Source organism: Felis catus, chromosome D2 (assembly GCF_018350175.1).
Source record: "Felis catus isolate Fca126 chromosome D2, F.catus_Fca126_mat1.0, whole genome shotgun sequence".
NCBI lineage: Eukaryota > Metazoa > Chordata > Mammalia > Carnivora > Felidae > Felis > Felis catus.
In genome coordinates, this window is record NC_058378.1 from 59,349,116 (window position 1) to 59,627,448 (window position 278,333).

The 278,333-nt window shown below is 50.5% G+C and overlaps 10 protein-coding genes and 5 long non-coding RNA genes across 47 annotated transcripts; 9 read left to right on the forward strand and 6 right to left on the reverse strand.

Moving 5' to 3' along the window:
- Positions 1-30,340: 30,340 nt before the first annotated feature.
- LOC109492645 lies at positions 30,341-48,171 on the reverse strand. 3 transcript variants are annotated; one of them, XR_002146584.3, is made up of 4 exons: positions 47,894-48,163; positions 33,067-33,159; positions 32,104-32,294; positions 30,341-31,020 (listed from the first exon to the last, which is right to left on the reverse strand). It is a non-coding gene; the product is annotated as an uncharacterized LOC109492645 (long non-coding RNA). The 3 variants fall into 3 exon arrangements; XR_006587227.1 differs by having other exon boundaries at positions 32,104-32,225; positions 47,894-48,160; XR_006587226.1 differs by having other exon boundaries at positions 32,104-33,159; positions 47,894-48,171.
- Positions 48,172-68,117: 19,946 nt separating this feature from the next.
- SLF2 (SMC5-SMC6 complex localization factor 2) lies at positions 68,118-117,828 on the forward strand. 5 transcript variants are annotated; one of them, XR_006587228.1, is made up of 21 exons: positions 68,118-68,429; positions 71,028-71,071; positions 71,572-72,305; positions 73,692-73,749; positions 78,353-79,341; positions 80,318-80,388; positions 82,641-82,763; positions 83,146-83,313; positions 84,314-84,416; positions 89,678-89,753; positions 90,550-90,691; positions 96,147-96,249; positions 97,237-97,413; positions 98,624-98,721; positions 99,447-99,534; positions 101,025-101,156; positions 101,598-101,675; positions 104,945-105,031; positions 108,477-108,545; positions 111,615-112,095; positions 116,268-117,828. XR_006587228.1 is itself a non-coding variant. In XM_003994324.6 (20 exons), the coding sequence occupies exons 1-20, from the start codon at positions 68,290-68,292 to the stop codon at positions 111,648-111,650; spliced, it is 3,516 nt and encodes a 1,171-aa protein (XP_003994373.1). In that variant the 5' UTR covers positions 68,118-68,289; the 3' UTR covers positions 111,651-114,910. The 5 variants fall into 5 exon arrangements, 4 of the variants coding, with proteins under 4 accessions (XP_003994373.1, XP_011285764.1, XP_019669292.1 ...); XM_003994324.6 differs by lacking the exon at positions 116,268-117,828 and having other exon boundaries at positions 111,615-114,910; XM_011287462.4 differs by lacking the exon at positions 116,268-117,828 and having other exon boundaries at positions 68,120-68,429; positions 78,356-79,341; positions 111,615-114,910.
- Positions 117,829-119,349: 1,521 nt separating this feature from the next.
- SEMA4G (semaphorin 4G) lies at positions 119,350-133,535 on the forward strand. 5 transcript variants are annotated; one of them, XR_006587234.1, is made up of 16 exons: positions 119,350-119,479; positions 122,415-122,894; positions 123,000-123,148; positions 123,431-123,493; positions 126,773-126,871; positions 126,994-127,087; positions 127,239-127,352; positions 127,538-127,707; positions 127,783-127,952; positions 128,249-128,393; positions 128,535-128,757; positions 129,175-129,290; positions 129,413-129,576; positions 129,744-129,805; positions 131,243-132,305; positions 132,440-133,535. XR_006587234.1 is itself a non-coding variant. In XM_045040580.1 (15 exons), exons 2-15 carry the CDS (start codon positions 122,771-122,773, stop codon positions 132,070-132,072), a joined length of 2,523 nt encoding a protein of 840 aa, XP_044896515.1. In that variant the 5' UTR covers positions 119,350-119,479; positions 122,415-122,770; the 3' UTR covers positions 132,073-132,433. The 5 variants fall into 5 exon arrangements, 1 of the variants encoding a protein (XP_044896515.1); XR_006587235.1 differs by having other exon boundaries at positions 132,444-133,535; XR_006587236.1 differs by lacking the exon at positions 119,350-119,479 and adding an exon at positions 119,674-119,806.
- Positions 133,536-134,165: 630 nt separating this feature from the next.
- MRPL43 (mitochondrial ribosomal protein L43) lies at positions 134,166-135,662 on the reverse strand. Its single transcript, XM_003994327.5, has 3 exons — positions 135,473-135,662; positions 135,277-135,383; positions 134,166-135,149 (listed from the first exon to the last, which is right to left on the reverse strand). Exons 1-3 carry the CDS (start codon positions 135,601-135,603, stop codon positions 134,908-134,910), a joined length of 480 nt encoding a protein of 159 aa, XP_003994376.1. The 5' UTR covers positions 135,604-135,662; the 3' UTR covers positions 134,166-134,907.
- TWNK (twinkle mtDNA helicase) lies at positions 135,658-141,092 on the forward strand. Of its 2 annotated transcripts, none has more exons than XM_019813737.3 (5): positions 135,658-137,598; positions 137,763-137,817; positions 138,177-138,284; positions 138,601-138,742; positions 139,898-141,092. In XM_019813737.3, the coding sequence occupies exons 1-5, from the start codon at positions 136,356-136,358 to the stop codon at positions 140,216-140,218; spliced, it is 1,869 nt and encodes a 622-aa protein (XP_019669296.1). In that variant the 5' UTR covers positions 135,658-136,355; the 3' UTR covers positions 140,219-141,092. The 2 variants fall into 2 exon arrangements, with proteins under 2 accessions (XP_019669296.1, XP_003994377.1); XM_003994328.6 differs by having other exon boundaries at positions 137,785-138,025.
- A 1,447-nt stretch (positions 141,093-142,539) lies between these two features.
- Positions 142,540-147,295, reverse strand: LOC123380776 (basic proline-rich protein-like). The gene is made up of 4 exons (XM_045039982.1): positions 147,281-147,295; positions 146,777-146,913; positions 145,641-146,414; positions 142,540-144,271 (listed from the first exon to the last, which is right to left on the reverse strand). The coding sequence occupies exons 1-4, from the start codon at positions 147,293-147,295 to the stop codon at positions 144,241-144,243; spliced, it is 957 nt and encodes a 318-aa protein (XP_044895917.1). The 3' UTR covers positions 142,540-144,240.
- On the forward strand, positions 143,399-153,545 carry LZTS2 (leucine zipper tumor suppressor 2). 7 transcript variants are annotated; one of them, XM_006938101.4, is made up of 6 exons: positions 146,147-146,311; positions 148,657-148,720; positions 148,866-149,315; positions 149,941-150,603; positions 151,125-151,382; positions 152,189-153,545. In XM_006938101.4, exons 3-6 carry the CDS (start codon positions 148,908-148,910, stop codon positions 152,870-152,872), a joined length of 2,013 nt encoding a protein of 670 aa, XP_006938163.1. In that variant the 5' UTR covers positions 146,147-146,311; positions 148,657-148,720; positions 148,866-148,907; the 3' UTR covers positions 152,873-153,545. The 7 variants fall into 7 exon arrangements, with proteins under 7 accessions (XP_003994379.2, XP_044896517.1, XP_006938163.1 ...); XM_003994330.6 differs by lacking the exons at positions 146,147-146,311; positions 148,657-148,720 and adding an exon at positions 143,399-143,532; XM_045040582.1 differs by lacking the exons at positions 146,147-146,311; positions 148,657-148,720 and adding an exon at positions 144,976-145,365.
- PDZD7 (PDZ domain containing 7) lies at positions 153,386-173,263 on the reverse strand. Of its 10 annotated transcripts, XM_006938098.5 has the most exons (17): positions 173,166-173,263; positions 172,118-172,508; positions 166,731-166,871; positions 166,251-166,425; positions 165,523-165,699; positions 165,143-165,290; positions 163,761-163,821; positions 162,982-163,389; positions 162,271-162,468; positions 160,665-160,712; positions 159,914-160,089; positions 156,910-157,001; positions 156,708-156,799; positions 156,481-156,552; positions 155,382-155,981; positions 154,987-155,087; positions 153,386-154,580 (listed from the first exon to the last, which is right to left on the reverse strand). In XM_006938098.5, exons 2-17 carry the CDS (start codon positions 172,341-172,343, stop codon positions 154,365-154,367), a joined length of 2,931 nt encoding a protein of 976 aa, XP_006938160.4. In that variant the 5' UTR covers positions 172,344-172,508; positions 173,166-173,263; the 3' UTR covers positions 153,386-154,364. The 10 variants fall into 10 exon arrangements, 2 of the variants coding, with proteins under 2 accessions (XP_006938160.4, XP_019669293.3); XM_019813734.3 differs by lacking the exons at positions 153,386-154,580; positions 154,987-155,087 and having other exon boundaries at positions 155,799-155,977; positions 173,166-173,258; XR_006587229.1 differs by lacking the exons at positions 153,386-154,580; positions 154,987-155,087; positions 156,910-157,001 and having other exon boundaries at positions 155,911-155,981; positions 173,166-173,258.
- Positions 173,264-173,462: 199 nt separating this feature from the next.
- Positions 173,463-181,737, forward strand: SFXN3 (sideroflexin 3). Of its 2 annotated transcripts, none has more exons than XM_019813739.3 (11): positions 173,463-173,662; positions 175,898-176,061; positions 176,727-176,897; positions 177,246-177,344; positions 177,716-177,791; positions 177,959-178,044; positions 178,306-178,433; positions 178,613-178,662; positions 179,460-179,509; positions 179,990-180,037; positions 180,305-181,737. In XM_019813739.3, the coding sequence occupies exons 2-11, from the start codon at positions 175,901-175,903 to the stop codon at positions 180,399-180,401; spliced, it is 966 nt and encodes a 321-aa protein (XP_019669298.1). In that variant the 5' UTR covers positions 173,463-173,662; positions 175,898-175,900; the 3' UTR covers positions 180,402-181,737. The 2 variants fall into 2 exon arrangements, with proteins under 2 accessions (XP_019669298.1, XP_006938166.1); XM_006938104.5 differs by lacking the exon at positions 173,463-173,662 and adding an exon at positions 174,026-174,656.
- An 18,502-nt stretch (positions 181,738-200,239) lies between these two features.
- KAZALD1 (Kazal type serine peptidase inhibitor domain 1) lies at positions 200,240-205,175 on the forward strand. 3 transcript variants are annotated; one of them, XM_045040583.1, is made up of 5 exons: positions 200,240-200,513; positions 202,030-202,586; positions 203,769-203,929; positions 204,011-204,158; positions 204,350-205,175. In XM_045040583.1, the coding sequence occupies exons 2-5, from the start codon at positions 202,082-202,084 to the stop codon at positions 204,442-204,444; spliced, it is 909 nt and encodes a 302-aa protein (XP_044896518.1). In that variant the 5' UTR covers positions 200,240-200,513; positions 202,030-202,081; the 3' UTR covers positions 204,445-205,175. The 3 variants fall into 3 exon arrangements, with proteins under 3 accessions (XP_044896518.1, XP_011285762.1, XP_011285761.1); XM_011287460.4 differs by lacking the exon at positions 200,240-200,513 and adding an exon at positions 200,535-200,980; XM_011287459.3 differs by lacking the exon at positions 200,240-200,513 and adding an exon at positions 200,990-201,608.
- Positions 205,176-213,051: 7,876 nt separating this feature from the next.
- On the forward strand, positions 213,052-227,364 carry LOC111557114. Of its 2 annotated transcripts, none has more exons than XR_002736904.2 (4): positions 213,052-214,438; positions 216,160-216,226; positions 217,100-217,241; positions 227,146-227,364. It is a non-coding gene; the product is annotated as an uncharacterized LOC111557114 (long non-coding RNA). The 2 variants fall into 2 exon arrangements; XR_006587238.1 differs by lacking the exon at positions 227,146-227,364 and adding an exon at positions 219,441-225,444.
- A 5,650-nt stretch (positions 227,365-233,014) lies between these two features.
- Positions 233,015-239,006, forward strand: LOC123380880. Its single transcript, XR_006587239.1, has 4 exons — positions 233,015-233,414; positions 234,504-234,618; positions 235,133-235,233; positions 236,956-239,006. It is a non-coding gene; the product is annotated as an uncharacterized LOC123380880 (long non-coding RNA).
- A 6,708-nt stretch (positions 239,007-245,714) lies between these two features.
- LOC109492648 lies at positions 245,715-264,155 on the reverse strand. Of its 2 annotated transcripts, none has more exons than XR_006587241.1 (4): positions 263,654-264,155; positions 260,079-260,228; positions 245,961-246,090; positions 245,715-245,919 (listed from the first exon to the last, which is right to left on the reverse strand). It is a non-coding gene; the product is annotated as an uncharacterized LOC109492648 (long non-coding RNA). The 2 variants fall into 2 exon arrangements; XR_006587240.1 differs by having other exon boundaries at positions 263,684-264,146.
- On the reverse strand, positions 248,856-252,133 carry LOC123380881. The gene is made up of 2 exons (XR_006587242.1): positions 251,939-252,133; positions 248,856-249,524 (listed from the first exon to the last, which is right to left on the reverse strand). It is a non-coding gene; the product is annotated as an uncharacterized LOC123380881 (long non-coding RNA).
- Positions 264,156-264,182: 27 nt separating the features above from the next.
- Positions 264,183-270,576, forward strand: TLX1 (T cell leukemia homeobox 1). 2 transcript variants are annotated; one of them, XM_045040584.1, is made up of 3 exons: positions 264,183-265,030; positions 267,002-267,239; positions 269,489-270,576. In XM_045040584.1, the coding sequence occupies exons 1-3, from the start codon at positions 264,445-264,447 to the stop codon at positions 269,709-269,711; spliced, it is 1,047 nt and encodes a 348-aa protein (XP_044896519.1). In that variant the 5' UTR covers positions 264,183-264,444; the 3' UTR covers positions 269,712-270,576. The 2 variants fall into 2 exon arrangements, with proteins under 2 accessions (XP_044896519.1, XP_019669644.2); XM_019814085.3 differs by having other exon boundaries at positions 264,194-265,030; positions 267,038-267,239.
- Positions 270,577-278,333: the final 7,757 nt, after the last annotated feature.

Below are 278,333 nucleotides of genomic sequence, written 5' to 3' on the forward strand. Positions count from 1 at the left end.
ACTATTCGTGGAGCTGGTGTCACAACCACATAGACAGAAACCATTTCAAGTAATTTAAAACCTAGTCATTGACTGTACATACATTCCCTAGTGGGACATACATTAATAGAGAAAATAAATAATGATATCAATATTCATGGAGTTTTTCAGTGTGAGAGAAACAAACAAACAAAACCAGATGGAAAATCAACAAAGATAAGTCAAAGCTCCATAGTCCTGGATTTACTTGGACGTATTAGTAATAACTCAATGCATTTTAACTTTTTTTAAAAAATTACTTTCCTGGATCTATCCATGGAAAAAGAAAAAGAAAATGACCAACTCAATACCAAGCACCCCAATCCCCAGATTGTGGTCTTTGAATACCACTTTGCACTAAAAGGAGCAAGTACTCTGGGAAAATGGAAGATTCCAAGTCTGAAACAGGAAATGTAAAAGATGATTCTGGAAATCTTGTCATATCAGAAAGCAAAAAATCTACTAAAGAATACTAGAGTCATGTTAAAAGGACTTAGTTGCCAATTAGAGGCTCTCATCGGCCAATGACTAACTGAGCATCAATGAGAATAATAACTGCAATTAATTAAAAATCATAAAATATATTTAAATTCATGAGTCCATAGTTATACCTAAAAGAAAAGCCTTATTGATCTTCTTTGGAGGTTTCTAGGGAATCAACTAATTATTTGGGAAACTGATAAAGAGAAAAAAATCAAGTATACTTCTACTGTGTTTCTTATATGAACTGTACCTTAGGAGAATCAAATGGTAGGTGAGGGGAAGTTTCTCTTTATAGAAGTCTTCCAGCTAATAAATGAAGAAGGCATGGATGGGACTAGAATATTATCATTTTGTAATCCCTAATGGAATAATAAATCTAGACAACAATCACTGATGGCTGTTAATTTCCCCAAAAAAGAAATAACAGAACATTATGTGCCTCTTGATGAAAATACAACAACAACAACAAAACCTATTAATTGGTATTTCCAAAAATATCAAACCTGAATCTGAACAAGTCACTGGATATAACTCGTATTTTGCAGAAAATACTATGAACAGAGGAACCACAAGGATGCATTCTGATTTAGGTTCTTGTCCCCATCACCCACTTAGCCCATCTCCCCACCCACGACCCCTTCAGCAACTCTCAGTTTATTCTCTATAGTTAAGAGTCTCTTATGGCTTGCCTCTCTTTATTTTTCCCCTATGTTCATCTGTTTTGCTTCTCAAATTCCACATATGAGTGAAATCATATGGTATTTGTCTTTCTCTGACTGACTTACCTCACTTAGCATTACACTCTCTAGCTCCATCCACGTTGTTGCAAATGGCAAGATTTCATTCTTTTTTTATGGCTGAGTAATATTCTGATATATATATATATATATATATATATATATATATATATATATACCACATCTTCTTTATCCATTGATCAGTCAATGGACACTTGGGCTCTTTCCATAATTTGGCTATTGTTGATAATGCTGCTATAAACACTGGGGTGCATATGCCCCTACGAATCAGTTTGTATCCTTTGGATAATCGCCTAGTAGTGCAATTCCTGGATTGTAGGGTAATTCTATTTTTAACTTTTAAAATAGGAACTTCCATACTCTTATCCAGAGTGGTTGTACCAGGTCACATTCCCATTAGCAGTGTAAGAGGGTTCCCCTCTCCATCCTCACCAACACCTGTTGTTTCCTGTGTTGTTAATTTTAGCCGTTCTGACAGGTGTGAGGTGGTATCTCATTATAGTTGTGATTTGTAGTTCCCTGATGATGAGCGATGTTGAGCATCTTTTCATGTGTCTGTTAGCCATCTGGATGTCTTCTTTTGAAAAATTTCCATTCATGTCTTCTGCCCATTTCTTAACTGGACCATTTGTTTTTTGGGTGTCGAGTTTGAAAAGTTCTTTACAGATTTTGGATATTAACCCTTTATCAAATATGTAACCTGCAAATGCCTTCTCCCATTCCGTAGGTTGCCTTAAAAGACTGAAGCCTTTTATCTTGATGAAGTCCTAATAATTCATTTTTGCTTTTATTTCTCTTGCCTCAGGAGATGCGTCTAGTAAGAAGTTGCCATGGCCGAGGTCAAAGAGGTTGCTGCCTGTGTTCTCCTCTGGGATTGCGATGACATTTATGTCTTTCATCCATTCTGAATTTTTTTTTGTATGGTGTAAGAAAGTGGTCCAGTGTCATTTTTCTGCGTGTTGCTGTCAAGTTTTCCCAACACTATTTGTTGAAGAGATTGTCTTTTCTCCATTGGATATTCTTTCCTGCTTTGTTGAAGGTTAGTTCGCCATATAGTTGTGGGTCTATTTCTGGGTTTTCTGTTCTGTTCCATTGATCTATGTGTCTGTTTTTGCGCCAGGACCATACTGTCTTGATGACTAAAGCTTTGAAATATAGCTTGAAGTCCAGAATTGTGATGCCTCCAGCTTTGCTTTTCTTTTTCAAGATTGCTTTAGCTATTTGAGGTCTTTTGTGGTGCTGTACCAATTTTAGGATTATTTGTTCTAGTTCTGTGAAAAATGCTAGTGGTATTTTGATAGGGATTGCATTAAATGTGTATATTGTGTTGGGTAGCATGGACATTTTAACAACATTTGTTCTTCCAATCCATAAGCATAGGATGTTTTTCCATTTCTTTATGTCATCTTAAATTTTTTTCATCAGTGGTTTATAGTTTTCAGAGTACAGATCTTTTATCTTTTCGGTTAGGTTTATTCTTAGGTATCTTATGGGTTTTGGTGCCATTGCAAATGGGATCAATTCCTTGATTTCTCTTTCTGCTGCTTCATTACCGGTGTATAGAAATGCAACAGGTTTCTGTACATTGATTTTGAAACCTGAGACTTTATTGAATTCATGTATCAGTTCTAGCCATTTTTTTGATGGAGTCTTTCCGATTTTCACACAGAATATCATATTGTCTGCAAACAGTGAAAGTTTGACTTCTTCCTTGCCAATTTGGATGCCTTTTATTTCTTTTTGTTGTCTGATTGCTGAGGCTAGGACTTCCAGCACTATGTTAAATAACAATGGTGAAAATGCACATCCCTGTCTTGTTCCTGACCATAGAGGAAAAGATCTTAGTTGTTCCCCATTGAGGATGATACTGGTTGTGGGTCTTTCAAATATGGCCTTTATGATGTTGAGGTATGTTCCCTCTATCCCTACTTTACTGAGGGTTTTTATCAAGAATGGATGCTGTACTTTGTCAAATGGTTTTTTCTGCATCTATTGAGAAGATCGAATGTTTCTTAGCCTTTCTTTTATTGCTGTGGTATATCACATTGATTGATTTGCAAATATTGAACCCTAGGCAGCCTAGGAATTAATCCCACTTGATCATGGTAAATAATTCTTTTAATGTAATTTTGGATTGGGTATCTTATTGAGAACGCTATGAAGTCTTTTAGATGTACTAGTGATATTATGATCATTTTTAGAAGCCTTTTTATTTTAGAAATATAAGCCAAAATATTTACAGATTAAGTGATATAATGTCTGGGACTTGCTATAAAATAATTTGGGGGGTGGGGTACTTGGAGATTATATGGAACATGACCAGCTATAAATTGATCATTGTTGGAGCTGGATTTGTTATGTTATCCTCTCTATTTTTATATATGTTTAAATTTTCAGTAATAAACAATGTTAAAGCATTGTTATATTGAAACAAACTACTTAAATTTGGGGATAGCCATCTCACCCATCTTGATTTTTAGAAAGCTGACATCTGTCTTCAATTACTTATCTGTCCAAGTTAGAGATTCTGAAAAAACTGAGCAGCCCAAAAGAAAATGATTCTAGATTTTGGTAATTGGGGTCTCCCATAAAACATTTGAGTCCCCGCCTTACTACTTTTCAGTGAAGTCTACTAATCAACAAATCTCAAACATGCATATGGAGTTTCCAAGCAGTCTTTCGTTGCCTTACTTTTGTGTATTGATGGACATGAGTGGATACTAATTGTTTTAATGTTTATTTTATTTTTGAGACAGAGAGAGAGTGCGAGTGGGGGAGGGACAGAGAGAGAGGGAGACACAGAATCCAAAGCAGACTCCAGGCTCCAGGCTCTGAGCCATCAGCACAGAGCCCGTCATGGGGCTCCAACTCACGAACTCATGAACCGTGAGATCATGACCTGAGCTGAAGTCAGACGCTCAACTGACTGAGCCACCCAGGCGCCCCTGGATACTAATGGTTTTAAAGGAGCTTCTAACATAAGAGATAAAGACCAGAATTGATTGCCACAGGAAAAATAACTTGAAGCAACCAAAGACAATTCAGGGAAAAGAAGAAAACTAAAATCAAACCAGAGAGACAAAAATCCATCTTTAATTAATAGCCTCAGAGAGGGAAAAGAAACTCACATCCATGAAACAAAAGAAGGGGATATTTTTAAGGTACATTTGGAGAACAATAATAATTTTAACCTCCCGGGAATTAACATATATGTATATGTACATATATGTATATTATATATGCATAGATATATATCAGAAGCAAAAAATATTAATAGAAGGTTTTCAAGGTAAAGTTGAGAAAATATCCAGAAAGTAGAATGAATAGCCGCAGAGATGAAGCCAGGAAAAAAAAAAAGAAAAAAGAAAAGTAGAGGATAAATACAGAACAAACAAACCTCTGGCTAATAGGTGTCGGAAAAAGGGGACGAAGAAAATGGAGGTGATAAAATTATTTTAAAATAATTCCATAAATTTTCCACAAGTGAAGGACATAAATTTCTAGATTGAAAAGACTTGCCAAACACCCAGAACAACAGATTTACAAATTCCCACTTCAAAGCACATAATCATAAACTTATAAAAACACCAAGGGATAAAGAGACACCTCCAGAATGAGAGAATTAAGGGGGGTAAGGGTTTCATACAACCGTGTGTAAATAAGAATGGCAGAAAACTTCTCAACAGCAACCATGGAAACTATTAAGATAATGGAACAATATCTTCAAAATTCTTAGGAAAAATGTTTTTGAGTCTAGAATTCCCAGCTTAAACATCAGTGAGGTGTGAGACCACATTAACATCTTTCTCCCAGTTCCAACGTCCCCCCCCCCACATTCCTTTGCATCCTTGCTTCAATTATTGGAGGATGTTCTCCATCAAAAAGGAATGAATTAGAAAGAGGAATAATACTTGGGTCACAGTGAGCAAAAGATGTAACACAGGAAAGAGGTGAGTGGAATCCCTAAAATGATGGAGATGTAAAGTTTCATAATGACAGTTGGGAACATATCCATGGAACAATCGGTACAAGTTAGGAACAGGAACAGGTACACACCACATACAGTTATACACGTTTTGCCTGACCAAAGGTGTCTGGCGTGGTGGCCATAGATGAGAGCCAAAATTCATCTCACACGGTGCTTGCCAAACCACATTCCTGATGAAGGATTGCATCAAACCTAGAGGCAGAAGATACTCTTACTAACTGGCCTTCCCTAAGAAAGCAGTAGTTTGTAACTTGTAATCCCAGGAAGCTCCTTTTCATAATCCATCATCCGGAGGGGATGCCTTTTAAGGAAATGGACTCGGAAGGGCCATTTGTGTTAGTGATGGCTCTGTATGGAAAAATTGGAGATCCAAAAAGGATGCCACCGGTAAGAATATGGTAACAATAGATTGCAAAACATGCTTGACAAAAATAAAAAGTTTCATATTTCTGTTGGGAATTTGGATATGAATTAGTTAACTAACTAGAAAACGTAGCAAACAACAACAACAGCAAAAACGCAGGCAATTTTTAACTCCGGGGAAAAAACACAACAAGTAAATAACGTGGCTACCTCTGAGGCACATGACTGATAAGTGAGGGATGGGAGTTAGTGGAAAAGGGAGAACTTTTTTTTCTTTTAAATAGTTTTATTTTGATTATTTATCTTACAAATTCTTTTTTTAAATTTTTTAAATGTTTCTTTATTTTGAGAGAGAGAGAGAGAGACAGAACATGAGCAGGGGAGGGGCAGGGAGAGAGGAAGACACAGAATCCGAAGCAGGCTCCAGCTTCTGAGCTGTCAGCACAGGGTCGGACGAGGGGCTCGAACCCACAAACCGCGAGATCATGACCCGAGCCAAAGTTGGACACTCAACCAACTGAGCCACCCAGGTGCCCCTATCTTACAAATTCTTATGCCATGTGCTATTCGAAACAATTTACACTCATTTAATCCTCATAACAATTCAAGTCGGACCATCCTCCTTGACAGAAGAGAGTTGGCTATCGTTTGAAGTTTTTTCAATGAGAAGGTGTTCCTTTTTAAGTAATAATTTTTAAAAATAACGAACCAAAGAAATCCATTCTCCTTTTCATATGACAACCATTTGGTTATTTGAATTCTTTTTCCCCCCAAGTATATAAAGTCCTAGCTCTTCCAATGATGCCTCAAAGGTAGAATTATTATGCATTACCGTTATTAATAACACTTTCCTTTACTCTCAAATGTATGCTGGTTTAGGTGATAAATTTTATGGTCATAGTGCTTGGTGTTTAAATCCTTTACCATGGGGGTTGCCCTTCCCTAGTCATCACTCTTTAGAAGGGTCCTCAGCCCTGAACCTAGCAAAATATGGAACCTAGGAACCATTGGCCTTTCTCATTCCAAGCCTTCTGCATCTACCAAGGCAGCTTGGGAGCCTGGCAGTCATCCTCCCGACAGTGCCACAAAACTGATGCACAATGAATTAAGTATCAAATAAACTCAGTCTTCTTTGAGTGACTCATTCTTTTTTAAAGATTTTAAGTAATCTCTACACCCCACATGGGGCTTGAACTTACAACCCTGAGATAAAGGCTTCACGTGCTCCACCAACTGAACGGGCCAGGCGCCTCTGAGTGACTCATTCTTCAAAGAGGGCTCCCAGTCCCATATTTGTACCTCTGATCTTTTTAACCTGCCTGCAGGATTCCATATTTGCCCTCCTCCAAGTGTCACTGGCTCATGGAAGATCATTGTTCCAGCCTGTCAAGATCATTTTGAATCTCAATTCCGTCATCCAACCCATTAGTGACCCTGTTCCTCTATGTGACATCTGGAAGTGTGATGAGCTGGACAGCCAGATCGTCATCTGAGCCACTTCCACAAACACTGCCTGACCAGGGCCTTCCACTGGCAAGACATAATCCCTATCACCATTGCACTTCTTTGGGTAGTGAGTCACCAGTTATGAATCCTCCAAGCGGGGCCATCACGCAGCCCACATTTCTTCATTGTATCCACAAGGATAATATGACAAACTGCTTCATGCCCTGTTGAGAGCAAAACAAAACAAAACAAAACAAAACAAAAAACAAAAAAAAAACCGTATCTTCAGCATTCCCCTAACCTCCTCATCCAGGATACTTTCCAACAAAAGCAGCATGATATTCTCCCCTTTGACAATGTGTTCTTAGAGAACTCATGCTGGCTTCTGTCAAAAAGGAGACACATTTTCCTTGCTAAACACTGACCATATAAACATTACCATATACATTATGGTATGTCATAATATATATACCTTGCTACATATTACCATATATAATAGTCATTTCAAGAATTTTGTCAGGACTAACCTCCGTCTTGACAGTCTTTAATTTCCAAATCCGTTGTCTACAACGAATATAATGGCAACACTTGCCCATTACTCATAGCACCCCTCCCATCTGCCATGATTCCCCAAAGGTCACTGAGAGCAGATTCTTGATCACATGTGATCTTGACACCTATCTGGACCTGAACCCTTTGTCCATGATTTTTTTCCTACTATTTCTGATTTGAAGTCATTCTCCTCTGTACCCCGGGAAGAAGGGAGTAGGGAAAGATAGCAGCCCTTCTCTCCGTCTTTGGTCAACACCATGACCTTCTACCCGAAACGTTGTCCTGGGTATTAAGCACATTTTATTCATTTATTTCCTTAACTAATTATAAGTAAAACTCATTCATTCATTCATTCATTCATTCATTCATTTTTAATCACACATATAATACACACTCATTAAAATGCAAATATTACAAATAAAGCTAGAGCTGTCATTGACCAGTCCTCCTAATTCTAGTCCATTCTTTATTACTGGCTTGGTGTATAGTCTTCTATGCATTTACACACATATACGTACATTTAAAAAACATATGCTTTGGGCTTTTATTTAACTGTGTTGGCATGTCCTGTAGAACATATTCCCCCATTAACATCTTCCTGGCAGAACATCTCTAGGTTTTCGGCACTCAGACTTTATAGAACACATGTATCTCCCAATAATGTGTTTCAATTATTTATCTAGGAAACACATATACAGCATTTGCATCCCCAAAACTCAATATGGCATCCTGAACATAGTGACGTACAGGGAAAACCCTGAGTTCCTTTTCAAATGGAATTGGGAGGTAGGTGTCAGAATCATGTGTAGACGTTTTGAAAAGTGTCAACAAAGAGGATGTGAGTCCGGAGTGTGGCTGAACTGAGGGCCCTTATAATTGCTAACAAAGTGGCCATTTGTCACAACCATATTCACTGGTAACAGGAAGCAACGTTTGACCATTTTCCATCCTAACATAATAAATAATTTGTTATTTACATATAGGCATCTTACTGGGATTTGGTTATATTTTAGGAAATCAGCTAAGGGATTTGAGTTGGCATATAACCTGTTATCATTTTTCCCATTTAAAATAATAGAAAACAGGCTCCCAGTTAGTGTTTACAAAAAGAGCACTTGATCTGAAGGAGTGGATTTCTGACATTAGGAGAGAAAATGCCTGCCCAGAGACAGAAGACGAGATGAACAAAAATGTGGCATGCGCACACAACGAAATATCGCTCATAAAAAGGAATAAAGTTCTGACACAGGCTACAACATGGATGAATCTTGAAAGCATTATGCTCAGTGAAAGAAGCCAGACACAGAAAGACAAATGCTGTGGGGCGCCTGGGTGGCTCAGTTGGCTGAGCGTCCGACTTTAGCTCAGGTCATGATATCGCAGTCCGTGGGTTCGAGCCCTGCATCCGGCTCTGTGCTGACAGCTCAGAGCCTGGAGCCTGTTTCAGATTCTGTGTCTCCCTCTCTCTCTGACCCTCCCCCGTTCATGCTCTGTCTCTCTCTGTCTCAAAAATAAGTAAACGTTAAAAAAAAAAGACAAATGCTATAATGACTTCATTTATATGAAATATAAGCAAATTTGCAGAGACATAAAGCAGATTAGAGGTTCCCAGGAGCTTATGGGGCATGGGGGGTAATGGTTTAATGGGTACAGAGCTTCTGTTTGGGATAATGAAGAAATTCTAGACATGGACAGTGGAAATGGCTGCACAACATTGTGAATATAGTTAATGCCCCCGAATTAGATACTTTAAAATGGTTAAAATGGTGAATTTTATGTTATACATATTTTACCATAGTAAAAAAGGAAGTGTACCATATATTTAAAAAAAAAAAAAAACAACACCTCTCTTTTTAGCCCTGAGATTCTTATTTACATCGAGTCCCACAAAGGTTAACCCACATACGGAGAAATTTCCAAGAGGATCTTGTTTTTACCTTATTAAACTGTTTATTTTGCTTGAAAAAAATAAGTCAGATGACAAGTGTCTTGTTATGTAATTTGCTTTTCTCATTCAACAATATGATTGGAAAGCCCCCTGTGTTTTCCAATCCAGTATCTGGATTTTTTCAGAGTCCTGCACTGGGGAGATGTCTGTGTAGGGTAGATGTGCATAGGGTCCATCTGCCCATTGCAACGCCAGGCGGTGTTTAGGAACCTCCACCTTTCAGGTGCTTCTCACAGTGTGTTGATGGTGTCCCTCTCCCTAATCATTCTTCCCTCCTCTCATGGTCTATGCAAGCCCTTGGCCGATCTGGCCTCATTAGATACCTCCCCAGGCAGTCACATTGGTATTCTCCCATGCCTGTCTTGGGTTTAGAGATACGTGCTCAGAGATGTTCCTTGCATTATTGTTTATCAAAGCAAAAGGCATCCGTGTCCATCAATAAGAGATTGATCACTCAATGACGTTAGCTTTACACTAGACTCCTATGCAAGCCTTAACAATGTTGGTATAGATCCTAGAGCCATATTTATTGACATAAAAAATTGCCCACAATTGTTAAGTTAAAAGAAAAATTTAAAAACACATGTGATACAGTACCATTTTCATTAAAAAAAAAATTCATTAGGTACATAAAAATAAAGTCTGGGGGCGCCTGGGTGGCGCAGTCGGTTAAGCGTCCGACTTCAGCCAGGTCACGATCTCGCGGTCCGGGAGTTCGAGCCCCGCGTCAGGCTCTGGGCTGATGGCTCAGAGCCTGGAGCCTGTTTCCGATTCTGTGTCTCCCTCTCTCTCTGCCCCTCCCCCGTTCATGCTCTGTCTCTCTCTGTCCCAAAAATAAATAAACGTTGAAAAAAAAAATTAAAAAAAAAAATAAAGTCTGGAAGGCTCTACACTGAAATGTGAACAGTGGCATCTGGGGGACAGGGTGATAAGTGATGGTTTATTTTGCACACCTGAATTGCTCAGTTTTTCTTCAATTAACATCCATAACTCCTGTAATGAGGGAAAAGAACTTTTTAAAAAATTTTGTAAAATGTGTACTTATGATTGAGAGACAGAGGGAGACAGAGTACGAGCAGGGGAGGGGCAGAGAGAGGAGGAGACACAGAATCCGAGGCAGGCTCCAGGCTCTGAGCTGTCAGCACAGAGCCTGACGCAGGGCTTGAACCCACGAGCCATGAGATCACGACCTGAGCTAAAGTCAGACGCTTAACTGATTGAGCCACCCAGGCGCCCCTCCCAGATGGTATTTCTCACACTCTTCTCTCTTTCTCCCTGAGAGTTTCAGTCTCCACTCTAAGGTGGAGAGAGGGGAGGAGGTGGGAGGTGGGCCATCATTCGTAGGCACAGTACCAAGCTTTGGCCAGTGGCTTTGTCTCCATCCTTGCATTTAATCCCACAACAACGGAGAAGGGGTAGATATTATTAGGCCTCATTTTACTGATGAAAAAACTGAGACTCTGAAATGATAAATAACGGCGTTCAACCATGCAGCGCATAGCTAACTAAAGCAAAATTCAAAGCCAGGTCTGCTTGACCCCAAAGCTTTCCTCCTTTCATGGGTCCCCGTAGCATCCATTTTGCCAGATTTATCTGGACTTGGCTTTTCCTGACACCCAATCGTCAGCTTACGGTTTATAGCTTTTTTCATCGGGGCAGCGGCTTTTTTCCTGAAACTTCCTTGACCACCCTTGCGCAGTCCTCCAAAAGCAAGTCCTAGCTTTTAATCTTTAACACCATTTGTAAGCTCACCCTCACATCTCTCTTTCATCCTTCCCTACAGAAGCCATGATCTCCAAATACCAGAAGAAATGAAAAGTCATTCCCCACACACTCCAGCATACCCAGATTTCTTCAGTGTCTCTACCCAGGACTGCGAATTTTTGCAGACGGCCTTGGGGAGTTCCAACAGGTGGGGGGGGGGGGGCTGGTTCTGCCAGACTTCGGATGCAAACCACAGAAGGTCCTCTGGGATCGCTCTCAGGGACCTCGCAGGATGCCCTTCACCATCTACATCAGAGAAGTTTCCAAGATTCTTTCCACTTGGTTCCTTAACTTCCCTGCGTGAGACCACCTGGCCCTTCCTCTCCTAGCACCTGTGCAGTTCCGGTAGGGCAAGCTATTTCCTCCCTGTCAGCCACCTCACCCTGGCTTTGCCTCCCTGCCTCCCTTTTAGCATGTTTTCATTGCCAGATTTTTCCTTCCTGCCTTGTCTCGGGAAGATGGAGTGCAGCCAGACGGCCCTTTAGAGCTTTTACCTTCTCCTCTGATAGAGACACCAGTTTACGTTTCCAGCACCCAGAGCCAATGACAGCCTCAGTCAGGTAAACACAAGCTCTTTTCCTTCCCATTTCCCTTGTCTGGTGGCCACTTCTGCGTCATGGTCCTGGGGGGGGGGGGGGGAGGGGTCATTCCTAAGAAGCAGCCTAGAGCTTCCCAGTATTAAATCTCTTTTTGCTTAATTTTGGGAAGGGGGCCTGTTTCCTGCAACCGAACTCCTCATGATGCATAAATAATAACAATAACTCCTCCTTCCCATTCTCGCGGGCCTGACGCTACGTGAAAGGCTAAACATCCACGGCCTCGTCTGATTTACATAGCAGTCGCGGGAATTAGATATTGTTTTCCCAATTTGCACGTGAAGGAACCAAGGACCAGAGAGGTTGCCCAAGCCCTTGCCCAGGAAGTGGCTGAGCCTTGGCTCAAAAACAGGTCTGCAAACCCCAGAGCGTGTGCTCCTCACCATATGCCATATGGCCTCTCACATGGTTCCGTGTGAGAGGGACACGGAACTACAGCATAGACAATATGCTCAACAGACTTTGTAGAAGATACAGAGCTGTTTTATAAACAAGAAGTTGTAATGTATATAAGTATAACCATAAGTTGTAATGACTTTGCTCCAAGGATTCTGCTTGCTCTCTCCACTGTCTCCCCCCAACTCCACCCCTCCAAGCCTACACACTTTCCTTCCCTTGTCCCTGCCTCCCCCCGGGCCAGGACCCCACAGGCCCCCTTTCTGTCATCACCCCGCTTTCCAGAAGAGCACCTGTATTGCTACTTTTCTCCCCCACCCTCAGCCCTGTTCCCACTGTCACCTGGCTTCTGTCGCCACTACCCCAGAGAAACTCTTCCAGCCATGATTTTTATGTCCTCTCATTGCAAATTCCGTGGCTCTCAGATTAGCCCCACCTTCTTGAAGCTCTTTCCTCCCTTGGTTTCCTGACAACAGTCTCCCCTGATTTTCTTCCAGCCTTTCTGATGGTGACTCTCACCTTCATCACGGGCTCTCTAACGCTCTTGACCCTCAAATGCTGGTGTTTTCAGAGTTCTGCCCTCAGTCCTCTGCCCTCACCCCCTTCGTCAGGCATCGCCGTCCTTCCTAGAGCGGTAATGGCCACATATACCCATTGACAACTCCTAACCTGTTGTCTTCAGCTTAGATAACTCTCTCATACTTTAGGCTCATACTCCCATCTGCCTAACAGGCACCTCCAACTGGAAGTTCCCCTGGAAACCCCAATTCAATGTGTTTACAACTAAATAGTGCAACACGTTTCCCATAAGCGCATGCACACACAGGCACACAAAATTAATTATGGGTGGTAGCAGTCCATGTGATGTTTTATTTTGCATACCTGAATTTTCCAGTTTTTCTTCAATTAACATTCATAGCCCATATAATGAGGAAGAATGTCTTTTTTATAAAAATGTCAAGGTTGGGGCGCCTGGGTGGCTCAGTCGGTTAAGTGTCTGACTTCGGCCCAGGTCATGATCTCACGGGTCGTGAGTTCGAGCTCCACGTCAGGCTCTGTGCTGACAGTTCAGAGCCTGCAGCCTGCTTCGGGTTCTGTGTCTCCCTCTCTCTCTGCCCCTAACCCACCTGCATTCTGTCTCTGTCTCTCTCAAAAATAAATAAACATTAAAAAAATTTTTTTAAATGTCAAGGTTAACTTGCAGACCCTAGTAATTGAACAGAGATATTTTGGACTTCAAGTAACATTCTTCACACTCCTCTCTTTCTCCCTAAGTTTCAGTCTCCACTCGAAGGAAAAGGGAGAGGAGAGAACAAGGGAGGCAGCAACCGCCATTTTTCTTATTTTTTTTTTAATTTTTTTTTAACATTCATTTATTATTAAAAGACAGAGTCAGAGCATGAGCAGGGAAGGGATAGAGAGAGAGGGAGACACAGAATCTGAAGCAGGCTCCAGGCTCTGAGCTGTCAGCACAGAGCCCGAGGCAGGGCTCGAACTCACGGACTGCGAGATCATGACCTGAGCCGAAGTTGGACGCTTAACCTACTGAGCCACCCAGGCGCCCCAGGAGCCACCATTTATAGGCACAGCCCCAAACCTTGGCCAGAGGCTTTGTCTCTGTCGCTGCATTAATCCTCTCACAACAGCCGAAGGGAGTGGACATTATTAGGCCCGTTTTACAAATGAAAAAACCCGAGATTCTGAAATGATAAACAATTTTCCTCGATCTTACAGCTATAAACAGCTCAAGCAAAATTCAAAGTCAAGTCTGCATGACCCCAAAGCGCTCACTCACATGCACTCTCCCTCTCCCTCTCCCTCTCTCTCTCTCCCTCACACGCACACACACACACTCACTTTCTCCCTAGAAGCACCCCAGAGTTTTTGCTTAAAATATGCCACAAAATCTCCCTCTCCTCTCCACCCCTTCATATCCAGCAGGGGCCGGAAGGGGGGGGGGGTTCCCCGGGGGCAGTAACACACTCTGATGTTCCTAAAATGTCGTGCATAGCGCCACAATAGTCCTACCCCAATACAGCTATCATCCACATTTCTGTTGGAGAAGTCATTTTTTCTCTCATTGACTCTACACTCGGCACCTGCTATGTCTCAGCCGGAAGGACAGGCCCTGGAGATTCAGCGATAAACAGGACAAAAGTCGTTCTTGCCCTTGTGCAGTTTCTATTTGGGCTGGAAAGGCCACTGCTAACAATGTGTAGGCACTAAACAGAGAACATCCGGGCAGAGTAATAACCAGTGTGGGTTCACCCAGAACGCACAGTCAAACGGATAAAGGAAAGGAAAGAGTAGATGGGTGTAAGCCCAAAAGGAAATTTTTTTTTTAATTTTTTTTTCAACGTTTATTTATTTTTGGGACAGAGAGAGACAGAGCATGAACGGGGGAGGGGCAGAGAGAGAGGGAGACACAGAATCGGAAACAGGCTCCAGGCTCTGAGCCATCAGCCCAGAGCCTGACGCGGGGCTCGAACTCCCGGACCGCGAGATCGTGACCTGGCTGAAGTCGGACGCTTAACCGACTGCGCCACCCAGGCGCCCCAAAAGGAAATTTTTAGAGCTTGGTCCTGTGACTTCATCCTCGGCCCTTCCTATTCCCCGTTTTGGTTCATGACCTCCAGGCTCATCAGATTATCGGGAGATATAAAACTTAAATGATAAGAGGACAAAAGTAGCGACCCCACAGACAACTGAGAATAACGGGTCAAAATTAACATAATGTGAAGTTCTGAATTTGTGTTACAAATCAACTGCTCCTATGCACTTGGGGGCAAGTCCAGGTTAGTAGTCAGTGGCGAGTGGTGAGAAAAAGCAGGGAGATTTTTTTTTTTTCTTGCGAGCTTACTGTGGGTCCACAAAGCTGACCTACTACTAAAAAGCTAGGGCGTGGGTGTGGGCAGCCCTGAAGGAGCCCAGCAGAGGCTGGAAAGCCAGGCGCCCCTGCTGTCCTCTAGGGCTGCCCTGAGAGGGCCCCCCGCCCCTACGGCCTTGGGGGGCAGGCTGCCAGCACCAAAGACATGCAGCCTCTCTGTGAGATCACGTATCAGGGCCGACCACCTGCTCCGTCCCCTCCTTTACAGAGTAGCCAACCAAGGTTCAGAAGAGGAAGGGGTGAGCCCAGCGAGCTCAGTAAGTTTGCGGCGGAGCCAGGACAACTCTTGACTATTTTGAATGAACGAACGAATGAATGAATGAATGCTGTTCACAGGGGAGGATAAAGGACCGAAAGGGGCAGTGGATGAGATTCGTAACATCCATTTCATCTTCTTTGAGGCATCAAAGAGGAATTCAGCATAGTGACGTCTTCCCGCTGACTTATGCACAGGTTCTGTGTGCCGAGTATACGAGGTGTGCCCACACCACGCCCCCAAGCTTCTGCTGTCACCTCCCACGTGCTTTCCTCCACGCCCCCTGCTAGTGCTGGAGGCCATGGGGAGGACACTGTTCAGCCCTGGTCCAACTCCCTAGGTTTTCTTTCCTCTTTCCGAGGCCCCTCCTCCAGGAAGCCTTCCTGAATTAGGGAGGCAGTGGTGCTGGCCTCCCACCCAGCCAGAAACCCCCGCCACCTGCAGCAGTCCCTGCTCAAGGCAGTTATCCTAAACTATCCTAGTGGGGCAGGAGCCTAGAGAAAGCCCCTGTCTTGTGCCCTTGCACCCTCCGTCTCCCCGTCTGCTTCTGCGCCCCTGGCCCTCATCTACTCACCCTCGCCATGGCCCCATTCACAGACTCAAGTCTCCCTCAGACCCCAGACCCCCAGTTCCCTTTCCCTCCTCCTGTAACCTCCCCCGAGAGTCTCTGTCATTATCTCTGGAAAGTGAGGCTTGTGCATCATCATTAATGGGCTAAACAGCAGGGTCAGCGAGGCAGGTAGCAGTAAACGCAGCAATTACGGCCGCGCCTTCATCCGAGCGCCTTCGCTCCCAATCCATCTCCCCTCATCACCGGGCGGTGCTGAGCCGGCCCTGCCTTCATTACATTAATCAGGTTAATTCCAAGTTAGAGTCCACATTCTAATCAAAAGGCAGTCAACAGGGGTGGGGTGCCAGGGGAAGTGGGAAGAGCTGTCCTCCCAAGGAATGGGGGTTGACAGGAGGCCCAGGCCTGGACACCTGACAGCCCGACCTCTGGGGTCCCATCTCTTCCAGGGTCTGCTTCTTGCTGTGTCTGGACCTTGCTCCTGAGACCTCTCTTGCATCTGGATTCAGGCCAGGGCTGAGGCTCTGGATATGTTGTTAGAGGCGAGGGAGAGTCTCTTTCCTTCTCTCTCTAAACAGACCAACCACGCCATCATGGATTGTCGGCAAGGCGATACACTGACAACTCTAGGAGAGCACCATATTCATATCGCAGTGTGCATAAATCATGTCTTTAGAGTTGTGCAATGTACAGCATGCACAACAGTCCAGAGCTACTCTGCAGTCCGCCTCTGGAGAAGCTAATGGTCTAGGGAAGTAGAGGGACAGTGGAGGAGCAAGAGTAGAGGCCACAGAGCCAACACTGCCACTCAAAGAGCTCGTGAAGAGGAATCAGAGATCAATAGACCTCCACGGCCAGCGATAGCTCCATCAGCCCCAACACGCTGGCATGTCTCCAAGGTTCTGTCCTCGCCCTCTGCCAGGTGAGCTCATCTGCTCTTACAGCTTCAAATATCACCATGTTGATTAAGAACCTCTTCCCAAAAATCTTTCCCACCCTGGCTTCATATTCCATATGGGTAGCTCCGTGTGGAAGTCCCTCCAGCAGTATAAAGAATGTGGTTAAAATAGCTCAGAAAGCTCTCTTTCAAATTTACTTCTCTTTCCTTTCTCAGTAAATGCCTCTCTATCTGGCTCAAACTAGTAATCCTGCATGTCACTTGAGAGCCCTCTTTCTTGGACTCCTCATTGGTTTTCTTTTATTTCTGTAACAAATTACCATAAACTTAGTGGCTGAAGACCACACAGATTTATTATCTTTCAACTATGGAGGTCAGAAGTCTAAAATGGGTCTCACTGAGTTCAAATCAAGGTGTCAGTAGGGCTACAGAGGCTCTAAGGGAGAATCTGTTTCCTTGCCTTTTTCAGCCACTGGAGGCCACCTGCATTCCTTGGCTTGTGGCCCCTTTCTCCATCTTCAACACCAATAGTATAGCATCTTCTCTGAGTCTGACCCTGAGTCTGACTTTCTTTCTCTGAGTCTGACCCTCCCACCTCCCCCTTTCACTTATAAAGGCCCTTGTGACTACCTTGGGCTGCCCAGATAATCCAGGCAAGTCTCCTGGACGTGATTAGCAACGTTTAATTCCATGTGCAACCTTAATCCCCCCTTGCCATGTAACATAACATATATATAGGTTCTTGGGATTAGGATACAGACATTGAGGGGACATTATCTGGCCCACCATGAACACAAATGCCCTGTTGATCTTCAAGTTCTATTAATTCTGTGCCTCCAAGATGATCTTTCTATTCCTTCCTACAGTCTTTGGCTTGGTTTTCCTGGACAGTTCAAATCCCCTTCAACTGGTATCTCTACCTCTAACCTCGCCCTTCCCAATCCATCTCCCAAGTAACTGTCGGAAGGTAGCAAGATGCCTTTATTGTCCCCAGCACCTCTTCCCCTCGCCCCCTACTGATTTCAGTGCAGCGAGCCTGAGAAAGGGGATGAATGGGCCAGGGAGCAACTGGAAACCAGTGGGAGACCTCAGTCAGTAGATAAATGCCCAGCTTCCTGTCCGTTGGAGGGACAATGCTGAGGTACATTCTACATGATTCTTGACAGGGTCTCCAAAGATTGAGCATCCTTTGCCCACCAGGACAACCAACCTTCTTCTCTGTTTCCCTCTGTTTCCTCTCCCTCTCTCTCTCCACCTTCTGCTCCCTGGGATCACCTCCCAAATGAACTGCCTTCACCTGAATCTTTGTCTCAAGCTCTATGCCAAACTAAAACAGAGTGGTATTTCTAAAATGAAAATCTGATCCAGTCATCTTCCTTATTAAAAGATAGTCAATGGGGGCGCCTGGGTGGCGCAGGCGGTTAAGCGTCCGACTTCAGCCAGGTCACGATCTCGCAGTCTGTGAGTTCGAGCCCCGAGTCAGACTCTGGGCTGATGGCTCGGAGCCTGGAGCCTGTTTCCGATTCTGTGTCTCCCTCTCTCTCTGCCCCTCCCCCGTTCATGCTCTGTCTCTCTCTGTCCCAAAAATAAATAAACGTTGGAAAAAAAAAATAAAAAAAAAAAAGTCAATGGGATGTCTGGCTGGCTCAGTCAGGAGAGCATGCAGCTCTTGATCTCAGGGTTGTGGGTTTGAGCCCCACGTCGGATGTAGAGATTACTTAAAAATAAAATGTTAAAAAAAAAAAAGACGGTCAAAAACTCCTGCCCTCAGACTAAAGTACCAACTTGCAGGTTGGTGTTCAAAACCCTACGTACTCCAACTCACTTCTCCAATCTCATTGTCTTCTCCATCCATCTATCCATTCTGCACACCAGCCACTCCGGATTCCCGGACACACTCCCACTCCCCCCAGCCCTCACTCATGCTGAAAGACTGGAATTCTAGATTCTGCCCTCCTGGACACCTCCACGTGAGCGTCTCCCAGCAAACCTCAAACTCAACATGTCTAGGACTGAACTCAACTTCTCATCAATGCACGCCTCTCTTTCCAAATTTTCTCTCAGTTTTCCTCTATTTTGTCTGATTCTTTGTCCTCTTTCCCAGATTCTTATTCTTCCTCTGGGATGATCTACATGGGTAAGCTCCAGGCTTTTGCTCTCGACCCTCTTCTTTTCCTGATCTCAATGCTTTCCCTGGGTAGCCTTATCCATTCCCATGGCGTTATTTACTACCTACATGTGCTGATGACTCGTCTCTTTTTGTCTCTGGGCTGGGCCTCTCTGCTGAGCTCCAGATTCATGCCCAGCTGCCTGCTATCACAGATTCAACTCTACGTGTTCAAGACCCTCCCCTCCAACTTGCTCTTCCTCCAATACCTCCTTTTATAGAATCACCTATTACCTAGATGTTCATAAATCTTCAATACTTTCTATTCTATCCACCTCCCTCAAATTCTGCCCATTTTACCTCATCTGTTGTCTCTTCCCTCATCCCTCAGACCCTCACACTCTCTCCCCCGGAGTTTGCAATGGTTGTAACTAGCTTCCTTGCCTTTGGTCTTACCTTCTCTGATCCATCCTTTACACAAGAGTCAGAGAAGACTTTCTAATCCACAGATCTGGCTGGGTTACTTCCCACTCAGTAATACCCTCCAGGAAAGGTCCACATCTCTTAGTATCACCAAAGCCCTTTCCTGCTCTGTGGTCTGCCCCCTGAGCAGCCCCAGCTTCCTCTTAAGCTCTACATACCGTTTTCTCTGGTTGCAATGTCCTTCCTGTATCATGACCCCATCAATCCCTTCTCTACTTGGAAACTTCCTATCTTTTAAGCCACCTCTTCTGAGAGACTTTCCAGAGTGGTGCTCCTGGAGAAATTCATACAGCATAGTATTATAGCATTCATGTACTAGTCTGTTTCCTTTGTTAGACTATGAATCCTTGAGGGCATGGACCCTATCTTAGTTATCTCTGCCCCACAGCACAGTGGCTTTTAGCAGGAATTCATTCAGTGCTTGCTGAACAAATGAACTAATAGACATGCAGTTTCACACACGGAGAAATTCTTACCTACACAATGACACACACATAGTCACTGTATTCATGGTCACGCAGGCAGACACAGCCATCCTCATTCACACTGATGTTTCCACATACAAGGAGTCTTCGACAGTCAATCACACACCTCTGCTGTCACTTACCTATAGCCAAATACCAACATTCACCCACACACACACCCACATGTCAACCAAGTCTCTCACAGTCACACCCACACAACCATGCCTAGTCACAAACACTCCACAAGATTGTATACACAAATTCACACAGAGCCACACATACACAGCCACACACACAGCTCCAAACACCTCGAGGGCACACTTCATCTCCAATTGTGAGCAAATGCTGTTGGTTTTCATTAATCTGCAGACTCTGTGTTTGCCAGTCTCTCTGGCTCCCCCTCTCCCTCTTCCCCACTCTCTCTCTTTCTGCTCGGAGGCAGGTGAGCGCATCAATTTTCTCCTCGTCTGTGGCAGTTAAATTAAATGGAATCGGCCTGATTGCTGAAAATCAAAGGGAAGGCTGATAAAGCAATTAAATCCCTCTAATTCCTCGTCCTGAAAGGTGCAGCGGCTCTGAAGCTAATTAACTTCATAATGAAAATCCTTCTTCACCCTTTTAGGCTCTTCTCCCCGGGTCTCCTCTCCTCTTCTTCTCTCCTTCTGGGGAGAAGCTAGTAACTGAGGAAAAGCTGGATCAGCAGCATTAAGAGTCAGAACCCTGGAGAGGTCTTGGGGGCTCTCCATTATGCTCCCAAATCCAGCACCCTTCATCCCTTCCCCACTCACCTGCCCACCCTCGACACCCAGCCCCCTTTCTCCTGCCTACCTCTTAACATTACGTTTCTAACACGCATCCCTACCCCAAACACCCATTACGATGCCAACACCGTCCCAACCTCCAACACCTAGCTCCACCTCCAAAATCAGTGCTACTTCGGCACCTAGATCCACCTCAACAACCACCCCATCCCCAGCACCCACCCATTCCACCTCTAACACCCAGTCTTACCTCCACACTTAGCCTTACCTCCCCAACGCCAGCTCTGTTTCTAATACCAGCCCTACCCTAACACTCAGCCCCACTTCCAATACTCAGCCCTCCCCCAAACCCAGCTCTAGCCATACAGCCAAACTTACCTCTTCACCAGCTCTACCCCAACACTGAACTCTACCTCAACACCCAGCCTCACCCTTACATCACCCTTCCCTAGTCTCTAATACTACTAGCCTGTCTCTAATACCAGCATACCCAACACCCAGCCCCATCTCCAACCCCAGCCCTATCTCACCACCAGGCTACCTCCAATGTACAGCCTAAAATTTTGAGCACCTAATATGTGTCCAGAACTACACTAGGCACTGGGGCTATAGTGATGGACAAAAAAAAAAAAACAAAAAACAAACAAAAAACAAAAAAAAAACCCAAGCCCTACCCTAAAGTATCTCCTGACCTAGAAATAGAGACAAACAAGCAAAAAGACAATCCCCATATGAGCTAATAAGACCTTCCTAAAGAGGAGTCTATGACAGGGGCCCCTAAGGGGCTCTGGCAGACAGAGAAGGCTCCCAGATGAGAGACATTTGAGCTAGGTCATTAAGAGTTAGCTGGGCTGGCTGGATGGGAGAGGGAGGTGATATCAAGAAAAAGAGCATGTGCAAGGCTTGGAGGTAGAGAAGAGCAAGGGCTAGCCAGGGATTGGGATTGGAAAGATAGTCACTGGGGCATCTAGGAGGCTTGGCAGAGGTGAGGCTGAGTAACTGGGCAGGGATGAGTTCATGAAGGGCTTCGAAGACCGTAGCAAGGGGTCTTGGTTTCTCTAAAATAATGTCAGGAGTTGAAGGACTACATGGCTGATCAAATCAGAGTCTGTTGGACTTGTCTTCCACTACCCCACATGTGGAAGCAGGGCAGACACAGGGAGCCTGGCTGCCTCACATATGTATATGAGTGTCTAAGGGCACCTTGGCAGGGAGTAGGCCTAGAGAATGGGGACCACAGGAGACACCCAAAGATTTTCTAAGAAGGTAATGGGGCAAGGATAGCGGAGTGCCTTCCATGATTTGAGAGACAAGAGACCCTAGCTCTTTGGTTGCCCCTCTTCCAGCCTTGCAATGCTGGCACTCTAACACCTTCCTTTCTTCACCCACTGGCAAGATCATGCACTCTCATGGCTTCAGATACCACCTCTCCATTGAGCCCCATAAGGGAAGGGCATAGCCTGTCTCATTTACCATCACATCCCCAGCCTGATCTACCACAGATGCTCAATACATATTTGTCGACTAATACAGAGAAATGAACAATGACTTCCAAATTTGTAACCCCAAGCTCTAGGCTCTTGTATTCCACTGTCAACTGAACATTTCCACCTGGATAATTCCATCTCACGCTCCCAATATCCAAACCCAAACTTAGCCCTTCTGCCACCCCCACCCCAATCCTGCTCCTCTTCTGAGCTCCCCATCTTAGTGAATGACACCACCAGACACACTAGTGACCAAGCCAAAGGCCTGGGCTTCATTCTTGGCTCCTCCCTCTCTTCCAGCCCTACTCCCACATCAAGCCAGTCCCCAGTCCTATTCATTCTGCCTTCCTAATGGTTTCCCTCTTTCCTCTCCCACTGTGACACCCCAGTCATCACCTCTCATCACCTCTCTCAGACTACTGCACTGATTTCCTGACTGGTCTCCCTGCTTCCTGTCTCGACCACTTCTAATCCATCCTCCAGAATAATTGTTCTAAAATGGAACACAGTGGGGCGTCTGGGTGGCTCAGTCGATTGAGCGTCCGACTTCAGCTCAGGTCATGATCTCACGTTCGTGAGTTCGAGCCCCGTGTTGGGCTCTGGGCTGATAGCTCGGAGCCTGGAGCCTGCTTCCGATTCTGTGTCTCCCTCTCTCTCTCTGACCCTCCCCCATTCATGCTCTGTCTCTCTCTGTCTCAAAAATAAATAAACATTAAAAAAAATTAAAAATAAATAAATAAAATGGAAAACAGGATCACACCATTCACCTGCCCATTACTCTCCAGGGTGGCTCCTAACTGCCTATAGAACAAGGGCCACAACACTCAGCCAGCCTCCAGAACCCCCAGGCTTCAGCCATAGCTATCAAACATCCCCAAATTTGCATCAGGGTGCCTTGAATCATGCCCCCACGCCTGCTGGGGATGCCCTTCTCCAGCACCCTCCCCCACAGCTTCCTCACGATCACATCATTCACTTGGCAAAATTTCCACTCATTTCTTGACACTCCCTACAATTTTCTTTACAGACTCTATTTGGTTTCTGTTTTCCTTTGAGTTTTTCTGTGCCTTCTTGGCATTCGAGACTGAGCAAATATTATTTTTGTAAGTAGAAAACGAAAATGTTTTTTATGCAGCTGAGACACCCTCCCCCCTCCTATGTAGTTTCTCCCCAGTCTTCCACACTCCTACCCATAGAATTCAGCCTTCTTTGGGCCTCACTGGGCCTCTCTCTCCCACCATCTGAAACATCAGCATCCTTATCTGTTTGCACACCTGTCTCCCTAAAGGAAAGGAGGCCCTTGAGAGCAGGTTCTTGCTCATATTGGTCAGCACAGTGCTTGGCAGATCAAATGATTGACATGATTATTGAATGAATGAATGAGTGAATGGCCTGAGGAGCTGAGGGTTTGATCCAAGCATTCCATGGAGAGTAAGGGTATTGGGGACACTTGATCTGGGAGATATGAAGAGTAGCTAGCATGCCCACCCCTGCCTTCGGGCCCCATTACAGACCCAAACACCCACCGCTGCCACCAGCCAGGAGGCTTGTCTCCTTGCCATGAGGGGGAAGGGTTGCAATAGAACTTCCAAATGGAGAAGACAACCCTACGGGCCTAGGTCCCAGCCTCAGCCCAGCCCTGATCTCCACCATCACAGACTCTCAGAGGAGTAGCCAGAGGCACAAAATGAGAAAAACAGTAGGCAGAGAGGAACAGGAATGTGGAAGAAAGGCAGAGACTGGGAGAGTGGCAGAGGGAAGGTGATACTCATGAAGACCAGACCAGACAGAGAGAGCAGCAAAGACACAGGAAGGGCAGATGGGCAGCAAGACCCCAGACACAACCCAGGAAGCCCAGAGCACAAACTCTCACTGAGGTTGGGGGACAGGGACCCAGGGAGGCGGGCAAGACGAGCAGGTTCCCAATATCCCTGGCAGGTGCTCCTGGGCCCCGCCTCCCCACTGGATTCCAGAGCCGGCGGGCGGCACCCAGCAGGGGGCAGATGAGGCTGTGACGTGAGTGATGAGTGCTGATTTGGGCCCAGATTATCAGCTCTTGGGGGGCTGGCACAGCTCCGGGACCAGGAGGAGGGGTGGACTGGGCATTTGAGGGCCGGACCGGCAGTCAGAAGGGGGTATCTCTCGAGAAGCACCCGGCTGTCTTTTTTGAGCACCCAGTGGAGTTCTGGTAACTAAGGAGGGGGGCGGGGGTTGAGAGGGGCATTCTGCACGGAGCCTGACTTCGGTTTGCGGAGCGTGCAAGGCAGGCCCGCTGAAGGGGTGGTCGGCCATAGGCCAGCAGGCCGGGGTGTGTGGGTCGCCCCCCGGAACTGCCCAGGGGGCGTGCACACATGTGCCTGCACACACACCATTCCCTAGCCCGGCATCGCACCGCGCGGTGGCTGGATCGACACGCTCAGCGGCACTGCCTGAGCGCCTACTGTGTACTATAGCCCATCTGAACCATTCCCACCCCCAGCCACACCCCACACACCTCCTCATAGACCAGCCCCACATGCACCGTGGTCTCCCCCTGGTCATACCTCATCACACCCCCACACTCTCATCTTCCCACAACTCACACTCAGTCACTCACACTTCCACAAGTCCCAAGGCCCAGCCAGACACCTCACTCAGTCAGACTTGCTCAGTCACGAAGGGCCACCAACACTCCTTGACCCCTCTCCCAGTTGCTCGGTGTGCAGGTCAGGCCATCCACACGGACGTGAGCCATCACGCGAGGGACCTCACAGTCTCCCATTCGCCTCCCACGTAAGCAGGCAGGCATACACGGGTGCGCACATACGTGCACACACTCAAATTCAGTTCGGCCAAAGCGTTGGGGATAAGCCCAGAGATTCAGAGCCGAGTGTGCGAGTCTTGGTTTTGAAGAGAGAAAGAGACAATCTCGGGCTACCGAGAGACAAATCGATGGCCACCACCCTGGAGAGTCCAATGAGGTCAGCCTCGGGGCTGTCACGGGGGCCAGGTCTCTTGGGGACAGTCTTGTCCGTCCCAGTTGACTCAGGCCTCACCCACACCGTCTCCAGACGTCCTCCTGCACCCTGCCAGGGTCCAGTCCCCTTCAGTCCCTACAGTCACCCCCTCCCTGGCTCCCCTCCTGTCAGCTCATTCTCTTTCCATCTGCATCCCTTCTCCTCCCCCCCTCCGACCCCCCCATCCCCGCCCCCCCAGCCTCGGTGATAAAAGAGCCAGATTGGAGCGGGTGCCACGCAGCTTCATTCCCCACCATATGGGCCCAAAAGCCAAATCGTCAGCTAAGCGATTAAATCAAGTATGTCGAACAAAATGTTATGAACTGACATTATGGGTATATAATTTTATGCCATTTGTTGCCATCTGTTTATCTAAACAGCCCCCATTCCACACAGACATACAGACTCACACCTTCCCTCCTACCCAACCCCCCACCCGTCAGGATCCCCCACCCCCACCCCAACCAGAGCCAAGGGTCAGGGACGGGAAGACATGTGCCTGGAAGTTAGAGAGCTGGGGCCTCCAGGGTTCTTGGGAGTCAGAAGGAACTGTGAGGCCAGGAGTCCCAGGGGGGCCGAGGGAGAGGGGAGTAGGGATCAGGCTCACTGGCTGGCCTGGGAGGGACAAGGCACTTGGGGAGCTGGAGGTTAGGGAGTCAAGAGTCCCGAGCATAAAGAATGCGGCTGGGGCCCCGGTTGCGGGAGCATGGACCGGAGCCAGGGGGGCCTCACTGGCAAGCCTCCAGCCTAGCACGTGGCACGTGTGAGTGAGTGTGTGCGCGGGGGCAGGCACCAGAGCGGCAGCTGTGCCCCTCGGTGACTCCGGGAGCTTGCTTGCCCCCTGCCCCATGTCTGCCCCGGGGCCTGCGGCTCTCAGCCTTGCGGGGTGGGCTGGCACCTCTCGAGACCCCAGGCACAGACCCCAGGTCCAGAGGCTGGGGCTGCAGTTACTCACGTATCCTCCTCAGCATGAGGCCCCAGGGCAGTGCCCCATCAGGCCCCGAGGATGGGGAGCCCCCTCCTCATAGCCCTTCAGGCTCCTCAAACAGCTTCAGTGTCTGGAACGGCCCCTCAGTCCTAGGCCTGTGAGCGGAAGTGTGAGCTCCCCGGTCACAGATGCTCAGCCGTCCTACCCCTGCCCCATACTGCCCGGCCCCCGACCTGTACGTATGTTTGGGGTCTCTCTGCCTGTCTCCCTTGTCCATCACCTGTGCCTTAATCTCACCTCTGCCATGGAGTCTCTGTGTGTCTCTTTCACCTCGGTGCCGGTTTTTGTCTCTCTCGTCTCTGGGTCTCTTTCTGTCTGCCTCCGGCTCCGTTGGCCTCTGACTCTCCTGTAGGCGCAGGCTTGGGCCTCAGTGATGCCCCAACAGGGGGGTAGCGGCTCTGCAGAGGCGTGCAGGCCAAGTGGGGGTAAGGGGCTGGACAGGAACATAGCAGGACAAAACATGAAATCCCAGGGTCTCCCCAGCGGACAGTAAGGTGATCCTGGAGCAATGAAAGCCTCAGGGCGGTTCAGAGAGCTAAAGGGAGAGTGGCCTGTGGGTCAGGAAGTGTGAGGAAAGGGAGGGAAGCCTCGTGCTGCCTATGAGGCTAACCCGGAGGGGTAGGAGGAGGGAGCCCTGTTGGAGGAGGCATTGGGCAGAGAGTGGGGAACCTCTCCCAGGGTTTGTTAAAACACTACCCCACGCGTGCACACACACAGGTCACGTCCACACCCGTGCACACAGACAGACCCACATGGCCACACACTGACGCACAACGAGGGTCACAGTGATGCTCCCCTTATAAACAAACACCTCAAGGTCACTCACGCAAATAACTTCACAATCAGGGACAGTGTTGTTAGCAAAACAGTAGCTCACGGAGCCCGCAGGCCAGCCCTTCCAAGGCCCGGCCTCTCTTCCAGGGCTCCCCCAGGTATGCGTGCACAAGGGGGCACCCTAAGCCCGGGTTCACGCTCCACTGCCCACGCAGCCGCGTCACGCATCCAGCCGGCATCTCTCCAGGCCCCCCTGTTCCCCTGGCAGGAGGAGACATGCTAGCGACAGAAACCCAAGCAGGGGAGAAAGAAACAGCCAGAAAGGCTCAAGGGGAGACTGAGGGCAGAGACGAGGAGGAAGAAGGAGATGAGGAAACAGAGAGAGGCAGAGACAAAGAGAAGCAGGAGACTTGACCAACAGGGAGCGAGCGGGAGACCGCGGAAGAGCGAGGGGACGCTGCGGGCGGCCGGGCGGGAGGGGGCGCCCAGGACGCGCAGGGCCGGGGAGGCGCGTTGGTGGTGGCGGCGCCGGGGATGGAAAAGCTCATTTCGCTGGTAATTTACTCTCCTGCTTTTGGGCCGCTCCGCCTGCCGCTGCCGCCCGCCCGGGCTGCCTGTTCCAATATTAGATATAAACAAGTAAACTGTGTAATGGATCACATTAAGCAGGCCTTGCGTCTTGAGGCAGGATTTAATTTGCATGGCAGATTAGCTTGTCTTCCCAGCAAGGCACCCCGGGGCACCCCGAGCTGTAATAGGATCCCGCCTCTTAGAGCCCATTAAGGCAATTGAGAGCGCCTCTTAATCTCCCTCCCCGCCCTGCACCAGAATCCCCTCCTGCCGGACCGTCTTCCATCCCCCCTTCAGGCCCCACCTGGCCCTTAAAGCAGCAACTCTCAGATCCCATGCGTTGCACCCTTTCCACCCTCAAAACTTTCTCCCTACACTCCCCAACCCTGCTTCAGAGGCCCCCAACTGCCTTGAACCCTCTTTTTTCCCCGTCTTCCCGAGGTGTCTCGGAACTCCTGGCCAGGGCTCTGACCCCAGCTTTCTCTGTTTCCTACATAGCTCCACAAACCCCTCCACCCATCAGTTGGCTTCTTAGCTGAGGTCGGGGATTAGAATATGTTCCATCCCTTCCATTTTCCATTGAACAGCTCTTCCTTGAGCTTCCTATACCCTCAATAATATTGTCGCCAGCACAGGAATCAGAGCAGGACTGAGAATCTGTGTGAAGATTGATGTTCGAGGCACAATTTGGTTTCAAACTGAGGCCGAGGTAAATGGTTATAACGACCCTCATTTGTGGGTGATTTAAAGTTTCTAAGTGTTACACCTATTAGGTCCCATATCCTCATAGGAGCCCTTTTAAATCAGCCCTGCTTTAGGATGAGGAAACTGAGGCTCAGAGAGGAGAAGTGGATCCAACAACTGTTAAGTGTCAGCTCCAGAACTCAGCCCAGGCCTTTCCGACCCCCGTGCAGCAGCCTCTCTGATACATCACAGTGCTGGGGTCAGCACTGGGCTCCAGAAAGGGACAGGGCAGCCTTGAGGTTAAGAACTGTACTAGGGTCTGTATCAGGGTTAGGACAGCCATGGATTCCCATCCCCTGCCTCACCACTGGACCAAAGTGGGTGGAGCCCACACCATGGTCAATTTCCCCACTCATTGAACAGGAGGTGGTCCTGCAGGGGGGTTACTGAACGCTTGTTAAGGGGACAAAGCCACCGAGGGCTAGGAGCATCAGAAACTAGCGAAATTCGGGGTAGGCATAGAGAACTTTCCGTCTGTGAGAACATCAAGCTGGGCTCCCTCAGCATTGGAGACACCCTGAGCTGGGTCACGCTGGGCTTGGGGGGGGGCGGGCCATGGAGCCTGCAGGCAGTGCAATGGGGCCCAGGGTGGGTGGGTATGGGGCCAGGCCAGTGGAGAAGGGTCAGCTCAGCCCTGCGTAACTCACAAAGGGTCCTTGTTGTGGGTAATGGGACTCCCCTGGCAGCTTTATTTGCTGTCAGTGGCTTTTATTAAAGTCTCCAGTTTCAGACCCTCCAACCTCCAGCCATTGTGTGTGCTCCCCCAGGGCTCTGCCCCCAGCCCCTGTCTAGGCTGACTCTGAAGAGCCCCCTTACCCCATCTCCCGGGCCCCAGGCCCCCCAGCTACCAACCTCCCACCTCCACCTCCCAGCAAGAGGGCAGAGAGGCAATGCACTCCAGGAGGAATGTCTCAGCCTTGGCCCTCAGCACCCAAACAGTCCTAATCTCCCAGATGTTGCGACTGGTGCCAGGGGATAGGGCCACGAGTCAGCCTGGGCAGAATCCACACCGAGTGACACACACGTGTGCACGTATAGGTGCGTCCATGTGTGTCCTTGAGGGGTGTGCACCCATCTGTTCCCTCAGCTCATCTCTGCACGCAGACACACAGGCGCTCTAGAATGGGTACTATTTAGGGATTCGGTGGGGGGCTATGGTTTGTTAGGGACACCCTCCACCGCCGCCAGATATCTGGTCACTGCTAGGGGCTGGGAGAATGGGGAAGTGTCTCCCAGCTCAAGCTGTTACCCCAGGGTATTGGCTCCCCACCCCTTTCCTTCCTCTGGTAGGCAGGAGAGAGTGTTTGCCGGGGGAAGGAAGGGAGCAGAGGGAGCAAGGCTGGGCTCTAACCCTGGGTGGGGAAGAGACTCAAATGCGCTGAACACCGGCACAGAGTTTAACCTCACTTCACCCAGATCTAATCTCTTGCTTGGTCACCCAGAGCCCAGTCCTTAACTCACAGCCCAGGGCCCAAGGAGCTGAGGCCCGAAGAACATACTTCCTTCCCCAAGAACATATTGGGGTTGGGGCATGAAGAGACCCAGGCCGGGCCGGGCTCTTCGGGGATACCCCCCTACAGACAAAAGTTCGAAATGAAAATGGGTGTTCATTCCTGGAAATGCTTGCTGAGCAGAGGAAACACAAGAAGGGCATATGAGGAGGCCAGAGAGCCACAGGTGGCCGCTGGGGGTGGGGGTGGGGGGCTCAGATCACACACAGGAGCTTCCAGCCCACGCCACACCCCACCCCTTGTGGAGGAAGCGGGAAAGTAGCGACCCCTCTCCATCATGCACAAATATGAGATCTGAGGTTGGTGTCAGTGCATGGCCAGTGACTGTGTGCAATTGGGCGTGGGCCATGGGGAGTCTGTGGGGACGTGTGTGCACACAGATGTTGGGGTCCATATCAGCCTGAATATTTGGAGTCAGGCAGGATATCAGTTTGTGTGCCTGTCTGTTTCTTTTCGGGGGGGGAGGGGTCTGCTCTGACGGGGGGGGGGGGGGGGGCAGCTGAGTGCATTTATGTGAGAAGAAAGTGTCTATGTTTGAGGGGGCCTACATGTACTGGTTATGGGATGTTTGTCCTGCATGTGTTCAAATGTGTAAGAGAGAGGGAGATCCGGGGGGTCCCCAGCCCTCCCCGGGGTCTTCTGAGCTCCAGGCTCGGCCTGTGCCAGGCCATGTGGGGAGCGCCCGTGCTTTATGGTGCGCGGGTGAAAAATGGAAATGCTAATAAGTAGTCGTTAAGTTGTCTTGCAAAAATGTTAAATGATAAATTGGGTAATGTTATTGTTGAAATGAAATATGTAAAATAAATGAGTTATTTATTTCTAATAAATATTTTGTTTACGATATATTTGTAGGGGTGTTAATTATTTTCCCCCTCAATCGGGGCAACGTATAAATTCTAATAAAGCGCGGGCCGCGGCGAAGGCAGCAGCCAGGGTGGAGGCTTCTCCGGGCCGGGCCGGGCTGAAGGACCAGGCCGTGATGGATGCTCCAGTCACACGTGATTGTTCTACTCACTGCTGTTGCAGGTTCCCTAGTGTGGCCTGTTTTCTCTCGCCAAAACAAGAAAGGGAAGGGGGTGTGGGAAGGAGAGAGTCCGGGAGGAAAACAAACAAACTAGGGTCTCCACGATGAGACGATCGCATTTCCCGCGGCCGGGTCTTGCGCCTTAGCTAGCTGCACAGGCCCTGGGTATGCGCGTCACTGCTGGAACCAGCTTCGAGGAAGAAGAAATAAATATATAAGCAAACCAAGTGGCAAAGAGATTTCGTGTCCCTAAGACCCATCCGCAGCACGGAGCACTCCCTCCGGGCTGGGGGCCCTCAGTTACTCCCACCCTCCCCTACTCCAGCTGAGACATCTCCAGGGAGGCAGATAGCCCCATCTCTGGCTGTTTCTCAACTTGCCCTACCAAAACTTCCTCCTTCCTCCCACCAAGGGAAGCCTCCTCTCCCCTTTCACACTGCCTTTTCTCCCTTTCTTGCTTTCCTTGGACCCTTTCCTACGGGGAGCTCCAGGACTGTCCACGGCCTCCCCAGGAGAACCCTAGTTTAGCCCCTCAGGATCCATCAGACCAAAAATTCAGCTAGGCCCTGGCCAGCCCCTGAGGCTGGGATGGGGGGGGGGAGTACATTCCCTTTCAGGACAGGCTGCCTCCCCCCAGGGCGTTATCTCCCCCTGGGTAATAAAACTGCTGAGGCAGGACGGCCTGGTGGGCAGGGACAGGTGGCCAGGGCACGGGACGCAGGGCCGCTCTGTCCCCGCCGCAGGCACCAGCCACCCTTCCCTCCAACCCCCTCCCCCAACTCCTGGGGCTGAGCTGCGCTCCAAGTTCTCACCACAGGGCTCGGGGCTGACCTCCAGTCAGGGATCCCAAGCACTTAGCATACCCTTCCTCAGGGTGGGGGAACTTGGGTGGGCCGCATGGCCAAGGGAGCTGGGATTGGTCAGACTCGGGCAGTTCCTGTGTGTCTTTAGAGCCGGCGTGGGGAAGCCGTGGCTTGAGGTAATGCCTTCCAGGCTAGGGTCCCCCACAGTCTGCCAGGAAGGGGACCTGCCCCTCTTCTAGCCCCCTACCGCTTCCCACCACCTCGAGCTGAGCCATTGGGAGCTACCTCTCAGAAAGTGGCCCTCTGCACGAGTGTGACCCGTGTGTATGTGTGCACACGACAACGCGTGTGCAAGAGGAATAGGCTGACTGTAGGGGAGACCTTTAGCGTGGCATTGAGAGGAAGGTAAGTGACAGAGGAAACAGAGGGACACCACAGACACTGTGGTGTGCATGCCTGTCCACGCGTACCCACGCGCAGATGCTGGACTGGCGGTCAGTCAGTCGCACACAGTGCTGGCGTCGTTCACATCAGGGGCACGGCCCAGTCCCACGCGATGACAGTTCCACAAGCAGAAATTCTGCCAACGACACTTGCAGGGGAGTTGAAGGCAAGTCCGTGAACAGACAAAAAGGGAGGCGAAATCATTGCCTGTCTGAGGCTTTGATGAGGGGGAAGGAAGGGTATCAGCACCATGGGGAGGGCGCCCCCTGCTGGGCAGAACAGCTGTAACGCCCCACCCCGCCCCCAGCCAGGCCGTCTAAACCTGCCCCTGACTCACCAGCACCCCTCTCCTACCTCCTGCTAGATATCCAGACCTCACGCTTGTCTACCACACCCTGGATAAACCCCAGGCCAGGCTGCGTAACTCTGGGTTGTCTTCAAAACGTGTAAAATCTTTGATCATCATTTGTTTAAACTGTATAAATAATCCACCCGGTTTTAATAGGATTTTTCTATGAATCGGCAACAAAGCATGAAATGTGATATTTTCACCATGAGTAGTTGGGAAATTAGTCACCTCTGTCCATGGCTCTCTGCTGGCTGGAGACCCCCATCCTGTCTGGCCCCTCCCTCCCCTCCACGTCAGGCCATCCTGGGCCCTTCGAATGCCACCCCCTCAGCTCCCACCTTTAGGGGGTAGTGGGGGGAATTCTACGGCATGGCTCTGAGGAGCCCATCCTGGTCATCTCTGGATCTGAGAGCAAAGACCAGGCTGCCCTGAGGCTCTGTTTCCCAGACTCCTCCTCTGATATCAGGGCCCCACTGTGGACACCAGTGCGCATTGGAGTAGGGTTCCAGGGTGGCCAGTGTGTTGTGGGATTATTTGGGGCAGAGTGCTGGTATGAGGCAGAGAGTTGGGGTCATCCCCCATCTCCCCCAATCTCCCAAAAGTTTTTCCACACTTGCCCACTCCCCAGGCTGTTACACACCTGTTTGCTGTTACATATTCACAGAGGCGAGACCCACATGCATACTCAAGAGGCTGGGCTTGGCTTCCAAGGCTGACGAGTTGCCCACCCACTCTAGGAACAGAAGATGCTGAGTCTGAGAGACCAGCCACTGTTGGTAACAGGGAGGGGGAGAGATGGGGGGGTCCGATCTGGAGAAGCAGGGCATGGGAGCATCAGAACTGAGCTTCAGGGATGGGAGCCAGACAGGAATCCGAGATCAGGGCAGGTCTGGGGAATTATACAGAAGAGGCAGGACGGTGGGGACTGCCCAAATATGCAAGAGAGCCTTTCCGTTCCCGTCCCAAATGACTCCTGACCCCGGCCCCTGCCACCAAGTACGGTAACCCCAAAGCACCCCTCCTCTGCCTCAGTGCCCCACTGAGAAAAGCCAGCAGCCAACACCAGGGACCGAGGGCCTACACAGTAGGCTGTCTGAGCCACCCAGCCAGGCCTCGGGCCTCCCAGGTCTCGGCCACAGCCTGTGGGGCTCAGCCACCGACCTGGGCACGGCCGTGGGGGAGAGCCACGTGGGGGTCCTCTCCCCCCGCCCCTGCGATGCGCGACAGTCCACGTGCTCCAAGCTGAGCAGGGCCCCCTTCCTTTCTGCCCCCTGCCCCTGGCCTGAGATGAATAAAACTCAGGGGGGTGGGGGGAGCTATTCATAGAACCAGAGAATGTGTGAGCCGCCCAGCAGCCCCCTCTCATTAGGGGACCCCCGTCAGGTGGCGCTCATTAACTTCAAGTTGTCTCTTGTTTTAAAACTCGGGTGAGGGGGGCCGGGTGGAGGGGCACATTGTCTGGCTGCTGCCCCAGAGAGATTAGGCGCCCAGGGGGAGGAGGCAGGCAAAGGCCCTTTAATTAGTTACTTTCAAAGGTTCCCTGTCCCCTTTCTCTCAGGGCCCCCTCCTGCCCCCGGCTGGGCCCAGCTTCGAGGGGGGCGGTCTTTTCTGCCTGGCAGAGCTGCCTGGTCACTCAGCTTAAATCCGCAGTCTTTGTTCCCGCCCGGACAATGGGCCCAGCACAGCAGCCACGGAGGCCATGGAAGGAGCAAGACCTTCTTCTGTAAGCCTGGAGCCAGCTGAGAGGGGTGCACCCCGGCTCAGGGAGCAGCCTGGGGCTCCAGACAGGGGCCCGGGCACCAGGGGCCTCGCTGGGCTAAGAAGAAAAGGGGACACACGCGTACACCTGCACACACCCCAGCTTCAAGACCTAGTTCTAACAGAGGAAAAGAGCTGGGACGAACCTCACGTCAGGGACTCTTTCACAAAGAAGCTTTGCTAGCTCATGGATGGGCTTCCTCTTCCCTCTACATAGCTGAAAGAACGCGGTTTTCGAATCAGGCGGATCTGAGTCAGTCCCGATGTTGGCTCCACTACGCATTAACAAGTAACTAGTCTCTCAAGCCTCAATTCCCCTCATCTTTAAAATGGGGGAAATAATCCCTGTCTCTTGGGTCGTGAGGATTAAATTCTTAACGGTATGAACATGTCTAGCACAGTGCCTGGCCAACAGTAAGCCCTCAACACGGTCCTTGTATGGTTCCCAAGGCCAGAGCCTGACCCCACACCCTCCACCACTGGCTGCAGGCACATCTGACCCTTGCACTTGGCAGGTGCCGCTGGCAGACGTGGGCTCGCTGCCTTACATACAAAGTGCTGGTACTCACACGCAGGGAAACACTCGGAAGTCGGTGAGCGTGCGGGCAGGAAGGAGGAGGAAGGAGGATCCCAGATGGGAGGGTAATGGGGTCTGGGAGGCCATCAAACAGAAGAGGTAAGCAGGAACATGAGGAGGAAGTGGAGATTGAGCCAGCCTGGGGAGGGGGGTGGTGATTAGCAGATCCTAGGGGGTGGTCTTGGGGGGTGAGTTGAGAGGCTGAGTTGCGAGAAGAGTTGGTGATTTGCCTGGGTCAGCAGATTAATGGCACTAACGAAGTTTCCAAGAGCGTGGTGAGTTGGGGGGCCGGGGGCGCCCATGTGGAAAGGCACATGACTGGGGATTGATCAGGCTGAAGATGAAACAGAGAAAGCTTCCCGGGCAGCAGAGGTAGGAAACGCCAAAACCAATTACTCCCCAACCCCTCTGGCCTCCAGATCCCTCCCCCAGGGAGGAGGGAAGGGGCTGTGACCTCTCTCTGTGGGTGCATGCACTCCGGGGGCGCGCACACACACACACAGACCGCTCACATGGGTAGGCGTGTGCACCGGGGAAGGCCCATGCGTGGGAGGGAGTAGACCCAGGATATGCCGATGCTTCGCAGGCTGGTCTGTGCGCTCTCCCCCTTGTGTGGGGGTCATTTGACTTCTCACAGGTGTCCCTCTCACGGATGACTCCTCTTAGGGATCCCCACTCCCACCTAAGTGTCCCCACGTGAGAAGCACAGGTGTCACCAGGAGGAGTCAGCGGCCCACGGGAGGTGGCAGAAGTGGAGGGGATTGCTGTGGATGGCCTTCATTCAGTTTGGGCCTCGAGTAGCACGTCCACAAATTTGCTAGTTTGGGCTCAACCCTAGTTTCTGGTCAGAGGCGACCCTGGATTACCATTGAGGGGGCTAATTCCCCGTGCAGATCATTGACAACTTAGCCTCTGGGTAATGGGAGTGTATCCCACTTAGGGAAAGCCCACCCTTCGGGAAAGAATCAATTACACACAGGTTCCTTTTAGTAGCCCCTGAGGTTTGTTGAGTGAATAAGCGTGGCAGATCGGGCAACCCTCTTCAGCTTAAAGATTCACAAAGGCTATCAAGGAACTAGATCAAAGGGCAAGCAAACATCTCTTACAGGACCTAAAGAAGCCCTTAGTTAAAATTCAACAGTTAAGAGGTGATCAGACATAAGATAAGAGCCCTTCAAACTCCCAACACTAACCCAATAGTTGTCCACATTTGGGGTCTTTAAGGGAGATGGAAGGGGGGGAGGGGAAAGAGGAGGCAAGAGAAGGCCTGGGTTTAGCTCTTGCCCATGGAAGGACCTCTCCCTTCCAAGCATCGTGCCGTGTCGTGCCACGTTTGCACCTCCAGATTTAGGGTAGAATCTGTGTTTCATGCCATATGTTGAGTGGTGTTATTATAGTTATTAGCAATTATGTTTTATCATAAAATCACTTTTCCTTTAAACATGTGAGTGAAAAAAATATCAGCTGTTCTTAGAGTAAGTTCTATCCAGTCTATTCCTCTTGGAAATTACTTCTCGTTTTATAATACACGCCGACAGGCCAACGGGATGGGAGCCCTGGACATCGGCACAAGTGACTGTTGGAGGCCTAATCATTTCACACAAGGAGCGGCCACCGCACTGCTGGGTCCAGATGGTTGGGGAGCGGAGGGCACCGTGCCCCAAAGGTGCTGGAGCCAGTGCCCCACCCTAGGCCCAGGCCTGCCCCCCTCCCCCAATCTCCAACCCAGTGACCACCTTACGGAGGCTGTCACCGGGTTCCTGGCTCCAGGATGCCTCCCCCTGCCCCCTGGCCCCCAGCCCCACCTTGTGCCCCTGCTGCAATGTCTACGAGGGAGACCGGCTCCTCTTGGGGCCTGCAAGCTTTTGTTAGCGTTATGTGAGCCGCTAGTGACAAGGGCCCTGAAACCCAACGCGACCAAACTCATAAAAGGGGTCACTGTCTCTTTAATTAAAGTTCCCTGTTTGGAGGTTAAAGACAAACCCGTTTGATGGTGCAGGTGTGTGGAGGGGGGTTGGGGCAGAGGGCTGGAGGGGGCTGCAGGGAAATGGAATTCTATCCTCCAAGGGGAGCAGGGAGGGGCCTCACCAGGGCCAGACTGGCTGACCACGGAAAGTCTGTTGGGGGGCCCTAGGGGTCCCCGGTGTGGGATGTGGTAAGGGTCACAAGGGGAGAAACCAGGCAGGAACAGGGAGGCCAGAGGCCAGTGCAGACAGCTCGGACTGCCCTGCGGAAGTGCCTTGCTCGGGCCGCCTGCCCTCGGATCCCCACCACCGCCATGCCTGAGGACCACTCCCCTTGTCCGCCCCTTGATTCCCCCTTTGCCACCCCAAAAGTTCTCCCCGAAAAGAGGGCCCAGGCCTTCATCCCATCTCCACATAGAAGCGACTTCATCACAGTTTAACATAAAAAGATCAGCTGGTATCGACCCGTAATTTGGACCCACGCCACGCTATTGGCAGGAAGACAGAATAAGTTAGGGTGGCCATGTTTCAAAAATTCTCTGTGTGCACTCAATCACGGCCCAGGGAAGGCGGGCGGGTGCGTAATAACCCAGCCGCACTCTCCATTTCCCCTGTAGATCAATGCTAATACCAGGAGGCCCCGGAAGATGGATGGAACCGACAGGAACCTTGAAATCCCTACACGGGGGCTGGTGCCTCAACCGATAAAGGATTTCACTGCTGCTGGGGCGGGGACACAGAAACCCTAGGGGCCACGGGAGACAGTCTGGTGGGGGGGCAAGGAGGTGGGGAAGAGAGAGCAGCCTCTCTTTCACACACACACACACACACACACACACACACACACACACACTTGTCCTCACTGACACCCACAGTCACTCACGCAGCCACTGACTGATGCACACTCCAGAGTCACTGACATGCACGCCAGTGGCTGGCACGCCCCATCATTCACACTCTCCAGCCCGCAGCACCAACACCTCCCCAAGAGGCCTTGACTCCAAGTGGTCACTCACACGGGTCCTAGTACACACATGCACACACAGGCACAAACATGCGCACAAACTCGACCCTACGCACCAGAATCTCGGTCTCTGACACCCTCACGTTGACACGTTGAGGTGCTCACAATGTGAGGTGACACACTGAGGAGACATACTCACTCACTGGTGTCTACACGCTGCTACGGTGAAGCGTAAAGATACACGCACCCACACGTATACACACATCCCTGCCTTTCCTTTCTCTGTTTCCATCCCATCCCTTCTCCCTGTTGCCTTCTGATTCTGTTCAGAACCTTGCTGGCTGGTGATCAGTCAGGAAGCTTCCCAGGACCTGTTGGAAGTAAATCACTAAGACAGAAGTATAGCAGACGCACAGTCCTGGAGACACATCCCGATGAGAACCCAGACCCACGCTGGCTGGGCGGCAGGAGACTTGCGTCCCAGGGACAGCTCAGCCACAAACTTGCTTACATGGCCTTGGGTAAACCACTTGCTCTTCCTGGGCCTCTATTTCCTCATCTATAAAACAGGAGGTTGGGCTGGGACATTCGTAAGGTCCCCTTCCAGGCCTCAATGACTCAGTCTGTGGCAAATATAAATCCTTGCAAAGAGTCGCACACAAAGGCAGCCCCAAGCAAGCACACCCTGGCTTTTAAGCGCCTGGTGGCCTGAAACCCATACCCACGATGACACACGCAGGATCACACCCTCAGGGGGTGCTCTTCCCAACAAGGGTGCCTATAGCAGGGACAGCGACTCCTCATCCTTCCCAGGGCTGGATGGCAGCAAGCTGCAGAAGGCACTTTTCTGTGGGCAAAGAATTGGGGGCAGAGCAGGGAGCTGGAGCATTGCTGGGACTTTAAGGGAGGAGGCTTGGGAGGGCAACGATTGGGACCTATAGAAGGGATAGAGAGAAAAGCCCGGTGCTGGCTGCCAAGACCGGCCCCCTCCCAGCCACCCCTTTCTGTCTGATTTTCCTCCTTCCGAGCTCAGTCCCAGGACAGGAGCCGTTTCCATGGCCTCACACTGACATCTTGTGGCCATGTCTAGGATTGCGAGTAGCGCAGCGAGGTGCTGGGCCTCCTGCAGAGAAATACTGGTCTCCCCAGTCACCCAGCGAATACTTGGCAGGACAGTGGCTCTTATCCCTGGGTGCCCTGGTCAGGAAGTTCAGCAGCCAGGAAAGGCACAGGTGGCTGGCATGTACCTCAAGCAGGGGCAGGTGTCAGAACAGGAGGCTGCTTTGGGAAAAGGCTTCAGGGTCACCTGATGACGAAAGGGACTGCAGAAAAATGAATGCTCAAGGGAGCTCCGTTTTTGTGGTAGTGACAAAACCCTGTCATCCTGAAGCCCCAATATGAGGCAGGGAAATGCGACCCTGCCCCAGGCGGCTGCAGTCTGGGAAAGGAGAGGCAACTTTCCCCAGGGATCCTCCACCTGAAGAAAGAGATTCAGCCCTGGCTTCATACAGTCTGATGGGGAGCATTTGGCTCCCCTAACAGACAGACTAAGCCTGGCCGGTGGTGGGGGGGGAGGGATGAGACATGGCTTCCCTAAGGGAGCCTCTAATCTTGAGGAAGGAAAAACCTCAACCCTCATCAGGGATGCCAATCATATCTGAGGAGCATGCGATGTGGGGGTTTTAGAAGCCCCTTCAAGCTGTCCTAGCCTCCCATGCAAATCCCTTGTCTGGAAGTCTGAACGGAATGTGATATCTGAGTCTTCATTAGCATCCTAGGCCTTGGAAGAGGGTTGAGGAAGATGTCTGGTGAGAAGTTTGGGCTCCAGAGCCAGCCCCATCTATTCCGAAGAGGCCTGGTGAGGAGTGGGGCGGGGGGGGGGGGGGGGAGGGGCACCACATCTCCCAGATCCTTCCAGAAGCCATGACTGAAGTCCCCAGCCTGCCCCAAGACTTCTCTGGATCAGTTCCTCTTGCCGCAGTCTCCTTGTCACTTCTGGAGAGAGGCCTCGGGCACCTAGAGTTAGCAGATCACACGCACAAGACAGAAGCCATGGGTTCTCTGTCTGGAGCCAGGGAACCCTGGAGGTGCTAGGCTGATGACTTTGTTATAAATTAGAGACTCATTAAGAGAAGGTAAGAAGGGCTCAGTAACAGCTTTCGGGGCCCATCTTTTCGATTTCTTGTTCAGTTTGTTTATTGCGATTGTTCCTGTCTCATAAGCTTATTGCAAAACCAATAAAAATGATCTATTCAGAGAGGGGAGCTGCTCTTTTGACTAGTAAGCTGCCGCTTGGTCCTGGGTCCCACCCCTCCCCCTCCCCATGGCTGCAGCCCCAGCCTGGTTGACCAGCTGTCTCCTGCCGCGGGGTCAGCAGAGGGTGCCAGATTCTTGCTCACCAGAAACTGTGTCCACCTGCCATGCAGCCGCCCCGGGCTGGCCTCAGGCCTCCAACCTGGCCCCATCACCTCAATGACTGCTGTACCTCAGCCCTCCAGCTCACCAGGTCTGAGCTGGGCACATGTCGGGGCTCAGTTATGAGGAGATGAGAAGCCAGGATGGGGACCCAGGGACAGTACTGGAGCCTGGAATTTCAGGTAGAATTTTGGCTCGATTTCCACTCTGTACCTCAATGAGGTACCCCCCTGGCATGGGCTTCTCTACCCTGAGGTGGCCCTGAGGGCTGGTGAATGGAGCAGAGGAGGCCCCAAAGGTTCCCTAGAATCAGAAGTCCTAGCCTTGACCTTGATGACAGAACAGTTTCCTGGCCTCTTGCACATCCAGGACCCTGTCACAGTTGGGTTCAGGGACCCAAGAACCCCTCTCCTTACTGAGCTGGCTCTTGTGCCCACCTCTATTCCATTAATGACATCAGTTCCATTTAGTGACTATAATGTTTCTGAGACATCATGGATTTCCTTATGCTGCTGGCACTTGGTTCCAGAGACGTTCAGATGATTATTGTGGGGGGCGCAGGGTTGAGGGAAGAAGCCAACAGCCTCCTTATTGACCATATAGAACTTGAGTATCAGAGCCAGGAAGGACTTCTGAGCTCATCCTGTCCAACTGCTTCATGTCTGGGAGACAGAATCACGGTCAGAGACGTGAAGTGAATTGGCCAAGGTCCCACGGCTAGTGAGTGGCAGAGCTGGGACTGGAACTCAAAGTGACAGACCTTTGCAGCGTTGTCTTGTGTCTTCCTTTGTTTATCCGGCTCATGCCAGAGAGTTCTGCCTCCCTCGTGTGTCAGTCCGACACAGGCGATAGGCCATCCCCACCCCCACTCCCCACTCGTTAATAACAGGCAAGTTTTCTCTAAAGCAGAGTCAGTGTCTTTCCTCGATGCACTGGCTCTGCCTGAGGGCCCGAAGGAGGGGGCGGAAACTTGCACGGAGGCCTTTGGAGTTTCTGTGCCGTTTCAAAGAGATAGCATCAATGGACTCTTCCTTTGTTTATTTTGGGCAAGAGAACAAGATGTGAAGGCGGGTGGGAAAGAGCAAAAGTTTTCAGGAGGCAGAGCATCTCAAGGACTTTTGGCACATCTTCAGAGAGAGCCACATCAACATTTTCCTCGATCTCTGTGTATTTGTTTATTTTAATAGTCAATATGGCACTTGGAGTGTGGCAGGCACTGTTCTGAGTGCTTTACATATGAATGTACTAACTTAATATATACCATATAATCATTTATTGAATCCTCTTAATAACCCTGTTAGGTGGGGACTATTATTAGCCCCACTTTACAGAAGAGGAAACTAAGTCACAGAAAGGCAAGCAGCTCGCCCAAGGCCTCGCCCCTGGGCAGTGGCGACATCACCATTTAAAGCCTCACAACCTGGCTCTTATTCACCACACTAAGTACCTTCTCTTGACAGAATCCCCAGCCAAGGGCAGGTGGGGCTCCTGTGACCTGAGAGGGGAAAGAATACCCTGAACATCCAGAAGGGACAAGACATCCTTGGGGTCCAGTGCGGGGTCCTTGGTTTTGCTGATATTGAGTATCAGAGCCAGGAAGGGGTCCTTGGCTTGACCCCATCCTTGGGGTCCAGGCTGTCTCTTGTTAACCACTATCCCGGCCACCTCTACTGTTAGCTTGTCTGAAGGCCAACGTTTTATGGCTGGAGTGGCCAAAGGAAGTGGAGGCAGCCTAGACCATGGGACCCTCCCGTGCCACCCCATCGTAGGGTGCCTTCTTCTGGAACCTTCTTCTGGCGCCAGGGTTCTGGGTGTGGCGCCAAGAACCCACCGCCCGGTTGCTCACTGAGCCTTGCTCCCTCCCACGCAGCCGCCTGTACTGACATCTCTGAGAGGGCCTTTGATTAAAGAGACAAGTGACTTTGCCCATTCTATTGATCAGAATAAATTACTAGGAACTAATTTATGGGCCTCCCCACAGCCGATGACATGGTGGATTGTGCGCTATTGGTCAGTAAATTGGATTGTCAGGCTAGATTATTGGTTCGTATACAGTTATCTCTCATAGCAATATCAGGCAGCCCAGGTAGAGGAGCAAAATCCTTTCTCTGCTGCCAGATGCCAGGATGTCATGAGGCCTTCCTGAGGTCTGGCGAGGAGGGGCAGGGAGAGAAGAGGAGAGGGGAAGGGAGGCGAGGCAAGGCCTCTGTGCAGGATGCTTATTAATTAGTGCAGCATCACAGCAGTAAAAGAACATTAGTGTGGAATCGTCTGCAGAGTGGTGGGGAAGTGACATGGTGGGCCTCCTCCTGATTCTCCAGCTATGGCCCTGCTGGGTAGAGGCAGGGAGGGGGCTGATGAGCAGATGGGGGGTGGGGTGCAGGGTGGGAAAGATAAAGGCTGGGGGAGATGACGGGCCAAGAAGAGGGGAAGGGAAAGGAGAGGCCACATTCGCCGGGAGTTGCAAGCCGAGCAGGTCTGCTAAGTGCCAGCGTCGCTGAGCCCCACGCGGGGGAAATGGAGCTGCCGTTCTGCTCCGTACATCACAGCCAACGATGAAAAGTTCTAGAGCTGGGATTTCTCAGGCAATTTGGCCAGTGATGCATGGGGCAGTAGATCCTCGCGCACTCTTCCGTGCTTCTGCCAAGCCAGCAATAACAAAAACTTATTTTTTGCCAGGGAAACGGATATGAGTCAGGCAACCCATCAGGAGTAAAGGGGGGGGGGGGGCTCTACCACGCCGCTGCGATTTGTACCGCTCGGCTGTTTCCCCGAGCTCTAAAGACCTGCCAAGAGGTGACAAAGGCGAGACAATTTCGAGTTCACAGTCCTGTGTCCTCGAAGCATAACAGCATGCCATCGATGGGGACTTTCGGGGGCTGTGGGCTGCAAAGTCAGCGGTCTTTTCCCCCAAGCCCACTGAGGAGGGGGGAAAGGGGGTGAGCAAAAGGAGAGAGACAGAGAGATGAGGCCCTGGAGAAATCTGCAGCCCTTCCCCTCCCTGGGGATTCCCAGGAGAGACTCCCCGCCGCAGCTCCTTCCTCCCAGGGGGCATGACGGGAAGGGGGAAGGGGGATGGGGGGCAGGGTTGGAGTGCCAAGCTGGCCGTGGGGGTGACATCACAAGCATCCCGAGTGAAAGCCCTATGTGCCTTCCCGCTGTAGGCTGCCAGGGTCTTTGTCGCCCACACAGACCCTGGGGTCATGCAATCGCTGAAGGGGCCCGTCCAGAAAACCCATCTGATCCTGTGTTTTCCCTCTCACTGTTGAGGCGTGAGCCCTGAGGAGGCCTGCGCTTTCTCTGAGGCGTGATCAGGAACACAGATAACCTGTTCTCTGGGCTGCGGGCCTCAGGGGAAATGTTCGGATGGCGCACAGAGCCCTTCTGACTCTAGCTATCACTCATCTGACACTGCCAGTAACCCCGCAAGTAAATACCCGCTGGCAGGGACCCAGGGCCTCCAGCTCGCTCGGAGTTGCCCCTGAGAACAACAGCAAGGAGTTCTCGTCAGTGTCACAAATACACCGGAATCACCCCCCTCCCCTTGGTGCTGCTTAGCAGACAGCGGCGTCCTCAGCAAAGGCCAGGCACCATGAACTAAAAATGTTCTACACACTCCAGAAGATAAAGGGCAGAGGTTTAAAAGGTGAAAAGCCCCTTCCCCCATCCTCTGGATGCCTCTGGGCCTCCCCCCGTCCCTCTGCTCTCCCAACATTAAGCTGTGGCCTTCGGCCATTTCAGCATGAGCTTTCTCTCTGGTCACTCTCCCTTTCTGCCCTCCACTGATGCATATGAAATTGAAAGGAGGCAGAGCCTCAAAGTCAGGGGCAACAGGGCTGGGTCCAGGCTCCCAAGCCCCAAAGCTGTGCCACCCCCCCCCCCCCTTGTCTGGCACGGCTCTGTCCTGGCTTCCATTCAGCCACTATGTGGAAACGAGCTCACGGCCCCCTGAGTCCCCGAGCCTCTAAGATGGAAAAGTTTGCAAAGCTTGGAAAAAGAAAAGTGGGCCTGCTAGTCGGTCTATAAATTAGAGACTCATTAAGGAGAGGCGGGAAGGGCTTTGGGGGCCTGTGCCTTTCGATTTCTTGTTGAGCTAGTTTATTGCTATTGTTTCTATTTCATACGTTTATTGCAAAACCAATAAAAATTATCTATTAAGAGCAGGAAACTCATCTTTTGACTTGTTGGTGGAGGTTTCTACAGAATAACCTTTAACTGGTCCAACATGTCTGCAGGACAGGGGCAGGCCCGCATAGATAACTCGAGAGGTCAACCAAGCAGAGAGTAAGAATGCCCAGTCCCCGGGGGCAGGGGACAAGTCTCCCTTCAGAACCCTCAAAGAGCAGCCGCAATGACTCTAACCAGAGGGCAACTGTATGGTATTTCATTCACCCCACACTTAGAATGTTTTTAATTTGTTGAAATCATTTAAATTTGGGACTTTCACCAAACTATGCTGATATCTGGCTTCTCTTTAATCGTGGAAAGATCAGACTGGGCCTCACTCTCACCTTGAAACAACTGTTTCTAGCACGGAGACACTGTCTTCTCTTCACGGGGTTCACGGCCTCCTGTCCACCCCCAGTGCTCAGCCAGCCCACTTATATTTGTGAGCCTGACACCTGTCATCATGTAAGTTTGCAACTCGTACCTTCGGGGAGGACTCGATTGGAAGGGGAGACAGCTAAACATTTCATTTACAGAACCACCCTTGAACTAAAATCTTGTAAGAATGCTTCCAAATCAGACTGATACAATTTCTCTTCCGAGGTCCCCGAAGTAAGGCCTGGGTCTTGTCCCAGCCGGACGAGAAGGGAGCTAACAAGCGTTGCCTCCCTACGTGCCAGGCTCGGCCCTTCTTTCTTTCTGTGCATTTTCCCCACTTTGCCAACAGGGAAATTGAGGCTGGGAGATGTCAGTGATGTGCCTTGAGGCAAAGGGTAATATAACCCTCAGCCCAAGAACACCAGCCCTGGAAGAACCGGGTAGCCATCTGTCTAGTTTTGATGAAAGAACAGAAGGTTCCCAACGTTATTCTCTCAGGCCTGGAGAGGATGCCCATAGGGAAGATTCACAACCAGTTGAGGGAAAATCCACCCAACTGTGACTCAAGTTAGAACTTGCCTCCAGAGTTACCAACACCCCTAAATCTAGTGAAAGGGAACCACAGGGTCTTTAATAATCACTCTGTCAGGTCACGGGATGGTGACTAATGGGCCTAGAGGAGGAGACGGTGAACAACACTCTAGGAAATAAATTTGGGTGATTAAATTTCAAGGCAGTTCATGGAACAGCAACCCGAGGCCTAAACTAAGCCATCAAGTTACCAAGAGAATCAAGATTTCAATTTAACCACTGCTGCCCAGGAACCAATCCTGAGTCTGCCAAACAGTGGTGGGTTAAGAGAAGGCACCCTCCCCACCCCCCACCAAAGAAAACTTTCTCAGTGGCTCTGACATCTTCTCAACTCCAGCCATTCCTTCCAAAGGGCCAGCCAGAGAAAAGTCGAGGAAATTATTGTCTTTGCCTGGTTATTACATGACTCTGAGTCTTGAAGTAAAAAAAATCATTGCTCACCCGAGTCAGGGAGATGGGGGTGGGGAGGGCCTCCAAGCAGACACAGGCTAGAGCCACGCACAATGTCTGAGAGACTCTCAGTTTACTAAACTAACAGAAGAGGCCCAAATCCCTCCAGTTCTCTGCTATTTCAATTGAACGTCAAGCCCCCTGATTGGATCTCAGTCCCAAACAGTCACGTTCTAGTGTCTCGGGCATAATCCCCCTCTGGCTGAATCAACACCCAGGGTGCTGTTTAAGCTTTGCAGGTGAATACAACCTAGGCTCTAAAGTGAGAGCCCTGGGTCTGATTCCCCGTCATGGCTACTGTCCATGTCCGCTGGTTCTAGTCCCTGGGGCGTCGCTCTGACTTGTTAGTTTCCTTTTGAGAAAAGCCAGGGCGGGGAGCCTTGGAGCTGGGAAGGCCCCCCGCGATAGAGGAGCCCAGGCGGGAAGAGCTTAGCAACTGCAGCTGCTCCCATGGCTCCCGCTTTTGCAATCTCTTCCTCTCTCTTGAGGCTTCACCTCTCCCTGCCCTGGCTCCACCAGCTGTTTCCTGCAAATCCAGCTGAGACAGCTGCTGGCCCACCATACTAAATTTCCAGGGGCCCTGGAACCCCTTGACTCTCTTGGCCCAAATGTGGGCAAATCTCAGGCGTCCAGACAAGGCTGAGATTGTTTAAAGAACACTTCACTAGGAAACTGGGGGGAAAGCCAAAAAAGTAAATTAGAAAAGCAGAGAAACTGACAGCTTAGAGACCACAGATTCCTTCTCCCAGAATGACTCAAGACTAGCTGGTTGAAAGTTCGTTGCAAGAATAGGTGAAGGAGAAGGGAGGGGAGGAAAGCTCCGGCTTGCTGCACACCCACACCTCCTTGCTCCTCACTCCCCCCTCAATTCTATAAGGCTTGGATACAAAACAAAGATGCTCACGCTCCGGCCAGAGATAGAGAGGTTAACGCCATTGCCAGGCCTGATGGAGCGCTTAGTTGTTTCACAACCTGCCTTGATCCAAGGCCTCTGTCTTGATCCGGCCCCTGGATCTGGGCTATGCTGCCTGCCTGCTTTGCCCTTTGGTAGCGGCCTCTTACCAGGCCCCTGGACAAGGACACACTCCTCTGTCGCTTCCTTCTTACACAGGTTCCGGGCTGTCCCTTCCAGAGAGCTCAGTGAATGCTTCTACCTTTCCTTAAAGTTCCTTGGTCTTCTGGTTGGGTGCTGAGCCTCTTGGGTTGCCCAGCAAGATGGCAGTGAAGTCGCTACACCAGGAGCTCTTCTCCTCTGAGCTCCTAACCCTGGCAGTTCTTTCTGGTGCCCTGTCCTACCCCATTCAGATGCCTACCCAGCTCAAATGACCTTCCTACGTTCCAATACCACCGTAGAGTCAAAAAGCACAAATATCCATCCACTATCAACAAAAATGTAGAAGCTTTTCTCTCCACGCACCTCCAGAGGAGGTAAGGCAAACTGCAGATGACGCCTCTAAGTTCCAACTTGAGTTAGATCTTGGCTCAGCAGTGTTCCTCTTCCACATGTCCCATAGCTTCTAGGATATTTCCATCTGGCTGATTCATCTGTGCCTCAACATCCATTATCCAACTCGCCCTCTACCGAATTTGCCATCTCACCATTGCCAGGCAGCTGGGATCTATCGGCCCCATCACAGGCTTTGCGTTCCAACCCCGATTCTGTCACCTATTAGCTGGGTAACCTCAGTAAAGTCGGTTCACCAGAACTGCTTTCTTACTGTGAAACGAGGATGAGTGTTTGCAGCGCCCTCTCATGGCTGATGCGAGGAATTAATAAGATCACATCTGTAAAACATCTAGCGTTTCGCCTGACGTGCAGTAATAATGTTAAAATAGAAGTATAGATATAGGTATGTAGATATGCTCCCTTCCCTGTGCAAACTGGGGCTCCATATCAACCTTCAATACCCTTCAGTGATGCCATCGTTGCCAGAAAACTCAGAGCAATGGCCATGCCTGCCGGACTCTCCTGGATCCATGTACCAGACTGCTCGTTATAAAGTAATAAATTTTCATTCTGGTTTTAGGCATGTCTTTCAAGCCTGATTAATATGTTTTTGCTACCCAACACGGACCTGTTCCTGGTTGCGGATAAAATGAGCTTTCTTAGCCCAGAAGACCGAAGGTCAGACCTTGGACCAGAGAAAAGTCTCCAAGTTAATGGCTGTCCCCTGAGAAACCTCCCAGGAGGCAACCTGCTCACCATCGCGGGAACAACTGGTCACCTCCAGATCTGACACCTCTAGCTTCGCTGCCTCTTCTCCTGTTTGGAATCGTTCTACTGGGCACCGGGATTCACATATGGTAGATATTCAGAACCCACTTGTTTTGTCAGTGCGTGGGCGAGTGGGTGGACGGTTGAGCGGGTCACCAGGAATTTGTGCCTCTTTTTGAGGCAGGGAAGAAGCAGCGGTGGCCTAGCAACAGGGGAATCTGCCTAGCAACAGGGGCGGGAGGCGGGGCCTGCTGGAATCCGGTGGAATTGGCTGACGGAAAGGCAGAGGGAAAGGAGACCTTTCTGGATCTCGTCAAGCTGGGGTTTTCAGGCCAAGAAGAGGAAAGCAGACCCACAGAGATCAGGAGAGAAGCGTGGGAGGCAGGGCAGGAATAGAGTCAGCGTATTTGGACACGTTGCAGACCCAAACTGGAAAAAGCTTCCTGCCTTTCCCAAAGTGTGCTGAAGCAGAGAGCCCTCCCCGGCCCCACCCCGAGTTGAGCGGATGCCCGGCGGTGGACAGATTTGAAGAGGGTACCACGTTTCCTTCACTCCAGTGTGCAAGGGCGCCACGGGATATACTTGCACACGTGCAGTCTGTCAAGTCTGGAATTTGCTCCACTCAGAAAGCTGCAACCCCCCTCCTCTCCCCCCCCCAACCCTCCCCCACCCCCAGGGAAAGGGTAAAGACCTATATTCACTTAAAATCAATCCAGAGGCAGATTTAGCAACTTTCCAACCCAGTCTGTCTGGGGCAAGGAACCATTAAGAACTCGGGACTGATCTCGCTTGAATCGCTTCCCTCCTTCCCTCCCTTCTACCCATCACAGGACAAGCGCTTGGACATCCCCTCCTGTGAACTTTCAAGACCCTCCCCTGAAGAGAAGAAAAATTGTCATCAGCCTTTGACCTGATTAATAATTAAAACTGCTGAGTCTGAGCTGCCCCTAACAGCGAGGTGCTCCAAAACCCCAGCAAACTTTAACAAATAACCAGCCCGCTCAGGGGAGAGAGGAAGCTTTTTTCACTAGACAAACTGACAATTAGCCGCTATTCAAATCCCCCTCTAGTCTTAGCATATTGGTTCTCCTTTGAAAGTGGCTCGGCATGGGGTAGAATTTTTGGCCTTGAGTTTAGAACTACTGTGCATAAAATCAAAGCAAGGAAGCCAGCAGTTGAGAGAATAGAGGCTATTTGGGGATTAGTGATTTCGGAGTTAGATTTCTAATAACTTGGTGAGTGGTGGGTTAGGAATGTCCTCCAGGAGCATCAGGCAGTCAACACCGTGGGACATGTCCTCACATTGAACTGGAAAGCAGTGAGTCACTACCCTAGAGGGTAGAAACACAAAATGGCATAAAATAACTGCAACTCAGCAGCACCGCATGGTAATGTGCCTTTTGTAAACCGCTACAGGCTGCAGCCAGGGCTCACGGTCTTGGGGTTACGTGCGACACCCCAAGTTTGGCTCCAAGTTTTCTCCCCAAAGAGCCACAAATACAGGCACCCCCACATTAGGAACCATTTGTGGAGAACAAAGGGAGGAGAGTGGGGGAGATGGGAGAAGGGAGAAGGAGGGGGCAGGCATTCAAACTGCTCATTTTCCCCTAGGAAGCATAAGGGCCCAGCCACTACGGTGGGTGAGCAAAGCAAATTGGTAATGGGTGATCCAGATTGCATCGCGGAGTCTTGCTTGCTTTCCAGGCACTTACTGCACTTTATAACTCTTCTGGGGGTAAGGCAGAAAAACCCAGGGTTTCTTATTGACCAGTGGGGGAGAGGGAGTTTGAGCTGGCTCGACCAGCCCTGATGCTTTTCCACAATACTGTACTGTATTCCAGCAAGAGATTTTTTTTAAATATGTGTTTTAAAAAGAGGGGAGGGAGCTGGAAAACTGTGATGTAAACAGCAGCTGCAGGCGCTTCAAGATTGCAGTAGCCCAGCCTAGAAAGCACTGGCAAGCTCAGTTTTTCAGAGATGTGGAAGGCAGAAGACAGAGGTGGGCAGATGGCTGTTCATCCTGAAGGGGAGGAGGGCCGTCCTGTGAAGACGAATTCTCTTTTATTCTTTTTTGTTTTAACTGAAACGTAACTTACAAGCGGTAAAATGGATGATTCATAAATGCACAGGTTGGTGGATGTGTGTACGTATTCATGCGATCACCAGCCAGTTCAAATGGGAGGCATGACCACCACCCTGGGACTTTACCGTGTGTTCCCTCATAGTCAATATGCATCCACCCCCCCCAACAGTGGTCAGCGTTCTACCCTATGTCTAGATGAGTGTGGCCAGTTTTTGAACTTCGTATAAATGGGATCACAGAGTATGTACTTTTTTGAACTGATACCTGTGAGACTCATCTATGATGTTGTGAATATCGATAGTCCCTTCTTTTTCATTGCAGTGTGGTATTTCATTGTATAAATATGCCACAGTCTACTTATCCATTCTACTGTAGGGACATTTGTGTTACTTCCAGGTTTTGCCTATTATGCATAAAGCTGCTACGAGTATTCTTGTACGTGTCTTTTGGTGGATGTGTACTCATTTCTGTTGGGTGTATACACAAGAGTGGAATTGCTGGGCCATTTACTTATTAAAAAGGATAACCTGGGGGTGACTGGCTGGCTCAGTTGGTGGAGCATGTGACTCTTGATCTCGGGGTTGTGAGTTCGAGCCCGACAATGGGTATAGAGAGTACTTAAAAATAAAATCTTCCAAAAAAAAAAAAACGCCCAATAACCTGGACTCAAAGAGGACAGAGTTCATGCCTCTCTTCTTCATTGCTGTATCCCCAGAGCTTGTCACAAAGTACATACTCAGTAAATATCTTTGGAAAGAATATTGACAGCAATGTCAATTTTTTCGAAATTAATGTACATATTTGGTGCAATTCCAATTAGATAACAAGAAAGTTTTGATGGGGTGGATTGAGTAAAACAATTTTAAAGTTATATAGAAGAATAAGTGCTTTACAACGGCAAATAAAATGTGAAAAAGAAAAATAAAGGGTGAGACTTGCCTTACCAGATATCAGAATGTACTATAAGACCACTGTAATTAAATCAATTTGGTATTGGCATAGGAATAGATAAATGTATCACTGGAATAAAATAGAGAACCCAGAAATAGACCAAGTGTATATATGAAAATTTACTATATGATAGTTGGTATTTCAATTTCGTGAAAAAGAATGGATTATCTAATAAATGGAGCCAAGACAACTTACATCTAGAAGAAAATAAAACTGGACTCCTAGTTTATACCACATGCAAATATAAACTCCATGTAGATTAAAGACAAATGTAAAAAATGAGACAATAACAATCTTGAAAATTTAGGAGGCTACATGTCCAATACGGGGCGGGGGGGGCGGGGCGTTGTAAAACAAGACTGGAGTCTAGAATCTATACATGAAAATATGGACATATTTTACCTTGTAACAATAAAAAAAAACTTTTGTATAGCAATAGATAAACAAAGTCAATAGGCAAACAATAGATTTGAGGGAAGATATTCATAATGTACGGGACAATTAAAAATACACAAAAAAGGTTTTATAAATAGACAAGAGACAAAAAGCAAAAAGATGTGCAAAAGCTATTAGAAGTCACCTCACAAAAGAGCATATTCAAATGGTCAACATGCATAGGAAAAGAAGCTCAAAATTATTAGTATTCAAAGAGATGCAAATTAAAGTACAACGAGATATTGTTTTATACCTTTCAAACTAACAAAAATTAAAATGAGGGTAATTTCCATTGCTAGCAGGGATTCATGGAAAACAGTTTTTACATTGCTGGTAGAATTATACATTTCTACATCCCTTTATAATCTGGCAACATCTTTTGAAATTGAAAATATGTATCCACTTTGACCCATCAATAGTAGGAATGAAAACACCAACACATAAAGAGATAGATATACGTGTGTGTGTGTGTGTGTGTGTGTGTGTGTGTGTGTGTGTGTGTCAGCATTGTTTATTTGTCCTGGCCATTCTCTCTCCACATCCCTCCCCCAGAAAAAAGCTAGACAAAAACTAAAACCCATTAATAAGGCTCAGTGATGGGCTAGTTAAAACTAGGAAAGAGCCCTAGCTTTTGCAGATTCCTAACGTATCACTCTTCCCACCATGTCTAACTTCAAGCTATCAGCCTGGTGTCGTTGAATGCCAGGCTGGGAAGAGATGTGAACTGTAGAAAAGCTGGAGGCTGCAGCACAGCCACACCTTGGACTATTATGCAACCATTAAGGAGAATAAATGATCCTATAGAAGTTTATTTGGTAGATTTCCAAGAGCTATTGTTGAGGAAGGAAAGCAAGAGGCAGAAAAGTGTATAAGGTGACATCATTATATTTTTTAAAACATACTTCTACCAAAAAAAACTATGTGTGTGTGTGCGCGTGCGTGCGTGCGTGTTTGTGTACATGATTATATAAATATGAGAAGAAGGGGAGGAGAGAGCCAAGGAAAAAGAATAAATAAATAAATCTATACTTTATATGTTTGTGTATAAAAGTAAAATTCTTTTTAATTAAAAAAACATAAAGATCCTCTGATACATGCCTAGTTCTGCAGCAGGCTCTTGGGAATGGAGGAACATGTGAGACATGGTTTCATTCTAATATCTAGTTGGAAATATAAAAGCAAATAGTCGCAGGGCAATTTATTGACTCCTATTAGGGGTGAAATAAGGTCACAATAGAGGGATAGGTAAAATGAGAGTAGGGGTGAGAAAATCCCACGGGGGAGGGCTTTTTATTTCTTCTCGTTTTTGTTTTTGTTTTTGTTTTGTTCTGACTAAGCCCTCCAGGCTCTCCTTGGCCCAGATTTGCTGCCAGGTCCAGCCCTCCTTCCCCTTCTCACAGCAGGCCCTGGGACAGCCTGCTTTAGCCTCCTTGGAGGGGGTGCCTTTGCCAGACCCCCACTCTTCCTTCCCTGCTGCCCCCAAAGACAAACACATTTTACTTTAAAGCGTTTGCCGCTTTACTACTGCTGATGACTGCTAATCACCATGGAAACAGACACGGAGAAACACAAACTGGAAAAGCCTCACAACATCAAGAATCACACAGGTGTCAGGAGGTTTGGTTTCCGGGCCTGGCTCTTGACTCCTTTCTAACCAACACGCAGCCACGCTCCCCTTTCATTCTCTCACATCGTCTCTCTCAGAACGTCTCTCTCCTGGGGTGGCCAACCGTTCATCATGCAAGACCTACTTTGAATTGTGATCGGCTTTACCTTGGGGAAGGGTCCTTCCACCTCAGAGGGTTCTGCCCTCCCAGGCCTCCTTTTCACTGGGTTTGGTCTCTGCATAACATACCAACAAATAGTCCAGACAGGTAATCTGCAAGTCTTACAGCCAAGGATTAACTAAAGCCCAGTAAATCCCAGTTGGTCCCCATAGTCTTTGTCTTCAGGAAGCCCCAGACTCTGATGAATTCTCCACCCAGCCAGCCAAAGGCCCCGTCACCACTCCATAACCCCACCTCCCCAAACACCATAATTGCCCCACTGCCAGCCGGCCACCTTTTGTCCTGCTCCTCTGTTCCAGTGGGTTAGCCTTCATCTCCAGACTGTCAGGAAGCTGGTGAGGACCTCCCACCTGGGAGAGGCTGGCTTTTGCTCCTGTCCTGCCCTTCTCTCATTCCGACACAGCTTCACGAACTTACTGTGTTCAGAATCTTCCATTGATTGCGCCCACATTTTACATCGATCCAGCTTGCCAGAGCATTTACGTGACATTCTGAATCACGCACGAAAATGGCCACAAGGCCTGTTTACACAGGAAAAAGAGGTAGGGTTTTATTAGAAGGTCCGAGGTGATCTCCAAGGGGTCAATCCAAGCTGGGAAAGAGAAAAACAGTTAGGAATCTTACTAGTCAGATGCATGTCCACCGAGGCCAGCTGGACGAGGGGACAGGTAGAGAATGGCCAGAGGTTAGAGGTGGCGGCAGCAGGACACAAAGAAATCCTAGCAAATTGTAGTGAATCAAGGGTGAGCCTTCAGGCTGGACTTATGGGGAAAGATTTTGTCTCCGAGTTTGGCAGCGGTCTCTCCGTAGCTGGTAAAGTCACATCAACACACAATCAACAAGTTATATTCCCAGGCCAGGCCCAACTGCACACTGCCTAAAACAAATTTGTTTTATTTTGTTTTCAGTCGTGTTTTCCTGATTACAAGAGTAACTCATGCTCATTGCAAAAACGTCAAAAGTTACAGGAATATGTAAGGTGGAAATCAAAACTCTGTCCTTCAGAGATAAACACCTTTAAGTTGAGATGTATTCATCCAGGTTGCTTTCTTTGCATATATGAACATTTCATATATATGCACATATACGTAAAGTTTTACAAAATTACTATCATAAAAGGACGGCCCACACTTAGAACTTTAGCAACCCTAAGCTTGGAAATGGTTTCGGTGTCCCTACCCCACTTGTGTTTCACTCAGAAAGAAAAATACTAAACAGCAAAACAAGCACATGGAAAGTCAAAGTTTTGGCTTTTCCTTTCATTATTATTTCAGTACTTTAAAAGCTACATGTGCTCTTACAAACTTTTATTTATTTATTTATTTATTTATTTATTTATTTATTTGCCTTCTTGACACTCCAAGTAGAGCCTGGTTTGCAATTAGGTCCTGTAACACTATGCACAATACACGTTGTCTTGCAACTCGCTTTTTTTTTTTTTTTTCCATGTAAGCTACATCTTGGGCATCTGTCCATGTCAGTATCTAAGCATCATTGTGACTGGCAGGTGTGGGCTCCTTTCCAAAGAAAAACAGGATCCTTCAAATGCAGGTACCTGTGGCCGAGGGTTAGGATTTTAGAAGAATTACATGGCTTTTTTTTAAATATTTTTATTTATTTTTGAGACAGAGAGAACAGAGCAGGAGCAGGGGAGGGGCAGAGAGAGAGGGAGACACAGACTTCGAAGCAGGCTCCAGGCTCTGAGCTGTCAGCACAGAGTCCAACGTGGGGCTCGAACTCACGGACTGTGAGATGATGGCCTGAGTTGAAGTCAGACGCTTAACCGACTGAGCCACCCAGGCGCCCCTAGAAGAATTACATGGCTTTAATACATTAGTGTGGTAACAACTGATCAGGAAGCTTCCTCCATATTTAGCTTGAGTTCACAAGCAACTGAACTACCTTCAAACCTTAACGGAAAGAGATAAGATACAAATAAATTAATGAACTCATTCACTTATTCACAGCTAGTTCAACTTTGGAGCAGCAAATATCCTCATCATAATTAAAGGGAAAAGTAAAAATCAGAAAATTCATTCATAAAGATTTCCTTTATGTTATCACCATTAGAGAATTTAGAATTAGACGACGTCTTCAGTTGGTTATTTATTGCTTAAATCTGGTACTTCTGTTACTGATTTCCGATTTTATAACATTGTGGACAGAGAATGTTTTTTATATGCTATCAGTTCTTTGGCATCTTCTAGAATCCTGCTGTGACTTAGAACATGGTCATTGTAAATATTTGGCATGGCATGAAATACTGCAATTTTGTCCGCCATCCTAGGTGAATGAAGAAATCAGAAAACTAAAGTCCATATTCTTATTTGAAATGAGCATTTACGGACAGGCTCCCAAATACTGTAAATCCTGAAACTTTCCCAGCTGAAACCCTCGAAACTTTACCTGTAAATAAATTTTAAAAATTATAAATGGCCTCTAAATTTTTCAACCAGAATAAAGATTATAAAGCTGAAAATAACAATTCCCTGATACCTCCTCTAAGTTGAATCCCAGAGCACAGACATGGGGCACTTTCAACAGTTTCATGAACTTCCTGTAGACATTATCTATGTACATACAAGAATGTGGGGGCGCCTGGGTGACCCGGTCAGTTAAGCATCTGACTCCAGCTCAGGTCATGATCTGCTCCGTGAGTTCCAGCCCCGCGTCAGGGTCTGTGCTGACAGCTCAGAGCCTGGAACCTGCTTTGGATTCTGGGTCTCCCTCTCTCTCTACTCCTCCCCTGCTCATGTTCTGTCTCTCTCTCTCTGTCTCTCTGTCTCTCTCTCTCTCTCAAAAATAAATAAAATTAAAAAAAAATTTTAAACAGAATGTGTAAATGAATCTTATACGCCTAACCTTAAAGGAAAACACCACACAGATGTAGGATTTTACTATCCGCATACTATTGTATACTCTGCTTTTTTCGCTTAGCATATCTCAAATATCTTCCATATCAACACGCCTATATCCTCTCCATTCTTTTTTTTTAATGTTTATTTACTTATCTTTGAGAGAGAGAGCGCGAGCAAGGAAGGGGCAGAGAGAGAGAGGGAGACAGAGAATCCAAAGCAGGCTCAACGCACAAACTGCGTAGTCATGACCTGAGCCGAAGTCGGAAGCTTAACCAACTGAAGCTTCCAGGTGCCACTCCTCTCCGTTCTTTTTACTGGCTGTATGGTATCCCATATTAAAGCTGGGCCATAGTTTATTCAGCAAATCCCTATTGACGGACACATGCATTGTTACCAATGTCCTATCACAGGCTGTGCTTTTGTGAGCAACCTCATTCACACGCGACATCACTGCCGCTCGGTTCAGTCCTCTCTCAGGACAACTGCCCCCTCTCACCATGTACCTCACCAAAGCTCTCCCGTCCATCTCTGCTGCAAACGCAGGTGTTCAATCTGTTTCCTTCTCCTTTGGAGGCTGCCACAGCATCACCCGTGCTGGCCAAAGAGCGGCATGTAGTTCCCTAAGCTCTCTGTTTGGCTAGAACTCCTGATGACCAGCACCCAGGTCTTTTCGGTTTTGTTTTCTTCCACCACTCCAAGAGGCAAACAGAGGACAGCAATAAGAACAGATGTGGGGTTCTTATTCTGTGGAATGCCAAATTTCCAAAACTCCCCCATCCCATTTCTGATCCCCGAGTTAGGGAAAGTCATATCGATTCTTTTTTCCATAGCATTCCTTCTTCCCCCGCAGAAGTGTCTTCTTATTTCAAGAGAGCACTTTGTGGCTCTGAGGACCCTACACGGGGTTCCCAATTCAACAGGTCTCTGTTCTGTCGGCTGTGTGGTCCCCCTCCCCCCAGTGATTTGCTTCAACCATAATTTTTTAGTATTAGGCAACACCTCTAGGTAGGCTACAACATTCTATGACTAATAAGCAGCCTAAAAATGTCAGAACTTTCAGTCCTAAAGCCAACTAATTCGGAGTGAGTCACACATAACCTCCTAGTACCTGTAACATAAGGCCGGCAGAATGTATTATTTCCCAGGGCTTGCAGAGATTGGGTAAAGGGGCCCCACACAAAGCGGGAGTGGATTTCATGGGAGAATTCAATCCCTAAGCGAGCTTCGGGTATGAGGGCCTCATGGGTCGGTACATCTGTGGACACCTGTTGTTTTGCCATTTGTTCTGCTGAGTTGTAGACACCCAGAATTCCCCAGGCTGATCCCTTGACTTTCACACCTGTCCACATCTGAATTTTTCATTTGTGATCTAAGCCAGCAGCACTCTAAAGGCCTCTAGAAAATCAGGCATGGCATTTCTAGGCTATGCTCTACAAAACAAAAACAAAGCATATTTTCCTGCCCCCAACTACCCAGGAAAGATTTGTTTCTGCTCTCGTCATGAGAACACAAAGTGAGAATTTTGTGCTTGAAAGAGTTCAGAAGGAGCGCGTTATGGTAAAGACCGTCTGAGTCCCTAACATGGGAAACTACGGATTCTGGGGGAATCTTGGAACGGATGGTTTGGGTTTACAATACATGGGGACCTCAGACTGAAGTCTGCTTCAAGGGTGAAGAGAAGAGGAAGAAGGTGGATTTGGTGAGTGGTTTGGAAAGGACTGGGGTGGAAGTGTGGTACAGTGGCTAGCTAAGGTTTTTAAAATGCAAAGAATGTTCTCAGATTCGTTTAATGTAATGCATTTTTCTAATGCCTACAGCTATTTCTGGCATGGGAGCTAAGTGTCTGGGATGGAGAAGCTGGGGAAAGAAGGGAGGAAGAATGGGTACCATTGACCAAGACTCACTGAGCGAGCCAGGACTAAGTGAACAGTGGGGTTACTCCTGAAATTTTAGTTAGGGATGTCCATGGGTCACCCAGGCTAGCACTCACTGCTCCAACACTAAGTGCCTCCTCTTGCCCTAGGAATCTCTTTTTGAGGAATGGGCCTGTGTCTGGAAATCAGAGGAAGCCACAACTGGGCAGGTGATAGACTGGGGGAACTGACCCAACTGTAGCAGACTGGGGGAACTGACCCACTGTGGAGGTTGTAATACCCCAAAGACCATGGACATATGTTTCAACATTCTCAGCACTAATTCTGAAAAGAGCATTAAGACATACAGTGTGGATAGACAAGGTATTTGTGCAAATATACCAAGTGCCTACCATGAATAAATAAGGGTTATTAATAAAGCTAAACAAACAGATCATCTGAATTACCCTTTATTGAGCATCTATTATATGCTGTATACTGTTACAAGCACTTTATATATATTAACTGATTTAATACAAGCCAATGAGATAGGTACTATTATTATCCCTGCTTTACAAATGAGGAATCTGAGTCATGGAGAAGCTAAGTAAATTCCAAAGAATAACAGAGCTGAGACTCAAACTCAGGCCATCTGGCTTCAGAGCCCATACTCCTAACCACTCTACTATTCTGCCTCTTGAGACAAACAGACAGAGCCAGGGCCAAGTGAAGCTTTCAATCCCTAGAGCAGACATATATACAATAAATCATTTCTATGCAAGGTCGTAACTTTTATGGTGGGGTCATAGTGTATATTTGGGTTGAGGAAGGAGCAACTGGGTGTCTTAAGGGATGTCAGGTAAAATTTTAGTAGGTGGACAAGACAGCAGTACAAATGAGGTATGTAAAGCCCAGAAGCACGAGTGAGGCTGCTGTGTTCAAAGAATGGCCAATACCATTGTTCTGAACGACTGGATGTAAGATGCACAGGGAGGAAAAATGTGATGGCCTCGCACGGGTGGAAAGGGACCAAATCGTGGAGTACCTGGTATGGCCCGCCAAAGGATTTAATTGCACATTTAAGGCTTTAAAATTTGTCCACTGGCGGGGGGGGGGGGGGCCTGGGTGGCTCAGTCCGTTAAGCGTCTGACTTCGGCTCAGGTCATGATCTCGAGGCTCGTGAGTTCCCGCCCTGCACTGGGCTCTGTGCTGGAACCTGGAGCCTGCTTCAGATTCTGTGTCTCCTTCTCCCTCTGCCAACCCCCACTTGCGCTCTGTCTCTCCCTCTCTCTCAAAAAACTCAACATTAAAAAACATTTTTTTAGATGTTTATTTTTTTGAGAGAGAGGGAGAGACAGAGCATGAGCAGGGGAGGGGCAGAGAGAGAGGGAGACACAGCATCCGAAGTGGGCTCCAGGCTCTGAGCTGTCAGCACAGAGTCTGATGCGGGGTTCGAAATCACAAACTGTGAGATCATGACCTGAGCCAAGGTTGGATGCTTAACCGACTGAGCCACTCAGGCACCCCTAAAAAAAAATTTTTTTTAATTGTCTGCTTGGGATTTGGCCATTGTTGATGATGATGTTTTTGTTTTGTTCCCCTGTCAGTAATGAATTTGGAAGTGGCAATACCCAGATTTGCTTATTAGAAAATTGGCCCAGGCTGCAGTGGGAAGATGAATTGAAGAAGGACAAACTGAAGGCATAGAGACCAGTTTGGAAGCTGTTGCAAGAGACTTTGCAGGGGATAATTAGGATATGTATTGGGGTACAGCAAGAGAGATGGAAAGGATTTTTGTGTACACATAATATGTAGTTTTAAGTTCTAGAAACCAATAGGAAAAATACAAATAGCTTAGAAATGAATGAAATATAGAAATAGGCAATTAACAACAACAAAAAACAATCCAAATAGCCCCCCCCCCCCGCCAAATGTATGAAGAGGTAGTCAACATAATAATTAAGGGGATGCAAAATAAAACAACAAGAAACCATTTTCACCCTTCGGATTAACAAAAATAAAAAAGGATGATGATATCAAATATTAGAGCAGACATAAGGAAAACAGAATTCTCATACATTGCTAGCGGGACCATAAATTAATTCAGCCATTTATGGAAAGCAATTTAGCAGCATACAATAAACTTGATAATGCAAATACCCTATGACCCAGCAATTTCCCTTCTGATTACATAACCCACAGAAATTCTTGCACATGGGCACAATAAGCATGTACAGAAACGTTCACGACAGTATCGCTTGTAATGGATAAAATGTGGCATACAAACTGCCTATAGAAATTAGATGTACAAGCACGCAAATCTTTTAAAAAACATATACAAAATAATCCTATATATTCTTTTTTTTTTAATTTTTTTTCAATGTTTTTATTTATTTTTGGGACAGAGAGAGACAGAGCATGAACAGGGGAGGGGCAGAGAGAGAGGGAGACACAGAATCGGAAACAGGCTCCAGGCTCCGAGCCATCAGCCCAGAGCCCGACGCGGGGCTCCAACTCACGGACCGCGAGATCGTGACCTGGCTGAAGTCGGACGCTTAACCGACTGCGCCACCCAGGCGCCCCTCCTATATATTCTTTATGACAAAATATAGGTGTATGTAAAAAAAAAAAAAAAAAAACAAACAAGGAACCAGAGGCACAGAGACCTTGTGGACTTGAAACCCACAACAGTGGGGGGGGGGGGGGGATTAAAATGGGGTGTTTGTTAATAAGGACTCAGCTACCTCTGTGATTTTTTTTTAATTTTTAAATGTTTCTTTATTTTGGGAGAGAAAAAGTGAGAGTGTGAGTGAGGGAAGGGCAGACAGAGAGGGGGACAGAAGATCCAAAGCAGTCTCCACGCTGACAGCAGAGAGCCTGATGCGGGGCTTGAACTCACCAACCCAGAGAGTCCAATGTAGGGCTCCAACTCACAAATGGGGAGATCATGACCTGAGCCCAAGTCGGATGCTTAGCCGACTAAGCCACCCAGATGTCCCCATGATATTTTATTATAAAAACAAAAAGACCACAAAAGAGGACAAGTAACTGGGCAAAATGTTAACAGTTTGTGAGTCTGGTGGTGAATATGTGTTTATAATATTTTTCTTTGTATTTGTCTCTATGTTCTACATTTCTAAAAGGAACCAAATATATGTTTCTGTGTGTGTACGTGCATGTATTTTTTTTTGTATGTGCATGTATTATTAAGAGAAAAGAAAGGATACAAGTGATAGTTAGGGTACAAAATCACTAAGACTTGGTGACCGATGACAGGTCAGGGCTAAGGATGAGAGAGATGAAGGGTTAGTAGGATTGCCAGGCTTCTGGCTTGGGTGATGGGGGAGGGGAGCTGATGACATCATTCACTAAGATAAGAAATACAGGGGGAGAGAGCATTAAATTTGGAGGTTGGGGAGGGGAGAAAAGGAGTTGTGTTTAAGACACACAGAGCTGGAGAACCCAGCATCAAATGTTTGTACTACTGAGTCAGACAGAGCAGCAGGACCTAAAGCACATGCCTTTATTAGGGTCCGTGGTGGAATCCTTTGGGGTTCCCAGGCTACGGCCAGATTGGTCAATTCAAATTCAAAAGAGATGGGTTTTGGTAAGGTTCACGAGGGTCTTATTAAAGAGGCACACAAGGGGAAGGCCCTGGAAGGCAGGGGACACTGTTGATCACAGGGACTGTTGGGGAGTCATATAAGGAACTTACATTCACTTGTTACTTTGCAGGCTGTTCTCTCGCATGTGCGTGGGAGGGTAAATGTCAGTTCAAGGCCCCTGCAGGCTTCTTGGCCTACAAAATGGATGCCGAGCTGGCAATATTACAAAGTTTAGCTGAACTCTTGACGCTCATCAACCATATAAACTGGTATGGAATAGTCTCTAAGATATATTAAGTGAAAAAATTAAGTTGCAAAATGGTGCATACTGCTGTGTATACATAGACTATGTTATTGCTTATATAAACAAAAGGGGTTATTTGCATGTATACACCAATACTCTTGGAAGGATGCTGTGCTTTCCAAGTGACTTTCTACCTGCAGCACAGCATTCTACTGTATGGATGTGCCATAATTTGTTTTGTCCCCGAATCTGGGCTGGTTAGTTCCCTTTCAGCCTTACACTACTGATAATGCTACAACAAATAACTTTATAGATCCATCTTTGTGAATGTAGAAGTATATTTCTAAAGAGACGTTAGAAGGGGAATTGCTGAATCAACATGTGCATTTTGTATTTTTGATAGTTACAGGCCATTGGTTCGTTTCTTATTTTTCATTTTTTAAGATTTTATTTTTAAGTAATCTCTACACTCAACACAGGGCTTGAACTCACAACCCTAAGATCAAGAGCCACATTCTTTACCAACTGAACCAGCCAGGTGCCCCGGCCACTGCTTCTTTTAAATGCCCATAAGTATTAGGGGCGCCTGGGTGACTCAGCCGGTTAAGCGTCCAACTTCGGCTCAGGTCATGATCTCACAGTTTGTGAGTTCAAGCCCCAAGTCAGGCTCTATGCTGACAGCTCAGAGCCTGGAGCCTGCTTCAGATTCTGTATCTCCTCTCTCTGCCCCTCCCCCACTTGTGCTCTGTCTCTCTCTCTCTCTCTCAAAAAAAAAAAAATGTAAAAAAAAATTTTTTTAAAGGGGTGCCTGGGCGGCTCAGTGGGTTGAGTGTCCTGTCCCACTTCGGCTCAGGTTATGATCTCACAGTTCGTGAGTTCGAGCCCCGCATGGAGCTCTGTGCTGACAGCTCAGAGCCCAGAGCCTGCTTCGCATTCTGCGTGTGTGTGTGTGTGTGTGTGTGTGTGTTTCTGCTCCTTCCCTGCTCACATGCTGTGTCTCTCTCAAAAATACATGCATACATACATACATACCCATAGGTATTGATCATAGGTAAAATGTGGCACTTTTTTTTATTAAAAATTTTTTAAATGTTTATTTATTTTTGAAAGAGAGTCAGAACACGAGCAGAGGAGGGGCAGAGAGGGAAACACAGAATCCGGAGCAGCTCCAGGTTCTGAGCTGTCAGCACAGAGCCCGACACAGGGCTCCAACTCATGGGCCATGAGATCATGACCTGAGCCAAAGTCAGATGCTTAGCAGACTGAGCCACCCAGGCACCACTGTGTGGCAATTTCTTTAAGTAAGAACCCCTGATTGAGAATCCTGCTAACTTCCTGTAACACCTCTCTGAGCACCAAAAGCTCTATTTTCTCCTCTCTTGGTTCCAGGAGACATTTGCTTTTAAGAGAGCATTATCTCATAGGACCACAGAAACAAATATTAGGTTATATATTAAGACATCTACGGCAGCTCAGAGAGGAGGTTGCAGGCTTTTATTGTGGTCCTGTATCGTGTCTTACCTCACCATTGCCTGGTGCTTCTCTCTTTGATGCTGAGAGAAGGGGAAGAAATGCTAAGACCCAATGGGAGGTTGCCTCTGTCGTCATATTGTCCTAAGAAGTATTTTCTGATCCCAGTTCTCTACAAAAGTCAGGAGAATGGACCTGATTCATATATGCATTTACCTCGCCCCTGTAGGCATAAGTGTGAGACCCCTCTTTGTACCTGTTGAAGCCAGAAATCTGGAATTTTGTGTGAAATCTCTTGATTTTTAAATGCTGTCCTACATCTTTAACAAACTCTTTGGGAGCTAAGGGAAGCATATCTTCAGGAAGCCTGGCACAGAAGATTCAGTATTTTGGTGTTGTGGAAGCTTACAGCTTCAGGATAGTGTTGGTGGGGAATGACTGAAGGGAAAGTCAGAGACCGATAGAAGAAAGACCTGATGGGTCACGGTGTTTGGAATTCCAGGAAGAGCACTGCAAAGGTGTGAGATCACATGTATTCTCCCTACCAGACCCTCTCCAGTTCCGGGTGGTGGCGTTTTATGTGAGGGCAGGTTGCACAGGGGATCTTTCCACCTTGTTCGCAACATTCTTCCTTCTCCCATTTCTCATCCACGGTCCCTAGATTACTGAGCATAAGGCAGGACCTGAGAGGGCCACCTCAATCACTCCTTCCCATCTTGAATCGATTACAGCCCAGGAAGGGTAAAGGCAAGCTCCTTTGGAGAGACAGTCCGCCTCCCTCTACAAGGCTCCCCACTCCTGGAGGGAATGGCCTTGAAAGGATATCAGGAGAGCCTGAGTTATGTCTCCCTACCCTCCCCAACCACAGGAGTGACCAAAGGAAGCCCATCTTTTCTCTTCCAAGCAGCCTCTGCTGTTCAATGCCACCAATACACAGAAGTGGGAAATATGAACACTGATAACAGCAAGGACTTTCAAACATTTCCACCACTGACCATAGGAGGGGCCACAGAAATACCTTTTATATCACTACCATATAAAAAAGTTTTGCAAAATAACACATAACCATAAACTACGTGCAGTTCACGGGTATCCTCTATTCCATTCTCCCACCCTTTTTTCAGTATGGTCTGTGACCCATTGTATCAATTTCAAAACCCTCTAACGGGTTGCTAACCAAGTCTGAAAAACACCTGGTTACAGCCCAGAGTCCCTAAAACTAGTATTTCCCAAAGAGTCTCTTGTATCTCACGTGTCTGAATAATATCTACGCCTACCACCACTAGTAAACAAGGTGACCTGAGGAGAAACGTGGAGACATATTTGTTTCTACTTATTATTTATTTATTAGTTTTTACAGTTTGCTTCCATTTGGAAAGTTATCACTTCCCAAGTGATACCGATTTTTAACTTACGAAATGATTTTAAGTTTTCTTCCGAAGTAAATGTGTTTAAGAGTGATTTAAGTGAGGGGCGCCTGGGTGGTGCAGTCGGTTGGGCGTCCGACTTCAGCCAGGTCACGATCTCGCAGTCTGTGAGTTCGAGCCCCGCGTCAGGCTCTGGGCTGATGGCTCGGAGCCTGGAGCCTGTTTCCGATTCTGTGTCTCCCTCTTTCTCTGCTCCTCCCCCGTTCATGCTCTGTCTCTCTCTGTCCCAAAAAAAAAAAAAAAAAAAAGTTGAAAAAAAGAGTGATTTAAGTGAAAATGTTAAGTAAATATTAGTATAGGACATATTCAGGCGTGTCAAAAATCACAACTATGTTACTTGCGTTCTAAAGTGTAGGTAATATTACCTTGCAACATTCCAAGATGGAATAACAAGAAACGTACTTCCCCTAACAGCAGATCTGCTTTTGCAGAGTGTTACTCACTATTCCCAGGAAATTTAGATTACATGACAGTACGTTATATTACTTTTGGCATTTCCCTAGCGGCCCCTTAAAACCAGGCCGGTGCTTTTTCCAAGCACTTGGGCAGTTTTGCGTTCGGTATCCATTTGCAGAGTGAACTGTGTGGATCTTGAGAAGCTGGAGCTCGCTTTTCCTTCTTCAGATCATCACGTGCTCTTTCTTTCTCTGTCAAGTTAATTATTTCCTGTTTTTCTGGGTCTGCTCCTTATCCCCCTTCCCAGGTCCCTCTACCCTCCCCGCCACACATCCAGGCTTGGCCAAACGGCAGGCAGCTCTGCCCCAGAGCCATCTTTGTCTCTCTGCCTGTCCTAGAGAACCCTCCGACAAGAGCCTTGGAGTTTACCAGAGGGTAATAATCTCAGAGCAAAAGTATGTCCTTACCATAGAACGAGAAGTTACTTTTCCTTTGGTTGTCTTCTTTTTAGTAACATTCTTGGTCACTTACTGACCTTTCGTTCTTTGAGTCCCTGCCTGCTAAGGCACCGTGTGAGTCAATCTGCCCACACTGTTGTCTCTTTTGTGACTGCTTAGAATCTCTGGCATCGGCTATGTTATCACTCCTCTCAGGATTCCCACGTAGGGCCTGATGCTCCCAGCAAACTTGATCTGTTGTTCATGTAACACTGTTTCTCCTGCTGCCCCATCCGTTCCCATCAAGGCCAGAGTCTGTGCTCCTCATAATGGTCTTTAACAGTTCAGGATGCCAGGCTGAGCCGAGCTGCACCCCACAGAAGCTTCGGGCATAGTAGCCACTCCATTCCTGCGGTCTTTACTTCCTCGTGCCCGTCCTCATTCCCAGAAATCTTCTGTCTAGCCTTTTATGGCTGTCTGGCCTTAATTTCTCCAAATTCTTTAGACAATCCTGGCTGAAGTTTTATCTGAGGTCTCGAATTCAGTCTTGTCTAGTTTATTCATCATTCTCTCCCCTAGCCCCATCCCAGTTCTACTCTCCTCTTGTGTCCTCACATGCAAACACCTGAGGTCTTTAACATCTTTCACCTAGTGTACAGCTGCTGAATATCGATTTCTGGCCCACTACAAATTAAAAAGCCCTACATGAACCGTGTGTGTGTGTGTGTGTGTGTGTGTGTGTGTGTGTGCGTGTGTGCATGTGTGTGCGCGCACATACGTGCATGTGGCATATGTATATGTATACGTATACGTATATACATTCAATGTGGGAGAAGGGGTATAAACACAAAATAGACTGCCCAGCGCTGTTTGGGGGGTGGAAAGTGCCCGAGAGGCTCCCAACAGTTCTAGTTAGTATGTTAAGCATATTTCACTCTGTGATCAAATCTGTATCATTTTCAAACACAGCTTCAAGAAAGAAGAGCCTTGATGCTTATTGAGGATTTAGATCACTACTTCCCTGTTAAGAAGAGATTTTTTAAATTGTGTTTTCATTATGACTCCATCTCCATTTATTGATCAAGGGATTTCTTGCCTCACTTAACTCCATAATCTGTTGCTCAGATTAAGAAAATGTGAAAACTATTGTTTGGTAGCATGACTACGGACTTTAAAGTGATACCTCGGAGGCTAGATGATTCAAATACTATAATCCAAGAAAAGCAACTGATTGATCATGTAGAATGTTGTTTTTTATGCATCGCTCTTTTTAATGGACCGAGCATGCAGTGAAACGAATCGGATTAAGTGGTTTGTAGATGGGCCATTACAGAAGCAAGAATTTACCAGTGTAGAAACGTCCAACTGAAAGCACTGATACAAGAGATAGGAAATAATACATGTAAAAAGCCCTAAATAAACAAAACATATAAATCATTATTCATTCAACACATTTCAAGCATCTAGTACATTATTATATAAAGACCTGTCTAAGTTCTTGAACAGGCCTGCCAATTAAAGCTTGGGCATCCTGGAGATTGGTATTTTGGTTAAGACTTATTGCATATAACTATGTTTTATAACTATTAATATATTAAATATAACAGTATCTGACCTGTCCCTGGAAAACTTTATAGTCAAGTGTAAGAGTATGTCTGAAGAGCAAAGGAAAGGGAACACTAATTTGCTTAGTACCTATTACCTGAGAGATTCTGAACTGTGTTCACACTGCTTATCTCTTTTATAGTTTACAATTTCCCAGAAAATTGTAGAATTTTCATCTTATAGATGAGTAGAATACTCCTTTTACAGATGTGGAAACTGAGGCTCAGAAATACTCTGGCCAGTCTGTTTGTAAGGAAAACCCTGTCTAACAGCCTCCAAAGCACAAGCCCCTGACGGAGGACGACCGGAGACTGCTGGCAGGTTTCACTAATCTACGCTGTCCACACTTAACACGGGTAATTGAAAGCTGACCCTATGTTCCTTTCAAAAAATCTCCAAGGAATCTGGCTGTAGAGACCTCATGGATAACTCGTTTCAACAGCTGAGAAACAAAATGCTTCTGTGGAATAAACACGGCCTTTATTTCGCTGGGGTTGTTTTTCTTTCTTTCCGAAAAAGAGGAGAAAAAGCATCCACCACAGCCCTTCACAAGAACTCTCACAGACTGGACAAGTCTTCAAATTGGGCTGTGCAGATTAACCAAGGAAATGGTGACAGCACTTGGGCACTCTGACCTAACATGTGAAAGAGACGATGTAACGAACAACTGGGGATTTCTGCGGCACAACTGAAAGACACAGGAAGGCCAACTGTTGACCATCCTCACTGAGGGCAGCTGCCGGGCTCAGGTTTGCTTCTGCAAACCTCGTCCCTCGCCCTCGACCAGCTGCCTGCCGCAGCGCCTGCAGCGGCCCGCGCCAACCCGCCCCCGCGTGCCTGCCAAGGCCGACGCGGCCCGGATGCGACGGTGCCCTCCCCACCAACCGCGCACGTGACGGGGGGGGCGGGGGGCAGTTTTCTTACCCCTCCCCCTCCTCGAAACCCCGCCTTCCCCTGAGAGGCTGCGGCTTTCCATTGCGCCACTACCGGAGTGACCGCCGTGCCAGCCAGTCAGAACGCGACCCTTCCAGTAAGACCCGCCCCCTGTCGGTCCTGAGGTTCCTTCCCGCTCACACAGGAGTCACTTCCGAAGAGAGAGAACCGCCATGAAGAGAGAAGGGGGTGCCGCCCAACTCTGCTCCGACAGCCTCCCCGAGTCCCAGCAGCAAGACGGCAACCACGCACCCAACTTCTCCAGCCACAGCTCATGCCGCCGTCGCCAGCGGCGCCGACATGACAAGGCGCTGCATGCCCGCTAGGCCAGGTTTCCCCTCATCCCCAGCCCCGGGGTCGTCGCCCCCGCGCTGCCATCTGAGACCCGGTAGTACCGCCCCTGCTGCAGCGGGAAAGAGAACAAAGAGTCCTGGGGACAGGTACCGTGCAGAGGGCTGGAGAAGGGGCCGGGTCGCGGGGGCAAGGGTATGAGGGAGGACTGCGGACGCCCGCTCTTTCAGTTCCCGCCATCCTCCGCGAGCTTCGGGCCTCGGCGTTTTGCGGCCTGGCAAACCCCTGCCCCGCCTCCGCGCGGGGCCTTCTGGGACTTCGAGTTTTCTTTTCTGTAGTTGGGATGCAGGTCTCCGTTCAGTGACCGTAGCCAGGATGGCTACGGAGAGCCCGCCTTAGGTAGAACGTGATTTTTGTCCTTTACGATGGTGGACCCGGGGCCCTAACTGCTTAGTGCATATCTAGGTGGGTTATTCTGTACGTTGTCAGTTCTGATCGTAGTAGCTTAACAGTATAAATCTTTTCTAAATCGTGGGTGAAATTATGTACGATGGACGAGGGAAACCCTTCCACGAATTACTTTATAGCCCAGTATACACGATCATTCATACTTAAAAGGAACGTGCCGATCGGGAATGTGATGTTTTTTCCTCCAGTAACTACGCTTCTCCAAGAGGCTAGGTACCTTGTGAAGATTTTGTGGGAGCTATGTAATGAGATGGGGAATTTTATCAAATGACATCCTCTGACAATAAAATATGTTTAAATTCTCTACGCACTTGGTACTGTCTTTTGTATTTTAAGTTTTAAAAAGCTTGTAACTTAAATTTAACAGTAATTTTATCTTCTAATATTGTGCTACAGGTCTACAATCCCTTATCTCAATTATGAAAGCCGGAGTGCTATGAAAATCAAAAGTTGTCAGTAAGTTTGGCACCACATCTTACTTGGCAGCCAAACCTGACTAGAACTAATGGAAAGCTGTATATGGTCATTATCTCATTAAGTGTATTTATATGCCGGAGAAATATTGATGCGTTCGCTTTGGGGGTGCAGTGTCACACCCGGTGGGGACTTTACATAATGCATCTAAGTTACCCCCTTTCTAAAATCCAGTAAATTAAAAATTCAGAAATACATTTGACCCCAAAAGTTTCAGATAAGGGCTTGTGAGCTGTTATAATTTTTTAAAGCTAGTTATAAATAACTAATGGGTATTTCTGTGCATATGAAATTAGGCAACTGTTCCTACTTGAAAGTTACATTCATGATTATTTTACAGATTTTTTGTACGTTTTACCCAAAACCATTTTTCTCTCTGGTGTATTAATCAAAAAGGAGCCTGGGATCTCATATTTTGGGAAGAGATAGAACGTTATTTAGTAATTAATGTAAAGGCGTATTTAGTATAGTCTTGAATTAGCTGTCGCTTAATCCTTTCCTGTCTCTTTCCTCCCCCAGTAACTGAGAACATCATCTCCTTTCCTCCTTTGCAGAACCTCTAGCATTTCTAACTGTATTCTCCATTGGAGTCAATTTGGCTGGTATAATTTATTATATGCAAACAAATGCATAAATTTTCCTTAGTCTGTCACTCCTATTCATTTCATAACCAGTTAGCCTTTCTACCAACATCTATCTCACAAACATGTGGACTCTCAGTAAACCATTATAGATGGATGTGGCTCCTTTAATGTGACCTGTAAAGTGTCCAAGAGACTTGGATTGTTCAAGTTTTCTCTGAGTATTCCCACCTCATAGTGGATAAATGTTTAGGGAAACTGGTCATATACTGCTTCTCTTTCAGTAAAATGAATACATTTTAGCAGGATTTTGGCAGGAAGTTAACTTTTTGCTCTACGTATGATGTTCCTTTTTGTGCCGCTGACAAATAACTCTAGAAATATAAATCGGAGTACAAATTCCGGTAACGTGATTCACTTTGTTTCTGTAAAGTGCAGAAATCCTTAAAACAATTCGGTTTTTGTAATTGTTAACTTTCTTCCTTTTCTCTGTTTCGTGTTTTCTCCAGGCAGTGTGTTATTTTTGTAAATACCTTAAGAATTCCTAGATAAAAAATAAGATTTGAAACACTGTTTAGTCCTGAAGACTCCTTCTAATTTTTGCTGTTACTTAGATTAACATCTTACTGTAGTACATAAAGAGGATAGTGTAAGCTTGGTACTTAATCCTTTTTGCCTTTTGGCCAGCATGCCCTTCAACTCAGCTGCCTCCCCAGATGGGCCAAATCACCAATATTGCCATTCTACCATTTACTCTTGTTTTGAGTCTGTTTAGGTTTTAGTCTGTTTTTATAATCTCCATTATTCGTTTGGAAAACATCTATTGAGCATTATTTTGTACCAGACACCAGAGATACCAAGCAATAGGATCAGATCCCCTCAAAATCATTTATTCTACCATGTAGCAGTAAGCTTGTCAGTCCTAGGAAGGACACTACCAATTCCATACTGGATCCATACTCCAATCTTATTTTGGTACTATAGATTATATAAACCTCAATTGTGCTTTCATAAATTTACTCCTACAGGAAATGCAAATTATATTTTCAGTTTATTATAATCGGCTTAGCAAAGCATTCCTGCCATTGTCAGAACTTGATTAAACCAGGTAGTGAAATCAAATCTATATCCTGTAAACCAACTAGTATTCTCCCCTTAATCTGAATTATTGAGGTTTTAATATTTACTTATGTGATACCATATTAGTTATGCTTTTATTTTCAGGAAGCAGTCAATTATAGATTTCTTCAAACCAGCTTCAAAACAAGGTATGTATGCTATTAATGCATTTTTTGCAGGATCTTTTGAGGAGGGAGACAGATTCAATTTTTAAATTTCTCTAAAAGCTCTTATTTGATTAAACCTAATGTTCAAATTGAAAATATGAAGATGCAGTGTTTTTTACAAAGATAAACCAGTTCTAAACATCATGAAGAAACTTTTTGCTGTTATGCTTACATTTAAAATATTCCAGTCAGTAATATTCATAATGCATACTATTTTGATCCTCTAATAACATTTTATAAACGGAGCCATAGTGAGCTTACAAGATGTAGCAAAAGGGAGCTTTATGAAAGTAAGGTTATTAAATAATAAGCCATGTCTTAATCCCCACCCCCCCGTAAAATGTGTATCATCATCTAAATATTGATTTGAAAGTTTTTGTTATAGTTTAGTATTTTAAATATTAACTTAAATAAATATACAAAATGTAATAGATTGTGTTACTTTTAATAACATGCAATTTGTGTTTTAATTGGCCGTTTAGACAGACATATGTTGGATTCTCCACAAAAATCAGACATCAAATATGGAGGAAGTGGATTCTCCATCACTGGGACAGAACAGTTTGAAAGGAAACTATCCTCACCAAAAAAATCCAAACCCAAAAGGATGCCATCAGAAAAGAGCACTATTTTAGAGGCTTTCATGAAAGGTGTTAAAGAGCACCATAAAGATCATGGTATACATGAGTCACGTCGACCTTGTGTGTCAATAGCCACCAAATATCCAAAGGCAGTTACAAAAGTCTATGTTCCTCCATATTGCTTGTCAAAGGAGATGAAGACACTGAAGAAAAAACATCGATCTCCAGAGAGAAGAAAGTCACTGTTCATTCATGAAAATAGCAGGGAGAAGAATGATAGAGATCGAGACAAGACCAGTTCAGATTCCAAAAAGCAGGCCACAGTGACAGAAGCTGACATCTTCAAGAACAGCTCTAGAAGTCTTAGCAGCAGGAGCAGCCTATCCAGGCACCACCCAGGAGAAAGTCCTTTGGGGGCTAAGTTCCAGTTGTCATTAGCTTCTTACTGCAGAGAAAGAGAACTAAAGAAGTTGAGGAGGGAGCAAATGGAGCAGAGAATCAACTCAGAAAATTCCTTCTCAAAAGCAAGCAATCTTTCCTTAAAATCCTCTAGTATAGAAAGAAAATGTAAACCCAGGCAGGAACAAAGTAAACAGAATGATGTCACACCTGGAAAGAGTAATCTTTCAAACCTGGTATGTGTAGTAATTACTGAATTAGCTTGGTTGCTGCTTTATTATATTTAGAACACTAAATCTAAAAGCATTTCATATATTTAATATTTTTTAACATTACATTGGTAGCTTTTGTTCAGGAAATACTGATACACGGCTTGTTTAAAAGCTAATTACGTTAGGTTTCCTCCCAACTGTCCGTAGGACTCAGTAAAGCGGTATTTCTTGCCTTTAATTTTTTCAGACTGGGAACAAAAAATCTTTCTTAATCAGGAAGTAAGCATTCTTTTTTTAGGCAAGTATAGTCATTTTTAAGTGAGGCTGTGCTGAAAGGAAATATTTGAGGAATAGAAAATCTAAAATAGTAGGAAATGGTTTAGAACAGAGGTTCTCAAAATGTGGTCCCCGGACTAATATCAGCATCACCTGGGAATTTAGAAATGCAAATTCTCAGGCTTAACCCTGGACTCAACCAGAAATTGGAGCTAAGAGTCCAGCAATCTACAGTTACCAAGCCTTCTGGGTGCTTCTGATGTACTTTAAAGTTTTGAGAATCACTGATTTAGATTATATAGAAGTCCTAAGGAATATAGATTCCTTGGAAGTCCTAAGTTGTCTTAGACAACTTAGATGATAACACTTAGAAAGCTATCCAGATACATCTTAACTTCATCGTATTCCCTTGAAAATAGACCAACTTTAGATTAGCATAAAAGGTGACCCTCTCCCTTAGAAAGATAAATACCTCTGTTTCGTAGAGCCTCTCTATGTACAGATGGAATAAAGGAAGATCAGATACCAAGAAAAGGCAGTGTTGGTAAGATGCTATGAGATTTTAAAACCAGATAGACCAAAAGTAAACCAAACTATGACACTTTAAGAGTGAATGGAGATTGTTGCCTTATATAGTGCTTGAAAATGTATTTGTAAACTCCAGGGTTTGTTTGCAAGGAGTTTGGGGTCTTTACCAGGGAGATTTGCTAACAATCAGTGGAGGTTTGTAACATTTGCTCCATCCTGAGATTTCAGTGTTTGGTGGTGCATCAGCACTTGAAGTATTGAAGAGTAAGTTGTATCTGTTTAATTGGCAAATATTAGGCTTACTGTTTATCAAAATAATGGTATAGTGCTCTAATATTAATCTTGAATTAATATAAATCCCTAAATTTGTATTTTGAAAACTGGCTTTATTTTTTATGGCATTTTTACCTTTTTATGGTATAAAGGCCCTTCGTTTTTGTAAAACTTTAAGAGTTTAAAATATTTTACTATAAAAGTTTGAGTTTACCTCCAAATGAAGTGCTTGCTTTATTTGGTCTAGAAATCTGTGTTTAGATGTTAGGAAGAAAAGTTCATATTCTTTACTGGCCCCAGTTCCTAATTAATTTTTTCTCATTTTGCTAAAAGGAAAATGGACATTTCTCAAGGAAAAGAGCCTCTTCTGATTCATGGGAACCTGCTTCAGGTAGAATCAAAATTAATTTATCAATTTTTAAATAAAATTGTATGTCAGTGCTACTTTTTAAAAACAAATTTGTTTAAATGCACAGTTGGCTTCCTAGAGGTGAATTGAATGTCTCAGTTTAGTTAAGAGTTTGGTAAAATTACATTGAAAAGGAATAGTCCTTGAATTTAGTTTGTGTAGCCCATGGTTTGTCTTGACTTTTTTGCCTCTTTTAAGAGTTCCTAGCAGCAACATGTTTCTCATTTTGGTATTCAGTGTTCTGCTGAATCTTGCCTACATCAAGCAGCATAATCTTACATTATTGGAATTATGGACTATCTGAGGTCTTGGTATTATAGATGCTTTGTATAAAGTTGAAACTGCTATCATGATCCAAAACAGTGTTATCCTAATATTTCAAATACTAAGATACCTTTTTAATATCAAATTTCAAGGACACCTGTATGATAACTGGTTTGTACTTCTAGTATCTGTTGGCTGAGCAAATAACATAATAACAAACAGCTAGTGTTAAGTCAGTAATTCCTAAAGTATCTTTACCTTTTTTAAAACTAGAAAATAGAACAGTATAAAATTCAAACACTTGCAGAAATTTATAACAGAAAATGAAAGGCCCTTAGAAATAACAACCATTAATAGTCTAGTGTATCAGATTTTTTTCTGCCATGATTACAAACTTTGAAAAATGGATTTTACAGATTTCTACACTCAGTAAGATACAGTGGACATAATGATAATAGCCAAGGTTTATTGAGCACTTACTGTGTGCCATGCCCTCTTCTATGTGCTTTTAACTTGTTTGATCTTCACATCTTTTTAAGATACTTTTAGAAATGAAAAAACAGGTACAGAGAGACAGTTGTGACTCCTTGTTCTTCAGGTTTCATTAAAACTCTTAGTTTTTTTTTTTTTTTTTTAAGTGTATTTATTTTGAGAGAGAGCACAAGCAGGGGAGCGGCAGAGAGAGGGAGAGAGAGAATCCCAAGCAGGCTCCAGGCTGTCAGCGAAGAGCCCAATACAGGGCCCGATCTCACAACCATGAGATCATGACCTGAGCTGAAATCAAGAGTCAGGTGCTTAACTGATGGAGCCACCCAGGTGCCCCTCATGTAAAATTCTGTTTTTTATATATTCTAGAGGTACATTGCATTTTGACCAGGTGATCTCAGGTGTTAAAATCCGAAACCATAGTTTACCATCATAGAAGGAGCTTCTAGAATACAGGAATAAATTTGAAGTTTTATGTGGTTCTTAAAGTTTTTATTTAATTTTTAAAAAATTTTTTTTATGTTTATTCATTTTTGAAAGACAGAGAGAGAGCACAAGCAGGTGTGGGGCGGAGAGAGAGGGGGGACACAGAATCTGAAGCAGCCTCCAGGCTCTGAGCTGTCAGCGCAGAGCCCAACGTGGGGCTCGAACTCACGAACTGAGAGATCATGACCTGAGCCGAAGTCGGACGCTCAACCGACTGAGCCACCCAGGCGCCCCAATTTTTTATTTAATTTTTACATTACTGTTGGTTTTAGTGATCAAATTTCATTGAATTTTGACATTATGAAGTACAAGAACAATAATTTCTTAGCAATGAGATTATTCCTGTACTCACGGTATTACACATTTGTAATAAATGATCACTTTGCGCTGAGGTGAGCAGAAGAACAAAATATTTTTAGGTTTGCTCTGCCAACATAAGGGGCTGCTGGTGGTGGTGTTGCCACCAAGCTCTTCAGCTTTTTTTCTCTCTGATAATGACTAAGATAAAAATTCTCTTCAGTTCATGGTTGCAAGTTTCATCAGTGTTGCCTGCAGTAGTTTCATTTATACAAACCCACATACTGAAGTTTTTGAACAGTGCTTGAAAAAGATGTTTTCTGCATATTGTCACAGGCAGATTTAAGATGGTTGCCTTCACTTATATTTTTATTTCTAATATCTTTGCATGTTTCATAACCATTAATTATGGTTTTATACTTTTTAAAAATTTATGTTATTTTTTTAAGTTTATTTATTTATTTTTGAAAGAGGGAGGGAGAGAGAGAATCCCAAGCCGGCTCCGCACTGTCAGCGTGGAATCTGGTGCAGGGCTCAAACTCATGAACTGAGCCACCCTGGTGCCTCTTATGGTATTGCTTTCTTAATAAATACACATTTATACTGCATTTGACCATCAACAGAATATAAAGGACATAAAGGGCTTTTTCACTCTAGATAACATGAAGAATGCTACTGCTATTATACTTCTCGGTTGTGAGGGTGATATATATAATCACACCTTTATTAATCACACACAAGTTAAGAGATGTCAGAAATGTTGCTAAAGACATTTAGCCCTGGGGTCTTGCAGAGTCCTGTCCTTGTGCTGCATTCTGAGGTCCAACTTATTCTAACATCCCTTGCTTATTCTATAATTTATTAATGACCTATCTTCTATTAATGAACATTTGGGTTTTTACCTTTTTTGTATTTACAAACTCAATCCCTGTCTATTTTATATATATATTAACAGATATTTGAAATGTGCTTAAACAGTCTACAGTTTGTACAAGCAGTGCAAAAAGAATCATGCAGGTAACCCACTGCCCTAGAGAACTTGCAGAAGGGGAGCCTACCTATGGTACCAGTTCAACGTCCTCTAATTCTAGGTGTCAGAGCTCTTAATAAGCTGCTTTTTCCTCAACTTTGCCCAAAAACAGTTTCTCTCTCCTCCTGGTCAGGTCTTCAATTCTTGAGCAAAGCAGGAATTTCTCCTCATTTCTAGCTGTATATAAATTGATTTCTCTAGGAGAATGGAACTGAATTCATACTGGCGGTTCTGTAGGTATCTTTTTTGTAACCTCAAACTTAAAATATTATCAGTGTAAATCCACCCCAAGTCTTCTTTTTCTTGGTTATGTGATTTCTAATCCTATACTCTAAGGGACTCCTGTTCTTTTTTATATGACAGTTAACCCAGTAAACTGAGTGGGCATAGGATGGTTTTTTCAGGTAATAGGAAATATCTGGAGAAAAATGGAGATAGCAGCATTTGTTTATTAATTGATTTTTCATGTTTATAAATTGAATTTTTCAGATTATATATTAAATTACCCAAATAATTGCTTTTAACTCTTGAATTATTTTATTTTCTTAAACTGTTGATGATTTGAGGACATCTACCCATATGCAGAGAGAAACTTGATTTGGGGAATACTGATTATGTAAATAGTAATATTTAATGAATAATGGGTTTTAATTAATGACACTTTATTTATTTATTTATTTATTTATTTATTTATTTGGGGGTGGGGGCAACAGCAAAGGTTAGAGAGAATCCCAAGCAGGCTCCGCACTGTCAGTGCAGGGCCCAACACAGGGCTCAATCCTATGAACCTATACATCACACTTTTAAATACAATGAGAAATTTTTTAAACTTGGTTAACTCAAATAGATATGCTTTACTAAAGGTCTTCTGGATGAAACTCCTAAATCTAGGTGGCTTAAAACAACAGAAATTTATTTTCTCATGGTCCTAGAAGCTAGAAATCCAAAATTAAGATGATTAGCAGGGCCGTGCTCTAACCAGTCTAGGAGAGAATCCTTCCTTGCCTTTTCTAGCTTCTGGTGTTTGCCTGCAATTCTTGGCATTCCTTGACTTGTAGATGCAGCACTCCTATCACATGGCATCTTTTCCCTGTGTGTTTTCACATCATCTTCCCTCTTCAAGTGTGTCTCCATGTCCAAATTTTGCCTTTTGAAGGAACCCAAAGAGAAAGGTACTTGGGTTCAACTAAAACGCCTCCCTGCTCCGCCCAGAGAAGCACGTCTTTGTGAGAACCAATGGAAAGGAGCTTGAGGTGCTGCAGTCCATTCCCTATGAATTCATGGCATGATAATGTAAAAAAAAAAAAAGATTGCAAATTTCCCCTTTATCTAAGGACACCCGTTATGACTGCATTAGGACCCACCCAAATGACCTCATTTTAACTTGATTACCCCTGTAAAGATCCTGTTTCGAGTTAAAGTCAGACTCTGAGATTCTGGGAGTCATTTTCCAGAATTCATCCACAACTCATAACTCAGCTGAAGACTAGAAGGATGCACAGGAAAAATGAAACACTGGCAAGAGAAACTTGGGTGGATTTTTTTTAATTGAGAAATTAAAATTTGTCTGCTTTCAACTAGTGATTGTATACATGTTTTAAGGTACTATAAATTTAGATGTAGAAGTATTTCATTTCTGGAAGCAGATAGTCCTTGGTCTAAGAAAGAATATCTGAACTTTGAGGGAAAGTGCCTTTCCAATCCTTTCCATGATACAAATAAGCAATTTTTGTGTTTGGGGAGCAGCACCTTAAATTTTGTTTGGGTGATGAACTTTTAATAGCTTTGGAATGAAAATGAGCATTGTCATTAGCTTTAAATTTCTTAAGGCACCAGTATTTATTATTAATAAAATAAATGGTAGTATGAACTCTTTTTCCTTATCCTACATATGTTAAATGATCTCAGCCTAAACTTTTAGAATTTAAGCTTTTTGTTGGAGTGTTCTAAACACTCACTGAATAAACTTTACTAAGATAGGAAAATATACTTTTCACTAATCTGGCAAAAATTAAATTTTAGCAGGGTCTAAGCAGAATAAATTCCCTGACAAAAGAAAAAGGAACTCTGTGGACTCAGATCTGAAAAGCACAAGAGAATCTATAATGCCAAAAGTAAAAGAGTCCTTCCTTGAGAAGCGTCCTGACGGATCACATCAGAGAGAGAAATTTATAAAACATATTGCACTGAAGACACCTGGGGATGTGTTGCGCTTGGAAGATATATCCAAGGAACCCAGTGAAGAAGTTGATCGCTCCTCTGGAGGCTTGGCACCTTCAAATTCTGGCCACCATTCTTCCAGGAATAGTGACCAAATCCGTGTGGCAAGTACCAAAGAGACTAAGATGCAGAAACCCCACTTATCTTTACCTCAGGAAAAGTCTGCCGATAAAAAAGCTAGCAGCCTTCAGAAAAATAAACCTGCTAGCTCTGTGGCATCAAAGGAGACAAAACTTCTACCTTTACTTTCCCATGTTCCAAGTGCTGGTTCCTCTCGGGTACCATTAAATGCTAAAAATTGCACTCTTCCAGTTCCTAAAAAAGAAAAAGAGCGTTCCTCATCTAAAGAATGTTCTGGGCATTCTACAGAGTCCTCCAAACACAAGGAACACAAAGCAAAGACTGATAAAGCTGATTCTAATGTATCTTCAGGGAAAATTTCTGGGGGATCTTTGCATTCAGAATATGGCACTCCTACAAAGTCTCCCCCAGCTGCTTTGGAAGTTGTGCCATGTATCCCAAGCCCTACAGCACCTTCAGATAAAGCCCCTTCAGATAAAGAGAGTTCAGGAAATTCCAATGCAGGTAGCAGTGCACTGAAAAGAAAACTAAGGGGTGATTTTGATAGTGATGAAGAAAGTTTAGGTTACAACCTAGACAGTGATGAGGAAGAGGAAACATTAAAATCACTGGAAGAAATAATGGCTTTGAACTTCAATCAGACTCCCACAACTACAGGAAAGCCTCCTGCTCTTTCCAAGGGGCTTAGATCTCAGTCATCAGACTATACAGTAAGTAGTTCTGTGACATTTATCTTTACTTGAAGAGGGAAAGATTGATTAGTAGAGGGATAAATGGTTAGAACTTATTTTAAAATTTAGTATTTGTTGTGATTCATAATTGGACTGAAACTGGTATAGTTCTCGTTTGGTTGTAATGGGTTTCCCGTATCTTTAGTTTTATTACTGTAAATCAGTGGTCTCCAAACTTTTTAGATCATACACACTTCTATTAGTAAAAAAAAAATTTTAAGCATGTACTCCAATATATGTGTATACGTATAGATTATATACATGTACCACTATACTACTGTGTACTTGCTAAAATATATACAAAAACAGAATTTAAAAGGAAGAAGAGAAAAGTATTTTCCTTTAGAAGTTATGTAGAAGTTACTATAGACTAAGTTCTACTGGAGTTTCTATAGAAGTTCCATATAAATAGAAGTTCTATTATTTTCTTCCTGCACCCCAATGGATCACCTTGCACACCCCCTGCTTTGGAGACCACTGCTGTAAATGAAGGTAGAGTGTAGAAATGTTGTTAATTGTGGTGTGCAATTTTATTTATAAAGTGCTTCATTCTATCTTGGGGATAAGCTGCATTAAATTCTAGTATGTCTGTAAAATTTGGTGGGGAAGGTGTTAATGTTCCATGGTAACACCTAAAAATTGGTAGTTTGATTCCACTAAAATAGAATTTAAAAATAAAGACAGGGTAGCCATGGAGCCCTTGGGTGTTTGCAGTCAGTTCCTAAGGCTGGCAGGGTTTTGTAAGTAGTGCCTTTCCTAATAAATGGTAAAATCAAATTGCCTGCAGTACAAAATAATAGATTTAAAGCATGATGGTGAAAATTCTCTAAGAAAGGTATCCTCCTGGCCTAGGTTATTAAAAGAGAAAATATTCTTTAGTACTCTGAATAACTTAAAACATCCAAGTTCTTCTAAGATATGTTATGAAGTATCCTTAAATTTTCTTCTGTTTTAGGAACATGTTCATAGTGGAACATACACAAATACTTTAGAACGTCTAGTGAAAGAGATGGAAGACACTCAAAGGTTAGTTAGCATCGTGACTACCTTGCTAAATTTAACGTTCTCCTTATTTGCGTGGCTGGCTTTCAGTTTACCTTAAAAAATCATGAGAAATTCGCATTTTGTGCTAGTACTATTACCGCAGTTTTGCAGTCAATTGTGTTAGAAATAAAGTATTCTTGTTCACAGGCTGAGTGAAAAGCTCAGGTTTTTATGGTTTGCTGCATTCAGTAATAATACAAATTCCTTTCCACTTACCACAACTAGAATCTAACTAGTAGCTGAAATTCTTGATCAAAAGTATGGGGAGAATTTTTTGTGCATTTTTTTTTATTGTGATAAAATATAGATAACTTCAGTTACCATTCTAATCGTTTTGAGATGAGCAGTTCAGTGTCATTAAGTACATTCACATTGTTGTGCAACCATCACCACCATCCACCTCCAGAACTTTTTTTTTCATCTTCCCTAATGGAAATTCCATACCCATTAAATAATAACTCCCCATCTTCCTCTTCTCCCAGCCCTTGGCAACTACCATTCTGCTTTCTGTCTGTATGAAACTAACTACTCTGGGTACCTCATATAAATGAGATCATACAGTATTTGTCCATTTATACTGGCTTATTTCGCTTCGCATAGAGCCTTCAGGGTTTATCTGTGTTGTAGCATGTATCAATTTCCTTCCTTTTTAAGGTTGAATAATATTCTGTTGTGTGTATATACCACATTTTATTTATCCATTCATCCTTTGATGAACACTTGAATTGCTTCTATTTTTTGGCTGTTGGACGTGTTGCTGCTGTGAACATGATGTAGAAATATCTCTTCAAGTCCCTACTCTTTTGTGTATATACCCAAAAGTAGAATTGCTGGATCATACAGTGATTCTATACATAATTTTTTGATGAATTGCCATACTGTTTTCCACAGTGGCTGCACCATTTTACATTCCCACCAGCAGTGCCCAAGGGTTCCAGTTTTTCTACATCCTCACCAAGACTTGATATTTTTTGGTTTTTTGGTAATAGCCATCCGAATGAGGATGAAGTGGTTCCTCATTATAGTTTTGATTTTCACTTTCCTAATAACTAATGATGTTGAGAATCTTTTCATGTCCTTATCAGCCATTTGTATAGCTTCTTTGGAGAAATGTTTATTCCGATCCTTTGCTCATTTTTTAGTTGAGTGGTTTGGGGGTTTTTTGTTTGCATAGGTAGAACTTTTTAAAATATTCATATGTTCACCTAGTCCAAATTTTGAAACCAGCATGGCCAGACATGGTATTTCCACATCAAGTTGCTCTTAAGGAAGAAGTGTAGAATTGTGTGTCTCTCTCTTTCTCTCTCTGTCACTGTACCTCTCTCCCTCTCTCACACACACACATAAACACACAGAAACCAAAAAGTTGAGGATCATAATGGCCCTAATAAAATTCGCGTCACTAGCTGCAAACTGATTTTGCTAATGAGGGGAAAAATATATTCCTTATTTAAGGAATATCCTCAAAACTACCCCAGAGAACTTCACTAAAAGCTCAGCTGACTTGAAGTGGGTATAGATGTGTCCCAAACTTGATAAACAAGTTAGCTAACCATAGGAATTACAGTTAGTAGGTCCGAAGTGTTCCCTTTTCTACATTTAGTTAGAGAAATTATCTCTATTATAAAATTCTTTTAAACATTTTCATGAATTCATGTGATTTGTGATGTCAGATCTGAAGTGGTTTATTTAAATTGAACATTGTACAGACCAGAGGCAAAGATGCTAGTTTGATGTGATGATTGATTCTTTCCTATATTGATAGAGCATTATATTTACTGCTCATTTACTATTGTCTTATACTCATCTACTGTGGGACGGGAGCTGGGAGTAAGGACCTTGATTAAAATAACTTATTCCTGGCAAGCAGTATAAGCAAGGACTGCAGAGCTAGATTCTCTGGCTTTGAATCCCAGCTCCTTGCATTGTGAGCTTGAGCAAATTAGCTTTCCTAAAGTCTGTTTCCTCATGTATAAAATGGGTAATAATAAACTACTACATGGGGTTGTTGTGAGGGTGAAAAGAATTAATACGTAAAGTCCTTAGTACATGCCTGTCACGTAGTAAGTGCTCAGTGTTAGCTATTGTGATGCTAGTGAAGATGACAGTGATGCTGCTAGAAAGCCTGATTAACATGGTCAGGTTGTGTTTTGTCTTTTGGTGCTGCTTTTAGGCATAAACTAAAGATTATTATTGGGGTAAACCATTTACTGTAACATTCTTTCAATTCTCAGGCTAGATGAACTGCAGAAGCAACTACAGGAAGACATAAGGCAGGGCCGAGGTATTAAGTCCCCCATCAGAATTGGAGATCAAGACAGTACAGATGATGAGGATGGCCTCTTAGAAGAGCACAGGTATAACATTTTTCATAATGTATACTCTTTTTAAAGCTTACTTTTTTTTAATTTTGTGTGAAATAAATGGACCTTTGATGGGTTATTTACTTAGTAATCTGTGATGGTTTTCTAATCCATCCATGATGAGTTTGAAGGATAGATGTTAAGGCCAAGTTGCATTTTTGTCTTTTCTCCTGGTTATGGTTTCTTTTCACACAGACCCATTTACTGGTTTTGGACTAACTGCTAGCGAAAAGTGGGAGGAACAAAACACATGTTCTCATGCTAGTCTTCTTATCTGGAATTAACATTGTTCCTAAGAAACAATGTACCCAGCCTTTAAATACAAAACCATAGACAGTGTAACTGTCTGGTATTCAATAATTTTTTTTTATTCCAGGGAATTTCTAAAGAAATTTTCAGTTACAATTGATGCTATTCCTGATCATCACCCAGGTGAAGAAATATTTAATTTCCTCAATTCCGGAAAAATTTTCAATCAGTATACCTTGGATTTAAGAGACTCTGGCTTTATAGGACAGAGCGCTGTAGAAAAGCTTATTCTTAAGTAAGTAGAAAAATAGAAAAACATTTTACTTTTTCCCATATAAAAATTTTCCTTAAAGGAGTTCTAAGTGGCATAATCTCCTAAAAGATTAATTTCTGTGATAACCTATCCAGTTTCCTAATCCTCATTACTATTGTTTTTTGTGTTTTATTAATTATGGAATCAGTGTAAGATGGTCTCTCGGCATATTACATGCCTAACTAATAAAGATTAGTTGGGATTAAGATTAGCATATAATAACAGCAGCTGTCAAAATAGCAGGGGCTTTAAACAAGAAGTAGATTCCTTTCTTATGTGAAAGAAGTTCAGAGGTGGGAAGTCCAGGACTGGTGTTCCACCATATAATCTTTCTTTGCCACCATCCTTAGCACCTGGTTGCCTCAAGTGCTACTGGTCTTCCAGTCTTTACATTCAAATTCCCAGAAATCCCACACATTTCTACTTATGGCTAGTTAGGTAGAACTTAGTCAACATGGCCACACCTAATTAATAAGGAAGACTGGGAAATTATTTTTGTTTCAGGCAGCAAGTGTACCTAGATAAAAATCAGTGTTCAGTTGCCAGGAGGAAAGGCAAGAATAGGTATTGGGATGGGCAGCTACCAGTCTGTACCACAGTGCCCAAACTGGTCTAATTTCTCTCAGTGCATGAAATCTCAGATCCAGAGAGATCACATTAATTCCGGTGGTGAGGGTTTGGAAGTACAAACCCAAGCTGGCAAAAGCAGATGATGCGCTAAGCTTGATAGATACTTTCTCAACACTGCCAGCTAGTGTAGATTTGTCCACCACATAAATCTGGAGGTAGGCCAACAGACTGGATCAGCTTTAGGCTATCACTTGAATTTCCTTTATGAGTAACCCATCCATATTGGGGTAGAGTCCACCTCCATGGACTGAGGATGGTGTGCTTGCTCGTTTCCCTATAATGTCAGATGTGATGGTGGTAGAAGTTTCTTACCGTGAAAGTAACAGTCATTAATTTCATTTTGTTTTTTCAGATCAGGAAAAACAGATCAAATTTTTTTGACAACACAAGGCTTCCTTACCTCTGCTTATCACTATGTCCAGTGTCCTATACCTGTGTTAAAGTGGCTGTTTCGGGTAAGAGAACGTTTGGGGAGTATAGTTGCATTTCCTAGTCAAAAGCAAGCAAAATACCACATTTGCACATTACTAGAGAAAAAATTAGCATATCAAACCCATGATTTCAGTGGGTTAAAATGAGGCAAAAAGAGTCAGTGTAGGTAGATCATAAAGGAAATGCTAATGCCAGTAGTGTGCAGAATAGTCCGTAATGTTAGTTGTGCCTAAGACATTTCATCACACTGGTAAGTCATTATTATAGTTAGGCTTTTTTTTTCTTTTTTTAATGTTTATTTTTGAGACAGAGAAAGACAGCGCAAGTGGGGGAGGCGCAGGGAGAGAGGGAGACATAGAATTCGAAGCAGGCTTCAGGCTCTGAGCTATGAGCACAGAGCCTGACATGGGGCTCAAACCCACGAACCAGGAGATTGTGACGTGAGCTAAAAAGTCAGACGCTTAACCGACTGAGCCACCCGGCCACCCCTATTACACTTAGTTTTAGAAGAGTTCTAATTCTTACATTATGTGTTTTGGGGGTGGGAGCTTTGTGGGGTTTTTAAAAATCTTTTTTTGTCCCATTTTTATGGAGATTAGTGCATAGATATTTTTAGGATTTTACTTGTTTTCTAATATTTCCCCATTTGTATATAAATATCTCCAACCAAATGTTTCTCTTCCCCATTCATGTTTAATTCTTAAGTCTGCTTAAGTAATTATATAAATTTGGGGCGCCTGGGTGGCTCAGTTGGTTGAGTATCTGACTTTAGCTCAGGTCATGATCTCACAGTCCGGAGTTCGAGCCCTGCATCAGGCTCTGTGCTGACAGCTTGGAGCCTGGAGTCTGCTTCAGATTCTGTGTCTCCCTCTCTCTCTGCCCCTCCCCTACTCATGCTCTGTCTCTCTCTCTCTCTCTGTCAAAAGTGAGTAAACATTAAAAAAAATAATAATTATCTAAATTTTGGGGTGCCTGGGTGGCTCAGTCAGTAAGCATTTGACTCTTGGTTTCAGCTCAGGTCATAATCTCACAGTTTCATGGGTTCGAGCCCTGCATAGGGCTCTGCACTGATAGCGCAGAGCCTGCTTGGCATTCTCTCTCTCCTTCTCTCTTTGCCTCTCCCCCACTCACACTGTCTCTGTCTCTCTCAGAATAAATAAATAAACTTAAAATTTTTTTTTAATTTTATAAAAAGTAATTATCTAAAATTTTATATTATCTGCATGGTAGCTTTGTAACAAAAAAATATGTTATTGTGTGTGAAGTGAGAGAAACATAAGGAGTTTTTTCTGGGATTTAAGATAACATCTCAAAGAATGATGAGAACCTAGATATTCCAGTGTAGCCTTTTTTTCATTTTTTTCATATAGCTGGCATTTTTGAGTCCCAAGTGCTGAAGAGAACAGCAATGAGAAAACGTACATTTCTGATCCCCTGAGAGCCACATTCTAGTACTATAGAGGAGACAGACAGTAAATGTGTATGTGGTGTGCATATTTAGAGATCTATTATGTCACGTGGTAAGTGCTATGAAGAAGTAGTAGGCTAGAGTAGATACAGAGAAGTATCAAGATGGGAAAGTTTGCTTTTTTAAATGTATGTGTAAGATAGTTGATAATGAGTGCCTTACTGATAAGGTGACATCTGAATAAAGATCTGAGAAGAAGGTGCTGGAATGAGTCACGCCACTGTGTGGGAAAAGGGCATTCTAGGCAGAGAGAATAAGTGGTGCGGACCATGAGGCAGGAGTGTTACTTCCCGCGGTGAGGAGCTTCCTACTTGGACCCCGGTAAAGAAACAAATTTTTTAAAACAGTCCTAATTAAATCAAAATTTGCCTCCCCGTGGTTTTTATATAGTGGTACTAATTATCCTTTCAAGAGCTCTCCAGAATACGTTTCATCTAACAGTCCTTCGTTCATTTTAAAATAGCTATCATGACCCTCATCTCTCCCCAACACTAAACTTTCTCCAGTCACCAAATTTCTAGTCTCTTTACTGATCATCTTTCTGAATGACCTTTAGCTCCTAAAATGTGTCCCCCATAAATGCACATATGCTCCAGATAAGGTCTTTTTTTTTTTTTTAATGTTTATTTTTGAAAGAGAGATAGAGTGCAGGTGGGGGAGGGGCAGAGAGAGAGAGAAGACCCAGAATCTGAAGCAGGCTCCAGGCTCTGAGCTGTCAGTACAGAGCCCAATGTGGGGCTCGATCTCACGAACCGTGAGATCATGACCTGAGCTGAAGTCAGACACTTTGCTCCCAGATAAGGTCTTAACAGCAGTCTCCAGTGAGACTCTTTCCCATCTACCCACCGACATATTTTTGTTTTATGCTATATTTATACTTTACGTATATTTTATATTATATATACGTAAATATGTATAAATATGTTTTTATATATTTTTTATATTTTATTTTATACTGTTTTATACTATAGTTAAAAATTTCATTTGCAGTCATGCCAGAGCTTTGTTATTCTCTAATTATGTAACGTATCTTTTCTTAAACTTACAAGTAAAATTTTGCATTTATCTGTGTTTATTTTTATCTTGTTGATGTGGGTCCTTATATCCTTTTTTTAAATGTTTATGAGAGAGAGAGAGAGAGAGCATGAATGGGAGAGGGGCAGAGAGAGAGGATCACAAGCAGGCTCCGCACTACCAGCGCAGATCCCAGTGTGGGGCTCGAACTCATGACCCATGAGATCACAACCTGAGCTGAAATCAAGAGTCCGATGTTCAACTGACAGAGCCACCCCAGTGCCCTCCTCATTATAGCCTCTAAAACCCTGATGATAACGTTAAAGCATATCTTCATGTAAGCAGTTTCTATACTCTTCGTATTTATTATTTGAAAACTATAACAATCATTCATTAATTACTTTTTCTGTGTAAAACACTGTCTCATCTCTCTTTTTCAATTCCAAGTCCATTTTTCATGATGGATGGAGCATACCAACTTAAAACTATTTTTTCTTTTTTAGAAAGTGTGTCAGAATTTATTTTAATGCTATGGTTCTAGCATTTTTTTTAATCTTTTTGCCCAAAGAATACGAAAACACTAACTCAAAAGGATATATACATTCTTACGTTTATTGCAGCATTATTTATAATAGCCGAATTACGGAAGCAGCCCAAGCGTCCATCAATAGATGAGTGGATGAAGATGTACATGCAGCACACACATACACACACAACGGAATATTATTCAGCCATAAAAAAGAATGAAATCTATGGTACTAACAGTTTGTAAATTTAATTGTTAAAGGGTAATTAAAATGTTTGCATTTTCCTGATTTTATCCTAAGTGTGTAAAACTAGAAAGACACTTTACTACTTTTTAAAAGCTTTTTCAAAGGGATTCACACTTAATTTTGAAAAGTTCAAGTAAAATTAAGATTTTTTTTTTTAAAGGCTTGTTATTATTTAAAAGGCATTAGCCTCCCCAATTTCCAGGGACTGCTACATTTTAGTGTTTTCCAGATTGTTCTCTGTGTGTACGTAGATTGCTGTATGATAGTATCAACAGAATGTGTTCCGCCTTACGATTTTTTTATTGCAGATAACAAATTATTTTCACATCAGTATAAGTATGTTGTCATCCTTTTCAAGGGCTTTATAGTATTCTGTTGTAGTGTTATGCTGATTTATTTAACCCAGTCTCAATTGATAGACATTAGATTGTTATATACACCTCTTTACACATTTATTTAATTATCTCCTAGTATTGTGTTGCCCACCTTGGAATTCATTACCCCCTGAAAAAGATTGTTATCTAAAACTTGTCCTGTTTCCAAACATGCCTTTGAGGGATGCTGCCCACTAGTGGCAAAACATAACACAAACATGATAACCGACTTTTTGACTCAGGTTGATTTTGAAAATGGCAGAAACACACAAATGACACAAATACTAACATACAGTAACACAGATATGCCTGATTGAAACCAGAGTTTGAGTTATTCTCCCTTGTGTGTTAGATTTAAATTTACTGTAATCATAATCTATGGCTACAAAACAAAAGGGAAAGAGGAATGTTTTCCCCTACAAAACCACTTTAAAATTACTTTCAGGGGTACGTGGGTGGTTCAGTTGGTTAAGCATCCAACTCTTGATTTTGGCTCAGGTCATCATCTCTGGTTCGGGAGCTCGAGTCTCCGATCAGGCTCTGCCCTGACAGCGTGGAGCCTGCTTGGGATTCTCTCTCCCTCTCTCCCTCTGCTCCTCCCCTTCTTGCATGTTCTCATACTTGCTCTCTCTCTTAAAATAAATAAACATTAAAAAGATAAAATCACTTTTTTTTTTTTTAATTTTTTTTTTCAACGTTTATTTATTTTTGGGACAGAGAGAGACAGAGCATGAACGGGGGAGGGGCAGAGAGAGAGGGAGACACAGAATCGGAAACAGGCTCCAGGCTCTGAGCCATCAGCCCAGCGCCTGACGCGGGGCTCGAACTCACGGACCGCAAGATCGTGACCTGGCTGAAGTCGGACGCTTAACTGACTGCACCACCCAGGCGCCCCGATAAAATCACTTTCAATATGTCACATGATACTTCAAAAATTTTTGAAACTTGAGATTTTGTTCCCAAAAAATGGTCTTGTAAAGTTAAATTATATGCCTCTGCATATAAATTCTGTATGTAAAAAGGCTAACTAGATCAAAGTATAAAGACTAACCTTGCTTAAATATTACCAAATTCTTTTTTAAATTTTACCAAATTATACTTACACTAAGCATACTACCTCTTTCCTAGTACCCTGTGAATACTGGGTATTATCAATATTCTTGATCTTTAACAATCTCAAAGTCAAGCTTCTCTTGACACGCTAATGATAGCTTGTCATTTCTCTTTGCATTTCTTCGATTACTAATGATATTGAACATCTTTTAAAAAGTATATTGGTATATTAATTTACATGTATCTTTTCAAATACTTTTGCTAGTTTATGATCTGATTAGATCAACTATCAATCAGCCTTTTCCTTGATGATTAAACAATCAGCATGTTTGAATTGAAGGGGCCCTGATTTTCGAATCAGACCTGGATTTAAATTCCAGCTCCTCATGTATTACTTTGGGTAAAGTATTTTAATTTCTCTGAGCCTGTCTGCTTATATGTAATGATGTATGACCACTTCATAAAACTATTGTAAAGTATCCGAATGAAATGCACATAAAATACCACATTAAAGGAAATGCACATAAAATACTTCTATATATGCATGGCAAATAGTAAATGCTCGTTTTCTTCTTTCTTAATACTTTTATCTACTTTGGCAGATGATGTCGGTTCATACAGACTGTATTGTGTCCGTGCAGATTTTAAGCACATTGATGGAAATAACAATTAGAAATGGTGAGTATATAAATTTACTGATTAGCATTGTGAATTATTGGTTGCTATGTACACAGTCTTTCATATCGCTAAACATGTAGATTATTCAGAAATATAGAATAAAAAAATTTTTTTGATCTAAAATCTTTAATAATGAAATGAAACTCCAATCAAAAATGAGTATCTGCATTTTTCTAGTTGCACTGAGAAAAAGGGTATAAGATCTTGAGGTGACAACCCTTACCTAATACTTACCTACCAACTCATGGGTTACTGTCCTGGGTAAGTGGAAATAGCAAGTTTGTTTATTTATTTAGCCATTTACTTTAACTGGCTTATTGGCAAACAAGTATTGTGCTGATTATGCACTGAGGAGACTGAAAATATCCGCTACAGAAATGTGACAATTGCTTTCTCACCTTTGAGATCCCTTATAATGCAATAAGCGTTATGATTTATGTGTTTCATTTCTTTTGAGGATTGGGACTATATGGGCACTGAAGATGATAAAATCTTTCTGTATTAGCAGTAGTTGATATTTTCCATTGTTATTTTCAGATTTTTCAAAATGTGTTACTTCCTCCTGAGTTACACCCATTTATTCATCATCACTCTCAGATACTTTCATAAATGTCATTTCCTTCACATTTACTTAAACACCTATAATTCCTATATGATCATTCTAAATAATATATTGCTTACATATCATTACCAGATGTCATTTCTGTAAAATCATGGTAATAATCCATGTTTCACATGCTGACTGTGCATCTGTGAACCTGGAATTTGGGATAAAATATTTTTTTCTATTAACTAGATACCTTCAGTGATTCACCAGTTTGGCCCTGGATCCCATCATTATCTGATATAGCAGCTGTGTTTTTCAATATGGGAATTGATTTTAGGTCTTTGTTTCCTCTGGAGAATCTTCAACCAGACTTTAATGAAGACAATCTAGTGTAAGTTTTCTTTTCATAATTAACTTCGAAAACATTCTTTTAAACAATTTGTAATACAGTAACAGTTAATATTCATTTGATAGGTTCAGTACCCATCCTTGACTTTTTTAAATCTCTCAAAGCTGAAATGGATCTTAAGTTAGACACATTTTTAATCTAAAAGTCATCATCATGGGGGTACCTTGGGTGGCTCAATCGATTAAGCATCTGAGTCTTGATCTCAGGTCAGGTCTTGATCTCAGGGTTATCATTTCAAGCCCTGCACTGGGCTGCATGCTAGGCTTGGAACCTACTTAAAAAAAGGGGGGGGGGGGAGGGGGCATCATCATGTTTAACAAGGAAAAAATAGAAACATTTAAAATCTTTAATTTTTTTTTTTTAAATAACACTGCCCATTGTTATTTGACATTATTCTGTTGGAGGTACTGAGTAAACTAGGTAAGAGAAAAAATAAGAGATACAAAAACTGCAAATGAGTTGAAGGTTTCATTATTTGCAGAAGTATGTTAATGTATGCAAAGAAGCCTAACACTCAGCTAAAAAGCCATAACAAATTAAAAAAAAAAGAGAGAGAGAAATTGGTATGGGGCTCCTGGCTGACCCAGTCAGTGGAGCATGTGACTCTTGATCTCAGGGTTGTGAGTTCAAACCCCACATTAGGCATGGAGCCTACTTTAAAAAAGAGAGAAATTGTTATGGATGCCAGGGTACAAAGTTAATAAAGAGAAATTAGTAACCTTCAGATAGATGAACTGTACCTAGTTTAAAAGATAAACTGGCTGGCTTAGTCAGTAGAGCATGTGATTTTGATCTCAGGGTTGTGAGTTCGAGCCCCACATTGAGGGTAGAGATTACACTTAAAAATGTTTTAATAAAATCTTTTAAAAAAAGATAAACCAGACTTCATTTACAATAATAAGAAAAATATATGAAGTACCTAGGAATAAACTTAAATAGAAGAGTGTGTGTGTGTGTGTGTGTGTGTGTGTGTGTGTGTGTGTGTAAAAACATTACTAAGAGACAAAATAAAAGACCTAAATAAATGAAAGAGCATACCATGCTTTCAGATAGGAAAACTCAAAGCATTGTAATATAAATATGTGAGAGCACCTAAAGTTGAGCCATAAACTTAATGAAATTTGAATAAGAAATGCCAGTCAGATATTTTGTAGGGAGGGGGAGAGTTGAGACTATACAAGTGATTCTAAAGTCATATGGAAAAAAATAATATGCTGAAAATCTTTGAGAAAGAAGAGTTAGGAGGCAGGATCGGCCTTAGCAGATATAAGTATGGGACAAGTACAAGGTTCAAAGCTGTCAGTGGAATGAAATAAGTCCAAAATAGAACCAAGTACATATAGATACTATGTAAATGCTAAAGGTGATATTTCCACAAATGAGGAAAGAGTAGGCTTATTGAGTATCTGGTATTATCCAGTATTTGGAAAAATGAGTAGCCATCTAGAAAAAATTTTTGCATCCATACCTCGAACTAATAGAGCAAAGATTTAAATGTATGCAATGAAACCATAAAAGTAATAGAAGAAACAAGATTTTTATAACCCTAGAAAAGATGGTTTTATGTGTGAACTAACACTCAAAAGGCATAAAAAGGAAAATTAACTTATTTGACCACATTAAAAACAGATTACCATGACAGTGATCACTATACACAAAGTCAAAAGAAAAACTTCAAAAAGGAGCGGGAAAGAGATACGTGTTCAGATGAATTTTCCATGTTCGTATATGTATGAATGAAACAACTCTGGTTACAGACAAAGGTTGAGTTTCAAATTAAGAAAAACAGAAAATAGACGTAGAAAAATGGACAAAGGAATAAAGTGATCACAGGAATAAAAATGGTTCTTAAGCATGATAATATACTCATCTTAACTTCTAAGAGAAAGGTAAATTCTTGTTACTTGGTATATCTAAAGCCAAACTCTTATCTCTCCAGTTCCCTTTCTACTCCATACATGTTCCTTTATTGCTCCGATGCAATCTGTATCTGAAAATATATTGGATAGCACATTTTCAGATAAGACTATATTCCAGCACTGAATTTTTTTTTTAATTTTTTTTTGACATTTATTTATTTTTGAGAGACAGACAGAGACAGTGAATGAGCAGGGGAGGGGCAGACAGAAAGGGAGACACAGAATCTGAAGCAGGCTTCAGGCTCTGAGCTGTTAACACAGAGCCCGATGCAGGACTTGAACCCACAAACCGTGAGATCATGACCTGAGCCGAAGTCAGACGCTTAACCAACTGAGCCACCTAGGTGCCCCTCCATCAGTTTAAATAGGGAAAATAATGCTTTCCCAGCCTATCTAAAAAACCCAACCATTTCCCCCAGATATTACTAAGATAGTAAAACTACCTATATTTAAAAAGTTAAAATACCAATTATTTTATTAATTAACATTTAATGAATTCAATCATGTGTGGTAATTTTGTATGTTGTATGCAACAGATTTGAATTTTTCTTCACTGTTGCAAGCAGGTACTATAGTGGAAATAGTGAAATAAAGATATAAATGCAATAAGACATAACACATGCAAATGATACTTAGTAAAGTAGTTTATTTATTGGTTACTTATCAGTTGAAAAGTTGACCTCAGTGAGGTTTGGTGACTCCAGCAGGGAGGTGGTGGCTGTAGTCACTGTTGCTGTATAGTGATAGGCATTGATGAGGACAGGAAAGCAGGAGGGAGCTGGTGAAGGAATGAGCGAAATGTGATGAAATGCCTGTGTAGGCAACACAAGTACAAGACTGAATCCTGTTGAGATACGACTGCAGCTCTTCTCACTAAGACTCACACGCAACCTAACCATTTTTGCTGGTAGGCATGAAATGTTTGAAGGTGCCTAAATATTCAAATAGGGAGACTAAGATACTAAAAGACAGATAGTAGAACAGTTCTTTTCTTTCTTTTTTTTCTTTTTAATTTTTTTTATGTAATACTATGTATTGCCACATTATTATTTTTTAATTAATTTATTTTGATGGGGGTGGGAGGAAGAAGCCCAAGAAGGCTCTGCGCTGACAGTGCCCCAGCGCAGGGCTCAAACTCACGAACTGTGAGATGGTGACCTGAGCCAATATCAAGAGTCAGATGCTTAACCAACTGAGCCATCCAGGCTCCCTGAACAGTTCTTTTCTTGACCGTTATTCTGTTAGATGTACAGACTTAAAATATGAGTCATAACTCTTTCTTTTCTACATTCCATCAGCTCTCACATCCCTGTGTTCTTCCTCTGCTCATCTCACAGCTGTTCCTTCTTTTTTTGTTCCCAGGGTCAGTCTGATTCAGATCCTCTTTTCATGCCTACTCTGGTAATAAAAAAATAATAATAAAATAAATAAATAAAAATCTCCTTTTCCCCAGGGGCTTTCTACCCCCAAGATATTCTTTTCAATGTTGGAGGATTCCTTTTATGAAAGTATAGCCTTAAACTTCTATCTCCCCTATTCTCAAACCTTTACATCTTGTATTTAAGACTACAGTTTGATTCTGACCTATTTTCTATTTTGCTCTCCCTTTTGTTCTAACCAAATTGATTTGTTCGCTGTTCCTTCATATTAGTCATTGTGGCATTGGCTTTTCCTCATGCTGGTCTCTCACCTCCATCATCAGTGTCTGCTCACCAAAATATTACCTGTCTCACTTATTGAAGCACTGTTGGAAAGAGCAAGACAGTGTGGAGACAGATTAAATAAATCATGATACGTTTATAATCAACACAAGTACTAATAGTTATATATTGCTTACTGTGTGCCAGGTGCAGTTCTGAGGGCATAACATATAGTACTTCATTTCATAGTCACTACAGCTATTAGATACTATTTTCACTCCCATTTTACAGGCAAGTCAGGCACAGAGAGGTTAAGTAATTTTCCTGAGGTTAACTAGCTAAGGAGGCACACAGGACTACCAAGCAGAGACTTTAAGAGATAAGAAAGCTTTTCATTTATAGTTATGGAAGTATCTGTAAGATATATTAGGTGAAAGTGCACAACAGAGTATATAGTATATGCTACCATTTATATTAAAGGGGGCCATATACGTTTAAAAAAAAAAGGGGGGGGGGCGCCTGGGTGGCGCAGTCGGTTGGGCGTCCGACTTCAGCCAGGTCACGATCTCGCGGTCCGGGAGTTCGAGCCCCGCGACAGGCTCTGGACTGATGGCTCAGAGCCTGGAGCCTGTTTCCGATTCTGTGTCTCCCTCTCTCTCTGCCCCTCCCCCGTTCATGCTCTGTCTCTCTCTGTCCCAAAAATAAATAAACATTTAAAAAAAAAAAGGGGGGGGCATATATTCATATTTATTTGTGTATACATAAAATGCCCATGGAAGGAAGGGTTAAAACTGGTAGTGATTGTGGGGAGGGAAATGGGTGGCAGAAGGTCTAGACTGAAAGGGTGGTTCTGCACAGCGTACCATACCTTCATACCTTTTGAGGTTTTTTAACCATATGAAGATATTTATTCAAAAAAGTAAACAAGGGGGTCGCCTGGGTAGCTCAGTTGGTTAAGCATCTGACTTCAGCTCAGATCACGATCTCATGGTTCATGGATTCGGACACCACGTGAGCCGTGCTGACAGCTCAGAGCCTACCTACAGCCTGCTTCGGATTCTGTGTCTGACTTTCTCTCTGCCCCTCCCCCCCCCAAATAAGTAAACATATAAAAATTTTTTCTTAAAAAGTAAAATAACTTATGGGGCGCCTGGGTGGCGCAGTCGGTTAAGCGTCCGACTTCAGCCAGGTCACGATCTCGCGCTCCGTGAGTTCGAGCCCCGCGTCGGGCTCTGGGCTGATGGCTCAGAGCCTGGAGCCTGTTTCTGGTTCTGTGTCTCCCTCTCTCTCTGCCCCTCCCCTGTTCATGCTCTATCTCTCTCTGTCCCAAAAATAAATAAACGTTGAAAAAAAAAATTTAAAAAAAAAATAATAACTTTTGAAAGCCAAATTCATGTGTCTCCTCCTCCATGAACCTTCACCGATTACCTCAACCGGAATTGGGGTGCTTAAAATTGTTTCTTTATATTTGCTCTCTATTCATGAGGTCTTTAAATATTATGAGTTCTTTGTAGCCAGAGCTACCTTCTACATAGTTCTCTGACACCAAGAGCAGTGAGGATACTGCCTTATAAAAAGTAGCTTTTCAAGGAAAAACTAATGCATAAAGACGGAAATCAGACTGGTGTTTACTGAAATGGGAGATAGTAGAGTTACTTGGATCTGGCATGAAGGGACTTTTGTGGGTAATGGAAAAATGTTCTACTTCTTGATTCTGTTGGTGGTTATGCTGCTATATACATGGATCACAACTTAAAGTGGATATGTTCCTTTTATTGTTTATAAGTTATGCCTAAACAAAACTTAGTTTTTGTTCAGTATTTCTTAAAATAATTATTTTGTGCCCAATTTCACATTGTTTTATTCACTTTTCAATAGTTCTGAAACACAGATGACATTGGGAGGGAAAGGAAGTGAAGATTCATCTTGTAAGCCAATTTTTTCAACTCTTCCTGAAACCAACATTTTAAATGTGGTTAAGGTAGGGAAAAACTCTTTTTAATGTCTTTAGCACAAAACTGGAACCATTTAGTTTTGTGGTTAGTTATTTTAAAACAAAATCACTAGTGTTTTACCAGGTGATTTCCAATCTCTGGAATTTCTTAGCAGTAATCTTTGTAGTAAACATTGTTTTTGCTGTTTTTATTTTTGTTTTAGTATTAGGAGTGAAAGGGAACTTTAGCTCAAAGTTACAGAATTAATGTATTTCTAGGAATACCTTTACCAAGAAGCTTTTAGAAACCAGTATTTTTTAGAAACAATTTTTTTAGAGTTAGGATGTATGAAAATAAAAGTTGCTACTTACCATATGACTTAGTGATTAAGAATTAATAATAGGGTCACCTGGGAGGCTCAGTCAGTTGAGTGCATGACTTTTGATTTTGGCTCAGGTCCTGATACCAGGGTCCTGGGACGGGGTCCCAAGGCAGATTCCTCACTGAGCATGGAGCCTGCTTAGGATGCTCCCTCGCTAGCCCTCGCTTGCACGCTCTTTCCCTCTCTCCGTCTCTCCCCGTCTCTCCCCCTCTCCCCCTCTTCCCCTCTCCTCCCCTCCTCTCCCCTTTCCACCTCCCTCTGCCCCTTTCCCCACTCAGACATGCACATGTGCATGTATGCCCACTGGCTCTGCTTGCTCCTGCTCACTTGCGCGCGCTCTCTCTCTCTCTCTCTCTCTCTCTCTCTGAAAACAAAAAACGAATAACAGTGTTAAATCTTTTTAGTGGCTGAATCAAAGCAGTGATACTGAGCCATTAAAAAAAAATCTGAAAAATGAAAATTAGAGAAGAAAATACGTCCTAATTTAACTATTAACATGCATGTTTCTTTTTGCCTTCTTTTTTCTAGACATCTGGATGTTTTGTTTTCTGTAACTTCTCTTTTGTATTTTTTGTCAGAAAGTTTTCAAATTTAAACTCTTCAAGTAAAATGTATCTCCTTAAGTTGTTTTGTCTCTACACTTCTGTCACAGTTTCTAGGCTTGTGTACATCTATACATCCAGAAGGTTACCAGGATCGTGAGCTAATGTTGCTTATTTTAATGTTGTTTAAAATGAGTTTGGAAAAACAGCTGAAACAGATTCCTCTAGTGGACTTTCAGAGCCTCCTGATAAATCTGATGAAAAACATTAGAGATTGGAACACAAAGGTAACTGTACTTAAAGCCTTTCTATTGGTTTTAGCGTTGGTGTTTTTGTCTGCATCACAATTTGACTTTCATAGTGCATACAGAATTAATAGTTTCTAAAGTCAATTAAGATCTTTGGCAGATGAAAAATAAACTGAGGAAGGGGTCTTCTTTGCTGGAACTGTATTTAAATTTATGATAATTGAATCTTCTCTAAAACTGCAGCCGTACATTCAAAAAAAAGTATTTATTGGGGATTTACTGTGGTTCAGCAGTAATGTAGGTACAGCTGTGAAAAACCTAAAGCCCTTGCCTTCATGGCAGTTTTATGCTTGTGAGAGGGTTAGGTAATAAAGTAAATGTAGATTATAATATCATGTCAAGTTGTAACAAAGGCTACAAAGTAAAATAAAGCAGGACATGGGTATAGAGAATAGCAAGGCTGGGAGGCTCTGCTATTTCAGGTAGGGCAGTCAGGGAAGGCCTTTCTGAAGTGACCTTCAAGGAGAGCCCTACATGAAATGATGAAGCAAAGTCACACATATAATAAAAATTTTAGTTGCACATCTGTAGCCACATTGAGGGTAAACGTGTATAATTTTTGATAGGTTTTTAAAAATTAGATTTTTCAATCTTTTTTGGTGGAAAATTTCAAACGTGCAAAAGTAGAGAGATGAGTATGATAAACCCCTAAGTACCTATCACGCAGTTTGAACAAGTAACAAGATATAATCAACCTTGTCTCATCTGTTACCCTCATCCCATACTTTACTCCCCTACTCAGAGATTATTTTGAAGCAATTTTGTTAGACTTTAAATACTGTGAAATAGTTGAGGACCCCTAAAATGCAAGAAAGCACACAGGTCAGAAACGTGTGATCTTCTGCAACTCTCATTATACACCTTTAGAAGATGGTATTTGTATTTAGATCAGTTTAGATTTAGATTTGTAATTCTTCCAGAGGACTGTTTAGATACAGGTAGAGGTATAGCACAAAACCTGAAAGCCAAGTGAAATTCTGCTAAATGTATCTGTTCAGTCCTAGAGTTTAAAATAAAACTAAATCCGTGTACTGTGTGTGTTTTATCAGGTTCTAGACTCCGTGCTATTTCTGAAAATGAGTGCTTTTTGTCATAATGCTTCCATTAAGGCAGTAAAGGATGTGGATGGTCTGTTAGAAGTTGGTTCCACTGACCTGTTTGAAAAATCTTGCTTATTCTTTGTTTTCAGGTGCCTGAACTCTGCCTGGCCATAAATGAACTGTCTAGTCATCCCCACAACCTTCTGTGGTTGGTACAGCTGGTCCCTAACTGGACATCTCGTGGAAGGTATTGAAAATTGAGAGTTAAGCGTGAAGAAAAATGTATGTTTATATTAATGAAATGCTTTGGGGTTCTTTATTCCCTTTCATCATTCCTTTGAATGTTAGATCAGTCTTTTATTTCATATTCAACTGTGGGAAAGGGCATTGACAGCCTGACTCTAATACTTCAAATATTTTATGTATTATGTATTTTATGTATTTTATTTATCATAAAATAAAATATTTTATGATATTCTTGAATTTTTTTTTTTTTAAGTAGGCTTCACGCCCAGCGTGGGGCTTGAACTCACCACTCTAAGATTAAGAGTCACATGCTCTACCAATGGAGCCAGACAGGCAGTCCATAATATTCTTTTTTAAATTTTAGCTTGTAACAATACAGATACAGATGGCACATATGAAAATGAATGAACTGGCTTTTTTCTTTTTTTTCTTTTTTTTGCTTTAGTAAAAATAAATTCGGGCAATAAAATAGGTTTTCTCTCAGTAAATCAGCATGGTCAAAGGTAAAAGCTCTTAGTGATTTGCCTGAGTTTCACACAGTTCTAACTTTACGTACAGATATTTTACGTGAAAATTTTACTGTTCTATTGAAGTTTATACATTCTTGTACTGCCTTCTCTTGAAACATTAGCTATGTTTCCAATTAGAAGAACAACTTTTGGCTCATTGCTTCTCAAGCAGTGTTGATTAAAATGCATTTTAAATACTTTTGAATTCTAATTCCAGGCAACTGAGACAGTGCCTCAGCCTAGTGATTATTTCAAAGCTTTTGGATGAGAAACATGAAGATATCCCTAATGCCAGTAATCTTCAGGTATAAATAATATTTCTGCTTTCTTTTTACAAATGGGAAAGATAGTGGGGTAGGTGTAGGGAAAATTGATGTTTCTTAGGTCAAAAGTTCTAGGGGTTAGATCTCAAGTCTCAGGCATAACACTCTTTATGTGATGTTTAGAATGGTACTTTCTAATGAGATCCATTACATGGAGATGATACCATACCCAACACCATATAGAATGGTTGTGGACAATTAGATGAATTAATGTGTGGACACTCCTGGGAAAGTCATAATGTGCTATATAAATAGGACTATTTAGTTCACCTTATCAAGATTAGCAGTTTTGGGGCGCCTGGATGGCTCAGTCGGTTGAGCGACCGACTTCAGCTCAGGTCATGATCTCACAGCTCGTGGGTTCGAGCCCCGCGTCGGGCTCTGTGCTGACAGCTCAGAGACTGGAACCTGCTTCGGATTCTGTGTCTCCCTCTCTCTCTGCCCCTAACCCACTTGCATTCCATCTCTGTCTCTCTCAAAAATAAATAAACATTAAAAAAAAAAAAATTAAAAAAAAAAAAGATTAGCAGTTTTGTCACAGGATTAGAAGTTGCAGAACCACCGTACATTAATTGCATCTTGTACCTGTTTTAATACTAGTCTTTAAGTTGTAAAGCTTAAACATGGTTGTCCTCTAGTACTTGTTCAGTACTGAATATATCATATATATGTGAGTGGGTTTAAACGTGTCCACTGGAAGCTCCACTGAGAGGCCCTGAAAGCTTTTTTACAAACATTAATAGCACTAAGGGGGCTACAGGGCCTACACATAGTTGGAATTTTAAAACTCAATGTATAATCTGATCTAGATGTGTTCTTGTGTGAACTGCAATTCAGTATAAGATACTCTATTCTCTACAGGTCCTCGGGATGAAAAAATGAGTTAGATAGAGACTCTGCCCTTGAAAACATAATCTACGTTGAAACAAAATAAACCAGCCGTTGTGGTTCATTGTAGTAAGAACAATGATAGAAGTATGCACAGGATGCAGAGGGACACAGAGATTGAAAGGGATAGTAGAGTTCTGGTCGATTTGATTCCAGATATATGGGGACCATTTCTGAGCCACCAGGCAAATAGCTCTCAGTCCTTTCAGTGATACCTACTTCCATCAAAAGAGAATTCTTTTCAGAATTCAGTGACTTCTCTTCACAACGAGATTCAGCTTTGCTGACTTTCAAATAATTTCACAGAGAAAGCATTCCCTTTTGCCTCCATTGTAATGCCATTTAGTCTCCTCCTCCAGCTTTTATCCTCCATTACAAGTATTGAACCTTTTAATTTAAAATCCCTTTTAAGCAATTGAGGACTTTTAAGTAAAGGAGAATCGTTATCACTGGACTATAAAGAAAGCTAAAGGGGCAAAATTAGAGAAGTCCAAATGAACAGAGGATCACTGACAAAAAAGTAGACTGGGAAAGAGCAGTTGCATTGCTTCATATTGTTCAGTTTCTCTTCTTTCTGTTAATAGATATCAGTCCTACATCGCTACCTTGTGCAAATGAAACCGTCGGATTTGTTGAAGAAAATGGTCCTGAAGAAAAGGGCTGAACAACCAAATGGCACTATTGATGATAGCCTTCATTTGGAGCTTGAAAAGCAGGTATCCAGGGCTAGGTCATTTCAAAAAAATACATATGAGCATGACTGATGCCAACTTTTTAACTACAGACTGATTTAGAGACTCAGATACATTCTAGCAAACACAGTTATAAAGTAAATGATTTTTTTTTACTTTTTGCTGTCATGAAACTCCACTATCCTTGAGAGTTGAGAACTGAAGTTATAGGATGGTTTTTGGTAATTTAATACTGGGAGTATTTTTTGTAGTCCTTTACTAGGGCAGTTAGGAGATGGTAAAAGGAACGCACTTGACTTAGGAGTCAGGAAGCTTAGGCTAAATGGTTGGCATTTCCCTACATACCAGCTCAGTTAACTTTAGCAAATTCTTAATCCTTCCTGGGCAACTCTCCTAACTTGTAAACTGGGCTGACATCTATGCTAGCAAATTCATGGGTGTTTGTTTTATTTATTTCTCTAACAGGCATATTATCTGACCTACATTCTTCTTCATTTAGTTGGTGAAGTTAGTTGTTCTCATTCTTTCTCTTCTGGACAACGGGTAGGTAGTTTTTAGTGCTATTTTGTTTTCCATAAGTGTCACTATTGATGGAATGAATGAATGTTCTTTACACAGGAGAAAACTTGGTAAAAGTTAACTTTGAGTTTGCTATAGAAATCCCAGTGTACGCTGAAAAGAGGGAAGTAATCGTAGCTTTGCAACCATATCATTGACAAGAATTTTTTTCAGTACGTGCTAGTTCTGTTTATTGGAGTGTAATTTAACCATCATAACTTGACAACAATGTAATACGTTAATAAGATAATCAAGCTCACCAAATGGGCCAGCTCTAAGCTGGTTTCTTCCAGTCTCTTTTCCTGCTACACTTTCTTTTTCTTTAGAAATAATATTTGCCTTCAGAATTAAACTGATAGTAAGTCAGGCTACTTTAGATACACATTTCTTAATTATCCCCCCACATTAAACTTTTCATTTTGAATTATTCTGTTCTTCCAAAACTACCATAATCCGTACTTCTGGAGAAAGTTCTTGTTTAAGTCCTCATGTTTCTCTAGGTATTCCTAGAGAATACTCTAGGTATTCCAACCTGTTTTATATTTATTTACTTTTTTTAATGTTTATTTTTTTCTTTTTGGGAGAGGGAGAGAGAGCGCATGCGAGTAGGGGAAGTGCAGAGATTAGGAGAGACTCTGAAGTGGGCTCCAGGCTGACAGCAGAGAGCCCAAGGTGGGGCACAAACTGCAAAAGTCAGATATTTAACCAACTGAGCTATGCAGGTCCCCCTTCCAGGCATTGTGAAAAGGACACGAGACTGGTTGATGTGGGGTTTTCTTGGTTTTTGTTGTTTGTTTGTTTTGTTTTTTGGTTTTTTTTAAGTAGACACACAATGTTGCATTAGTTTCAGGTGTATGACGCAGTGATTCGACAGATTTATGTATTATGCTGTGCTCACCACAAGTGTAGCTACCATCTGTCACCACATAGCGCCATTACGGTACCGTTAAGTATATTCCCTATGCTGTGCCTTTTATCCCCATGACTTATTCATTCCGTAACTTGAAACCTGTATCTCCCCCCTCCCCTTCAACCATTTTGCCCATCTTCTCACCCCTCCTACCTCTGGCAACCATTAGTTTTTTTACTGTATTTATAGGTCTGTTTCTGCTTTTTTTATCCATTTGTTATGTTTTTCAGGTTTCATGTATAAGTGAAGTCATACAGCATTTGTCTTTCTCTGTATGATTTATTTCACTTAGCATAATACCCTCTAGGTCCATCCATTTGTCTCAGATGGCAACATCTCATTCTTTTTTATGGCTGAGTACTATTCCATTGTGTGTATATATCATTTTCTTTATTCATCTGTTGCTGGACACTTGGGTTGCTTCCATTCTTGGCTGTTGTAAATGATGCTGCAGTAAACGTAGGAGTTCATTTTTTTTCTCACATTAGTGTTTTTGGGGGTGCCTGAGTGGCTTAGTCATTAAGTGTCGAACTCTTGATTTCAGCTCAGGTCATGATTTCGTGCTGGGCATGGAGCCTACTTAGGATTCTCTCTCTCTCTCTCTCTCTCTCTCTCTCTCTCTCTCTCTCTCTCTCTCTCTCTCCCTCTCTCTCCCCCTCTCCCTCTCTCTCCCCCTCTCCCTCTCTCTCTCTCTCTCTCTCTCCCCCTCTCCCTCTCTCCCTCTCTCCCTCCCCCCTTCTCCTGCTTGTGCACCCACTCTCTCTCTCTCTCTCTCTCTCTCTCAAAACAAACAAACAAAAACAAACCAACAACAAATTAGTGTTTTTGTTTTCTTTGGTATACTCTCAGTAATGGAATAACTAAATCATGTGGTATTTCTATTTAATTTTTTGAGGAACCTCCATACTGTTTTCCACAGTGGCCACACCACTTCACATTCTTGCCAATGTGAGGGTTCCTTTTCCCCACATCCTCACCAACACTTGTTTTTTCTTGTCTTGATTCTAGCCATTCTTGACAGGTGTAAAGTGATATCACATTGTGGTTTTGATTTGCGTTTCTTTGATAATTAATGATACTCAGCATTTTTTCATGTACCTATTTGCTGTATGTCGTCTTTGGAAAAATGCCTTTTTAGGTATTCAGCACATTTTTAATTGGATTATTTCTCAGCGTTTTTATATTTTGAATACTAACCCCTTATCAGATATATCCTTTGCAAATATCTTCTACAAGTCAGTAGATTGCCTTTTCATTTTATTCATGGTTTCCTTCTTTGTGCAGTGATTGGTTCATGTATTTTTATAAACATTATTGTACATAGAATTATGTTTGCTCTCCTGGTTGGAATCTATTGTCATGTATCTATATTGTTCTTACATGGTCTTCACATTTTTTTTAATTATTTTTTTCTGATTAGAAGCAGTGATTATTGTTAAAAAATTCAACTGTTTTAAAACTATGTAAGGTAAAAAGTGAAAGACTCCTATAATCCAGTGCCCTCCTATAAATTTCTCCATAATTTGTGCATATACTTAACAAAAAATGGAGTCATACTGTTCATATTTGCAACTTACTTTTTTTTGCCTTAAGATATTAGCACTTCTGTCTGATAACGGTAGTACTTCAAAAGCTTTTTGATGAACATTATACTCTTTGTGATTATACCAGTACTAACGTGAACATGCTTATTTGTAGATCTCTACCAACCTATATAAGCATTTCTATAGGATAAATTACTAGAATTAGAATTGCTAGATCAAAGGTTGTAAATTTTTCAAATTTTAATTATTATAAGATAGTGGTTATAATATTTCCCTTCCAAAAGTGTCCATTTACATTCTCACCTTAGTATATTCAACTTTAGTGTATATATGACAATGACTCTTTTGGCCTATACATTTCTAAAACTTAAGACACTTAATTTTTCAAAAAAGTACTTTTAAAGCTTGTATTGTTCATAGAGAAAAAGTAAGTTAGCTGTTATTTGAATATTCAATTACAGAATGTGTTAGAAAAAAAGGACTCCAAATTTCTGAGCATTATTACTTCATAGTCTGAGCTCTAGCATTAATTTTTCATTAGTGTAGCTTAGTATACAGCAAAACAACTTTCATTTTTGTGTATATTTTTATGTCAACTTGGAGTAAACCTTGACAGTCTTACTGTTGTGGCAGTTACTATTTTCACTGATACGACTGCTATTAAGTTGGATGGTTAACATCAAAAGTCACTAACTAGTTAATGACAGATTTTTAAATGGTTTTTGTTCTAACGGCATAATCTCTTTGTTAATTTACAATGCTTCAGACTTGTTTTCATTCCTCATGCTTGTTTTGCACAGAAACACTTCGTGCATCTCTGTGGGGCTTTGGAAAAGCATGTTAAGTGTGACATTAGGGAAGATGCAAGACTGTTTTATAGAACTAAGGTAAGTGTGTTTTTCAAAGAATTGTTAGGTTTTGTTGTTGAACCTTGATTATGTTAATATTTCAGGAAAAGAAACATATAAGCCTCTCTTTAAAAAAAAAAGTACACAGGGGCGCCTGTCGGCGCAGTCAGTTAAGCGTCCGACTTCAGCCAGGTCACGATCTCGCGGTCCGGGAGTTCGAGCCCCGCATCAGGCTCTGGGCTGATGGCTTGGAGCCTGGAGCCTGTTTCCGATTCTGTGTCTCCCTCTCTCTCTGCCCCTCCCCCGTTCAAGCTCTGTCTCTCTCTGTCCCAAAAATAAATAAACGTTGAAAAAAAAAAAAAAAGTACACATAAGATGGGAAATATGACTTTCTCTTTTAATAACAGAAGTCAGTAGAAGCTTCTACTAAGTACTTCTAACTAGATTAAAAATGAAAGGAAGGGCGCCTGGCTGGCTCAGTCCATAGAGCAATGCAACTCTTAATCTCGGGGTCGTGAGTTTGAGCCCCACAATGAGTGTTAAGGTTACTTTTTTTTTTAAGTTTGTTTTTGAGAGAGAGAAAGCAGGGGAGGGGCAGGGAGAAAGGAAAAGAGGATCCCAAGCAAAACCCAACAAGGGGCTCAAACTCATGAATGGCAATATCATGACCTGAGCCAAAATCAAGAGTCAGATGCTTAACTGACTGAGCTACGCAGGTATCCCAAGTGTAGAGATTACTTCAAAAAATAAAAGGAAAAAAAATCTGGAAACAAATACATTTTTCATTTTACTATACTCTCTATTCTAAAGCTCCTGACAGCTAAGGAGAAAATTCTTCAGTTCTAATGAAATTTATTAGCTTTTGTCCTATTGTACAAATTAAGACTTTTATGCTTAAGTGAGTTTCAAGGGTTAAAAGCATTGTTTAAATAAATATATGTTTTAAAAGTGGTTATAAAGTTTTGTGATGGTTGAAAACTTTTGTTCATAGAGAAGAAATAGGTTAGCTGTTATTCTTTGAATGCTCCATTAGAGGATATATTAAAAAGGATTCTTCAGATTTCTCAGTTCTACATCACCCAGTCTGAGCTCTAGGATGGAAAAGGTTCAGTAAGCTTGGTAATAAACTTTTTTCTTAAAAATTTAGTATATTCGGGGCGCCTGGGTGGCGCAGTCGGTTAAGCGTCCGACATCAGCCAGGTCACGATCTCGCGGTCCGGGAGTTGGAGCCCCGCGTCGGGCTCTGGGCTGATGGCTCGGAGCCTGGAGCCTGTTTCCGATTCTGTATCTCCCTCTCTCTCTGCTCCTCCCCCGTTCATGCTCTGTCTCTCTCTGTCCCAAAAATAAATAAAAAACGTTGAAAAAAAAATTAAAAAAAAAAATTTAGTATATTCAAAGACACTAGAAAAGCAGAATATGATAATGGAGTTAGGAAAGCAACTTTAGTGTTAATAAAATGATTTGACGGTTTTTTCCAAAACAAAAATAAGTAATACTTTTTTTTAAAGCTTTTTCTTCTAAGGATTTTTTTTTATTCCAAATCACCTTTTAGCATTTGTAATGTAAAGCTGTGGGGGTTGTTTTGCCACTGTGTTTAGATAAATCATTAAATGTGAAGTTTCAGCTTTGTAACTTTATATCTTACATTAATTAGCTGTAAAGTTTAACCATTTCAACAATGCCTGTTTGGATTCGGTATGTGTATTTATTTTAGTAGATTTAAGTTAAATACAAAGATGAGCAGCTAATGAAGTTGTATCAGATTGCAGATTTTCAGAAATATGTAGGGGATAGCTCTTTGCCTTAGAGCGGAAACCGTAGTTTCAGAGAAGCACATGCTTTTGAACATTGACTCGAGTTACTGGCCCGTAAAACTTGGTGGTAGTGGCTGTTGCTGACAGATATGCCAAAAGAGGAAAGAGGACCACCCAAGTTTTCTGTTTCTTAAAGCCAAGGGTCAGGATAGACTGGTGCCAGGGCTTCTCTTACTTAAGAGTGGAGAGAGCACAGAGATGTATGGAAATTGCTTCAGAGGATGGTTCTGCTGAGAAGTTGCCTCTTCACAGCCCGTAGTAGAAAAGGTGATTGTTTTAGAGAAACTGAATCTGCCGAACTCTAAAGGGGAAGTGGGGGGAAACAGACCTTAAAGCAGCTATAAAATTCCTGACTTGTTGAAAACATTTTTCTCAAGCAATTATGTTTAAGAGCTTATTGAGTATCTCTAGAGCGGTTGAAAAGTTTGACTATCAGACAGTCTTACTAAACCTTCAAATGCAGGAATATACTTGGTACTTAAAGAGGATTCATAGCGACGCCTGGGTGGCTCAGTTGGTTAAGTATCCGACTTCAGCTCGGCTCAGGTCATGATCTCATGATTTGTCAGTTCGAGCCTCACATCAGGCTGTCTACTATCAACACAGAACCTGCTTCAGATCCTCACTGCCCCTCCCCCACTGGGGCATGCTCGAACGCACTCGCGTGCGCTCTCTCTGTCTCTTTCTGTCTCTCAAAAATGAATAAGCATTTAAAAAATAATAATAGGGGTGCCTGGGTGGCTCAGTCTGTTACCTCGACGTGGGTCCAAGCCCCGCATTGGGCTCTTGCTGACAGCTTGGAGCCTGAAACCTGCTTCGTATTCTGTGTTTCCCTCTCTCTCTCTCTTCCCCTCCCCCACTCGTCCTCTGTCTTTCTCTCTCAAAAATGAATAAACGTGAAAAAAATGTTAAAAAATAATAATAAGATTCATAGTACTTTGCAGATACCTAGAGAGACGTAACAGTGAATCTTGGATGTTCCAATATGTGGAAAGGAGCAAATGACAACCATTTTTGTGGCCTCAAGTCTTTCAATTTTTTTTTTTTTCCAACGTTTATTTATTTTTGGGACAGAGAGAGACAGAGCACGAACGGGGGAGGGGCAGAGAGAGAGGGAGACACAGAATCGGAAACAGGCTCCAGGCTCTGAGCCATCAGCCCAGAGCCTGACGCGGGGCTCAAACTCCTGGACCGCGAGATCGTGACCTGGCTGAAGTCGGACGCTTAACCGACTGCGCCACCCAGGCGCCCCGGCCTCAAGTCTTTCAAATAGAAGTTGGAAAGGCAGGGAACAGCCAAAGTCTTCGGGCCTATAACAAAGCCCACACTTCAGCTTCTCTATGTGGGTGTTCAAAAGCCAGCATGTTGAAAATATAAGTGTCTTGAAGGCAGGGAATATGTTTTTCTCTGGATGATCTTTGGTAACTAATGGGAGAATAGAGTCTTAAGCATTCGGTAATTTAGATTATGGTGATCAAGAAAAGTCTTATTAATCACTATGATTTGAAAGCCAGAAGATGAGTAGTTTATTTTCTCTTTCTTGACAAAATTAAGTTGAATTGTTGGGTGTGGGCCTGTCATAACTATCAGATAATTTGTATAAAACATTAAATTGATTTTAGTTAAGAATGTTTTGATCTGATCCCTTTTCCCCTTTTTGATGTTTTAAGGTAAAAGACCTGGTTGCCAGGATACATGGAAAATGGCAGGAAATAATCCAGAACTGTCGGCCTACTCAGGTGTCATTTTATTAAACAATTTTATTTTATTCGTAGTAGTTTTGCTAAATGGCATTTCTTCATACTGTTCGTAAAAAATATGACAGAGCACTTGCTTCTTGGTATCTTAAGATAAACTGAAAACTCCCATATAGTAGTGTGTATATGTTTTTTAGTTTTTGTTTGCTTTATATTAATTTATTTCCAGAGACTATTGAGCCCATTTTAAAATGTTACATTGCATCAAAAGGGGGTTATTTCTTCAGGAGCATTTTTCTTTACAGTTTTACTGAGATAAAATTCACGTATCATACATTTCACTCATTTAAAGTGGTCTTTAGTATATGTACTGAGTGGTGTAACCATCACTACCAAATTTTTAATATACTTTAAAACATTTTTGTTACTCTAAAAAGAAATCCCAGAACCCATTAGCAGTCACTGCCCATTCCCCAACCACCTGAATTTCTATTACCAACTCTTCCCAAGCCTTAAGACAACCACTGCTCTTTCTGTCTGTATAGATTTGCCTATTCTTCACATCTCATGGATGTGAAATGATATACTGGCTGGTCTTTTATGACTGGCTTCTTTCACAACCTGTTAGGTGAATCCAGCTACCACATATGTCCCTTCTATTGCCAAATAATATTCCATTGTATGGATATATCTCATTTGATTTATCCACTTTTTAGATGAACATTTGAGTTGTTTCCACTTCCTGGCTATTCTGAATAATACTTCCATGAATAACTTTACACAGGTTTTTGTGAACATGTTTTCAAATGAAAAGATCTGGGGTGTATACCTGGAAATGTAATTGCTGAGTCATATGGTAATTCTGTGTTAAATGCTCTGAGGAATTGCCGGACTGTTTTCCAAAGTGCACCATTTTACATTGCTACCAGAATGTATGAGGTTTCTAAGTTCTCCGCTTTCGTGCTGGCACTTGTTGTTATCTGTTGTTTTTTATTATAGCCATAGTAAGGTGTTAAACAGTAGAATCTCCTTGTGGTTTTGATTCACATTTCGTATGCTTGTTGTCCATTCATGTAGCTTCCTTGGAGAAATGTCTGTTGAAATCCTTTGCTTGTTTTTTAATTGGGTTTTTATCTTTTTATTATTGAATTGTAAGAATTCTCCATCTGTTTTTGGGGCACCTGGGTGGTTCAATTGGTTAAGCATCCAACTCTTGATTTCGGCTCAGGTCATAGTTCATGATCTCATAGTTCATGAGTTTGAATTGTTCATCGGGCTCTGCACTGATGGTGCAGAGCCTGCTTGGGATCCTCTCTCTCTGCCCCTCTCCCCAGCTCATTCTCTCTTTCTCAAAATAAATAAATAAACTTAAAAAAAATTGGGGGTGCCTGGGTGGCTCAGTTGGTTAAGCTTTCGACTCTCAGTTTCAGCTTAGGTCATGATCTCACAGTTTTGTGAGTCCGAGCTCCGCATCGGGCTCTGCGCTGACAGTGCAGAGCCTGCTTGGGATTTTCTCTCGCTCTTCCTCTCTCTCTGCCCCTCCCCTGCTCACGCTGTCTCTGTCTCCCTCAAAAATAAATAGACTTAAAAGTTCAAAAAAAAAGAAAAAGAATTCTCCATTTGTTCCAAAGACAAATCCCTTGTTAAGTATATAATTTGCAAATATATTCACCAGTTCTTTGTGTTGTCTTTTCATTGCCTTGATGGTATCACTTGTTAGAACAAAAGTTTTTTAACTGTGATGAGGTCCAGTTTTATTATTTTTCCTTTTGTTACTTAGGCTTTTAGTGTCATATCTAAGGGGACTTTGCTTAAGAGGGGCATAAGCACCTGGTATTAAATTTGCCATACTGTAAATTTGCCTTTTACATACAAACTAACTGATACGTTGTTGTCTAAAATGATGCTTCTCGGAGCACCTGGGTGGCTCAATTGGTTGAACATCCAACTCTTTTTTTTTTTTTTTTTTTTTTTTAATTTTTTTTTTTTTCAACGTTTATTTATTTTTGGGACAGAGAGAGACAGAGCATGAATGGGGGAGGGGCAGAGAGAGAGGGAGACACAGAATCGGAAACAGGCTCCAGGCTCTGAGCCATCAGCCCAGAGCCCGATGCGGGGCTCAAACTCACAGACCGCGAGATCGTGACCTGGCTGAAGCCGGACGCTTAACCGACTGCGCCACCCAGGCGCCCCGAACATGCAACTCTTGATTTCAGCTCCAGTCATGATCTCATGGTTTGAGGAATCAAGCCCCGCTAGGAGCTCTGCGCTGATAGCACAGAACCTGCTTAAGATTTTCTCTCTCCCTCTGTCTCTCTTTGCCCTTGACCCACTTGTGCGCACGTGCTTTCTCCCTCTCTCAAAATAAACATTTTTTTAATACGTTAAAAATAAATAAAAATGTGATTTCTCAAATTCTAATATGCACAGGCATCAACTTGCTGAAATGCAGATTTTGACTTGATAGGTGTGGAGTGGGACCTGAGAGATGCTGCGTTTCTCACAGGTTCTCAGATAGATGGCAGTGCTTCTGGTCCAGGGACCATAATTTCAGTAGCTAGGACCTAGCAGTTGTTTATATTTTATATCAAAGCAACAGGAACAGTGAAGATTAATTAAGAAAAGTAATCTCTGTATTTTGTATTTTAACTCTTTTGCTGTAGTTGCCCTTCATAAGATACGCATGCTCTGTTAGAGAAGAAACCTTTGAGAAATCTTAAGCTGATGAATGTTTTGTTGTTGTTGTTTCGGTTTCTAATCGCGAAAGATTTTAGGCTGGCCATCTTTGCTAATGTGGAATTAAAACAAAAGAATTTAATACCAAAACTTTTATATTAGTCAGCCTAACATTTTACTTAATCTTCTCAAATGTGATTCTCCACACAGGTGTTGGTGAGGAAAACATCTTGCTTTTATTTTATACTTTTTTTAATTTAAAGTTAGACCACAAAATGTGAAAATCGATTACCATAAATTTTCAGAGAAACATACAATATAAAGATGTTACTGCTTTTTTTATCAAAAGCCTGTTTGATGGTTAGTTTTATAAGGATTAATTCATAATCTGACTTCACTTTGTCCTGTTTCCCCCCCCCCCCTTCCCTTTTCTAGGGGCAGCTTCATGACTTCTGGGTACCAGATTCTTAACAGGAGTTGAAGCAGCAAAAATATGAACCAAGAGAAATTCAATAAGAGTTTTTCCTAGAGGAGTAGAAAGAATACTACAGACTCCAGTGGAATGCTTAGAAAATGCGCTGCAATGTGCCACTTGAATGTCTAGTATGAAGCTGGTAATGAAGAAATTGCCGTTTCTGAAGCAGACATGAAACGTGATCTGCTTAATTTTAAGGCAACTGGCCTTTTAAAAAGAGCAGAATCCTATAACAAGAGGGGAGGGGTAGAAGCAGCTAATAGTTGCATGTCGAATCTGCCCCTATTAACTGCTCTTGTTAAATTGTAAGCCAGTTATCCTTTTTTTTTTTTTTTTTTTTTTTGGATTGTATTTATGGCACTTGGATAATCACAGGAAATATGTAGGAAAGGGTTTGGACCAACTTGAGCAGTTGGACATGGAAATCAAGACCAAGTTCCAGTTGAGTTTAATTTTCTCTTGGTTATTTTAGGACTCAAAAAGAAATCTTAGAACTGAGTTTAATAACAAAAAGGATAAATCTTTTCTGTAACTCCTATAAACCACAGGGAGATTTCAATCCATACATTTTCCTTCACTATTCAAGATTATAAATCTGTTAGGTTTTTAAAATACATTTAAAGAGTTGAGAAACACAAATTTGGTATAGTGTTAGATCCTCCTTAAGGGGAAGAAGTTAAGCTATAAAATAGTATCTCCGTTTTTATGCCAAAACATTCATATGCCGTTTGTTTTGGATTCCTTTTAAGTGTATATATATTTTTTAAATACTGGTTAAATCTTAGATCCTTGGCTAAATCTTAGAATTCTGGCCCTTGGTTAGCCATATTACAGAAGTCTATATTATAGAAGCTTAACGATCTGGACAAGTTTCCAAAAACCTTACTTTTCATGAGTATATGAGCTTGGTAGAGACCTGGATGGAGTTTATTCTTTGGAATATTGCACACGTTGTGTGTGCTTGTATTTTAAAGTTGTTGCACTTGAAAACCACAGCTGCTCTAAATTCTTAAACACTGGAAAGCCATCCTTTGGTTTAAATGGTGGAGGGTTAGTAGAAGTGCACATGCTGATCTTAGCCCAAGGGCCCTTTGAAGCCTTTGGTAGTAATAGACTCTTACTAGCTAACTGAAAAATTCTTTTGTTGATTGTCCTTTTAGGACGGTTTGTTTCTTGAATGAAAATGCCAACTTTTTTCTTTCAATGTTGACTTGGATGACACTGCTTTCCTGAGCATTCTCATGTCTCCAGTTGTGGTGGGGGAAGGACGATGGAGAGGAAGGGAATTGGACTGCGCGTTTATGATTTGAGAGGGGAGAAAATAAATTTTGACAAAATAGCTTTCTACCTCTAAATTGAGGCTTAGGAGAAAAAAGCATTTTATCTTAAATTTATCATTTACAATAGTATAAATTGTAACTTTTGAGCCCATGTCAGGCATTGAGCAGTTAGAGATTTTATAGGGAAGACTTAGTAAATCCAGTTCCCAAGAACCCCAGCTGAATGAGGCTCCAAGAGTCAGACCAACAAAAGTTTTATTCTGTGTTGAGTTTACTGGTAAGAATATTATTATCTTGATACTACCTCTCAAGGGTATTATTAGAAAATGCCACTTATGGTTAATGAGATAGATACAAAGAGTTCTATTTGACAGAAGCTTGAAACTCTGGCATCTATCTGCCCAACAATGGGGGCTTTCACTCTTTGTAATTTAATACTTTGTAGATACATTATTTGTGTGTAATTTTATAAGTGTTCATATTTTTCTCATTTTGCATTGTGTAAAGTGTACAAAATCTCAAAGTATAAAATACTGCTTATATTGCTTGTAATTACAGTGTGTAAATATTTTCTAATCGTGTACATTGACGGGGGGACAAGTGGGTTATTCAGGTTTTTTTTTTAAGTGACCCTTTTGTATCGCAGTTTCAACAGATAACTGCTCATCAAATTTAAAACCACTTTGATACATTTTTATTTAGCAGTTCCAATAAGAAAAGTCTCTATTTTTAATTGCCTTTCTTCATTAGAGAAAAAGACTTCATCTGTCCCTTTAAAAATGGCCAGACATCGGTTTGGGCCCTTGTATTTATGACTCTGGTTAGATATCTCCATCTCCAGGTCATACTCCAGTCAGTATTTGCATTGGGTTCTCATACAAATCCTGTGATTCTCTTCTAGCACAAGTAGCCCGTGACTTTTCTCCCAAATCAAGGATTATCCTTCTCCCTCTTGAGTCCCCATGTTTTGTCTCCCTCCTGCTGTTGTTGCCCAGCGAATGGGATGGTAGCGGGGGAGAAGATGTTCATTGCACAGAGAATGTCAGGCCACTTTTGGGACTTGGCAAACAAAGCTTGCACTGAGTGGTGGTGTGTTTGGCAATATTACTGTGCCAAAAATAATCTTGTCTAATTTTCTGGATATGTATGTCAAACTTATTACCCTTCTTGCAAGCTAAAAATTAAGGTACTTGTAAGTGTTTATGCTTTTGTGTGTAACTGTTTGCCTTTTCTAAACTGTTTTTCTCATTATCAGAAAATAATAATTCTATTCGTTATATCATGTTAAGTGAAGAGGCTCTCTGTGCACAAAACGCATCTATGTAGCAGTAAAGTAACAGCATTTGTACATTTCCTATCTCCTGATGGCAGTGGTGCCTTTGTCACCTTTCAGAAGGTTGGCGTTTGGTTTTGTTTTGCAGTACAAATAATAGCTTGCTTTTGACTTCACAAAAATCTCCCCAGATGTAAAAGAGAGATAAAGATGTGTTGTCATCCAGGCTCAGTTAGAGCATTTGCATTTTTATTTCTATCAAAACAAGTATAGTTGGTGGGGACTGGCCAGTAATAATGTGTGGAGTCTTTAAACCAAGGGTAATTTTTAAATTTAAAAATAAAAAATTTAAGAGGTGACCCATTAACAAGTGACTGAGTTGGAAAATTAGGGAAGGGACTGTCCTGGTTTGTCTCTAAGGAGGCAAGATTAGGGTACCGGTGGCTGGGCATGTAGAGCATGAACCGTGGTTGTTATTTCTTACTCATTAACAGTGTTGGTGCACCTCATTATCTGTGCATTTGTTTTCCCTGGGCAGTCCTGTCAGTGAGTTAATCCACCAGCTCTTAGGCAGTTCAAAAGTAAATGCAGATTTCTTTTCCTCTTTCCTTTTTTTTTTTTTTAAAGATTTTTTTACTACATCTTGTTTAAAGTCCCATGAATGTATGTGTGTGTTATTAAAAATGCTTTTTCTCAGTTTGAACATGTGTTTGGTAATATTTGTTTGGGAGTGGGGAATGGTGAAGTCTATGGAATGTGCTGTTTCTTCCCCTGCCCCATCCCCTAGTTTTTAAACTGAATTTTTTTCCCCTCTTGCTTTGGATTCTTCAGTCTGTCTTTTAGCTTGATGTCTCCTATTTCTGGAAAACATAAAGCTATGGTAGCACACAGTTCACTTTTACATAACCCATATAATAATCTGCTGCATACTTGGCAGTCAGCAATTCAGTAATCTCATTCTTCCATTACCCCATTCACTAGGTTCATCAACAACTATTGCGTACCTGCTACATGCTAGGCACTCTTGAGGATTCAGTGGCGAACAACACAGAGCTCTCCTGAGTCTTACCTTTCTGGTATCCAGGTGAAAATACTTTGGTGCTCAGCAAAGTGGACCGGAAAGGAATACCATTGGCCTGGCTCCCTTGTTCTAGAGCCCAGGGCAAAGAAAGGAGAAGCCATACAATGCAGAGGCAGGGCTCGGGACCACCTCCAACCTGGCATGCAGATACGGTTGTGGGTATGCCAGCTGAGGGGAGACACAGGTTGACGACAACTCACAGGAGAAACTGTTAATGAGCTTATAGAAGGGTTACCAGAGGCCTCAGTTTCCAGAACCATACCAGTATTTCTGTCTTCTGACAGGCTGGTTTGGAGGAGACCACTTGTGAGCATTTTAGAGGTGGGAGGAGTGACAGCCAGGTGGAAGCATAGGTGCTGCCTGAAGTACAGAGAGACAGGCAGTACAGCCTTGTGCAAGTTAAGAGCCTTGACCTTGACCTTAGTCCTGACCTCAGATCCCAGACTGACCATGCCAAACCCTTGATCTTTGTCAAGTTACTTGTCTGAACCTTCACTTCTTCATCTGTTAAAAGGAATAATAATGATGTCTATCTCAGAACTTGTGAGGATTAAGTGAACTAATCCATGAAAAGTTCTTAGCAAGGTGCCTGACATATATGCTAAGTGTTATTATTTAGCTCCAATTCAAAGCTCTTCTCAAATGACAGCTAAAATTGAACTTAAGGCACTTGGTGGGAGCGGGGGTGCAGTTCACTGACATCTAAGCAAACCAGATATTAAAATTGTAGTGTGGGTGTGCTCTATGCCTTCTGACAGCTTCAGAGGCTTCTCTGTCCAGCTCTGTCTCTACTGGTTAAAAAAGAATATATATATATATATATATATATATATATATATATATATATATATATATATATGAGTTTGTGACGTTTTTTAGGACTCAGCATGCTAATACTGAGAAGGGGTGGTGGTTGGTGATTTTCCAGCATTTGTGGACATGTCCTGACACTCCCTTTTCCTTGCTAACCATTCCCCAGGCCGGAGTCAAGAGAGGGCAAACCAGAAGGCCCAGCTTTGGGTCTGACTCCAAGACGACTGGCTGGGAGGAAAACTTAACAGGCAAAACAGGCTTCTGAGGCACAGTGGAACAGTGAGACTACAGCATTGGTGCCCTGGTGACAGTCCCTACCGAAGAAGCACCTCAGCTATACATATGGCCAAAGTAAAGATCACGCCACCCAAAGGGAGAGTGCTGGGCAAACCAGAGGTGGAGATGGCAAAGCAGGAACAGAAATGCTGCTGCCACAGTGAACAGGAAGCAGGACAACTTGACTAGGCCAGAGTTCTTTGCCTCAGGGAACCTCTGCTCAAGTTTCAGGAGTTCATACCTACCCCCTTCACCTAGGATCCCTGCTACAGTGAGTAACTGCTCTGTGCGAAGCCTGGAGCAAACACTGGTGTGTAGGTGGCTGAGGACAACAGCCACTTTCTTACAGTGGAGTTGGGGACAATAGTCTAGCAAAAACAAAAGCACGTTTTATGTTCCGTGCTTGTGAAGTACAACAGAAGGTTTTCAGATGGGGTCCTCTCACAGCCACCCTGTGAAGCAGCTGGGGTTAGTGACTTTAAGGATGACTAACGACCTGCTCAAAGAATGCCCTGCCTGTGTCCCAGGGCACAGATTCATGGCTAGATTAGGGTTCGTTTCTTGCTTTGATTTTGAGCCGCCTCCACTGTCGGTATTCCCCTCATTCATATTTTATCAGCTTGATTGCAGAGAAGAGCATGGTCCATCAAAGGGGCTTCTCATAGAAAGTTCCATTAATTGTCATGACATCTGATCGTTTCATTAGGTTCAGAGATTGAAGTGGAAGGACAGCAGAGAGAAATGGATTGTGATCTAAATCTATATTATCAGAGATACACTGCTCAACTACTGTCTTGCAAGCGCCATGCTGGAACTCCGCATTGTAATTTACACATTTTGTTCATTTGGAATGTGTGAGGTTCTGAGTCTGCCATCGTACGCCTTGGAGGAGAAAGGCTTGCCTCACAGTGTAGGCAAGTGGGATGCTAAACTTGCCACCACATCACTACAGCTGCACAGGTACCTGAAGTCAGCGCTGTGAGTTCTGTGAGAACATGAGCTGCGTCTCTTAGCCCACTGGGCCCCTGCAGTTTCATTTGTCTCCTGTCTGGTATGATGGGGCTAGCAGCCTTCCTGCCTTCCCTCCACTGTCACCCCCAACCCACTTGCCCACAGGACTGCAGATTTATTTTTCTTAGCCATGGCTTTCCTGGACTTCCCAGCGTGGACTTCCTTGATCTATCAGGATTTTCTTCTGTGGTCTTTCTGGAACTATTTGCTGACTTTTCCCTTCTAGTTCCCACTAGGAGCCCTCCCATCTCATCACATCAAACTCACTTTTCTCTTTCACACCCATTCCCTTCTGCCTACTCCTCCAGTATACGTCTGTGCATGTTTCTGCCTTTGATAATTCCCCTTCAGGTTTACCCTGTATCTCTCTTCTCAGGTTTTTCCGGTACAGATTCTCCTCTCTGTAAACACAACAGTGAATTTCAAGGCCAGTTACTTAACCTCTTAGAGCCCGTTTTTCCATCTATAGAATGGGGCTATTAATCCCTCAGGACAGAATGAGGGTACGGTGTTTTTAAATGAAGCCTGATAGTCTTTGTAAGTGTATGTGTACGCTTTACCATATGCATTTCTCTCAGCTGCCTCCCTCTCCGCATACACACACATCCTATTTAGAGTGCTGGGGAAGTGGAAGTGTAGCGTGGGCCCTGCTGTCTAGCGATCTGGAGTCACACACAGCAGCCCAGACTACAAGACTGTGTATGATGAAGTGCCAAACTAGCTTTGGGGGATATTCAGGAAAGAGGGGTGACATGTCTTTCCCAGGGTCCCTTCAGTTCAATAATGACAAGAGCCACTTGAATCTTGTTCACCTTCTCTCAGGCCAGTGTTCACCTGCCTGTTCCCTGACCCCCTGCCTCTCCAGAGCTCAGACACCCAGGTACCTGCAAGAGTCAGTTACCTATGTCCCTGTGGCCTTCATCATTTAAGTCCTGCTCTTAGGCCCATTGCAATACTGGCATAAATGATGGAGGGAGGAGCAGGCCAGGTCATGGCTAGAGCTCCGGTTTGATTCAAACCCTAGAGGGGTCTTAAACAGGCCCTGAGGCAGAGGCATGGCCTGAGTTGCAGGGAAACCGCAGCACCAAATGTTGCATGGGAGGACCATCATGGTTGAGTCTGAGGAGTTGGGGAGTTGATTCTGAGGGGGGCTTCCTAGATCGCTGCGGGGTGAGGTGGTTGAGCCTAGGAGGGACAGACAGAATGTCTAATTGCCTATGAGGAGAGTTCACTGGAAGATCTGGAGTAAAAATGATGTTCAACATGAGCTGGAAGGGAAGGAAGGCAGTTATCCGAGTGACCCAGTCCCTGAGGAGGTGAACCCCGTTACTAAAAGGTTTGGTTGAATGGACAGGTACAAACGGTTGTGGCTTATTCAGAAAAAAAGCATTTTCTGTGTGAATTTCTTGCCAAGCTGTTACTTCATCCTTCCAAGCCCAACTCCTTTCACCCACTCACAGTCAAGCTGAAGGACCAGGCAGCCGGAGGCTGTGAAGCTGGGAATCCAGACCCAGTTCTATGTTCAGAGCTGCCCCCAAGGCTTGGCCTCCACCTACCCTGGCCCTCAGCACCCTGGGCAGAGAGCCCAAGAGCGTAGCAGGAACGCAAGAAGTGAGGTCCATATTAGAAGACTGGTCAGAGGGCCCTCGGAAAGTTAAGCCCCCAGAGAACAGGTTTGCAAGTCCCCAGCAGTAGGCAAGTCAGAGGGGTCCTGGGGTTAGAGGGGAGGCAAGGTGGGCCAGAAGCCCATGGAGAGAGCGCAGGGGTGGTGAGGCCACCACCAGGGGGCGATACTGGTGCTGCTGCCCTTGAGGGTGGAGGACGCCAGATGCCCGGAGGCCGTGTGAGCCTTGGCCTCAAACCTTTATTGTGTAGGGTGGGGGGTGCGAAAGAAGAGAGCGGCGCCCTTCCCTGCACCCCACCCTGTCGGCCCCGCCTCCCTGGCCCCGCCTTCCAGCCCCCGCCCCACCCCCGGCTCCGCCTCCACCCCCCGCCCCGCCTCCGGCCGCAGCCCCTTCCTCCCGCAGCTGGTGCTGTGGGGCCGCGGAGCAGCGCGTCGCCGTCTCTATGGCCGGGGATCCAAGCGCAAAGGTGAGAGAGGCAGGGAGCGCGGGCGGCGGCGGGGCCTGGGCCGGGGGGCGGAGGCCAGGCCAGGCCTTCCCCACATCCATTCCACCCTCCAAGCTGGGCCAGGCCTTTCTCACCGTCAAGTCCCGGGTCCTGCTATAAAGGCGCTGGAGGGGCGCGGGCCAGGCCTCCTGCCGTGCAGGGCGCAGACCCGCCACCGCGGAGTCGGGGACCGGCGCGGGGCGGGGACCCGCGTGGCGAACAGTGTTCCCCGGGATCTGGGTCACGTCTCCTGGCGTCCGGCGGGATCGAAGGAGAGCTTGTCCTCGAGCTGCAGCAGTAGAGACAGAGGTTAGATCTGAGGAGAGGGAAGACCCTCATACTGTCCAGGATGATGGAAGGAGAGGGTAGCGGGGGAAGGGCTCTCAGGCCAGAAGAGACGGCCATCCTACTGGGCGGAGGGGAATGCCGCCTACACTAAGCAGGTGGACGTCTGGGATGAAGGTCGAGAGCCTGCTGATCCAACATCGATCCTGTTTTGGGGGGGAGGGGGTGCCTCCGTTCCTCAGTTTCTTGAGCCCTAGGATCTAATACTCGGAAGGTGATCAGAGTTCAGGGGGCTGGCCCTAGGGAGGAACCCAAACTGTGGGACTGGGGGTGGAGTGTGGGGTGTAGACTGGAGACCTTGAAGCCTTGTCGCCACTGGGGGAGGGAGGGCAGCCGCTCCGCCCCCCGTTTAGCCCCGCCCTCCCTCCCAACAGGTTAAATGGAGGCTGAGAGCCCCTGCCCAACTCCCATATCTAGAACGGCAGCATACAGGGGAGTGGAGCGGTGCTAAGTTCCATTCCATCTTTCTTTTGCTAAAGCGAGGGGCCTCCTTCCGTCTGGGTTAGGTACCCCTTCCTTTGCAGAGAAGCCCGTTGCATTTGAACATCTGAGGTCAGATGCCTCCCTACATCACCACACACACACACACACACACACACACACACACACACACACATTTGGAATCTGGCCTTAAAATTGGGACTTTGAGGAAGGGAGGTAGTGCTGCTCTGCACCTCAGTGGACACTGGCAGCCTCCAACCCTGCAGTGAAAACTGGACCCCTGTTTGAACATATGCTGCCTCTGCACACATGTAATTTGTGTGCCTGAGCACTGTGTGAACATACATGTACTTGACCCTTCTGTTAACATGAACATGCCTGACTTACTGTATCAGTGGGTTTGTGTGCATGCCCCTACACATATGTATGTGCACGACCTTTCTGTGAATAGGTGTACAATCCTTCATATGCACACGTGTGGATTTATAACCCTCCTTAACTTCTGAGGCTGTGCGATCTGCTGAATGAATGGATGAGAATATGTGAATAGAGCCTTATTTGTCAATGTGTATGAACGCATCTGGCAGGCCCTTTATATGAGCATATGTGTGCACAAACCTCCCTGTGAATGTATGTGTGCATGACTCTCCTATGAGTACATTTGTGCACAGCCCTTCTGTGAACATGTGTGTATGTGCACCTATTGTGTGCACATCACCCCCTTCTGGACATGTGTGACTTCTGCCATGAACCACACTCTGAGTGGTTTCTCTAACCTGGAGTGTGTTCCTCCTGCCCAGTCCTAGAGCCTGATACCTCATAGCCGTAGGGCTCCCTCTCCACCCCCCACCCCACTTACTTCTGCACTAAGCAAATAGGAGGCCCCAAAGGTAAACAGGTGTGCCTCCACAGTGAGGGGTGGGGCATGGGCAGTTTGCCTGGGGCCTCGTGCTGCCCAGCCCCCAGATGAGGAGCTGACGCCCTCTAGTCTACACTCTTCTCTCCACTCGTACTATATTCTCCCCCTCTGGGCTCTGACCACTACAGTGCTGACCTTTACCTCTTGAATAAATGCTCCAAATTCCTGTTTTCTCTCTGGCCGGATCCTAGTCCTTCCCCTCGCCTCAAGGCCACATAGTTAATATTTGACCTGGAAACGAGGGGAGAGGCCAGTGGCCCTTGTGGCTGTGTCTGTGGGTGTCTGATGAGATTGGGTGGGTCAGGCTTCCTCCACACCCAGCCCAGTCCAGGAAGCCTTCAAGAGCCACCTCAGAGATCAGGCCTATTACAGGGGTCAGGGGAGATCTGCCACCTACTTCCACCCCATCCCCACATGACTTGAGAGAGAGTCCAGGTGTGGAATAGTCTCCAGGGTAAGCCAGGGGAGGTGGCCAAGAGCTCCCATCACTCACCATTTCCATGTTGCTTTTATCTCAACTGGCCTTGCACACTAAAGCATCCTGCATAGACATTACACCTGTGCAGTGCAGCCAGGGGGCCCCAGATACCCGCCCCCCACCATGTCTATGAATGCCTATTTGCAGGTAGGGACACGTGTGGATGCCTAGCCAGAGAGTGCAGTACAGACTCGCATGGGCAGAGTAGAGATGTGCACCCCCTCGGAGAAGAATGCTGAGGAGGAGAAGTGTCTAATTAAAGAGAGATTCCAGAGGGAGCTCTCGGGCCAGGGAAAAGAAAAAACAAAGGGAAAACAGGACAAAATCAACAAAAGCCCATTAAATGTCTCTGCCAAGCTTTCTTGCATAAGGCACCCCCGCAGGCAGCAGGGGCAGCTGCTGCCCCAAGTTTGGTCCCATTGTTGGGAGGAGAAGGCATTCTCTCCGAAAACGGAGCTCCACCCGAGACGGAGGCCTAGCTTAGCCTCTGAGTTGGCCAGAGGAGGGTGGATACTTTGGGTTCGGGTTGGGAGGAGTCTAGGGTCTTGTAAGGAGGGCAAGTTCTACCCAACTTGCATCAGAGCAGAGAAGTGGACAGAGCAACAGTGAGCCAATCCTGACGTAGGAGTTCTGTGGTCCCTCCCACCAGTGCCCCCTGAAGTCTGGGGGTAATGCCATCCACCTTCCACACACACACAGATAAAAGAGCTTTTCTACCCTGTTTTTTTCTTTAGAAAACGGACCTCAGAGAACCAGAACTAGTCCTGCTGTCGGGGCAGGGTGACCCCATCAGTGACCTACAACCCCCTTATGACCCCACAACTCCTTCCCACCATGGAGTTTGTATTTGATGCAGAAAAGCAGTGTGTGATCCATCCCTCCCTCTGACCTCTAACCTGGGATTCCATGGCCACACAACCCTGTGATTCCATGTCCCCTCGATTCCAGGACCCTCCCTGGCCCCATGACCCCTGACCTTCCAAGTGACCTCCCTGGACCTTGACCCCTGTGACTATTCTTGCCATCATACCCTGTGACTGTGGCCCTGGCTCCCCTTGGGGGTCTCACTGGTCTGGGCCTCCCCAGAAAAATGTGGGGAAGGCTCTGGCCCCTCTTCCTGAGCTTCCTCACAGCATCTGCAGTCCCTGGACCCTCACTGCGGAGACCATCCAGAGAACTAGATGCCATCCCACGGATGACCATCCCCTATGAAGGTTAGATGCCCCCCCCCCCCGCCAAATTTGAAACACAGCAGGAGCCAGGTCTGGGAGTGGGGAGGACACCCCAGGGCTGGGCTCACGACTCCCACTCTCCCCAAGAGCTCTCCAGGACCCGGCACTTCAAGGGCCAAGCCCAGAACTACTCAACGCTGCTGCTGGAGGAGTCTTCAGCAAGACTGCTGGTTGGAGCCCGAGGTGCCCTCTTCTCTCTCAATGCCCGTGACATAGGAGATGGGGCTCACAAAGAGGTTAGCCCTTAGAACCTGGAACACCCAGAGGATCTCTGGCTTTATCCACCTCCCTGGGACCTCGATTTCCTGGAAGCCTCGCCAGCCTTCCATAGCCCCCTGGTCAGATAGCATGGCCCTTCCTAAACCACGTCTCCCTTACCATCCAATGCTCCTCCTGAAACCTACCTGTACCCCAGTTTCCCCTGTTCCCTGCAGTCCTATACCTGGTCCCACAGATAATGGTGAAAGGGAAGGGTCCTGGGGTCAACACATCAGCCCATTCCCTTTCCCTGTCTCCAGATCCACTGGGAGGCCTCCCCAGAGATGCAAAGCAAATGCCATCAAAAAGGAAAAAACAACCAGGTATGTGGTCTGTCCTTTCCCCAGCTCCTTTCCTTCTCTTCAGTTGGGGATGTCAAGGTTGGTGGGGACACAGATGGAGAGGTATGGATCAGCCAGTCAGTTGCAGCAACCACAGCAAACACGTGAGTGTAGCCAGAGTGGTGGGCCCTAGGTACAGCACTTCTAATCCAAACAGCTGGTCACCTACCAGCTTGGCCTATAGTGGCATCTGAATCTCTTCTGGGCTCCTGAGTAAGAATCATGATAGAAATAAGTAATCTCTAGTAAATGCTGACTTAGCCATTATCTCTCCTAATTCTAAAATAACCCTATGAAATAGTATTATCCTCCATTTTACAGATGAGACAAATGAGGTTTAGTCAAGGACTAGCTCAAATACCCAGTATTCCACGGAGGGCTGTTAGCGAATTGCCAGTTCTTTCAAGCTAAAGAACAGGGTGTCTGCAGGGGTTCCATGTCTGGCTATGTAACAGATCTATCTGGAGAACTTTTTAAAAATACGCATTCCCAGGGGTGCCTGGCTGGCTCAGTCAGTAGAGCATGCAACTCTTGATCTCAGGGTCATGAGTTCAAACCCCACATTGGGCACAGAGCCCAATGAAAGAAGAAGCCCAAAAAGAAAGAAAAAAAACTATATTCCCTGGCCCAGGGGTTCTGATTCAGTGGGTCTGGGGTGGTGTCGGGATAGGTGTGTTTAACGAGGCACCGCTAAGAGATTTCATCAAAACTGCTGCTGGAGCAGCATGGGTAGGAAGTGGGGCTGGTGAAGCAAGTGGAACCCAGTCACAGAGCACTGCAAATGCCCAGCTAGAGGTATGGGTTTTATTCTGTGACAGTGGGCACGCTCACCATTTGGTACTTTAGAGACTCTCAGACTTTAGTGTGCACAAGAATCACCTGGGTATGTTATAAATGCAGGTGCTAACTCAGTCAGTCTGGGGAAGGGGCCCAAGATTCTGCAATTCTAACAAGCTTCCAGAGGAAGCTGATACTGTTGCTCCCCAAGCCACACTTTGGGTAGCAAGGCTTCAGGAAGACAATTCCCAAAACATGTTCTGAGAAACATTAATTTTCAAAAGGGGGGTTTAATGGTCAGATGAGTTTGGGAAATGCTGTATGCGTAATCCCACAGTGCACAGCAACATCCCTAAGGCCCTGAGAAGTCCCCTGGCAAGGCAGGTTGTAGCCATGGTTTCCAACTTATTTGACCACAGAATTCCTCCCTCATCCCCCCTTATTTTTTTGTTTGTTTATTTATTTAAGTTTATTTTGAGAGAGAGTGTGTGTGCATGAATGGGGGGGGGGGGGCGGGGGCAAGCAGAGGGTGAGGGAGAGAATCCCACACAGGCTCCTCATGGGGCTTGATCCCACAAACCATGAGTTCATGCCCTGAGCCGAAATCAAGAGTCAGACACTTAACTTACTGAGCCACCCAGGTGCTCTCCTTCCCACCCACCCCCATCCCCCCCCAACCCCCCACTTTTTTTTTTCTTAGTGTTTGTTTATTTTTGAGAGAGAAAGAGACAGAGCATGAGTGGGGAGGGGCAGAGAGAGAGGGAAACACAGAATCCAAAGCAGGCTCCAGGCTCTGAGCTGTCAGCACAGAGCCCAATGCGGGGCTCAAACTCACAAACTGAAATCGTGACCTGAGCCAAAGTTGGACGCTTAACCAACTGAGCCACCCAGGGACCCCGACCTTTTTTAATGTAAACATCTTGGGGAAACACTACTAGAGTAATACTAATCCAGGCCCAGGCACTAGATGGATTAAAATGGAGTAAGTCTATGGGACACCTGGGTGGCTCAGTTAATTAAGCATCTGACTCAGTTCGTGATCTCGTGGTTCATGAGTTTGAGTCCTGCAAGGAGCCTGCTTGGGATTCTCTCTCTGCCTCTCCCCTGCCCTCTCTCTCTCTCTCTCTCAAAATAAATAAAAATAAACTTAAAAAAATCCTTCTAAAAAAAATCATAAAATAAAATAGTGAGTCTGGAGGCAGGAAAGGCAGTGAAGGTTGGGGGCATCATGGGGGTCAGAGGAGGAAGGCATGAGCAGGCTAGTGGAGAGAAGGGACCCGGGGAGGCAATGGGATGAGACAAAAAGGCCTGCATGGATTCAAACCCTGGGTAACAAGCAGGAGGAGGAATCATGAACAAGGCAAACAAGTCGGGGGGGGGGGGGGCTTAGCTTGAGGCATTTAATGGGCAGAGAAGAGCAGTGTGGCTGGAGCAGGTGAGGAAGGGGAAGAAGGGGCAGAGCCCTACCATGCAGGGCCGGAAGTGGTAGGCTATGTTCAGGACTCTAGTGGGCCACTGAAGGTTTTTTAAATACAGCAGTGACACAATCTGGTTTAAAATATGCCTTGGAAACTGGGTTGCCAGAGGGTGCTAATCGGTAGAATATCTCTGGAAGGAAACCAGACAATGGTAAGAGCAGTCCCCTTTGAAAGCAACAGGGATAAAAGGAGACGCTCTGTTTACAACCTATCCCTTTGTACCTTCTGAATTTTACACTGTGTACATGCATTCCTCACTCACTGAATAAACAAGTAGCTTTTACAGAGTGGCGGAGGCTTGGGAGAACTGACAGGCAGTCTCTACAGTTGTCCAGGGAAGAGGCAACAGTGGTGACATGGACTAGGGTGGTGGAGGTGGAGGGGGAAGTGGACCACGTCAGGAGACATGACGACAAAGAATCTCGAGGAAGGACTGAACATGGGGGTGAGGGAGTGGGAAGCAGCAAGGATGACTCCTGGAATTGGCTAATAAGATGGATGGATGAAGTGAGGTGGGAAAGACTGGATGAACAGGTTTAGGAGGGAAGATGCAGGTTAGGGAGGAGGGAATGAGCTAGCTATTGGGTGGAGAGAGGGCAGAGCCTGGGGATACATTTGGTAGTGTCACCCTACAGGGGGTGTGGGAGCTCCAGGACTAGGGGACACTGCTGAGGAGGAGATGTGAGAGAAGTATCTCAGGGTGGTGGGAGCCCTGGGGGCCCCCGAACTGGGGGTGCGGAGGGCTGCAGGCAATGCAGAAGCTGGCAAAATGTGTCAGGTAATCCTGACAGTGAGATAGAAGACTGAAGAGGGGTCAATGCCGCTGGGAAGCCCGAGGACAGTGGGTTCCAGGGAGTAGTCTGTGTTCCGGGCAGTGAGCAGGCCCACTGGGAACTCAGAACTGTGTCGGGTGGGTGGGGGCAAGAGCCGAACTACAACGCTGGATTAACGGAAAAGGCCTCTAAGCAGGCTGGGGGCTCACAGCCCTCCCCCACCTCCCCCCCAGACGGAGTGCTTCAACCATGTGCGATTCCTTCAGCGACTCAATGCCACCCACTTCTATGCATGCGGGACTCACGCCTTCCAGCCTCTCTGTGCAGCCATTGTGAGTAGGTCTGCCCCAGCCCAGCCCTTATTGCTGCTCCCTGGCCCTGGACCAGTCTGAGCTTGGGCCATGACCCCTGCCTGTCCTCGAGACCACTGACTTCTGGCCTCGTAATCCTCCAGGATGCTGAGGCCTTCACCTTGCCAACAAGCTTTGAGGAGGGGAAGGAGAAGTGTCCTTATGACCCAGCCCGTGGCTTCACAGGCCTCATCATCGGTGAGCATGCGCTCCTCCCCACCCTGGCCCCTTATCCATCAGCGTGCTCTTTGGGGGACACGGACCTCGTTGCTAGGACTTGCCACTGATATGTGTTATGTGCCTTATTGTATGTGACGTGTCTGTCACGCGTGGCATGCCTGTGCTCCAGATGGAGGCCTCTACACAGCCACACGGTATGAATTCCGGAGCATCCCTGACATCCGCCGAAGCCGCCACCCGCACTCCTTGAGGACTGAGGAGGCTCCGATGCACTGGCTCAATGGTTAGGAGGATGAGGCACAGGATGTTGGGGGGCAGGGGACTATTCATCTTTACTCCCTTGGGCAGTTGACATCCCATCCCCAAATTCCCAGGTGAGCCTGTCTATTCCTGAGTGTGGTTGAGTGAGGGGTAGTGGAGGGGATCCCCATCCTGTCTCAGGGGCCACTTGAACTGCCCAACCTGCAGATGCTGAGTTTGTGTTCTCCGTCCTGGTACGGGAGAGCGAGGCCAGTACAGTGGGCGATGACGACAAGGTTTACTACTTCTTCACGGAGCGGGCCACTGACGAGGGCCCCAGCAGCTTCACTCAGAGCCGCAACAGCCACCGTGTGGCCCGTGTGGCCCGTGTGTGCAAGGTGAGTGGCACCAAGTTTGGGCCAAGAGTGTACAAGCGGAACTTCTGACGCTGACCCTGTGCCCTACCTCCCCAGGGAGACCTAGGAGGAAAGAAGATCTTGCAGAAGAAGTGGACCTCCTTCTTAAAGGCGCGTCTAGTCTGCCACATTCCACAGTATGAGATGCTACGTGGTGTCTGCAGCCTGGACACGGACACCTCAGCACGCACACACTTCTATGCGGCCTTCACGCTGACCACACAGTGGTCAGTGCAGGGACAGTGGGGACACAAGGAAGTGGGGACAGCCTGAGGCCTGGAGCAGAGGTCAACGAGGAGAAATAGGATCCCTTGCGGGGAGGCTGGCTGCAGAGAGAGAATTCCAGGCACATCCAGCTAGCCTGGAGCCAGAGGCCACAGTGGCCTCCTGACCCTTAGGAGAGGCCCTGAGGCTGAGAGCCGGGGTTGGCCAGGGTTAACAGTGAGCTCCAGGCTGGGGCAGGTGGCAGGGGGGCAGCCTCCACCCACTGTGGCTCAGGCCCCTCCCCTATGTCCCTTCCTAGGAAGACCCTAGAGGCCTCAGCCATCTGCCGCTACGACCTGGCCGAGGTGCAGGCTGTCTTCGCAGGTCCCTACATGGAATACCAGGACGGTGCCCGGCGCTGGGGCCGCTATGAGGGTGGGGTGCCGGAGCCCCGGCCCGGCTCAGTGAGTGCCCAGGCCTGGGGTCAGTGCTGAGTAGACAGAACCCCCGGGAGGGGCAGGAGGGCCTAGCCTTGGGGGGGGGGGGGGGGGAGGGCACGCAAGCAGTAGATTCCTGAGGTTCACTGCCTCTGTCCCCCACCCCAGTGCATCACAGATTCATTGCGCACTCGCGGCTACAACTCCTCCCAGGATTTGCCATCCCTCGTCTTGGACTTCGTGAAGTTGCACCCACTAATGGCTCGGCCCGTGGTGCCCACACGAGGACGGCCCCTGCTGCTCAAGCGCAGTGTGCGCTATACACACCTCACAGGGACGCCTGTCACCACGCCTGCCGGACCCACCTATGACCTGCTCTTTCTGGGCACAGGTACTTTTGACCCCTGGCCTGGGCCCTTTGGTAACTGCTGACCTGGGTCCTTGATCCTCGTTGACCGCTCATCCCCTGAATGACTTTTGATCACAAAACCCTGGTGACCAATGATGTTGATTCTTCAATGAACACTCACTACTGACCCCCAGTGACCACTGGCTCTTGGTAACTGCGGATTCCTGTCACCAACCACAGTGATATTTGACCCTGATCACTGTTTTTAGACCCAACAATTCCTGCCATGACAAGCCCAGAGTTCCCAGCCAGGGAACTGTTCCCAGTCCTGAGTAACTGTTACCGGCTGAATCCTTGTCCCTGACGTCCTGGCTCCCAAGCTACTCCCATTGGGCTATTGCAGGGGGCTGAAAACAGATTCCATTTCTGGGTTCTGACCCTCTGCCCTTTCCATACCAGCTGATGGCTGGATCCACAAGGCCGTGGTGCTGGGTTCTGGGATGCACATTATCGAAGAGACACAAGTGTTCAAGGAGCCCCAGTCTGTGGAAAATCTGGTCATCTCTCCGATGCAGGTAGCCTCTGACCCACTACTTGCCAGAATAGGGGGAGGGAGTGGGTGGCTGGGCAGTGGCCGTGTGTGTCTGTAGCTGGGAGTTGGGGGTGTTGCCAACCAGCTTTCCTCTCTGGCTCCCAGCACAGCCTTTACGTGGGGGCCCCTAGTGGTGTCATCCAGCTACCACTGTCTAGCTGCTCCCGCTACCGCTCCTGCTATGACTGCATCCTGGCCCGGGACCCCTACTGTGGCTGGGACCCCAGCACCCATGCCTGCATCATAACCAACAGGTCCCAGGGTAGCAGGTAAGAGGTGGTAGGGGTGTGAGGGTCCCGTGTGAACAGGGGATCAGGGCCTGAGGGGAGGAGGCGGGCCTGCTAGCTGGAGGGGGAGCGGGGGGCGGTTGTTGGCAACAGCATCATTGACTTCCACTGGGGAAACTAAAGCTCAGTTCCCCTGTTCGTGAGTTTAGGACAGCACTGATACAGGACATAGAGAGAGGAAACCGAGGCTGTGAAGGCAACAAGGACACAGGTAAGTGACAGGCATGGACGTGTGTAGGCCTGGCTGCATAGCCTGTCCTCTACGTTTACTGTCATTTGCCTGTGCGTGTACGTATCTGAATGGTTGTGTCTGTGTGCTTTCAGCGAGGATGTTCCAGCACAGTGTGGCACAGAGTAAGTGCTCCACAGACATCTGCTGCCCTAAAGGATTATAAATGAGGAGAAAGGCTCATGACATAAAAGTTCTTTTTGTCACACCTGAGCTTATAGCCAAGTGTGTGCTGGCGGGGGCGGGAGGGGGGGGCAATTCAATGATCACACAAGTAATTCTTTCCATTGGTTTTTGCTACAAAAGGAATACTTGCAACTATAACAAGGATTTGAAGGACAATGAATACTCCCCTGAGGAAGATCAGATGACTGAGCTGATACCTAAAGGAGGAGCGGAAGTTAATAGTCATACTAACATGTACTGAGTACTTACTCTGTGCCAGGCGCTGACCGAACACGTACACACACGATCTCTCTTATGCTCACAGCATTGCTAGGAGAGAGGTGCCACAATCCCCATCCCTATGAGGGGCAATCTCTCTGAGGTACAGGGAGAGTAAGTACACTGCCCAAAGTTAATAAGCTATTAAGTAGTGGGGTCAGAATTCAAACCTGACCCCGAACAGTCTGACTGGAGTTTGTGCTTTTCATTACTTCTGTGCTCTTTCCCCCTGGCCAACCAGCAGAGGGCACAGAGAGGGGGGTGACATCCAAGCAGAGGGGACAGCAGGCCGATGAGCTTGGGGTGTTTGCCAAGAGGCTGGAGAAGTGGGCAGGGACCATGTTGAGGCGGGGAAGTGGCACAATCAGTGTGGTGTTTTTAAAAGGTTACCCCACTCCTGCATGGAGAATAAATTACATGGGGGCCAGAGTGGGCCAGCAGCTGGGGAAGGAGAGAAGTGAACAGGGCTGAGATGGATTCTGGAAGCAGAATCCTGGTGAGAATTAGACACGAAGGTGAAGGAGAGAGAGAGGCAAGGGGACTCCCCAGTTTCTGACTTAAGCAGCTGAGTAGTTACTGGTGCCATTCACTGTGACAATTCAAGGAAAAGACCTGGTGTAGTTTGGGACAGAGACTTTGGTCTTAGTTCCTGTGCCATGTTCAAGAGACCTCCCGTGGAGATGCCCTGTGTGTGGAAGATGTTCAGGTCTGTCGATCAGGGGAGAACTCTGTGCTAGAGACTGAGCTTACAAATCATTGGCAGATCGCAGGCACGGAAACCACTGAGACGGGCCAATGCAAACCTTAAATGGGAACACAAACGCAGGAGACCTCATTCAGTTGTCACCATGATTCCAGATTTGCGCTTGGTGCTAGGGACATAATAGTGAACCACCTGACCTGCCATCTCCAACGCCCTCCCTCAGATAGACAACACTGACCACTCCTCTCACCGCCCCCCCTCCCCACCTCCAGGGCCACCACCACCACTGAGAACCCGCTCTGTCCTCCGAGGTGATGATGTTCTCCTGCCCTGTGACCAGCCATCCAACCTGGCCCGGGCCTTGTGGCTGCTCAATGGGAGCATGGGCCTGAATGACGGACAGCATGGCTACCGCGTGGGCGTGGATGGGCTGCTGGTGACAAACATACAGCCTGAGCACAGTGGCAACTATGGCTGCTATGCTGAGGAGAATGGCCTCCGCACCCTGCTGGCCTCCTACAGCCTCACAGTCCGGCCGGCCACTCCTGCCCCAGCTCCACAAGCCCCTGCCATGCCCGGGGCACAGCTGGCACCTGACGTGAGGCTACTGTATGTGCTAGCCATCGCTGCACTTGGCGGCCTCTGCCTCATCCTGGCTTCCTCCCTCCTCTATGTGGCCTGTCTTCAGGGAGGCAGACGAGGGCGTCGAAGGAAATACTCTCTGGGTCGGGCTGGCCGGGCAGGGGGCTCTGCTGTGCAGCTGCAGACAGTTTCAGGCCAATGTCCTGGAGAGGAAGACGAGGGTGATGATGGGGAGGGGGCTGGGGGCCTGGAAGGTGGCTGCCTCCAGATCATCCCTGGGGAGGGAGCCCCAGCCCCACCGCCTCCGCCGCCCCCACCGCCACCGGCCGAGCTGACCAACGGGCTGGTGGCACTACCCAGCCGGCTGCGCAGGATGAACGGCAACAGCTACGTGCTCCTGAGGCAGAGCAACAACGGAGTGCCAGCAGGGCCCTGCTCGTTTGCTGAGGAGCTCAGCCGCATCCTGGAGAAGAGGAAACACACACAGCTTGTAGAGCACCTGGACGAGAGCTCTGTCTGAGCCCAGCCTCCTAGGACAAATGCTCTTCCAAGCCAGCCTGTCTGCCCCAGGCTGGGCTGCTGCTTCCCCAACACAGCCACTCTACCTTCACCTCCCTCCCTCCAACTCCAGGCCCTTCTCCCAACTTTGTGATGTCCCTGTAGGGCTGGCAGAGTCAGGCCCAGCCAAAGTCCCCTCCTCAGTCTCCACAGACCCATCTGTGAGCAGCCCAGGCCCACCGGTGCTCCTCAGAGGTGGGTACTCCCCCAGGACGTGGAATTCTGTAGACCCAGCCCCAGTTCCTATTCCCTTACCCCAAGCACTTGGGAGGAGAGGATGCCATCTTCCTGCCCCATTTGTCCGTTCAAATCCTTCCTCTTTCTCCCAGGCAGGGCTCTGCAGGTCCAGATGACCTCCAGGTCACCACCCTCTGCGTGGCCCTATGTGCTGGATGGTCCCGAAACCAGACAAGACCTCTGCCAGCCACCAGAGCCACCTGAGCCCTGCATGCATTCACGTGTGCACACGGATGAATGTCTATCAGCTGGGCTGCAGGGCCCCCACCCCCATCTCCTGGAACATTGTGTTTCATCTCTCCTGGACTTTGGGTACCCTTCCAACGGCCATATCCCATCCTATCTAGGTTTCTCTCCTAGTCCCAGCCCCATGTGGTGACCTCTTTGGCAAAAGCTTGGGAACAGGCCAGTCTGGGGAGGTAAGACTGTGTCATTCCCCTCTTCTTCCTTAACGTGCAGCCCTCTTTGGTCAACCTCCTCACCCCCTTGGTCACTCTCAAGAGTGACAGACAGAGCCCCAGGCATGTCCCTTCACACACACGTGCTTACATTTCCACTTGCATTTCTGAGCCTCCCTTTGCTGCCTCGGACCTGTATCTGTTGGGTTTGGTCCATGGACATTTCAGAGGGAGAGCCCTCTCCCATTCAGCTGTCCTCTCAGACATTTCCCTAGGATGGGTGACCAACACTGCAATGAGCCAGCCTCCCTTTTGGGGACCAAGCATTTGCTACCCCCAGACCAGAGCAGGGGGAGGAGATCTGATGTCTCACCTGGCACATGAAGCCCGTTCTTGGAACTATGCAAAGGGCAGAGGCTGGGAGTTTGGATGCTTGGCTCCCATCCCTGTCCTACCTCACCGGGGCACTTTCAGGGTCCAGGGGCCTCTGAAGTCTCCAGGCCCATATGGGACAATCAAATCCTGACTGAGCTCCCCCATTCCCCTTGGGTGAGGATGACTGTTATTTTTGTAGCTGAGAACGTGGAATCCCACGGGTTTTTACTGCCCTTCACCCAACTTCTCCCACCTCCACCCCACAATGAATGTATTTATTGTGAGAACGGCTACACTTCTTTAGGAATGCCCCCACTCACCACCAAGGTGGGCAGAACAGGCATGTGACAGAGTGGGGAGCCTGGGCTCAGCTCCTCCCCCTCCTGTTGGTTAATAAATACCCTCTTTCCCCACAGCCATGTGTGGTCCGCTTGGTCTAGACTGGCCTTCCCCTGGTCACCAGGGGGCAGGCTTCTGATTCTATGGAAATGGTGCTGCAGGGTTGGCTCTGCTCCCCATAAAACCATTTGCAGAGGAAACTGGGATCCTCAGGTTCCATCTGACTGCCCTGAGTGGATACACAGGCCTTTATAACGTTCTCACTACTCACTGATCATGGTGGTATGGGCATGACAAACAAAATTACAACACTTCAAGAATTCATACAAAGGTTTCTAGGTTTTTACCTCCTAGCTCTTTTCCTCACTATTCCTCCCCCTTGTTTTGGCTAAGCCTAGAAGATGCTCTCTGTTTATCAGCTCTCTTGCTCATCCCCAAAAGCTTTTCAGTCCCGTCCCTCCCCCCAACAAAGGGACAACATGAATTCATTTCTGCAGAGGGGCCTGTCTTGGGGAGTAGTTAGTAGTTAGGACCAGGGCAAGCTTGTTACCAGGGACCTGGCCTAAGAATCAGTCTCCAAGGGTTAGGACTGGATAATCACATGGCCTCTAACACTAACCATCCTGAAGGGTTGTATGTTCCCCTTCTGGTTTTAGGATAATGAAAAATGGGGCTAGACTTAAAATATACACATATTTTGAAGATCTCAAGTGTAACTTTGGGCAAGTTTATTAACCTCAGTTTTCTAATCTAAACATTTACACGGATGTAAAGTGACTGTCCTAATGCCAGGTTCGCAGCAGAATCTAAGGTGCTAGCTCTCTCTAGTTCAATGGTTGCAGAAATAGGACATGGATGGGAGGGGCACCTGGGTGGCTCAGCCAATTAAGCATTCACTTTGGCTCAGGTCATGATCTCAGTTTGTGGGTTTGAGCCCCACATTGGGCTCTGTGTTGACAGCTTAGAGCCTGAAGCCTGCCTTGGATTCTGTGTCTCCCTCTCTCTCTGCCCACCCCCCCCCCCCACACACACTGTCTCTCTCTCAAAAATGAATGTTTAAAAAAAAAAAAAAGAAAGAAAGAACTGGGACATCAGAGATTCCTCAGAAGCCAGTCTTGAAACCCCACACCTGGATTTGAGATTACTATTATCAGTCTGGATTACAGAGAAATAAAAGCCTATAAAATCCTTGAAGAATCAGGTTTCAAGGATGTCAACTGGGCGATAATTAGGAGACTTAACAAAGTCACTGCCCCGCCTCCTATGCAACGAAGACAAGCAGCTCTTCTTTATCCCAAGCAAAAGCTTTGGCGTCAACTTCCCTTTTGGTGGCCTCCATCTGCCTGCGTGGGCTTGGAATCCCCTGAACCAGAGAGGAAGAAGAGGAAGAACCACCTCCACTGGGGCAAGAGTCCAAAGCCTGGGATTGGAGTTGTTGGGGTAACTCTTCATGGCACTTGCACCTGGGCTGGGGCAGCATCCTGGACTTCTCGCGGGCGCAGCCCGCCCAACGTTGTCGGTTTGTTGGTGAAGGGGTGCCACTGGCCCTGGATGCTAGGGCTGTCCGTGTGGAAGGGCTTACGGATGCGGATCACTTCCAAGCCCGACTGGTCCGCCAGTTTCTGCACCAGCGTCGCAATCTCCGCCACTGACTTGCAGTGGATGCTCTCCTCGCGCACAGCCCCGTTAACTGGCCGAAGGGAGGGGGTAGGGGGAGAGGAAGAGGATGGATCAGGGTAAGACGAAAGGAAGGCGAGCCGGCGGGGCACCCCCCCCCCCCAGATGCCGCCCTCCAGCCCTCGTCCGACCCCACTCACGGTACTCGGCCACTACTCTGGGCACACAGCACGGCCGCGAGTTCACGTATATTACGACCCCCGGGTTCCGTCGGGCGAAGTCTGCCACCTCCCTTTCCACGAACTCCCTGAGGAAGCCCAGAAGAGTAAGCACGGCGACCCCCGACCCTGGGCGACCTCTGCCCCGAGAGCACCCCGCGCCCTGCGCCCGGCTCACCTGGCGCCGCGGGACGAGGGCGCATCGCGACTGAGGCTAAAGCTGAGACGCTGCAGCTGCTGCACGTAGCGACCCAGACCGTTGTGGAGGACACTGGCCAGGAAGCGGCTCGGGGTCCCGCGCGCCGTCATGGCTACAGCGCCCAGGCAGCCCAACCCAACCCAACCTCGCGGGACGGGGGCGGGACGAACGCTGGGACTTCCGGTTCCGGGAACACACGCGGCCGGGGAGTTTTGCTTCCGCGGTCATGGCCCGGGGCGTGGGACAGTGACCCACGTTGCGGTCGAGAGGGGCGAGAGGAAGGTGGTGATGCGCGGCCACGGTCGCAAGCGGCACAGCTCTTGGCAGTAGAGTCGAGGGAGGACCCGGGCGCGGGGGCGAGGTGAGCGCGGGAACCGGCGGGAGCCGCCGGGTGGCGCTCTACTTGTGGTGAGTCCTCTTTGAAGGAAGGAGCGGCGAGGAGAGCCTCGAGTTGGGGGCTAGCGCCTTGAGGCCAGGAAGGGCTCAGGCGGCGGTAGAGATGAGGACGACCAGGAGATCCCCTGGAGGGGCAGGAGTGGTAAAGAGATGATCTAGACAAGGCACAGCGGTGAGGGGCAGTGTGGAGGGTCGTAGAGGTGAGGTGGCTGCACAGGGCCATGGAGACAGAGAGCCAGATAGAAGCCCACGGACGTGAAAGGGTCCTGTAGATGGCCATAGATGTGAAGTAGCAATGAACAGGGGCTGAAGAGGATTCAGAGAGATGTTTATGAGGGAGAAGTTGGAAGAAAGAAACCACCTCCAGTGGGCTCTGTAGAGTGCTGCGCCGAGGATCCCTGGGGTCTGACCTAGCGAAGGCCCCCCGAAGGCATTTCAAGTAGTGACTTCCTCGGTTTGACTAGGAATGTGGGTACTCCTTCGAGGTGGGTACCCCCTCCGTATCCTGCTGCCGCTGCGTGGGGAGTGGATGGGTCGCAGGGGCCTGCCCAGAAGCCTGGCCCCAGGCCCTCCTCGAAGACGGTACAGGAAGGAGGCTCTCCCAGCCTTGGAGGTACCAGTGTTGCCTGTAACTGCAACTGAAATCCGCCAATATTTGCGGGCACGTGGGATCCCCTTCCAAGATGGCCACAGCTGCCTGCGGGCACCCAGCCCCTTTGTAAAGGCCTTGCCGCTCAAGGACCAGAATGGTGCTACTGCTTCCTTCAGCCTCTTCATTGACAAGACCACAGGCCGCTTTCTCTGCATGACCAGTCTAGCAGAGGGGAGCTGGGAAGACTTCCAGGCCAGTGTGGAGGGACGAGGAGATGGGGCCAGAGAGGGAGTCCTGCTCAGTGAGGCCCCAGAAGTGGAGGACAGTGAGGAGGTCCGGAGGATCTGGGACCGAGCTGTACCTCTCTGGGAGCTGCCTGAGCCGGAGGAGGCCCAGCTGGCTCGTGTGATGTTTGGCCTTACCAGAGTGACAGATGACACGCTCAGGCGTTTCAATGTGCGGTATTTGCGGCCAGCTCGCAGCCTTGTCTTCCCTTGGCTGTCCCCTGGAGGCCTGGGATTACGAGGCTTGAAGCTACTGGGCGCTGAAGGCCAGGGAGATGGAGTGCACTACAAGGAAACCACCATTCCCCGGCCTGGGGTCTACTGTAATCTGTTTGGATTACCACTGATCAGTCGTCGAGATGTTGAGGTGGTACTGACGAGTCGTGAGCTGGACAGCCTGGCCTTGAACCAATCCACAGGGCTGCCCACCCTTGCCCTACCCCGAGGAACAGCCTGCTTACCCCCTGCCTTGCTCCCTTACCTCGAACAGTTTCGACGTATTGTGCTCTGGCTAGGAGATGACCTTCGGTCCTGGGAAGCTGCCAAGTTGTTTGCCCGAAAACTGAATCCCAAGCGATGCTCCTTGGTGCGGCCTGGAGACCGGCAGCCCCGGCCCCTGGAGGCCCTGAACCGAGGCTTAAGTCTTTCTCGTATTCTGCGTACCGCCCTGCCCGCCTGGCACAAGTCGATCGTGTCTTTCCGGCAGCTTCGGGAGGAGGTGCTAGGAGAATTGTCCAACGTGGAGCAGGCAGCTGGCATCCGCTGGAACCGCTTCCCAGACCTCAATCGTCTTTTGAAGGGACATCGGAAGGGCGAGCTGACAGTCTTCACAGGTGAGCCTTGGGAAATCACTTCTTGGGGTAAGAGGCAGAGGATCAGGTGATGAAACGCATGTGGGTTTGGGCCATGGCAAATGTTAAAGAGGAGGCTTCTCCCAACTTTGAAACCCTTGCTCCGGGTCTTAATTTTAAGGGTAGAACTTTCCTCCCTTACCCAGGTCTGTATTCAACCCCCTGCAGGGCCAACAGGCAGTGGGAAGACCACATTCATCAGTGAGTATGCCCTGGATTTGTGTACCCAGGGGGTAAACACGCTATGGGGTAGCTTTGAGATCAGCAACGTGAGACTCGCCCGGGTCATGCTGACACAGTTCGCTGTGGGGCGGCTAGAAGAGCAACTGGACAAATACGATGAGTGGGCCGACCGCTTTGAGGACCTGCCTCTCTATTTCATGACTTTCCATGGGCAGCAGAGCATCAGGTGAGATTCCAGGGCCGAGGGTTTTCAGAGAATGGGGCTGCAGGAGAACAGATCCCCAACAGAATTTTCAGGAATGCTGGCTTTTCTGCTGGGATGGTCTAGAGACTGCTTGTAACTGACTCTTGAATTCCTTGCTTCTTCCTCTTCTCAGGACTGTGATAGACACAATGCAACATGCAGTATACGTGTATGACATTTGTCATGTGGTCATCGACAATCTGCAGTTCATGATGGGGCACGAGCCGCTGTCCACAGACAGGTGACACCCTCTTGTGTAGCCTGAACGCACTTGAACACGCGTGTCTTTGTAGGCAGCTGGCCCTTAGGCACACGCTGTGTTCTTGATTTCTGACCTGTGTGCCGGTACACACCACCCTGTGTGTATTTCTGCCTTCACAGACGTGTGGGTTGTGGCAGTGGGAAGTATGGAGAGGAACCTAAGTGTGAGTTCTTGGGTAGAGTGAAGTAGTGTGGGTCTGTGGCGTGGGGAGATGCGAATGAATCAAGAGTGTGTGTATGCTCTTGTGCTTCTGTCTGTGTCCGATAACCTCTTCGCTTTGTTGGGGTGGGGGCAGGATTGCAGCTCAAGACTACATCGTCGGGGCCTTTCGAAAGTTTGCAACAGACAATAGCTGCCACGTGACACTGGTCATTCACCCCCGGAAGGAGGATGACGATAAGGAACTGCAGACAGCGTCCATTTTTGGCTCAGCCAAAGTGAGTGGCTTTTAGAGGAGCCCAAGCTTAGGAGGGTAGAGGGGGCAGGTGTGACCAGGGATGGCCCTCACTCAGCCTTAAATCATCTTGACTGTCCACTTAGAAGAGGCAGGAGACAGCTGTCGCTGCCTTGGGGCCATGACATGAGGAATACGTGTGCTGGGAATATAAAGGCTGATGATAGTTGGTCCTTTGCCCTCCTTGTCCTCTAAGAGCGCACATCATCCAGTGGGGAAAATAGCAAGACCGTGATTATAACTCAGTATGATAAGAGCTACAGTAGGCAACACAGGCATTGGGGGAGCCGCGAAACATCTGAGTCAGCCTGGGACATCTGGGGAGACTTCTTCACCCATTTGGGGAGAGGAGGTGTCAACAAAGGTTAGATTGAGTTTTGGCAGACAGTAAGTGCTAAATAATCGAATAAATGGGAGGGCCTCCTGGGCAGCGGGACCAGCCCAGTCCTGGAGCTTCCAGGGGTACACTGAGTGCCTGTTACATGGCAGGCCGGCTGGGCACAGGGCATACAGGGTGGGGAGCACAAACTGTGCCACAATGGAACAGACATGGAGCTAGGGAAGAGAGTAACACAGAAGTGGGAAGATGATGGTTCGTTCTTTGTTTATGGGGATCAAGAACGGTCTCTGATAAAGTGTGACATTCTTTTAATTTTTTTTTTTTTTTTTTAGCGTTTTATTTTTGAGACAAGGAGAGACAGAGCATGAACAGGGGAGGGGCAGAGAGAGAGGGAGACACAGAATCTGAAACAGGCTCCAGGCTCTGAGCTGTCAGCACAGAGCCCAATGCGGGGCTCGAACTCACGGACCGCGAGATCATGACCTGAGCCGAAGTCGGCCGCTTAACCGACTGAGCCACCCAGGCGCCCTAAAGTGTGACATTCTGATAGAGACCTGAGTGATAAGAAGCAGGGGTTGAGTGGGGTGGTGGGCTGTGGAAAAGTGTTACAATCAGAGGGAATGGCGTGTACAGAATCTAGGGCAGCAGTGAGTAGTCAAGGAACTGAAGGATTCAGGTGGCCCCAGGTTGTGGTCAGTAGTCCATGGCTTTGCCATTCTGCCCTGGACCCTCAACCTTCCTTTTTACTTCTCATATGTCTTCTCACTGCTCCTTCCTCCTTTTGCCCCCATCCCCCAGGCAAGCCAGGAAGCGGACAACGTTCTGATCCTACAGGACAGGAAATTGGTAACTGGTCCAGGGAAACGGTATCTGCAGGTGTCCAAGAACCGCTTTGATGGAGACGTAGGTGTCTTCCCACTTGAATTCAACAAGAGCTCTCTTACCTTCTCCATACCACCAAAGAGCAAGGCTCGGCTCAAGAAGGTCAAGGATGACAATGGGCTAGCGACCAAAAAGCCCTCTTCTGGCAAAAAGGGGGCTGTGCCCCAGAACTCTGAGACTTGCTTGGATCAGGCCCACCAGCCCTGCCAGCCAGACCCCTCCAAGCCCTCCAGGTGAAGGCCGTTCAGAGCCGGACACTGAAATGAGCCTGGCCGGACAGGCAGGGGCATAGACTTTTTTAGCCCTCTGCCAAGACTACCTCTGTCCTGTGGGCCTAAGCTAGGGGTCCTCCACGGAGGGGTCTAACCTAGGGCAGAGTTCCATAGTGAGAGACTTGAGAACTTCCTGTGTGCCAGGCTTCGTTCTAGGTCCTGGGAATACAGCACTGACAAGACAGATGAGCTCCCTGCCTCCCTAGAACCTGCAGTCTGATAAGCAAGACAAGAGAAATAATGAACAAACACAAAACGTATTTTTAGACAGTGAGATACACCATGAAGAAAAGAAAACAGGGCAATACGTACAGCCTAGTGTAGATTAAGGTCGGAACAGATATCTCTAAGCAGAGGACATGGGAGATGGGGCTTAAAGGACTAGGATTGAGCCGTGTGAACATCTGGAGAAAGAGGGATCCAAGCAGAGCGGAAATGAGATACAGAGGCCCTGAGGTGGGAATGAGCAAATTGAGTTCAAAGCAGTGGGTTCAGGCCCCCTGAACGTAGAAGGGAATAGAGGACTTCTTGCCAAACTCAAACCTAGGCTTGTGGAGGCAAAGGGTGACATGGTGGGTACCAGACTCCTCTGTTGCCCATTCTGGACCCTGCCATGAGGTGGCACTTCCTACCATTGATTGGATCCTAGGTGCTTGACCCTGTAGTATCAGGGTCCCAAAGGTGGAAGCTGGCCAGAGAGCCATGGAAGGAAGCGGAGCCCAGAGTGCCTGCCACATGGACACAGATTCCATATTCTGTCACCTCAGACCACTGGGGTGGATAGTCATGACTTTTTGTAGAGCCTTTTCTAGTTTTACTGAAAACAGTTTTTCCATGGCCTTGGTTTCTGTGTTTTTTTCTTATTTGTCCACCAGGTGTCTCCCCAGTCTAGAACTGGATTTTCCTCTTGTTTCAATAGGGAGTCTTAGCTGTGCACTCCCAAGGAAACAGGCATTAAAGGGCCTTCACCCACACAACCCCTTATACCTCTTCTTGGCTTAGGGATGACAGAATGGTGTCTCTTTATCCTTATCTTCCCTGAAGATCTCCATGTGATCCCTGGCACAGGTGTGGGTCACTGGGCCACATGTCTAGGCCCTGCCTGACCAGCTGTTCCTCAGTGATAGGAGCCACTCACTGACCTGAGTGCGGGTTCCGCATGCTGCCTTCTTATCGGACTCCCCATCCATTTGCCTCATCCTTGTACACTCAGTGTTTGTCTTATGTCAGTATGTGTCAGAACTCCTAGGATTCTTTAAAAATGAAGAACCTAGGGCCTACTCCCCTCCCCCCACCAACACACACACACAGATGTTTCTGATTCTAGAGGTTTGAGAAAAGTTACAGGATTTCTCGTCTTTAACAAGTACTGAAGGGGATTGTCATGTAAGAGACTTGTGAAAAATAGTTCTAAATGATGGCACTTTTCCATCTCACTTCCTCTGATACCCTTAAGCCCTATTTTCCCTTTAGATTTGCATGCAAGAGTGGTCAGAATGCCAGGTGTCCTGAGGGAGCTGGGGAGAAGCCTTTTGTAAGGGTAGGCGGAGGTTTCCTGCTCCCTCCAGGCAGGGCTGCCTTATCAGGTTCCCGCAGTCCACCTAAGCGGGCTTCTGGGGCCCTGTGGAAGGCTCTGGGCTCTCTGGTCTGTTGGGTGTGAGAACTATGGCTACAGCTGACTCCTGAAATAGACCGTGGAACAAAGCTGTTCTCTGGGGAAGAACCTGTGGGGGAGGGAGGGGGTAGTTCCTCCAGGGCCTCCCTTCTTGGGGGTCTCCCAGACTGGCTGGAGCCAGGCCTCCTAATCCCGCAGTAATCATTCCCAGCCGCCGGCTGGTCTAGGCCTCATCCAGGGTCTATAACAACGTCAGCCATGCCTTCCAGATGCACACCACCAGGTCAGTCCTACCTCTAAGGATGTGGGTTCTACATCCCACATTCTGATCTACTGGGAACTCCCGGTGAGTTCTCAGGAAATCTCTGAGGTCCCTGTGAATTGGTGATAGAGGGACAGACACACACTTGCCTGTTTGTCTTGCCCCACCCTCCTAGCAGACTCCCTGCCCGGCACAATCGAGAATAATGATGGGGGGCAGGGGAAGCTAATGCTCCCCCAGCCCTCCCCCTACACAAACACATTCCATTGCACCCCTGTCTTAAACTCCTCACATCAAGATTAGCCCAAAGTATGTTCAAGAGTCCCAGGAGCCTAGAAAGCAGTGGGGGAATCCCTGGGAGCCACCGTCCCTGTACCCAACCAGAGCAGATTAAGTCCAATTACCCTGGTTCTGCCTATGTCCAATTGGATATTAAGAATCTCCTTGAGCATTCAGGAAGGGCCTGGCCAAGCAGGGTCCAGCTGGATCTGCAGCTCTCTCAGATTCCGGGTCACATTTGTCTGTGAGGGGGGCAGCTTCAGTCCTCCAGCAGCTTCGTTACTGCAGATGGGTTTGAGAAGGGACTAAATTCACTGCACTCCCGCTGCCCAAGTATTCAGGCTGCGAGTGTGGCCCAGATACCTATAGACCTCGCAGTCTGTGCCTTCCCACAGGCCGCCTCCGGTGCCATGGAGGGAGGGAGCCCTAGGTGCCTCCCTGCAATACAAGGCAACTTCCTGTTTGTGCCTGTGGGTGGAACTTTATGAGTCTAAGGGAAGCCTGGCCCCTGCTCTGTGGGGGGCCAGAACTGGCAAGCACACTCACCTGGGCAGACACCTACTCCAGGGGAGGGGGAAGGTAGTGGTGCTAGGGCAGCTCTGACCCGAGGGTGGGGCGGGGTCTGTTTTGGTGAAACCTGAGCCTTCTTTGTCTGCTTCCTAGGGGTTTTCCCGGTGCCTAGGGAAGGAGCCGAGAGTGGACTTGGTTTGGCTCCCCACCGGGTCGGGCAGGTGGCAGTAAAGCCCTATCGCCAACTTGGTTAGGGCACCCAGGTAGTTTAGCTCTCGGTCACGTGCTGCTCGGCCCTTTCCCAGGTCGCAAGCCAAATCCAGAAGGCTGTGAAGTCGGAGGCCAGCGGAGCAGCCTCAGGCCACCGTTGAGCTACTGCTGGGCTGGATACCGGGTCGGCTGCTGAGGGGGTGCTGGGCAGACCACTCCCCTCCTGGGCCGGGGGCGCGGCCTCAGCCGCCCCGCCCCGCCCCGCTCCACCAGGCCCGGCCAGGCGGGCGCCCGGAGTCCGGAGCCCGGAGCTGGCTGGGAGCCGGCGGATCTGCGGCGAGGAGGTGCCCGCGCTGGAGCAGGAGCTGGGCGGGAGCTGGAGCGGCGGCGCAGGTGGCGCTGGGTGAGTGGTGGGGACACGGAGGTGTCGGAACTCCAGCCTTCCACACATCCCGGCTCCGGAGCGAACTTTCCCGATCTGGGGAAGCCGGGGACTGGAGTGAGAAAGGGGTCCCCACTCTGGGCGACGGGGGCGGGGCGCAGGCGAGGAGTCTGAACAGGGAACCGACACAAACTCACACCAGCGGGCACACACACGCGCGCACACAGACCCACGCACTTGGGACACACGAACACACGTGCATTCAGGAAAGGACGCGCCCCATAGATTACCCCTGCAGTCCCTGGAGCAGCGCCACTGGCCCGCACGGACCCCCAGCGGACAGAGCGCTCTGCTGTCGCGCACTTGACGGGGGTTGGAGATAAAGGGCTGCCCTGTGACCGCCGACGGGGGCGGGCCGGGTGGGACACCTCCCGAGGTTCCTGCTTCCTGGCCGCCCACAGGTGAAGACTTAGACGTAAACAGGCGCCCAGCACGTGATCGCTTCGCAGACAAGTGGGCTGTGCTCCCCCACCCGCGCATCAGGGCGAGGACCTCCCTCCCCAGTCCTGGGCGAGTCTGCAAGGTCTCCAGCCGAGCAGTATTCCATTCTCCTTCCAGAGAAGTGTTAAACCTTCCCACAGAAGTGGGAACAGAACGCCCCCTGGAGTCCGGGTAGCGCAGGACTGGAGACTTGCACTGGGTGGGGTGACCTGGGCTCCTCTCCTTCCTTCACCCGAGCATGTTCGTGGTGCCCTCATCCCTGAAGGTATCGAAGAAGGGAGTTATTTTTGATGGCAGTGTACAGCAGCCCCTGCCCCATACCTCCAGTCCAGGGAGCAGCTGCCTGAGCCTTAGTGGGTCCCCTTCCTACCACTCCCCTCCTTGCACAACTGGGAGCTCTTCCCCCCAATGTAGGAGCAGAAAGCCCACTCCTGCGAGGGTGGGAGCCCTTTCCCGGACAATGCATGAGGGTAAATGTCCCTAAATACAAGAGTGGGCCTATCTCCCTCCCCTAGAAGGGAGGATGAGCCCCCTCCCTCAGGGAATGAGGGAGTGGGCAGCGGCCTTCTGCCTCCCTCACCGCCCCACCCTCCACCCCTACACACATGCTGAGCCCAGCTGCTGCCTGAGCTTCTGGGCTGGCTGCCAGAAAGGGGAGGAGGCTCCTGGTGCCCCAAGAGGCTGGGATCAGGGCAAGGCCAGGGGAGGGGGTCTCTATTGGGGAAGGGGGGGCTCAGTCTGTTCTTGTAAGGCTCAGGGTCTGGGATGAGCCTGAGGGTAGTTGGGTTATGTCTCCCTTTCCAGGGAAAAAGAAAGAAAAACAACCCTTTCCATAGAGCTAAAAATAGAGCTGAGAGCTGGCCAGGGCTGTGGCCTGGAAGGGGGGGATGCTCCTTCCTGGGGCAGAGGAGCTCTGGCAGGCCTTGGCCTTGGGGGTGGGGTTGCAAGTAGGGGGTGGGAAGCTGTTCTTGCCCAGGGGTGTGGGCATCAGCTGACCTGACTGGGGCACAGAGACCCTTCGGGGAAAGTCTGTGTGGTAGAATGTTTGTGAAACTCACTGTTTATGAAAGTTGTCTGACTGTGAATGAGACCACCAATGTGTGAAAGATGCTTAGGAGAGGAAGCCTATTTAAGATCCTGAGTCGGTAGTAAGGACTTTGAGTTGTTGTGAAAGACTGTGCACAACAAGGTTTGTGACACGGAGTATGTCTGTGTGTGCGGTGGCCTGAAAGATTATGGAAAGGAGCGTGGAACCACGTGATGGATGAGACTGTGTGATTGTGGCTGCGTGGGACTGACTGCATGTGGGAAAGGTCGTGTGGGTGTTATGAAGACTGTGGTGTTTGCCAGAAGGTGAGAATATCTGCGACCCTGAGAAGGCAGAGGAATGTTGTCAGCTGTGAGACTGGTGTAGGTTTGGACCGGCTCACCGCAGTGATTGTTGGGGGACCAGGGGCTGCGCCTCTCTCCCAGCAATGACCTCCTTCTTACATGATTCTGAGGGAAGGTTGGGGAGCAGAGAGCCGCGCCTGAGACAGGCCTGGGCTCGCGCAGGAGAGGGTACAGGGCCGGGGAGTTGTGTAGAGGCCCCCAAGGTGGAGGGCGAGGGGGTGACTGAGTGTATTCACCGAATGCGCCGCCAGGTGGCGCCGCCTCCGCAAGTCCAAATATTCCTCCACCAACCGCTGGGGGTGGGGGGCAGGCCCGGCGCGAGCCTCGGCCCCCGACTCATCCTGGGGCGCAGGGTCCCGGTAGCAGGGGTTGGGGCGGGGGAGGGGCAGCCGACTCTCGGCGTCTCGCTCTGGACTCCGAAGCCCGAGAGTGTGTCTAGCGGGGGAGGCTTCGACCGAAGAAGCGGAGGGGGAAGGGCGGCCGCCTTGGCGCCCGGCCCTTTGTGCTCGAACAATGACCAGCTGCTGCTGGCCCCGGGGCCCGGGTAGGGGTAGTAGAGGGTGACCCGCGGCCGCGGCCGAGTCCTGAGCCGACCGGCTCTCGGAGCGGGGGCGCGGGGGGACGGGGATCCTGGGTCCCCCGGCGCAGCCCCCGCGAGCGCCTGGTCGGCCTCGCGTGACGCGGGGTGCCTGCGCGTGTCCGCGCCCGGGGCGGGGACGCCCCTCCGACCCCTCCCCCGCGCTGCGCCGCCCACTCGGGCCGGCCGGGGGCCGGCCGGGCTAGGGGCGCCGCGGAGGCGGGGCCGGGCCGGGCGGCTCCGAGTGGCCGCGCGCGGGCTGGAGCCGGGCGGCGCGCCTGTGGAGCGCTGGGGGCGGCCCGGGGCTGAGCATGGAGCGGCGCGGCGGAGGTGAGGGGGAGGGGGGGGCCGGGCTGGGAGGCGACCCGGGGGCGCCCCCAACTTGTGCGCGGCGGTGGGCGGGTGGGGAGGAGGCGTCCCCCAGCCGCCCGCACTTAATAGAGGCGGGGAGGGGGGGGGTGTCGGGGGGGCCCTGGAGGGTGGGTTGGGGGCTCCCGGCTTCCTATCGCGGAATGCGAACTCGTGATCCCAGGCTCGATCCCGCTTGACTAGTCCTTGGAGTTTGGTGGGGGGGAGACTTTCCCCAACTCTTCAGCCCCCAGGACAGGTCTGCGGGAGTTGGGCTTAGCCAGATCTGCCCGGGGCCCTGGCCGAAGCCAGCACCCGGCTGCCCCCGGCCCACGAAGGGGGTGTGCGTGCGCTGTGCCAGAGTGATTACTCAAGGAGTGCTGGGAGAGCCAGGGGTTCTCTTTCCCACAGACACAACGCGTTTCTCAAAATGGAGCCTCCACTTGCCCCTCCTCTCTCGGGCTCCCGCTCTTGGAGCCCGGCTGGCTGGGCCTGGCTTTCCAGAGGCCTGGCTCTGGCTCCTTGGGCGTCTGGCTCTCGGGGCCCAGCTTCCATGTCTCTTCTGGGTTTAGGGGCCCCTGGCTCTGTGGGGTTCAGGTCCCTGGGCTCACTGGTTCAGCCTGTCTCCCTGTCTGCCTGACCCTGGGGTCTCTCTTGAGTCTTTGTCTCTGGTCGTTTGGGCCCCTGTCTTTCTCTGAGTCCGCCTGTCTCCTCCCCTTACTTCTCACTTTCTCAGTGCTCGCTGAAGTGGGCAAATGCAGACAGCGGTGCCAGCCTCCACTGCCCCCTAAGAAGCCCCTAACCCCACAGCTTTCTCCATGCCCTGGAGTGGTGGGGGAGAGGGCAGAGAGGCGGTGCCCCGGCTGCCTGGCTCGGGGCTGGCACTTGCCGATGGGCTCAGCGCACCCCCACCCCACCCCCAACCCCCGCTTCCAGGCTCAATCTGGATACCTTCCCGGTTCTCATGGTCTCCTGACTTGAGTGGGGAGTGGAGGGGGAGCCTCGTGCGATACAAGCAAGAAAGAAGGGGAACGGACCCGGCAAAGGAGTCAGATAATGTGTCTGTCCTTTCCCCACACTCGAATGAGTGACAGAAACCAGGCTCCTGCTCACCTAGGTGGCCCTGCTTGCCACCCAGGCTCCCAGCCACTCTCACACATGCTCTGCGCGCACACTGCTCGGCACCCGCTTGTGCACACTCACTTCCCTGTTCGTATGCAGTTTCCACGTAAACTCACGTACATGTGAATGGACATCTATCCAGAGATGTTCTCTTCTCTCAGTCACGTTCATACAGCACAAATTTACTTACTACATATGCAGTTACCACTTTTCCGTATTTCCTAAGAGTGATCCGGAGGCACGCACACACTCGTGCACATACGAACTCACACATACGAATATATGAATGGACTCATACCTCTAGTCAAACATACATACACTCAGATGCACTCGCGTTTTCACACATTTTCACATACACGCGAAGTAAGTTCATTTCCATGCGCCTGTGCACAGCCCGACACACACCGATGAGTACAAACGCACACTCCTGTTCCGACTCGATTCCGTCCACTTCTTGGCCCTCGCTCTGCGTGATGATTTCAGCAGATGCCTGAGTCCTGGTCTTCGGCCTCGGGACTGGGGAGGGAGTTCCGGGCGGAGACTTGCTGTCCGCTTCCAGGAAGGAGCAGAGCCTGGGGAGGTGGAGCCCTCTTCCCTGGATTCCAGGGAAATGAGATCTTAGAGCAGCTGCCAAAGGTGATGGTGGGGCTTCTACCCTCATCCCGTCCGGGTTACTCTGGGGAATGTCTAAAGCCGCGTGGTTTCTTAGAGGTTGGTGGCATGCCTGTGTAGGCTCCTTTAGGCCTGATTGATTGGGTATGGTGAGGCCGGGAATTGTCATGGAAACACGCATGAGCCTGTATCCACCTCTGGAAGGCGGGAGACCCCAGAGGGCACCTGTGGGCTCCCTAAAAGCTCTGGGTTTCTTGTTCGGTCAGCTCCACCCTTGCTGCCTCTCTGGGAGAAACTGAGGCCCAGCTGGGGGAGGCTGGGCACTGCCTGGCCTTGGCTCTTTATTCCCTAATTGCCATCTGAGTTGCTGCTGACTCTGTCCCTGAGGTTGCCTGTGCCCAAACTGCCCTCTAATGAGGCCACCTGTCCTAGGGGACCAGGAACATGTGCTGGGAGCTGGCAGAGAGCTCCCTCCTAAACTTGAGTCCTAGCCTCCATGAGGGATGCAGGTTCAGGCTGGGGCCTGGGCCTCTGCTGTTAAGGGCCCTGCGTAACCACCAGGCCTCACATCCCATCATCATCTTTGCTTGTAGAGTCAGTCGTTAGCCCTGTTCAGACCAGAGTTGGGCAGTGGCCTGGGTCCCAGGAAGAAGTCAGGTTCGTGCTAGTGCTTGGAGGGGGAAGTTGCGGGCAGTCAGGGGGCTGTTTGTCCTGGGACGCGGGGTCAGGAGAGGGACTCAGGGACTCGGATAGGGAGGGACCTCAAGGTGAAGGGACTCTTACACCCCTGCCCTGCTCACAGGTTCCCCTGGAGGCCCTTGGCCAGGCCTGAGCCCCTGTCGCCATGGCCATTGTGCAGACTCTGCCAGTGCCACTGGAGCCCACTCCTGAGGCCACCACTGCCCCACAACCTCCAGCCATGGGCAGCGTGAGCAGCCTCATCTCAGGCCGGCCCTGCCCTGGGGGGCCAGCTCCTCCCCGCCACCACGGACCCTCTGGGCCCACCTTCTTCCGCCAGCAGGATGGCCTGCTACGGGGTGGCTATGAGGCACAGGAGCCACTGTGCCCAGCTGTGCCCCCTAGGAAGGCCGTCCCTGGTACCAGCTTCACCTACATCAACGAGGACTTCCGGACAGAGTCACCCCCCAGCCCGAGCAGTGACCTTGAGGATGCCCGAGAGCAGCGGGCACGCAACGCCCATCTCCGCGGCCCCCCACCCAAGCTCATCCCTGTCTCTGGAAAGCTGGAGAAGGTGAGGACCAGCCCTTCCTTTGGGGCCTGGGTGGAATCAGGAGCCCCTGAAGAAGCCGGAATTTGAGGGTCGATTCAGAGGAAAGAATGTGGGCTCCCGATTCACCAGACCTGGGTTCTAATCCCAGCTCTGCCTCCTTCTAGCTGCATGACCTTAGGAAAATCACTTAACCTTTCTGAGCCAAAGTTTCTGCACCTGTAAAATGGAGGTAATAGGTTAGCTCTCCTGTGATCGTTGTGAGCATTCGATCAAATAACGTACGTAAGGGTTTAGCCTAGTACCTGTCACCTAACGTACTCAATAAATGTCAGCTGCTCAAATTACTGTTACTGCACAACACCTACATGTCTGACGTTGAACGAGGTCTTTGACTTTGCTGAGCCTCCGTTTCCTCATCTGTAATATGGGGATACTGATGATATTTTACTTGTATGGCTGTTGTAATGATTAGAGATGAACCTTTTAAATTGCTTGATGTAGAGGACATCAGGAGGCCCTCAGCCGGTGGTAGCATTTATTATTAACATGTGGGGACCGGGACCCCAGATGGGAGGGCAGGGAGTATGATAAGGGCTTTGAAAGATTGGGCAGCTGATCCCCAGTGTCCCATGGCACCTCATTTCAGAACATGGAGAAAATCCTGATCCGCCCAACAGCCTTCAAGCCAGTGCTGCCCAAACCTCGAGGGGCACCATCCCTACCTAGCTTCCTGGGTCCTCGGGCCGCCGGACTGTCTGGGAGCCAGGGCAGCCTAACACAGCTGTTTGGGGGCCCTGCCTCGTCCTCCTCTTCCTCCTCCTCCTCGGCTGCTGACAAACCCCTGGCACTGAGTGGCTGGGCCAGTGGCTGCCCGTCGGGGACACTGTCTGACTCCGGCCGAAATTCACTGTCCAGCCTGCCCACCTACAGCACCGGGGGTGCAGAGCCAGCCAACGGCTCCCCAGGCGGGCACCTGCCCTCCCACGGCCCCGGGCGGGGGGCACTGCCGGGTCCAGCCCGAGGGGCCCCTACTGGGCCCTCCCACTCGGACAGTGGTCGGTCTTCCTCCAGCAAGAGCACAGGCTCCCTGGGAGGCCGTGTGGCTGGGGGGCTCTTGGGCAGCGGTGCCCGGGCCTCCCCTGACAGCGGCTCCTGTGGGGAGCGCTCTCCGCCCCCGCCCCCACCCCCGCCACCCCCTTCGGATGAGGCCCTGCTGCACTGTGTCCTGGAAGGAAAGCTCCGAGACCGTGAGGCAGAGCTGCAGCAGCTGCGGGACAGTCTGGACGAGAGTGAGGTGACCATGTGTCAGGTGTGGTCAGCAGCGATAATGGGGGTGGCATGGCAGGACATCCAGAGGTGCTGGGGAGTCCGAGGAGCATTTCTGTTTGTGCTGGGTGGGGGGGGCGGTTCCCCAGCCCAGCTGTCCGGCGTAACCTGCAGAGTGGTAAGGAATCGAAGCCAGCGCCACCGTCTGCTGTCTTTCAGACTTGAGCAAGATACTTAATGGTACTGAGCCTCGGTTTCCTCATCTATAAATGGAGATATTTATCATGAGGATGAAGTAAGGCAAAGGCTGTAAAGTGCTTAGAATAAACGCCTGGCACCTAGAAACTCCTACGGAAGCGCTTGCTATTATGGATTGTTTCTAGCGTCCTAAAAGTGGTTGTGATTATTGTCGCGATCATTATCCCGGGGCAGCGGAGCCTGCCGTCCCTGAGCCCAGCCACTGGGCCGCCAGAGCAGTCGGTGACCGGGGAGTTGTGGGCGGGCGGGGCTCGGGGTCGGGGGTGGGGGAGCCGCCAGGACCCAGGGCCGCCTTGTCGTCCCCAGGCTTACGAGGACCGGCAGCGGCACTGGCCGCGGGAGCGCGAGGCCCTGCGGGAGGACGGCGCGGCCCAGGCACAGCGGGCACAGCGGGCCCAACAGCTGCTGCAGCTGCAGGTATTCCAGCTGCAGCAGGAGAAGCGGCAGCTGCAGGACGACTTTGCACAGCTGCTGCAGGAACGGGAGCAGCTGGAGCGGCGCTGCGCCACCTTCGAGCGGGAGCAGCGGGAGCTCGGGCCGAGGCTCGAGGAGACCAAGTGGGAGGTGGGCCAGACCAGGAGGGGCAGGGAGCGGGGCCTGCTGGGAACAGGAGTCCAGCCACACCCACCCCCTCTGGCCTGCTACTCCTAGAGGACCCCCCCACCCTCCCCTCTGTGAGATGAAGCTCCCCCTCTGACCTTCCTTTCTGGGTGGGGGTCTCCCTGTGCCACCCTCGTGGGGCTCCTCAGCAGTCGGGTTTAGCGCTCACACAGCCAGTGGTGTTCCCACCCGCGGCCTCCCGACCAGTTAAGAATAAGAACGTAGTGCTGCTGTGCGCCGGGCACCGTTCTATGTCATATGGGGGGGGATCTTCTAATCCTCATAACAGCCCTGCCAGCTGGGTGTTGTTAACATCCCCGTTTGAGGAAACTGAGGCCCAGAAAGGCTGGAGCCCAGGATTACAGCTAGTCCGTGGCAGGGCTGAGATTTGAACTCAGGCCATCTGGCTCTAGTGTCTATGCTGTTAACCAAGACACCGCGGTGCCTGCCTGTGGAAACGTGGGCACTGCCCTCAACCGCACCCACTCCTGCACGGCCTGCCCCCAGCCTGTCCCCAGGGCTCGGTGGTGCCTCACGATGGTTTAAAGACACCTGCTCTGAAGGAGAAAGATCTGGATCCGTATTTCCCTTCAGCCACTCCCCAGCTGTATGGCTCTGGACGTATCACTAAGCTTGCCTCAGTGTCCCCATCTGTGTTCCGGGTGTCACGATCGGAGAGCCTCTCCCCACATACCCGGCGTGATTCTCAGGGCCCGACCCCCCGGGAGAACTCTTCTCACCATCCTCCTCCATTCCTCCCCCCACCACAGGTGTGCCAGAAGTCAGGCGAGATCTCCCTGCTGAAGCAGCAACTGAAGGAGTCTCAGGCGGAGCTGGTGCAGAAGGGCAGCGAGCTGGTGGCGCTGCGGGTGGCGCTGCGAGAAGCCCGAGCCGCACTACGGGTCAGTGAGGGCCGGGCGCGGGGCCTGCAGGAGGCGGCCCGGGCTCGGGAGCTGGAGCTGGAGGCCTGTTCCCAGGAGCTGCAGCGGCACCGCCAGGAGGCCGAGCGGCTGCGAGAGAAAGCCGGCCAGTTGGACACCGAGGCCGCCGGACTCCGGGAACCCCCCGCGCCACCTGCCACCGCCGACCCCTTCCTCCTGGCCGAGAGCGATGAGGCCAAGGTGCAGCGGGCAGCGGCCGGGGTCGGGGGCAGCCTGCGGGCCCAGGTGGAGAGGCTGCGGGCCGAGCTGCAGCGGGAGCGGCGGCGGGGCGAGGAGCAGCGGGACAGCTTCGAGGGCGAGCGGCTGGCCTGGCAGGCGGAGAAGGAGCAGGTGATCCGCTACCAGAAGCAGCTGCAGCACAACTACATCCAGATGTACCGGCGCAACCGGCAGCTGGAGCAGGAGCTGCAGCAGCTCAGCCTGGAGCTGGAGGCTCGGGAGCTCGCCGACCTGGGCCTGGCCGAGCCGGCCCCCTGCATCTGCCTGGAGGAGATCACCGCCACCGAAATCTAGGGCCCTCGGCGTCCCGGATCTGCGGGGAGCCTTGCCGACAGGGGGGGGGGGGGCGGGAGCCTCAGGTCCACTGAGGGCCCCAGAGCCGCCCGTCCCCCCGCCCCAGGGGTCCAGGCCTCTGGGCCTCTGCCAAGAACTTGGGGCTGCCCTGTGACTCGGATGAGCAAGATCAGACTCCTCGAAGGTCCCCGTGTTCACTGTCACACAGGTTCCCGCTCACTCGACCCGTTTCACTCCCCAGCTGCCGCCATTGCCACTCTGCCGACCGCATTCATCCCAGACGCCCGGGGTGGGTGGGGGGGATGGGGGGTGCTGGGAAGAAGAAGGGGTTCCCTCGTTTCCACCCTCCCCTACCCCGAAGCCAGAGAGAGCCAGACAGTGCCAGCTGCTCCAGATGTGCCTGCCCCCACCCTGCCCGTGTCGGGCGACAGGGCTGGGACTGGGGTCTGACCCCCAGGTTCCAGCTCCGCAGCCTGTCTCCCAGGGTGAGGGGCTGTAGTCAGACCAAAGGAAGAACTCAGAAACGTCTTGTTTATTTGTGTTTGTGACCAAGTGGCCCCTCCCCACACCCAGGTTTATGGCCTCGTTTTCACTTGTATATTTTTCCACACTGTAAATTTCTTGTACAAACCCAAAGAAACAAATTAAAAATTTTTTCTGTTTGTAAAAAAAAGACGAGTGTGCTAGAGAGAGTTGATGGGAACTTCTTTGACCCCCTCTTTCTGACCCCTCGTGGAGGTCTTGGGGGGAGAGAGAGGGTGATGGGGGATGGACAAATCCAGTGGAAAGTGTGAGATCCTAGCGGACCACCACATGAAGCGGTCTCCCAGGATTTGAGAAACTAGAAATGCTTTGCATCCTATCCCTTGCACAGAACACTGCTTGGGGCTGGGGGACGGATGCAATGACCCCCCCCCACCCGGGCCCTGAGAGTCCATGTTCCTCAGTGCTTGGGGGCATTAAAGGAGGCCTCATGAGAAAGGGCCTGCCAATCCCAAGCTCCAGACCTTGGCTTTCTCCCAACCTCTCCCAGTCGTGGGAGGTTGGGGGCAGTGCGCGGGTGACACAGCCTACCCCGCAGCACCTTGTCCTTGACACCAAGTTTATCTGGAAAGGGCAGAGCCTTAGTGACAGCGGGGGAGGGAAGAAAGTGGGGAGGTCTGCGCCAGCAGTGTGGAGCTCTGGGAGGAGGCAAGTCGAGGAGCAGTGAGAGGTTCCTGAATCCCGAGAGGAGGGGAGGAGGGGAGGTCTGGGAGACAGCAGGAGGGTCCTGGGAGGGCAGCGGGAGGATCTGAGGTCAGTGGGAAGAGTCCCGGCATAGGTGGAGAGAGTCTGGGGTTAGTATCGGGAGTCCGGAGGGGTCGGAGAAGGGACTGGGCTGGCGGTCCGCTGGAGGAGACTGGCATCAGTGGGAGGGATCTGGGAACTGGTGGGAAGAGCATTTATGGGAGGTTCTGGGAGGCAGTGGGAAGGAATGAGTACCAGGAGGGGGTCAGCGGGCAGGGGAATGGTCAGCAGGAAGGCACTGATCGGTGAGGGCTGACGACTCGGGGGGTAAGGGTTGTGGGCTGGGCCCAGGGACCCTGACCACAAGCTCCATGGGCTCCCGAGCCTTGTTTCGATAAGCTCGGCGGATGGTATCTACCGCTCGCTGGTGGGTCACCTGCTCCAGGCTCTCTCCATCCACTGCCACAAGCTCGAAGCCAGCCTGGGATGGGAGTGGGAAAATCACAGCCCTCCCTTCTCAGGTCAGCCCAACACCCAACCTCTCACCTCCACCAGCGAGGACACTCCTCCCCATCTGGGTGGAGGGGATGGACAATGGGACTTTTGTGCCTGGAGCGGTCGGGGGCAGGGTGAGACACAGACAATGGCCCTTTGTCCCTTGGGGCTAGGGGTGGAACAGGATGGGCCACCCTCAGGCCCAGGCTGGCGTGAGGGGACAGATTTTTCCCCAGGCTTGGTCATCTTGCAGTCCTGACCCCCCTGCACCCAAGCCTCCTCCCATGGCCTGGTCTAAACCTGTCTAGCTGGAAGATGAGCATGTTCTAGCCCCACTCCCGCCAGAATTCAGCTCTGGGCCTCAGGAGTGGGCCTGGGTGCTCTTCACCCACCTGCAGGGCCCCACTGACGAAGGCAGCCCCCCCAGGGAAGATCTTTTCTATCTTCACCATGGGCTGCACCTTGGACTCAATGCCCCCAGAAATGCTGATGCCTGGCGAGAGAGAAGCACCGGGTGAACGCGCAGCCACCCCCCTCCACCCAGAGCTCACAGGAGAAACCCAGGACCCCAACAGCAAGTCCGGGCCCGGACTTCTCCCTAATCCCCATAGTCTATTATTACTCAGTCCTCAACTCCAAAAATCCTCTACTCCCACCTCTGCAATCTACCCCCATACCCCAATCTTTTCTTAAGCCCAAGCCCCCTAGTTATAGCCCAAAACCAAGCCCACAGACCCCACCAAACCCAAGAGCCCCACCTGCCAGGCCCAGACCCACCTGGACTCACCCAAGGACTGCTTCATCTTGGACAACGTGACTGTCCTCAGCTCCCCCCCAGGGGCCTTCGCGGCTGTCTCCTCGGCTGTCCCACCAGTTCCATTCTCAGAGGGGCCTTGGTGGCCTCCCGCCTTGGCTGCCTGCCCATCCAGAGGCCGAGGCAGAGGTGGCCTGGCCTTCCGAGGCTTGTGGTAGCGCCCGTTGGCCACGCTCTGGGTGGAGATAGGTGCTGGAGACGGGGAGCGCCTGCGTCCTGGGGACTTGCCTCGGCCCCGGCTGCGGCTGCGGCTGCGGCTGCGGCTGCGGGCAGGGCCCTGGATCTGGCTCTGCCGCGGGTCCTCCAGGGTCGGGGGTTCTGTCAGCAGCCAGTTAGGCCTTGGGGGCCTGGGAGCCACGGGGGGTGGTTGCGGAGGGGGGGTGCGGGTGCTTCGGTGTGGGGTGAAGGCATCTACCGGCACGTCTTGGAGAGGGGGGATCCCTTTATGAGGGTGGCGGGGAGCAGAGGCCCCCAGGGAGAGCTGGAGGCCCCCCAGCCGCTCCCTCAGTTCCCCACCATCTTCCTCCTCTGAGAAGCCGTTCACAGGCAGCAGATAGAAACCTCCACGGCTATCTGGGGAAGAGGGCCGAGGTCAGGCAGGCTGCCCCTCCTTGGCCTTGCTGGTGCCAGGCCCCAGTCCTTGCCTTTGCTGGGGTAGGGCCTGGGGGACCCAGGCGTGGGTTTGCTTGGGCCCTGCGGCAGCTTTGCCACAGTGAGGGACACTGCCCGGGTTCTGTTGGAATAGTATTTTCAAACTTTCCATCGCGATATGTGTCGTAGAAAAAATATTGCTCGCACACCAAACTGGCAATTTCTCGGAGATTATTGCAGAGAGTGAGACTAGATTTCAAAAGTGAGTGGGTCTAAAACCAATTATTAAGGAAATAATAGTGTGGGTGGTGAGCAGAGATGATAAAAATGGTTCCGGTGGACAAGGGACTTCCTTCAGGGAACCAGACAAACTTCTGAAGCCTGGATACCCTACACGGGGGCAGGGGCAGAAGGCCCCTTTTCCCTTCCCTAATACCCCAGCTGTGTGCCCCCTCCCCAGGCTCTGGGACTCTTGACTGACCAGGCACGGGCGTGATGAGGTGACGCTTAGGAGGTGCGTCTTGCTGGGCTGGTCTCAAGGCAGGAGGCCACACTGGTGGGAGAGGAGATCCGGTCAGAGACGGGGGGCCCAGCGGGGGACACAGCTGGTCATCTCTGCCCCCTCTCCCCTGGGAGACTCCACTCCCATCCCCACCCGGGGCTTAGGGTCTACAGGTCCTACCCTCTCCCCACCGCCCAGCTGCTGACCTGCCCGGCTCTTAAGGGCCTCAAAAGCCTCCAGCTCCACGGGCATCACCATGCTGTCAAAGCGGCCCAGGTCCGTGGGGGCCACCACACTCCTGGGGAGGGCAAGAGATAGGGGGTGGGCAGGGGCACAGTTCTGGAGGTAGGGGGAGTTATTAGAGGTCCCCTTTCTGCCCCCCAGCCCTCCCCACACCCTCCGCCCCACCTGATGTCCCTCAGTAGCAGCAACTTTGCGGGCCTGTCCAGAATGGCCAGCAGGGGCCTCACCAGGTCCTCTACACCGCCCTCGTGCACATACTGCAGAGAGAGACCCAGAGGTCAGATAGCAGCACGGCCATCCAGAGCCGGGGGGGGGGGACGCGGAGGGGGGGGGGTGGCACTGCTTGGGCATGTGGGGTTCCCCACGTTTAGGAAGGCTTCTCCCCCACCCCGGGCTGTTCACAGGACGGTCTTACGTTGGTGACTAGGTGGAAGCCTGCGATAATAACAGACCTATAATAGCAGCAGCGACAATGACAGCTTTGGAGCAAGCACTTTTTTAAGCCTTTTACATATGATCTCCCATTGAGCAACCCTGAGAGATGACATTAATTATCCTCGTTTCACCGGTGCGGAAACTGAGGCTCAGAGACAAGGACTTTGCCCACGGCCACACACAGGTAAGGAAGTGTGAAGAGGGACTGGAACCTGAGAAGTCTGGCCCTTGCCTGCTCTGGTGCCGGAAAAGGATGTGCAGGCAGCGGGCTCTCTTCCCCACCCCCACCTCCCAGGCAGAAGGAAGGAATTTGAGCCAAACACTAGGCCGCGGGCCTGGGAGGCCCAGCATATGTCTGCACATAGACCTACCAATTAGGCTTTGTTCAGGGCTGGAATGGGGACCTTAGGGAAGGGGCGGCTCGACAGAAAGCCTACCCAGTCAGTACCCGGGGGGTGGGGGGGGTGAGGGGGAGGCCCTTCTGCCTGGCACTGCCCGGATGCCACCAGCCACACCCCACTAACGCAAACTGGTAAACCGAACGCTGGGAGCCACCCTGCTTGGATGGCACACCGCCCCCTGGTGGTGAAAGGGAGACACGTACTGATTCAGGGAGACGCACACACAGCATCCTGGACAGGGATAGACAGAGACACAACACAGCAAGCCCTGGTGGTCAGAGTGAGACGTTCATAAACACCCGGAAGTAAGTTGTCAGCTATGGGGCCCTAAACCACACACAGACTTACAGGGACTCAGACAAACACGTATCAAAAATACAACCCCGCATGTCGGGAGAGGGATACATACAATTGCACAGAACCAGTCACATACATACACACTTCAAGTCCACCAACCTGCATTCGGCACCTACTACGGGCCTGGCCCTGCACTGGGCAATGGGGGCACAAGGAAGATGACCCTGTTCCAGCTCCTTCAGAAGCCAGTCTGGTGGTGGGAACAAGGGGCAGGATGAGCCACGTGCCCCAGTGAATTCCAAACCACTGGCAATGAGGCAGAGGGAGTCTCAGAGGAGGGTGGCAAGACCGGAGTTGGCTTCTTGGAGGAGGCGGCATTGGTGCTGAGCCCTTTTGGTTTGTTTGTTGGCTTCCATTTACACTTACTCTTAAGGATGAATGCAGGGAACAACATGCAAGTCGGGAGGAAGGCGCTCCAAGGGAGACGTGGCATCATGGGCAGAGAGAAGTTTAACTTAGCCACGGGGTTCATGAAAGGCCTCCGTGTAGGCCGCGCACGTCGTGACTCCCAGAGTAGCGCTCTGGAGTTGTGCGGTTCATCACCTGTACACCCCTACGTAGTGACCAGCAGAAGATAATGACGTGGTGATGTGGTGACCATGGGAGAGCTGAGGTTCGTGGTTGGGGAGTCAAATCGGGGAAGGCCTTGAATGTGAGCATAAGGAACTCTATTCCGTCAAAGATAAGAGGTTGCCAGGGGGTTTGGGGAGTGTAAAGTGATCAAAGAGGTGACTTATAAAGCCTGGTCTGGTGGCTGTGGAGAGACAGCTCAGAGGAGGAGAGAGAGGGGAGGCCCGGTGATCTGAGTCACTGGGGGAGATTTACTAATCACTCTGGCCAGAGCTCTACCCCAGAGGGCCTGATCTCTTGGTGTGGGTGTCGTGCGGGTCAAGTTTGGGTAGTGTGCAGGTGCTGTGGGGGTGCAGTGAGAGGTGGTCCTGGTTTGGACAGGGTGGGAGGAGCAGAGGGATGATGGAGAAGGACCTGACCAAAGAAACGGACACATCACGCCACCTAATGGCCAGATCCCAGAATTGCAAGCTCACGGCGGCCGGGGCGCGCCACCCCCCTTAGCGCTCAGAGTGGAGCAGGCTGACACTTAAGGAGTTTAGCCCAGAGAACCTTAGTTTCTCCCCAACACGCACCCCATCTGCAGCTCTGCTGTAAACCAGACCTTGGTAAAGGGCCGCAGGAATTACTGGGCCTCAGTCTCCACGTGACACACACGTGCCTTAGCCAGACGCATACACGCTCACACACAGATCCGTCATACAGTTAGGGTGACACAAACCCAGGGACCCCACAGACACACAAATGTACACATCACACAGTCACACAACACAGCCCTACCCTGACCAGAGTGAGAGAGCTTTGGGGGGTTGGGGATCACAAACTACGCCCTGGAACCCCTAAGTTTGTCCTTGCACACAGGCTCACACGTGCACTGATGCAGGCACATCACAGGGACCCCAGCACAGGAAACCTGGGGGTCTTTGAGGCAGAGGGATAGGGGAGGGCCTACCAATCCCCCTGGAAGGTCCGGCATGAGGCTGGGCCTGTCAGCTGACCCAGGTGCAGAGGGAGGCATGTGAAAGGGGAGGCTGGGGTTGAGAGGAAGAGGAAGGCAGTGACTGCGGTGTGCCCCCACTCATCACCTGTCTGGCTCCGTCTCAGCTGAAATATCACCTCCTCCAGGAGGCCCCCCTAGACCTAATTTGTACCTCTTGGGTTATGTTCTCATGTTTTGTCACTATGGGTGTCTAGGTTCTAGTCATTGTAACTCCCCTTCCTGCCTGTAAGCTCAGCGTGTGTGTGTGTGTGTGTGTGTGTGTGTGTGTGTGTGTGACAGGAGTGACTCCTGCATTTTCTGACCACTGACCTCACGGCCTCGATCCCAGATAGCCGGAGACAGTGGCCTGAATGAACGAGGGGCTGGGTGACCGTGTGCTGGAGTTGGGGGCAGGCTGGAAGCTCACCCGGGAGCAGTGGCGGGTGACTGCCAGCACCTCGTCGTCAGTCAGCAGCCGTCGGGCCAGGTCCTGAATTAGGGGCCGTCGGCTCTCCCAGGCTTGCACCCGCTCATCCACATCAGGCAGCTGGCCAGAGGGGCTCCCAGACCTGGCAGAGAGCAGGGCCCGGCCCCTCTCCCGCTCTGTAGGGCAGGAACGAAGGTGTATGATGAAGGAGCCAGGAGACATCGAGGGGGAAGTAGGGGCCTCTCTCAATTGGGTCGGACCCCAGAACAGGTCCGTGAGAGGCCTAGGTGCCCCTGACAACATCCCGGCCTAGCCCGGACTCTCCCCTCCATGGCCTCCCATAGCAATCTGCCCACCAGTGGAGCACCAGTCCAGACCCCATGACCCCCATCACAGACCCTTTTACTAGTCTGTTCCTTAATGGTGTCCTAGCCCAGTGCCCTCTGGGCCCCCGAACATGCACTGTCAGAGTACTCATTGGAGTTCTAGCACAGGCTCCCTCACCGCCCCCAAAATCTGTCTTTGGGAGTCCCAACCAAGCTCCCCAGTCCTCAAAAACATACCCCAACATCTGTCTGCAGCCCTGTCTTTCTGAGTAAGCTTGGTCCAATTCTTTTAGCTGCCCTCAGTTCGCACCCGGTCCCCCATACTTGGCCCCAACTGAGTTTAGCCCAAAGCTCCTTAGCAGCCCCCAACATGCACCCCATCTGCAGCTCTGTCACCAGGCCTTGCTAAAGGGATGCTGAATTACCGCGTCTCAGTCTCCATGTGACAAACTTCTGCACGGGCCCCACTGCCCCTGCCGTGGAGAAGAAGGGTTACGCTGAAGGCCCTGGCTCCCAATCTGCAAATGGGGCTTGGGGGGGCTCAGGGACGGCTGGATCACTGGCTGGGATGAAAAGCTCAGGCTGGGAGGAGGTGGAATGGGGAGGCCAGAGGCCAGGCCATGAAGGTCTTGGGGCCATGGTCAACTAGGGACTTCATTCATAGGCAGTGGAAGTCCGTGAAGGTTTGGGACCAAGAGAGGGTACAGCTTGACCTCTGCTTGTGGAGACTCATTCAGAGGCAAATATATGGGGGGAAGAACCCCGAAGGGAAGGTGGGGGGGTGCACCTACCTTCAAGGGACAGAGAAAAAAAGAAGAGCCTTTGGAGGAGAGAGAGGAGAGGCCAGAGGGATGGGAGGAGAATCAGGAGAGAGCAGGGCCCCGGGGGCTGTGGAAAAAGAGATGGGTTGAAGAGGTGGAAGCTGGCCTGGCCTCATTTAAAGAGTCTCTCCCGTGAGACTCTCACTTTAGCCCCCCAGGAGGGGCAGGGCCAGCTCCTACCCAACACCCATTCCCCCTCCGGAAACAGCACCCCGATTTCACCTGGGGACCCCCATTCTCAGCGCATGTACTCCAGAGTGGGCACAAGACACAGGCTGGCCCATGAGAGCACCCCCCCACCCCACCCCACAGCCATTTGTTGGGCATGTGGTCCCCGCTGGGTCAGTGAGAACCTAGGACCTCAGCCGGAACTATTTAAGCTTTCTTGTCCCTGGGTTGCTAAGCAACAGTGGCCATCTTAACTCTGGGCAAAACCTATATGATAATGAAGCCAACCCAGGGGAAAACGGAACCAAAGATGAAGGGGGCAGATGTCTGATGAGAGTGTTTAAATCTGTAGACCCACTTACATCAGTAGCTGAGCCAAGCAGTGCTTTTTAAACCTAATTTGAGTTGAGTTTCTGGCCCATACAACCCCAAGCGTCTCAACTCCTCCACTCTCGGTCCAGCCTCTGAACCTCACCTGAGAGACGAGAGGCCCTCTCTGAGGGTCCTTGAAGCCCCTGACATAGTGGAGCCTGCCGAGGCCCTTCTGCTTGGGCCCTGATGTAGAAATTGACCTTGCTCAAGGATGGTTCTAGAGCTGGGTAGGGCCTGTGGAGCTCTGGCCAGGGGAGATGTAGCCACGTATTCGAGGAGAGGAGCGCCCTACCCACCTCAGCACCAAGGGCACAGGGATCTGACCCAAGCCCTTCAACTTCCTTGCTATGTTGTGCCTCTAACAAATTTCCTTTCTGGAAAGTGGGGAGACGAGACAGCATAACAATAACCACTACATTTTCTGAGCACCTTCCATTTGCCAGACGAGGTCCTTAAGTGGTTTACATCCATCCATACACTTATTCCTCACTATTCCTAAAGAAATAGGTATCATCACTCTCACTTTACTCATAAGGAAACAGGCTTACAGGGGCCAGGGGTTACTCCCAGCTCGTAATAAGCAGTGTGGGATTTAAACCCAGAGCTGCTGGATGCCAACGTGGGCCCCACCTGCGTCCACCCCATCTCACCTGACCGGCATGGCGCTTACCTTTCTCCGGGTCCAGGCGAGGGCGGGGCTTGGCCGGGGTCCCTCTGTCCAGCGTCCAGGCCTCTCTGTGCCCGTCCCCTGCCAGCCGCCCCTGCCGCCCTCCCTTGAAGAAGAGGTTCATCAGTGTCTTGGAGCGCTGCAGGGCTCCCTTCTCCCCAGGAGACCCCAACTTCTCCTTCTTCCTCTGCCTCTTCTCCTCTGCAGACATGAGGGAGCGCCCGCGGGGCTGGAGTGGTGGGCACAAGGGAAGGCCGAGGGGCAGGGGTATGAGGAGGGACAGAGAGGAGAGAGAGTAGGGGGCAGACAGGACCTGCAGCTTTGTGGGGAGGTGGTGCTGGAGGTAGGGGTGGGTGTCCTCCTCCAACTTTCCACCCTCCCCCACCCCACAGCTCCAGTTCTTCGAGGAGTCTCCAAGAGGGCTGGTGTGTGTGTGTGTGTGTGTGTGTGTGTGTGTGTGTGTGTGTGTAGGGTGGAAGGGATGGGTTAGGACTGGTTTGGGGCCCAAAACTGACAGGAAAACAAACTGGGGCTTGGGGTCCAGGACTGATTTAAAACGGGGCCCAGAGCAGCATCGAAGTGTATTCTGGGGCTGCAACTGAGGTTGGGTCAAGGCCCGGAGCAAAGGGAGGTTTGGGGCCCAGGACAAGGCGCGAGGCAGGTTTGGGACTGGGAGTTTCGGAGAGAACATCAGCCACCTATCCCCCTACGTACCCCACAAGGTCAAGTGGCTCTGGGATCTTGTGATGGGGGGCCGGGGTCGGCTCAGAGCCAGCAACAGGGCAGTCTTGGGGGACTCCGAGAGTGCAGAATCGAGGCGGCGGGCAGGCCGGGGCCCATCGGAGCGGATGGCTGTGTCCCTGAGGATGACGGTGGGCCTCACGCTGCACCAGGTCTCCACGCGGCCCCCCACATCGGGCTCCGTCTGCATGGCTATGTCCGCCCGCCCCCAGCCTGGCCCCCGACCGCCCGGCTCCTCAGGCCCCAGGCAGACATCCATGCGGTCGGAGGGCAGGGAGCCCGAGCCCTCGGCCGAGCTGTAGGGGGCACTGGAGGCATAGGAGGAGACGCTGGAGCTGCTCTCAGAGGCCGGGGACAGCTGCTGTAGCACCCCGTTGCTCACTGCAGGCAGTGGGGAAGGCGGGGGCGGCTGAGGGGAAGGCCAGGCTGCAGACCACCCTGGGCTTGGTGGGGGGGGGGGGTAGTGTGGGGCAGCAGCCAGGGCTGGAAGCACGGGCTCCGGGGAACCGGTGCTCAGCAGTCCTGCCACTGACTTAGGCAAATCAGTTCTCCTCCACTCACCGCAGGACCCCAGAGCCAAGGGGAGCCTGAAACCAAACCTGCAGCAACTCGGAGGGGAGCCCAGAAATGGCGCTGGGTGGTGTGAAAGTCCCAAGGAGGTTTGCTCCTCCTGCCCAATTATTCTTCAGAGACTCTGACCCACCCTTGGGCCTCAGCCCTTTCCCTCCAGCCCATGGACCTGAGCCACTTACATCGGTCCAGCCAACAGTACTCAGAAACCATCTCTTTGTAGGCAGGGTACCGGCCAGTCTCCTGGGAAGAGTGTGGTGGGCATAGGAAGGCATGGGGGAGTGGGCAAGAAGGGGGTGGGTGAGAAGGGGGATGAGAAGGGGGGTAAGTGAGTAGGAAGGATGAGAAAGGGGGTGGGAGGGAGGAGGGGTGGGTGAGGGAAGATGAGAAGGGGGTGGGTGAGAAGGGATGGGGTTAAGAAGGGGGAGTGATGGGACAGGAGTAAACTTTTCAACCCCATCTCTCTCTCTCCTCCAAGTTCATCATGCTCTAGACAAACAAGCTGCTTTATTTCTCAACATGCCAAACTCCTCTGTACCTCAGAGCCTGGTACTTGCTGTTCCTTCTGCCTTGATTCTCTTCCTTCAACTCACCTTCTGGCCAGCTCCTCCCTCTTCGGGTGTCACTTCCCCAGAGAGACCTGCCCTGACCGCTCTGGGTAAAAGGGCCTTCCCAAATTACCCCTCCCACCTCTCTGTTAATTACAGTGTAGCACTTGTCACAGTTGGCCCGCATCTAGTGTGTCCGTCTCCCCCGAGGAGCAGAGACCTTGCCTGTCTTGTTCACCGTGGCAGCCCCGGTACCTGTCATAGTGGCCATCATGTAGAACGTACTCGAAAATGTTCAGTGGATGAATGAGGGGCAGAGCGGGAGAGAGGAGGAGTGTTTGGGGTCATGTGAGAGGAAGGAAAGGGAGAAACGGGATGGGGGGGGGATCGTGGGATGGGAAATAAGGTTGCAGAAGTAGAGGAATGGCAGAGGAGGCCCTGAAGGGCAATGTGGGTGAAAGCTTGGGAAAGGGAAGAGAGCGGGGCAGGGGCTGGGACTGGGCACTAGCCGAGAGCGAGACGTCACCTCCTCTGGAGACAGAGTGAGAAAGACCTGATCCTCAGGCAAGTGTGAGACCCACATGAATAATGAATGCAGGTGCCTCCCCTGAAATCCAATCTCTGGCCCCAGCCCAGCCTCTTTGCCCTGTGCCCACGTCCTGCCCAAAGCCACGGCTACCACCCCACCCTCTGGGTGGGACATTTTCTCCTTTCAGCCCAGGTCCTCCACCACTCATATGAAGGGGCACTGCCCTAGGCATCTGAAGAGCAGGACTGGACCCAGGCCCTGCTACTGACCAGCTGAGTAATGGACTGGGATTCCTGAGTTACTCTGCCTCTCTGAGCCTCAGTTTCTTCTTCCGCGAAACAGGGACGAGCGCAATGCCTGCCCTGCCTTTCCGATGGCTATGGTAAAACCGTAGACTGTAGAGCGATGGGCATAATGATGTACTAGAGCGGTCGGGGAAGTCCTTCCTATAGTCTGGCCTCTCCCTGATACCCACAGTCCTGCCCACCTTGATGGTCAGCATGATGTGTGTTTGGCCCTTCAGCACCTCCACGGCCTGGCTGTGGCTGATGTCGTCGAACCTGACGCCGTTGGCCGCCAGGACCTGGTCCCCGACCTTGATGCCATTCTCCTCGGCTAGCCCACCGTGGTCCACTCTGGGGTCAGACAGGAGGCGGTCTGGTCGGCTGCCTAGCCTGCCCTCTCTCACCCTAGTCCAGACTCTCTTCACTCATACAGGGATGCCCCAGCCAAACTCCTTGGCTCTCCTCCCCGAGCCCCCCACCCCTCTCCAGACCCCACCCCTGACCCAGGCCCTCCTTTGGACATGTCATTGGCCAGGCCTCGCTTGTTGATCCCCGCCCACTGCATGCCCCGCCCAGCCCTCACTTGGACACATAGATGCCCAGGCCGAACTCCTTGCCCCCGCGGATGTTGAAGCCCAGACAGAAGTCGTCTGACGTGGTGTACAGGTGGACGATGCGCCGCACGCCATCCTCCGAGCCGCTGTCAGACGGCGTTGATCGGCACTTCTCCACCACCAGCCGCCGGTTCACCACATCCACCCTGGGACAACAGCAAGGGGCCCTCGACCTGGGACCCCCATCCACCACCACCACCCCCCCCCCTCCTCCCAGCATCCTTGACAACCGCACGGGAAAGGAGAGGTTGCCTTGGGGGACTCCCCAGCCCAGAGACGTTCAGTGGGATGTAGATTTCGCCAAATTTGGAAAACGACCTGGATCTCCTCTTTTTGCAGCTCCATCGTGCCCAACTCCCTACAAAAGCCCTGAGGGGGAGATGCTGTTACCACCCCCAGGCTCACAGCAGAGGCCGGGTGGTGTTGGGGGCAGGGCCGCTGGCCTCTGGGATAGCAGGGTTGGGAGGAGGGCTGGGGAGAGACACGGCCTTGTCTTATTTCAAGGTCAGGCCTTGGGATCCCTGTGTTTCCGGTGCCCTGGGTGGAGGGAAGAGTAGAAGCCATACTAGTCAAGTTCCACGCAGAGCCCTGTGACCTCGGCCTCTCCTGCGGCGGGGGGGGGGGGGGGGGGGGGGGGGGGGGGGGGGGGGGCTGGATGGGGAGGGGAAAAGCCAGGGCTGGGGCCAGGCGTTCTCACCACGTGGTCTTCTCTTTGGAGAATTTGATGCCCGGCACTCGGCCCATGCGCCTCACCATCATGTGCAGGCGGCTGCTGCCAGTCAGCACCTTCACGGCGCTGCCCATGGTGGTGCTCTCCAGGCTCAGCCCATTCACCTCCGTGATCTTGTCCCCCACGCACAGGCCGGCCCGCTCTGCACCAGGGGAGGGGCGTGGCTGGCAGGGGCCACTTGGGAGAAGTCCTCCAGGGTGAAGCTAAGCCTCCCGCCACCACACAAGGCTCCCTGGGGTAAAACTTCTTCTGTGAAATTGGGGATCCCCGGGTGAGGTCTGAGTAGTCCTTATGAGACTAGGGACCTGTCCATTAGCCCACTCCACCCTGGGAGGGGGCCCCATGTCCCCACTGGATCGGGCCCTCCAAAGCTGAGGACCCTTTCCTCCCATCCCTGATGAGAGCACCACCCTAAGCCAGAACCTCGCTCCTGGGAGCCCTGCTCACCTGCACTGCTTCCCTCCTCCACCTTGCTGACGAAGATGCCCAGGCCATGCTCCGAGCCGCCCCGCACACTGAAACCCAGTCTCCCTGCTGGACTCTTCTCCACCCGGACCGCATGGATGATGTCGCTCTCATCACTGTTGGCTGTGTGGTGGTGTGGGTGGGAGGGACATAGGCATGACTCCCATGTCCTTTCTGGGCACAGAGGGCCCCTGGGTTTCCCAGGTTGGGGCCTGCAAAGGCTGGGTTTCTAGGCAAAGATACCTAAAGCTCTAAGGCCTGAGGGCAGCCAATTTCTGAGTTCCCTATCAGTGGTTTTGAGGCCATGGGCCAGGGAGAGTGTGGGAATAGGCAGGACAGGACCCCACAGTAGAAGCCACTGTTCTCCTTCCCTTATATAGGCGAGCGTGTGTGCGTATGTGTGTGCGCGCATGTTCGTGTGTGCAGGTGTGTGTGTGTTTCTAATGCTTACTCAGCTTCTCACACCCACAGGCCTGAGATAGGACAAATTCCTAAAAATCCTGTCACTCTAAGGGTCAGATGGATAGAGAAGAGGTTCAAGATTCCATTCGATAGGGCAGAGTTGAGCAAATTTGGGCTCTTCGGCTTGCACAGAAATGAGTATGCTAATCTTCAAACAGTTGAAGAGCTATTCTGTGAAAGGCATTAGATGTTTGTGTAACCCAGAGGACAGAACCAAGCCCGAGATAGAGGCTACCTATCTAAAACCTTCAGCTGTCAGACAATGGAATGAGTTTTGGAGAGATAATGAGTTCCCCATCTTTGGAGGCATACAAGCTGACCCCTGATAAGTCCCTGTCTGGGATATTGTGGACGGATCCCCGAGGCTCCTTCTATCTCTTCAACTCTGTGATTCTGGAGGTAAGGGCTCTAGGAGCTACTTGACTATATGAGGAGAGAAACCCAAAACACCACTATGTTGCAGCGTGTGCCCAGAGCCCAGAGGGGTCCCCTCCATCAGTGTTGGGAAAAGTCAGAGGAGCAGGGTCCCTAGGGGCTGGAGCTGTCAGGGAAAATGATTTGGAAGACTGAGATGAGTGGGATTTGGTTGGAGGGGGGGAGCAGAAAGGGAGGGCACTAATGAAGAAGGGGATGGAGTGAGTAAAGGCACTGCGGTGGGTCCTTGAGAAGGCCTTTGGTTAGAGAAAAATAAGAAGACTGCAGAGGGAAGCTAGGTCTCAGGTGAGAAGGTGAGAAGATGAGATTTCCTCTTGAACAAGGCTTACTCTAATGGTCTTTGTGGGGGACAAATCTCTCTCTCTCTCTCTCTCTCTCTCTCTCTCTCTCTCTCTGTGATCTAAGAGAAATCAGGTTACAATACATGAGCAGAACAGCTCAGGAAGAAATCTCCAAGGGCAGCCTGTGGGCATGGATGGTGCAGGACAGAGATGTGCGATATTCTAAGGCTTCCTGGCTGACTCTGACTGTATAGGTCTCAACCCAGCCAAGGAGTCTATTGCTTTCCTGCCCCCCAACCCTCTTCCTTCTCAGGCCCTCCCTGGGGCCTTCCTAGGGCCCTGAGCCGGGGGATGCCACACTGGGGTTTTGAGCATAGGAGCTTGGGGGCTCTGAGGATGGAAACTTCTCTACCTCCACCACCCTAGCCTGGGCCACCGACCTCTCCCTCTAGGCACTCACAGCCTCCTCACTGTCTCCCCACCTCCATTCTTGCCTCGTTTAGACCATTCTCTACAGTGGCCAGAGCCAGCTTTTGCAGTAGACTGCTTATTGAGAACTCCAATGCCTGCTCCGGCTTCTAGAAGGAACTCCACAGCCCCCCATGCCCGGTAAGGCCCTCCATGGGCTGTCCTCTGCCCACCTCCCTACCCTCGCCTCTGGCCACCATCCCTAACCTCACTGAGCTTTGGCCAAACTGACCTCCTTCCTGTTCCTCTCACGGGCCAATCATTTCAGCGTTCCCTCCATCCTTGATACTCTTGTCCAGACTTCTGTAAAGCCAGCATCCATTCTGCAGCCCCTCCTGGCTCGGACACCGCTTTCTCGGAGAAGCCTTCCTGGACTACCCTACCTGAAGAAGTCCCTTCCCTTCTTCCCAGAGGGTCTCTATTAGAGCGGTTCTCAAAGCATGCTCCCCAGACCAACAGCAGCAGCGGCACCCAGGAACTTATTCAAAAAATATGTATACCTGGGGCACCTGGCTAGCTCTGTTGGTACGACATGCAACTCTTGGTCTTGGGGTTATGAGTTCGAGCCCCAGGTTGGGTATAGAGATCACTTCAAAATAAAGTCTTAAAAATTATATAACAACAATGTGTGCTCTGGCTCTTCGCTGCAGACACAATGAATCAGAAGCTCTGGGTGTAGGACCCAGCAACTTGTCTTTTAACAAGCCCCCCCCACCCCAGGCAATTCTGATGTATTCCAAAGTTTGAGAACCGCTACTCTGTCGTACCGTCCAAATTAGTACCTCCCAGATTCTTACCATCCTTTCTCATTATTTGCCTATTCATATATTATTTATTCACATGCTGATTATTCATATTTTATTGTCTGTCTCCTTCCACTAGATTGTAAACTCAATCGCAGTAGGGACTTTGTAATTCTTTTCTGCCAATATATCTCCAATGTGCTGCGCAGCACTTGATATCTGCTAAGTCTTTTTTTTTTTTTTTAATTTTTTTTTTCAACGTTTATTTATTTTTGGGACAGAGAGAGACAGAGCATGAACGGGGGAGGGGCAGAGAGAGAGGGAGACACAGAATCGGAAACAGGCTCCAGGCTCTGAGCCATCAGCCCAGAGCCTGACGCAGGGCTCGAACTCCCGGACCGAGAGATCGTGACCTGGCTGAAGTCGGACGCTTAACCGACTGCGCCACCCAGGCGCCCCTGCTAAGTCTTTTTTGAATGAGTAAAAGAATAAAGGGATGAATGAGTGAATAGACCAATGAACAAGGAGAGTGAAGAGAAAGGGCTGGTTTGGATTAGAGGATGCATTTCCTTTGGGACCAGCCGAGTTTGCGGAGCTGGTGGGAACCCGTGGGGGTGAGGTGGGTAGCAGTTTCTCCCTTCCCACTGTCTCTCCCTTATCAGCTATTTTAGGCCTCTGGAATGGTCTGAATAGTAACAAGGGGGAGAGGTTCCAGGCTTCGGTGAATTGGGAGATGTTTGTGCTCGGGCAGAGGGGGAAGATTCTGGGCTCAGAGCTTCCCAGCCCAGACAGGGTAGGGGCTGGCAGGTCAGAGCAATGCCCCAGTCCTCCCATTGCTGGGAGACCCTGCTCTCCTGGCTGCACTGGGGCTCTAGGGTGAGGCAGAAAGAGAGAGCAATCCTGGAACTTCTGCAAGAGGATCTTTAGCAGGACAGTGGACAGAGCTGTTACATCGTAGCTGGGCATGGTGTGCGTGGTTGTGAAGGGGAGGTAAAACATAGTTGTTTTAATACAATGGGACTTACAAGGGTCCTGCCCCAGTGCCTTCCCTGTCCCCTACCATGTCTCCTAGCTCCTCTGAGGACTTCTGCTCCATGACCCGAATGACAGTGCTGACCCTCAGCAGTGCCCTACAGCTCACCTAGGGGAGAGGCCCATCATAGTAGATGATGGGGGTGGGCATGCTGGGCCACTGAGGCAGGAAAGCCTGCTGCCTGAGCAACATGGCTATCCCTGCCCCAGTGGCCCAGGGAGGAGAACAGAGATGCCCAGCTGGGTCAGAGGGGAGGAAGAGGGTCTGAAAAGCCCACTCTGGGATCCAGCCAGGGGAGTTCTGCTCGCTGAGAGACAAAAGGGGAGCTGGAGACATTTATGGCATCTGGCCGGCAGAGAGCCCAACCCCAGGGGGGTCCCCATTCCCCATGGGCATTCAAGGTCCTGCCTTACTCACTAGCTCTGTGTCGCCTCACATCTGTCACTGCAGCCTGGCTGTCTCCTAATTGCATCTCCCCCCCCCCCACCCCGCAACTTGTACTCTTGTTTTCCACTTCCAGCCTTATCTGGGATACCTCTACCCCAGCAGCAGCTGTTCTCATTGCTCTGTCTCTAAGCTCTGCTACCCTGTAAATTTCTGGAAGGTGACGATTGACCTTTATTTTTCTCTAGGTCCCCTACAGGACCTAAGCAGGGCTGGTATAGAACAGGAGTGCAATGAAACAGCATTGGGCAACTACAGAAGATTAGGTACGCCCTGGTTAGGTACCTGGGCTCAGTCCTGGGGCTCTCTTCCTTTTTTTTTTTTTTAATTTTTTTTTCAGCGTTTTTATTTTATTTTTGGGACAGAGAGAGACAGAGCATGAACGGGGGAGGAGCAGAGAGAGAGGGAGACACAGAATCGGAAACAGGCTCCAGGCTCCGAGCCATCAGCCCAGAGCCTGACGCGGGGCTCTAACTCACGGACCGTGAGATCGTGACCTGGCTGAAGTCGGACGCTTAACCGACTGCGCCACCCAGGTGCCCCACTGGGGCTCTCTTCCTGACCCTCAACCCTCCTCTTCTCCCCACTTTTTGGAACATTTGCTGCTCTACCTCTATTTCTTTTCTTCTGCATCTGAAATCTTTTATTATTATTATTATTATTATTATTATTATTATTATTATTTACTTGTTTTTTTTATAAAATTTTTTTAACGTTTATTTATTTTTGAGACAGACAGAGACAGAGCATGAACAGGGGAGGGGCAGAGAGAGAGGGAGACACAGAATCTGAAACAGGCTCCAGGCTCTGAGCTGTCAGCACAGAGCCCGACGCGGGGCTCGAACTCACGGACCGTGAGATCATGACCTGAGCCGAAGTCGGACGCTTAACCGACCAAGCCACCCAGGCGCCCCTATTATTTACTTATTTGAAGTCATCTGTATACACACTATGGGGCTTGAACTCATGACCTGAGATCAAGAGTCGCACGCTGTCCTGAATGAACTGGTCAGGGGCCTCTGCACCTGAAATCTTAAATTCTGTCTGCTCAGTTGGGCACTGACTCCTCACAGCCCCGCACCGAGCTGGTCACACAATGGGCTGGTTGGTGGGGTTATATCATTCTCTATCCTGCGCCCCACCAAAGGCGTACACAAAGGGATTGGAGAAAGGCAGAGTCCATAGGATGGAGGGGCCAATTCAATACCCTAGCTTGCTCACTTGGGGGCTAGCATACCACACACACTCTTCCGTGCCTCCGGGCTCCTATCTCCCACCTCTGACCTCTCTACAGCCCTGCAACACTAAAGGATTGGCCTAAACATAAGGAAAGTGTTTTTAAGGTAGAGTATAAGGGTAAACAGAGACCCTCCACCTCCCACATCCTTAAGACTCCCATCTCTTGGGTTCCTCCACCCATATTGGCTCTGCCTCCTCCTACTTAGTGCTGCTGCCCCTTACCCCCACCCTTAGCTCCCGGCCCAAGCTGGGCCCCGCCCCCACCTTCGATGGGAGAGTTGATGAGGATGACACGGCCCATGGGCGATGAGGCTCGGATTCCGCGGGGGGGCCCATTCAACAGCCGCTGCTGCTGCTTCCTCAGCAGGTATCGCGTTGCGGAGCCCGAGTCGCTGCCCAGGTGGCCTCGGGAGGAGAGGGAGCTCAGAGAGCCCGAGCTTAGGTCTCCAAGGCCCAGTGGGTCGAAGCCCACCGCAAAACTGTGCGCCATTGTGGCTAGACTGGGGCGGCGCCCTACAGGTCCAGAAAGAATCTGCTAGCCCTGGAGCAAAGGGCCCCGCGTGCCCCGGGCTCCATGAGCCTTCCGTGCGGGACTGGGGTCTCAGGGACCGGGAGCCCCCACCTCCGTTGCCTCACAGCAGTGTGTGCTCCAGGCCTGCGGAGGGAGAGCAGGGGTTGGGACAAGGGTGTGAATGTTGCCCTTGCTGCCTCCCAGAACTTCCACCCCTCGCCCTGATTTGAGCTTCCTGCCCTCCCATGCCCTAGGCCCCTCACGTCTCCCACCCCTGGCCCAGTCCAGGCACCATCGTGGATTTTCGGAGTCATTTATACCACGCCAGTGGGAACCTCTCATTCACCCCTCATTCCTGCTCTCAGCTGAGTCATCCACCCCAGTGACCAGTTCTCAGTAGAGGCTGAGAGAGTGGAGATGGATTCTTGCGGGCCCTAGGGTTTCAAGTGGTGTGAGAGAAATTGGGGGCAGGACCAGTCACTGCACGCCTTTCCTTGTGTTTGTGGGCAGGGGGCTCATGTCTCGAGGCAGGGCGTCAGGACCTGGGACAGCTGCAGCCAATGGCCCCGGAGATTTCCCGACAGCCACAGATCCCTTGGCTCCAGGCTGCTGTCCCTCCCACCCCCTCTCCCGTCGAAAGGGGTTGCTTCAACGTCTCCCAGGCTTGCGGGGAGGACCTGCTGGCTAGAGTCCCACAACATCGCGCCCCAAACCCGGGGCTAAGTCCCCCAGAGCAGCTCTGGGACTCAGAACGCAGCATCCCACCCTCGGCCCCCACCTCTTGAGCTTGGCCCCCCTCACCTGCTTGCTGGTGCGGCGGCCGCCGGCCTCGCCAGCGGGTGGGCGCGGGCGCGAGCTCTTGCAGCGTCCGGGGAACCCCGCCCACGCTCCGCCTAGCTGCTGGAACGGGGCTGGCCTACGTAGCCCCGGGCTCCCATTGGCTGCGAGGGCCGCCAGTCACTCTCTCCGCCCCCTGTTTCGGGCGCTCCGGTCAGGCGTTCGTCACCTGGGCTGAGACCCCTGCAGTTCGAGTTCTGATGCCCCACCACGCCCCCACGAATTTAGGGTTTGGGTCACGCCTCGCCCCCTCCCGCTACCGGCTCAGCGCAGGAGAGCCCAGAACCGCGTCTTCTCCAGGCCAAGCTAGATGCTAGGGCTCGCAATTGTCACCCTTTCGCGTCACCTGTGAGGCCTCAGTGAAGGAATGTCACCTGGGCAGTGGGGGCGTGAGCATGCGGTGGGCAGGAGCGTGGGCTGGCGCCTGGGCGTGCGGCAGGCGTGCCCTGTAAGGTGACTGGGTGAGTTGTGAAGTATATTTGTGTGTGGGTGGGTGTGGGTGTGTGTCTGAGTGTTGACTTCTTTCTCATGCGTCTTCCTTCTATGTCACAAAGTGTCTCTCTGGCCCCTCAGTTCTGGAAAGGGGACAGAGTCGATCACTGGTTCCAGGACACTAGGGGGAGGAAGAATCTTTCTGAGCCACTTGCTTGATGCAGACAGAGCTACCTTGAGCCTTCTTCCCCTACACCTCCCAGGGCAGGGACTGGGGCTAGGTCTGTGGTGCCGGGATAGGGATCGGGGACGTAAGGAAACTGGGACCTAGTGGAGCTAGGTAAGGAGGGGGCTGGAGGAGGAAAAGGGTGGGGACATAGAAGGGGCACAGGCACGAGCGGAACGAGATTGTGGAGGACTGCGAATGCCCAAGTGCTGTGAGAAGAGCTTGTGAGAACTGGGGTAGGAGCCCAGGGGGCCAAGTAGGCAAAGGCCACTGCCAAGGCGGCCATCTAGTAAACAACCCAGGCGGTAACCCGAGTCCCTCCGGGCGCACCATCAGAGGATGGCCCCTCCACGCCGCCAGCCTTCGTCCTGCGCCCAGGGAGCCTTCGCCCTGGGCACCTAGACGCGTTGCTGCCGAAGCCGGGTGCCTCCCGAGGCCAGTCAGGGGACTGCAAGCAAAGGGGGCAGCGCCCACGGCTCCTCCCCTCCTCTCTAGGCCTGGGGACGGGCCAGAACCTATTCCCCGAGCCCTGATTGGCTTTGGGAGGCGGCGTAGAGCCAGCTCCCTGCAGCCCGGGCTGGGGGCGTCGCCCCAAATGGCACCCACCGCCCCCAGGCTCTGCCAATCCCTGGGCACGCCCGGCGGACGCGCGGGGGTTGCCCCCGCCCCTCCTGCCTGTCAGCGTCACGCGTGACGTTACGCGTGATGGGTTGGGGGGGCGGAGGCAGGGGCGACGCGCCGAGAGAAAGGCGGGTCCGGGAGCTGCAGAGGCCAGAAGCCCAGGAGCTCAGCAAAGCGTGAGTGCTGGCTGTCCGGGGCGGGGTTCGCGGGGTTCAGGGGAGTAGGAGGTTGAGGGCTAAGAGGGAGGGAAGCCTGCCTTGGGTGTGCTCTCTGTCCTACCCGGATTCAGTATCTTCGGTTCTAGGGAGGTGCTTGGGGCACGAGGGGAGGTTGGCTGGTGGGAATAATGTCAGGGTGGGGCCTTATGTGGTCACACATTCCCGTGTCTGCAGTTGATGGATATGGGGTGTGTGTGCGCGCGCGTATGTGTGAGTGTGCAAGTAACGGTCTTTGTGGGCTAGTGTATGCAGTGCGTGTCCGCCGTTTGTATATCTGTGTAGGGCATGTACGTATCTTTGTATGTGGGTATGTGAGTGTGAGTTTGTGAGAGAGGGGAGGGTGTCTCCTCCAGTGCGGGAGGAAGTGCGGTTGGAGAGGATTAGTCATATTGTAGGATTTTGCCTAACACAGCCAGCCGGCTGCTTCAGGCTTTCCTCTTGGTACTGGGTGGAGAGGGCACTTACTGACTCCTCCTTTCTAGACGTAGGTGGCTTGGGGAGAGATGGATGGGTGTCTGTGCCAGCCCTGCCCAGCTGGGGAACAAGGAGGGCCTTGGGCCATTCGGTGTGGGTTGAGAAAAATGCCCCTGGAGAGGGGGACTTGTGCATGACTGCGAGCACGCATGCTTGGCTGGCATCAGAGTCCCCTATTTGAGATCTGGAATAGATAAGCCCTGAAGTAGCCAGTGAGCCCTTGTTCTCCTCCAATCAGGGGCTGGGGTGTGGGACGGCTTATGCCATCTTCCCAGACAGCCGTGGGGGTTTGTATCTAGGTCTTAAGGCAGCTGGGCCCTGATGCTGACCTGAGCATGCCTGTATCACGCATATAATACACACTTTTGTGCACACAGAGCACAAGAGTAGCTGCATAGGACTAGTTGCTGCTGTTGCATCAACCATACACGTGTAAATCCTCACTGATGAAAAGCTGCACAAGGCCAGAGTGCAAAAGAGATCTGTTTTTTCTGGTTCTGTTTTCCCCTGCCCCCTCCTCCAATGGCTGCAGGTCTCTGAGCCAGGGCCTTGCCTGGAAAACAACTCCTCCCCCCAACCCTTGCTTACCTATCTGGAGTCACCTTGAGCTCTAGAAGGGGTTGGTGATAGGCCCAGGGACCAGGGCAGAGCCACCAGAGGCTCCCGCAGGTAGAGCTCTTGGACTCCCTCCTTGGAGTCCTCCGATCCTGATCTTTGCTCTGCAGAAAATGGGGGAGTTGCCCTTAGATATCAATATCCAGGAACCTCGCTGGGACCAAAGCACTTTCCTGGGCAGAGCCCGGCACTTCTTCACCGTTACTGACCCCCGAAATCTGCTGCTGTCTGGAGCACAGCTGGAAGCTTCCCGGAACATCGTGCAGAACTACAGGTAGCCCGCTGCCCCGTCCGAATGAGACCCTGGGGTACTCATTCCCTGCCATTAATATGGTACCTTTTGCATCTATCTCCTCAAGTTTGAGAGTGACCTTGTCCCACTCCTTGACCCCCTTACTCCCTAGCTCTGTATGTTGGAATCACAGGCAACTATGGCACAGCGCTTCAACCCAGAGAATTTCAGGGTGTTTGGGTTGAGGAGGTGGCATTGATATTTGTGGGTGGGGGGCTGCTGTATGTTTCACAACCCTCCCCAGGGTCCTGTCCCACTGCTAGGCCCACCCTCTTCAAAGACAGATGGGGCTCAAGGTTGAGTCCCAAGGAGATAGGAGAGCACCCCCTTGTCACCTAGAGGAAATACCCTTGAGATGCCCCCAGCCATTTTTGACCCACTGGAAACTACCATTACCCATGACCAGGCATTTAGGCAGAAACAGAAGGACACCCTTCTTTATGTGGCTAGAAGGAAAATGGAAGTAGGAGCCCCTGTGCCCTTCTGGAAGATTTGACTCCCCCAGAGACAAGGAGCTCCTTTATTCTGAGACTCAGGGCCAAAGTTCCTGGTCCTCTGGCCAGACTTTCCCTGAACTAAGTGGTCAGGGCTGGTGGGGGCAGATCTGCCCCTAGAATTGCCTGTCTGTTCCCTGACATTCTCTGCAGGGCCGGCGTGGTGACGCCAGGGCTCACTGAGGACCAGCTGTGGAGGGCCAAGTATGTGTACGATTCTGCTTTCCATCCGGACACGGGGGAGAAGGTGGTCCTGATTGGCCGTATGTCAGCCCAGGTGCCCATGAACATGACCATCACTGGCTGCATGCTCACCTTCTACAGGCAGGTCCTGCCCCGTGTGTCCCCTCCCTGAGCGCTCTGTCCGGGCTAGAGTGTAGCCTGATGACTAGGTGAGGCCAGTTTGGGCAGAAAATAGTGGGTGAGTGAGAGCTTGTGTTAGAATCCCTCACATTCCTCAGAACTCAGCCCCAGGGCTCCTCCCACCCCAGAGACAAGTGTGTGTGGTCGTGTCAGTGGGGAGGGTCGTGCAGAGGTCACCGAAGCAAGTTCTAAGGTCATCAGCTGGGTCCCTCCTGAGGGTTTGGGAATAACCTTTAGGGTTTCTTTATTAGGGTTTGAGGATAAGGGACACTGTAGCAGGAGCAGCAGTAAGTGTCTCTGTTCCCTCAGGAAGACCCCGACCGTGGTGTTCTGGCAGTGGGTGAATCAGTCCTTCAATGCTGTTGTTAATTACTCCAATCGCAGCGGCGACGCTCCCATCACTGCGAGGTGAGAGCTCATCCCCTCACCGGGACTCCCCCCCCCACTCTCTCCCTGCCCTGGCCTCCCCAGGCCTACCATTGCTCCCTCTTGTCTGCTCCTGTTCCTGAGTGCTCCTGCAGCCAGTGACTCAACTCCCTCCCCTCAGCCCGCCCCTCTCCCCACTCTCCTGGCCCGAGGGCTTGGGGTCCTCTTGCCTGTGCTAAGGGAGGCCTTGTCCGAGGGATTGGAGCTTCCAGGCAAGTCTGTGCTGTAGCAGGGGAGGAATTTCTCTGCCCGTCACGCCTCACGTATTGAGGATTTTGACGTGTCCCTAAAGGAAAGAACCACACGCTGGACTGTTCACCTCCAACCTTGTGTCCTGCCTCTTCCACCCACAGGCAGCTGGGAACAGCTTATGTGAGTGCCACCACTGGGGCCGTGGCCACAGCCCTGGGACTCAAATCCCTCACCAAGGTAAATGCTCCCCCCCCATTGTACTGCCCCCTCACTTACCCTTTATCTGTCTCCCTCTTCCCCATCGCTCGTCCACACCAACCTACAGGCTCCCCACATCCCTCCCCAGAGTTCCTCGCCACTCCATGGCCCTTAGGACCACTAAACGATATATTTCCTCCCCCCAGCACCTGCCCCCCCTGGTGGGCAGATTTGTCCCCTTTGCAGCTGTGGCAGCTGCCAACTGTATCAACATCCCCCTGATGAGGCAGAGGTGAGTGGCTCCAGCTCCTGGCATGAAGGCCCAGCGTGCAGGTAGGCGCATCATCCCGCCATGCCGACTGGCCCATGGTGGGGACCGTCCTCTCCCTCTCCAAACAGAAGCTTCTGGGCACAGTCTCAGTCTGACTCTGGGATCCTAGAATGATATCTGAATCTGTGATATCTGACGGGACCCCAGGGAATAGCTGCCCGTGAGGGCAGTGCAGGTAGGATGTGGGCCTGTGATCTGACCCCCACCCCCTTCCCTTTTCAGGGAACTGCAGGTGGGCATCCCAGTGACTGATGAGGAAGGTCAGAGACTTGGCCACTCAGTGGCCGCTGCCAAGCAGGGAATCTTCCAGGTGGTGATATCGAGAATCTGCATGGCCATTCCTGCCATGGGTGAGGCAGGGGTGCCTGGGTGGGGCACGGGAGGCTCTAAGAGAATGGGTGCATTCTCCAGGGGTTTTGACCACTCCCGGGGGAGTGGGAAGAGTTGTGAAGGGGATCCACCCCTCCTCACGATTCTGACTTTCATTCCACTAACTCTTACCTCCTCTTCTGCCCTGCTCTCCCTGCAGCCATCCCCCCGGTGATCATGGACACTCTGGAGAAGAAAGACTTCCTAAAGGTAGGCCACACCCACCTTTCCCACCCTGGAAGAGGTGACGGCTGGGAGCAGAAGTGACCAGTCCCCAACCCTCTTTCCAGCTTGGCCCAGGAGTCTGAGACTTGCTCCCTGTTGGCCCCACCCCTGGGCTGCCCCGTCCACCTTCATTCATTCATTCAGCAGGAAGGAAGTGGGCTGGGGTGAAGGAAATGGTTTCTGTCCTGAAGAGAGCTGATATCACTCCAGAGGCCTCTTGACACACACGGGGATGGACCACCACCATCACACTGGCCACTATAGTCATGCTGTCACCTACCGACAACAATGAGACACACAGGCTCACACACACACACGAACAGAACAGAGAAGGCACAGGATTACAAGCTCATTTATTGAATCATTTATTCACCAATTTATCTTGAGCACCAGCTGTGCCCACTGGAGGAACCGAACGCTGGTCCCTGTGGCTGGAGTGAATGGAGAAGGGCGTGCAGAACAGGAAAGGGACAGATTCATGCATGCTACTGGGACGGGAGCGGAGTGTTAGAGGAGGCTTCCTAAAGAAAGCAGCTCCTGGAGGAAGTGCGGAACCAATCCTGTGAGGGGAGAGTGGGTGAAGGGACACTAGGGAAGGTGTCGCAAGTAGGCGTGGCTGGACCGGAGGCTGGTGATTTGGAAATTCCAAGCCTGTTACGGTCTTGGGAGAAAGAAAAGACTCAAAGGCAGGGTTGATGGGATAGAGCTGTGGTAGGGGAAATGCGGTGGGGGCTAGGGGAGGAGGGGACACAAGCCATCCCGTTGCCTCTGTCTCCCTACAGCGTCGCCCCTGGCTGGGAGCGCCCCTGCAGGTGGGACTGGTGGGCTTCTGGTAAGTGTGTGGGGACTTAGCTAGGGTGTGTGGGAGTGCCCTTTCCCTGGTGGATGTGGGTGGGTATTTGCTGATTTTAAGATGTTTATGTACATCATTCATTCATCCATTCGGCTGGTAGGGCTCTTAGACACTTGTAGGGCATGTTGTGTGTGTTAGCAGGTGATCGCCACCCTTGAAGGTCAACAGTCTAGTTGAAGACATTCTAGTCTTTGTGTACAAGAGGAAAGCATGGAAATATACCTTTTGGTATCATCCAGGAGTTTCATGCACGTTTAATTTCTGATTCAGGCACTCACTGGCTGTGGAGCTCTGGGTCATGGCCCTGGAGGCTCTTTCCTTAGCCAGAACCTGATGTCAGCGTTGGCCTTAATCAATCTCTACCCCTAGGGGCTGTCTCCAGGGATGGGGTGGGATGCAGGGAGGCAACAACCATAGGTCAAAACTTCAGAAACCTTCCCAACACTCTTCTCCCCCCAGCCTGGTATTTGCCACCCCCTTGTGCTGTGCCCTCTTCCCCCAGAGAAGGTAAGTGCTGCCCCCGGGCTTGGTTGGGGGCTCTGAATAGGTCTCCGCATCTCTGGAACCCCCTGACCTTAGGGTCCTTTAGTGTGTTCCAGGAGGAGGCTTGGCAGGCACTAGACTTATGCTGGGGGTGGGGACTTGATGGTGAGCTGGGCCTTCTGGCAGTTGAAGGAGACTGTCCAGCCTGGGAGGAGGAGAGGTGGTGAGCCCTTAGGCTGATGCAGGTTGGGTTGAGGGGATCCTCAGCCTGCCTGTGCTGTTCTGTTGCAGCTCCTTACATGTGAGCAGGCTGGAGCCAGAGCTGAGAGCTCGGGTCCGTGAGCAAAACCCCAGCATCGAAGTGGTTTACTACAACAAGGGGCTTTGAGGGAGGGTCAGCCCCTGGACCCCTCCCTCACCTCCTTGGGCTGCTGCTTTGGTGGAGCCTTGCGATCCCTGCCACTTGCCCCTCTTCCTGGTACTGGGCGGGGGCTTGGTGGGGAAGCAGCCATTGAGACCAGCAATCCATAGGCTGAGAGGTGCCCCCGTTAAGCCTTTTTCTCTCCTCTCTGGTTTCAAAGAGCAGGGCCACATAATCCCTTTCTCCTGTGCTCCTATGTTTATGTATGTACACACATGATACGTGTGTACGTGTGTGTGTACATGCTGTCCTAGAAGCTAGGAATGGACGTGCTGTCCTAGGATGTCCTGATAATCTGGCTTCTCCTCTCGGCCTCTTGCCACCTGTCAGCCAGCCAGGCTACAGGACTTCCCTGCCTAAACAGTTCCACTGGCCAAGTCATTTCTGACAGCACCTCGAGGGCCCCTTCTCGACACAGGAGTAGCCAGGATCTCTGAACAGAGACTGAGGGATACTAGCAGGCCAAACGGGCCCGACTCCTTCTGACTTCTGCTTCCTGGCTCCCAGGAACCGGGCTGGCAGAGAAAGACATATCAGGGTAAGGGAGACGGGGAGTTTGTGCACCCCCCACATCCTGAAAGAGCTCATTTCCTCTCCTCTCCTCTGTCAGAACAAAGGGGTGGCATCCTGTACCACTCTCGCCATCCTCCCATCGCCCCCACACTGCAGTGTGGACATCTTTAGGTACATTCTTAGGAGTTCTTGGTCTGCTCTGACATCATAAACTCAAATCTACACCGATAGTCCCAACCCAAACCAAAAAGCCATGGAGGCAGAGCAAGCATTCCCCCCTTAAGAGCTCCCAGCGCCCCCTCTTGCAGAGGGACACAGCTGTGGGAATGGTGCTTAACCTCAGATACCACAGGTATCTGAGTGGAGACAACTAGCACACCCTCAAGGGCAACTAGGCCCTGGGTGTACAATCTTAAGACAGGAAATCTGTGTTCTCTTGACTCCTGTTAGACATTCAGCAGAACCCTGACCTTAGCTCCTCTTTTTTGAGGCTTGGCCCTGCTCCTACCTCCACTCCCACCGCCATCTCCCAAGAGGAAGAAGGGCCCAGGCATCCATAGCTGGTCCAAAGGGCAGGTAGGCTTGGGAATGGAAGGTATGGTGTTACACTCACAGGATACAGAGCTTGACCTTGACTCCAACTCCCATGAGCTCTAGCTGAAGCAGTGGGTGGTGCGGACGAAGGCCCCAGTGGGATCCTCTAAGAGCATTTTTGTGCTCCCCCAACTATCTGCTACCAGTGACTAAAACTATGATGCCATTGTTACTCAATAAACTAAAAACCGATCTACTTCTTGATCTTCACTTGATTCTGTGTCCTGAGTGCTCAGGAAGAACCAGTCTCCTGCCTTCGGCCTTCCCTCCCCCACAAAATCTAGGTTCTAGCTCTTCCCTCCCTTCTGTATGGAACCTCAGCCCCCAGCAGAGGGCACTCTGAGATTAGAAAATCAATCCTCCATGAGCACCCAGAGTGCTAAGGGGATGCAGATGCCTTCTATTCCCTTTGCAGATAGAGTCCTGGCTTCATTTCGTTCTTGGCTAGGAAGGCTGATCCCACCTACCTACCAGCTCAGGCTCTGGGCTTCTTGGTTCCCTTCAGGCATTTGGCATGGGTTGGTGGGCCTCTGGTTCCCAGGGAAGCCTCTGGAGAGAGGAAGGCTAGGGACTGTCCAGCTCCATCAGAGAGAAGTTAGGGCACCAGCACACCCTCCATACCCCTCCATGCCCCCACCAGCACAGCACAGGAACAAGCCTGGCAGGGACCATTTGCTAGTTAGCACCCCTCCCCCCCCCATCAGGACCCTCCACTCCCTCCTTGTGTAACCCTTCCCCCCCCCCCCCCCGGGAGAAATGAGGCCAAAAGTTCATGCCTCTGAACAGATGGTGAGAGCTACTATTAAACAGTTTATAGTTAGTTGCCTCTCTTACCCCAAGTCTTGGCTTTGGAAGATTCAAAAGAGTAAACATGTATGAATCTATGATAAAATCCATTGCCTACTCCCTGCAGGACATACCCCTCATCTCCCCTTTTTCAGCTCCAAGCTCTCACACTAGGTGGTGGGAGACAATCTTTGGGACTGCATCGTCCCACAACAACCTGAAGTGAACCTGGTACCTTGGCCTGGACTCTCTCACTCCTCTTGGGAAATGGAAGTTTCCTTGTATGGGCAGTGGGGGTGATACCAGCTACTGCTCATTGAGCCGTACGTGTGGTGCTGGGCCAAGTGCTTTAAGTCCACCTTTTGATCTTCACAACCCACTGGGGGACCAGACATGTTATGTCCATTCTTAGCAAAAACACAGGCTTGAAGACATTTAAAAAGTTGCCCGTGGTTCCACAACTAGGAAGTGGTAGAACCAGGATTCAAGTCGAGTCGCGTGACTCTGAAGCCACTGGGCTGAGCTTCTTCCTCACCTGCCAGCCACCAGCCAAACTTGAGATCATTCTTCTCGTCTCTCTGACGCTCCAGGGCCTCTCCTCCCTGGGCCCAGTTTGTTTATAGGCCCACAAAACTGATAGGCCCACAAGTGTACTCAGACCTTTTACTAAAGCCCGAGGAGTTTCCAAGCTTGAGAGTTTTACAGCTGAAGGAGCATAAGCAAAGATTTCTCTTCTTGATTAAAGATGGGGCAACATGGGGCACCTGGGTGGCTCACATTGGTTAAGCGTCCGGCTTCAGCTCATGATCTCCCGGTTCGTGAGACCAAGCTCTGGGTCGGGCTCCGTGCTGACAGCTGAGAGCATGGAGCCGGCTTCAGATTCTGTGTCTTCCTCTCTCTCTTCCCCACTTCCACTCATGCTCTGTCTCTCTTCCAAAAATAAACAAACATTAAAAAAAACTTTTTTTTTTTAAATACAGGGCAACACTTAGATGGGGTGCCTGGCTGGCTCAGTCAGTACAGCATGTGACTCTTGGTCTTGGGGTTGTGAGTTTGAGCCCATGTTGGGCCTAGAGTTTACTTTAAAAAAAATGTTTTTAAATATGGCGTAACATTTCAAAAACCAGTTTCAATTCCATCCTGTTCTGCCAGTCTTGACCGGTGCCTCCTACCAAGCCCAGGGGGCTCTGGGTCAACTCTTGAAACCTCTTTCTGCAGGTACTGCTTTGGTCTTTGGTAACCTCGTTGAAAAGAGGCCTTGTACTCTTACTGGAAAATCCATGTAAAATAAACCTATTTGGGGAGGGAGGTGCAGGAACCTCTGTTAAACAAAACCATTAAGAACATTTTATAACTTACTGTGTTCTGTAGATAACACTAACCCTATCAGGGAGAGGACTGGCCAAGGCACCAGTGAGGCCAGTTAGGAAGGAATGTTTTCCTGCCATCGTTCCTTCCTAATTCCACACCAGCTTCTCAGAGCAAAAGTTGGCTGTAGGCTAACTTCACAGCCTCTCTAGGGGCAAATCCTAGCCAGGTGCCTTTTCCAAACTGCTTCCACGTACTTGGAATTTTCCTGGGAAGTCAGCATTTGGACAGAGGTAGCACTTTTCTCGCTGGAAAATAATCTCCCCCATTCTTGGGCCTCCCTTCTTCCTCCTCATGCGCAGCCAGACTCTGGGAACCTTCTTTGGGAGCCTACATCTGCGTCTTAGGTCTTCCTCTCCAGCCTTTTTCCCCTGGCCTGGTTTCATCTGCTCCAGAACTCCCATCTTGCCCATTATTAAGAAAGGCCACAACGGTCCCTCTCTCCCAACCGACGTTCTAAGGAGAAAAATGGCTCAGGTCTGGGTTAGGCTGGCCATAGGGAGGGAGCCAAATGGGCATACCCCACGCTTTCTTTCTTTCTTTCTTTTTAAATTTAATTAATTTTTTAAATTTACATCCAAGTGAGTTAGCATATAGTGCAACAATGATTTCAGGAGTAGATTTAGCCTGCCCTTTTCTAGGGTCACTGAGGCTGGCATCTCAGGGACAGTGGTTAGGGCCAGCTTCAGCTCCGCTCTGTGGGCGCAGGCCAATCAGACTAGGCTAGTCCCCCCTCCCCCTCGCTCTCCCGCCAACCCCCTTGCGGCGCCCTGCGAGTCACAGCCAAGCCCCTTTCCTCTCAGTCAGGCTTGTCAGTCTCAAGCCAGCCCCGCCCTGGGGGGGGGGTTGTCAGTCATCGGTAAGTCACGCCCCCTGGGGAGGCGAAGCCAGTCAGCGCAGAGTCCCGCCCCTCCTCTGGCCTTGTCAATCAAAGTTAGGCTGGGCTCCACCTCCTTTCTGTTTCCCAGGCAACGGCTTTATCGCCGCTGGCCGGAAATGCAATTGTTCATCCCTACCTGAGCTAGGAACCTACTATCAGGTCCGCTTTCCGGGTGTCCTCGGTCCCGGACCGTTACAGCCGCCAGATCGCCTCCCTCCTTTCCAGTTTCGAAGTTCACGAGCGCCCCAGCGCCCGCCCTTTGACTTCCTGCCCGGAAATCCGCGAAGTTTTCGAGGAATCGCGCGATGCCTCTCCTGGGTCCCAAGCCCGGATTTTTCCGCGGCCTACCCGACTATTGGCCCTGCCCCTTGCGCTTGCATCCCACAGTTCAGGAAACGTTTACTGAACTGCTAAGAGTGGCTCTATGCTCGGTGCTGGGTAGAAATGGCCTGTTGGGTGAACGGAGCCCTTCCCCATCTGCAGGGACACAGCCTGTGCCCAGCAGTCATTAAGATGTCTCTCCCCCTCCCCTCTACGTCAATCTCCCTGCCGGTTACAGCGATCTCGGTTTTGATGCTGCTGCGGAGGCATTCTTTTGCTAGGAATTGTGGAGGAATCTTGGCCCAGTTGCATCATACCCTCCAAGGGAACTTCCTGGGCAGCTCCCTCCTTTCTTTCTAAATATACACACCTTTTTCCTCATGGGCAGTCCTCCCAACTCAGGCTGCCAGAAGGCCCCAGTTTTGGGCCCCAGCCTCCTCCAGCTTTTTCTTTCCTCCTTCCAATCTGAAACCAGCAAGGTTCTGAAAACGGAATAACAACCCTTAGAGCAGGGGAGGAACCCTGCATAGCTTGGGCTACAAACACAGCCCCTCCCTCCCCAACCCCATACATTCCAACAGGGAAGTAAACCCGTCCCCCCTTTTTTTTTTTTCCAATATATTTTTTTAGTGTTCATCTATTTGTGAGACAGAGACAGCGGGGGAGGGGCAGAGAGAGAGGGAGACGCGGAATCCCAAGCAGGCTCCAGCCTCTGAGCTGTCAGCACAGAGCCCGACGCAGGGCTCAGACTCACACACTGCGAGATCATGACCGGAGCCGAAGTCGGACGCTTAACGGGCTGAGCCACCGAGGCGCCCAAAAGTAACCCATCCCTCTTAACAAGCAACAAGCAGTTCTTTCGGGACAACGCGTTCGCTTATGGAACAGAAGATTGCTACGTAAGTCTATAAATTAACCAATCAACTACCTATATTAGTTTCTGACCGAAGACCTCCTATCCCCGAGCACCAGCAAGTCTTCAGTCTGTTGACAGGTTTTATTTCCCAGAAGAAGCACTTCTGGTTTGAGTTTTAATTCAAGCCATTTTGTGGAAGGCAACAGAGAATGATTGTGGCTAGTTTCCATAAATAGAGGGAGGTACTGGAAGGACTCTGGAGTAGCTCTCAGAACCAGAGAGAGAGAGCTAACCAGCCTGGCCGTGGAAAGAGCAGGAAGCCGGGCAGCCCCCTGGGCCTCAGCAACTGGAGTTTATGGACCCTGCCATAAAGCAGCTTCAGTCAGCTCCGGTTTCTGATCTGCCCATTCAAGTTTCAGAAATTGGTACAGCTTAGATCAGCTGTCCCCTCCTAGGAGGTGGCCAGAGGCCCGGGTCAAGTTACAAGGACATTGGACATCATTACTTCATGTCTATCTCTATGATTGGGGCTGTTCTCAAAGGGGGGCAATAACGGTGAGCTGGAATCACCACGACTGGTACTTGCTACACCATGTACTATTGCCCCCATACAGATTCTCTCCAATTTACATGAACCTTCCCCTGAGGGAAGGCGCCTTATCTTCCCTTTTTTATCTTTATTTTATTTTTGAGAGAGAGACAGGGTGTGAGCAGGGGAGGAGCAGAGAGAGAGGGAGACACAGAATCCGAAGCAGGCTCCAGGCTCCGAGCTGTCAGCACAGAGCCTGATGCGGGGCTCGAACTCACGAACCGTGAGATCATGACCGGAGCCGAAGTCGGACGCTCAACCGACTGAGCCACCCAGGGGCCCCATTATCTTCACTTTTTTAGAACAAATTGTGATAAAACACACATAACACAAAATTTACCATCTTAACCGTTTTTCGGTGTGTAATTGGTTGTGTTAAGTATATGCACATTGTTGTGAGACAGGTCTTCCTAACTTTTTCATCTTGCGCATCTGAAACTCTGTACCCATTAAGCAACAGCTCGTATATTCACTTTTTTATGCCCACACCACCCCTAGTACCGCCTGACTCACAGTAAGTACTCAATACATGTTTGCTGAATAAATGAATGTGGAATGCAAAAGAGCCCTAAAGCTCACTCATAGGTTGGTCCTAGGTAAGATCACCAGCAGTGTCTCTCAATCTATTTTATTACTCCTCGGCAAACCTAAAATATGTCACAGATTCACAAAAGAAACAATGGTTCGCATCTTTAGTGACTTTCAGCCTGGACGGTGGATGGGGGAGCATATACTGCCCGGGAGGCATATCAGAACCTTGGGGCTTGAAAGGTCCCTCAGGCCAGGTGAAGCTTGCTCTAGCTGTGTCCCTACACGTGGTGGCCAGTGAGAGGAGGGGCTCAGCCCCCTCTCTTTTCCAGGGCACCAAGGCACAGTGGGGTGGGGGAGGTGCTGGGTAGTAGTGATGTAAGATTAAGCATCACCCTACAATATACCTGGAAGCATGCCTTTTTATGATACTCAAGCCCTCTGCTGGGTCAGATTCTTCCTGCTGGATTTGCTTTCACTGCTAGTGATTTTCTTCCAGCGCCCCATTTCTGCAAGCTGGCTTCTGACACCTAAAGCCCCAGGCTGTCAGACTACCCTGCTGCTATCTGATCTCTGAGTTGTGGGTAAGATTCAAGTTCTTTTTCTTTGGCCGAATCAGATGACTTCCATTCACTTGTCCCAAACTTTCCAAGACCACTAGAGGCTTGCTGTGTAAAGGAAACAGACAGACTCCCTAAATCTGTGGTTTCCCAACCGTGTGCTTAGGCACCCCAGAGCACTACAGTGAATTAGTTAGGACTGTGGCAAGATATTTTCAGTTTTCCAGAGAAGCCCAGCATACTCCACATAGGCTGGACACTGCACAAACTGCTAACTCAAGTTCGTGGTTTCAAAATTAGATTGTGCTGCATTACTTTCAATGCCTTTGGGCAAAACTGGGTTTTTGATGTGCCAAAAAGCAAGAAGTACTCAAAAATCAATGGGGCACAGGCAATGAGGGTGACAGCAGCCAAACTGGTTCCAAGTGTGGACAAGTTTTGCAGATCTCAACAGGTGCACACATCCTGTTAGTAAGTAACCAAGGTTACGAATTATATAAAAATATTCTCCCCCCTCCCGCAATGTATGTGGATTTGTTTTTCAAACAGGTACAAAGGAGTTAGGACAGAAATATGTACTGAATGGCTTGGACCTAAGTACTTACACAGAACTGTTAGATATTTCTTTTGGCCTAGGGTGCTGTGAAGAAAATTGGGAAACTAAAGGTCCTATAGGAACCCATAGAAAGTTTGAGAACCCTTGCCCTAAATGCATGAAGGAAGAAATGAAGGCATGAGGGAATACCACTAGGTTGTACCGGGTCTCAGACCTGCCCTCTACAATCTCCTACGCCTTTGTAGGAAATTTTCTCGTATCGAATTCTTGATAATTCTTTGTGGGAAGTTCTAACCTTGTTTCAGCGATCCAGGTTGTTCACACAATGTGATCAGAGGGTGGTGGAGAGTCCCGAGGGACTGGGAATGGTGGCGGTAACTTAGAAGCCAGAGCCTGGTTGGCGGGGCCAGCTGAGAGCCGAAGCAGAGGAGAGAATGAAGGCCGAGGAAACTGGGGCCGCTGCTTGCCCGGCTCTGCTCTGCATTAGGGGGTGGGGAGCCAAGCCTCCTTAGGACACTCCCTCCCCGAGACCTGCCCCACATTGCGTCCCCTGGAGGCCACACGGGGTCCGTTGGCTCTGACGGACAAGCTGTCGCCTCACCACTGGGAATCTGAGGACCTTTGAGCCCCAAATCGTCCCGTGGAAAGGAGGGGTGGCTGCCAATGGGGCCCCACTCAGGGATGCGCTCCTCCCTCCGTCCCCGCCCGCATCCTCAGGTGACTAGCGGACGCCTTTCCCGAGCGGAGACGGCGGAGCCGGCGGGTCCCTGGCTCCCCGGCTCATACATTAAAGATGCCGAGGCGCCGGGACTGCGGAGCCACAAGCATGAAGACAAATTTTTAATCCCGAGCAAGAAGATGCCGGGAGATGGGGGGCGCGGGAGAAAAATGAATTAGGTTTTTATTATGTGTTTTATTATGCTGTAATTGAACAGGATTAGGTGAGAATACAATATATTTCTGGGGCGGCTGGAGGGGGAAGGGGGCGGGAGAGAGGCTTCCAGCGAGCGAGCGAGAGACAGCGACGCCCGCGGAGAAGACGCGGTTCCAGAAAGCAGCGGTTCCCAGGGGAGGGCAAGAGCGGCGCGTACCGCGTCCGGGGCTGGCGGGGGGTGGGAGTGGGGCCCAAGCGTGACCCGCACCCCCCAGCCCCCGCAGTTTGGGCCACATGGGGATGGGTGAGGGAGACTGCATCGGTAGGACTAGGTTAGCTACAGGTCCCGCTAGTATATGCTGGAGGGGGTGGGGGTGGGGCGGGCTTGAGAGCTGGAGGGGCTGGAAGCTCACAAACCCCGCTCCAGAAGGGAAACTGAGTCGCAGAGGGCAAGGGGCGCAGCTGTGAAAGACAAGGCGCTCTGGAGTCGTTAGGGTCCCCGAAAGCCTGAGAATCCACACTTGCTTCTCACATCTCTGCCCGGCACACGTCGGGCACAGGCCTTGTAGGTCAGCAACATCTGGGAGCGCCCACCTAGTGCCAGGCCCTTCCTTACTGCAGGGCGACCCCTCCTATGCAGGGCCATATCCCGTCCCACTCCTGTCACCTCCGAAAAGATCCATTCTCTACTCAGGTCTAACCCAGCACCCCCACCCACCCAGCCCTGCGCCCCCGGGAGGCCTCCTCAGGGAAAGGGCACCCAGGTGAGCCCCCGCGCTGGGCTGAGCTAACCGCCCTCCACCCCTGGAACCGCCTCCCTCCCCGGAGCTCTCCTCTCGGTCCGCGCAGGCCGGGCAGCTTCATTAAGGGCCGCCGCCAGCTCCGCGCCTCACCTGCTGCAGCGCCCCTCGCGCTCCACCGGGGACCCGCTCCTGGCGGTGATGAAGAGGCCCATTAGCCGCTTCTACCTTTAGGGCGGACTGGGCCGCTCTCCCCACCTCCCAATTAGGACATTAGAAACCGTCAACCAAGATTAATCGTTGCCCGGCTCCGGGGCAGGGAGATGAGCCCAGATACCGCGGCGGCGCGGCGCACTCCGCTCGGGCCAACTTGGTGTGCGCCCGGCGTACCACCTGCCGCCGCCGGCCCGCCCTCCGCCCCCTAGGCTCGCCTGAAACTCTCAGGTGAGCCCCACGGTGGGGTCCGGAGTGTCAGAGGCCGGAACCCTAGTCTCTGCTGGGTCTCCGTCCTGGGCGCGCTCCAAGGCAAGGCGCGTTGGGGAGGAAGGTGCGCCCTCTCCAGGAGACTCCCTCCCCCACCCCGTTTTCCCAAAGACTCCACTGAAGGGCTTCTGGTCTTCAATGATGGACTGACCATCGCGCTCTCAGAGAGGCTTCCCGGACCCTCTCTTCTCCAAGTGAATCCCTCCTCTTATTCTCGCTCATGACTCGTCGTATTTTTCAGTAGGTGTACCGTATGGTATGTGTGCTTTTGCTTTCATTTGTGTGGTTAGATCATTGCTGTCTGTCTCCCCCCACTGGACTATGGGCTCCAGGGAGACGTACCGTGGTTTGGCTCACCTTGGGCTCTGGAGCACCTTCAGTAACCGTGTGTTGAACGAGTTAGTGGGCAACAGGCGTTCCCTGTGTCTTTACTGAAACATCTGCTTCCTGCGCAAGCCCCCTCCGTTCGCTTAGCACCTGCACTCTTCCTTCTAGTTCCTATCATAATTGTGACTTATTAATTATTTCCATGATTATCCATTCAATGTCTTCTTCCCCTTGAGGCCATAAGCTCCCCCAGGGTCAGGCAGGGGCTGGGCACACAGCTGCACCCCCAGGCCTGCCAGCCGGACTCTGCAATTTGACAGATTGTTGTGTCTGAGGGCGCAGGAGCTCTAGAGCGCTTCCAACCCCATTCTTTGCAGACTCTGTGGCCTGAAGAGGCAACGTGACTTGCCTGAGGTTACACAGCTAGCTAGAAGCAAAACTAGGATGAAAACAACTTTTCTCTCTAACACGCTGTGATTTTTCTCCCAAGGTCTCATCATCGGGGACCCTGGGGAAGCCCCTTCTTAACTCTAAGGTCTCTAAGCCTTGGGGGGCCTTGGGGGTGATCCTAGGTATCTCTTCTTTGGGAGATGGTGGTGATCCAGAACTAAGCCCATCCCCCTCCCTGCAGGGTATGGGGTTCGAGGCCCAGAGACACCCGATACCCTGTGTGAACAGGGGCAAATACTTTCAGTTAAGTTTCAACTTTAGTTTATCTTCCCTGGAGGTAAAACTAGGGGATCCCCCTCTACCGCCCTGGAGGGATGTGAATTATCTCTGGTCTCCTTTCCCCCCCTCCCCCCCACCAAAGTAGCACGGGGAAAAATAATGATTTGGAAGCAGAAAATGAAAGGAATACAGAGGAAGTGCTAAGACACAGAGAGTGGGGGCCTGAGATTTTCCTCCCCCCATCATCCCCCCTCCCCACACACCCCGTGTCACCTCTCCAGACCCCATACACTCTAGGGGGAGGGCGCGGGACTGGGTTTGGGGATAGGGGTAAGATCAATACTTCACTGGGTTTTGATGACCGCAGGCTTTCACCTTGCAGATAATGGGGTGAGCGGCGGTAAACTCTCACCGACAGAGCGGGCTCCCCCGGCCTTAATGAGATAATCAATACTTGTTCTCGGCTTAATTTCCATCTAATTGCTCTTTAACGACGCCGGATAATGGGCCGCCTCCTGTGAGGAGAGAGCTGGCTGGGAACCCGACCCGCCTCGGACTCCCGCCCCCCTCCCCCGGGCGGGGTGCCCTCGTGCAGGTGGGATGGGGGCGCACCCGGCTCCCGGGCGGGGCTGGAGCTCCCTCCTCCGGCCTCCTCGCCGGGTGCTGCCACCTGCCTGCGGTGTTCTCGGCCTCCGCAGGGGGCGCTCCAGGCCTTGGCTGCGGGATCCCAGGCAGGGCGCCCAGTTCTAGGCTCCGGGCCATTCACCTGACTGGGACACGGAACCGCGCGGCGCCCTCGCTCCCCCAGACCTAGCCTCATCCTCCCTGCTACCCACCGGGCCAGGCAAGTGGAGGCTGAGCCCCGGCGCCGAGGTGAAGGGCCTCTGAACGAGTCCTTTCCTCCTTGTCCTTCTCCCGTCCTTGCACTGTGGGGCGGCGCGTCCGCGAGGCTTTAGGTAAAATGCTGCACCTAAGAAAGGCTCCGATCCAATTTTTTCCTGTGAGCTAGCTGGGCTACGTCCTGCACAGGAAGCTGGTTGGTTACCACAGACCCCTCAGACCAGGAGCGGGGAGGGGCAAGAAGGGAGGAAGGCATGGGTGGGACCCCTAGGCCTCATGGCCCAGAGGCTCACATTGTCCCCCAGCTCAGACGGCCACCCGCTTTCCATTCGCCAGAACCCCCCACCCCAACCCCCCATAGCCAGGAGACTTCCTGTCAATACCAGCAGCTCAGGTATCAGCCATCACTCTCTCACCTTCTACCTACCTGTCTCAGCACTAGGAGCAGCTGGAGGTTCTCCCCAAGGCCTCTCGAAGGTCCTGGCATCTCAGGAGACTGATCCCGTCTCCCCCCTCCCCCAAGCTCATAGCTCTGGTCTTCTATTAATACTAATCCCGAGGCGCTTTGGCCTCAGGTGCCCAAATGCTTTAACCGAGGATGTGCCCCATCACCTCCCCGCCTCCCGATTTTCTGCTGACTGGACATATACTCACCTGCATCTCTACTGCTTGGCTCTTGAATACGGGGCATTTAAACTTATAAACCACCAGCTGCAGTTCTGGCTCTAGCTGCCCTGAAGGTAGCGGATAAAGATAAGAGTGATAGGGGCGCCTGGGTGGCGCAGTCGGTTAAGAGTCCGACTTCAGCCAGGTCACGATCTCGCGGTCCGGGAGTTCGAGCCCTGCGTCAGGCTCTGGGCTGATGGCTCGGAGCCTGGAGCGTGTTTCCGATTCTGTGTCTCCCTCTCTCTCTGCCCCTCCCCCGTTCAAGCTCTGTCTCTCTCTGTCCCAAAAATAAATAAAAAACGTTGAAAAAAAAAAAAAAGATAAGAGTGATAGTGTCAGGACAGTGTGATGGTAGAATCATGCCCGGGCAGCCCCAGGTTCAAGTCTTGACTCTGTTGCCTACCGGTCAGCGTGGCAGTGGGCAAACTTACCTACCGGTCTGAACCCCAGTTTCCTTATTTATTCTTTTAATGTTCATTCATTTAAACTTTTTTTTAAAGTGTATTTATTTTTAGAGACAGAGCAGAGGAGGGGCAGAGAATCTCAGGCAGGCTCTGTGCTCTCAAGCGCACAACTCGATCTCACGAACCGCGAAATCATGACCTGAGCTGAAACCAAGAGTTGGACTGAGCCACCCAGGAGCCCCAATGCTTATTCATTTGAGACAGAGACAGAGAGACAGAGCATGAGCAGAGGAGGGGCAGAGAGAGAGGGAGACACAGAATCCGAAGCAGGCTCCAGGCTCTGAGCTGTCAGCACAGAGCCTGGCATGGGGCTTGAACCCACAAACCGTGAGATCATGACCTGAGCCAAAGTCTCAGATGCTTAAACAACTGAGCCACCCAGGCGCCCCCTCAGTTTCCTTATTTAAAAAGTAAGTTTCGGCTCAGGTCATGATCTCACAGTTTGTAAGTTCGAGCCCCGCATCGGGCTCTGTGCTAACAGCTCAGAGCCTGGAGCCTGCCTCAGATCTGTGTCTTCCTCTACCTTTGCTCCTCTCCTGCTTGTGCTCTCTCTCTCTCTCTCTCTCTCAAAAATAAGCATTAAAAAAAAATAAGTAAGTTTAATAAGCCTACCTTACAAGGCATTGTAAGTCTGCAACAAGCTAATGTATGTAAATTGCCGGCCACAGTGCCTGGCACACTGGAACCTTTGCTCAGCGGTAGCTGTTGTTGTTGTCGTTGCTATTGACTTTTGGGGCCAAAGACCGATCTAGTTCGAGGATCATATCCGCAAAGGTTACAGGGGCAGGCAGGAGTCTTCAGTGAGGCAAACTGATCCCACCATCAGGACTAGGGTGAGCTGGAGAGGGCCAGACCCACCTAAAATAGCAGCCACTACTTATGCTCAGTGGTTGCTAAGTGGACCAGATTCCCCAGGTTTTCTTTTCTCTCTCCCTCCCCCCCCCCCCACTCCCTCTTTTTTAGCAGCACTAGTGGCTTGATAGCTTGATATCAGCTTGACTTTTCTTACCTCCCTATCTCAGCACTAAGAGCAGCGGGGAGTTCTCCTCCAGGCCTCCCTGAGCATCCTGGCCTGCCGACGCTGGCCCCCACATTCTGGATTTTTATGCTGAAATATTGGCAATTAGTTAGAAACCCAAAAACCCTGTGCCAAATACAACATGTCCGAAGGCTGAATGCACCCTCGTCTCTCAGAGGAAACTGAGGTGCAGATGGGTCGCAGCTGCTGGCCAAGCTGATGGGAAGCCTGGATGCTAAGTTCAAGTAGGAACTTCTGTGAGGCCCTTCCCACACTGTCGGCCTTTTCAGCTGCCGCTCGCTGGAGATGCTGCCAGTGGCTGGGCCAGTGGCACGGTAGCCTTCACTCTTGGGCTAAATCCAAATTCTTTAGAAACGTTGTAGACAGCCGCGTGGCGCGAAGTCACGTCTCGGGACCCTTGGAGATCTCCGCTTTTAGCTTAAAGCACCATTTTGTACCCATTTCTTGAACTCAACCGCAGTGTGATTCTACTCAACGAATTCCCCACTTGGGTCTCCCTTTAATGGAGGGACCGAACCAGCAGGAGGTTCGCTAGCCATGGTTCTCCTGTGCCCTCTCTTGGTACCTCTCTTCCTGCACCTTAACCACTGGGGAAGAGGAGAGAAAGTGCACAAGTGTGTCCGGGGTTTCATGTGGCTTCATACTGACATGTGAGCTTATGGACTTTTGGACATGCTCAGAGGTTCATGCTGAGTCTCGTGTTTGTTCTTTTTTTATTTTAAGTCCATTTATTTATTTTGAGAGGGAGAGAAGCAGAGGGAGAGGGAGAGAGAGAATCCCAAGCAGGCTCTGTGCTGTCAACATGGAGCCCGCCATGAACCGAACCATGAGAACATGACCTGAGCCCAAATCCGCAGTCTGACTCCCGACCTCGGTTGGGAGAGCCCCATGTTTGTTCTTTACCGCCCGTCCTTTCTAACATGTTTGTTCTGTTAGTGCTGAGTTGCCCACACTGAGCAGAGATGGCGGTTACTCTTTGCCTAGGATTATACTCACCTTACTCTGATTCTTGCCCGGGGTCAAGAGGTTTCTACGTGGTGCGGTTGCCTAAAAGCCAAGTAGTTCCTAATAGTGTTCTTTCTGTCTTCCATCAGCCCTTGAGAAAACATCCTACCATTTCTTCTTCGGAGTTCTGAGCATACATTTCCCAGATTCTTCCTTGGTTTCAGGGAAACCTTGGTTTCAGTTCGGAGAAGTCTGGGATGTTATTAACCTATTGCCCAACTCCCCACAGAAGCCAACACTGAACTGTTATACGTCAAAAGCAAAGGTTGAAAGTGGGGTATGAGCAAAGGATATGGTCACAAACAAATGTAGTTTGGGGTCCAAAATCTTTTCCTCGTCAAATGGTCTCGATGGGGCTTCCAGACAGATGGCCTTACAGGGGTCATCTTAGTTTTGGTTCCTCAGAAATCACATCCCGAGACAAGGTTTGAGTAGAAGTTGTTTATTTGGCAAACCCCCCAGAGAACACAGTGAGGGAGAAGCGAAGTGAGGGAAGGGGGGGGGGCGGGGGCGGAAACAAATAGAGGGTGCATCAGTGAGTGAGTTACCACTGAGGGTAACTGGGGCTCAGTCCCACTGGAGCCCTTCTGGAAGACCAGACAGAATACACCTCAGAATTATCCCACTGAAAGGAAATGAAGCAGAGGTATTTACCCTTCAACTCCTGCCCCTCACCTGATATGGCTTGCTCTTGGGTTAACTCTGGCATTTTTAGCCTGCCCTGCTCCCTGAGCTCACTCTAGGGGCTCAGACCCACGAGACTATACAGGAATGAACTGTCTGCAGGTAAACTTTGGGGTGGCCAAGAGTAAATGCGTGGGGCATGGGCTGCATCTGCAGCAGGGGGAGACTTGTGCTCCAGGCTGGCCAGGCCTTGGCCATCTGATTAATTCTCGTTGAGCATATCACTCAAGCAGAGTCAATGAAATGTTATCCTGTGATTTGACATATTGATGCTTTTTTTTTTCTGGGAGCCATAAATATGATGCAGGCTGAAGCTGTTTCTGGCCTTCTTCCCTGACTGCTTGGAAGAAAATGCTAGGGGTGCCTGGGTGGCTCAGTCGGTTAAGCGACCGACTTCAACTCAGGTCACGATCTCGCGGTCCGTGAGTTCGAGCCCCGTGTCGGGCTCTGGGCTGATGGCTCAGAGCCTGGAGCCTGCTTCGGACTGTGTCTCCCTCTCTCTCTGCCCCTCCCCCATTCATGCTCTGTCTCTCTCTGTCTCAAAAATAAATAAACGCTAAAAAACATTAAAAAAAAAAAAAAGAAAATGCTAGAAGTGGATTCATCAGTTTGGTTGTACTGGTGTGACATTCAGGAGAGAGGTCTGGGCCAGCGGTGGAAATTTGGGTATCATCTGGACATATAAAATAATGGTAGAATGAATAAAGGATCACTGTAGATGTCTCAGCAGGAAGTTATCTCGTTGGCCTCACTTACACAAAATTGTCTTCAAGCAAAAAGCAATGCAAGACTGAAGAGCCTGCCACTTTGGAGAACATCACTTGTCATTACCAGGTCTTTCCTTCTGAGTATGCCATAATGAACAATTGACCTCCACCAGTGACCCTGGGACTCCGCCCTTGCCCCCAGCTGCCCCAACAGGTAGATGTTGAGTGTGAAAATGTATATTTAGCTTTCTTGACAACTAGCCTCCTTTCCCTTCAATGATTTTTTTTTTTTTTTTAGATTTTATTTTTTAAGTCATCTCTAAACCGACTGAGCCAGCCAGGTGCCCCTCCCTTCAATGACTTTCGATAGTAACTTAAAAAGCAACTTATATACTAAATGACATTTGGTTTAGTGTTATAGATTCTACAGGTTGTTCCCCTGGCATGCGCTTTAGTCTCCCATACCCCAGAAGACCCACTTATTCACCTCATAGTACACAAACCTATACATGTAATAAAATTTCAATTATACACACACACACACACACACACACACACACACACCACACGAATGTATGTAAAAATTAGTGAAATCTGAATAAGGTCCATAGTTTGGTTAGCAGTTAATAGTATTGTAGCAATGTCAATGTCTGGGTTCTGTTAATTATACTATGGATATATAATATGGTTTCATTGGGGTCGGGTGGGTGAGGGTACATGGGAACTTTCTGTGCTATTTTTTTAATGTGTATTTATTTATTTTGAGAGAGAGAGAAAGAGAGCCAGCTGGGGAGAGAGAGAAAGAGAGAGAGAGAATCCCAAGCAGGCTCTGCATTCTTTTTTTTAAATTTTTTTTAACGTTTATTTATTTTTGAGACAGGGAGAGACAGCATGAACGGAGGAGGGTCGGAGAGAGAGGGAGACACAGAATCTGAAACAGGCTGCAGGCTCTGAGCGGTCAGCACAGAGCCTGACGCGGGGCTGGAACTCACAGACCGCGAGATCCTGACCTGAGCCGAAGTCGGATGCCTAACCGACTGAGCCACCCAGGCGCCCCAGGCTCTGCATTCTTAGCACAGAGCCAGACTGGGGGGTTTCAAACTCAGAAACCGTGAGTTCATGACCTGAGCTGAAAAGTCAGATGCTTAACTGACCAAGCCACCCAGGCACCCCTGTGCTATTTTTGAAACTTCTATGCAAATGTTAAATTATTTCAAAATAAAGTGTTTGTTTTTTTTTTTAATCCAGGGGAGGAAATCCTTGTGGACTGGCCATCTTAGATCTTAGGCTCTACGATATTTACTTAATGGCTAAAATTGAAAAGACTGCCAATACCAAGTGTTGGCAAGGATGTGGCACAATGGGAGCTCTCATTAATTGCTGGTGACTATGTAAATTGATAGAATCACTTTGGGAAAATGGTTTAGTAATAACTGCTAATGTTGAATGCGTGTATATCACATGAAGCAGCTACTCTATTCCTAGGTGTATTGCAATTTATATATAAATCGAAAGCAGGTAAAATTAAAATATGAAGTTAGAAATGGTTACCTAGTGGGGAAAGGAGGGATTAATGGTTGTGATGGGACATGAGGGTTTCTGGCGGTTTTAACAATGTTCTATTTCTTGACCTGGATGATGATCACATGAGTATTAATTTTGTAATGATTAATTGGCCTATATCTCTATTTTGTGCACTTTTTCTGTTTGTCTTTTATACTTCAAAATGGGAAAAAAGTGAAAAACAAGAACAAGAAATGTAGAGAGAATCTAAATGACTTAAACATCCTTTCTAAGTTTATTAATTCAAAATATGGCCAAGTCATCAGGTCAGATGGAGCTACAGTCTCCATCTCAAAGGTGGGTGGGACACTGAGGGTGGGACAGAGAGAGTTGCCTCCTGGGATATAGGAAGAATAAACTGTTTCACCTGATCTCTCTCTGCATGTCTTAAAGCTCAGTTTACTTGACTTAATGCCTAGGTATTCCAGACAGCTCGTCTCCCGAGTATTCCAACTTTCATTTGGTAATATTATTTGTAGCCACATTATAATGTGTATCTGCCCGCCTGGCTGTCCCAACCTTCTAAATTTATCTCAACATCCTAAATCTACCTATAAAAAATAGCCTCTAATTTTTTATTATGGAAAATAAATTTTACAAAATAAAGGAATAGTGAGCTGTATACTCAACGATTTGCCTCATTCTGAATTGTCTTAAGGTGTTTACTGATGATATATGTGGCAAATATTTACACAGTAATGATTCGTATCCAGATCCTTCTCCTTTTCACTTAACCTTGTTTTCCTACACATATTTTGACTAAGTTCACCTATTTGTCATCATTGGTATCTACAAGGTATTCCATCTTAATTATCTGTTGAGCCTTCTTTGACTTAACTGGTTCTAATGTTCTCAGAAAACACAATTCCTCTGTATCTGTCTCTCATGGGTCAGTTTGGACCATTTGTTTCACTTCTGCCTCTTCATCAAAGTGGCAACCTCCCTATTTTCACCAGCCATGTCAAAACAGGCTGGTGTCAGGTTGGAAGGTGTGATCCCTCCCAAGCAATTTCTTACCCGGTTACACACTGATCTCGTACCCTTGTTTCTTCTTCTGCTGTTCATCTGTACAAGACCCATTTCATTCTGTCATTATATCTAACAACTATTTCATGGGTCAGTGGCTGAAAGTGAAGATACGATAGCCTGTGAACTCCAGGCTATGAATCATGGTGGAAAGCAAACTACATTCTATGCCTCCTTCTCTCAGTACAAGCGTCTACAGTCAAGGGTGGGGAAGAGAAAGAGGCAGTACTATGTATTCTTCAAAACACTGAATGGGAATAGATGTTATTGAATGTGTTTTGAAGTCTGAATTGGATAGTGTCAGATGATGAGGCTCTGGGAACATAGCTAGACTTTCAAATTGTCTTTTGCAAAAAAAAATCCCTTCTAAAAATATTTTTTACAATATGTGGTGTTTTTCCAGGAACACATCTTTACTTAATAAAAGCTGATCTGTACCGTCAACATCTTTGGTGCCTACTGTATGCACGGTCTTGTTCTCATCGCCAACAGCATGCCCACCAGAGGGCGCTCGTTCCCCGTCTATCCAGCCTTCAGCGACTCCGAAAGTCTAAATTAAACTTGACTTTCACACACAGGAAGTCTTTCACATTTAATCCCCAAATATTTACCAAGAATTTACTGTGCTGCTAGGCGCAGGGCTAGGTGCACAAGATACAGTGAAGAGTCAGACACGATTCCTAATGTCAAACGCTTAGAGCATAGCAAATACTGAAAGCAAACAACCGGCTACAGTAAAGTGGGGTAAGTGAAGGGTTTGTAGGTCCGGGGAGTTTGCTGTTTAAATACTGGCTCCAAGTCTTAGAAGTCGGTAACAATTCATTTTGAGATCCCCGACTGCTTCCCCTCTGTATACTGGGAGTGATCACCCTCAAGGCATTTTGTAATTCAGAGTCAGACTTCCCTGAGTGGCTCCATTAGTCAGTTCCGCAATTTCAAGTCCCTTCCGACCCACTCTCCTGTTTTTCTCAGGACTTCCTGCAGTTTTCTTACAGTTCACATCTGCCCCAGGTCAACATTTCAGTTGACCCCAGGGCAAAAGACTGGGGATTACCCACAAATATCTGCCATCGCCGGCCCCGCCCATTCTTTTTCCGGTTTAAAACCCGCGGGCCTTTCCTGCTCCGAATTCCTAGGCTTCCTGTTCAGGTTCTCGCGATAGTTGTGAGATCTCGCGCGAAGTTTGCTCCCTGTCCCTCCGGAGTTTGGGGGACCACGGTGACTGTGTATCTGTTTTCGCCCACCTCATCAGAGCCTCCTCTGGCCAGGAGTGACGTGCCCGCGGCTAGGGAACCCCTAAGTGGAAGGGCTTGTCCAAGTCGAGGTCCGGACTGACAGTCCTGGACCGCATCAGGGAGTTGGACTCTCCAGGCCTCCAGTACGCATGCGGAGCGGATCCCCCTGGGCGGTCGGCAGGCTGCCGCCAGCCCTGAACTTCGAGGTTAGTCAGGAGGCCTCGGAGGCCGCTAGGCGGGGGCCAGGTCCTTCTGGCCCGAGACTGACTAAATACTGTCACCTCCCCCGCTGCAAAGCGCAGTTTTCGCCCCCTACACACTGAACTGCTGCGCGGCTTCTGTAAGCCGCTAGGGGCAGGCTAGGGCGGGGCCTGGCCGACCCCCTGTAAGGCGGACGGGCCTCCAGGAACGCTCTCCTCCCCGCCCCCCAGCCCAAAGTGCCACGGTGGCGCTGGTGGCGGCCGCGAAACCGAATGCCTCCCGCCCTGCCGGCCTTGGAACTAACTATAACCTATAATCCCGACCCGGAGCGAGGTCCGCGGGGGAGGCGCCCCGCCCACCTCTCCCTGCGGCTGCTAGTCGGCTGGGACCTCTAATCTCCAGGCTCATCCGCGGGCTGAGGCACCTGCCGGATGTGGGGAGGGAGGACGAGGCCAGATGTGGTGAGGCAGATGTAAGCACCGAATCTCTGACCGGCGCCTTAGTGGGGAAGCTGGGTGGACGAGACTGCAGTAGTCCCTGGGAAGCCAGCCCTGGGCTGCGGGGAGACTACATTGGTTGGCTCTGCCCTCCAGGAGCCAGGGCACCAGAGCTCCTACGGCCTCTACGTTATGCAGCTGCTCTAGCAGACCCCAGGGACTGTAGAGTAGGATGGGACAAGACTTAGACCTTCACTCGGCTCTTTCGAGCTTCCCAGCCACCCTCATAGCCCCTACTCCCAACCCCCCACCTCATCCTGCCCCCTGTCTTCTCCCAGCTTCGGTGTCCGGTTACGACTCCTCACTTCTCACTGTGACTTTGGCCCAGCTAGGGGAAGTGGCCCAGGAGGGTCCTGTGCGGCTGCATAAAATTGGCAGCTTCAAAACTGGAGGGAGGGGGTTGTGGGCGACGTCGAGAGGCGGGGAGAGGGGGCGGAGGAGTTGCTCTCCGAGTCCAAGCCCTTGGGCTCTCTCAGAGATCCTCAAGCCGGAGCAGAGGGGGCTGGCAGGCCCAGCCTTTTGTTGGCCTCTGCTTTCTTTCCACTGCCTGCTTTTTCGGACCGGAATCACGGCTGCTCTGAAGGGCTTAGTCCTAGACAGTAGGTGAGCACTCTGGGCCCCAGGGCATCTACTCTTTCCGCGTTTCCTCCCTTGTTAACAACTCCTTAGCTCTGGGGCCATCCATTCCCATCTACCTCTAGGACAGGAAGCTTCAGAGTTGGATGGTCTGTGGTGCTGCTGCTGGGTGTGTGTGTGTGTGTGTGTGTGTGTGTGCGCGCGCGCGCGCGCGTGCGCGTGTATGCTGGCGCCTGTGTTTTACCATCCTTTCCTCTCATCTGTCCCCAACCCCAGAAACCCGGTCCGATCAATAACTGGATGACTCCTAGAGAGTCACTATGCTTCTGTGTTGAGGGTCTCCTTGACTCCAAGGCAGCAGGGAAGGGGGCAGTGCTTGGGTCAAACTTTGGTACAAGTAACGGTGAGGTTCCTTCTGACCTCCTGACCTGGCTTCCCTCCCTGGCAGGGTGCCACGAACGCGCTGATGCCCAGAGCGCTCGCAGGGCTTCCAGCTAACCATGCCACGGCCGCCGGCAGCTGCCCTGGCGCTGCCCTCGCTACTGCTACTGCTGGTGGTGCGGACGCCGCCCCCGACAGGCGCGCGACCGTCCCCAGGCCCCGATTACCTGCGGCGCGGCTGGCTGCGGCTGCTGGCGGAGGGCGAGGGCTGCGCTCCCTGCCGGCCAGAAGAGTGCGCCGCGCCACGGGGCTGCCTGGCCGGCCGGGTGCGCGACGCGTGCGGCTGCTGCTGGGAATGCGCCAACCTCGAGGGCCAGCTCTGCGACCTGGACCCCAGCGCCCACTTCTACGGGCGCTGCGGCGAGCAGCTTGAGTGCCGGTTGGACGCAGGCGGCGACCTGAGCCGCGGGGAGGTGCCGGAGCCGCTGTGCGCCTGCCGCTCGCAGCGCCCGCTCTGCGGATCCGACGGCCGCACCTACGCTCAGATCTGCCGGCTGCAGGAGGCGGCCCGCGCTCGGCCCGACGCCAACCTCACTGTGGCGCACCCGGGGCCCTGCGAATCGGGTACGCACGGCCCGGGGTCCCTACCCCTGGCGCTCGGGGCGCTCGAGCTGATCCCCGACCTCCGACTGAATTGGTCTCTGGCCAGCGGAGCGAAAAAGATGAGGCAGGGGAGTGCTCGACTTCAGTATAAGCTGGTCCGCAGAGACCGCTGCCCTAAGGTGCGGTCCGAGCTTTGTCAGCAAGCTGTGTGCCCTGAGGCGCGTGAAAGCTCCAGACCCGGCCGGCGGGACGGACCCCTCTGAGGGAGCAGGCACAGAGCCAATGATTGGTCTCCCAAAAGGGAGAGAGCGAAGAGACTCCCAGGCTTTGCCCAGACCGCTGGGGCCCAGGCAACGCGATTTGGGTTCCAGTGAGATGAAATCAGGTTTCACTTGGGCGGATTCGGATTCGCAGAGCAAGCTGTTAGCCCAGTCTCCCGCCTCCCTTCTCTTTCTTCTGGGCCTCGGGAGTAGTGAAGGAGGGGGCTCTTCCAGCTCCTCCCTCCGATCCCGGGTGGGGGGGGTGGTGGTGGTGGTGGTGGTGCCGAGGGCCATTCAAGCCTCAGGTTTCCTTTGGCAGCTTTAGTAACTTTCGCTTCCTGAGCCCCTTTGAGGGATCTGGCCTGGCCGTGGCTGCCAGGAAAACAAACGCCGGCGGGGTCCCAACACTTTACCCCGCAACTTCAGGCTTTCTGCCTGCTGCCCAGATCTGGTTTCAGGTTCTCTGCCTTTCCCACGTGGGAATCCCCCCCCCTCTCTCGCCCCCTTCCCTGGTCCCAGAGTGGGGGGTAGGGGGAGGGCCGCTCTTCTGGTCTTTGGCAACTGGACTCGGTTAGGAAGGGGGGGAGGGTAGGGGGAGGTGTCAGTTACAAGTATAGCAGGACAGGGGCCTAGAGGGTGGAATGAGGACAGGGGAGCAATCAGGGACAGAGTGTGGCTGCCAAGCTGAGGTGTGGACCCGTGTGCTCGTTCGTGCGTCCCGTTGCATGTGCCTCGCCACTTCTGGGTTTGTACCTGTGTGTACCCGCACCTACATTTGTATGTGCCTGTGTGTACATGTCATGTCTTGCTTATGGAATGGATGTGTATCTACCTGAGCGTCTGTTGTGTTTCCCCGCAAACACATCCATGAGGGTTCATACATGGGCTTCTTGCTGGGCGAGATGTGCCACCCTGTTCTCAGGCCTTCCGCCTCCACCCCTAGAGCCCCAGATCGTGTTGCACCCATATGACATTTGGAACGTGACGGGACAGGATGTGATCTTTGGCTGTGAGGTGTTTGCCTACCCCATGGCATCCATCGAGTGGAGGAAGGACGGCTTGGACATTCAGCTGCCAGGGGATGATCCCCACATCTCAGTGCAGGTAGGATGGGGAGCAGAGGCCTCCCTTGGGCAGCCCAGGGTCCCCCTAGAAGGATCTTGCTGACCCTTTCTCTGGCTCCAGTTCAGGGGTGGACCCCAGAGGTTTGAAGTGACAGGCTGGCTGCAGATCCAAGCTGTGCGTCCCAGCGATGAGGGTATCTACCGCTGCCTGGCCCGCAATGCTCTCGGCCAGGTTGAGGCCCCAGCTAGCCTGACAGTGCTCACGCCGGGTAAGGGGGAGCCCTGGGCTCCGGGGACTGGGGGGACTGGTGGTGGATTCAGGACCTCACACGTGCGCGCGCGTGCGTGTGTCCGCGCATATGGGTGCACATGCAAGTATGGCTTTCTCACAGTCTGGGACACGTGGGTACCGACGGCCCCTCTTTCCTGTTCTCTCTCCTTTGCCCACATGTGTTTGCAGACCAGCTGAACTCTACAGGCATCCCCCAGCTGCCATCCCTACATCTGGTTCCTGAGGAGGAGGCTGAGAGTGAAGAGGGCGAGGATTACTACTAGGTCCGGAGCTCTGGCCTATGGGGGTGGGTGAGTGGGGACAGTATTCATCCCTGCTCTTGAAAAGACCTGAAAGGGGGAGCGGGGGCCTTTAATCACTTTAATGCCCTTAATAGGGGAGACGTGGTAGTGGTAAGTAGGAAGACAAAGTTGGAGGATAAGGGGAGAGGCAGAGACTAGGGGTGGTGGAATGCTAAGAGGCCCATGGAGGAAGTGCCCTGGCCAGGACAGTCTCCAGCGGGGACCAACCGGGCAGAAGACAGCAGCTGCCTGCTGGTCCCTAGGCTGGGTGGGGGTGTGGGGGCGCGTGAAGAGTGGGCACAAGGAGGCGACCAAGGTCCTCCATTTCTTTCTGAGACCCCTCCCTCCAGCCCTGCTCAGCCAGTCTTTCTAATTACCGCTCCGGCTGTTATTTTTCTAGTCCCTAACCTTTGCCTAGCCTCAGTTTACCCTTCCTCAAAACTCACCTTCTAGAAATTTCCCCCCTCACCTAAGTCCCAGTTGCACTTACTAACTGCAGTCCTCTTTGCTGTTGGCCATCTGTTGTCTAGAAAAGCATAATGGAGCATGGTTTAGTCCAGGGCAGTAAAATGGGCATTTGGTCATGACCGGCTTCTGTCATTCTGGAAACCCCACAAGGCCAGCACCATATCTTATAGCACTCTGTATTGGACAATGCCTAGCACGGGGCTAGGCACAGTAGGCACGCAATAAAGGATTTATGAACAAACTGAGTCACACGGATGCACAGATGGTTCATGCAGATGTGCACATGAAGACCACATTTCCTTGGGAGGCATCCAGAAGCTGTGGGTCCCACTCCCTAAGCACACGCCTGCCAGATGTACGGAGGGGAAGCTTGAGCTGGGGCCTCCCTTGCCCTCTAGGGAGGAAGGCTGAAGCCATCTGGTTGGAGGGAGGGTATCTTCCCAGTCTGGTCTCCATTTGTGCTGGACTAGAGTGCCTGCCCCCTCTGTTCAGCCCACTCTGGTCCCCTCCCTAGGCAGAGTGGCGAACCAGGTCTATGTGGGTAGGGCCCCAGTGTAAAAGCACAAGCTGGATGAGGGAGGGGAGATGCTTGGCCACCAGTATGGACCAAGCCCTGGGATTCCCCTAGGAATCCGCCCATTTCCTTGCTGGAACCAGACAGAAGTCAGGTAAGCCTGTTTCCTCATCTACCAACTGTGACCTGTCCTGTCTGGCTGAGGGTCCCTCACAGAGCCACGTTTTTTTCCCTCCCCACATCTCTCTTCACACTCTCCTTACCTAGCCAAGGGGCACCGGTGAGGCACAGTGTTTATTGAGTGATTGAAGCAGAAAATGAAAACTTAAGTTCGGGAGGCCTAGACCCTGTGTATGGATGGCGACAGTCTCCTGCGCGCCTGGGCTCCGCCTAGAGCCTGGCGCCACCACCGGAGAGATTGCAGTTGGCTCAATGTCTGAGCTTGTCCTTTGGGGCCCGAAGCAGGGAGCCCGGGCTCTTGGGAGGGGCGTGGTCAGGAATCCCAATGCGAGGGCTTGGCGGTGCCTCCCGCGGAACCGCAGGGCTCCTCCAGAGGCTAAGCCAGAGGACAGCTCTCATGGCCTAGTCCCGTCTAGAGCCCGGCGGCCCCAGAAACTGCGCTCCACGGCACGAGCGGGTTGGATACTTGAGGCGAATTCCAAGGCGACCGTGGAAGCAGGAGTAGGGACGTGAGCAGTGTGCCAGGGATAGAGGGGTCGTGTTGTCTGGCGTCCGGAACAGAAGGTGGTGTGCTCCGGATTGAAAGAGGGGACGTGGTCAGGGTTCTGTGGAAGCCTGGGAATCCTTCCCAGGCTAGTTCTTCGAAGGGGACTCCGGTGCAGCTGTGCTCGAAGGCGCCCCCTGGCGGGCCCATCGATCCTACCGCGCCCACCTGCAGAGCAGAGGCTCCACCCGACCCAACTAGGGTCACACGCACCCCCGGAATCCGTACTCCTTGTTTGCTCATGCAGACTTTGTAGAGTATTCGCGTGCAGCCTCCTTACAGCCTCAGTTTCCCCCCTCCGCAACCCTGCTGGTTTAGGCCCCGCAGCCTGGAATAGAAGGAATCCCTGCTGCTCTACCCCCCCACTCCCACCCCCTCCCCTCCTCTGCTCCGCGGACGGGCTTTAATAACGTCGCTGGAAAGTGACACGCGATTTATTATTAAAGTAATGCGGGGACGGGAAAGGTTTAATAAACGCGCTGCGATGCCGAGGATTATTCACCGCAAATAAATGAGAGCGCGGGCGGCGTTTTAATAAATAATTTCCCGCCGCTCCCGGGGGAAGAGAGGGGAAGAGGAGGGGGAAGCAGAGCCGCTGCCAGAACTCCGGCCTCGCCTCCCAACGGGTTTCCAAGCCTTCCCTGCGTTTTCTGTTCGAGGTTGCTCACCCCCGAAATGTGAGGTTCCGTGAGAACTGACTCGAAGTGGCGGGAGGACCTCTGTCGCACCCCACTTCCCTCACCTCCGGGATTTGAAGTGGTTTGGTTAAGATGAGCGAATGTACTTCCTTCCGACTCCAAGCCAGAGATCGGAGTCAACACTGGACCGGTGCAGGAGGGGTTAACCGGGACCTGCTCCTCCCTAGCCGAGGGTACTAGGTCCCAGGGCCTGGCCATTCCCTCGGCTTTTGGCTGACTCCCGCTGGGCATCCAGGGCACGATGTCGGGGGTACGCCGGGGGTCGGAGGGCTGTGTGTACAGGAGTGGAGGTGCCACACGTGTACAGATGACCTTGACTCGCTCCTCCGCCATCGTGGGGAATCTGCTTATTACTACGAAGGCTCCTAGTAAAGGCCCTTGAGCACAGTGTTCTGAACAGAGGGAGTCTGGGTGAGGCCCAACCCTTGACTCACTGGTGAAGGGGGCTGGATTTGAGGGCTGAGCAGAACAGGGACCCCCAAAGAGGAGTCCCCCCTCCAACAGAAGCCTGGAGGCCCCAGAGGAGGAGTTCGACTTCGGAGAGGGAACGAGTTTGCAGACTTTGGGGACGAAGGATATGTCCACCGCCCTGCTGGGTAGGGGAGTGACGGGGAAGCTCTTGGGGTACGCCGGCTCCACCAGTTTTGTGCCTTGGCCAAAAGGGGCGACATCTCTGGCAACACTTGGGAGTACAGGAAGTGGCAAAGGAGTGCCATCTGGTGGATATATCTGGTTGCGGCAGCCAGACCTGGGCGGGGGGGGGGGGGGGGGGGGGGGGGGGGGGGGGGACTTGAGACAGTTAAATTGACTGGGAATTTCTGAGTAAAAAGGTGCTTCTATTTGTATTCATTTATGTATGTGAGCGTGCACACGTACGTACACCTACATATATGTGTGTATGTGTGTGATATTTACATGTAATGTCTATCATATGTTCATAGTAGTTATATGTGTGTGTGTACTTACCTGCATTTTATGAGGTGTGTGTATACATGTATGTATGTACATCACAATATATTATATATATGGATTATCTAAAAGCATATGTGTGTATGTGGATAACCATGTAGACACGTATATGTATGTGTGTGCATAAGCATTGTATACATGGATGTATTGTTATTTGTGTATATACATGTATACACATTTGCAAATATATGTTCCATTATGTATTATACACTTATCTGCAAATATATGTTCCATTACGTGCCGTTCTTTCAACAAATACTTGTTATGTGCTAACATCATTGTAGGAACTGGAGGTACGTCACAGAAAGGCACATTGTCCCTGACTCATGGAGCTTACATTCTGTTCTAACATGTGCATGTGAATGTATGTATACTTAGATTAATTATATACGTGTGTGTTTACAGGATTACATGCACATGATTGTGTAACTCTGTCTACACATGTGAGGGGCAGACAAGCTTAAGCACTCTTCTGGTAGACTTGGAGATTTACTGAACTCTTTTTTGCTCAAAATTTCAGGTCCTATCACCTAGGACTCTATTCTAAGTGTGCAGACAGCTTAAGGCAGAGGGAAATAGGCTGGAGACACAGGCCCATCCCCTCCTGGGATATATTTTGGTCACTTCCTCAGCCCTGTAAATGACTAGATTCTTTCTAAAAGGGTGAACAGTTATGGAAATCCACTCTGGGTAATGAGATGTTAATGAAGCTCAACTCTCACCTCTCAAAGCAAAGCACCTTGGGAGGAAAGTTTGAAGATTGGGATGGGTGGGAATGGAGTCTGGGAAGGTGGCGGTAGGAAGGAGTTCTCTGAGGGCAGTGGTTGGGGCATGTAGAGAGTAGAAGGGATCTGATCTGGAAGGTAGTGATGGGAGCTCTGGGAGTCAGTTGCAGATAATGGAGGGTGTTTTGAGAACTCTGGGAGGGATGGGCTGGTGGACAGAGATGGGGCCCAATGGGAGTAATGAAGTTAGGATTAGGGATGGAGTTGGAGGGGTCCAGATATAGAGGCTCTGGTGGCAGTCTCGGGGTGGAACCTGGAGGCCAGCTCAGATGGAGTCATCCCTGCATTTCTCCCCACTCTCCCTTCTCCATTCTGGGGCCCCTAATGTTCTCTAGTCCTCTCTCTGCTCAAGCTGGGTCCCAGATATGCTGGTGGCAGAGAAGAGTGGAGGCCGTGGGGCTTGGCCTGGCTCAGGTGACTCACTGGTAGGCGAGGTGAGGCACGGATCCCAACACCACTGGACCATGAAGCCTCATCCCAACTGCCTGGGTCATTGCCCGCCGCTTTGCCATTACCGCTTTCAGTTTGGGCTCAGCGCAGGGGGTTCAAACAAGGGTGAGGCCTGGACCTGGGAAAGGTCACAGATCCCCCTCCCCACATACACCCACACATTCCTGGGACTGAATTAGGAAAGGTGCTTCTGAATGATTTCTTCCTTCTTTCCCTCCTTTGCTAGATGTTTTCCAGATGCAGTCAAGGCCAGAAGCCTTCAGGTGCCCCTTGGTCTGTGGCAACACCTCAAGCCCAACTATTTCCCCCTAAAACCAGGGCTTCTGTCCCTTCGTTGGCTCTCTTCCCTTCCTTCAGTCTCTCTTTTCTTCCCAAGGTTGAGATCTTAGATCCCTGGTGTGTACAGGGGGAGGGGCTGAAGACAGACGCTGGCTTTATTTATTTATAAATCCCGGCCTGAATTTATTTTTGACATTTTCTCTGCCAAGCGAGTGGCCGAAGGCTCTCTGAACAGGGTGGACAGTTACAAAAGCCAGCTTGGGTGACAAATGTTACCCCACAGTCAGGTCTCACCTTGTCCCCTTGGGAGGCAGCACGACCTTGAGGGTGCAGAAGTGGGGTCTGGAGTTCCCTGGGAGAAAAGATAGAGTCTTTGTGAGAAGAGAGAGGGTCTCCCGGGATGAGAGTTGAGGACTCAGGGACAAACACTTCCTACCTCCCACCCCACCCTCATCCCAGATCACTGAAGCAGGGCTGGAGAAGGCCCCACAGGCCTCCTGGACTCCCCTGACCCTCAAGAGACCCAGGTTTCAAGTCTGGTTTCCCAGCTCCCCCTCCTCTGCAATGTGAATCAGTGTTAGAAGGGTTTGAATTCGGGGGGTAGTAGTTGGGGGGGGCAGTCTCAATGCCAGTGGTCTCTGAAGGGCAACGATGGGTCTTTGCGAGTAGAACTAGACCTCAGAGGTCAAGGATAGCCTGGCAAGGGCACATGGGGTTTTGCAGTACGGGTTCGAATGTCAGGTCTACTGCTTTTTAAGCGCATACCTGGGCAATTTTCTTAGCTTCCCTTCTTCTGTGTCCTCCTCTGAAAAATAATATAAAACTTGCTCTGTAGGGGGTTGTGATGACATTAGAGATCTTATAAGTAATGTGTCTGGAACACAATAGTAAATGGCCAGTTTTACTACTACTATTTGTGGGCTGATGAGTCGCATGGAGATGGGGGTCGGGTACCTAGTACAGAGCTTCCTGCTGAAGTGTGTGTGTTAGAAGAGGGGGTGACTGCAGTCTTAGTGCCTGCCTGGAGGGGGCCTTAGGAATTGGGCCTTTGGAGGAGGGAAAGGGCTAAGGCAGGGTGGGGATGGGTAGCAACTGGGCCTCCGGAGAACTTGGCAGTCTTTAGCCTCACCTTCAGCCCTCCTCAGGGAGCCCCTGTCACAACCCAGGGCTCTAGCTCTGAGCTTGCAGGGAGGGGCGTCCCCCAAACTCACCTCCATCCATCTCTTTTATCTGGGCTGCTGAAGGGCCGGAGCTCCAATGGGGCCTCTGATGGGGAACAGATACAGACCAGGCGGAAACAGCCGGAACTGTGCCGCGCTGGAGCTGAGGACCAGGCCAGGGGGTCAGTGAAGACAGATAAAGCTCAGAGCAGCTGGGGACTCAGGGGACGCATGGGGAGGGGCAGGAGGGGCTTAGGGCAGCCTGTGTCCTGGGAGGAGGCAAGGGCCGGAAGCTCCTGATGGGGGCCAGTGTCCATCAAGGCTTTCAAATGTGCAGACAGGGCCTTTCATGGCTCTTTGGGAGGAGAAAAGGAGCCGAGTTTCCTCCCCTAGGTGGGGCTGCAGGAAGGCCAGGGATGGCCTGCCTGCCAGGGATGAGGGTTCCTCTCAGGGTAAAGCTGAGCCTGAGAACAGGAGGGCCTCAAGTTCCCGGCCAAAGGCAGGGCTTTTGGGGGCCGCCTTACCTTTAAGGTGGAGATGGGAAAAGGGTTGGTAAGCTATTCTGCGATTTTAGTTCCTGTTTTAATTAACTCTGAAGGGCTTGGGGCCTCCCTGAACACCAGGGAGAGGAACGGAGCAGACGTTTATTTTCCTCTTTTCCCTTTTAAAGACAATTTTATTAAATCACTTTGTTTTCATTCTGGCTTGAACATGGGGCATTTAAATGGAAAAGTAATTATTTCACCTCGTTTGCTTATGGAGAAGGGAGAGTCAGGAAAGGGAGGGATGCCAGTAAGAGGAAGATGCTGGCAGCTTTGGACCGGCACGTGTGCAAGCAGGCACACGTGCACGCCCCCACACACACACACGCACACACACAATCACACCCATGTTCATACCAACAGCAATGTCTATACATATGCCCTCACATCGGCACACACTGTGTACCCACAGAACGACATGCCTGGTCCACATCTTCCCAAACACAGACACCTCACCTCTTGGACGCACATGTCTACACTCTCCTGAAGACACACTTCTTCCCCCCAGCCATGCTTCCAGGCAAAAGCGCTCTCTCTCTCTCTCTCTCTCTCTCTTGGGCACAGACACTCCCAACACATTGTGCTGGGAGTGCAGTATAGGCCCTCTTGCGGATACCTGCAAATGACCCTTCCGAGCACTGTGGTTTACGTGTGCACACCCCCCCACACACACACACACAACCCCACACCATATTCAAGTCCTTCTGAGCCTATTGAGGTACTTCATCACAAGCACACCCAGGTTCAAACACACAACTCTCAGTCTCACACCCCATGCACACCCTGCCAAGGATGCCTGGGGACAGATTTGGGTGAGGGGGGACATTGTCGTGGAGAAGGTGGAGGAGTAGTGGACCTCTGTCTCATTGGGATTCCTGGGCCCCCAAATCTACCTATCCCCCAGACCACTCCAGGAGTCCCTTTCTCTGCACCTGTAACGATCTTGGGAGGCCTGCTTGTGACCTTGATTCTGCAGCCTCTGGGACAGAACTGCTGCCTCCCTCCCTCCCACCTGGCCGCTGGTGGAGGGCGGGCGGGGGCAGGCCAACAGGTCTCCCAGGCTCAGCCCGCGCTGGCTGGGACCCAGGTTCTAACCCTGGCTTCCCCCATTCGCCCCGCCCTGCCTGGCTGTGTGGATCGGCGGCGTCGGAGGGGTTAAAACTTCGGTAGCGCGCCCCCCTCCACTCCCACCCCTGGCTGGTACATGGAGGGCTGGGTTTGCGGGAGCCGTACCTGTACTTTGTCTTCATCTGTCACCCCTTCTGACAGTCAGATACATCTTGTGGGGGGGGGGGGGCGTGGGGGCGGGGGAGCAATAATTAACCTCTCCCGTCTCATACCCCAAATACCGCCGCCTCGGCCCGGCTGCAGCAGGGTCTGCGGGAGAGAAGGAGGGAGGGAAGGGAGGAGATGGAGAGGGGCGAAGGAGACGATTGGGAGGAAGGGAGAGGAGAGGAAAGGCCCTGACATTTTTATTGCCCTGCCAACCTCCTGTCCACGCGCTCTTTCCACTCTCTCTTCCTGGGGAATGGCGGGCAGTTTCGAGAGGCGAGGAGAGTACAAGAAAGCATTGTGTGCTCAGAACTCACCGCTTCCCCTCACATCCCGGAGTTCGGGCCCCTCTGGAAGGCCTGGGGGCGGATCTGGGGAACAGTGGGGTAGGGGGGAGGTTGTCCGCATACTAGCTTAGCACGGGGACCCGGAGGAAGAGGAGAGGGCTTTGGACCATGTAGCCTCCGTGGGGACGCCATGCCGATATCTCCCATTTGGGACAAATGACTGGAGCCTGTGTTAAGGATTAATTTTTCGGGGCGCCTGGGTGGCGCAGTCGGTTAAGCGTCCGACTTCAGCCAGGTCACGATCTCGCGGTCCGTGAGTTCGAGCCCCATGTCAGGCTCTGGGCTGATGGCTCAGAGCCTGGAGCCTGTTAACGATTCTGTGTCTCCCTCTCTCTCTGCCCCTCCCCCGTTCATGCTCTGTCTCTCTCTGTCCCAAAAATAAATAAATGTTGAAAAAAAAATTTAAAAAAAAAAAGGATTAATTTTTCTTTCAATCAGTGAAGGGGGAGGGGGTCATATGTTATTTCTGGGGAGGCAAGTGACTCCAATGCCAAGGGACCCTGGATTCAAAGCTCTCCAGGTTTGGGGTGGGAGACAGAGGACACTTTGAAAAAGGAAAAAAAAAAAAAAAAAAAAAAAGCCTTTGCGGAGGGAGTGGCTGGAATCAGAGCTTAGATGAAAAGAAGACGGATTTGTCTTGGGCTAGGTCCTTGGACGAAGCAGGCAGGATTCAGGGTCAGACAAGACTTGCCTGTAGCTAAGGGGATGGACTTGGATATAGAGCATTCCCAGGCGGACTGCTGTGTGTCCAGGAAGGGGCTGGGAAGCAGCCAGAGGGGAAGAGAACTGTTGCTGTCACTGCTGGGGCTGCTGGGGGCACAGAGACAGGGCCCAGCCTGTCCCCTGAGCAGCCTGAAAGCCAGGGGATTCTAGCATTTTCCATCTCTTTGAGAAGTTGTTAGTCAAATCTGTCATCGACAGCATCTGAGAAATGGGACCTTTCCTCCAAAGTCTCTGATAGACTTGTGGACGCGGCATCCATTGTCCTCGAGTCAGGATCCCCGGTTCTCATCCTGGTTCTGCCGACAGAACCAGTTTTAGCTAGCTGCGGGAATGAAGAGAAGTCATTTAATCTCTCTGGACCTCAGCTTTCTCATTTGTAAAGGGAGGGGGGAGCGGGGAGGGCTGATGCGACAAACTAGAGATACCGCTGCTACTGGTGTCCTATGATCTTCTAAGACCTGAGGAGCATTGACAGGCTCAGCCGTATCCCCCTCCCCTTACTCGTGCTCTGTGCTCTGAAGCCTCCCACCTGAGCAGCACAGATGCAACTCCAAAGAGGCTCGTTTTCTGCTCTCTCTCCCTCTTCCCCTCCCCCCTCACACACACACACACACACACACACACACACACACACACACACACACAGCCTCCTTGCCCCCTGTACTGTGCATCCCTGGACTCCCAATCATCCATAAAATTTGCTGTGGTTGGGAAGGAGCCTGGGGCCAGGGCACCCCAACAGAAAAGCTGACTCTGTGTATTTCTGCTAACAGAAAAAAAGAAGAAAAGCCTAGCAGAGCTGGAGAGCGGGGCACCAAGGCACAAAGTTAGCACTGGTAGGGACTTGCCAAATGGGGAGAGGGAGCATTGGGAACGGAAGAGAGCCAGGAAAGGTGAAGAGAGAGAAAGAGAAGGCGCAGCTCAGCTGCAGGGGACTCACGCGGAGAGTGAGGAGTGAAACGCGCTGACAGCCTTGTCAGGAAATCACCTCGAAGCATCCCACACCCTGGTCTGTCAGTTCCATCTCCCCAGGGGAGGAGCCCCGGTGAGTCACTGCTGCCGTCGGTCCCCTGGATTTCACTCCCCACCCCCCCAAGCACACAGCTCTGCTCCAGAAGGGAATTAATTTCGGGCTCTTATTTTCTTCACCTGGAGAAGTGCTGGGCATTTTGGCAGCATAAGGGGAGAGGAGAGAAGCAGAAGTCACGACTGCTTAGGGCGGGGGGGGGGGGGGGACACCTAGGGTGGGTGGCGCTGAGTGACCCAGGGCAGTGTGGTGCCTTGGACTGAGCTGGTCTTCTAGGCAAGCACGGTACTTAAGGAAGAAGGGGTTTTTGCTCTAACAGCATGGGGCCTGGGACAGCAGTAGGCCACCTAGGACCCGTCAGGGGCCCTGGAAAAAAACTGGGCTCTTGTTTAAACTCAGTCCTGCTGAAGGGGAGGCTTGGAGTTGGAGGGAGTGGTTTCAGGCAGCCTCGTTTGTGGAGCGGAGAGTCTCTCTCTCTCTCAGCCCTGGTGGGGGTCAGAAATGAGTCCCACTTTCTTCAGGCGCACTCTGGGGGTTCTTCTCTGGCCCTGCCTCCTTTCTCCTAGCGCCTCTTCTGTTGGTATAAACCTCATGTTCTGGCCCCAGTCCTGACTGTCACCCCCAGAGCTTCCCCCATCATGTCACCCATCCATCACCTTCCTAAGGTGACAGACTCTGCGTCTGTCTCTAGGAATCCTTTTAATCGTTTTTATTTTTACAATCTAGTACATGAATATAGGATTAGAGGAATTTCAAACGATCCAGAAGTGCGTGGAGTAAGAAGGAAAAGCCCCTCTTTCCTCTTTCCCGCTAATCTTAGTCTCTTCTCTGTAAGTTACTGCTCTGAACAATTTGGTGTGTATTCTTCTAGATCTTTTACATACCTACCATACACGTACAGTGGGACAGACGCGCACACAAATTAGATTGAGGGGCGCCTGGGTGGCGCGGTCGGTTAAGCGTCTCACTCCAGCCAGGTCACGATCTCGCGGTCCGTGAGTTCGAGCCCCGCGTCAGGCTCTGGGCTGATGGCTCGGAGCCTGGAGCCTGTTTCCAGTTCTGTGTCTCCCTCTCTCTCTGCCCCTCCCCCGTTCATGCTCTGTCTCTCTCTGTCCCAAAAATAAATAAAAAACGTTGAAAAAAAATTTTTAAACATATTAGATTGAAAAAACAATTACTATATAGATTTATCATGCCATACTACTATCTTATTATTTGTTCTTTTCACTTAAAAACTATGAGAGATATTTTCCAGGCCAACACATAAGGATACACCTCAACACATATAGATGTTTCACATGGCACTCCATAATAGATTTCACCAATTCCTTATTGGTGGGCCTTTTGTTATTCCCAAGTCGTTCTTTTACAAACAATGCCACAGTAAGCCTTCTTAAATGTATGTCATTTTGTACAAGAATGAGTGATTCTGGGGCGCCCGGGTGGCTCAGTTGGTTAAGCGTCTGACTTTGGCTCAGGTCATGATCTCACGGTTCTTGGGTTCGAGCCCCACGTTGGGCTCTGTGCTGACAGCTCAGAGCCTGGAGCCCGCTTCGGATTCTGTGTCTCCCTCTCTCTCTGTCCCTCCCGTGCTCATGCTCTGTCTCTTTCTCAAAAATAAATAAACACTAAAAATTGTTTTAAAAGGAATGAGTATTTATGAGATTCAGATTTCTAAAAACGGCATCACTGGGTCCAAAGACACTCGCTGTATATCTAACTTGGATTTTTCCTTTAAGCTTGAAACCGACATTTCCAAGCAAGTGCCCGTGGACGCTTCCAAGATGGTGATCTGGTTATTTCCAGGTAAATGTCTCCAACACTTCAAACTCAGTAAGTCCAGTTCCAAGCTCATTATTCCTCCCTTCCATCCTGCTACTCTGCCTCCCAGACTACGTTGGTCAGCATCACCCTATAGATCTTGTCACCCACATGCCACACCTTGGGTCGTCTTTGACCAAGGTGTCTGCGTGTCCAGATTTGCCCAGGATTGTTCAGTGTGTGTCTACTGTCTTGGTAAAATGACCGATAGTACTCTTTTCATCCTCAAAACCATTCTGGATTGGACAATAAATTATATGGTCACGCTATTCCTCCTCATCTCTGATTCCTGTTCAACCCATCAGTAAGTCCCACCAACATCGTTAGCCTTCGGTGGTGACAGGCTCTTAAACTAGCCTCCCTGCTCTGTATTTCTCCTCTGTTCAACTCATCCTTAGACCTCACCACCAGTCTTGTCTATTTAGGCCACGACTTTTATCTTATTACTCTCCTGCTTCCCATTGCCTACAACACGGAGTCCACTCTAGACCCGTCTTATGCCATAGCTGTCCAGAGAACATACACCCATCCGACAGGTCAGGAATCTGTATCGTGTTATCTGGAGAAGGGCTAGTAATCAGGCACTGGAAAAATTGTTCCATGCCCCCTAGATCTGCATGAGATGGCCTGGCAAGAGGAAGACAAATTAATAATTGATGAAGAGAAAAGATTTCATGTGGTCTGAATGAATCCTGGAAAGTGGCTTGGTGTCTCTCTGAATTCAGATCTGGGGGTGTCCATAGAGAGAGGTCTCCTTGGGCAACAACCCCCCCAGCTCACGTTTTCTCCCCACCGCTCACCTGCTTTTTCCCTGGTTTCACAAAATTCCAGCCAGTTTTCCTCCATTTCTTGTTCCAGGGCTGGAGTCCTCAGGGACCTCTTTTCATGTTTGGCCATTTCGGGTTGGCTCTCATCCAGCTGCTGCCTGCCTGCTGCACTCCAGGCCAACTGGGAGCAGCATTCTACAGGATCAAGGATCACAGGAACACCCAATCCTTGGGTAAGAGTAAGGGTGGCAACATAGAGCCCGTTGTATACATATGTGGTATTGTTAGAGTCAGCCTTCAAATGCCTCAAGCCACATCCTGGGGGAACTATTCTAGGGAAACTAAGGGAAACTTAGTCAGAACTCCCTCTTCCTCCCCCACCACGTTAACCCCTACCCACCTGAGTCTTTATGATAAGCCTCCAGACCTCTTCACCAAATCTAAGGGCACCTGCAGCCTTTCCACTCCCTTCCCTGGCATCCCCTCCCTTCACTCAGATGTTGCCAAATGGATGGTGAGCCTGAATAGATCCTGGTGGCCAAATTCCAAACAAAGGGGGAGGCATCCTGGCCCCCCGCCAGTGTTCCGTCCATGGTAATTTGGCAGGAAAGCGCCAGCTGCATATATCTGCACATCTGTTTATGCCTCTGGCTTGTTATTTATTCTCTGCCTTTCATGGGCAGCAAAGCCAGAGCGCACCTCAACTCTTCCCAAGTTAGATTAACCAGGAAAGAAGGCTGGGACACTCAGTCACTACAATTGCTGATGTTCATTGAAGGGTATGCCTTCTCTAGCAGCTGCTGCCACTTTTCAAAGAGACGCAGAGGAGAGGCATGAAAGGGAAGGGAGGAGGCGGGAAAGGGTGGGAGGAGAGGGAAGGAGAGATGAGGGAGGGCTGTGGAGTTAGAGTTTGTAGTTATGTTGGGAGTCCTTCAGACAGATGGGCCGATCCCTGACCCCACTGGAGATGGGGAGAGCTGGCCAGCCAGTCTGAAACACAATCACTCTGACCTTCCTTCCTGCTAGATACCGTGTTTCAGCGTGTGTGTGTGTGTGCGCGTGTGCGTGTGTGTGTGTGTGTGTTCTTGTATGCTGTGGGTGAGCAACAATCCTGGGGATAAGGCTTTTTAACAGAGGTTACATAAGACAGGCTTCTTGAGGTGCTTAAATAACTTTTCTTGAGGAATTCCTGGGATGAAGTATGTGGTGAAGAACCAGGGCCAAGCTCTGTCCCTGGGATTAAGGAGGAGAAGGAGCGAGGAGAGAGAGGAGAAGGAGGGAGAGAGGGAGGGTTAAAAGGAAGGGCAGGAGGAGGAAAAGGAAGGAGTGTTAAAGAGTAGAGAAACATGTTCAGCAGGGAAGAAAGAGGGATGGGTGGAGGGGCCTGGAAGTTTGGAGATCCTTGGCATAGGTGCTATCCTTGGTCCTGACTGATAAAGGTCCCAGGAATATCCCAGAGTCCCTGTCTTGGATGGTCCTCCCAACTCCCTACAATATCCTTTGAAAGGGACTGAAGGATTTTTAGAGTAGGAACAAAGCTCTGGAGCTCATCTGGTGAGAACTGAATGCACAGATCTGACCCCTCCCACTCTTGCCCCATCTCCCTCTCCTGCCTTTTTCAAAGCAACCCCCTGTCCAGTCAATGCTCCTTGCAGGGGACAGATAGGTGTGGTTCCAGAGAACCCTGGGTAGGGCTCCTGGTTAAGAGTGCAGGCATCTGAGCCCTGGGGACCCTTGGCCTGAGTGGAGGAAAGTGGGGGTGCCCTAGTGTGGGGAGCGCCGGCCTGGTCAGACTTAAAGCAACTAAACCCTACCAAATTCTGGACAGACATTTTGCTTCTACTTTCCCTCACCTCCTTTGCAAAACCCAAATACCAACATCATTTTTACCCTCCTTCAAAAAATTGTATGTAACGAGCTGTTCACAGGCAGTACTTGCACAGATGGGGGTTTAATCAGCTGGAGTCTAAGCACACGGGCATTCCAGCCTAATCCAATTCCCACCCGTTCATTAGGGGAAATATTCATCACCCAGAGATTACAGCAGGGCCAAAGCTCTGAATGGATTCTAAAGAGCTGTCACTGGAGCAGTAACCGCACCCGCCGAGACAGGAGGCCAGATTGTGCAGAGGGGGCCTGGCAGCCCCTGGCCATGCCCCGGGACCCCTGGTCCTATGAGGCTACTTCATAGTTTTTGCTTGTGTTTTTGCTTTGAGAATCACTGTTTACAGGCCTGGGGGCCAGGCACCAAGGGGGAAGATAGGGAAATATCAACTGCCTCTGGGAGTCCCTGTTTAGAGGGGAGACACATCATCCCTTGCTTGTAGGGAACCCCCAGTCTAATGGGGAGAGAAATGGCCCCCACTTTCTAGACTGCTCTCCGAAGAGTGCTAACTTATAAGTGACAGACATCTTTGTCCTAAAATCTCTAGCAAGAAGCAAGAAATTACCTCCTCGTGAAGGCAGAGGTAAGAGCATGACTCCTCCCAGTCCCTACAGCAAATCAGCGGCAGAAGTTGGGCACAGAAGGCAAGCTGCAGACTCCAGACTAAGGAACACCATTACTTCCCTTCCACCATGGGGGGAACTGGGCCGGGGGAAGCCAGGGAGAAGGGCAAGGGACATCTCCAAGGTTGGCCTCTCCCAAATAGATGAGACTCTCATTGGTGTCAAGTGACTTTCGCCTTCTGGCATTGAGAATCTTGACTATTTCCCTGTGGTACCTGCCCACATCCCCACTTGAAGTTCGGAAAACCTATTTGTTGACCTCCACTGGCTTCCCTGGTGCCACTCTATGTCTGCCATTTTTCTCTTATCCTCCCTGGTAGTGTTGGTGGGTGTGTTGCCTCAGGTGGCACAAACTCATCCCAGAGTGTGTCTGACCCAAGGGCAAGGCATTCAAGGGCTAGACTGTGGCCTCAAAGTCTGTAGCGCTTCCTGCCACCTTCAATCCTAGACAGTCCTATGGGCTGAGGAGAACTGTCACCTGCATCCCCTGTCTCCTCTGCCCTTCTGCTCACCTGGCCCAGGACAAAAGTAGGGGAGGGAGAGAATGGAGCATGTGGCCCACCTTCCCCTAGGGGTGAGGGAGAACTTTCTGGACCAAGCACACTGAAATGGAGACCTGAAGGGTAAGGGGGAAATGCCCAAGTGTGGGGCAGGATGGGGACTGTCACCCTTATTGGCCCCTTCTGCTCCTCACACCTCTTTTCTCCCAGACTTGTGGGACCGCTTCTTGGCTCAGGGCCCTTCAGTCCAGTCTCCTCAAGAGGTCCTCCTCCACTAGCCACACCCTGCCCAGCATCCAGCTTCCCCAGAGACTTCCCAACTCTGGGGACACTTTCCCCCAGGGATTCAGTTGAAAGACGGAGGACCCAGAGGAGAAGGATCCAGAGAGGGTGGGATCCGGGTATTCCTCAAAGGGAGCACCTGGTGGCAAGAAGGCACGTGGTGCTGCTGCTCCCAGGGCCACGACCTCAGGTGGGGATCAGAGACCTGGGGCAGAGGGAGCTGACAGAGGGGACGAGATCCAGATAAGAAATGAACAAGCAGGCGAACCACAGGGATACCTGAGAGTTCTGGGGTGTGGGGATCCGTAAATACCCTCTCATTCCAGCACAGATGTAACCTACCTGGGACATGGGACCTGGAGCCACATCCTGCTGCTGAATGGGAAGTGGCAATACGGTCAGGGGCCTGGCTTCAAACTCTGTTTTCACCCTTCCTAGCCATGGCATCTTTGGTCAGCCACTGCTGTGTATCTGACTCTTGTTTCTTTATCTGTAAAAGTTAGGCTGAGAACCCAGGACAGAGATTTATTACAAGGAATTGGCTGATGTTGATTGTGGGGGTTGGCATCCTGAGTGGCATCCTGGGTTCTTGATGCTCTGACTCCTTCTAAGGGGGTGGGCCTGAGTGGGGCCCGAGCGTGCGTTATCATAATATATGCATATTTTATATGCAGGAGATCTATTTCAAGGAACTGGTTTATGCAACTGTGGAGGTTGGCTAGGCAAGTACAAAATCTGTAGGTCATGCAATCAAGAAGGAAAGAGAATAGCTCAGGAACAAGTTGGACCCCGGGGCAATGGTAAGGCCATTGTCCACAGCCCATCAGGAAGAGGAGTCTAGCGAGGGGAGGGCAGCCGGAGTGTCCTTCATCAGGAAGTGTGTCTCTTTCAAGGGCTTGCCTGCTTAGGCCAGGCTCACAGGGGATACTCTCCCTAAAGGTGACTAATTAGGGACTTTAATTACATCCTTCAAATCCCTTTGCAGCAGGCCCTAGATCAGTGTTTGCTTGAATAACAGGGAGAGGGTGTGTGTTTGCTACAAAGTGGCGGCCGCCCTCTCTCCCGTTCTCGGAGGGAGTGTAGCCTGGTTGACCCGTCAAAGGAAATCACACGGCAAAAATGATTTTTATGAAGATTAACTATTAGATACTCTTTGGGACAGTTTCCCGACAGCTGGGGCTCGCTCGGGAATTTACGTACCAAGGAGCTGAGGCTCTGCTTCTCTTAACAGAGGGGACCTGAAGAGGTTCCGGCCATAGTTGTCTTTGGTCAGAAGCGAGGGTGTCTCTGTGGGGCTCCTGAGGTGTGTGGATATGGCACATCATGGGGAGGACCTCAAGATCAACCAGTGCTCCGGAGATGCCCTGCCCTGGCATTTGGGGCCACCGCAGCCAGAGCTGCGGCAGCAGATGACCGTCCCGGCCCTTGGTGACCGGTGGGGCTACAGCAGGTAATTACCGGGCAGAGGCTGGGAACTGACAGGGTAATTATTAGCTTCTAATTGCAGGGCAAACCCAGGCCGAGATCCTTCTCTCCAAAGCAGAGGGCATTACTATTTGCATAGCAATTAATTACTTTGGGAGCTGCGGAATTTAATTACCCACTCGTCCGCAGGAGCCAATAATTAAATTACTCTCAGAAACAGGGTATTTATTTCCCAGTTAGGCTGAGCAGGTAGCTCCTACCTTGGGGAGTGAGCCTGGGTGGTGACCCCTGAACCAATGGTTGGCCCCCCGGCCTGAGCACTCAGAGTGGCAACCTCAGTGCCGCAGGAGGGAGTGTCCGCCCCGTGATGCAGACGGACGCTCGACACACACAGATGCAGGCCCTCGTGGAGCACGCTCAGACCCAGGGGCTGGCTGTCACACACGTGGTCGCCGGTGGAGGCAGGGACGCCCGCGCGCGCACCCACAGCGTCATGTAAACCATGCACGTAGCAAGAAGGGCAAAAGGACCAAACAGGGCACTTTTGCTCTGTCTTTTGGCCACAGCTGCTTGGCCTAACTTGTGTCAAAATGTCAAAATGTATTTTTAGTACCGTGTACTGTGGCCAACAGACTGATTCTGAGTCCATCTAGTCCTTCTAGAATCTCTTTTCATCCCCGATTCCTCTCAGGGCTGCGTCGGGGTTGGGAGGGGCTTAGGGCAGCGTGGGGCTTAGGGAAGGATTGAAGAACATCACTCGATAATAATTTAAAAAATCGGAGAGTTTAATATTCCTGCATCAAAATGTCCGTGTCGAGATGTCATATACTCTTGAGAGATGGGGGCCTCTGGAGTCTTCCAAACAGAGTGGCCCTTGGGAGCAGGGCTGTGTTAGGTTCAGTCCTTACTTCTCCCTCTTCATACAAGGCAAGGTGGGGCTGGGGTCATGGAGGTAATGAAGGAGCTGAGGGGAGGGGGAAGCCACCAAGGGTGTGTCTGGATCAGCTCACCCGCTGACTGGGACAGCCTGTCCCCCAGGCCCGAGAAAGCCTAGAGGTCGGGTGGCATCATTCCCGTTTCCCCATGGCTGTCCCCCAAGTCCACCTGCCCTGTTCTCCACCTCGCTTGCCTGGGCAGTCAGTAGCTGCCAGCTAGTTGAGGCAAGGCTTTTGCAGAGTGTGGGGTGACGTGTCTGGCTCCGGTGCTGGGGATCCCAGCGGTAGGGCCGCCTGCTGCTGGTGATGAGACGCCCAGTCCTCTGGGCTAGCGGACCTGGGGTCTTTGTGCGCCACCACCCTCAGAGGAAGGATGGAAGAGATCCGGCTCGCCTCCCTTGCTCTTCACTCTGGGAAGGGTCTCAGGCGAATCAAGTGGGTGCTGGTTATTCTGGCCTTTTAGATTCCCCCAGGTGACATTATTGAGCCCCTGCTGTGTGCAGGTCCAGAGCCAGGCCACCTCCCTGCCCTGCTGCCTTTGGTTGCATTCCCAACTGACATTGGCACCCAGCCCTGACCTCTTGCACCCCTCCTCCCAAAGCCTAGAGCTGAGCCCTGCTCCGACCCCTCCAGCTTGGCCTCAGGGCCGCCCGGGGTGGGATCCTATAGGCGCTTCTAATGCAGTTCTCCCTGACTCTGTTCAGGGCACCCACCACCAAGGAAGAGCCAGGGCCGGCCCTCAGCCCAGGCTGCTGACAGCAGCGATTCATCTCCATCACAGTAATGGCGTCCCCATTAATCGGCCATAAACTAATAAAGCAAGCACTTTCCACCCCACACCCCCCCCCCCAACTTCATTAAGTCTTTAGTACATTAATATGTCTTACTTAGTGTCAGCTAAGCCTCTTTCTCCGTTTGGGGTGGAGCACGGTGGGATGGGCGCCTTGCCCGGTGGGCGGGTGACCATGACCCCTCCCGTGGCCTGGGCAGAGGGTCTGCTGACTCAGGGCCACCCACCCCCCTCTCCCGCCTCCTCTGCCCACCGCCCGCCCGCTGAGAGGCCCTAGAGGCCCAGGGAAGCAGGAGCAGGAGGAACAGGAAGAAGCGGGGAGAAGCAGAGGTGTAGGGAGGAAAGAGGAGGAGGAGGAGGGAGGGACTGAGGAGGAAGGGGGCTCACAGGAAAGGAGGAGACGGGATGGGGGAGGAGCCGTGCACCTCCAAATTAAATTTGTGATTCAGGCATCAGATGGGCCGACAGCCAGAGATTAATTCGACTGATCGAGTTATAAAGAGCGGGAGGCCTGGGTAATCAATCTTGCAGCTGTCAGGCCGACAGGCAGGAGTATTAACCTGGCGAGACGGCACATACCGAGGACTTCTTCATTTCATTCACCCCAACCACGTCCCTGACCACCTCTGGCCTGTCTCTCCAAATAATAATAATTGTGGCTGTTAACGATGACAGAGACAGGCTCTTCTGCCAGGGCCTTCTCTCCGGGAACTCCCGCCCGCCGCTCAGTGCGACCAGAAGGCAGAGCAAGTAACAGCCGGTGGCCCTCCTTGAGAGGTGGGGAAATCGAGGCAGGGACTCCAACAAGACCTTCAGACGGGCCAGAGGTGGGGTTGGGAAGGCACTTGGAGATAAGGACACTGTCCTAGATCCCTCTTGCTTCCCAGGGAAGGAGCTGTCCCCCAACGAGGGGGCACAAACCCGTGGCACTTTCAGCTCTGGCTGAGGAAGCTGGGCTCCAGCTGTCTCCTCCTCTGGCCTCTGCCCACCCCGAGCACAGCTCTGAGTGCTGAGTGGGCTGCTTGGAGGCCCCGCCCCGGCCTTGGGCTGGGGCCCTGTTCTTGCTGGCAAGCCACCTTTCCTGCTCCCTCTCCTCGCCCGACAGTGTCAGTCCGCACCTGGGGTGGGGTGGGGGTCTCCCTGCAGAGACTTGTGGAAACACCATCCCTTGGGCAGAGAAGGGGTGTGTGTGGGGGGGATACTGCCTTGAAGTTGACGCCTCTCTCAGTTCCGGCTAATTTTCACATCCTTCAAACTCTGATATCTCTTTCTTCCTTGCTCCGGGGAAAGGAAGGGGGAAGAAGGCACAGTGTGTGTGTGTGTGTGTGTGTGTGTGTGTGTGTGTGTGTAGTTTTGGGGGGCCATGTATAAAGATGTGATGCGGGCATGTAAAAAGATACCTTTAGGGTATGAGGGAAGTGAGCCAGGACTGAGTCAGCCCTCTGAAATCCTCAGGCCAGGGTGCACTGTAAGTAGTGGAGGCCTTGGACGGTCAAGGTGAGGAGACAGGAGTCCTCTTCTCCTTTCTTAGTAAGAACCAGGCATAGCGTTACTTGAGGGGCCATGGTCCCTCTAGTGCTCTAACAACGTTATCTATTATTATGTTGTGATTATTATTGCCAATCTAGGGACCACCCCACCCTGCAGACAACAATAATACAATTCTCATTTATTGTGTTCTAAGTATTTCTAGATTCTTGCTAAGCGTTTTATATATGTTACAACTTTAATGTTCACAAAAAGCTCTACAGAGTAGGTTCAATTTTCAGTCGCATTTTACAGAAGAACACTTGAGGTTCAGAAGGGTTTGGGTACTTGCTTAAGCTGGCGTTGCCAGGAAATGGTAAAGCCAATAGTTGCCCTGCCCAGCGCCTCAGTACAGGCTGACTTTGCCCAAGGCCCCCAAATTCACTTGCACTCCACCGTGGCCCCTCCTCAGCATCCCCTATTGGCTGATTCTGGATATCTCCAGCTGAGGTTCCCTGGGCACCGGATCCCTCTGGGTGTGAGGAGGGTGGGGAGGGTGGTGCTGTTTGTTCAGAGGGTGGGGTGGGGGGGGCTGGGTGTCAGAGAACACTCATCCAGGGCAAAGAGAAGAATAGGGCCCCGCCCGGGGAGGCTACTCAGTGCCCTAGAGTAACCCCAGGGAGTAGGATTGCCCCCTCCCCAGGCCCCATGGCCTTTTGGGAAAGGAGAGGGTGCTGACTTACCCACATCCCCCCCCCTCCCCAGGGATGGAACAATTGGAGGGATGCCATGCTGGGTGTGTGTGGCAGGGAGGGATCCTGACTTGGATGGATCTAGAGAGAAAGCTCTCGCTCTCTTGCCTGACCCCAGCTGGGGCTGGGTCGGGGTTGGGGTGGGGGAGTGGGTCTGACTGGGGAGGCAGCCAGGCCAGCCCCTCTCCCAGGCTCCCTGGGACCCATTTCAAGTGGCTGCTTCCAGGCTGGGCCAGCCAGAGGGAGGGGGAGCGGGAACAGGGAGACTGCTTCCAAGCAAAGGTTCAAGGGTCTCCCTTCCTGAGCCCCTGCCCCCTTGCTCAGGGCAGCCATTGATTCCACGCTGTCAGTCTCAGCGTCTACTCCTTATTCTTTATCCGGGGCCAAGCGAAGGAGAGTACGTGCCACCCCCAGCCCATCTGGAGGTCGTTCTTGTACTTCGGGTGGCGATGGACGAGGTCCCCTGGCATAGACCCTCAGGGACCAGAAGAATCCCCAAGTCTGAAGGCTTTGATCATGGGGGTAGCTGGGGATTTAACCTGTTGTGGCTACCCTCGCACACTCCTGTCCCCTCCCACCTTCTCCTTCATGCCAGATCCTACGTTGAGGCCTGGGCTTTAACAGTTCAGGGGCCTCTTGTGACAGTAGTGTTGGGGGCGGGGGCAGCATTCTCTGGTTTCTAGCTTTCTCGCCCCATCAAGGGGGGAGTAGAATGAGACCCATTCTCATTCTCAAGACCGTAGAATGAGCTGTCTTGTCATGAGCACCATGATGGCCCCTCGAATCTTCTCTATGCCTTAGCTCCCCATCTAGGTAATAGGGAACTGCCTCCATGATCTCTGCCTCTTCTGCCTTAGGAAGGGGAAAGGTGGGTTGTTGGGGAAGGAGAGAGGAGAGATCTTCTAAGGCAAATCATGTAAAACATCTCTTTCAAAACCTGGCTGCCTCTCAAAGCCTCAGTTTCTTCATCTGTAAAATGGGAGAAATAATGCCTACTTCCGTGGCTTGTGGCGGTGCTCAAGTGAGATGGCAGAGAGGGTCTCACACTGTGTCTGGAACGTTGTGGGTGCTGAATAAATATCAAAACCATCAGCCAGAGCAGGGCAAGAGCTAGGGGTGTGGTGGAGGTGTGGGCTTTAGGGGAGAATGACTCTTTCTCGCCCTCTGCCTTCCTTACCTCCTGGCTCCTGATCCCTTACCCGGTGACAAGCCCAGGCAGAGGCCTTGGACTTGGACGCCCCACTCTGAAGAGCTCTTGGACAAGGCTAGGAGAATGTCTGTGTGCCGGACAGGGATGTACTCGAGGACTGGGTGTGATTCCACATCCCTGTTTCAAGAATGGAATTGTTTGGACATCAGCCAGGTGGTATATGTGAGTGTGTGTGTGTGTGTGTGTGTGTGTGTGTGTGTGTGTGTGTCTAGGCTCAATGGCTGACATCGAAATACTTGCTGATTAATCTCTGTCTTCTCGTACCCAGCCCTGGTCCCCTAGAAGCTCCAGGCCTTCACTGGTGTCCAATGGGCCTGAGGGGGCAGAATCAGGCCCAGGAAGATGGATTTCCCCGGTCCCCTCAGCCCCAACCCAGCAGGGGAGGGAGAAGACTGCTTCATTATGTTTAATGGGATTATTGGGGGGGATAGTAGTCATGGGGCATTAGCTGCTAATTGGGTCCATAATAAAGTTAATAAAGCTCTTATGGTCTTTGCCATTAACTGTAATTAAGGGGGTGCTCTGTGGCAGGGTGGGGGGTGTTGGCGGGGAACGGGTACATAGCTCTTGCTGGTAGAAGGAGCCAGAACAGGAGCAGGTGATGGGGAAGCTGGCAGCCATGCCAAGGCCAGGAGCTGCACCCCGGGCTGGGCTCACCAGCAGGTCCTCTGGGAGCTGGAGGGGATGAGGTGGACAGGAAGGGAAGGGCGTCCATGATGTGCTGTACATAAGAGCAGGGGGAAATTATTAACCCCAACCCAGATGTCCATACCCTTGAGGAGGCTCAGAACACAGAAGAAATGGCACCTCCAAGGAGAGATGGTATGGACGAGCTATGAGCTTCGGGGCCTGGCTCCAGCTCGGGTGTGCTGTGTGACCTTGGGGAGGTTGTATAACCTCTCTCAGTCTCCGTTTCCCCCTCCATAACAGAAGGATAATAATGGCGCTGTTCACGCCAGTTTCAGAAGCTGATGTGGTGGGAGGAAACCAGATGAGTGACTGGCGCTGTCGTTATCTTTGGAGCTTTTATTTATTTGATTTTTTAATTATACAAGAAGTACTTAAAGTCTTATAATTTTTTTTTAACGTTTATTTATTTTTGAGAGAGAGACAGACAGAAGTGAGCTGGAGGGGCAGAGAGAGAGGGAGACACAGAATCCCAAGCAGGCTCCAGGCTCTGAGCGGTAGGCACAGAGCCCGACCCGGGGCCCGAACTCTCGGAACCACAAGATCATGACCTGAGCCGAAATTGGCCACTTAACTGACCGAGCCACCCAAGTGCCCCTAAAGTCTTGTTATAGATGCAGAAGCATACGTGACATCTTCTTCCCATTTTCCCTCTCCCATCAATTTGGTGTTTATCTTTCTAGAGTTTTGGGGATACATTTATGTCATATATATGTACATAGAGAAATATATAGTTGTCTTCCTTCCTTTCCTTCCCCTCTCCACCTTCCTTCCCTTTCCTTCCTTCCTTCCTTCCTTCCTTCCTTCCTTCCTTCCTTCCTTCTTCCTTTTGCTCCTTCTCTTTTTTGACACATGGAATATTTTTGAATTGGCTTGCAATTTACTTTTTCCTCTTACATTTGTCTTTGTAGTGTTCCCATGCCAGTACATGGAGATCTACCTCATTTTTATATGGCCACTCATATTCTATTGTTCAGATATACCATCATTTATTTAAACAGTTAACCTATTCATGAGCATGTAAGTTGTTTCCAATGTATGACATTTAACAAATTTTTTAAACATTTATTTAGTTTTTTGAGACACAGAGACGGAGTGTAAGCGGGGGAGGGGCAGAGAGGGAGGGAGACACAGAATCCGAAGCAGGCTCCGGCTCCGAGCTGTCAGCACAGAGCCGGACACGGAGCTCAAACCCACAAACCGTGAGATCATGACCTGGGCCAAAATCGTGCACTTAAACTGACTGAGCCACCCAGGCGCCCCCAGTGTGTGACATTTAAACAGCAGACCATCCTTGTATTATCTTTGTGTAGTCGTTTATTTCTGTAGGCTAGATTTCTGGAAATTGAATAGTTGGGCCCCAAGAAATATGTATTTTATTTTTGTGTTATAATAAACGTGTTTGTTTTTGAAAGGTAAAGCATATACAAAGTTCAAAAAAAAATCATAAAGTACAAAGGAGTGAAACTCCTGACCTCAGTTCCCCTCCTGGTCCTCAGTGCCAGCACTGTTACTTCTTGAAGATTTAAAACTATAGATTTTCAAAAACTGGTGAATGCTTATGTGCATATTTCCTCTTCTTCCGCACCCTCCCCAAATGGTGGCATATACCCTACTCTGCTCTGCATCTTGCCTTCTGTCTGCACCTTGCTGCCCTTATATCTTGAAGATCATTGATGATGGGAGTATGTGGCTACTCTTTTGAATGGCTGCAGAGTATTCCATTGTGTGCCTGTGGCTTCATTATCAGCCAGCGTCTGGGTAGACACCTAGAATGCTTCCTGTCTTTAGCTCTTATAACACGACCATAAATACTGACGATATATATTTGCCCGAGCACACACGCGGGACGCGGATAGACAAACTCCTGGATGTAGAATTGCTCGGCCAAATGATATGTTCATTGAAAACGCCTGATAGATATTGGCAGATTGCACATCAAGGTGATCTCCCAAGCCCGCGCGCGTGCTGCCTGCCAGGCCCTCAGCAGCAGCCACGTCAGTTGTGCGCCTTTGCTCTCAGGCACACTCACGGGCAACGGTTCTTCCCGCAGCTCCCAGGATCGGGGGAGCCCCAGGGTGGATGCAGCTTTCCCTGGGAGAGGCCCGGCAGGAGGGGAAAGGCTCGAAGGGGAACTGGATAAACACAGTTGTCAGACCGCGGAGGAAGAGTTACGGTTGGGGTCAGGGGTTAATGCAGGTGGGGCTACCGGACACGCCACACAGAGCAAACAAAACAAGTTGGGGGAGGGAGGGGCTGGCCCTGGGGTGGGGGGTGCACCAGCCAGCCCGGACTTGGCTCTCCCCGGGGCGGCTGCCCTCACGAACACAGGCTCTGGGCTGCCGAAACCCTGGGGGCTAGCTGCTGGGCTCTGAGGCCACGGGGGCGGCTTTCCCCTCCCGTAAGGCCTCCCCAGCCCAGAGCCAGCAGGGTGGGCGCACTGAGCAGCCCTGCCCACTTCCAGGGCCTCTCTGGGGGGTAATCCCCCCGGAGCCCCGTCTGGGAGGCTTTGTGAGGTATTAGAGATGAGCCAGGCGGCGGGCCCTGGAGCCAGGCGCAGCTTTTAGAGCATTCCTGGGCATTAGGCTCCCTGTCCCAGCCCAGCCTTACCCTCACCCCCCTCAGCCCCAGGGCCTTCTCTGCCTCAGCCACTCCTGGCCTAATTACAGGTGTCCATGTCGGGGTCAGCAGTGGGGTTAATTTGGAGCTTGTCCTGGGGCGGCCGGGGCTCATTAATGGAGTCCCAAGGAGTCCAGGGGATGAGCCGGGCAAGCAGGGGATTAGGGGCCGAGGAAGACAGTTGTCGGGGAATGGTGGGTCAGATGGGGCTGTGAGCGAGGCCCGGGCTGGGGTCAGCCTCAAGCGTGTGTGTTCATGTGCTCCCCACATGGGCCCTCATACAACCACAACAGGTGCTCAGAAACACAGGCACACGCGGCCACGGACCCAGACGCTTCCCAGAGACTTCTAGAGGCAGACACACAGAATTTCATACCCACACAGGCTCACACACACAGACATACAGCATTATGACTTAGGACCACTTCCCATGAAGTTGCAGGGTGTGCAAGGGGCGGGGGCTTGGGGGAGATGAGCCACAGGCTCTCTCTCCAGCCAGAAACCCTGGCCTGCCGAAACCAGCCTCCTCTGGTGCCCCGTCCCATCCCCTACCAGGGTGATGATGTTGCCTTTTCCTTTTGCCTCAAGCCTCCTCCCACCCCAGACCTGCGATTCTGAAGCATTGGCCTGTGGATAGAATGACTTACAGAAGTCTCCACGCCAGGCTGGGGGGAGGGAGGGAGCTCTTCCTGCACGTCCGGGTCCTCCAAAGGGTCCCAGTGCTCAGCTGTCAGCCCAGCCCCCAGCAGACTCCCCACCCCCACCCTTCATGACAAGCCTTGGGTTCTAAGGGGAGGCAGGGCCATACTGCACAGAGGTCACTGGAGCGGAGGAGGAGGAGGAAGAGACGGAAGGAGCTGATAGGACCCAGGGCTGGGAGGGGGTGGGCAGGGGGAAATCATTTAACCCCAAAGCCGCCACTGTTCTTTGGACCCCCCCCCACCCGCCCCCTGCCTCCCAGCACTGACAGGGGCCAGCTGGAGCCGGCTGAGCAAGAGAGGCCGAGTGTGGGAATGCAGGGAGGGGGCCTCCCAGGGCTTCCTGGGTCAGCTGGGACGAGGGCACCCGGAGAGTTCTTCCCCGGCCTGTCCCCCTGCCGCCATCCACGTCTAGGATGTGAAATTAGGCCCTGGTTCCCTGGCTCTGTTGCTGACAGGGAGCTTTTCCCAGCATTAACCACTGACCTCAACCCCAAGCTGACTGGCTGATGTTACTCCATTCCCGACTCAGAAATCCAACATTGGACTCTAGAAAAGTCAGATTTGCCCAAGGATACTTCCTTCCATCTGTGCCCCCTTGCCGGGGCACCCTTTTCACCAGTAGTTACAGGGGATCCCAGGGGCAAAGTGACTCCCATCACAGAAATAGCCACTTCTCTGTCCCACTAACAGCCTTTTCGTCGGTAAAGGTGTCCACGGGGCTAGGCTGCCACCTGTTGTCATCTCAACCTCGGTCCTAGGCAACAACTATTCCACCCTTGTTTCCTGGTCTCCCCCATGCCATTCCCAGGACCCCCCACATACTCCAGGCCCATAATTGAATATAAAGGCCCAGAAGCCAGTGCAAACAGCAGCATTAATCACCAGCAACCTGGCAGCCTCCTGCCATAGATCTTTCTCACACGTAAAATAGCTCATGTTAATCATTGCTGCTGATTTATTGTCTTCTCCACCTTGTACATAAATTATTCACCGTTGCTGGGGCGCGTGGAAGAATCCTGTGATGAGGGCTTCCGTCCTTCCGTCTGCGTCTGTGAGGTGGATCATCGGACCTCTGGGTCCTCATAGCAGCTCTACAGGACTGTGGGTGTTCACTGGTCTGGCCCAGGCAAGGAGCCCCAGGCAAAGGGATTGAGGGGGTAGTAGGGAGAAGTGCCCCATTAGCGAGTGAGTGTCTGCTCCGCCTGAGAACACGCACAGGAACTTCTCAGCTCTAGGAAATGGGGCTGTGGCCTCCGGGACCTTTCTAGTCCTGGCCAGGAGAAACGGGGCAGAATGAGAGGCCCGTGGTTGGCCCCTTGGGCTTCCTGAGGCCGTTGTGGGTGGAGCAGAGGGAGACTTTCCTGGGAGGTTCCTGCCCAGCACCTAAGAGCCTCCGCTGCCAAAGAAGCCCAACTCTTGGGAGCGCCCCGTCCCAGGTCCCAGGAAGCAGGATGTGGGCGTGCTCACCGGACGTGGAGTCCTGCCTGCCTCCCCCAGGGCCCTGTCTCTCTGGGGTCGGTGCCGCTCTCTCTGGCCACACCTCTGAGAAGGCCAAAGCCTCAGAAGGTGGTGGCAGTAGTTATGGCAGTGTCCACCAGAGGGCAGACCTAAAACCCAGGACAGCAGCGCTGGAGGAAATGCCTTTGGAAAAGGTGGGCTGGGCAGGAGACAGACGCCGGGGTGGGGTGGGATAGGTGGAGATGTGAGTCTTGCTGAGGGAAAGAGCCCCGAGCCTCAGTGGGACCAAAAGACAGGACCCATCTCACACATGAGACCACACCCGGTGCCATCCTCCAATGGGATCGTCTCAGAAGAGTCGGGGGTCCCAGAAGGCGTGTGTGAGCAACGGGACCCGAGCCGGGGAGGATGTGGCAGTCCCAACATCACTGGCTGGGGCCGAGCTCCCCTGAAATGTGGCCAGGCTCTTAAGGCTCTCCTTCCCAGGTCCAAGCCCATCCTCAGCGTCTGGAGGGCTCGCTGGCCCTCAAACGGATCGTTCAGACACATGGGCCTGTGAGCTGCGTGGACCCTTTCCACTCAAGGACCCCTGGCCCCCCACAGACCCGCCCCCTCCTCCCCCTCCCTCCTCCATGTAAGTGGTGAGGTGCCCAGAGACACAAATGAGTCGTAAGATTCAGGAGACTTGTGGCTTCAACAACGGGCTTGCCAGAGGCCCCCAGCCTGACCCTTCTCCAAGCCCCTCAACCCCCACATTCCACGCAAGGGTATGGTCTTCTGGCCTCTCCCGAGGCCGGGCAGAGCTGCGGTATGATGGTGTGCATAGCACGCGTGGCATTGCATCACCACCTAGCCAACAAGCTGTTTCCCCCAGAGACGCAGGGCTCTGGCCCTTTAACTGCCTTGAGCCCCAAGGGTGGAGCTGGCAGAGCCGGACTCTGAAGGACAGCCAGGCCTCCTTTAGCCCCAGCTGCCTCAACTGGAGCCCCAGGAAAACAGCTGGAACCATCCGTCTCCTTGGCAGATCTTGCCTAGCTGTCTTGCCGTCATCTCCTCCCCCAGCTCTCTGCAGGTATTAGCTGGGATCCTGGAGTGCCCCTCGTGGCTGTGGGGCCTTTGGGTCTGGCTGGGAACTCCCAGCCCCGGGCAGGGCCCAGTCTCCTGCTCTCAGGTTCCCTGAAGGGAAGGTCAAGACGTCCCCCTCAATGAAGGCCAGTGTTTTTCCAAGCGTGACTCCTGGGCCCGAAGACCCACTGAGCTGCGGGCTGTGGGGACAGGGTCCAGGGAACGGAACTGTTAGCTAGCTTCTAGTCTGCACAGCGGACTTCCTTGGAGGCTGGGGAAACCCTCATTAGGCCCAGAGTTTCCTGAGGATCAGCCACGGACCCGGGCGGGCTGGGGGTGGGGAGGCTTTCGCAGGTGCACCTGGGCCCTGACTTCCCTGCCCTGGATGCATGCAGGCCCATGGCTGTCTCCCCACCTGGGCCCTCTCCCTTCCCCGCCTGGCCTTCCACACCCAGCTTGCCTGGCTTCCTCAGCCCACTGTCTTTATGTCTGTCTTCACGTCGGTTCCAGGGCTGCCCCAGCCTAGCTTGTTTATCCTTCAGGGGGTCCGAGTGGGTGTTTCAGCTCCAATTATGTTCTGACCACAGTCACCACAGATACCAAAACAAATGTCCTGGGCGTCAGAGGTGCGGGAGGCTCAGACAGGCTGGTGCCAGGGGGGCTGATAAAGGGGGATCCGCTTGGGCCTGGAGGTGATGAGAGCGCCTGGTGATGGGGCCCTGGGGAGCAGGGGCTCGTGGGTAATTGGCCTCCTCAGCTGGGCTCCGGCCACAGAGAGGGCAGTACCGGTCTCAGTGCAATATCCCCCCCACCAACCCATCTCGGCTTCCCTTCCGTCTTATTTGGCAGAGGCCTGGGGGTGCCTTGGAAAAGTCTTGCCTCTCCCCAGCTACTGGCTAAATCTGGCCTTACCTCCAGAAGATGGAGATCTTGACCCTTCAGTTCAGGCCGGCCCGGGGAGACCTTTTTATCCCCTCCCAGCCCTGGCGGTCAGTGTCTGGGGGAGGAAGTAAACGTCAAGGATTCCAGCCCCAGCTTTTTTGAATTCTCCCTGTGGCTTGGATTGGGGTCCTGTGTCTCAATTTCCCACCTCAAGGTCAATTAACAGAAAATGCTTCCCAGTCTGACTCTCCATGAAGGAGAAAACTCCTGACCCTCTAAGCCTCCCCGGGGTGCCTGGAGAATGCAGCGAAACTTCTCAGGGAGCAATGGTAAGCAGGAGGTGGTGCTGGCTCGGGGCACTGATAGCAGAGATAAAGAGGAGGATACCCACTGCTGATGGGTAGACCCTGGTTTCTATCTAGAGCTTCAGAGGGATGGGATACCAGGCACTGAAGCCTAGGGAAGGGCCCCCAGCTCCCTTCTGCCTCTCTGATAGGGCAGGAAGTGCCCTATGAACCAGGGGACACAGCTGGGTCCATGCTCGACACCCTCTCCGGCTGTACCTGCTCCCGCCCGGAAGGAGCCCCCTCACGGCCCTCTTTAGCTTCTCTGCCCCACGACCTGTTTTACCCCTACCCTTGCCCTTCTGCTCTGCCCTGGAAAGGCCACCTCAGCCCATCTGCCCGTTGGCTGATCTCCTCAACGGGCCACCCGCGGGGGGCGTTTGTAATAATGATGATATTTGATGATGATAATAGCAAGGATAGTGAAAAACAGCTTCAGTGGATGGAATGCTTTCCATGTGTTGTGCCAGACGCCCTTGCAATTTGCTTTTCCTATCAGTGCTGCAAGAAGGCAGAACTCACAGCCCTGCTTTACGGACCAGGAAGCTGAGACTTAGAGACGTGGAAGTGAATTGTTGGAAGCCACGCCACTAGGAAGTGGTAAGAACAGGATTCAAACCCCAATTCGGTCTGACTTCTGAGCCCCAGGATTTCGCTCCAGGCTCAGAATAGCCTGAGGGGGCTCTGGTTGATGGTGGATTTCTATCCTGATCTCCATTCTGGCTTCTCGGTCGTTCAAGAATGAATTGTGTTTGTGCCCAAACACAGTCAGCCCCTTGACCCAGGGCTGGAGGCACGATTCGTAAGGCGGAGGGATGAGAGGTGGGCTGTTGGGGCCAGCCATCTGCTTCCCTGCCACTCCTCTGAGGCCCAAACCTACCCCTCAATACACACTTTGAATGAGGTCCAGGTGAAGATTCGAGAGTCGGCCTCTGGGAAAGAGGGAGAGCCGCCAGGGGCTCATGAGAGTGGGTATGGATGCATTTGTGTCCGTGTCCGTGAGTGTGCATGCTGGAGGACTGACGGTGTGCATGTGTGTGACTGTGTGTAGGCATGTGTCTGCGTAAACGTATGGGTGCTTCTGAGTGTAAATGATTGTGCTTGGGTGTGAGAGCGCAAACGTGAGTGGGGAAGGCAGTCACTGCCTGTGTATCTCAGAGGGAAAATCCCAGAAGACCCAGAGCCCAAGCTCTGCCATTGATCAGCTCTGTGGCTATGGACACGTGACTTCTCTGAGTCTGTTTCTGTACCTGCACGTGGGGAGAAAACCTCCTTCCGGAGTAATCCTGAGGCTCCAGTGCCGTTTGTGATCCTCGGAAGCCAGCGCGCTCTCTCCACCCTCTGCCCCTCTCCCTGCTCTCACCCCAGTCGGTTCCAAGCTGCAGTGGGATGTTATCCCACGGCCACAGCCCATACAGGGAGGCTCTGGGTCCCAGCCAGGCTGCACCCCAGGAAACAATCCCCAATCGGTCATATAGATTTAAAGCTCCCTCATGTGATTCGCATGTGCAGCCAAGATTGAGAACCACCGATAATGATTCCCAAACTTCCCTGTGACGAAGGGAGTCACTTGAGAGGCTTGTTAAATACACAGCTTCCCAGGCCTCTCCCATGGAAATTCTGATTTGGCTGGGCTAGGGTGGGGCCCAGGGATTTGCATTTTTAATAAACATCCCAGGAGATTCTAATTATCAGAGAATTTGGGACACACGAGCCTAGAGCTGTCTTCTCAGACTTTGATGTGCGTGAGAATCACCTAGGGAGCTGGTTCCAACGCAGATTCTAGTTCAGTGGTCCTGAGGTGAGAGCCCGCGGTCCCATCCAGCCAGAGCATAAATTATGAGACGGTGAATGATAAGCGATGACACCACAGAGGAGAGCAGGGACCTCGCCAACCCTGATAAGGACCTTGAACTTGACCTTGGCCTCCAGGGCAATGAGGAAGCACTGAAGGGTATTGTTGTTGTTTTTGATTTTATCAGAGGCGTAGTTTGTTCAGATAGACAATTTAGGAGGATTATTCTTGTGGCCACGAGCGAGCGGTGGATGGGAGGGTGGGACAGCAGCGAGGAGGCCATTGCCTCTGTCCAGGCGGAAGGTGGTGGCCTGGGCAGGGAAAGCAGGGAGAAGGAAGGGAGACGTTAGAAATCCTCGGGAGGGTTTCATGATCAGGTGGATGTGGAGCGAGGGGGAGGGGGAGGAAGCTCGAGAGCGGCCCCTGGACGGGCAGTTGGCGAACGAGAGCGTCCCACACCTCAGCTGGGCTAGGCCGCTTCCTTCCACACTGGCTGCCCCCACAGTCTGGTAACTGTTTGGCCTTAGGCTCCCGTGGGACAAGAGTTGGGGAGAGGCAACAGGAAGCAGCCTGGAAAAATGTTATGGAACCGTCTCAGAGAGCCCCTCTCCTTGACCTTGGATGACTCTGGATGTCCCCTATCAGCCGTTGCCAAGAAGACTTGGAGACTGCTTTGGGTATTCAGCCTTCTGAGTCCCTCGGCCCTCTACTTTATCCCTCTAGACACAAAAGCCCCGAGGAAGGGAAATCCAGACCCACCCTGGCTTGTGGATCCTATCTGGCCGACTCTCACTGTGGATCCTAAGTACCCCTAAAACCTGTCCCCGGCCATCCTCCTGGCATCTTTGCTTGGCATACTGGCCCCGTCCTGCCCTTGACCACGGCCCTTCCCCTCGCCCTCCCCCGACAATGAGTTCTGACTGCCTCTCAGACCATCCACTCTAAAGACACGGGACTTGTTTTCCTGTTTGGGGGGTTATTTCTCCCTGTTGGCAGCTGGAGGCCGGCTCATCCTCTCCCGGCCTCAGGTGCTCCTCCGGAGTTCCCAGGCTGCTGTCACACTCTTCTCTGACGTAGCTCCTTCTGTAGTGCAAGTGTGCACTAAACCCGAGATTAAGTCGTGCTTCCCTGGGCGGAAGGGCCATCCCACCCTAAATGTGTGCCATCAGCGCCTTCAGCGTATTGGTGAGAGCTAATAAAATGCTGGGGCCCAAACCAAGGCCTTTCTGTGTATTATCTCAGTGTATGTTCGCCACACCCTCAAGCGAGATTCTCATATTATTGCTACTTTGTGGATGAAGAAACAGAGGCAAAAATGGTGAGGCATGTGCTCAAGCTCACTAAGCTAGAGAGCCCTGGTGCATCTGGTGCCAAGGGCTTGCCCTCGTGATTAGGTCACTGCACAGTCTTGCCTCTCGTCGTGGTCTTCATCACCATCCCGAGGCCGCAGTGAGGTCCTTTGCCTGAGCTCAGCCTCAGAACTGGATTCTTCCCAGAGCAAATGTCAGGCCGGGGCCGAGGCTCGTGCCCAGAAAAACCGAGGTGGGAAGAAGATGGTAATCCCAGAAGGAATTTTGCTGCAGCCGGAAGAACAAAGGGTAAAGATGCGAAATGAATGAGGATGAGTCTTGCGCTGCCTCTCGGGGTCTGAGTGAGCCCGGCCAAGTCTTTAACTTCTTTGAGCCTCAGTTTCCTCATCTGTGACATGGGGATAGCAACAGGGGCTACCTTTCAGAGCCATGACGAGAACAAATGAGGACATGTGCAAGGCAAGATCCTATCAACTGCAGAGGGCTGCTGGGAGTGACTGTTAGCACCAATCATCACTCAATATTTGTTTTGAATCGCTGGGACAGAAGGCAGCGCCTGTGGCGACATCCAGGAGCCCCCGGGCCTGGATCTGTCTCCGAGACAACAAATGACGAGTCAAACAGGTGTACGGTCAAATTGCCACCCTCTGCCTTCCATTAACCTTTTGTGATCTTTCTGCAGCTACGGCTAGGGCCCCGGCCATCTCTCTCACCTCTGTAAAATGAGGGGCTCTAGCCAGTCAGTCTGGATAGCTCCCCAATGTTAACATCCCAGGAGTGGAACGGAAGGCGAATCCTTGTGACATCTGCCAAAGCATCATGGCTTCCAGAGAGGATCTCCACTCTTCATTCAATGGATAATAACTCTTGGTGCCTCCTCCTGTGTGTATGTCGGGTCTCACTGCTGCCCCCTTCATTCAGGAAGTCATTCAAAATACCTTCAGTGAGCTTTTTATTTTAAATTTCAAAAGTAAGCCATGGACGCATTCTTTTGTCCATTTATTATGTATTTTTTTATTAAATAAGCTCTATACCCAACGTGGGGCTCAAACTCAAGACCCCGAGATCAAGAGTTGCACGCTCTAGTGACTGAGCCAGCCAGGCGGCCTGGATGCATTCCTGTTGTAAGAAATAACTATGAAGCACCCTTTCAGATTCCAGAACCCTCCCCGGAGATCACTACTGTGGTCAGCTTACTAGGTATCCTTCTAGACAATTTCCTATGAGTTTACATGTATATGTAAATATTATACATGAGAAAACATACAGATTTTTTGGGGGTGTGTTTTTAGCTTTGTGTACACATTATTTTTCTGCAATTTGAGTTTTTTCTAGTTAAAAATATGGCTTGGAGGGGGTGGCGCCCGGGTGGCTCAGTCAGTTAAACGTCCAACTTCGGCTCAGGTCATGATCTCGCCGTTCGTGGGTTCAAACCCATGTCAGACTCTGTGCTGACAGCTCAGAGCCTGGAGCCTGTGTCTCCCTTTCTCTCTGCCCCTCCCTTGGTCATGCTTGTCTCTCTCTCTGTCTCTGTCTCTGTCTCTCTCTCTCTCTCTCTCTCTCACACACACACACACACACACACGTACACACACATAAATAAACACTAAAAATAAGCTAGGTTTCTATTTTTTTTTAAATATGGTTTGGAAAAAAATATGGCACAGAGATGTCCTGACTCAATACCTATAGATCTGCCTCATTAGTTTTAACTGCGACATACTAAGCATTCCATAGCACAAGTTGCCACTGTTATTTAGTTTAGCCATTGCCCCACCAGTGGACTGGTAGGTTAGTTCCAGCTTTTCATTGTTATTAAAAATGCTCAGTGAACTCCCTGGTATGTGGTTCTGTGGACAGACATGAGTATTTCGTTAGGATAATGGATATCTAGAAATAGAGCCGCTAAGACAAAGATGGGCCTTGTTAATTTTAATAGAAACTGCCAAAGTACCTTCCCAAAAGACTGGACTGGAGCAATTTATGGTGCTTCCAGTTGCTGATGAGACAACCCACTTTACATATACTCTCTCCAGTATTGGATAATAGCAGTCTTCTGAATTTTGCTAATCTAATGGATCAAGCAGAAATAAATCTTATCTTTGTTCTAATTTACATCTTCCTAATTATGATTGCATCGCTCTAATGTTGAACATATTTTATTAAGTTTATTGGATATTTTGTATTTCTTGTATGAACTGCCTGTTCATATACTTTGCCCATTTTTCAAGTAGGTTTTTAAAATCTTTTTCCTATTGGTGTATTAGAATTCGTTATTCTGCATATTAGTATTTGTTATGCTTTGGTTGCTTTTCTCTCTATGTCATTTTCAATCTTTTATCAGAAAGCAGTTTTAAATTTAGATGAATATTTTTCAATGCTTTTCTTGATGGCTGTTATAGTTTGTGTCTTATTTTAAATTTTCTTTAATGTTTATTTATTTTTGAGAGAGACAGAGAGAGACAGAGGGCGAGCAAGGGAGGCTGCAGAGAGAGAGACGGAGGCACAGAACCTGAAGCAGGCTCCAGGCTCTCAGCTGTTAGCACAGAGCCCGACATGGGGCTTGAACCCATGAACCGCGAGATCGTGACCTGAGCCAAAGTCTGACGCTTAACTGACTGAGCCACCGAGGCGCCCCTGTGTCTTATTTTAAACAGCCTTCTCTAATGTGAAATTATTCCATTTTAGCTCATATTGTCTTCTAACATTTTTAGAATCAGATTTTTATTTCCTCTGGAATCTAGTTTGTAAATGGTGCAAGATAGAAATAATCCTCTTGTAAAGTCAAGTTTAGAGAATTCCCCGGCCAGGTATCCAGACTATGAATCTGATTTGCTATTATCAATGCATGCAGCTAGTGTTTTCACAATTTGAAAGTGAGAGATTTTGTAAGCAATGGCAACAGGGCTGGTGTGGTGAAGGAAGGGTGTGGGGGAAATGGATGTGACACGAGGGTCACATCCTCCTGGGGCTTAGCTGACTGAGGTACTGACTTTGGCCTTGGTTCCCCCTTTCCCACCCCTCAGTATGAAAATGGCCCCAGGCAAAGGAATGGCAGGTGATCCCCCCGGGGTCCTGAGAAGTCCACCTACGTGTGCCTGTGTCAAACCACATGAATGGTCTGTTTCATTAGCATGGACCCCCACTGAAATGTCAGCCTCCAGGGGGCAGGGACCTGTCCTCTTCACTTTGATCTCCCTCACACCTAACACAGAGCCAGCATCCTGGGGTGAATGCGCATATACACCCTCATGCACGCATGCACCTGCCCTTTTGTGTGCTCAGTTTGTGCCCGAGGGGTGTGTCCCTGGGTGAGCACGTGGCTCCTGCGTGCATGGATAGGCGTGCATGATAGGCATAGGCGGGTCCGTGAACATACTGTGCCTGAGGCACAGGAACATAGGCGCGCTTTCCTCCACCGTCCCCTATCCCGTTTCTCCCCCTCCCCTTCTCGGGTACTGGAGCGTTTTCTCCAAGCGGGTGGGAGTATTTATTGATGGGGCCAAAGTGAGGCCCCTGGCAAACATTTCAGTTCCCCCTGGGAAAGCAAGCTTCATCCTTTCCCCTTCTTTCTCTCCCTCTTCTTTGCTTTCTTCTCCCCGCTCTTTCCTATTTCACATCTCTCCCCTGCCCCCCTCCGGGAGGAAGCTCATCTGAGCTCAGCCTTTGCTGACATGGCCATTTGGGCCCATTAGCTGCCTCCTAATGAGTGAGTGCCTTCTTGGCCCCTTCCCCCACCCCAGCTGGGAGGGAGGGATCAATTAGCTGCTACACACACACACACACACACGTACACGCGAACACATGCTCGCCTACACATGTACTCATGCTCTGGTGTACATATATGCACATCACAAGCACGCTTATAAACACACTGATGGCACACACACGTACATTCTTTCCTCATGACCGGTAATATCCTTTTAGGGGTCCCCACCTTCCACAGTGCTCCCCAGCTCCCTAGACAGAGAGCCTCCTCAGTTCGACGAGCAGAACTCCCCCTGCCAACCCCACTCACACCAGCTCATTCCCGGATTTCCACGATTCCAAACTCGGTCCAGCTCTCACATTTCACAGATGGGCAAACTGAGGCTGAGTGGGGAAGTGACTTGTCCCAGGCACTTAAGTCAGTTGGAAGGCAAGCTGGGAACAGACCCATGTCCTCAGACCCCCAGTCCAGCACTGTCACTATCAACAGATAGAAGCGGGCTGTCCCACAAATGTCCACCTGGTACACATCAGAGCTGTGGGACTTCACGAGTAATAAGTCCACGTTAAGGCATGTGGACATGATTCCTGGGGGTAACAGGGACCTGGGGACCTCTGCCATGTGCCGAGGGAGAGGGTTGAGCCCTCGGGCAGGCTTACCTGGTTCCTTGGAGTCAGTCTGGCCCAGAAATTGCAGAGAGGTGGGTCCACCTTCAGCCTCTCCTCGGGCTTTCATAAGCCTCGTCGAGACTGCTCTCCCTTCCGAGTACTGGCCTCAGGGATCCCTGATATAAGCTCCGTCTTGGACAGATAGGAAGGAGCACCTCACTGAGGATTCTGTCCCAAAGAGCGTCCCACGAGGACTGGGAAGGGGTAGGTGCCAGCCTGGCCCATTGTCTACACTCCGTGTGAGGATAGGGAGTGTGAGAACCGGGATGCAGGCCTGAGGCATGCAGGCCCAGGCAGGGACAGCCCAGGCGGCCAGGGTCAGATGCCCCCTGCACCCAGTCCCTTGGGAGAGTCTCCTCCGAGGCCTCAGCGGCTATGGCTGGACCTTGGCAACTCACATCTCCTAAGGCCCCAACCTGAAGGCTCTGTACAAAAGAGGACTTGAGGACGGGTCTGGGAGTCGTTCTGAAAGCTTACCCAGGGGGCAGGGCCTTCCAGAGCCTCTCCTCACAGCCAGGAGCAACAGTACTGTCTTTGCTCCTGCTCGGCCTCTTCCCTCTGGAGGGCTGGAGTTCTCATCTAAATGTCCCTCTCCTCCCTGGGAGCCCAGGACCACTTTCCTCCCCGATCCTGTGCCCCTGTCTGGGAGGTCCTGCAGACACTGAGGCCTGTAGTTCTCTGTAACCCTCAAGGCCTCAGCGAAACCCAATACGGACCCCAGAGGGCATCCTGGGATGGGCCCCTCCGCGGATGTGGACCCCACGGTCATCTCAGTCAAGTTCCTGGGCCTGCTCCTTGCCCTTCCCATCAGCAAGTTCTCCCCTAGATTGAGTCGTCAGAGGGGGCCACCCTGCCCTAAAAGCACAGAGCAGCGGAGTCCCGGCCTGCCCATGGGAATGAGGGGGCTCTCACCTCAGCTGGCCCATCGCGGTGCCAGGGTGAGATGGAGGAGACAAGGAACCCTGGGGCAGAGGGTGTAGAAGACACAGGTTCCAGGGCGTCTGGGTGCCTCAGTCGGATAAACATCTGACTTTGGCTCAGGTCACAAAAGTGTCATTCATGAGATCAAGCCCCACGTTGGGCTGTCTGCTGTCAGCCCAGAGCCTACTTTGGATCCTCTGGCCCCCTCTTTCTCTGCCTTTCGCCTGCATGCACACTCTCTCTTTCTCAAAAATAAATAAACACTAAAAAAAAAAAAAAAAAGAAAAGGAGGAAGGAGGAGGAGGAGAAGGAGAAGAAGAAGAAAGAAGGAGGAGGAAGAGGAGGAGGAGGAGGAGGAGGAGGAGGAGGAGGAGGAGGAGGAGGAGGAGAAAAGAAGATGACGATGACGACACCAGACCAGGAACCAGGAACCAGTGACGACACCAGACCTGGACCAGGTTCCAGACCAGGAAAACTTGGATGGGCAGCAAACTTCTCCACTCAACACCTGAGTGACTTCGGAGAGCCACCTGCTTTTAAGTTCCATCTGTAAAAGGAGGAGAATCAGGGCTTCTTCGCAAGTGAGACGTTGCAAGGATTTGGAGCCAAATAGAATCCCTAATACTATTGACTTACACGTGCACTGACCATTTCCAGAAGGGTTACAAAGAAACTGTCAGCAGCAGTTAGTTACCTCTGGAAACAGAAATAACGGGAGGAAAAGGGGGGGGGGAGCTTCTACTTTTCACGTTATTCCCGTTGCCCTGTTTTAATTTTCCTACTGAGCCTATTTTACTTCCGTTTAAAAAAAAAAGAGGGGCGCCTGGGTGGCGCAGTGGGTTAAGCGTCCGACTTCAGCGCAGGTCACGATCTCGCGGTCCGGGAGTTCGAGCCCCGCGTCGGGCTCTGGGCTGATGGCTCAGAGCCTGGAGCCTGCTTCCGATTCTGTGTCTCCCTCTCTCTCTGCCCCTCCCCTGTTCATGCTCTGTCTCTCTCTGTCCCAAAAATAAATAAACCTTAAAAAAATTTAAAAAAAAAAAAAAGAAAGAAAGAAAGAGAGGATAAACCGCTTCCAGCCAAATAACTGAGCCAGTTAGTGGTAAGTTGAGTCAGTAAGTGGCAGCCTTAATTGACGTCTGTTAACGGTTAAGAGGGCAACAATCCCTCTTTCAGTGGGCATTGTATCTAGGTGTAAAAGCGATTTGTAAATAAATTGCTGTATAGATGTTAGGTGTGATTAGCGTCTGGGTAATGATATGTTTCTATGCACAATTATGTATGTGAAACGGCCTAAGTATGAGGAGGTGTATATATACTTAAGGGTAATTATGCAAATGTTATAAGGGGATGGTTAACAGCACAGGCTTAGCAGCCCTGTTGCCTGAGTTTGAATCTTAAATCCTCTGTTTACTGGAGATACGATCTTGACCAAGTTATGGGACCTCTCCGTGCCTCAGTCTTCCTATCTTTAAAAGGGGGATAAGGAATGTAGCTGCTCTATAGGATTGCTACGAAGGTTAAAATGAGCTGAGTTCTATAAAACCCTTTGAACAGCCCCTGGCACATAGTAAGTGTTCAACAAATTGTTCTTTAAAAGAAGAGCCTCTTAAAAGAAGAGCCACTGTCTCAGCCTGTCTTCCATCAAGGAAGGGGGGATGGCTGGGTAGGTCTCCCCTTCCGGTCTGTTTGTACACACCTACTGCAGGGATCTAGGGTGCTTGCTGATCCTGAGATCCAGAGCCCAGGCCTGTCCTCAAGGGGGCCCTGGAGAGGGATGGGATGACTCACATCTAGCTCTCATGCTTCCTGTGCTTCTAGGACATTCCAGGCCAATGCCCCATTTGCCCCCCGGGGTCATTCAGATTGGATGTTAGCTGAGCCAGGAGGGAGGACCGAGCCCTTGAAGGTGGGTGGTGAAGAGCGGGAATATTCTGGCCGGCAGGAAAGAGGGACCAGGGACCATGGGGGAGGGGGCGCAGCAAGCTCAGGTCAGGAGAAGGATCGAGGCAATTTCTGGCAGCCTAATTTCCCCAACCCCTCCCGAAGGGGTCAGCCTACCCTCCCACCTACCCCATTGCTGCTACTCTTGCTGGCTCTCCTGATGATGGTGGGATGCCTGTTGCCCCCCCCCCCCCCACCGCCCAGGGGGCACCAGAGGCACCTCTGGGAGACGCTGGCCTGCCAGGCGGGTTGAGCAGGTTTGGGAGAGGGTGGGAGGAGCTCTGACTTGGGGGAGGGCCCTGGGCCAGGGACGGGGCTGACAGGGCCAGGTTTCTCAGGGTGCCATGCCAGGCGCCAGCTTGGGAGGGAGTGAATAAACCCAACCTGGAGAAAGATGAGAGAGTCGAGCCAGGCTCCCCCTCTTCTCTGGAGCCATAACCCCCTTCCCAGTGTAGACCCTATGTCCCGGCTCTGATTTCTATCAGAAGTTCTGAACCCCAAATTGAGACATGTGGCAGGGACGTGTTTGTGAGAATCACGGGGCAAAGTGATTTGGAATGCGATATGCTTATCCTGCCTCCTGCATGGAACAGGAGCACACTCCCTATGAAATCATACAGGACCCCATCTGGTGACACAGGCACAAGCATACCCACAGTCACACGCCTCACCTGCGGGCACGTGCACACAGTCCTGTACACAAAGAGACACTCAGGCACAGATAATCACAGGGACGGTGCTGGAAACCAGAGTGCTTTCTCTCCCTTTACAGATTAATGAGCCAGATTCTGGGAGCTTAAATAGTGCAGCCAAGGCTCACCTTTGGGGTCTTCAGAGAGAGACCTTCAAGGTTTTTCCTTCATAAAAGGCCGTCCTTAACTAACGCCTTGCGGTCACCCACTCCCTCCCATGTGTCGTTTGTCCTGCAGGAGCGTGGCTGACCTTCCACACTGGTGTGCATGCTGGAGGCTGTCCAGACCGACCTTCCACACTGGTGTGCATGCTGGAGGCTGTCCAGACCCAGAACGTCAGCTTGGGGGCTCCCGGAGGGTGAAGCCAAATCTTCCGTCATCTTCGCTCTGCCTTCAGGGACACTGCCTTCCAAGGGAGTCACTGAGTTCGGGGAGAGACCAAGAGGTGAGATGGGAGTGAAAAGGAGGGCTGTGGGGAGAAGCCCAGAGGTGAGCTGGGATCCGAGCAGGCATCTCAGCAACCCAGAGACATAGGCCTCTTACACACGCAGACAGTGTGTGTGCCAGTGTTGGGGGGGGGGGGGGGTTGAGGAGGGAAAGCAGGCCGAGGGGCCAGTTGGAGAAGGTGAGCAACGCAGGCATGTGGGAGGGACGCAGGGGGGTGTGCAGGGGACGGTCTTCAGGTTAGATATTCTTGGACCAATGTTTCACTGAATTATAACATATTCAGCCAGTAAAATTATATATGTACTTTATGATTTCTCATTATATATGAGTATAGGGGTCAGTGAATTTCCACAAAGCGGACACATACATGTATACATGTAAACAGCATCCCGATCAAAAAGTAGAATATTATTGGGGCACCTGGGTGGCTCAGTCGGCTAAGCATCCCATTCTTGGTTTCGGCTCAGGTCATGATCTCGTGGTTTCGTGAGCTCGAGCCCAGCGTCGGACTCTGGGCTGATAGTGTGGAGCCGGCTTGGGATTCTCTCTCTCTCTCCCTCTCTCTGCCTCTCCCCCACTCACGCTATCTCTGTCTCTCTCAAAGACGAATTTAAAGGGGCACCTGGGTGGCTCAGTCGGTTAAGCGTCCGACTTCGGCTCAGGTCATGATCTCGCGGTCCGTGAGTTCGAGCCCCGCGTCGGGCTCTGTGCCGACCGCTCAGAGCCTGGAGCCTGTTTCGGATTCTGTGTCTCCCTCTCTCTCTGCCCCTCCCCCATTCATGCTCTGTCTCTCTCTGTCTCAAAAATAAATAAACGTTAAAAAATATTTTTTTTAAAATGAATTTTAAAAAAGTACAATATCATTAGTACCCAGGAATGCCCTCGGGCCCCCTTTCCAGGCACAATACTCTGTTCCGACCTCTTACACCAAACATGGATTTTCCTGTTTTTACACTTTATATGAATGGAATCACAGAGTATGTTACCTTCTTTGTCTGTCTTCTGTTGCCCAGCATTATAGTCCTGAGATCTATCCATGTTGTGCAGACACATCCTTAAACGATATTTGCACGTGGAGATGCACACGGGCCGGCTTATGTGAATAAGGTTCTGCTACGAGTATGCACACGCACAGCACGGACATGCCCGGGCTCTCACGCACATATGCGCAGTCCCGTTAGGCTTACCTACGTGACTGTCACACACACACACACACACACACACACACACACACGTACACAAATACACCCAGAACCTCACGCGTCCACACACTCGTGCAAGTTCTCACACACACACACACACTCACGCCACGCACTCTCAGACTCGCGCACCGTACCCATTTCGCACACGCATGCCCACTCTCACACGCGGGCCAGCCCCCCGGCCTCTCTGGCACCGGCTCTAAACAGACAGAGGAATGTGATCACGCCGACAGCTGAAAACTGTCGTAAGAGCAAAGCTGTACCTTTGCTGAGAAATCCGAGCCCTTATTGGAGGGATACAAGTGTCTGTGTGTCTGGAGGCTGGGGGGAGAAGGGAGGTGGCTGACGGTCTCCCAAGGCGCCTGTGGCCATCGGGCTGTTTCCATTATAACAAAATGATGAAAGCGCCCGAGCAGTGAGAGCTTGACTGGGAGTAAATAAAGCTGCCACCTTTGACCCCTGGAGGCCAGGGCTCATCCCAGGACGAATGATCATGGGGGGGGGGGGTGCTCAGGCCCAGCCCAAGTCCTCCAGCACCCAAGGCTCAAAGCCAGACTCCAGAGGGGGAGGGAGAGGGGACGTGAGAAACTGTGCGATGCCGGGGGATGTTTAAAGGGGTGCAGAGAGAGGAACCGGGGATCTGGAAGGAGGTGGGGTGGGGGACACTGGGGAGGGTGGGATGGGGAAGAAGGCTCGGACTTCGGGTTCTCCCTCCCAGGACGCTTCTCTGCTGGCACCTCTCCAGGCCTCTTCCGCTCCTGGGCTCTGAAACAGGCACAGGTCCCCTTTCTCCTGTTTAAGGCTTTGCCCTGCTTGTTTTTCTAATCACCAGGAACTACAGGCAAACAGGGGTGAGCAGAAACAAAAAACAAACAAAACCAACAAACACAGACAAACTACAGAGTCACTGGAATCCCAGAAAGGTTGAGAAGTGGTTGGTTCTGGCTTTGACAGAAGTAAGGGACTTGCTGCGCCTGCCCCCCAGGCCCCCCAACCCCTTTCCCAAGGGGCCTGCCTAGCTCTCACATAGCAGGCACGGTGCCTGGCTTAGAACAAAGCTCAGCGAAGTGGGCTACATGGATAGATAAGTGAATACACGCATGGCTAGATGAAGGCAGGAAGGTTTCTTGGGAGTCAACCTCCGGACTCTGTGTGGGTTCAAAACTCTGAGCACATACGTGGGGCTGGTCTCACTGGGGAGTCAGGAAGGATCCTCAGCCCTTTCCAGGCCTCCTCCTTGTTTACTCTTTGCAGTTGACCCTTTGGGCAACCCCCCTTCCCTAGGGCTGACACTCACTTCATTCTGTAGCCACCTTGGCTACTAAAGGTTCACCTGGTCTAGTCCCTAGAAGAACAAAGTGTTTTTCAACCTGGCTCTCACAGATCCCTGCCCTCATGTCTCTCTATCCTGTACAGACCCAGTAGTCACTTCCTTTGCTCCTCCTAGGGGCCACTAAGTGGCCACTAAGTCGATTCTGGGAAGTCTTACCTTGGCTAATTACAACAAAAGTGACGATAACAAGAAAACAGAGCAATAAACATTGCTTAGCCTTTTGGCTAAGATCAAGTGTAGTCAAACAGAGCAATGAACAAAATTTTCACCACAAGATGAGGACACTCCCAGGTTTGTGTGTGAGGGACATATAGGGAAAGATGACAGAAAATAGACCCACTCCACCTCTCAGCCCTATCACCCCATCTGGGCCTGACTTAGCAAGACAAATACACAGAGACAGTTCAAGAAAAGCACCCCCATTTTCCTGCAAGCCTGGAAACTTCCGGCGGGAGCTCCAGTCTTCAGTTGGAGAGAGTGATCTCTGGAGGAAGCTGAGCAAAAGGAGGTCAGAGCCGGCCTGGGGGTTAGTCCTCGGCTGGGGGAGTTGTCTCAGGTCAGTGAGACATCGCCTGCAGCCAAGCGCTCAGAACCTGGCCCTTCTTTATCCCCTAAGCACAAAGCCCATTTTCCCCAAATCCATGACAGAGACTTGACTTGGTCTTAGTCCCTGAGGGCAGGGCAGGGCTAAACTCCCCGGCTGGGGTAGGGAGGGCACGCAGGCTGGAAGGATCTGAGGCAGCTGAGCCCTGTGTGTCAGCACTGGATTCTTGGTCTGCACCGAGGGCCCCCTCTTGGCTAAGACTCTCTTGCTTCGTCAGTTGAGATGAAGGAGAAAGCCAGGTGCCCTAGGCTTCAAAACCAACCAGAGACCTGGAAGACATAAGCATCAGAGAAATTAAAGTTTTCTTCCTCCTCCCTTTAGAGTTCCCCCAAACCCAACCCAAAGAATGACCAACTGTTACTGAGATGTTACTCTAGGCCAGACACTGTTCTCTGGGTTTCCGTAAGTTGACTGATTAAATCATGGCAATAATTCTCTATATAAGTACTACTCTTATTCCACCTTCCAGATAAGAAAACTGAGATCTAGAAAGGTTAAGCTACTGGTCCAAGATCGCCCAGTTTTTAAGTGGAGAACTGAAATTGGAACCCAGGCAGTCTGGCCTCTAGGGAGCTGGTAGGAGGTGTCTCAGTCTGGTTTGGAGGCAGGGAAGTTCAGCAGGGCCAGGTTCAGGAGTCAGATCAGAAGGTATTCATGGGGCACCCAGGGAGCTGGCTCAGTGGGTTGAGCGTCTGACTTCGACTCAGGTCATGATCTCACGGTTCATGGGTTCGAGCCCCGCATCAGGCTCTGTGCCGACAGCTCAGAGTCTGGAGGCTGCTTCAGAGTCTGTGTCTCCCTCTTCTCTCTGCCCCTCCCCCGCTCACTCCCTGTCTCTGTCTCTCAAAAATAAAGAAACACTAAAAAATAACAAAAAAAAGAAACGTTTGATATGTCCACCTATTTACTCTTTCGTGTGAATGTCGGAATCTTTTTTTCTTTTAATCTAAGAAAATGTCTGCTTTGATTTTTGATTAGTAGGACATTGAGCCTGTACATTTTCTTAGGGAGTTCTGACATTTACACACTGTTTGGCATCTTCCCCTGGGAATACGGCAAGTCCCACTCCTTACCTGCGCCCTCGTTAGCAGTTTAATGGCCGTGTGCTATTCCTTTGTGAAGCAGCTTTCTAGCTGGCTTAACCGTTACCCTAGTGTTGGGTGTTTGGGCTGCTTCCAAGGTTGAGCTGTTATGAATGGTGCTCCTATGAACATCTTTGTACAAATTGCTTTTTTTATTTCCCTGGGATATGGTCCCAAAAGTCGGATTATCTGATCAAAGGATATGAACAGTATCATGGCTTTTGTTCCATCACTCGAGGAGGACGGGATTAATTTACAGCACCACCCGCAACATATAAAGAAATGTCTACTCTTCCCTTAACAAACCCTCAAGCGCCTTGAAAACTTAAAAGGGTAACCTGCTCCTAAAGTAAACAAACCACAGCCACGGGAGGACAAAACCAGGAGTTCGAAAGCACAGGGTTCTGAAGATCCCTGATCATGCAGCCAAAGAGGCAGGCTGCCTCTGGTGTGTGGCCTGCCCCACCGAGTCCCCGGGACCAGGTTCCCCGTCAGCATGTGAGCCTGGTTTGTTTCTATTGACTGAGCATACATTCGTAGGGCATTTATTCTGTGTCAGGTACTATTCTAAGCACTTTACAAATAATAACTCATTTACTTCTCAGATCAAGTTCACAAGATAGGTGTTATTGTTATTGTTGTTATTATTTTAAGCGTTTATTTATTTGTTTTGAGAGAGAGCAGGCACACACGCATAGGTGAACAGAGGGAGGGGCAGAGAGGGAGGGAGGGAGAGAATCCCAAGCGAGGCTTCTCACTGTCAGTGCAGAGCCCCATGTGGGGCTCGATCTCACAAAACTGAGATGTGACCCGAACAGAAATCGAGAGTCAGACGCTTAACCACCTGAGCCACTCAGGCACCCTGCTAGATCCTGTTATTATTACGATGCTCGTTTTATAAAGAAATCAAGCCATAAAGAAATTGGCTGTAGGTCTTATAGCTAGAAGAACTTGAACTCGGGCCGTCTGGCATTGGATTATTAACCACTGTGCTCTGCTCACTTGACCAGGTACAGGCACTTCAACTTGAAGCCACCCTTCTTTTTCTGGGTCCTGCCTTGGCCCCAGCAGCCCAAATCCCCTTCGGGAAAGGAAGGCCCTAAACCTTCTGGTCCTGCGTTTCAGTCTTTCTTACATTGGCCTTCTAGTTACTTTCTTCTCACATACAGCCCCCATCCATTGGATCCTGCCCTGTGCCAGCCATTGGGCTGAGCACTTTTAGGTATTTTCATCTCTTTTATTCTTCACCACAATCAAACAAAGTAGGTGGCGTATCTTCATTTTATAGAGGAGTAAACCGAGGATCAGAGAGGCTAAACATGTTGCCCCAAACCACACGGCTAGCGGAGCACGGGGACAATTTGAATCCTGTTCCAACATCAGTGTCTTTGGTCTTTCCATTATACTTCCCTCCTCCCCAGCCTCCTGAAGCCCCCACCTTTTACCCTAGTCCATTTGTCTTTGCCACGAGTGGCCTTCTTCACGTACGCTGAGGTGGAAACAAACCCTTTTGGTACAGCGCCACTACTTTTCCTGGCCACGGTGAGGCCTGGCTTCAGCAGGGCCTAAGTAGTCACCCCCAAGATAAGTGCTAGCTTTACCTTGTGCTTCTTGGAACTGAGGGCCACTCCCTGAGAGAGGCCCAGATAGCTCCTTCCTTTCCTGTTTCAAAGTCCACGCCCTGTGGAGCCCGCCCACCGGGCTCCTTCCTACTTCCTGTCTCAGGATCCGCCCCTAATTTACAGAGTGCACATGATGGACAGGTTCGGATTCCAATGAGTAGACCACATCCCTCTGTTCAGATGTGTGCTCCTCCTACTTTTTCAGGTCCTCCGGAATGACTCATAGCTCAGGTACCTTGTGGGGAGTGGTTTTTACCAATACCGCCATACAATTCTACAAGCCCCAGATACCCTTGGGTATATATTATCCTAAATATACTGAGTTCCCACCCAGGATAAAAGAAGGCACTTCCTGGGCGCCTGGGTGGCCCAGTTGGTTAAGCATCCACCTTCGGCTCAGGTCATGATCTCATGGTTTGTGAGTCCGAGCCCCTTATCGGGTGAGCTTGAGTCCCACTTTGGGCTCTGCACTGACAGTTGGGAGCCTGCGTGGGATTCTTTCTCTCTCTCTCTCTCTCTCTCTCTCTCTCTCTCTGCCCCTCGCTCACTCGAGCTCTCTCTCTCTCTCTCTCAAAAATAAACTTAAAACAAAGAATGAAATAGATATCAAATCTTCCAGAGTTTGATCCCCGGCAAACTCTGGAAGATTCAATGGCAGCACCAACTTCAGAAACTGTGCTTGGCATGTTGATTGGTGGAGTATTTGTGTTTGCATGAACATGCTAACCTATGTGGCTGTATACTTCTCTGCATGGGAGACAGTGGGAGACGGCATTTCAGTGGGGACAGCGCAGGTGCATGTCTGTCAGCACAGGTGGATCTGGGACTTCATGGGGGAGGGGGGTTAATGTTACGCTCAGGACTTTGTTCGTGTGTTTTTGAGAGTAAAGGTCTGCACGCACCTCTCAGTTTGCATGTGCGTTTGTGCGCATACAACCTGCGAGTTGGGTAAAGGGGCTGGTTAGGAAGTTTCCCAGACCAAGAGCACTAAGAAAACACTCAGCAGGGAGACTGGACAGGACAGGTAAGAGAGAAAGGGAAAACAGAAAAAAAGAGTCAAGCCTAATGCTTCGTAAATAAGCAAAGGGATGTTGCGGTAAGTCCAAAATGCCCCAGACAGATTCAGACAGGTTTGCAGCACTCAGCAAAGTCATTTGTAGCCCAGGGCAGGAATGGCAGGTTAGAGTTAGTGGTAAGTATGCGCTAGCCCCGGTTCTCAGGGGTGAGGGACTGGAAAGTATGGTAAGGCACTGCCCCGCTCCCATCCTCCAGGCCCTGGGCCCCAGCCTTTCCCCACAGGTTGGCATCTCTAGGTAAAGATGGTTTGTCCTTGGTAGAGAGGTGGGGGCAGAGGAGCGAGGCTCCAGGAGGCCTCTTTAGGCCGTGCCGGTACCCTTCATCCCTCTCCCTGCTCCAAAGGCAAAGGAACCTTCTTCTTCCCGAAGCTGCTGAAAGGTTTCGCTGACTTCAGAGAGACAGAGGAGGAGGGAGGAAGGAGGGGGAGGCCTCTGAGGTGGGGAAGGTTTTGCTGAAACTGCAGGCTACCCAGCCCCTCCCTGGTTCCTCATTACTGAGGCCCTTGGGCATGAAATATCTTTTTATTTGAAGGCCAAAAAGAACCCAGGGCTGCATTAATGACCAGCCAGCACCGGGGCCTGAGGCAGGGGACTGGCTCCCTTGACCTTGAAATCCTGCCTACATTTTCCTGCGGCACTGATGCTCTATTTTTCCAGAACTTGTCTCTACTGCTTTAGCCCTATCCTCTCAACGGGACCTTAAAGAGGCCCCAAGAGGAGGAAAACTGAGGAGGCAGGGAGAAGGGTTTCTCCTAGTCCCAGGCGCTCATGGGCTGGTTCGGGTAACTGAGCAGGGCCGACAGCATTGAGTTTCAACAGCTCCCAGACAAGTAGGGCTGACGAACATTTTACACAAATTTTAATACAGTAAGAAAGATGGTAAAGCAGAGCTACAGCCAATGAGATAGGAAGATTCCGACAATGGCTTGCTGAAGTAGAAGGCAGAGTCCACTGGGCCCATTTTATAAACAAAAAAAGTAAGGGCCAGAGAAGTTAGTCGATCTGTTCTGATACACATTTATTTTTGATTTTTATTTATTTATTTTTTTTAGAAAGAGAGAGAGAGAGAGAACACGTGCATGTGTATGATTTTGATTTTATTTTTTTTAGAAAGAGAGAGAGAGAGAACATGTGCATGTGTAAGCAAGGGAGGGGCAGAGGGAGAGGGAGAGAGAGAATCTTAAGCAGGCTGCACGCCCAGCACAGAACCCAACATACAGTAGGAGTAGGGTGTGTGTGTGTGTGTGTGTGTGTGTGTGTGTGTGTGTGGTTGGGATAGGAGAGAAATGGATGTTGCCAGGGCATTGCACTGAGGAGATGGCGGTCAGTGGAAAGGTGTGAGAGAATTCGTCTCAACTGATACAAAATGGTGAATGGTAGCCGGGGATTGGGGGAGGGTACCACCAATGAAGCGGCAAGTTGAAGGCCTTGAATGGTGGGCTAAAGGGCTTGGATTTTCCTATAGGCAATGGCGAGTGGTTTCTAAGCCAGAGAAGAATGTGCCTTGCATGTCCTTTGTGAGGGCGTGAGGGGGTGGGGAGGGATTGGGCCTCTCCAGCAGGGTGAATTCCAAAGAGAGGGGTGAGGTGCCAAGCCAGGAAAAAGAAGGGAAGTGGAGGAAGCTGGGGTGGCAGTAAGACTCTGGGCGTGAGGGTGGAGGGTAAGTAAGGTTGCCTCCTAAGGAGTGTGGAAGGAACTCCAAGCCGAGAGGCCCAGAGAGGAGGGTGGGAGCCACGGGAGCCCCCACCGCCCCCCCCCCCAGCATGGAGTGGCCATGCTGTGACCATGCGGAGCTAGTGCACAGCCCTGGGCAGCCCCAGGCTCTGCTTTCTGAGCCTCGCGCCTCATTGAGAGGTTATTAATAGGGAGTTTGTCTGGTGTCAGAGCGCAGACATAAACTGCATTAGCATTACCCCATAATCTTATTTAGTAAATGCTCATGCCGCTCCGTCTCCTGTAATTGCATTGCAAAGATGCAATATTTATGAAAGGGGAGAGGGGATGTCACTGCTCATCTTGGCGCGGCAGTAAAAGTCCCGGGAAATACAGTAAGGGCCGCGGAGGCCTGGCCCTGGGCCTGAGAGGGTGGGCAGTGCTGGCGCCTAGCGCTCTCAGGGTGACCTACCAGGATGCCCAGCCCGGCCCAGAGCTCCCACCCCCACCGCCTCTCCAGAGCCTTGAGTATCAGAGCAAAGGGGTGTGGGTGGAGACGCCAGCCACACCGCTGTCCTTGGTGTTACTCCTCCAGAGGGTCCTGGTCCCTGCCAGATGCACTGAGCCCTTCCGGTGGGCTTGAAGCCCCAGCTTTGGCCCGCTCCCACCCTCGCTGGATTTCTAGGGGACCTTGCCTTGACTGCATAACCTGGGTGGCTTGGCAGAGCTCAGTGGGCAGGCGGAGGGCAACATCAGGCAGGAAGCCTGAGGGCCAGAGGTCCTTGCCGGGGCAGGGTCTCAGTATCAGCGCTGACCACTGGGTGGCCAAAGCCTGCTGCAGCCCCCGGTTCCCTGAGGTGGGGGTCCTCTTCCACCCTCCTAGGAATCCATGGCTCGGTCCCTAGGGCACCCCCACCCGACACCCACTGGGGGCCAGGACCGTGTGTCCTGCTTCTGGGTGAAGGAGGCAAGGAGGTGAACGTCGCCATGACCTCAGAAGCATGGCCGTGTGCCCACGGTCTCCACAGCTCTTGGGCGGAGCTCACCAACAAGGAGGACTCACTGGTACTGAGAGCGCCCGTGGGCGTGTATGAGTGCTGGGGGACAAGCTGGGACTCTGGTGCGCCTCCAGGCACCTGCAGTTTAGAGCGGGACAGACACGCAGACGTGCTTCCTACGTCAGGGATGTGAGGGCCATCTTGGGCAGTGGAGTTCTTTCCCAGACATATGTGGGGAAGCTTTCTGTGGTTAGGGCGCCATGAGCCAGACCTCAAAAGACCCGATCAGCGGAGGTGCGGAGGACGTTGAGTGGGAGAAGAGCGGGACGAAAGGATGCCTGTGTTCGGAAGGCATTATCCAGAAAGGTGGGGGCAGGGAGGTGGAGGCCTCGATCAGGAGCCACCCCATCAGTTGCTGGTGGTGGGGCTGGGGCTGGGGTCTTGGGTGAGGCTGCTTCTGGAAATCCATTATGAGAGAAGGCAGGTGCCCAGCTAAGCACTTCCTGGGGACCCCGGGAAGTGCCAGAGGCTCAGCGCAGCTCCCTGGCCTTGGGGCTGGGATGGCCCCCAGAGGCAGGAGCACACCCCTTTCATAGTTCACAACCCCACACTCTACACTTCAGCCACATTCATACACCGCCCCCCAGCACCCCATTCAGTGCAGAGGGATTCACAGCTCTCAATGCCCTTACACACCCATGCAGCCGTGCCCGCCCACACCGCCTTGCCTCCCTCACTAAGACATCCAACTGGTCTAATTTCCGGTGGCCCCGTCGGCCTGCCTCCCGGTTCTGCGCTCACTTCCCCAGACCCCAGACTCCAGTGGGGAAGGGGCCCTCAAACCAGGGAGTGAGAAGGCAGCTGAGAACCAGGGAGACGGGTGGGCTGGGCGGAGGGCTTCGCCCCCCCTCCGCGTCCGCTCCCTCCCCGCTGTCCCATTAATCACAGCGTCGTCGCAGTCCAGTTGGGGATCCCTGCCGCCCAGTGCCACACGTAGCCCGCAGAACAATGGGATTATTTCCGGGGGGAGAGGACGCCTCGGGCAGGGGCTCAGGCGGCGGTGCCTCCTTCCCTCAACCCGTCCCTCGGCACCCAACCAGCGCCTGCGGCGGCCAGGGACGTGTGGCAGAGCGGACGCGGGTGGCGCGCGGGTGGCAGGGCCTGGCCGGTCTAATTCAATTAGCGGGGCCGCTGCCGCCTCGGAGCAACTCTGGGCCCGCGGGGCTCAGCTTAGGGCAGCTGCTCTTTGTGCGCGGAACCCATACATATGGATACAGTCCCTCCCCCTAAGCCACCCCCACCCCAACTCCTGGCACCTGCGGCTCTCCCGCCCCCTCCCTCCCTGCCTTTGGCCTCCCCAGAAAAGTTGGGAAGCTGTGTGGCTGCTTGTGGGCCCAAGGTGGCCGGCAGAGTGCGCGCCCGAAGGGAGGGAGGTGGTTTTTATCTGAGCCCCGAGTCTGGGTGGAAGGCGGTGTTTGTAACATCCGTGTGTACTTGTGGGTGGAGGCGTGAAGGAGGCCTTCCTTGCAAGCAGCTGCCAGAATTTCACACAGAAGTGTGTGTGTGTATGTGTGTGTGTGTGCAAGGGTGAGTGTGGACCTGTGAGCGTGAGCCTGAGAGAGAGGGTGCTGGATCTGCTCCAACGCTGAATCTGGAAGGCCTCGGGTGTTGGTTGTGTCTGCCAGGGACCATTCGTGTATATGCGGGGGCCATATGCAGTCAGGACAGAGCGTGGAACACATTTCCTCGACAGCAGCTGGGTCTCCCAGGCGGAATCCGTTCCCCTGCCTCCCGCAGCGGGGTTTTCTGACGGAGGAGGAGCTTGGCCAGTTCCTTTCAAACCCCAACTCCAGCTCAACTCATTTACACGGAGGACACTTGCGGCGCCCACTGGACGCAGCCGCAGCGCGGAGGTAGAGGTGCCGGCGGAGGTAGAGGTGCCGGCAGAGGTGCGCAGAGGTGCCGCGGCCAGGGCTTCTCAGCGGGAGCGGGGCGGTCGTCACTGGCCAGGTTTTCCGTTCGCAGCGCAGTGTGGCTGCGGCTCAGGGAGCACCTGCAGCTTCCGACGTGCCCTGAGCGCCCGCGGAAATGTCCAGACCTGTCCAAGCCGAGGCGGCCCAAGCTCCTATGGGTGACCGCAAGACCCTCCCCGCCGCAGCCCAGGACTGAACCCCTCTAGGGGGCCGGGTTTCCGGAGCTGGGAGGTCTCCACCCGCCCTTCCTCTGCGGCCCAAATGTATGCCCCAAGAGGGCTGAGGACCTGAACTGAGGCCAGAAATCTGGGTAGATCTGACCGCTTACAGGTTGGTGGCCCAGCCGGAAAGCTCCCCCTACCCATTTTCAGCTTGACTGAGGCGCTGGAGGGACAGAACACCCAGAGGTCTGGCCCACCGATCCTGAAGAGCCTGCCAGACCCCACCCTGTCCCCCTCTGCTCCCTGCCCTGGGGTGCAGGGAGTAGGTTTCTAGGAGGTGGTGGTGGCCCCCCCAGGCCCCCCATTCAGCAAGCTGGCACTCCCCCGCTCCCTCTTCCTCCCCCACACCACACTCAGCACACCCAGGGACTGGCTAGGACCCTCTGCCTCCCGAAATTCCTCGGATCAGCATGGACCCACTTGTCGGCTGGGCAGGGCCAAGGACGGAGGCCGAGGGTCGGCATGCTGGGGTGTACCTGTGGTCCTGGGTCCCAGGCTGGGGTGCTCTACTGGGTCCAGTGGTGGGAAGCTAAACTTGGTGCCCAGGGAGCCCTTCAGGAGCTGTCAACGGATGGCAGGGTCACAGAGTGCTATTCTGCCCCGAACCTCAGCCCACACCCTGCCCAACCCTTTCCCCATCCTGGCATTCTGAGAGAAGACTTAGCATCAAAGATCTGCTCTGCCACGGGCATGGGTCTGGATGGTGGGACCTGAGGGTCTCTGGGCTTCCTTTGGGGGAAAGTTGGTCAGAGAGAGGCCTGAGGTCCTAGCTCCATGCCCAGAGGTGATGGGCCAACAGCTGCCTTTGTATAGAGGCCAAGAAGGGGACCCCTACAGGGCAGGGCCTAGACTTAAGACCCCGTTGTTCAAGCAGGCTTTGGGGTAAGGAGCTGGCTCCTAACCCAGGTGACAGCTGAGGTATGTTTTCTAGCAGGAAAGGTCTGTCTTTCTCTGTCTTCGATCCGTCTGTGGTCCCTCCACTGATGAATAAATGGACACTTGTCCCTCCATGTTGGAGAGATCCTCAGTCCCTATTCCTGTAAGGACTTGGGTAGGAGCACCTGGGGCTGGCCCCAGACCGCCCCCTCCCCCCAACCCTGAGAAATCACTGAGTCGTGTAGCTGGAACCAGCCTGACCTGCTCACTCCCTCCTTCCCTAACCTAGAGATAACACCCTCCCACACACCTTGGAGGTGGAGTGCCCTTTACTGGGTCTCTAAGTCCTCAAGTCACCAGCTGCACCTGCCCCTCCATTCCCCCCCCCCCTTCCATGAGGCAGGTGAGCAAGGCAGAAACTTCCGTATTGGAAATCCAGATCCCAATGGCCCCACTGCCACTGCTCCATGTTACACATCCCCTTACATATTTCTCATCTTGTTCTACCCTTTCCCTGCGAACTATCGATTGGGCATATCCTGTCTCCCCCGTTCCACACCCACAGGCCCGCCTATGGCCATTTCCCAGACAACTACACTAGAAAATAAGACATGTCTCCCACAGATACACACACTCACGAGCATGCATACACACACACACACCATTATCACACCCTCACTTTCACACAGTAGCTGACGGATCCTCTCACCCCATCATATGTGCCCGTTATACGGGAACAGTTAGGGACACACTCTTATCTGTTACAAAAAAACACACTCACTGGCATCACAGGCAAATACAGTTGTAAAAATGACCTAGACTCCCCTCCTGTCCCCTAGTCCCCTCACAGACGTGCATTTTGCTTGCATTTGAATCCCAGCAGCCTGACACTGGTACATAATAGACGCTTGATACATATTTGTTGGGTAGATTTTAAAAAGTATTCCTCAGAGACATGCCCAGGCTATCATGCCCCCACTGTCACGCACACTTTCACATCTGGCTTTCCCCTCATGGACACACAGTCCCACAAACACAAAGTAATTAAGTTATCACACACACACCCCTAAGCTAAAGTACAACCCCTGGCCCAGGGGTCCCTCCCAGAGGGGGGAGGGAGCCGTGTGGGATCCAAAGGGGCCGCCCTCTAGGGCTGAGCCCTCCCTTTCCTCCTCCCCCAGCCCCAGCCCCAGCCCCAGCTGCTTCTGTTTTAATTGGAGGCACTTCTTCATTCTGCAGGCAGGGGAGAGGGGAGGCAGGGGAGAGGGGAGCGGAAGGCGCTTGGGGGGTGGTTACCAGGTGGCTTTAGGGCCGGAACTCACCTAGACACATGCAAGATACTCCTGCAAAGCGAGGGCCACAGCTACCGAGTTTGGTGTGGAGAAATCAGCTCGTAATGAATGGAGTCAGACAAACAGCATTTGAGTCCAGTCTGTGTCCCTTCCCAGCTTTCAGTGCCTCGGCCTTCTCATCTGTGAAATGGAGATAACAAAAGCCACATCACAGGGTTATTGGAGGATGACGCGAGATAATAACTGTGACTGAAGGTGCCGGGACATCACTGCGCTGTGTGCTCCTACTCTCTCTCCCTCCCCTCCTCTTTCCTTGTGTGTGTGTGTGTGTGTGTGTGTGTGTGTGTGTGTATACAATTTATAGTCAAATTGGTTTCTCTCCTCCTCTTTCCTAATAGGGCCGACACTGGGGAAACACAAAAGCTGCACCTTTTGTGTCCCTCATGTCTCCTCCCCACCCCCTTCCGAAAACTTTCTGACCTCAGGTGACACTGCTTTTGGGAGGGGTGGGGGCCAGAACCCAGCAACTCCTGACCCTCTTGTCTCAACTTCCTAGGAAAAGAAGGGACTGAAAGGGTACCCTGGCCCTCAGCAACTACCCTATTGGAAAACAAAGGTGGAAACAACCACCCTATTGGAAAACAAGTTGGACACAGAGAACCCCATCTTGGGGAAGGCCAGCATGCAGAACTGGGTTGGGATAAAAGTTGATTCTGATAGGTGGGGGGGGGGGGCTGAAGGGGGGTATGGAAAAGATCAGTGAGGCAAACACCTGTAAGGGCCGGGGAAAGTCAAGATGTCCCTGGGTTGCAGGATTTTGACGAGAAGAGCCTCCTGATAGTCTGAAGAGGCCACTAGGCAGCTGTGACTTCTGCCAACCTTCGGCTGGTGAGGTCTCCCGCCAGGGACTCTGGCCAACTGGTGCCAGATCTGAGGAGTCCAAGAGGTGAGTAAGATAGATGCCTAAATGGTGGAATAGGAAAGGTCAGAAAGACATAGGTGTTGGAAAGATTCAGCCAGAGGAGGAAGGAGGGAGGAACGGGGAGAGTGTCAGGAACACTCAGGAGGTTCCTGCGTGGGCCAGAGAGGGTGGCAGAGGTAAGTTGTCCTGAAGATAAGAGGGTTTTAATTGCAGCAGACAGAACTGTAGTTAATCACGAAAAGGATCAAGGCACTGCAGTCCAGCCTCGAAGGAAGCAGAAGCACCCCTCTCCATACTTCTCAGCCTCATACAGGGAAAACAATTCAGATTTGGGCAACCAGGTCAATCTTCTTCTGTCTGTGGGACGTTGGGCAAGTTTGTTCATCTGACCAAGTCTCGGTTTCTGTTTTTTCTTTTTAAAAATGAATGTAACTCATCTACTATGATAACCCCTTTGAATCATACAATTGAGTGGTTTTTAATATAGTCACACAGTTGTGCAACCATTGCCACTAATTCCAGAATATTTTCATCACTTCAAGTGGAAACTTCGTATCCACTGGCAGCCACTTCCAACCTTTCCTCCTCCAACCTCTGGCAACCATTATCTACTTTCTGCCTTTATGGATTTGCCTATCCTGGATGGTTCGTATGGATGCAGTCATTTGATAAGTGGCCTTTTGTGCCCGACTTCTTTCACTTAGCATCATGGGTTTTTTTTTTTAATTTTTTTAACGTTTATTTATTTTGGAGACAGAGAGAGACAGAGCATGAACGGGGGAGGGGCAGAGAGAGAGAGGGAGACACAGAATCGGAAACAGGCTCCAGGCTCTGAGCCATCAGCCCAGAGCCTGACGCAGGGCTCGAACTCATGGACCGCGGGATCGTGACCTGGGCTGAAGTCAGACACTTAACCGACTGAGCCACCCAGGTGCCCTGAGCATCATGTTTTCTAGGTTCTTCCATGTTGTAGCATGAATAATATTCTGTTGTATGGATACACCACATTTTGTTTGTCCATTCATCAGATGATGAACATGTGAGTTGCTCCCACTTTTTGGTCATTATACATAATACTGCAGTGAACACTCATTTAATTTTCGTACTTAACTTAAAACTTGGAGGTGTTTCTATTAACTTCACAGAGTTGCGAGTCTTAAATGACATCGGTGTGGTGAGGTGCCTGGCACATGGTAGCTTCTCAGTAAAACACTTAGGTTTATCTCTGCTTTATTTAGTTCCTCTAAGATAAGAGGCAGGAAGGAGACAAATTTCGGTTCAAACAACTGCTGGGTAAGGTTGTAGAACCTGGATTGGGTGGGTGAAGAGGAGTGAACTGGCAAGGGAATAGAGCTCTCGCCTGTTTCTGCTCAGTGTTTACAAACCACCACCTATTTCACACATGGCCTTGCCTTGAGCGGGCCTTTGTCCACCTGCCTGGAGCCCAGATGAGATTTTCTCCAGGTTTCCAGGCTAATCCATAAAAGCAACTCAAATCCAGCTTCTCCATCTTGACCAAGTCACTTAGCCTCTGAAATTTGGCTTTCTTACATCTATAAAATAGTATAATTTCTTACTATATCTATGAAAGAGATAATACTCATCTTGAAGAGTTGGTGAAGTTCATAGCATTCCCCATAATACTTACCACGATCTGACTTATTGTATTTGCTTCTTTGTTTATTGTCTAGCCCCCTCTATGGAACGTAAACTCCATGAGGGCAGGACCTTGGTTTTGTTTACTGCTGTTTTCCCAGTGCCAAGAACAATGCCTGACACATGGTAGGTATTCAATAAATATTTGTTGAATAAGGAGGTTCATTCATTCATTTTTCACCCAACATGAGTATATCCTGTGGTTTGGGGCTACACTCCACAGGAGGGAAACTGAGATGAGTTCCCTGCTTCCAAGGAGGTCTCTTCAAGTGGAAATAACAGACGTGACCAAAGCAAATAGACTGTAATGAGACTCGATCAATAGAATGTGCACCTTCATCTTGCCTGATAGAGACAGTCCCTCCCTGAAGACCTGTTGAATCTGAAATAGACCAGAAATCGATCCAAAGGGATCCAACGTGCACCGGTCCCAGAGCTTGGCTCCTGGCAGGGAGCAAACCTTTCCCTACTGGAGAGGGGAAAGAGAGGAAGCAGAAAAAGGGAGTTTCTTCCTTCTCTCCTGGGCTGTAAGCCAGTCAGCCACAGTCAAAACTTTAAAAGGCCTAAATTTGTCCAGATGCACTTCCCTGATCTTGGTCCCACCAACCCTAGCCCCCCCACCTCCCCCCACCCCCGCCACTGCCTTAAGTCCCCAGGTCTCCCTCCCAGGATTCCAAAAGTAAGAAAATAACTCCTTCCCCTCACCACAGTCCAAAGGTTTCTTGCTTGGAATAGCCAGCCCTGTGCTAGTTGCTAGGTGAAAACAATCTGATTGAATTCATTCGCATACTGTGGGTACTGCTTCTTTGGGGCATGTTTATTTCAAAGGAAAGGGGTATCTGGAGGCATGGGCCCCCCGGAAACAAGCCCCAAGCCACCTCTCTTGACTTTTGCCTTCCTCTCAGGAAGTCTTCCTTTCCTCAGTTTCTCTAAATAGGCTGGGTTGGGGTGGTTGTTGATTTTTTCAACAACCTACAGCCGGTTGTTCATAGGCCTGTGTTTTTAAAAAGGACAAGCCTGAACTCACCTTCCTGCCCCAGGGGCCTGGGCTCCATACCTGGGAAGTAGACAGTCTTCTACTTTCTAACAAGCCAGACTTGAAGTTTGCAGTAAATCCTCTTGTTGAAGGACAGGTGTTTCCCAGCTGAGCCCTTGGGGAGATTCTCCAGTAGCGCAGGGACACCCTTCCCCAGAGGCCTAGTGGGCTGGACCTCTTTGGCCCCATTCAAAGTGAGGGGAGACTCCTGCCAGACCGGGAAGAGGGCTCTATCCTCCACCTCCTCGGGTCCGTCTGTTTATCGGTCTCTGGGAATGGCCGCCTCCTGTTCTTTTTCTCCTTTTAAGTCTCTGAATCTCTTCTCTCTCTTCCTGAACTACTTCTCGGTGCCTCGGTCTCCGTCCCTCTGTCTCTGGCTCCTGCATCAGTCTCGGCTCCCGGCCTCCCTCTCCCCCTCTCCGCCCCTCCCCCGCGCTGTCATTCACCCCGCTCCTCTCCACGCACAGCCAATGGAGAGACCCGGCCGAAACGGCTAGGCTCGCTTGCACCGGGCTTTTTCGCCCGGTGATTGATGTCCCAGAGTCAACATCGAGCTAGCAGACGGAGAGGGGAAGGAGCAGCCTGAGAGGGGAAGAATACGGCGCCCCCTCTCTCCTTCCCCTCCCCCCCTACTTTAGCCCTCTGCGCACTTCGCCTCCAAGTCTCCGCGCAGCCGGGAGCGGCTGCCGCCTCCGCGCCCCTGCGCGCTGCCCCCCGAGCCAAACACAGCGATCGCCGCCGCCCAGGCCCCCCCCCCCGCGGGGCCGGGGCCGGGGGCCAGCATGGAGCACCTGGGTCCGCACCATCTCCACCCCGGCCATGCGGAGCCCATCAGCTTCGGCATCGACCAGATCCTCAACAGCCCGGACCAAGGCGGCTGCATGGGGCCCGCCTCGCGCCTCCAGGACGGAGAATACGGCCTTGGCTGTTTGGTTGGAGGAGCCTACGCTTACGGCGGCGGGGGCCCCGCGGCCGGGGCGGGGGCCGGGGGCGCGGGGGCCTATGGTGCCGGCGGCCCGAGCGGCCCTGGTGGCCCTACTAGCGGCGGCGGCGGCGCCTGCAGCATGGGCCCGCTGGCTGGCTCCTACAACGTGAACATGGCCTTGGCGGGCGGCCCCGGTCCGGGAGGCGGCGGCGGCGGGGGCGGCGGCGGCGGCGGCGGCGGCGGGGGGGCGCTGAGCGCTGCAGGGGTGATCCGGGTGCCGGCTCATAGGCCGCTAGCTGGAGCGGTGGCCCACCCCCAGCCTCTGGCTACCGGCTTGCCCACCGTTCCCTCCGTGCCTGCTGTGCCGGGTGTCAACAACCTCACCGGGCTCACCTTCCCCTGGATGGAGAGTAACCGCAGATACACAAAGGACAGGTTCACAGGTGAGTCCGGCCGGCGCGCGCCCCGCCTGGCCGCGGCCCGGGCTCTGCGCTACCTTTCCCCTGCCCGGTGGCTCCCCGCAGCCCCCTCTACGCACCAGGTTACCCAGCTCCTCTCGGTGCTTCCCCCGAGTTCAGCCGCCTGCCACCTTTCCACGCTGGCGGAATCGTCATGCTCGAAGAGTTCTCCCGTCCTGGGCCCCTCTCCGTCCCTCCCGCAGGACCCCTACTCCGAAAAGCGCTCCCTGATCCCCTCTCGGAGTCGCTGGGTTCAGTGTCGCCGAGGGAAGGGGGATGTAGCTTCGGGACTACCTTTCACCCTGGCATTTGGGGCTCGGGAATCTTGGAGAAAGGGGCCCGATGTGAACAAACTGTTTTTTCTGTCCGGGCCAACGTTCTCTGGCTGAGGCGAAGAGCCACAGAATCAGACGCTAGGAAAGAACAGGTTCCCCACCTCTCGTCCCCCCCCCCCCCACACAAACACACACGCTCTCAAACACACCACACACCCCACTTCACTTCGCGCTCCGAGCTCCAGTGTCGGTTGCGCTTGCCGGGCCGGCAGAGGCCCGAAGCCTGAGTAAAGCAGCAGAGCTGGTGGGCCCTCTTTCCCGGACTGCGGGCTTCGTCCAGGTCGGTGGCAGCGTGAGGCTGAGGCTCCCGGTTCATTTTCGTTCGGTCCCGGCCTGGCGTCCTCCCCTCTGGGCCCAGCCCTGTTCCCTCCAGTGTGAATAATGCACCGGCCTGACCGGCGATCGATCGGCGGCGGCCCAAGGACAACTCCTGGGACGATTACGCACTCCGCGGCGGCCGACTGCCGCCCTCTCCGCTGCCTGCTCCGCGCCTTCCTCCGCTCGCTCCGGCTCCCTCCGCTCTCGCTTCCGCTCTCGGCCCTCAGCGCTCGCTCACGCGCGGGCCCCTTGCTTCGGCCTCACTTCCAGCTACCCCTTAGCATTCCTGGGATCCGAGGCGAGGATCCTCGATCCTCCCGCCGAGCCCAGCTCCCAAGCCCGCTGAGAAGTAGCCACGAGTTGAGCCTGGGTTCCCGGCTGGGCCTTAGAGGCGGCGGGAGGTACTGGCCGCTGCCGATGGCGATGGCGAGGTGGGACTCCCATGGGGCTCGGGCTCCAGGGCCCAACGGTGGAAAGGAGTTAGGGGGTCAGCAGAGGCAATACAGCCATTCTGCCCCGGGCCTCCAGGAAGGACCCTGTACTCAAGGGACTCCAGGACCCCAACCTAAGTCCTCTCAGGCCTGGGGAGGCAGAGCCTGCTGGCCATTCCACTCCCCCTGCCCACCCAGTCCAGTCCAGTCTTGAAGGGCCCTGATGGAACCCTCAGCCTGGAACCCACTGGTCTTAGGTCTCTGGTGAAAGCTGTTCCACACAGGGCCTACCTAGGGGAGCCACCGGCCGCCCTGATCTGGCTTCAGGCCCCAAGAAGGTTCTGAGGGAGTGAATGACTGTCACCTTGTGTTGCCCTGTGTCCTGTATGTGTCTGCTTGTGTGCCTGTCTGTCAGGCCGGGTGTATAGATAGGCAATTTGTCCCTTGGTATGTGATGTGTCTGTGTATGTTGCTGTGTTGGTGGCGGCTCAGGCCAGGACCCAGGGTTCCCCCACCCCCACCCCCGCCTTGATCAGGTGCGGCTTCAAGCTGCTGGGCAGCTTCCTGGAGCAGTGGGGGGCTTCGACCTTTAGCTCGCCTCAGATAAGCCCCTCAAGGAGACCGGCTTGGGCACGAGGGAGCCCGGGGCTAGGGAGGCCTCCGTGGCGGCGGCGGCGGCGGCGGCGGCGTCCGCCTGGCGGGCGGGAGGGGGCCGTTTCCCGCCGCGGGCTTGGAGCTGAGGGCTGACGGGAGGATCGCGGCCCCGTTCCTGGGGTCTGGCCTCTGCGCTCGCTGATCGCGGGGAGTCGGGCCTGGGACGCCTCCTGACGCTCTGCCGCTTGCCTCTGCCGTCTGTCTGTCTCCCGCTCCAGTGGCCCTCTCACCCTTCACTGTAACACGCCGTATAGGTCACCCCTATCAGAACCGGACGCCCCCCAAGAAGAAGAAGCCGCGCACGTCCTTCACGCGCCTGCAGATCTGCGAGCTGGAGAAGCGCTTCCACCGGCAGAAGTACCTGGCCTCGGCCGAGCGCGCCGCCCTGGCCAAGGCGCTCAAAATGACCGACGCGCAGGTCAAAACCTGGTTCCAGAACCGGCGGACGAAGTGGAGGTGAGCGCGCGCGGGGCGGGCAGTCCTCAGCCCCCGGGGTCTCTCCTGGGGCGCTCACGCCCCCTCCGCTCTCCGGCTTCTGATCGGTTCCCTGCTAGGCTCGCCAGGAACCGGGAGCAGCCGAGGCCGATGCCCGGGGTGGGGCTGGAGAGCCCCCGCTCTGTTTTACCGGAGGCTTCTTGGCTTTCTGACCGTTACGCTCAATGCTGGTGTAGACGCGGCTGGTCACCGCCGCTGCTTGGGGAACCTGCGGGGTTAGAGCACAGTCAGTCCTTGCAGTCCGGGCTTTGGCAATCAGTGAACGCCGAGGGACTTTTTGTTTGCACAAAGTAGCGCTTACAGACATGCCTCCTCCGTCCCGGAGACTGGAGGCCGGATGGCCTGCGCCTCGTTTCTGCCGCCCCAGAGAGGGCTCCTGGTGGAGCTGCCGGGCCCCAAACCGGGAGCCTGGGCCCCTCTGACTCCCTCCTCCCCGGACACTCAGCCAGGCCCTCACGCAGCCGGTCTCCCACCCTGGAAGAGGAAAATCAATCCCTACCGGCTGCAGCGGGGTTTTGGAGAGTCCCACTGAAAGGGGGATCAATTAGGAGCAGATGGGTGTGTGTGTTTGTGTGTGTGCGGGCGTGCGCCACACACACATTTACCCTTCTCCCGTCACACACCCAGTACACTAAAATCCCCCCACCACGCATACATCTCTCTCTCTCTCTCTCTCTCTCTCTCTCTCTCTCTCTCTCAACGTCCCACACTCCTAGGCAGCCTTACTCACCGCCAGCACCGGCGCTTTCTCCAGCTGTACCCACTTGCACCCCTCCCGCACATCTGGCCCGCATACTTGGTTCCACAAGTTTGGTTCCAGAAGTTTCTCACTAGCTCAGGCCTCAGGGGGGAGAGCGCAGGAGAGTCTGGGCGACGTCCGCGGCGCCGTGGCCCAGTGGGCCTAGCGCTGGAGGAAGGAATTGGACTTTCCTCTTTTTCTGAACGAAGGCGAGGGATCTGCCCGGGATTCCACCGGCGTGGCTTCCACAGGAAGCCACTGCTCCCACGACTCTGCCTCCACCCCATTCCTGTCGTTGGGGAAGAAATGGAGTATATGGCTTCAGACCTCTGGGATCTAGTTAAAGAGGTAGCTAGGGCTGGCAGAGTAGGGGTGTGGGCACTAGTGTTCCCAAGGCCCCACCAGGGCTGCAGCCTGAGCGAGAGGAGGGAGCGAGGCAGGTCCCTGGAAGACAAGGGGCTCTGGGATCACCGAGAGTGTCAGGCGAAGAGAAGGGAAGGGGCAAAGATAAACACCCCACCCCAGGGAGAAAAGGAAAAACCGGGCAGCTTGAAGAAGTCTTAGGGCAATAAAAGAAAGCAATGGAGGACTAAACCTTCATTTTCGTTTCAAACAAATTCTCTTAATTCTGAGAGAACGAAGAGGGTGGGGTGAGAGACAACAAGAGAGAAGGACACAAAGCCGAAAAGGAAGAGAAAGGCTCGGGCAGTTTGAAATGCAGGAAAGAAGGGGAAGGCGAGACACAGAAAGACGCGCGGAGCTAAAGGCGAGAAGGGGCGGCGGGCAGGAGGCCGGCGTCCACCGCTGGGAGAGGCCCTCGCCGGCTTCGCGCGGCTTCATCGATCGCCTACAAATTGCTTCTGGAGGCCCCCGGGACTCCCATTAGGTCTGTCCACCTTAGAGACAGACGTTTGATCTCAGTTGACGGGGTGGAGGGGAGGCATTAAATGGAATAAGTGAGTCATCGCCTCCCTGGACCGCCTCGGAGAAAGGCGCTGGTCCGGCGGGAGTCCCGGCAGGGCACAGGGCTCGGCCCAGGAGGTAGGAAGGCTGCGAGAGTTTCGCGGAGGAGAGAGGTCTGGCAAAGCAGCTGGAAGGCAATCCACCGGCTCCCGCCTCTGCCCTGGACTGGTGGGGAGGGTGAGGGGCCTCAGGCTTGGCACCGCAGAGCTGGGGAGAGGCGAGATGCCACCCTACCCCTGGCTGCGCCCTCCGAGGCTAGTGGGACACGGGGAGCTCCAGATGCTTGGGCCTGGCGGATTTCCCCACAGCTCCCCCGGGGTTCCTGCGCTCCATTTACTTGTGGGGTTTCCAGTCTGTGTCGGAGTCAGGACCCTCAAGATTGGGGTGTGTGTTAAAGGGGCCCAAGCTGGAGTTGGGGGCTGTGAAGGAAGCAGTGCTCGTCCAGGCTGTTTCCCGGGAGCGCGCTGGAAGCGTCGGTAACGTCGGTAACGGCTTGTCCCCGGTGCAGGCGGCAGACCGCGGAGGAGCGTGAGGCTGAGAGGCAGCAGGCGAACCGCATTCTCCTGCAGCTGCAGCAAGAGGCCTTCCAGAAGAGTCTGGCGCAGCCCTTGCCCGCCGACCCGCTATGCGTGCACAACTCTTCGCTCTTCGCCCTGCAGAATCTGCAGCCGTGGTCTGACGACTCCACCAAGATCACCAGCGTCACGTCCGTGGCGTCCGCCTGCGAGTGAGCCTGCCGGCTCTGCCCGGAGAGAGCCCGGGTCCAGCCGAGGGGTCGCGGAGGCTGAGAGCCGGGACTCTCTCCCACCCCCTCCTGCTTCGGACTGTGTGCGGGAGGGGAACGCGGTGCCCCCTGCGCTCGGCGGAGCTCCTGCCGACGCTGTTTTCTCTTTGGTGGGGGGGAAAAAAGCGCGGGAGACAGGGACACGCGACCTCGTTCCAGACGCCTAAGTGGTCCCGCGCCCCCCTGGAACTGTTCAGAGTCCTCTCGGTTTACGTCTATTTTATTTTATTCTGATTTTTAACGTGGGACTGAGAGAGGCAGAGGACGTTGGGGAATAAGTTTCTGGGGTCCTCAGAGGACAGCAGGGGCTGTCATTTGAACTTGCTCTGGGAAGAACTCCTCTGTATTCCACTCCCCATCACACGTGGACGCCCGCAGGCCCACACAGAGGCGATTTCACGGTCTCTGGTGGTGTCACCCAGAGCCAAACACAGAGGACCTACGACAGAGTGTCATGCACACATAGGGCCATCGCCTTCACACCCTTGACTCTCACTGTCAGGCATAAGCTAGGGGTGACCCAGCTGCATTGTGAACAGCATGGCACTTCTCACAAACACGAGGCTACGGCCACACTGTGACACACTACCCCACACACGACAGCGTCACGGCCCTCCAGGCCCCCATCACACATCCTAGCCGCACCCAGGTACGCACAGGCAGGTTTTCACACAGACTCAACCTGCTTCTCCAGATCCTGTTCATACGGGGAGAGCTTAAGTTATGCACTTATAAGGTGTTTTCTGTGTAACCATTTTATAAAGTGCTTGTGTAATTTATGTGAAAAAATAATAAAACCCTCCGGATCCGGAGTCAGGGCTACCTGCTCCTTGCTAAGCCCAGCACCTTGCAGCTACTTGGGTTTGGTGTGAAATGGTGCCGCTGGGGCAGCTGCTGCTGTCAGGGCATAAGGGACACCCGGGGGCCAGGACCTGCAGGTCCTGGAGAGAGGGAAGGAAGGGGACAGAGAGAAACAGACCTGAGGAAAGGAAGGAGTGCCAGGCTCTCCTGGGACACGGATGCTTGAGAAGATACACTGTCTTTGGGTATGAGGGTTGCGCGTGTGTGCATTGTGTGTTTGTGATGGCATGGGCCTTCAGGATGTAACTGATCGTGAATGTACCAGTGTTTAAGCGTGTGTCATTGTGTTGGCAACTATTGTAAGTGCTTGTCTCTGCTTAAGTCGCAAATCGAAACTAGCATCATACAGACGAACTTGCAGTGGTCTGTGTGACCATGTGCGAATGGGATTGTGTCTTCCGGGGGTACCGGTGACCACCCACCCAAATCTGTGACTGTGTATGACTCCCGTGTCAATGTGTGTGAGAGTACATGTGAGTTTCTCCTCGTGAATCCATTTTTGTGTTAAATGTGCGAATGTTTGTAATCGTGAATCACCCGTAATGGTGTGAATACACTTGTGTGTGATATGTAATCATGTGTGACATGTAATCATATATGAGATGCGTATTTTACTATATATACTTGTGTGTGACAGTATATAATGGGGGAATGAAGCAGAGAGTGTGGATCGTCGTGGGTGACTGTCCCTGTCGGTGAGTGCGTGTGGTTGGTTGTGATTGAGTGGGTGTAGTTGCGCACTGCTGGTGTGGGGGGGTCTAAGGTAGGGTGTGTGATGCATGGGGGGGGGGTACTAACATCTGCTAGGAGTTCCAGGGTTCTAGACCCTTCCTCAGAAAGCCCCACAGGTTGGAGCACAGTGAGTCAGTAATTGGGCCAGGATCCTGTAGTGCTCTTAGTAGGATTTCCTGGCTCCTAGCACTAGTCTAGCCTAGTAGAGATCTGAGTAAGTGACTTCCTAGGGACCTTCAGGGGGCCCCACACCCACTCCAGCCAGGACAGCAGCCATGAGACACAACACTCCCTGTAACATCCAGTCCCCCTGCCTATGAGACCAATCTCAGGTGCACAAAACTGACTTGTTTTTTCTGAAAGAAGCTAGGTGGTGGAGGCTCTGAGGACATGCCATCCTAGGGGAATTAAGTGGGGGGGGGGCGGGGGAGATAGGCTCTTTTTTGGGATGGGAGTGTGACAGAACTTGGTGGCTAGAAACTAGAAGGGAGTGGGTGTGGGACTCGTTCAGGTATACAGAGCTATGTTGGGGGAGGGTGCAGAGTCACAGAAACCTTCAGAGACACTCTCCTTCATCCCTGCCCAGGCCGCCATCCTGGACCTGCCATGCCACGGGGGTGGGGGACAAAGCCCACCAGCCTCCCAGCCTAGTAGGCCCAAAGGATAAATTTGGGTGGGGCCGTGCTTATCCATCCCTCATCCGTGGCCCCCTTGGAGCCTGATCTCCTCAGGAGAAGAGGATTCTGGGTCCAAAGGACTAAGGCTGGCCCTCCCGCCCCGCCCCCCAGGCCCTTTGGGTGACCAGGCAGGGCCCTGACATGCAGTTTGCCTTGGGGAGAAGGTTCTGGCCACAACACGGGGTCTGCAGCCCGCCTCCCGCCTGCACCGTCTGAAACACCCAGGACCTGGCCAGGAGAAATCCGGAAATGGCCTCCCGGAACCACCCAATTCATTTCCTTCTGCCTGGGCAGGTCTAGCTGATCCCTCCTGTCCTGCAGGGACTGGAGCTGCCAGGCCCGTACCTTCTCCGTTTGGCGAGGTATCTTCTCCATTTATGTCTGTAAGACGCACCTTCAGTGCACCCCCGCCCCCCCCCTCCGCCCCCGTCAGATTCCAGAGTGTGTGAACTTCAGCGGAGACTGGGGCCTTCCTCCCACCTCCCAATCCTGGAGACCCCCTCGAGAGGCTGCTGGCCCCAGAGGCTACTGGATATTTTCTGGCCACGGACTGTCCAGCTGAGTCAGGAGTGGGGAGCCTCTGCCCGGAACAAACACAACCTCCCCAGCAGGCTCCAATCCAGGTTCTTCCCCAGAACCCTTCGCCCCCTTTTACAAAACAAACTGCAAAATTAGGCATTATACACCCCTCCCCGAAATACCTTCTACCTCCCTGATCTTCACAAACAGCTAGGGTTCACCCTCATAACCACGCGGGCGTATGCCCCCTCCGCCCTACCGCTCTCCGACCCCGTCCGGCTTGTCGGGGACTCGCGTGGAAGTGGGCATCCCGCATGCCGGGCTCCCGGCCCTGGAGGTCACCCGGCTCCGTGCGCGCCGGCTCCCGGGTACGCGCTGGCTCTCGGCGCTCGCTGGCTGCGGGAGGCCAGGGTCGTGCTCTCTCCAGGGGCCCCTCCCACGCGCCCAGGCCCTCGGGGGAGACGTCCCTGGGGTGCCAGACTCCCAGGGGCACCGAGGCTCTTGGAGCCCAGGGGCCGCGCAAGACTCCCCCGTCTCCACCGGGAATTCGTTGGGACCGAATTTCCAGCGAATCCCGCATCGGCCGAGGCCGCGGCAGCGGGGATAGGCCAGGATGGCAGCTGAACCCGCACACCCCGGCCCCTGGTGGGGGGGGGCGGGGCGGAGGCTGGTGGAGAGGGGGCCGCGAGGGTCACAGTCAGGGCCAAAGACCCGCAGCAGAAAGCTCACAACTCCCGGCTGGCCACCGCGCCTGCCGGAAATGGTCGTTTCTGTTCAGAAATTGAAATGGAACTCAGTGTCCGAATAACTGTGAAGAGAGGTGCGGAAAGAGAAGAGGAATTAACGAACCTGCCTGAGCAGAAAGATCGGCTTCCTTCCTTGGCTTGAGTGAGCTCACTGCCCGGACCAAATTGCGGGGCGAGTGAGCCCTGAGCTCCGGCTCAGACCAGGCGCAGCCCAGCGGGGTGGCTGAGTGGGTGGTGGCCCGTGGGGCCCAGAAACCCAGGCAGGGCTGGGGTCCTAGAGGCCTGTGTTGTGCCGCCGGTGGTACACAGAGAATCTGGCTCAACCTGTTAACTATAATAGCGGCTTTGTGCCGATCTGTGCTTGGGGGCTGTGTGGGCACGGCCTGAGCACTGCCTTGTGACGTCCCTACTGTGGTGGCAGGTGTGGGGTTTGCCCTGGGCCCAGGACCCAGATGGGTATCCTGCTTATGGTGTGCTTGCAGGAGGGCAAGGTGTTTCCAGGTGTATGAGACTACTACTAGGAGGGACCTCCCTCCGGGCTGGGCAGAGCTGGAGCAGTTGGGAATCGGAGGCAATGCCGTGGGAGGTGCGGAGCTGGGGCCCCGGGGCTGCCTTGAGGGCCCCTCAGACCAGATGCGGGAGGAAACCCCTTCTCTCAAGCTCCCCCCTCGTGCCCATCTTCACACACTTCTCACTCCCACGCAGTCCTTGGAGTCTTGCTCCCTAATCAGCTCAGAGTTTGGAGCCTCAGGGCCAGGCCGCTGCCCTGGCCACTAACGCGAGCCACTTCCGCTTTTCCCGCATGGCTCGAATTCTTTGCCCAATGCCAGCCCAGGGAGGCCCCTGGCACCGCTCCCCTGCACCCACGCCTGGACTCCTTATCCTGGGGAGCCCGATGAAACAAGCTGAGCGAGGGCTAGATCCGGTTCGGATTTTCCAAAGAAATCAGAGCCGAATCTTAAGATAGTGTGTTCGATGGAGAGGGTGGTGGTGGGTGAGTGAGTGGAGGAGGCGGTGGGGTGCTCATGTTGTGTTGGGAGGGGTGCCTACGGACTCATCTGCTCGGTCACAGCCTGCATCGCTGTGGACAACCTCACATACCTCCACCCTCTGCGCGACCCCTGGGGTGTGCGATGTGGCACCAGGGCAGGGAGCTACAGGTGTGCGGGTGCTGGGCACACACACTCTCTAGTGCTGGCATTCTTAGTTCCCTGAAACTCGCGGCGGTCCCGACCCCAAGAGGCTCCTACCCGTGGTTGCCACCACCCCACCCCACCTCGTCGAGGGCACTCCCCTTCCCCACACCCCCTCCCCCTGCCCGGAGTGAGGAGGGCCTAACTTGACTGCCGGCGGCTTGGGGGTGGGGATTTCCTAGGCCCGCGCTTCCGCCGCCCGCCCCCGGGCTCCAGCGAGCGCTGAGGCTGGGCTTGGGGCCCGCGGGCCGCCCGGGATTCCAGCCGAGGACCCTAGCCAGGCTCAGAAGGTCCAGCGGTCGCCGCTGCCTCCCTGAAGCCTATGGAAATCCGGCCTCCCTTTGTGTGCAAGACGGCTGTTAAGGGCTGGGGGACAAAGGGGGCGCAGGCCCCCCCACTGCTGCGTGTCACCCTAAGGAGGGCTTTGGTGGAAGCTGCTCCTTCCCCTTCAGGTTTTCAGCCCTTTAGTCCCAGAGCCCACGTATCTTCCGTTCCTTCGGGAGGAGTCGCAAGACCCGAAAGCTGGAGGCGGCGGCGACTTAACAACCACCCAGAAGTGGGAGCCGGACCAGAGGCTCCAACACGGAAACACAGGACAAGTGAGTTCCGGGCGCCCTCTAGGGGCCGCGCGGGGAGAGGCGCTTTGAGCCAGGGCCCTGGAAGCCAGCCCGTGGTCTGAGGGACCCTTGGGAGTGCTGGGGCGGCTGCCCCCGCCGTTACAATAGTGTAACGATAATAATATTAATCAGCAACAATGTGGAGTGCTTGCTCTGTTCAAGGCACTGAACTAGTTTTTAAAAGTACTAATACAGCCCTAACAACTACCCTATGAGTTACGTGGTATATCATCCCACTTTATAGGCAAGGACAATGAAGGTCCAGAGAGGTTAAGCAACTTGCCTGAGAGCACGAAGTTGCTAAATGGGGCCGGTATCCCAACCCAGGGTCTAACCCGAGCCAGGGTCTCGGGGAGGGATGGCTGAGTCCAGGGGAGCGGTGGATTTGAGGAGAACTGGAGATGAGACCCCCACGAGGCTTCTCAAGGGATTTCTCGTATTGTGGAGGGAGCTCTTCGCCCAGAGATCCGCTGGGACATTGCCTTCTAGGGCTCTGGAAAAATCACCTCCAACCCACTCCGGTCTGCTGGGCCGCCTCCATCTCTGACTGTCCCCTCCACCCCTCTAGGACCCACCCTGGAGCACTGCCAGACCTGTGAGACCTTCTCCTCCTTCTTCCCCATACTTAGCCGGCATCCACCCTCTGGGCCTTCCCAGCCTGGGCTTGCCACCTTCCAGGAGCCCTCCGGGATTGGAAGGAGGTTCTTGGCACTTCTATCCCCCTCCCTTCGTCTGAGCCAGTGGGGGCGGGAGAACTCAAACAGGTAAAAAATTTAAAATAGAAGCAAATGAATCACCCTTTATTAGACAAAGGAATGGAGAACCAGGAAGGAAAATCCCTCCTCTCCTTTTAGGTCTGCTCTGTGCAAAGCCTATAGTTCTGGGTTGGAGGGTGGGGGAACAGGCTGGGGTGGGTAGGAGGGTGCAGCCTGAAGTTCAGAGAGGGGGTTATTTTCACCATTTAGACATTCAGACAGAATACGAAAAGAGAACACAACCTTCCCTTCTTCTCTGCCTCCTCCAGAGTTGTGGAGTGGGGAGGAGTGTAGGGGGAGTGTCCCAGGGGATGCTCTTTTATATACATTATAAGGTGCATTCATTTAAAGTAAGTTCCACGCTCGACATTGGGGCTTGAACCCATGACCCTGAGATCAAGAGTTGCATGCTCTACTATTGAGACAGCCAGGGCCCTTTCTTTCTTTCTTTCTTTCTTTCTTTCTTTCTTTCTTTCTTTCTTTCTTTCTTTCTTTCTTTCTTTCTTCTCTTTTTTAATTTTTTATATTTTATATATAAAAATATAAATTTATTTATTTACTTACTTACTTACATACAAAGGTATATTTCTTTGTATGTAAATAGCTCCTGCCAATGTCTTAAACTTGAACATGTTGGAATCACCTGGGGATCTTGTTAAAACACAGATTCTCATTTATTACATCTGGGGTGGGTCTGGATCCCGAATTTAGAACAAACTTCATATGCTGCTGATGTTGCTTAGAGGATCAAAATCCTAAACTACATCCTTTGTCTGAGATCTAATCCTGGGTTCTCAAACTTGCCTGTGACATATGGCCTGCAGCCTTATTTTATTGCCCAAGAGCATTTTTCCACTTTATTTAAAGAAATGAAATCTGGGGGCGCCTGGGTGGCTCAGTCGGTTAAGTGTCCGACTTCGGCCCAGGTCATGATCTCGCGGTCTGTGGGTTTGAGCCCCGCGTCAGGCTCTGTGCTGACAGCTCAGAGCCTGGAGCCTGTTTCAGATTCTGTGTCTCCCTCTTTCTCTGACCCTCCCCTGTTCATGCTCTCTCTCTCTGTCTCAAAAATAAATAAACGTTAAAAAAATTAAAAAAAAAAAAGAAATGAAATCTGTAGACACAGTTGATGCCCCTTCTGATATGTTTTAAAATACACTCTCCCCTATACCACAGGCCGAACCCATCCCTGTTATCCTGTGTCCTGCTCCTTCCCTGTCACTGACTAGGGCCTCTCGGAGCCCCCATTTCCTCTCCATCTGCACCTGTCCCTCTTTCTAAAATCCTCTTTCACACCTAGGCGGCTGCTGAAGCGACTTTGGACATCAGCCTAGGTTTTGAGCTCGACTTCTCTGCTTTCTAACCTCAGGCAAGTTAAATTTTAGGAGCCTACCGTTTCCTAGCCCAAATTATAGGGCCAACCCTTCCCCTGATTACCAAAGGGATTAAGGAGATAACGCAGATAAAAACGCCCGTCTCTTGGGAGGTACTCCTGGAATGGCGCAGGGCACCCCAGAGTGGCTTGACCTGATTTTTTCTACCCACCCGGCAGGGTGCAGGCGGTAGGAGGCGGGTCCTACAAACTGCGGGCCCCGCCCTCCCCACCTCATTCCCAGACCCTTGATTTGCTGGAGAAAGTAGAGTGGCGGCCCTCCTGGGCGCTGGGAAGGGAGGCTATTGTGTATTAGGTGCTTTACCCGCCCCTCCTCCCAGCAAGGAGCAAATGAGCGAGTTCTGGCTTTCCCTGGGCCCAACTGTCGGGGGGGAGGGGGGGGGCAGGCGGGTGGGGAGAAAGCCGGTACTGACCCTGCCAGGCTGGGTGGAGACCTTAGGGAGGGAACCTCAGTGAAGACCCACCCAACCCTGGAGCCCTCCCGGCCCCCAGGCGCCCGGCAGAGGTGGGGTCGTTGCAGAGCAGGGCTTACCGGCCCCCTCACACACCCCTCCGAAAGTGTGCACAGTTTCACTCTGTCGGTGTCAGGCTGAAACCGTGTGTCCGCACAGGGCCACAGTCCTGTTGCGTGTCTAGACAGTTACCTCCTTGTTCCCACAGATGTCTTGGTTACACACCGGCTGCAGTCCCAGATCTCACCCTCACATTTGCCTCCAGTCCAGGGAAACGCAGAGTGGCATGCATTCACCCAGCTCTTTCCAGGTGGCCCATCAGGGGTGGGTGCCACAAGTTTATAGGAGAACGCTTAAGAGGTCCTCGCAGGGTCTTTCACCAGTTCACTTGTCATCGGGGAAAGCCAGCTCCAGCTCGCTGGCACTCTTGTTCAGGAGCCTGGGCCTGCGAGCTCATGCTCAGTCATACACTTTTTAATTTTTTTTTAGAGAGAAATGGGGGGGGGAGGGGAGAGACAGAGACAGACAGACACACACACACACACACACACACACAGAGAGAGAGAGAGAGAGAGAGAGAGAGAGAGAGAGAGAGAGAGAGAATCCCAAGCAGCCTCCACTCTCAGC

What these genes read in the sequence shown, in the direction of transcription:
- TWNK (XM_003994328.6), top strand. Translation starts at nt 136,356, where the DNA reads ATGTGGGTACTCCTTCGAGGTGGGTACCCCCTCCGTATCCTGCTGCCG. An exon ending in GAGCCGCTGTCCACAGACAG is followed by an intron (nt 138,285 to 138,600) that starts GTGACACCCTCT and finishes GGGTGGGGGCAG; the next exon opens with GATTGCAGCTCAAGACTACA. An exon ending in CCATTTTTGGCTCAGCCAAA is followed by an intron (nt 138,743 to 139,897) that starts GTGAGTGGCTTT and finishes CCCATCCCCCAG; the next exon opens with GCAAGCCAGGAAGCGGACAA.
- SFXN3 (XM_019813739.3), top strand. Translation starts at nt 175,901, where the DNA reads ATGGGGGAGTTGCCCTTAGATATCAATATCCAGGAACCTCGCTGGGAC. An exon ending in TGCATGCTCACCTTCTACAG is followed by an intron (nt 176,898 to 177,245) that starts GCAGGTCCTGCC and finishes CTGTTCCCTCAG; the next exon opens with GAAGACCCCGACCGTGGTGT. An exon ending in GCCCTCTTCCCCCAGAGAAG is followed by an intron (nt 180,038 to 180,304) that starts GTAAGTGCTGCC and finishes GTTCTGTTGCAG; the next exon opens with CTCCTTACATGTGAGCAGGC.
- KAZALD1 (XM_045040583.1), top strand. Translation starts at nt 202,082, where the DNA reads ATGCCACGGCCGCCGGCAGCTGCCCTGGCGCTGCCCTCGCTACTGCTA. An exon ending in ATCCCCACATCTCAGTGCAG is followed by an intron (nt 203,930 to 204,010) that starts GTAGGATGGGGA and finishes CTCTGGCTCCAG; the next exon opens with TTCAGGGGTGGACCCCAGAG. An exon ending in CCTGACAGTGCTCACGCCGG is followed by an intron (nt 204,159 to 204,349) that starts GTAAGGGGGAGC and finishes ATGTGTTTGCAG; the next exon opens with ACCAGCTGAACTCTACAGGC.
- MRPL43 (XM_003994327.5), bottom strand. Translation starts at nt 135,603, where the DNA reads ATGACGGCGCGCGGGACCCCGAGCCGCTTCCTGGCCAGTGTCCTCCAC. An exon ending in CCCTCGTCCCGCGGCGCCAG is followed by an intron (nt 135,384 to 135,472) that starts GTGAGCCGGGCG and finishes GGGCTTCCTCAG; the next exon opens with GGAGTTCGTGGAAAGGGAGG. An exon ending in CAGAGTAGTGGCCGAGTACC is followed by an intron (nt 135,150 to 135,276) that starts GTGAGTGGGGTC and finishes CCCTTCGGCCAG; the next exon opens with TTAACGGGGCTGTGCGCGAG.
- LOC123380776 (XM_045039982.1), bottom strand. An exon ending in GGGAGCCCGAGAGAGGAGGG is followed by an intron (nt 146,415 to 146,776) that starts GCAAGTGGAGGC and finishes GCCTCTATTAAG; the next exon opens with TGCGGGCGGCTGGGGGACGC. An exon ending in GCCACCTGGCGGCGCATTCG is followed by an intron (nt 144,272 to 145,640) that starts GTGAATACACTC and finishes CGATACCTTCAG; the next exon opens with GGATGAGGGCACCACGAACA.
- SEMA4G (XM_045040580.1), top strand. Translation starts at nt 122,771, where the DNA reads ATGTGGGGAAGGCTCTGGCCCCTCTTCCTGAGCTTCCTCACAGCATCT. An exon ending in GATGACCATCCCCTATGAAG is followed by an intron (nt 122,895 to 122,999) that starts GTTAGATGCCCC and finishes ACTCTCCCCAAG; the next exon opens with AGCTCTCCAGGACCCGGCAC. An exon ending in TTCACGCTGACCACACAGTG is followed by an intron (nt 127,953 to 128,248) that starts GTCAGTGCAGGG and finishes GTCCCTTCCTAG; the next exon opens with GAAGACCCTAGAGGCCTCAG.
- LZTS2 (XM_003994330.6), top strand. Translation starts at nt 148,908, where the DNA reads ATGGCCATTGTGCAGACTCTGCCAGTGCCACTGGAGCCCACTCCTGAG. An exon ending in TCTCTGGAAAGCTGGAGAAG is followed by an intron (nt 149,316 to 149,940) that starts GTGAGGACCAGC and finishes ACCTCATTTCAG; the next exon opens with AACATGGAGAAAATCCTGAT. An exon ending in GTGAGGTGACCATGTGTCAG is followed by an intron (nt 150,604 to 151,124) that starts GTGTGGTCAGCA and finishes TGTCGTCCCCAG; the next exon opens with GCTTACGAGGACCGGCAGCG.
- SLF2 (XM_003994324.6), top strand. Translation starts at nt 68,290, where the DNA reads ATGACAAGGCGCTGCATGCCCGCTAGGCCAGGTTTCCCCTCATCCCCA. An exon ending in GGAAATAACAATTAGAAATG is followed by an intron (nt 89,754 to 90,549) that starts GTGAGTATATAA and finishes TCTATTAACTAG; the next exon opens with ATACCTTCAGTGATTCACCA. An exon ending in GACTGTTTTATAGAACTAAG is followed by an intron (nt 105,032 to 108,476) that starts GTAAGTGTGTTT and finishes TGATGTTTTAAG; the next exon opens with GTAAAAGACCTGGTTGCCAG.
- TLX1 (XM_045040584.1), top strand. Translation starts at nt 264,445, where the DNA reads ATGGAGCACCTGGGTCCGCACCATCTCCACCCCGGCCATGCGGAGCCC. An exon ending in CACAAAGGACAGGTTCACAG is followed by an intron (nt 265,031 to 267,001) that starts GTGAGTCCGGCC and finishes CTCCCGCTCCAG; the next exon opens with TGGCCCTCTCACCCTTCACT. An exon ending in AACCGGCGGACGAAGTGGAG is followed by an intron (nt 267,240 to 269,488) that starts GTGAGCGCGCGC and finishes TCCCCGGTGCAG; the next exon opens with GCGGCAGACCGCGGAGGAGC.
- PDZD7 (XM_006938098.5), bottom strand. Translation starts at nt 172,343, where the DNA reads ATGGCGCACAGTTTTGCGGTGGGCTTCGACCCACTGGGCCTTGGAGAC. An exon ending in TCCAAAGAGAAGACCACGTG is followed by an intron (nt 165,700 to 166,250) that starts GTGAGAACGCCT and finishes CTGTTGTCCCAG; the next exon opens with GGTGGATGTGGTGAACCGGC. An exon ending in ACATCATGCTGACCATCAAG is followed by an intron (nt 163,822 to 165,142) that starts GTGGGCAGGACT and finishes CACTCTTCCCAG; the next exon opens with GAGACTGGCCGGTACCCTGC.